The sequence below is a fragment of the Dipodomys spectabilis genome, unplaced genomic scaffold (genome assembly GCF_019054845.1).
Source record: "Dipodomys spectabilis isolate Male_0828 unplaced genomic scaffold, ASM1905484v1 ptg000363l, whole genome shotgun sequence".
NCBI lineage: Eukaryota > Metazoa > Chordata > Mammalia > Rodentia > Heteromyidae > Dipodomys > Dipodomys spectabilis.
This window is the reverse complement of record NW_024871040.1, coordinates 5,093,438-5,346,184: the sequence shown is the minus strand read 5'-3', so window position 1 is coordinate 5,346,184 and position 252,747 is coordinate 5,093,438. Positions and strand designations below refer to the sequence as shown.

The following is a 252,747-nucleotide window of genomic DNA, read 5'->3' as shown; positions in this document are numbered from 1 at the left end:
GGCACCTCGAACAGTTAAGGAGAAGAGGGAATCCAGCCCAGCTGGAGCAGGTAAGAAAGTCCTGTGCTACAATAGTCTTGTAGCTTGAGGGATGACAGGAGTTTCTGAATTCAGAGCCAGTGTACCTCCTCATTGAGGAAGTAATGAGTATCTTGTCTAGTCAGTGAGGAGCTTGATTGTCTTGGGTCTTTGCCCCTGCTGCCTATCTCATTTCTTTTGGTGTAAGTCAGCTCTACTGGCGTCCGGCATCATATCCATTTTTACAAGCATCTTAGGCCAGGTTCCAGTGCCTCTTACCTGTAATCCTAGCTACACAGGAGTCTGAGATCTGCAGATCACAGTTCCAAAGCAACTCTGACAAAAAGTCAGTGAGACTCTATCTCTAATAAAGTACTTCCTAAAAATAAAAGCCAGATATGTAGCTGTGGCTCAAGTGTAGAGCACTAGCCTTAAGAAAAAGAAACTCAGGGACAGACCTGGTCCCTAAATTCAATCCCTAGTATCAGCATACACAAAAAAGCATAAAGTTCTCTCTTACGCAATTTGTGGGCAGGGATAGGATGGGGGAAACTGGGGGGCAAAGAAGGAAAGGGTGACATTGTCTAAAAAAGAAATGTACTCGCCGGGCGCCAGTGGCTCACACCTGTAATCTTAGCTACTGAGGAGGCTGAATTCTGAGGATCACGGTTCAAAGCCAGCCCAAGCAGCAAAGGTCGAGAGACTCTAATCTCCAATTAACCACCAGAAAAGCGGAAGTGGTGCTGTGGCTCAAGTGTAGAGCACTCGCCTTGAGCTGAAGAGCACAAGGATAGTGCCTAGGCCCAGAGTTCAAGCCCCATGACCGAACAAAAAAAAAAAAAAGAAATGTACTGATTACCTTACTAATGGAATGATAACCCCTCTGAACAATACCTTAGTAATAATAAAATTATATATATTTTAAATAGTTTTGGGGGGGACACAAATGGAGGGACAAAGAGTGAACAAATGCAGCAGTGGTACTCACTAGAAACTGTGGAAAACAAATTATACAACTTGTGGGAAGGGACTGAGGGAAAAACTGGGAGAGAATGAGGGAAGGAATGACATTGTCCAAAAAGAAATGTACTCGTTATTTGACTGTAACCACTCTGTGCATCACCTTTATGATATATATGTTTTGTATATAGGTTACTTTTTTCTGTTTTATTTTCATACTGTGAGGTCTGAGGAAGGCATTGACTTCTGGGACCTGTGTATCCAACTAGGCCCTGGTAAGAGGGTTTCTCTCTCTCTCTCTCTCTCTCTTTCTCTCTCTCTCTCTCTCATGCTGGCACTGGGACTTGAACTCAGGCCCTGGCTGGTTCTCTATTCCTTGAGCCAATGTTCCACTTCTGGGGTTAATGGTAGATAATAGAGTCTCACAGACTTCCTTGCCTGGGCTGACTTCAAAACCTAATAATCCTCAGATCTCAGTCCCCACTGGCACCTGGATAGGAAAGTGGGTTTTTTGTTGTTGTTGTTTTTGTTTTGTGCTGGTCCTAGGGCTTGAACTCAGGGCCTGGGATCTTTTCTGCTCAAGGATAGTGCTCTACAACTTGAGCCACAGATCCACTTCTGGATGTTTTGGTAGTTAGATATAAGCGTATCACTTTCCTGTCCAGGATGGCTTCAAACTATGATCTTTAGATCTCAGTTAGGATTATAGCCATGAGCCAGTGGTGCTTTCCTGGAAAATAGTCACTTTCCCAGGGGCCTTGCAAGGGTCATTGGGATGGCCTGTGTCCTTTCCCTGGCAAAGTAGGAAGGTTTTATTACTCTGAAGAAGAAAGTCTGATTTTCAAGACATTTTTTAAAGTCTGGTTGGAAGGAAACCTGGTGTGTTCCCTGGAACAGTGGCTAACCTGGTTCCAGGTGAAGTTAGTAAGGAAGGTCATGAAGTACTGAGAAAAGTACTGAACTAGATATTTGGATACCAGGTTCTGGATGCCATACAATTAAGGGACCCTAGCCCAAGCTGGAAATGAAACATGTTGAGTTTATAGTCTCTTCTTTGAGTAAAGTGTGTATGTGGTGGGGAGGGGGATCAGTCTAAATGACCTCCCTCCTCTACAAGTAGACTTTAACCCCAACCTGGCACTCTGTGGCAGGGTTTAAGTTTCCTCCCAGAGAGGAAGATACTTCTGAGCCTATGCCTGTGAAGAATGAAAGGTATACTTTTAAAAAATAATAATTTTATTATTATTTATTTTTTTGCCAATCATGAGACTGGACACTGTCCCTAAGCTTTTTTGCTCAAGACTAATGCTCTACCCCTTTAACTATAGTTCCACTTCCCGCTACTTGGTGATTAATTGGAGATAAAGAGTCTCATGAACTTCAAGGCAGGCCTGGGTCTGCCTTGAACTGTGATCCTTAAATCTCAGCCTCCTGAATAGCTAGGATTACAGGTATGAACCACTGGCACTTTTTTGCTGTTCACACAGTGACACCTGGAAATGCCATGTTTAGTAGGCAGAAAGTGGACTATACCATACAGGTATAGACAAGGTTTATTAGGAGAACTGTCTACTTACATACGGCATACACACAAAGAAAGTAAATCTTAGTCGGTAGCCATGTGACAGTTTCACAAGGCCAAAAGTTTACAGGAGATATTCGAGGCCAAAATGTTACAAGAGATATACAAGGCACAAATGTTTACGTGGAGAAGCGTCGAGGGATGGTTCATATGTTTATATGTTGATGGCACCATCAGGAGGGGCACAAAGAGCAGATCCTGCAATCCTTCCCCCGAGGTCGTTGCCCAGACTTGGAAGTTTTCTCCTTCTCCCAGAGGATGCAGCTGGGTGCCCTGACCATTGCCAGGACTATGGAGGAGCTTTCTCCTCATTCACCAGCACATAGAAACCTCACACAGCACATGAATCCTCAGGCAGGGTCACCTGAGTCTGTGTCTCTGATAGCACTTGGCTTGTTTTATTAATTACTTGTGTCAGTACTGTGGCTTGAACTCAAAGCCTGGACGTTGTCCCTTAGTATTTTTCCTCAAGACTGGTATTCTACCAGCTGAACCACAGCTCCACTTTGGCTTTTTGGTGGTTAATTGGAGATAAAAGTCTCATGAACTTTCCTTCTGGGTCTACCCTCAAAAAGGGAGTCTCAGATCTCAATATTGTGAGTGGCTAAGATTACATAGCATGAGGCACTGACACCCAGCTGGGCCTTAGAATTTGAAAAAATCTTTTAGAATGGAGCCCTGATTGGCACAAGAAAGGTAGGAGGCTGCTCCTGTTAGGTGTTTAGGTGCCAAACTGGGGAGAGAGCATTCTAACAATAAATAATGTACTAATGATTATCATGTGCTAGGAACTCTATACTCATAATCCTATTTGATCCTGACAAGTCCTTCCACATTCCACTGGTCCAGACTTACATATTCATGGAGTGGAAATCAGAGTCTACCAACTTTACAGATAGGAAAATTAAAGCTGTCATGTGACGGACCAGCTCTGCCAGAGCACTGGGACTGACGACGGGGCAGGGATCTCGGGATAGGTGGGCAAGGAATTGGCGAAGTGACAAACAGACACAGACTCAAAAGAGTTGCATCTGAGTGTATCTTTATTGAGGAGAATTAACATTTTTATACAGTGTGTGATTGTGACATAGCTTCTTTGTTTATTTAAGCACATAATCAATTTTTAGGAAAAGCAAAGCATTGATGGATTACATGAAAACTGATGACTATCCTATCAACTGTCTAAGCTAAGTGGTGCGAAACAAGTCTAGCATATAGTTTAATAGAATGTGTCATCTATTCAGCCTTTTTATGTTTAATAATTAACAAACCTAAGACGGGGCTGTACTTATATTGTACTGTTTTTATTTTTTCCATATATTTTCAAGTCCCTTTGAAACCATCCTTAAAACTACTTCCAGTTTGAGTCAGACATTCTCCATTTTCTATCATTTTAATCCCCATATTTGTTCACATAAATTTCTAATTATTATTTTAAACTACCTTATTGTTGTTTTGATAATAAACACCATAGTAGTCTAGATCTACCTAATCTTTGCATAAAATCTAATGAGTTTTGGGGCTGGAGGTTTAGCCCAGCGGAAGGGCGCCTGCCCGGTGCATGCAAGGCCCTGGGTTCGGTCCTCAGCCCTGGAAAAAAAAAAAATCTAATGAGTTTCAAAATACCCTTTTTTCTTTTACATTAATCCATCTATTTTTATCTTTATAAGGCAATGGTTCATCGGTCGGCTCAGGAAATGTGATGTCACTAACTTTATATTTTGTGGGAATCCACCATCTATTCCCTATAACATAAGCTGGACTAAACTTAGTCATAACTGTTGGGGGAATATTTCTTTTCCTTTTATTATCAGGGTCCCTTTTTCTAGAACTCTCTGAGCTTCTGCAATAACTCCTTCTAGCTTAGCTTAATTCATTAATTCTACCTGTTGTAACGTATCTGGAAATTTTAAGTTTCTATATTTACTATGTGTGAGCCACAAAACTGCTTGTGAAGTTGTAGGAGTTTCTGGAGGCAGCGTCACATCAGATGATAGATTGATTGGGGCATTGCCCACATTTAATCTTTGGTCCTAGTCTCTATTGGACTGGAAAGAAACAACATGCTCTGTTCGTGGATCAATAGAAAAATAGACATAGAATAAAGGCAACGAATGTACAGCCAAGAAGAATATAGTGAAAATAAAGGTAGAGGCTATAAAGGTGCAGTCAAGTGTATGGGAAGCCTTGAACCAACACCCCCTTCCTGCAGGCATGTTTCCTTGAAGCTCTTTGTCTAACGCAATCTCTTACGCAGACTCTGCAGGAGGTGGCATGGCACTGTCATCCCTACCAGTCCCTATCCTCAGCCAGACCACCAATCCCTGTGCTCTTCCATAGCAACTCCATGCCATCTCTGGAAGGTGCACCTTCATTCATTCCATAGACTTTAGTAAGAATCATTCTGTTACTTGCCTAAGCCAGACTTGGAAAGAACCAGAGTGGCTGATGTTCAGGGCATGCTCCCCCAGGAAGCCTTCAGATAGAAAGAGGTAACACTGTTACTTTGAGCCCATTGACTGATGCAATACAATTGAGCACACAGCATACTCACTGAGGCCACTGTGTATGTCTGCCCTGGGTAGGCCATGCCCATGTATAGCCATAATCTAGCACCTGCTTGTCTGTCTGTTTAGTCTGGGCCAGTGGAAGAACATTAGTTGGGATGATAAGAGCATCAAAATGCCTCATGGGCTAATGTAGGCTGGTCTAAGAGATCACAGTAGTAGTGCCTGGTAGATGTCTTGCAAGATTAGGAGTTAGCCAAGGAGCTGACATCTTTTTCTCTGTTCTTCAAAGATATTTATACAGTTTTTTTTCCCCCAGTCCTGCTGTTTGAACTCTGGTCCTGGGCACTGAACTTGAGCTTTTTTTTTTTTTTTTTTTTGAACTTGAGCTTTTGCTCAAGGCTAGCACTCTACCCTTGAGCCACAGCGCCACTTCCAGCAATGTGGTACTGAGGAATCCAACCCAGAACTTCATGCATGCTAGGCAAGCACTCTACCACCAAGCCACATTCCCAGCCCATACAGTTTTTTTTTTGTTTTTAATCAGTTGGAACCCTGGCAAATTGGCAAGGTAACAGTTGTTACCTTTTTGTGATTGGTACAAAGGATCCAAGGTATCTGTGAACTGGCTGCCCATCCTATTGAGACTCCTGGAAGAGTCAGGGTTTGGTAGATATCAGCTTTGGGTACATCCTCCTGTAGAAATGCTGGTGATCCTACAATTCTCCTTCCTTATGCCAAATAAATCAAGAGGACTTCATCTTTCATATATGATGTGTGTGTGCGCACGCATGTGTGCACATGCACATGCATGCTCACCCCAGTACTGAGGCTTGAACTCAGGGCCTGAGTGCTGTCCTTTAGCTTTTCAACTCAAGATTCCTGTAATCTTTTATGATAGCAAACACTGAATAAAAATTATTACTCAGAAATAGAACTTTTTCTTTTTCTTTTTTTGTCAGCCATGGGGCTTGAACTCTGGGCCTGGGTGCTATCCCTCAGCTCTTCAACTCAAGGCAAGTGCTCTACCACTTGAGCCACAGTGCCACTTCTGGTTTTCTGAGTGGTTTATTGAAGATAAGAGTCTCATGGCCTTTCCTGCCCGGGCTGGCTTTGAGCCTCAATCCTCAGATCTCAGCCTCCTGAGTAGCTAGTAGCTAGTGGCATGAGCCACTGGTGCCCAGCTTACTCTACCATATTTTATTGAATATTACTGAAACTATAATTAGTGTAAAGGAAAATAAGGCATTAACATGGAAAAGGGCCATACCAAATTTGTTGAAAAGCAAAGTGCATATTAAAATACCACGTATTGTAGAATGTTTTTGAATATGACAAATTTTGGAAGAATATGGATTTGTATAACTAAATAAAGAATAGTAAATCTCAGTTTAAAAAAAAAAAGAAAGAAAAGCTTCCTATAGTCTGCTTCTGGTGGGCCATTCATTCTCTTTAGATTGCTGTACCCGGCAGAGTAACAAAGCTGGCTTGACTTCAGAGACTTTCCTTGGTCATTTTAAAAAGTGACTTTTGCCAGAGACTCATGTCTGTAATTCTAGCTACTTAGGAGGCTGAGATCTGAGGATCATTGTTTGAAGCCAACCCAGGCTTCAACTTTAACTACCAAAAAACAGGAAGTAGAGCTATGGCTCAAGTGGCAGAGTGCTAGCCTTAAGTAAAAGAAGTTCAGGAATAGTATCTAGGCCCTGAATTCAAGCCCCAGAACTGTCACATGTGTGTGCACGGCAGCCCCCCTATCCCCCCGTCCCCGACTCTTGCTGAGAATTCTCTTGAGCTGTACTCTTTGAAAAATCATGTCCCACTATTCCAAGCCTGTGAGTGCAATATCTGCCACTAGAAACTGAATAAATACTGTTCTTGAGCATATTTACATATTTACTTATATCACGCCTCAATTTCAAAGTGTTTTCAGGTGGGGTAGGGAGAACCCAAAGGAAATTTGAGTTTTCCAGGTGTTCACACAGAGTATACAGCTTGTGACTACTAGACACTGGTGGAAGCTGTTTTCCCCTACATAGTTAAACATTTGATCATCTTTGTCTTTAGTGCGCCAGAGAAATATTAAGTTGACATTTTTTGTTCTGTATAGTCAATGACATAAATAAAATTAGTTCCAATGGATTATGCTTGTCCCACTGCTTTAGGGCCACTCATTTAAAACCAGACTCTGGCTGGCCAAGTGTGTAGCTCCTGCCTGTAATCTCAGTTGTTTGGGTGGCAGAGATCCAGAGGATCATTGTGTGAGGCTAGACCAGGCAAAATGTTGTGAGACTCTCCCTATCTGAGTCAATAAGGTGTGTTTGGTCTTAGCTACTTGGGAACCTTAGGTAAGAGGTTCCTAGTCCAAGGTTGGCCCTAGGCAAAAACAAAACAAAACCTATGTGGAAAAATAGCTAAGGTAAAAGGGCTGAGGCGGCTGGGAAGGTGGCTCAGTGGTAGAGCGCTTTCCTCACATGCATGAGGCCCTGGGTTCAATTCCTCAGCACTACATAAGCAGAAAAAGCCAGGAGTGGCACTGTGGCTCAAGTGGTAGAGCGCGAGCCTTGAGCTGAAAAGCTAAGGAACAGCACCTAGGCCCAGAGTTTAGGCCCCACGACTGGACAAAAAAAAAGGCTGAGGGCCTTGACTCAAGTGGAAAAGGCTGTCAGTTCAAATCCAGTATCATCAAAAAAAGAAAAAACTGCTAGAATTTAGAGTTTTTTTCCCGTGTTTGCACCCAATTCCTTCTGTCAACATGTTTTATAGGCTGGGCACCAGTGTCTCATGCCTGTAATCCTAGCTATTTTGGAGGCTGACATCTGAGGATCAAGGTTCAAAGCCAGCCCAGGCAGGAGTTTTCTTGAGACTCTTATTTCCAATCAACCACCAGAAAACCTGAAGTGGTGCTGTGGCTCAAATGGTAGAGCATTCTCCTTGAGCTGAAGAGCTCAGGGACAGCACCTAGGCCCAGAGTTCAATCCCCACGACTGACCAAAAAAAAAAAAAAAGTTTCATAGGTGTCTTGTTTTCCTGTAAGGAATGGTTTCAGGTTGAATATAAATGAATGGTTGCTTTGCCTGAGGGTGGGATTGAGGCCTAATTCTCGTCTTTCCACATTAAAACTACCAGTCCCATGGGCTGGGAAGCTGGCTCAGTGGTAGAGCGCTTGCCTTGCATGCCTGAGGCCCTGGGTTCGATTCCTCAGCACCACATAAGCAAAAAGAAAAAAAGCCGGAAGTGGTGCTGTGGCTCAAGTGGTAGAGTGCTAGCCTTGAGCTGAAGAGCTGAGGGACAGCGCCCAGGCCCAGAGTTCAGGCCCTATGACTGGACCCCCTCCCCCCCAAAGATAATAAATCTACCAGTCCCCCAGAAGTGAGAGTGATATCTGCCAGCAGATCCACATTTTGTCACTTCATGGTGTTCATGAACCTTTCTCCTGGTAATTCATACCTGGGCATGATCTACATTGTTTCTTGCCTTTGAACCCTTGCCACACAGATTCCAGTGACTACCCTTTCCAACTTTAACCTAAGGTTTCATTCCAAAACATCTTTTCAAAATATAATTCCATGTTGGGAGCTAGATCCAAGATGTATATTATTCATGAACTTTTAAAATCATCTGTTTCTGCTGGGTGCCAGTGGCTCATGTTTGTAATCCTGGCTGCTCAGGAGGCTGAGATCTGAGGATCATGATTTGAAGCTGGCCTGGACAGGAAAGTCTGTGAGAACTCATTCCAATTAACTAGCAAGAAGCTATAAGTGGTATTGCATCAGCTTTGAGTAAGGGAAAAGCCAACATAAGTCAGGCAACTGGGTTCAAGTCCTCCACTGCCCTTCTCCTTAGCAGCACATACTTTTTCTCAAAGTCAAGGTTGAATCTCCTTGCACATCAACAAAGGTTTTTTTTTTTTATTGGTATTGAACTGGATCTATGAGTTATTCAGCGTATTTTCAGTTATTATATATATATATGTGTGTGTGTGTATATATATATTATATATATATATATATATATACATATATATATATATATATATATATATATATATATATATATGGGCTGGGAATGTGGCTTAGTGGTAGAGTGCTAGCCTAGCATGCATGAAACCCTGAGTTCCATTTCTTAGTAAAACATACACAGAAAAAGCTGGAAGTGGCACTGTGGCTCAAGTGGTAGGTAGAGTGCTAGCCTTGAGCAAAAGAAGTGCAGGGGCAATGTCCAGGCCCTGGGTTCAAGTCCCAGGACTGGCAAAAAAAAAAATACAGTGTGTGTGTGTTTACTGTCTTTAAGTAAGGCAAAAAAAGAGCCACAACATCCATTCTTATTGAAATATCTCTATGACCAATGTGAGAGCCTTCCCTAAAATGCTTTACTATTTTCTTTCATATATAGAGACCTGGTCAGAAACCCTCTTCAGAAAAGAGTGCAGGGCTGGGAGGGTGGCTCAGTGGTAGAGTGCTTGCCTTGCATGCATGAGGTCCTGGGTTCGATTCTTCAGCCAGAAGTGGCGCTATGGCTCAAGTGGTAGAGGGCTAACCTTGAGCTGAAGAGCTGAGGGACAGTGCCCAGGCCCAGAGTTCAGGCCCACAACCGACAAACCCTCCGCCCCCCCCCCCCCAAAGAAAAGAGTCCAAACTCAGGAACCTCTTTTGGTGTAACTTTTTTCTTTTTTTTTTTTTTGGGGGGGGGGGTCCAGTTGTGGGGCCTGAACTCTGGGCCTGGGCGCTGTCCCTCAGCCCTTCAGCTCAAGGCTAGCACTCTACCATTTGAGCCATAGCACCATTTCCGGCTTTTTCTGCTTATGTGGTGCTGAAGAATGAACCCAGGGCCTCATGCATGCAAGGCAAGCACTCTACCACTGAGCCACCTTCCCAGCCCTCGGTGTAATTTCTGACACTACACTTCCACTCCTCCATTCACTGCTTTTCTCCTCTTTGTTTCAATTCTTTCAATATATCTGTGCCTTCTGGGCTTCAACTTTCCTAGAAAAACACACGCACACATATATACATAATATATGGGTATATAATATATATGTGAGTGCGTATATAGCGATATCTCTAAATGTGTAGTGAGATATAAGTATAGAGATACAGTATCTCATATATTTCTAGATATATAGACAGTTATATCGAGGACGAGGACGCGCTCTTCTGTCCTCAGTGTTTCTCAGGTTCCCTCCGGGCACCCAGCACCAGAAGCACCAGTCCCAGGTAATAACAAGACAACAACCCCAGCCGGGCGCCAGTGGCACACGCCAGTAATCCTAGCTACTCAGGAGGCTGAGATCAGAGGATCGCGGTTCAAAGCCAGCCCGGGCAGCAAAGTCCGTGAGACTCTTATCTCCAATAAACCACCAGAAAACCGGAAGTGGCGCTGTGGCTCAAGTGGTAGAGCGCTAGCCTTGAGCCGAAGAGCTGAGGGACAGTGCCCAGGCCCAGAGTTCAAGCCCCAGGACCGACCAAAAAAAAAAAAAAAAAAGACAACAACCCCTCCTCATTTAGCTGAGAACCAGGCTCCGTGTCCGACCCAGAAAAGATCTCGGAGCGAAGAGCAAGATCAAGGACCCGGAACCAACAAGCATCAGGCCGCCGTTTTGGAAGACGCCGCCTGCAGGACCCGTGTGAACCTGCGGGTCGCGCTTATTGCGGGTTTATCTATACTGATTGGTTGGCCGGGCCGGCGCCGGAACCAATGGAAACGCTCTTTGTTGTCAGGCGCGCAGTTGGTCAGCCCGGAGGTCGGGACGGAGGGGCCGTTGCCGTGGAGACGCCGGGAGAGTTCTCTTGCGGTAGGTGTGGGGGTGGCCCCGGGGTCCTGGCGCGGCTGGGATGTGACGTGGGGCGCGGGCTAGAATAGCTGCGGGCCGCAGATCACGTGGAGAGTGAGCTGGGGGCTTCTCGGGCACCCCCTGAGCCCCAGAAGAATAAGGGGGCCCGCGAGCCTAGGCGGGGCCTTCTACTCGCGCGGCTGGCCTCCTTTCTGCTCCCGCCCGCACCCAGAGGTGTCTGAGCACGGCCGGAGACTGTGTTCCTGATGACACCGGCTTTAGTTACTGATGGTTTCACGTCTGCGAGGTGCAAAACCCTTTTTTTCTCTTTCGTCCTTTCACTCACCTTCACAGAAGCCTTTCGAGGTGAGTGTTGATATTAGTGTCGTTTACAGGGTGTTCAGAGTGAGGCTGAGGCAAAGTTAAAAGATTTACTGAAGAGGCACCCAATGGCCCGACCCCAATCCAAGTGAGAATCTAGACCATTCTGCCCTTCTGGCTCCCAGGAGGAGGCAGGCCCCTGGTTAGACTCACCTGACAGTTCCCAGGTATCTGCACATTTATTTGGGGAACGTTTAACAATTCATAGCCTGGGTTGTTATTACAGGTCATTAGTGTGGAACGGTAGGAGTCCCATGTGGCTAACTTTCCTTCCTTCTATGTGATTTATTACTGTGGTTAGACATAGAATACCCTTAGAATGGTATCTTGTTTAGGGATCAGCAAGTCTTTTGCAAATATAATTCATGGTATTTCATGTGTTTTAAATGCAACAATATTTTTAGTAGGGAGGTATTGTGACTACAACCCGGTATTTCACTGTGACTACAACAAAGACAGTAGATAAGAGGGTGGTAGTATTCTACTAACATTTTTATTCTATGAATACCGAAATTGGAACGTTGCATACATATGTTGCAACATACATACGTTCCTGTATACAATCATTAAACACATTTTATTTTTTTCAATGACCTGCAGGTCTTTATTCTAGACTACGAAGGGCCATGTATTAAACACATTTTGTAAAATTATCTTCAGGCTTATATATGTGTATAGGAAGCATAAATAAATTCTATGTATCATTTTGTGTATGCAAATATTTCAATCTGAAATCTGAAATATCTCTGGTTCAACTTGCACTTAAAAAAATACAAACTAAGGCTTGAATTTAGGGCCTCATGCTTGTCTGGTTGGCCTCTCTTCCCCCTCCCCCCCCTCCCCCCCTTTCTCTTCTCCTCATTCCTCTTTTGTGCTGGTCCTTCCTCTTTTGTTCCAGTCCTAGGGCTTGAACTCAGGGCCTGGGCACTGTCCCTGAACTTTTTTGCCCAAAGCTAGCACTCTACTACAAGACCCACAGCTATACTTCCTGGCTTGATAGGATTACAGGCTTAATCCACCAGTGTCCGGTTCCAACCTGTACTTTTATCTTTCTTCTGTAGCTGGTTTTTGTCTCCTTCTGGGGTTTATGATGAACAGTAAATTCATGGTTACCATCCTTGAATTGCTTATACGTGTGATGATCAATGCATAATCTCAGATGGCTATTTGTTGTTTTTAAACTTTTAAAGGAATTTTAGGCATAGAGGAAAAACCACAACATTAAGTAGAATTTCCTATGTCCTGTACCCTGTTTTCCCTGGTGTTTATTTATTTTTTTCTTGTTTTTTTGGGGGGGGTTCCGGTCGTGGGGCTTGAACTCTGGGCCTGGGTGCTGCCCTTCAGCTCTTCAGCTCAAGGCTAGCACTCTACCACTTGAGCCACAGCGCCACTTCCGGTTTTTTTCTTACGTGGTGCTGAGGAATCGAACCCAGGGCCTTGAGCATGCAAGGCAAGTGCTCTACCACTGAGCTACCTTCCCAGCCCTTCCCTGGTGTTTATAACTTACATAATTATGGTCCATCTATTAAGAACAAGAAACTATATTGGTATTACAATGTAATTACACTACAGACATCATTTAGATTTTACCATGTTTTTTGCCAGGCTTCTATTTTTCTTCCTCCTCTTCCTCCTTCCCCCACTTCCCCCCTTCTCCGTTCTCTTCCTCTTCTTCCTCCCCCATCCTCCTCCTACTCTCTTCTCCCCTCCCCTCCCATCTCCTTTTCTCCTTCTTTTTCTTTTGTCACTACTGGGGCTTGAACTCTGGTCTTAGGTGCTGTCTTTGATCTTCTTCTTTTTTTTTTTTTTTTGGGGGGGGGGGGGTCTGGTCGTGGGGCCTGAACTCTGGGCCTGGGCACTGTTCCTCAGCTCTTCAGCTCAAGGCTAGCGGTCTACCAATTGAGCCACAGTGCCACTTCCAGCTTTTTTCTTTTTGCTTATGTGGTGCTGAGAATCGAACCCAGGGCCTCATGCATGCAAGGCAAGCGCTCTACCACTGAGCCACCTTCCCAGCCCTCTTTGAGCTTCTTTTGCTCAAGGCTAGAGCTCTACCACTTGAGCCACTACACCACTTCCGGCTTTTCTGAATAGTTTATTGAAGATAAGAGTCTCAGGGAGTTCCCTGCCCAGTTTGGCGTTGAACCTCAATCCTCAGATCTCAGGCTCTCGAGTAGCTAGGATTACAGGTGTGAGCCATTGGCTTAGGCTTCTATTTTCATTCCAGGATCATGGCCAAGATTTTGTGTTACATTTAGCTGTTTTTCTTTGGTTTACTGTAGTCCATAATAGTTACTGTGTCTTTTCTTGTCTTTGCTAGCCTTAATATATTTAAAGAATAATGATCTGTATTTTTATTTTTGTTTATTTACTGGTGAATACAGATTAGTGATTGTATTTATTTTGGGATGCTGGAATTGATCAGTTAATTTTCTCCCATTGGGGTCTGTCCAGTGATTGGATGAGGTTATGCATTTTTGGCCAGAATATTGCAGACATTTACTTTTGTGCCCTCGGTGTATTCCATGAGGGAGCCCATGATGTTGATATGTCATTTTATATGTAGTGTTTACTTTCAAAGCTTGCTTTGGTTGATGCCTGCCAGGTTTCTACACTAAAAAGTTACTGTTATACCCTTTTTAGTTAACATGTAGCTTGGAGGAAGTACTTAGAGAGGATGCATATTCTGATTTTCTACAAATTCAAGCCCACTGACCTTACCATACATTTGTGAATCTTTTGATATTTGCCTCAGAAAAATTTGCTATTCATTCTCTCTTTCCTTCTACATTTATTGATTGAAAATCTACTAAGGTGCATTCTCTCATTTGTTGATTTGATTACTTATTTGTATCAGCATGGATCATGGATATTGGTTTCATTCTTTGCATTAAAATCTATTACTATTATTATTTTGTTGTTTACTGCTTCTCCATTGTCTATTTAGAATGTTATTTGGTTTATTTCTGTTTCCTATCAGTGGACTACCATCACTTTTTTTCTTTTTCAGTAGTGCGACTTGAACTCAGGGCCTGGGCTCTGTCCCTGAGCTTTTCCACTGATGGCTGGTACTCTCACTTGAGTTACAGCTTCACTTCCAGCTTTTTGGTACTTAATTGGAGATAGGAGTCTCATGGACTTTCCTGCCCAGATCTAAACCTCTTGCATAGCTAGGATTATAAGCAGGAGCCACCGGTACCTGGCTCTTCATCACTTTTTTGAACTCTTTATAGCAATGTAAAGGTTTCCAGACTTATTTCTTTTTCTTTTTTCTTTTTTACAGCCTTAATCATGGAACCATACAGTTCTTTTTGTCTTTATTCAGTCAAGATACTGTTTTCCAGTTACTTAGGTTGGTTCTTCCTTGCGCCCTTCGTTTTTTTTTGGGGTGGGGGCAGGGGGCAGTACAAGGTTTGAACTAAGAATCATGTACTTGCTAGGCCGGTTCTTTCTCTTTTGAGCATTGCCCCAGTGCTCAATGTTAGTTGTAATAATGCTAAGTTTATTGTTAGTGCTACTATTTCATTTTGGGTTCCCTCACATTCTAGTTTATAGTTGTTGTTTGCAGTTTGAAATCAGGGCTTTGCTACCTTGATTTTTTTTTCTCCCTATCATGGCTGGCTACCACTTTAACCACACTTCTACTTGTAGAATTTTTTTTTTCTGGTTAATTAGAGATAAGAGTCTCTTTTGTTTGGATAATTATTATTTTTTTTTTTGGTCGGCCGTGGGGCTTGAACTCTGGGCCTGGGCGCTGTCCCTCAGCTCTTCAGCTCAAGGCGAGTGCTCTACCACTTGAGCTACAGCGCCACTTCCGGTTTTCTGGTGGTTTATTGGAGATAGGAGTCTCACGGTCTCTCCTGCCCGGGCTGGCTTTGAACCGCGATCCTCAGATCTCAGCCTCCTGAGTAGCTAGGATTACAGGAGTGAGCCACCAGCGCCCGGCTGTTTGGATAATTTTTATGTTGAGGCTGGCCTCAAACTGCAATCCTCTGAACTTTGCTTCTCAATTATATGCTCAAGCTACTGCACACTTCTTGTTTTGTTTGTTTTTGATAATAGCCACACTAGTGAGGGTGACATGATATCTCATCATGAGTTTTTTGTTTATTTGTTTGTTTGTTTTTTTGGTTGTGGGCCTTAAACACAGGGCCTGGGTACTGTCCCCAAGCTCTTCAGCTCAAGGCTAGTGCTCTACCACTTTGAGCCACAGTTCTACTTCTGGTTTTCTGTTGATTAACTGGAGATAAGATTTTCCTGCCAGGGCTGGCTTTAAACTGTGAACTCAGATCTGAGCTTCCTGAGTAGCTAGGATTATAGGTGTGAGCCACTGGCACCCAGCTTTACATGCTCTTCAGCTCAAGGCTAGCACTCTACCACTTGAGCCACAGTGCCACTTCTGGCTTTTTCTGCTTATGTGGTGCTGAGGAATCGAACCCAGGGCCTCATGCATGCAAGGCAAGCACTCTACCACTGAGCTACCTTCCCAGCCCCTCATTATGGTTTTTATTCATATCATTGCCTGATCATTCGGTGGTTACCGCCTGTCAACTCTTGAAATTAAAACTGTATCTCTTATGGTCCTGGAGTCACAAAGACAACTTAAGTTAAAGCACAGGCTTTGCTAGTTGTGTGTGGAGGTAGGAAGCATATGAGTTTTTTTCTTGAAAGAGAAGATTTGCTCCTTGCATGATGGCTTTATTGGTGTTCTGTCACTTATAAACACACACCCAGCTACTTACTACCTCAGAGATCTGATTCCTCAACTATCTCTGGGCCTTTGTCTTATTTTTCACCATAAAGATGCAGTTGGCATCTTAGTAGACTTGCTGAGATCTGGAGATGTACCTGCCAAACAGACATTGACTAGATTTGTCAATCTCTGACTTCTCCCTTGCCTCTGAAGAGTGGCAGGGGAGCAGAAGCAAGGCTAGTTGACTGGCATCATTCAGCTAAAAGTTGTTGAGAGCTTCTGAGAAGCTGCACAGTGTTGGTGTGACTTGGGGAGTCTTGACTGCATCTGCCCAATTCTGGGCAGAGGAGCTCCCAGTCTACTCAGGCCATACCATGTTGTCTCATTTTCTTTTTTTTTTTGGGTCAGGTCATGGGGCCTGAACTCTGGGCCTGGGCGCTGTCCCTAAGCTCTTCAGCTCAAGGCAAGCACTCTACCACTTGAGCCACAGCACCACTTCTGGTTTTCTGGTGGTTAATTGGAGATAAGAATCTCATGGACTTTCCTGCCTGGGTTGGCTTTGAACCATATCCTCAAATCTAAGCCTCCTGGAAGTGGCGCTGTAGCTCAAGTGGTAGAGCGCTTGCCTTGAGCTGAAGAGCTGAGGGACAGCGCCCAGGCCCAGAGTTCAAGCCCCAAGACCGACAAAAAAAAAAAAAAAAAAAAATCTAAGCCTCCTGAGTAGCTAGGATTACAGGCATGAGCTACTGGCTCCCCAGCTTGATTCCCTCCCACCCCACAGTCCTGGGGCTTGAACTCAGGGCCTGGGCTCTGTCCCTGAGCCTCTCTGCTCAAAGCTAGTTAGTGTTCTACCACTTGAACCACAGCATCACTTCTGGCTTTTTCTGTTTATGTGGTACTGAGACATCAAACCCAGGGCTTCATGCATGCTAGGCAAGCAACTCTACCACCAAGCCACATTCCACCCTTGGTTTGTTTTTCTTATGTGATACCAAGAACCAAACCCAGAACCTGGCACCTGCCAGGGCAGTGCTCTTCCATTGACCTACACTCCTCAATTAGTTTTGTTTTTTTAACACTGTAATAAAACATACAATAATATTTGCATTTTAAGCATTTTTCAGAGTACAATTCAGTGGCGTATGTTGACATTGTTTGCAGCCATCCCCATAGTCTATCTCCAGGACTGTTTTCATTTGGGATGATTGAACCTCTATCCTCATTAAACATTAATTCTGTTGACCCTTACAACCAGCCTCGGGTAGCCACCATTACACTTTGTGTGTGTATGTGTGTGTGCGCGCGCGCGTCAATAATGGACTTGAACTTGGGCCTCACTCTCTGGTGTGGCTTTTTTGCATACAGCTAGCACTCTACCATTTGAGTTATGATTCCAGCCCAGATTATTTGTTGGTTAGTTAGAGAGGTTTTTTTTTTTTTTCCTACCAGGCCAGCTTTGAATTGCCATCTTCCAGATCTCAGCTTCCTGAGAGACCCCTGGCCTCCAAGATGGAACTTCTTATGAGTTCATCTCTTGCCCTTGCGGATTTAATTGGGAGTGCCCTTTTCTTTCCTTGACTCCATGTCGAGTGTGTATCTCCTTCCTATCACTGCTGCATTTGAACGGCAGTCATCTTTTTTTTTTTTTGATGCCAGTCAGAGCCTAGGAACTGTCTCAGAGCTTCTTTTGCTCAAGGCTAGCACTATACCATTTGAGCCCTAGCACCACTTCTGTTTTCTTCTGTGTTTCTGTGTATGTGGTACTGAAGAATCAAACCCAGGGCTTCATGCATATTAAGCAAACACTCTACCACTAAGCCACATTCCGGGTCCCTTTTTTTTTCTTTTTCTTTTTTAAAAAAAGCTTTATTGAGCTGTAATTCACATGTGTATAATTCCCTATTTAATGTTTTAATTTATTAACAAAATGTGTAACCACAAATCAATTTTAAAACATTTTTATCACCCCCTAAAGAAACCCTAGGCCCATTAATAGTCACTTAGTCTTAGTTGTTTTCTTTGTTATAACAGAATTCTTGAAACAGGTTTTTGTTCTAGTTTTTGTTTTTGTGCTGGTCCTGGGGCTTGAACTCAGGGCCTGGGTGCCATCTCTGAGCTTCTTTTTGCTCAAGGCTAGTGCTCTACCATTTGAGCCACAGCACCATTTACCATTTGAGTCACAGCACCACTTCTAGCTTTTTCGGAGTAGTTTATTGGAGATAAGAATCTCATGGACTTCCTTGCTTGGGCTGGCTTTGAATCATGATCCTCAGATCTCAGCCTCCTGAGTAGCTAGGATTACAAGTGTGAGCCACAAACAATAATTTTTAAAGGATAATGATTTATTTTCTCTGATAGTTCTGGAAGTTGTTCAAGATTGGTTGGCTATGTCTAATAAGGGCATTTTGCTACTTTCAAGTCATGGTGAAAAGTGGAATGGCAAGCAGATCTGTACCAAAGAGACAAAGTGGGAGAGCCAGTCCTGTTTTGAATAGCACACTATAAAGTAATTCAGTAGCAGAGCACTTAATTCTCACTCCTACTAGAAAGGTGTTAATTTCTCCTAATGACCTAATCACCTGTTAGAGGCCTCATTACTTTGTAACACTGTTATTCAAACCATAGCATTCCCCAGCTCACTAATCTGCTTTGTCATATATTTGGAATCAGGTAATATGGTTTTTTTTTTGTGTGTGTGGCATTTAAATTAAAAAAATTATTATAAACGTGATCTACAGAAGGGTTATAGTTACATAAGTCAGGTAAAGAGTATATTTCTTTCTGGAAAATGTTACCCCTTCCTTTGCTCTCTCCCAGTTTTTCCCTCATGCCCCCATCCACAAGTTGTATGGTTCATTTTCAACATAGTATCCAGTGAGTACCATTGCTGCCTTTGTTTATCTTTTGTCTCGTTTCTGTGTGTATGGTTTTACTTAGCTTAGTAGTTTAATGGTTCCTCCATGTCATAGTACTTACCATACTTTTTCTCTTATGACTGAATAATGCCTTAGGTATACATACAGTATTTTATAATATTCCCTTGTGTGTACACACAACATTTTATTTGTCCATTCTTCAGCTTATGGACACTTAAGAGGTGCTTTCACCTCTTAAGTTTTCACCTCTTAACTTGTCATAAATAATGTTGCCATGAACATTTTGAGTAATGTGGGTATGTTTTCATTTCCCTTGGTTAGGTACACAGAGTGGAGCTTCTACCTTTCATGCTAATTCTTGTTAGCATTTTGAGGGCATGCCTGACTTCTGCAGCATCACATTCCCAGTAGCAACTTGTGAAATGCTAATATCTCTGCATTCTTGTCAATTCTGTCTTTTTTGCAGCCTTCAAACTGGCCAACCTGAGTCCAATTGTGTTTTTCTTTTTTCTATCGTATTTCTAAAACAGATGTCCTCTAGCACTGTGGTATTCCTGTTTGTTCTGAGCCCTTTCTCAGTCTGTCTTGTTCCTTCCCTAGATTTGTGGACTGGCACAGTCTTTCCCAGTGATGGGAAGTGATCCTCCGTTGTAGTGCTGAATCTCTGAATATGGTAAGGACAGATGCCTACCTATGGTGCTGGCACCAGTGGTGTTTTGATATTTTGCCCTTAGATGTGAGGGGTATTTTCTGGTGGACACTGAAAGCTCTCATTGTATAGCACATACCTTCCTAGGATAGGTTTGAATGATTGGCTGTTGATTTTGCTTGTGGATCTTACCACAGTTGTTGGGAGAGCACAAACTTAACATATTCTTTTGGAATTGTTTTTCTAGAATTGTTTTCTTCTACTGTGTTGGGCTCTTGCTGGGGTGTCCCCAGCCTCTGCCCATATATGGTTCATAGTGCCTGGGATGTGCTGCCCACACAGATTAGCATAGTTTCTCAGGCATATCCTATTCCTTGATTTTTTTTCCCCAGAGATGATCACATGTGGGTCATTTCCTTTAAAGCTTGTTTTGTTTTGTTTTGTTTTGAGATAGTCTTGTTACTTAGCACAGGCTGGCCTGAACTCACAATCCTCCTGCCTCAGCCTCCTGATTGCTGGTTTACAGGCATATGCCATCACATCTTGACCCCTTGTAGTTTTCAAGGTAGAATGGATTATATGCTGGAATGTAATTGTATTTCTGTGAAAACAGCACTTCTTTTTCCTCTAAACCCTACTCCTAGATTCGAATTGCAGCCTTAAATGCCAGTTCCACGGTTGAGGATGATCATGAAGGAAGCTTTAAAAGTCATAAAACCCAGACAAAGGAGGCTCAGGTATGTAACATCTCTTTAATGGTGCTTTAGGGGGAAATTCCATTTTGAAAGATGGCTAGTTCTCCATCTCATGTTAAAACTGTGTCCTGTAGGAGACAGTTATACTGAAGAGAAACTATATATATTCTGTGAGTGAATATGAAGTCCTGTTAGTTCCAGGGACTGCTTCTCCAGCTGAGGCCACCTTTCCATTCTTCGGGCAGGCTTCAGGGGTTTGCAAACCGAGGAAACAGTAGAATGTTTATATAGGCATGCTTTAAATTTCTCTAGAGTATTGCCTTCACTTGCAGTGTAATAAGACTCTTGAGAGGCACACCTTGCCTGGAATCTGGCTCCAGATAAGTGGAGGAGCCATGTTCAACTTTGCCTTTCTAGGATCTTGGTCATTCTTCTCTACCATGTTTCTCAGTAACTCTTCCATTTCAGCCAGCTTCCTTTCTTTTCCTCTTTTCCCCCTCCCCTCTCTTCCCTTTTCTTCTTCACTCCTTTCTTCTACCACTCACTTATCTGTTCATTTTTCCACCCATGCCATATTACAGCATAACAAGGGTTTGTTCTTATCTTTTATTTCCCTGGAATAAATATACATCCCCTGCCCTCTCTTATGGGTGAAATTAGGACAATTTCAGAGCTCTTTCAGAAGTGTTTTAATCAGCTATCTTTGGTCTATAGGGATGTCAGTGTGGTATAGTGGGGTTGTTGGAGGAAGTTGTCATTCTCTCCAGGGAATGATTAGGCTAAGGCAGAGTGTCTGGTAGAAAGCAGAGGAGGGAGGACATGAAGAAAAGAAATGTCCAAGAAGAAATGTACTCTTTACCTGACTTTATGTGCCTTTATGTAACTGTAACCCCTCTATACATGGACAACAAATTAAAAAAAAAAAAAAGAAAGCAGAGGAGGGCATGGAAAGGCTTAGTAGTAGTTAGATGTATGAGGCCTTGAGTTCAATTTCCACCAGGGAGGGAGAGGGAAAGACAGAGAAAACAAGAGATAGAGAAGCAAGGAGGAGCCAGGAGCTGGTGGCTCATGCCTTTAATCTTAGTTACTCAGGAAGCTGAGTTCTGAGGGTCCAGGTTTGAAGCCAGCCAAGGGCAGGAAAGTCCATGAAACTCTTTATCTCCAATAAACTACTCAGAAAAAGCTGGAAATGGTACTGTGGCTCAAGTGGTAGAGTGCTAGCCTTGAGCACAGAGAGGCTCAGGGATAGTACCCAGGCCCTGAATTCAAGCCCTAGGACTGGCAAGGGGGGGAGGGGTTGCAGAAAGGAGGGAAATAGGGAGGGAGAGAGAAAAAAAAAGAAAGGACAGAAACCACATTGAATTGGTTTACTCACAGAACTTCTGGCATTCAGATGTGTGGAGTGTTTTTCTTCCACCCCAACAGAATTTCCAGCTCCCTAGATACCAAGTAGTGTGTCCTGCAGTTCAGTTAGTTCTGATACGGATTACCCAGAGTTAATGTGCAACTCTACAAGTTAATGACTCAGCCCTGTAGACTTCCCTCACTTCAGGTGCCAATTGCAGGTATTAAGTACCAGGATATCCACAATTCTGTCTGGCTTGGCTTTAAAATAAAAAAAAATTCTTAACTCCTATTTTAGGTTTTATAATTTTCTAGAATGACTCACTTACCAGCTTATTAGAAAGGATACAATTCAAGAACAACCAAGTAGAAGGAATGCATAGGGCAAGGTATGGTGAGTACAGAGTTTGCATGTCCCCTCCCAGCACCAACTCAGAAGTACTCCAGATCCACCTATTAGTTTTTTTTTTTTAAATGGAAGTTCTGTTACATAGGTGTAATGGATTACATCAACAATGGTGAACACGATTTCAGCTCCCCTTTCCTCCCTGGAGGCAATGATGGTGTGCAAGTGAGTTCAAGCCCTCTACTCATTGCCACTAGGCCTATCAACAAGCTATCTAAGGACTCCAGTTACATGTCATCACCTTAACATAAACTCAACAGGAAACACTTGTTTCACCCTATCACTCAGGAAATTCCAAGGATTCAAGAAGCTACATCTGAGAAACCATGGGCAAAGCCCAAAACTTGACTTTTTATAATGCCATATATACTCCTTCTGATTGTCTTGGTTACTCTGGCCTATGTGACCACTATTTTGCTTTCACCTAGAAAGGGCTACTGGGTTCCTACCTTGGATGCTCTGACTCTCTGCTTTGGCTCTCTCTATTGTCTATGCTGTTGCCTAGACTCATTGCTGCCTGCATTGCTGGTGTCTGCTTGGGGGCTCATAAAGGGCTCTTCTAGTGATGATCTCAGGGGAAACGGGTTAATTCCACTATAGAGTGTACAACTGACAGTTAATGTGGCAATGAGTATTGCATAATTGGTTTAAAATGGATAAACATCTATCTTGGTTTGCAGGAAGCAGAGGCTTTTGCCTTATACCATAAGGCCCTGGATCTGCAGAAACATGACAGGTTTGAGGAGTCTGCCAAAGCCTACCATGAACTCCTGGAAGCACGCCTGCTTCGGGAGGTAAGTTCCTGGCTGGCTAGGCACTGTGGTGGGTAGCAAGTGGGCTCTGGAGCCCGGCTTTCTGGTTTTTACCTCTGCTTGTTCATTTCTTGACTGGGCAATCTTAGGAATTTTATTTCACCTCTGTGCCCTTCAATTTTCTCACTTGAGTATCTGCCTAGTTGGGTTGTTGTGAAGGTTGAATGAATCCAGTGAAACAGGAAGAACAATTCTTGTTAGAAAGTAAGTTCTGAGGAAGTGCTCTGATTGTTACTTAATCTTCCCAGCCACTCTGGCTCTACTTTACAGGTGTGGACAATGAGGCTTCATGAGATACTGGTGGCTTAGAGCCACTTCCAGAAGTGAAACATTAGAGACAAAATTGGTGCAAATTTTGGCAAATGCTATTTGAGTGATAGACCATGAGCTCAGGAAGTATATATGAACACCAGGGACTTCATTTTGATTAGCATACATTAATTGTATAAGATGGGGAAGGACTCATTATGACATTTCCATACATTCATATAATATATCCTGATCAAATTGATCCTTTCTACTACTTTCCCTTACTTCACTCACTCTCCAATTCTTAAAATAGTTTCAATAGGCTTCCTTGTTCTGTTTTCATTACTTGAACCGTGTTCATCTTCATCCAGTCTGTTAGCCTTCTTCTATCCTGCTGGTACCACATAACAGAGCCTGTTTCACTCTCCTGTCATTTTTTTTTTTTTTTTGTCAGTCGTGGGGCTTGAACTCTGGGCCTGAGCACTGTCCCTGAGCTCTTCAGCTCAAGGCTAGCACTCTACCACTCGAGCCACAGTGCCACTTCTGGCTTTTTCTGCTTATGTAGTGCTGAGGAATTGAACCCAGGGCCTCGTGCATGCAAGGCAAGCACTCTACCACTGAACTACCTTCCCAGCCCCTCTTTTTTTTTTTTTTCCCTAAGCTGTGTATTAATTGTATCAAGGGGTTTTACCATGATATTTCTCAGGTATACATGTATTATATTTTGATCAGAATAACCCTTTCCAGTCAGGTGCTGGTGGCTTATACCAATAATCCTAGCTACTCATATTGCTGAGAACTGAGAATCATAGTTAGAAGCTAGCTAGGCAGGAAGTCCATAAATGCTTTTCTCCAGTTAACCACTAAAAAACTGGAAGAGCTTCTTTATTAGCCTTGAGCAAAAAAAGCACTGGGACAGTACCAAGGCCCTGAGTTCAAGCCCCAGTGTGCACTCGTGCATGCATGTGTACACACGCACACACACACCCTCTCCATTGTTTTCTCTTTCCCTACTCCCAACCTCCTTATGCCATCTTTATTCACCCTCTCTTTTTCCCTCTACCCTCTTTCATCCCCCTCATAGAAACATGTTATATACACACACAGATGCACAGAATGTGTGTATGTATATATAGGTATATATACACATGTACGTGTCCATGAATATGAGTATCTTTAGGTCCAGGTTTCTTTCTTTTTTTTTTTTTGGGTCCGGTCATGGGGCCTGAACTCTGGGCCTGGGTGCTGTCTCTCAGCTCTTCAGCTCAAGGCTACCACTTGAGCCACAGTGCCACTTCCGGCTTTATTCTTTTTGCTTATATGGTGCTGAAGAATCGAACCCAGGGCCTCATGCTTGCAAGGCAAGCGCTCTACCACTGAGCCACCTTCCCAGCCCCTCCAGGTTTCACATATGAGTGAAAACAAAATATTTGGCTTTTTGGACTTGGCTTATCTCAGCATGATGTTCTCCAATTCCATCGGTTTTCCTGCTGATGACATTTTCTTTTTCTTAAACTAAAAACCTGATTGTTTTTATTTTATTTATTTAACTATTTTTTCAGTTTACCATTTGATTGAATTTCTTCTTTAAAAATTATTGTTGGGCTGGGAAGGTGGCTCAGTGGTAGAGCGCTTGCCTTGCATGCATGAGGCCCTGGGTTCCATTCCTCAGCACCACATAAGCAAAAAGAAAAAAGGCGGAAGTGGCACTGTGGCTCAAGTGGTAGAGCACTAGCCTTGAGCTGAAGAGGGGAGGGACAGCACCCAGGCCCAGAGTTCAGGCCCATGACCGGATCAAAAAAAAAAATAAATAAAATTTATTGTTAAGTACTTATACTAAAAGATTTTAGGGACTGGGAAAGTGCCTCAGTGGTAGAGTGCTTGCCTTGCATGCATGAGGCCCTGGGTTCGATTCCTCAGCACCACATAAGCATAAAAAGCCAGAAGTGGTGCTGTGGCTCAAGTGGTAGAGCACTAGCCTTGAGCTGAAGAGCTGAGGGACAGCGCCCAGAGTTCAGGCCCCACAACTGACAAAAAAAAAAAATAAAAAAGATTTCAATTTAACGTGCCTGTTTATGTGTACTTTGATAAAGGTCCCTCTCCATCATTCTTCCTCTCCCATCTATCCCATTCCCACCCATCTTATGCAGTTTTCTAGTTTCATTTTCACATAAGTACATTGAGTATTATGACTGTATTCGACTTCCATTCCTCTTCCTGTTTCTCCTCTCCCCTCTCATTTTTCTTTATGACTGCAATATTTCATGGTATATATGTACCCGTGTCTTCTGTATCCACAGTTTGAACAGTACTACAGTAAACATAGGTCTATGTAAGTAATTATATTTATATATTAACACACACACACACACACGCTCTCTAGTGATATGGCAAGTTATAAGTTAGGTCTATTTATAGCTTTTTGAGGACCCTCCATACTGATTTTCATAGGAGTTGTACTGGCTTTCTTCTTATCAACAATATATGAGGATTCTTTTCCCCTAGCATCCTTGTCAGCATTTATTGTTTCCTTTTTCTTTTCTTTTCTTTTTTTTGGTCAGTTGTGGGACTTGAACTCAGGGCCTGGGTCCTATCCCTGAGCTTTTTTCACTCAAGGCTAGCCACTTTGAGCCACAGCTCTACTTCTAGTTTTCAGGTGATTAATTGGAGATAAAGAATCTTATGGGCTTTCCTGCTTGGGCAGGCTTTGAATCTCAGTCCTCAGCCTCTTGAGTAGCTAGGATTATAGGTGTGAGCCACTAGTGCCAGGCTTCTTGTTTTCTTGATGATAATCATTCTGACTAAGGTGAGATGGAATTTTAGTATAGCTTTATTTTTCTGTTTACCATATTGGGATTTAAACTCAGGACTTTGTGCTTGCTCAGCTGGTACTCTACCACTTACGCCATGTCCCCAGTCTAGCTGTTTGTTGATTATTTTGGAAGTGGAGTCTTACAGACTTTTCTGCCTGGGCCAGCTTCAAACCTGGATCCTCTGAATCTCAGTAGTTGGGATTTTAGACATGAGCCAGCAACCCTTAAGTATAGTTTTGATTTTTATTTCCTTTATGGCCGGGAATGTTGAAATTTTATCTATTAGCCATTTGAATTTCTTCTGAGGACTTCTCAATTCTTTAGTCTATTAATAATATTATTATTATTACTGTTTAAGTTTTTGAGCTCTTTATATAGTCTGCATATTAATTTTTTATTGAGTAGTTGGTGGAGATTTTTTATTTTGTGGGTTGTCTTGGTTCTGTTCATTGTTTCTCTTGGTGAACAGAAACTTTTTAATTTGATGTAGTTCTATTTGTCAGTTCTTGTTCTTGCTTTCTGGGCAATTGGAGTCCTATTCGGTCTATTGAGAAAATAATTACCTACGCCTATAAATTCCAGAGTTTTCCCTATGTTTTCTCATAGTAGGTTTAAAAGTTTCAGGCAAAGTAAATGAAGTAGGGTAGGTTGTCAGGATGTTTTGGTTGTTGATAATATTGTCTTGGAACTAGAGACACAAGAATGGTGATCTTCCATTAATCAGTAGGAGTGAGTGAGGACCCAGAGAGAGAAAAAAATATTCTGTAATTACTAAGATTTAGTTATGCGCCAGGTGATGTGTCTATTTTAGGAGTGTGTGTTTCCTCTTAGCCCTTGGTGGAGGGGGTCTTTGGAAAAAGTAAGATTGAGTGGGCTTCCTGAGTACAGAGCTGATGCTATGTGGGTCCAATATCCAACAAGAGGCAAGGCAGACTTTCCACCTAAGGCTAGCTCAGGCTAGCCTTGTAGTCATAGGTATGTGCATTCTGTACCGATCCCATCTAGCCTTAAAAGATTGTATAGTGCTCTAACCCCTTGCTTATAAAACATACTCATTGCAAGCAATAGAAAAATAGAAAAGCCGGGCGCTGGTGGCTCACGCCCGTAATCCTAGCTACTCAGGAGGCTGAGATCTGAGGATCGCGGTTCAAAGCCAGCCCGGGCAGGAGAGACCGTGAGACTCCTATCTCCAATAAACCACCAGAAAACCGGAATTGGCGCTGTAGCTCAAGTGGTAGAGTGCTCGCCTTGAGCTGAAGAGCTGAGGGACAGTGCCCAGGCCGAGTTCAAGCCCCATGACCGACAAAAAAAAAAAAAAAAAAAGAAAAATAGAAAAAAAATAAATAGACAAGTTTCTTTGAACACTCTAAGTCATTTCTGTACTATTGTAATAAGATCTATATTTATTTATTTATTTAATTTTATTTTTTTCCCCGATCGTGGGGCCTGAACTCTGGGCCTGGGCGCTGTCCCTCAGCTCTTCAGCTCAAGGCTAGCGCTCTACCACTTGAGCCACAGCGCCACTTCCGGCTTTTTTCTTTTTGCTTATATGGTGCTGAGGAATGGAACCCAGGGCCTCATGCATGCAAGGCAAGCGCTCTACCACTGAGCCACCTTCCCAGCCCCTAAGATCTATATTTATAGTGCCAAAAACAATTGACATGAACCACAGATAATTCCTTAAGAAGTGACCAGGTTGGCTGTGGAATCCTAGAGGGCTTATTGAGGCTAGCCTTTCAGGGAAGATGGAGAGTGGTGGTAGGTATTGGTGGTTAGCAAGGTAAAGTCAGTTAACAAAGCCATCATGGTTAGGAGTTCATATGTTGCTGATTCTTCTTTCTGAAGTAGACTCATCTAAAATTATTTATACTGCACTAGTTTTAAAGAGACCAAAAGCACTTGTTATCTAGCACTAATCAACTTTCTCTCAGGGATCTTTTTATAGTTTAAACCTGATGGCAGTAGAAGATGTGAACAGGTTTCAATGTGAGTTTTTAGTCTTTTTCCTCTTTTGTTTTCCCCTCAATACATTTTTTTTTTTTAACTTAGGGCCTGTGCACTGTCCCTGAGCTTTTTGCTCGGGGCTAATGCTCTACTGCTTGAGCCGTAACTCCATTTCCAGCTTTTTTTTTTGAGATAAGAGTCTCAGATTTTTCTGTCTGGTTTGGCTTCTAATTACAATCCTCAATTCTTAGCTAGGATTACTGGTGCCTGATCTTTTAATTCTTTTTTTTTTTTTTCCCCCTCTCTTTCTCTTCTTTGAGACATTCTGTTGGTACGAAACTTGTTATATAGCCCAGGCTGGCCTGGAACTTGAGATCCTCTTACTTCTGCTGGGGTTCTAGGTGAGAACTACTATACTGGCACTTTTCATTGTTGATGGACTTCATAAAAGTCCCAGTGTAGGTTGCTTGGGTTAGTCAATGGGTACTTTCTGAGGGTGGCATGTCCTTGGGTCTTGCTGTTCTAACCAGTGTGAGAATGCTATCTGTTCTAGGACAAAGCTGGAATGTGTACCAGTTCCTAAAAATAACTTCTTTGTGCCAGTGAATTTTTCTGTTAGAAATTACTTTTGGAAGTAGAAGTGTGGCTTAAGTGGTAGAGGGCTAGCCTAGAGGGAAAAAGCTACGTGAGAATATGAAGCCCTAAGTTCAAGACCGAGTATCCCCACCCCCCAAAAAAGTTTAATAATTTGGAGAAGCATGTATTTAAAAGAATAGAGAAGACAAAACAATTTCCTCTTCACTCTGTGGCTGGGGTATTAGTTTTTAAATCAGCAATTTCTTAGAAGTGAGATTTTTCTAAGAGTTCTTGTAAAAGCTGTATTAAGGTGACTTCATAGTAAAGATGTTTATCATCTTTATGCTCTTTTTTCATATATTTTTATTGTAAAAATAGTGTACAGAGGGGTTACAGTTACATGAGTAGGGCAATGAGTACATTTCCTATAGAGCATTGTTACTTCCTCCTTTGTTTTTCCCCTACCATCCCTTCCCTCTCCATCTCCCCAACTCCTCCCCCACTCAGGGGGTCAACCTATATCCTTATTTAAGCATTTTATTATATCCCTTCCCCTCCCCAAATTATAAAAATGTATACACAAGATAGGAATAGGAGAATCTTTAGGGCTCCTTAACACAGGCCAAAATTTTCTTTTTTTTTTTTTTTTTGTCGGTCGTGGGGCTTGAACTCTGGGCCTGGGCGCTGTCCCTCAGCTCTTCAGCTCAAGGCGAGCGCTCTACCACTTGAGCTACAGCGCCACTTCCAGTTTTCTGGTGGTTTATTGGACATAGGAGTCTCACGGTCTCTCCTGCCCGGGCTGGCTTTGAACCGCGATCCTCAGATCTCAGCCTCCTGAGTAGCTAGGATTACAGGCGTGAGCCACCAGCGCCCGGCCCAAAATTTTCTTAATAGAGACCCAGAAACACAACAAATCAAAGAAAGATTGGACAAATAGCATTGGAAACTGCAGAGCTTCTGCATGGCAAAGGACATAGTTTTCAATAGAAAACCCATGGACTGGGAGAAGATCTTCACTAGCCATACAACGGACAAAGGACTCATATCTAAAATATACTTATAACTTTATGCTCTTCCATTTCATATTTACTTTTCATCTTCAGGCTAGGAATTATTGTCATTCTATTATAAAAGTTATTGAGACGTTAATTATTTAGTTGAAGTAATTATCGTCATGTGGTGTGCTACAGAGTTGAGAGTTTAGTCTCTTAATTCATTTTTTTTTCTTCTGTCGGTCATGGGGCTTGAACTCTCTCCCTTAGCTCTTCAGCTCAAGGGTAGTGCTCTACCACTTTAATCACAGTGCCACTTACTCCTTTTTTCTGGTCGTTTATTGGAGATAGCGTTCCACAGCCTTTTCTGCCCGGGCTGGCTTTGAACCACAATCCTCAGATCTCAGCCTCCTGAGTAGTTAGGATTACAGATGTGAGCCACTGGCGCCTGGCCTTTTCTTTCTTTCTTTTTTTTTTTTTTTTAAGCCAGTCCTGGGGCTTGAACTTAGGGCCTGGGCACTGTCCTTAAGCTTCTTTGGCTCAAGGCTAGCACTCTACCACTTGAGCTGAAGTGCCACGCTGCTTTTTCAGTGTATGTGGTACTGAGAAATCAAACCTAGGCCTTCATGCATGCTAGGCATGCACTCTACCACTGAACCACCTTCCCAGCCCTAGTCTTTTGATTCTTAATCCATTTGTTCCTAGGTTCAAACTTAGGTTCTACCTGTTGACTTAGGATGCCTCCAGTGGGGAACTGACTGGGCTGTTGTATCATTGTTAGCAAATGTCATCTGTCATTCAGGCCTGAATCCCAAGGTGTAGTAGCAGTGGCAGAGAGTGTCATTCTCTCTTTGTTGATGCCCAGGCTCTGGCACACTGCTTCCTGATGGTCTGTGATAAGAGCTGAAGTGGTTCTCTAAGAACATCACCACAGCATGTTCATTTTCTTTTTTTTTTTGGGTCCGGTCGTGGGGTTTGAACTCTGGGCCTGGGCACTGTCCCTCAGCTCTTCAGCTCAAGGCTAGCACTCTACCACTTGAGCCACAGAGCCACTTCCGGCTTTTTTTTCTTTTTGCTTATGTGGTGCTGAGGAATCGAACCGAGAGCCTCATGCATGCAAGGCAAGCGTTCTACCACTGAGCCACCTTCCCAGCCCTCAGCATGTTCATTTTCTAGTGGAGGCTAGCCTGAACTGGCACACGGTCCTGCAGCAAGGCTGACCACTTGCTGAGGCACTAGGATGAGGTATCATTTCTGCTTCTGTTTGCTTTTTTCTCAGGCAGTTTCATCTGGAGATGAGAAAGAAGGATTGAAACACCCTGGACTGATACTGAAATATTCCACATATAAGAACTTGGCTCAGCTGGCAGCCCAGCGGGAGGATCTGGAGACAGCCATGGAGTTCTACTTAGAGGTGTGGTTTGGCAATGCTTTCTGTTTCAAAGCAGCAATCCCTTTTTTGAAAGTTCTTGTCTAGAGTTGATAATAATATATTACCAAGCTGATGGATTGAAATCTGTAGCCAGCAGATGATAACATTAAATACATAGAAATCTGGAGATTCAGAGCAGGGGCATGGGCATGCTTGGGTGCAGAGGGCTGTCTGTGAATTACTTCTATACAGTACATGTGTGACTGTGGGTAAGCTAATTTCAATGCCTCCAGTTGTATACCAGTGTATTGGAAGCATTAAAAAAAAAAAAAAAAGAGGATAAGGAATCCCTTACTTGGGAGGACAAAACAGGAGAATTGCAAGTTTGAGGCCTGTCCAGGCTATGTAGCAAGTTTGATTTCTATATTTCTGTATCTCTATATTATAACCATCTCTGTGGGTACCGCTAATTTGCTAGACACTGAGTTATTGCTTGCCATTCATATTTAAGCTATCTTGCAAGGAAGGTGCCTTTATTCTCATTTTAGAGGTGAGGAAAGAGGGTAAGGATCATTGTGCTAATTAATGTTGGAGCCAGGATGTGAATTGAGGACACCTCATATAATCTTTTTAGAATCCTGTAGGACTCCAGTGTTTTCTTTTTATTCTACTTCTTTTACTTCTTACCTATTAATAAGGAATATAAATATTTAAATTAGCAACATTTCAAGAACATGTTCTGAGTTAAGTAAATTAGTTCTATTAACTGTGTGCCATTCTTTAGTTCTAAAAATGCACAACTCCAGGAAAGATGAGTTGGCTTTACTTGTAAGTTGCAAGCAGTCATACCACTTTTGTCATTTTCCTGCCCAGCTAAGCTAGTGCTATGTGGCCCTAACCCCATGGCACCCACTCAGAGATCCAACCCTCTGTGTGTGTGTGTGTGTTACATACTCTGCTTGTGTTGTTTCCAGGCAGTGATGTTGGACTCCACAGATGTCAACCTCTGGTATAAAATTGGACATGTGGCCCTAAGGCTCATCCGGCTCCCCCTGGCTCGCCATGCTTTTGAGGAAGGGCTGCGGTGTAATCCTGACCATTGGCCCTGCTTGGACAACCTGATCACTGTACTGTACACCCTCAGTGATTACACAAGTGAGTTTGGTTTTGATTCTCTCTGTATGTTCCTGTATTTTTTTGAGATAGAGGAGGGCGGCTCCCTTGAGTAAACAGATAGCCAAAGTTAACCCTGATAGGCTTTCTGACAAACTGTCAAGAACAATGGAAATATTTTTATATCTTTGTTTATTCAGCCTGTCTTTCTTGATTTCTGAGATACTGTAGTAAATAAGTAGCATATTCTTGGAGTGATATCCCCCACCCCCTTTTGGCTATCTTATTTTTTTGTGTGTGGCATGTTTTTGTTTTGTTGTGATAGGGTCATACACTAATCTAGTCCAGGCAGACTTTGAACTCACTACCTTCTGCTGGGATACCAGACATGTACCACAATTCCTAGCACATTGTCCCAATTTTATGTCTTAGGTTGGGCTGCTGCAACAAAATATTAGAGTGAGTACTTTAAACAGCCAAAATTTCATGATTGATTGATTGATTGATTGACTGTGCTGATCCTGGGGCTTGAACTCAGAGCCTGGGTGCTGTCCCTGCACTTTTGTGCTCACTCTACAGTTCAGTCACAGCTCTACTTCTGGCTTTTTGGTGTTTGATTGGATATAAGATTCTCACAGACTTTCCTGCCTGGTCTGGCTTTGAGCCACAATCCTCAGATCCTCAGTTCCCTGAGTAGCTAGTATTACAGGCGTGAGCCACCGGCACCTGACCAGAAATTTATTTCTATAGTTCTGAAGACTGGGAAGTCCAAAATCAAAGTGCCAGCAGATTTGCTGTCAGAGCTCCTTGGTTTGCAGATGGCCACCTTCTTGTTATATCCTCATATGATAGAGAGGGAGGTAGAGACGGAAAGAGCAGGAGAAAGGGAAAGTGGGGAGGGGAAGAGAGAGAAAAAAAGGGAAAGAACACTCTAATCTTTTCTTTTTATAAGGATACCAGTTCCATCATGGAGACTCCACATTCATTATTTATCTAAAACTAATTACTTTTTTTTTCTTTTCAAATTTTTTATTGTGATTAAGTGGTTACATAATTTCCCAAATTTCACAGTATTGTGGGATAGTGATGCTTAGTTAGAGTCACACATTCTAACTTTCATGGGGCCTTTCGTGGTCTATAACATTTATGAGTTCTATGAGCTTTGCAATACAGTTATTTCTTCCACATTGGGTAATATGTACATTTCTTTTGTTTTGCATAGCATCAGCTGTTCCCTCTTTCCCACTTGTTCATGCCCTCCCATCGCTGCCATTGAGTTGCTTAGTTTGTTTTGATCAATGTGCAGTGCAGCTGATGGGTCCCGCTGTTGTATGTTTTTCCCTGATTGCCTCTAGTTCTGTGTCATCCTCCTGGTTTCCCTCCGGTGTGCACATATATACCATATATGTGATCGCAGCATGGGGTTATTTAGTAGTGATTTGACCAGATGAGTGGAAGTCCTTTGTTTCTTAAGTCTTGTTAATTTTGTCATATCATCTTAAATTTTGGATTTAACATCCACTTATCAGGGAGACCATGTGCCATTTGTCTCTTTGCTCTTGGCTTACCTCGCTCAACATGATTCCTTCTAGCTCCATCCATTTTCCTGCAAATGCCATTTTTTTGTCCTTTCTAATGGCTACATAATATTTCATTGTGTATAGATACCACAATTTTTGGATCCATTCATCTGTGGTGGGACATCTGGGTTGTTTCCATATCCTGGCTATTGTGAACAGTGCTGCAATAAACATGGAGGTGCATGTGTCCTTGTATACTAGTTCCTGTTGTTCTGGATAGTTGCCTAGAAGTGGTATGACTGGGTCATAAGGGAGGTCAATATTTAGCTTTCTGAGGACCCTCTAGACTGCTTTTCAAAGTGGTTGTATAAGTGTACATTCCCTAAAGTGTAGTAGGGTTCCTCTTTCTCTGCAACCCCTCCAGCATTTGTGGTTGGCTGACTTTAGGATGTGGGCCATTCTGACTGGGGTAAGGTGGTAGGTATCTCAGGGTTGTCTTTATTTGCATTTCCAATCAGAGATGGTGAACATTTCCTCATGTGTTTCTTTGCCATTTTTATCTTTTCTTCTGAGAAGTCTCTCTTTAGTTCCCTTGCCCATTTAGTAATTGGTTTGTTAGGTTTGGGAGGGATTAGTTTCTTGAGTTCCTTGTATATACTGGATATTAACCCCTTGTTTGATATATTGCTAGTAAATATTTTTCCCAGTTAGTTGGTTATCTTTCTAGCTTGGTTGCTATAGCTTTAGCTGTGCAGAAACTTTTTATTTTAAGGTAGTCCCATTTGTCAAGTCTCTCTCCAATTTGTTGTGACCCTGGGACTCTGTTCAAAAAGTTCCTGCCTGTGCCTATAAGTTCAAGTGTCTCTCCTACTCTGTCCTGTAGTAGTTTCAGAGATTCAGGTTTGATGTTAAGGTCTTTAATCCATTTTGAGTTGATGTTGGTGCATGGTGATAGGCTGGGGTCCACTTTTAGTTTTCTGCATGTGGCCTCCCAGTTTTCCCAGCACCAGTAGTTGAAGAGGCTGTGTTTCTTCCACTGTATGTCTTTGGCTCTTTTGTCAAATATCAGCTGACTGTAGGCATGTGGTTTTATTTCTGGATCTGCTATTCTATTCCATTAGTCTTTGGGTCTGTTTTTGTGCTAGTACCATGCTGTCTTTGTTATGATGGCTCTATAGTAGAGTTTGAAGTTCGGCATCGAGATCCCTCCAATGTTGTCTTTTTTGCCTAGAATTGTTTTGGCTCTTCTAGGTCTTTTGTTGTTCCATATGAATTTTTAGACTGTTTTCTGTATCTCAGAAGTGTATGTCATCGGGATTTTTGAAAGGAATTGCATTGAATTTGTATATTAATTTTGGCAGTATTGCCATTTTCACTATATTAAGTCTGCCTATCCAAGAGCATGGAAGGTCTTTCCATTTCCTGGTGTCTTCTGTAATTTCTTTTTTCTTTCTTTTTTTTTTTTTTTTGGGTCCGGTTGTGGGGGCCTGAACTCTGGGCCTGAGCGCTGTCCCTTAGCTCTTCAGCTCAAGGCTAGCGTTCTACCACTTGAGCCACAGCGCCACTTCCGGCTTTCTTCTTTTTGCTTATGTGGTGCTGAGGAATCAAACCCAGGGCCTCATGCATGCAAGGCAAGCGCTCTACTATTGAGCCACCTTCCCAGCCCCCTTCTGTAATTTCTTTCTTTAAGTTTTTTTTTATAGTTTTCGTTAAATAGTTCTTTTACATCTTTGGTTAATTCCTAAATATTTTATTTTTTGGGGGGTTATTGTGAATGGGGTTGCTTCCTTTATTTCCCTCTCTGCTTGTACATTGTCAGTGTGCAGGAAGGCGACTGATTTTTGTGGGTTGATTTGGTATCCTGCTACTTTGCCGAAGTGATTTGTAATTTCTAAGAGTTTGGGGATGGAGTTTTTGGGGTCATGAAGGTATAGTATCATGTGACCTGCAAAAAGGGATAGTTTAAATTCTTCTTTTCCTATGTGGATCCCTTTAATGTTTTTTTCTTGCCTTATTGCCCTGACTAAGGGTTCCAGGACTATATTGAAGAGGAGTGGAGACAGTGGGCACCCTTGCCTTGTTCCTGATTTTAGGAGAATTGGTTGTTGTTTTTCCCCATTAAGTATAATATTGGCTATTGGTCTGTCGTATATGGCTTTATTGTTTTAAGGAATGTTCCTTCTATTCCTATTTTCTCCAGAGCTTTTAACATGAATGAATGTTGTATTTTATCAAAAGCCTTTTCTGCATCTGTGGACATAATCATGTGATTCTTGACCTTGGCTCTGTTGATGTGTTGGATTACATTTATTGATTTATGTATGTTAAACCATCCCTGCATCTCTGGGATGAAGCCTTCCTGGTCGTAGTGTATGATTTTTTTTTTATGTGTTTCTGGATTCTGTTAGCTAGAATTTTGTTAAGGATCTTTGCATCTGTGTTCATCAAGGAGATTGGTCTGTAGTTCTCTGTTTTGATTGTGTCTTGGTCTGGTTTGGGGATGAGTGTGATATTGGCATCGTAGAATGAGTTTGGGATAGCTCCCTCCTTCTCTGCTTCTCTGAAGAGCTTTAGGAGTATGCGTATTAATTCTTCTTTAAAGGTCTTATAGAATTCTCTTGTGAATCCATCTGGTCCTGGGTTTTTCCTTGTTGGAAGACTTCTGATTGCTTCCTGGTAAGATATCGGCTTATTTAATTGATTTACTTCTTCTTTGCTCAGTTTGGGAAACTTGTATTTCTCTAAAAATGCATCAATTTCTGCTAGGTTTTCTTTCTTTAGAGAGTATAACTTTTGAAAATAGTTCTTTATAATTGTTTGGATATCTTGGGTATTTGTTGTGATTTTTCCCATGGCATCCCTAATCTTGTTAATTTGTGTTTCCTCTCTTCTTAATCAATCTTGCCAAAGGCCTATCAATTTTATTTATTTTTCAAAGAACCAGCTTTTTGTTTTATTAATTTTATTTATAATTTTCCTATTCTCTATCTCATTAATTTCCACTCTTAATTTGATTATCTGGCTCCTCTAGTAACTTTAGGTTCCATTTTTTCATGTTTTTCTATCTCTAACATGAGATTATTTACTTGGTCTGTCTCTATTTTCTTGATGTGGGCACTGAGGGCAATAAATTTGCCCCTCGAGACTGCTTTTGCTGTGTCCCACAAGTTTCTTTGTGATGTGTCTTTATTTTCATTGAATTGCAGGAACTTTTTAATTTTTTCTCTAATTTCTTTTGTTACCCAGGTGTTGCTTAGAAGTGTGCTGTTCAATTTCCATGTATTTGAGTAATTTCTGCGGTATGCTTGAGCTTGATTTCCACTGTGGTTGGATAGGATACAGGGAATTATGTCAGTCCCCTTGTATTTGCTTAAGTTCCTTGCATGAACTATGATATGGTCTATTTTGGAGAGAGTTCCATGAGCTGCTGAGAAGAATGTGTACTGTGTTATTTTAGGGTGAAATACTCGGTAGATGTCAGTTAGTTCCGCTTGAAGTATGGCCTCACTTAATTCGGTAGCTTCTTTGCCAATCCTCTGGTTGGTAGACCTGTCCTTTGGTGAGAGTGGGGTGTTAAAGTCTCCTAGTATTATCATGTTGGGATCTATTTTATTCTCTAAGTTTGAGAGTATTTGCTTAACATATTTGGGTGCTCCAATGTTTGGGGAGGCATCTTTGTTTTTCTACAGAATAATCTTTCTCAGTTTTGCAATATAGATGAAGAAGCCACAATTCCTACTTTAGTTCATTTCTTTCCTACTATATTTTACCATACAGTTGTTGCTTTGTATTTGTAAAGGACCCCCAAGAATACCAAAATCTATAGACGCTCAAATACTTCATATAAAATGGCTTAATATTTGCATGTAACTTATATATGACCTTTCATTTACTTTAAAATCATCTCTAGTTACAATGAAAATGTTGTGAATCGTCATTATATTACATAGTTTTGGGAAAAAAGTTTGCACAAGTTTAGAATAAACACACTTGTTTTTCTTGTTTCCCCCTCCCCCAAATATTTTCAGCTCATGGTTGGTTGAAGTGTCAGGGGAGAACCTGACATATGCCTTGACAAGGCGGTCAGGAGCAACCATGCCATACCTTCAGCACTTCACTTAGAAATCACAGCTAAATATTAGTTTTATGGCTTGCATGTTCTACTTGTCACAAAACATTAGAACATGAAAACATTTTAGTCAAATGTTTTGCTATTTTCTAAAAGAATGGCCTTTTGTCCATTGTCCAATGTGTTTTTCATTTCCACCTGAAATAGCAGATTTTTTTTTTAGCCGTACAGGTTATGTGAACTCAGGACCTTGAGCTTGTTTGGCCCCTCCCCAGAAATACCTTTAATATATTTTAATATATATTAATTCATTCGTTTGTTAATTTCTCCATTTGCACAGGTCTAAATATGTAGTGCAGGCATCATAGTCTTAATCTTCCTGAGTGGTGGGATTATAGTGTGTGCTTCCATCATTAGCTAATACATATTTTTTTCTTTTTGTTCTCTCTGTCTTTCTCTCCCCCTCCCTTCCTTCTCTCCCTCTCATTTCTTTCCTCCCTCCCTTTGTCTATCTCCCCCAGTCTCCCTATCTCCCGATGTTAACTGATAAAGGCAGAGCTTCCAAGTGTGATCCTAAGTCCTAAACTGTCTGTTTCTCTGTCAGCATGCTTGTACTTCATCTGCAAAGCATTGGAGAAGGATTGCCGGTACAGCAAAGGTCTGGTTCTTAAAGAAAAGATATTTGAGGAGCAGCCTTGTCTCCGGAAGGACTCACTCCGAATGTTCCTCAAATGGTAAGTTTTGTCTCATCCCGTGTGTGCTGGTACATGTCAGGAGCACACTTCATTCTCCATTAGATCCTGACCTCCCTGCAGCCTCACCTTCGACTTTCCTCAATCTTATCTTAAGTGTGCTTAATCTCTTGGTGATGCTTTCTCAAAGTTAAGCCAGTTACTACCCTTCTTTCCCACTATTTTGCTAGCTCTTAGTGTTTGCTTGTTTTCCTCTGGATGCGTGTTACAACCTGCTATCCACTGTACCTCCATTTTTCTAAGGTTTTGTCTTTAGTACTGTCCAAATTAGTGTTCCAAACATGCCATAAAGGCATGTTTGTTTCGCCTTGCCACCAGAACAAAACTCTGAGCTGTGTTACCCAAGAACTGGTTCTACCTCCTCCTCACCAACTACTTTTTCTTCCTGTGTTCTTTTTTTGTTTTGGTGCCAGTCCTGGGGCTTGAACCACAAGTATAGCCTCAAGTTCCAAACTGTTTCTTTCCCTCGGCATGCCTATATGTCATCTGCAAAGCATTGGAGAAGGATTGCTGGTACAGCAAGGGTCTGGTTCTCAAGAAGAAGATCTTAGAGGAGCAGCTTTGTCTCTGGAAGGGTGCTGTCCCTGAGATTTTGTGCTCAAGGCTAGGACTCTACCACTTCAACCATAACTTCACATCTGGACTTTTTGGTAGTTAATCTGAGATAAGAGTGCCACAGACTTCACTGTGTGGGCTGGCTTTGAATCAAAGTCCTCAGTTCTCAGTCTCCTGAGTAGCTAGGATTACAAGTATGAGCCACCATTACCCAGTAGGTACCTGGTCTCCTTTTATCAGAGCTGCTAGGTCCCTGGAACATTCCAGGCCTGGCCCTGTTATGCTCTGGCTTGTCTCCTCAACCCAGCTCCCACTGTGCACCCAACCAGTCCTGTCATCTCTCCACTGCTCATCTTGTCTTGCTATTGCTCCCATTTCACACTCCAGCTCCCAGGTAGGGCCTTCACCTTTTTTTTTGTTTTCTGTTCACAGGTCCTGGGGGCTTGAACTCAGAGCCTCAGCTCTGTCCATGAGCTTTTGTGCTCAAGGCTAGCACTCTGCCACTTGAGCAGCACTCTACTTCTAGCTTTTTTTGGTGGTTCGTTGGAAATAAGAGTCTCATAGACTTTCCTGCCTGGGCTGCCTTTAAACCAGGATCCTCAGATCTCAGCCTCTTGAGTAGCTAGGATTATAGGCCTGAGATACCAGTGCCTGGCACCTATTATTTTCTAGCTGCTTTCTTCCAACTTTCCTTTTGAGTGAAATCATCTTGCCTTCTGGTATTCTTTGCCCCCTGGAATTGACCTGTCAAGATTTAGTTGGTATTTTTCTCAGTGTCTATCTGTGCTTATGCTTTTATACATATCAGTTCTGAAGAACTTTCCTGGGAGATAGTTAACAAACACATTAGAGAAGGCCCCACGTGGCTGTAGTGTAGTCCTGCTGTGAGACATCAGGACAGTTGGGCACGGAGGGCAGGTGGTGTTAGGTTACCTTAAGCAGAGTGTGACTGTACGAGGGAATATGAGACCTCAGTGCTTCCACCCTTTCTGTAATTTGGGGATCTCATTAACGTTGATGGACTTAGGTTTGTCTAGTGGCTTTTTGTTGGAGTGGGCTTCTGGGGTAGTTAAATTTTAAAAAAGTGTAAGTAATAATAATCATTTTATTTTCTGAGGCCTTTTAGACAGAAAGATGATATTGTTAATACATCTGGAAACTTTCTGTGCCAGCTGTGATTTATGGAAAGCACAAAAGGTGTTAGTCATTTCCTGTGTATGTGGGTCTTACGTACTAATTGCCATCTATTTGAGGCTGGACTTAAGTGGTTATTTATGTGGGAAGAATCAACACAGATTAAAGGGTATTATTAAATGCATACATATGTGTAAAATTTCAGCCTTGGCTTTAGCTTCTAATGTTGTAATTTCTCCTGTCCTGCTTGCTTCTAGTGACATGTCAATTCATGATGTGACAGTCAGTGCAGCTGAGACACAGGCCATTGTAGATGAGGCCCTGGGACTGCGGAAGAAGAGGCAAGCACTGCTAGTGAGGGAGAAGGAACCAGATCTGAAACTGGTGCAGCCCATCCCCTTCCTCACGTAGGTAGTCCTGTGTCTGTGGGAATGCTGGGTTGGCTGGTGGGCCCTGATGTGGGACACTACCATACTCAGGAGGGAGAAATCCCAGGTCTAACCCTGGCTGGTAGTTTGGGTCAGGGTTAAATGCCTGGTGGCTCAAAGTCTATAAGCATATACTTACTTGTTGACTACCAAGTAGTAGCTCAGCTCTCTCTTAGGCATATCCAGTCCAAGTCACTCTTGGTTAATGGCTTTGTTGACCCCTACCACTTGTCATGTTCCTATAAGGTCTCTCAATCTGCCCTACCCAGAGAGGAAAAGGAGGTTGACATTTACTAGCCACTTGGTAGGGAGAAACCTGCAAATCAGTCTTAGTGTGGATTTCCCTGGCTGTCAAGTCTGTGCTCTATCTTCAGGGACATTAAGGACCTTGTCCAGTGGGCCTTAGCCCCTTCCTGTCCTGGAAGAACAAGATGGTATTGATAGCCCACTGGAGTTGGGGGCAGTTTAGCCCCTTAGTTACCTTTCACATTCAATTTCTTTTCTTTTCTTTCTTTTTTTGGGGGGGGTCCAGTCGTGGGCCTGAACTCTGGGCCTGGGCGCTGTCCCTCAGCTCTTCAGCTCAAGGCTAGCGCTCTACCACTTGAGCCACAACACCACTTCTGGCTGTTTTTTTTTTCCTGCTTATGTGGTGCTGAGGAATCGAACCCAGGGCCTCATGCATGCAAGGCAAGCGCTCTACCACTGAGCCAACTTCCCAGCTCTCACATTCAATTTCTATTTTAAAAAAATCTGACATTGAATCTAGAATCTTTAAATTCAGCGTGCATTGGCATTGATGTTCAGTTTCCTCCCCTTTCCCACATAGAAACTTCATATGGAGGCATTGCTACATAGTGGTTGAGAGCATTTCTCCTGGGTCCATTTCTGTTATTCCTGCTATTGGTTGATTCTGAGGATACTACATGCTATTCCCTAAAAATTGAGAAAGCAACATCCCTCCCTTGTAGGGGCATCATGATAATCAAGTAGAACATTTATGTCTTCTTCTGGGGTGAGGGACAAGAGGTCACAGGGCCCTCTTCTTGCTCTAGCTCATGCTACTATACCTTCAGATGTGTTATTGGCCTCTGTGAAATGATGCCAGTCTAATATGTTGGCCCTTTCTTTTCAGGTGGAAGTGCCTTGGAGAGAGCTTGTTGGCTATGTATAATCACCTTACCACTTGTGAGCCTCCACGGCCCAGCCTTGGCAAGAGGATTGATCTCTCTGACTACCAGGACCCCAGCCAGCTGTTGGCATCCTCCATGGTGATGATGCCCATCAGCGTGATCCAGCCAAGCCCTGTCAGCACCAATACAGCTGTAGCTGTGGCTGAGCCCATCCTCTCCTATGCCTCTGTGACCACAACCAGCTTCCCACTGCACAGCCCTGGCCTACTGGAAACAAGCACTCCTATAGGTGAGCAGGCCTCTTGGAGGCATCTTTCATAGAGATCTATCTCATTTGCTGAGCCCAGCAGGATGAGAATGTTGGGGTACCTTAACCTCTACAGAGAGATGAGTCATACTAACTCCTATGGTTCAAGTGAAAGTGGAGCCCTTATCCTTGTAGGAAATTGATGAGCCTGTTCCCAGGGTCAGCAATTCAGTACCTGTCACTCATTCTACAGAGAGGACATGGGGCTCTGGGATGCAGCTCCATGCTCATTGACAGTGTGTCCGCGGGGTGGGGAGGGGCGGGGGAACCATTGCTAAGTCATAACATAGAGGTCCCTTTCAACCCTTGTGATGTGAGCATTGGCAGGTCTCTGCTGCTGGTATTGCTTTCACTGGCCATGCACATTCCAACTTCATTGACCTTAGAAAAATCAACTGACCAGCATGTATGGCAGTCTATTTTTGTACTGATTTATTGATTTTTATTACCACTGGAGTTGTAAAAAAAATAGTTTGGCAAAAGCTCCTACTCTCAAGCCTGATTTCTCTCTCTGGGTGCTGGTGGCTCATACAACTCAGGAGGCTGATATCTCAGGGTTATGGTTCAAAGACAGCCCAGATGGGAAAGTCTGTGAGACTTTATATCTCCATTAAACTACCAAAAACACTGGAAGTGGAGCTATGGCTCAAGTGGTAGAGCACTAGCTTTGAGCAAAAGAAGTTCAGGGACAGCACCCAAGCCCTGAATTGAAGCCCCAGAAAACAGCACCAAAAAAGTTTCAGGCACACGGCTTCTACCTTTCTTCCCTAATCACATGTGGCATTCCTCTGCTGTTTAAGTGGTTTCCAATTTTCTTGCTGTTTTCATATTATCAGGTGTTCATAGGATCCTGTATGGGGTCAATGCAACTTGCCACACATCCCAGCCATATCATTTGAGGCCTTAGAGGCTTACAGTGGACTAGAACTGGGGTTTGGGGGTGCTGAACACTATGGATCTTACATTTGAGCAGAATGTGAGACTTAAGAGGTGAGGGTTATATGTGCGTGCGTGCGTGTGTGCGTGCGTGTGCGTGTGTGTGTGTGTGTATGTGCACGTGCGTGCGTACTATTCATGGGCCTTGAACTCAAGGCCTGGGCACTGTCCTTGAGCTCATTTTGCTCAAGGCTAGCAGTCTACCACTGGAGCTATAGCTCCACTTCCTACTTTTTGGCAGTTAATTGGAGATCATAGTCTCATAGACTTTCCTGCTTGGGCTGGCTTTGAACTGTGATTCTCAGATCTCAGCCCCCTGAGTAGTTAGGATTATAGGCATGAACCACTGGCCCCTGGCAAATTAGGGGTTTTAAATTAATTTTATTTAGGGCTCTTTGCTGTTGGAGAAGATTTTTGAATGTTAAAAATTTATGTTCTGGTAAAGGGGGACTGAAGCATTCTCCTATTTCCACATTATCTGAGTTTAATTTGCACTCTTTATAAAGGTGATATGTCTGGGGGAGATAAGTCCAAGAAAGGGGTAAAGCGGAAGAAGATTGCAGAAGAGAGTGGAGAGACAGCAAAGAGGAGGTCTGCTCGGGTCCGAAACACCAAGTGTAAAAAAGAAGAGAAAGTGGACTTCCAGGAGCTTCTGGTGAAGTTCTTGCCATCCAGGTACTGTGCACATTCCTTCTGAGTCACAAAAATAAGCAAGTGCACCGCCTACAAGCCTTCTTCTCCAATAATATTTCTGTTTTCTCATATCCTCTCCTCTGGGCACCTAACATCTGTACAAATATGCAAACCACATCTCTCATTAGATTGAGATCATGGATGTTTCTTACCTCCTGTTGACTCTGAGCTTCTTGAGGCAGGAGCTGTGACTGGCTCATCACTTAGGAGCCTGGTACTTGTTTCTTGGAGCCTCAGAAGAGGCTGCACCTATAGACACTCACTTGTTGCTGGAGTGACTAGGATTGCAGTGACTTACGTCCATGGTAACCCCATAGAAAGCAGTTTTCCTTCTTCCAGAGAATGTATGGCTGCTTGATTTCCTCTAGACTTATCAGGATTCCCTTACGTTCTGCGAAGGAACATTCCTTGATTTCACTAATTTTGTATGTGTGTTTGTGTGTGTGTGTGTTTATGTGCGCACACGCATGCGTGTGCGTGCGCGGGTCCTGGGGCTTGAACTCAGGGCCTAGGCATTGTCCCTGATCTTTTTAGCTCAAGGTTAGAATTCTACCACTTGAACCACAGCTCTACTTCCAGCTTTTTTGGAGTTTAATTGGAGGTAAGCGTCTTATGGGCTTTCCTGCCAGGGCTGCCTTCGAACTGAGTTCCTGTGATCTCAGCTCCTATGTAGCTAGGATTACAGGTGTGATCTATCAGAGCCAGGCTGATTTCATTAATTCTTAATGTTTCTTAGAGAAGCCTAGGAGAAGAAAAGGTGCAGTCACTTTTATTGATGCAATGCCTTCTGATGAGTTTTTTCTAGAGTGGTAGAGGTTTCCCCTTGGAATAGCTGTAGGATTATGCTGTGGTTGATGACCCTTAGCCTTTCCCTTAACTTTGCTATTCTATTTTGAGATTTTCTTCTCTAACCTTCCTTATATGGAGTGCTTCTAACCTTATCATCTTTATTTCAGTTCTTGATTCTCTGTGAAGTTTCAGTGTTCACTTCAGTACGTCAGGCATCTTGTGGCGTTTTGACTGATGAAGTTTCCCTAGTGTGTGTGTGAAATAAGTGAATGAAGACATTTATAAGTTCCCTGAGTTTTCATGCTGCAGAAGTCTAGTGTAAGGAAAGTCACAGGTTAACCAAAACATAGTCTTTGAGAGGCATCTGTAGAATGGTACCTTCTAGGAGAGCTTTCCCTAGTCTAAGCCAGGTCCAAAGCTTTATGAGCAGCTATGGAGGGATCAAGCTCAGATGGGCTTGGTGTTTTTTCCCACTCTCACCCACCCAGCCATTTTGTCTCTGCTCATTAGTCTCCTCTGAAGGCCTATAGGTGCTCCTTTGGCCTATGCCTTTTTACCTGCTGTTGTCCTACTCTTTGCAAGGCCAGACTGCCTCCTTTGCGTTTAGCCAGAACAGCATTCTTTCTGATTCTGCTATAAGGCAAGGCTCTTGTGACTCTGTTTCAAGCAAGAATTCTGCATTGATTAGTCTTGCTTGAGTTGTTGGTGTTTGTGGATCTGTTTTTTTTTTTTTTTTTCTTTGGTGGGTCATGGGGCTTGAGCTCTGGGCCTGGGTGCTTTCCCTCAACTCTTCAGGTCAAGGCTAGCGCTCTACCACTTGAGCCACAGCGCCACTTCCAGTTTTCTGAGTGGTTTATTGGAGATAAGAGTCTCACAGCCTTTCCTGTCTGGGCTGGCTTTGAACCATGATCTTCAGCTCTCATCCTCCTGAGTAACTAGGACTATAGGTGTGAGCCACTGGCTAGATCTGCTTATTGTCTCCCTCTCCCATAGAAGTTAAACTTCCTACAGGTGGAATCTCTCACATTTGCAGCTGTGTTCCAGCATCTAGACCATGCCTGGTATATGGCCATTGCTCAGCAATCATCCTTTGATGGAATAAATGAGCAAGTGAAGATACAGATCAGATGTTGCCTCACAAAGAGAAGAGAGATAGAACATCACAGAGGCACAGGCTCTAGGCTCTGCCACCCGGCTATTTTAGTCTACTTCAGAAATTCAGATTTAGTTTCTCTACCAGAAGCAATTATATCCGAGTGGATAATGGAGATTTTGTGACTTTGGCTTATTCCATGCAGGTTAAGAAAGCTGGACCCTGAGGAGGAAGATGATCCCTTTAATAACTATGAAGTCCAGTCAGAAACCAAGCTGGAAACCTTTGCAAGCTTAGGACCTCATCGACTGTCATTTGACTCAGCCACATTCATGGAATCTGGTAGGAATCAGCAGTGTGGTTAGTGACTGCTAGACATTTCCTCCTGGGCTTTTTTTTTTTTTTTTCTTTTGTTGTTGTTGTTGTTGTTGTTTTAAACTTTTGGCCCAGAAGATGCCTGTGATCCTCTAGGCAGCCTGCTTAAATGTCCCAGCTCTTACTTGCTTTGCTGCCTGAGGCTGAATGCTTAAAGGTAAATTCAGAGACTTGGCTTTTCTAAGTTGAATGTGTATTGTGTGCCAGACATAGGTGCCTTGTATTTTGTGTGCATGATCTCATTCAGTGCACTCAGAGGCCAACACTTTTGATTCCTTAGACATGGCAATTTGAAGAGGCTTGCTCATTGGTGATGAGAGGTGGAGCTAGACTTTGAGCCCTGGCAGCCTAACCTCAGCACCACAATGTAGTACTGTGCTTACCTGGATTGAATGGTGGAGGGAGGACACAGGTTATCTTCTTTCAAAGGGATTGAGAGACTGGGCATGAAAGATCCCTTCAGATAAGGTTGTTCTTCTTCCCCGGGCAGAGAAGCAGGATGTGCATGAGTTCTTACTGGAGAACCTGACCAATGGTGGCATCCTGGAGCTGATGATGCGCTACTTGAAGGGCATGGGCCACAAGTTCCTGCTAAGGTGGCCACCTGGTCTGGCGGAGGTTGTGCTCAATGTCTATCACAGCTGGAGGAGACACAGCACCAGTCTGCCCAACCCACTGCTGAGAGACTGCAGCAACAAGCACATCAAGGTTTGGCCTCTTGAGGATGAGTGTCAGAGTATGACCAGGGGACAGTAGTGGGAACAGTCCATGAACGTAGGGCTGATGTGTTCAGCCTACTCAATGCATCTCTTTGTGGGTCTGCAACCTAGACCACTGTGGGATTTGAAGCAGGAAGTCACAAGATCTAGTTTGTGCCCAGAAAGATGCCTGGTGGCTAAGTGGAGGATATTCTCAGGGGTAAGAGTCAAGGTAGGGGCTGTCAGGAGGCTGCTGTCAGGTGAGTGATTGTAAATGGCTATTACCAGTGGTGAAATAGGAGTTCTGGGTCAGAAGTGACAGGATGAACTGGGTGAAGGGAATGTTAGTTGTGGGGAGGAGTTGTAGTGGTGTCTTTTTGGTGTGTGTGCTGATACTAGGGCTTGAACTGAGGACCTCACATTCTTACTTGACGTTTTCAGTCAGGGACAGTGCTGTACCATTTGAGCCACACATCCACTTTCAGTTTTTGCTAGATAATCAGAGATAAATCTCTTGAAAGGTTTGTCTGCCTGGGCTGGCTTTGAACTATGATCTTTAGATCTCAGCTCTTTTACTAGCTAGGATTATAGTTATAAGTCACCAGTGCCCAGCTAGAATTGTTTTTTACTCTGAAGTGGGAGGACGCTATCTAGGAGAGTCTAGGGAAAAGGAAGCATTTGACTTACCCCCCTTTTTTTTTTGGGTCCGGTCGTGGGGCCTGAACTCTGGGCCTGGGCGCTGTCCCTCAGCTCTTCAGCTCAAGGCTAGCGCTCTACCACTTGAGCCCCAGCACCACTTCTGGCTTTTTTCTTTTTGCTTATGTGGTGCTGAGGAATCGAACCCAGGGCCTCATGCATGCAAGGCAAGCACTCTTCCACTGAGCCACCTTCCCAGCCCCACCCTCACCCCCCTATTTTTTTTTATGATACTAGTATTTCAACTCGGGGCCTCATACTTGCTAGGCAGGTACTCCATTACTTGATTTATGCCCTCAACCCTTTTTGCTTTAGTTATTTTATTTATTTGTCAGTCATGGGGCTTGAACTCTGTCCTTATACTCTTCAGCTCAAGGCAAGTGTTCTACTGCTTGAGCCACAGTACCACTTCCAGTTTTCTAGTGGTTTATTAGAGATAAGAGTCTCATGTACTTTCCTGCCCGGGCTGGTTTTGAACCGTGATCCTCAGATCTCAGCCTCCTGAGTAGCTAGGATTACAGGCGTGAGCCACTGGTCCCCAGCTTGCTTTAGTTATTTTTTGAGTAGGGTCCCATGTTCTTATTTGAGCTATCCTGGACAGTGTTCCCTTTGTTTATGCCTCCTGAGTAGCTGGGATGACAGACAAAGCATCATTATCCTCAGTTTATTCCAAATGCCCCTTGCATTTGGAACCATTGTTTTTCCTGATATCTACTTTGAGAGTACAAGCATGTCTGACCCTGATTTTTGTGTGTATAATGTTTATGGGGTGCCAGTCCCAGGGCTTAAATTAAGGGCCTGGCTGCTATCCCTAAATTTTTTTGCTCAGGGCTAGCACTCTACCACTTGAGTCAAGCTACAGCTCCACTTATAGCCTTTTCTGTTTAGTTGGAGATAAGAGTCATGGGTATTCCTGCCCAGGCTGTCTAACAACTGTAATCCTCAGATCTCAACCTCCTTAGTAATTAGGATTATAGGAGTGAGCTATTTGCATCCAGCCTGATTTTTTTTTTTTAACAGATAGGAAAATAGTAGTATAGAGGACCAAGTACTGAGTTCAGTGGGAGTGAGTGCCTGCAGCAGTCTAAGCATGTATGTTGCATCCCAGGGTCCTTCTCTTGGTGCCTCCCAAAGCTCAAAGGAATATGGTATGCTTTGGACCTTTTCTACTATTGGAGGTGAAATGTCGGTGTTGATAGGAGCATGAGGAACTATCCAGGTCCACCTAGGTTGTCTTTCTGGCTGAGAGTTAGGTTAGAATTAACAGATCATCCAAGACAGAAAGTTTATGATACCCCAGCTTAACCAATAGTTGGGCATGGTGGTGATGTGAGACAGTGAGTGTTCCCTCACTGGGAAGACCCTACTTCAGGGTCTGCTTCAGGGTCTGCTTCTAGGCTTTTGCCCGCTGAGCCTTGCCCCCACCAGGGATGGTATGGATCAGCAAGAGCCAAGGCTTTGGCCTCTATTGGCAACTTAGATTGATCATTTCCCATTTCCTACTGTGCCTGCTGGCAGGTTCCTCCTTATCACTAAGCCTTAGTCTCCTGAAGTGCCCTGGGGTAATATACCCCTGGGAATAAAAATATCCCCTAGGTTGTGTGTGTATATGTGTGTGTGAGAGACAGACAGAGAGAGACACAGAGAGAGAGAGATGGTCCTGGGGCTTGAACTTAGGGCCTGGGCACTGTCTCTGAGCTTCTTTTGCTCAAGGATAACCCTCTACCACTTGAGCCACAGCACTACTTTCAGCTTTTTCTGTTTTTTTTTTTTTTTTTTTTTTTTCAGCTTTTTCTGTTTATGTAGTACTGAAGAATCGAATCCAGGGCTTCATGCATGTTAGGCAAGCAGTCTACTACTAAGCCACATTCCTAGCCCCCTTCCCCTTTTTTAATGCCCAAGATTAGCATGCTCCCACTTGAGCCACAGCTCCACTTCTGGCTTTTTGGTGGTTAATTGGAGATAAGAGTCTCATGGACTTTCCTGCCTGGGCTGGCTTCAAACTATGATTCTTAGATCTCTGAGTAGCTAGGATTTTAGGTGTGAGCCACTCGTGTCTAGCCCTGGGTGCTTTGAAGGCTTGAATATTGTAGTGTAGATACAATATCTGGGCTTACACATAGTCTCTTCCACAGACTCTAAATACAGATCTTCTTTTCCCCAATCCTATCCCTATAAAGATCCATGCGCCTTTTTTTCGTTTTAGTATTGGAATTTGACTCAGGACTTCATGTTTGCCAAGCTGGTACTCTAATGCTTGAGTCATACCTCTGGCCCCTTTTCTGGTTATTTTTGAAATGTTTTGCTTTTTGCCTGCACTGGCCTAGACTGTGATCTTCCTGTTTATGTTTCCTGCTGTAAGTGGGAAAACATTCCTGCCTTTTTTTTTTTTTTTTCTTTTTAGGCAGTCATGGGACTTGAACTTTGGGCCTGGGCACTGTCCCTGTACTCTTCAGCGAGCACTCTACCATTTGAGCCACAGTGCCACTTCTGGTTTTCTGGTGGTAAATTAGAGATAAGAGTCTCACAGACTTTCCTGCCCAGGCTGGCTTTGAACCACAGTACTCAGATCTTGGCCTCCTGAGTAGCTAGGATTACAGGCATGAGCCACTGGCACCTGGTGTAGCCTTTTTGTTTTGATAGGAGGCCTTGCAAACTTTTTTGTCTGAGCTGGTCCAGAATAGTAATCTTTCTCATCTCAGCCTGTCATGTAGCTAAGATGACAGGTTCACTACCATGCCCAACTGTTGATTGAGATGGGGTCTTGCAAACATTTTGTCTCAGCTGATCTTGATCCTCCTGGTCTCTGCCTCTCCAGTAGCTGTAGTTACAGATGTGAGCCACTGGTACTGGGTCATGTTCCTCTTTTTATATCTTGTCAAATAGTCACTTAGGAAATGGAAAGTAGGTATATGGAAAAATTTTGTTTTTTATCAAAAAATAAGTTTTAGTTTAGTCTTCTACCTCTAGAGTGAATCTTTGTGACCTTCTTCCTGACCTTCTTGTGCCTGTCCTGCAGGACATGATGCTGATGTCTCTATCCTGCATGGAGCTCCAGTTGGACCAATGGCTGCTGACCAAAGGCAGAAGCTCTACAGGTAGAAATATTCATGTTCAGTGGTGATTTTCTAAACCACAGCAGGCTGGAGGAACCTGAAATGGAGCAGCTGAGTCAGGGAATTCAGACTAATACCCACTGTGGGTGCCTTTGTTGGATTGACTTGTCATTCTTCCACCCTTGTTCCAGGATCCCAGAGAAATCTCTCTGACCCCTTATGCTGTTATTCAGGATTAAAGAAAATGGAAATAATCTACTTTAGGGTGGCTTCTTTATATTTTATGTATCTATGTATCCCCTGTCATTTTCCCTGCTTATATCAATCATTCTGACTTTTTTTTGGTCATGGGGCTTGAACTCAGGTCCTGAGTGCTGTCCCTGAGCTTTTATGCTCAAGGTTTACCACTTTGAGCCACAGCACCACTTCTGGTTTTCTGGTGATTAATTGGAGATGAGAATGTCATGGACTTTCCTGCCTGGGCTGGCTTTGAACCATGATCCTCAGATCTTAGTCTCCTGAGTAGCTAGGATTATAAGCATGAGCCACCAGGCCCTGGGTCTGACTTTTATTTTATTTTATTTTATTTTTTTTTGGGTCCAGTCGTGGGGCCTGAACTCTGGGCCTGGGCGCTGTCCTTCAGCTCAAGGCTAGCGCTCTACCACTTGAGCTACAGCGCCACTTCCGGCTTTTTTCTTTTTGCATATGTGGTGCTGAGGAATCGAACCCAGGGCCTCATGCATGCAAGGCAAGCGCTCTACCACTGAGCCACCTTCCCAGTCCCACTTTTATTTTATTTTATTTGGTGTTAGTCCTGGGACTTAAATTCAGGGCATAGGTGCCGTCCCTAAGAATGATTGCTCAAAGGTGGCTGGCACTCGTTATAACTTGAACAACAGCTTCACTTCCAGTTTTTGGTGGTTAATTGGAGATAAGAGTCTCACAGACTTTTGCCCATGCTGTTTTGAGCCATGATTCTCAAATCTCAGTCTCTTGAGTAGCTAGGATTACCAACAAGAGCCACTGATACAAGGCTTGTCCTAACTTTTAAATTCTACCTGGTATATATATATATATATATATATATATATATATATGTATTTTTTTTTTTTTTAATTTTTTTGGCCAGTCCCGGGGCTTGAACTCAGGGCCTAGGCACTGTTCCTGAGCTTCTTTGGCTCAAGGCTAGCATTCTACCACTTGATCCATAGCACCACTTCTGGCTTTTTCTGTTCATGTGGTACTGAGGAATAGAACCTAGGGCTTCATACATGCTAGGCAAGCACTCTACCACTAAGCCACATCCCATTCCGGATATAGATACTTTTAAAGCTTAGTTTGTGAAATTAGTGGTCCTTTCCCTCTCAGCTGACTCTTGTCTGACTTATCTGATCTCTTTGTTGTCTGCTGCTCAGGAGGCTTCAAGGAACTTGGGGTATTCATGGACATTGAGAGCTTACATTACTCTGGAGAGAAAAAGGGTATTTGTATTCCACACATGAGGGTGATTTGTTGGCCTGATGGTTTTTAGTGTCTCCTCGGAACTGCCCAGCTGGTATGGCAAACAGCAGATTTGGGCCTGACTTCCCGGGAACCCACTGCCTTGGTGACCTCCTGCAGCTTTCGTTCGCCTCATCCCAGCGTGACCTGTTTGAAGATGGCTGGCTAGAGTTTGTTGTGCGTGTTTACTGGTTGAAGGCTCGTTTCTTGGCATTGCAGGTTGGTTCTATGGTCATAGCATGCCTTGTCATCTGTCAGAGAGGACTGAAAATTGACCATATTGGGGACGTATGGCTGACTGCATGTATTTTGTGCAGTACTTATGTACACACTGGGCTTGGCATGAAGAAGTGGGACATTGTGGGGAAGTGTCAGTGTATCAGAATCCCAAGTATGACTTCTGCTCTACAAAGCACTTCAGCTCAGTCACAAAGTTCTAGAAGGGATCTCCTCTGCCTCCTGTTCATCCGTAATTAAGATGGCCTTGGTTAAATCATTATTTATGCTCCAATGAGAGAATGTAAGCAAGTACATGAACAGAGGCAGAGCTTTCTAGAGAATACTATTGTATATATTGTGAGAGTTCTAGGTAAGCTTCTCCTTGGGTCCTGGTCTAGAAGACAAGAGTGGGTTTACTATTCTCTAGCACTTAACACTGATTAGTACCTGGTACAATTGGTAGGGTGAGCCAGAGATTGCTAAGTCTCAGCAGCAGTAGTTTAGTCTTAGTGAAGCAACATTGTTGATTGTGAAGAACATCAGTTCTAGAACTAGGACAGACCTAGGGTCTAAACCTGGCTCTGCTAGATACCTGGCTTACTCACACGTTATCTATGTCTTTACTTACAATATAGCACGGATATTTCCTCTCATAGAATTGTGGTATGGTTCATTCATTCATTCAATCACTCAATGAATGTTCTTTGAGCTCAGGCTATGTGCCAAACCCTTTTTTAGATATAGCAATAACTGGTTACCTCCCTGCCAAGGGCACCCATAATCTGATGAGATCAACAACTAAGAAACTTGACACAGACAAATCAGTTTTCTATATTCTCCCCGTTTGTGGTTTTCCTTCTGACTAGGGAGACATGGAGCAGGCCCTGGAGAACTATGACATCTGCACAGAAATGCTCCAGAACACCACTGCCATCCAGGCAAAAGCAGGAGCTGAGCAAAGAGACATTGTCATCCGGCTGCCCAACCTCCATAATGACTCTGTTGTTTCCCTGGAGGAGGTGAGTGTGAGTTTTTTTTGTTGTTTTTGTCAGTTGTGGGTCTTGAACTGTGGGCCTGCTCTTCAGCTCAAGGCTAGCACTCTATCACTTGAGCCACAGCACTACTTCTGGTTTTCTGGTGGTTAATTGGAGATAAGAGTCTCATGCACTTTCTTTCCCTGGCTAGCTTTGAACTGTGAGCCTCAGATCTCAATGAGTAGCTAGGATTACAGGCGTGAGCCCAGCTACCGAGTGGGAGTTTTTAATGCTGTTTTTTTTGTCAAAGTTTATTGAGTTGGCCATTTTTGATTTGACCCATTTTTGATAAACGAACTGTCCACAGGCCTAGGAAAGACAGCTCTGCCACATTAGGAACCACAGATTTCTTCTAATGGAAAGCTTGTTCAAGTAACAGAAGGTGTAGACTCTTCTGCTAGCATGGTTTAAAACAGGTTATTGCTCAGCTTTCATGTATGTGGTGGTAACTCTATTGGAATGTATCAACTGGTGCAGACCAAAGTTGGTCCGGCTATGGGCTGAGATAGCAGTCAGAGCATTTATGCCAGGTTCCATCTGAGTGGTACTTGTATTGTACCACCTCTGTTCTGCAGAAGTTCTGCATCTCTCATATGTCCACGTGGATGAAAGAACCTGTTGGACTCTTGGAGCTTTATTTCAGAACAATAACAGGTATAGTACCCTGTTGCCTATGTGCTAAGACTGCATCAGGCCCCTTGTGAAGAGTGTTTTGGGGATGGGTAATGTGTACCAACCTCTAGTCTGTTTCTGAGTTGGGCACCCTGATTTTCTATGGCTCTGCAAGTCTGGTTTTCTGATCTTTGACCACATGACTGACAATTTTGGCTGATCTTAATTCTGGAGCCCTTCTGTTTCTATAGGTGTGTGTGTGTGTGTGTGTGTGTGTGTGTGTGTGTGTGTGTGTGTGTGAACTCAGGGGGCCTGGGTGCTGTGTGTGTGTGTGTGTGTGTGTGTGTGTGTGTGGTGAACTCAGGGGGCCTGGGTGCTGTGTGTGTGTGTGTGTGTGTGTGTGTGTGTGTGTGTGTGTGTGTGTGTGTGTGTGGTGAACTCAGGGGGCCTGGGTGCTGTGTGTGTGTGTGTGTGTGTGTGTGTGTGTGTGTGTGTGTGTGTGTGTGTGTGTGTGTGTGTGAACTCAGGGGGCCTGGGTGCTGTCCCTGGTTTATTTTTTTTAAGGCCAGCACTCTACCACTCTCGCCACAGGTCTGCTTCCAGCTTTTTTGATGGTCAATTGGAGATGAGTCTTTAAGACTTTTCTACCTAGTCTGGCTTTGTTTGAACTGTCTTCCTCAGAACTTAGCCCCCAGATTACAGGAATGAGCCACTGGTGTCCAGCTTGGGGTGTGTGTGTGTGTGTGTGTTTCCAAACAGTGTATTTAACAGAGTGAGCAGTAGACCTGTTGTATGTTTTTCTCTTTTTGGTTGTTGTTGTTTTTTGTTGGCCATAGGGCTTGACCTCTGAGCCTGGATGCTGTCCCTCAGCTCTTCAGCTCAAGGCTAATGTTCTAACACTTGAGCCACAGCTCCACTTCTGGTTTTCTGGTGGCTTATTGGAGATAAGAGTCTCACGACTTTCCTGCCAAGGCTGGCTTTGAACTGGGATCCTCAAATCTCAGCCTCCTGAGTAGCTAGGATTGTAGGCCTGAGCCACCAGTGACCTGGCATTGTGTTTGTTTTTTAAAGAATTAGATGCCTTAGGGCTGGGGACATAGCTCAGTAATAGAGTTCTTGCCTATCCCTAGACCCTGGGTCCTGCCAGAAAGGGGGAGAGAGAGAGAGAGAGAGGGAGAGGGACAGAGAGAGGGAGGGAGGGAAGGAGGGAGGGGGAGAAAGAAAGAAAATTGTATCCCTTGGCCTTAATATAAATACTTTAAAAGTCATATATATATTCTGTGGGAACACTGATTTGTTAACAGACAGCTTAATATTATTTTGGCTGTGGGTAGGGGCTTAGAGGCTAATTTTAGCGTCCTCATCTGGGAAGCCAGATTCAGGAAGGCTATGGGGGCTTGCCACGAGGCAACATTTCTGGGCCTTTTTCAGATTGATAAGAACCTGAAGTCACTGGAGCGATGCCAGTCTTTGGAGGAGATTCAGCGGCTCTATGAGGCTGGTGACTACAAGGCTGTTGTGCATCTACTCCGCCCTACTTTGTGTACCAGTGGATTTGACCAGGCCAAACACCTGGAGTTTATGACTTCCATTCCTGAGAGGCCAGCCCAGCTGCTTCTGCTGCAGGTGTGTGTGTTCCCCACTTTGGGTCCCTTACAACTATTTGTACCTTCTTTACTTGTATATTTGTTAGTCCTCTCAAGACTTTGAGGTAGTCCTAGAAGACACATAACAAAACAGAAAAGTGGAAGTTCAGGCCACCAGCCGATCTTCCAGGAAGAGTCTATAGACAGATTAAGATTATGATTAAGACTAGTGGAGTGTTAGAACCCAGGAGTACAAGGTCTGTGTGGTTCAAAGAGAACCCTGCACTTAACTCTGAACTTATGCATGTCAGAGGAGAAAAAAAATGATGAGAATTCCATTCATCTGTTTTTTATTGATGTTTTGTTTTGTTTTAAGACAGTCTTACTATATAACTTAGGCAGGCCTGGAACTTGTGATCCTCTCAGGATTATAGGTATGTGCTATCATGCTTGGCTGTTTTCGTTGCCTTTTTTTTAGTTTTTATTTTTTGCAGTACTGGGATTGAACCTTCAGAGCTTCCTACATACTAGGTGAGCACTCATCTGCTTACGCCATAACCCTAGTCCTTTTGTTTGTATTTTTAATTAAATTTTATTTTTAATTAAAAGTTTTGTGCTGGTTCTAGGACTTGAATTCATTGCCTGGATGCTGTCTCTGAGCCTTTTTTGCTCAAGGCTAGCACTCTACCACTTGAGCTACAGTTCCATTTCTGCCTTTTTGTTAATTGGATAAGCATCTCATCACGTTCCTGCCTGGGGTTGTTTTTGAACTTAGATCCTTATATCTGAGCCTTCTGAGTAGCTGGGATTATAAGTATGAGCCACTGGCACCTGGCTATATTTTATTTTATATATATATTATCAGTTCTGGGGCTTGAACTCTGGGCCTGGGCACTGTCTCTGAGCTCCTTTTTGCTCAAGGCTACCATTTTACCACTTGAGCCACAGTGCCATTTCCAGCTTTTCCTACCATTAATTGAAGATAAGAATCTCATGGGGCTTGGAATGTGGCTTAGTGGTAGAGTGCTTGCTTAGCATGCATGAAGCCCTGGGTTCCATTCCTCAGTACTACATAAACAGAAAAAGCCAGAAGTGGTGCTATTGCTCAAGTGGTAGAGTGCTAGCCTTGAGCAAAAAGGAGCTCAGAACAGTACCCACACCCTAAGTTCAACCCCCAGGGCTGGCAAAATCAAAAGCAAAAACCACGAATCTTATGGACTTGGACTTTCCTGCCTGGGCTGGCTTTGAACAATGGTCCTCAGATCTCAGCCTCCTGAATAGCTAGGATTGCAGATGAACAACCAGCACCCAGTTTATGTGGCTATATTTTATTTATTTGTTTGTTTGTTTATTTGTTTCTGGTTCCAGTCCTGGGCTTATAAGTCTGTGCCTAATGGCTGTCTCTAAGCTTCTTTTGTGTAAGGCTAATGTTGTACCAGTTGAGTCACAGATCCACTTCTGGCTTTTTTGGTAGTTTAATGGAGATAAGAGTCTCACAGGCTAGGCACCAGTGGCTCACACCTGTAATCCTAGCTATTCAGGAGGCTGAGATCTGAGGATCACAGTTCAAAGCCAGCCTGGGCAGGAAAGTTCATGAAACTCTTTTTTTTTTTTTTGGGGGGGGGGGGTCCGGTCATGGGGCCTGAACTCTGGGCCTGGCCACTGTCCCTCAGCTCTTCAGCTCAAGGCTAGTGCTCTACCAGTTGAACCACAGCACCACTTCTGGCTTTTTTTTCCTTTCTTTTTGCTTATGTGGTGCTGAGGAATCAAACCCAGGGCCTCATGCATGCAAGGCAAGCGCTGTACCACTGAGCCACCTTCCTAGCCCCAAGTTCTTGAAACTCTTATCTCCACGACTGATGAGAGAGAGAGAGAGAGAGAGAGAGAGAGAGAGAGAGAGAGAGAGAGAGAGAGAGAGAGAGAGAGAATGTCTTACAGACTTTCCTGCCAGGGCTGGCTTCAGACCACTATCCTCAAATTTCAGCCTCCTGAGTAGCTACGATTACAGAGTTTAGCCAATGGCACCTTGTTTTTATTTTATTTTTGAGAAGTAGTCTGTGCTAACTTTGTGTGGGCTAGCTTTAAACTTGTGGTCCTTCACCTCCCAAGTAGCTAGAATTGTAGAGTTGTGTCACCATGCTCAGCCTGTTTCTATTTGTTATTTAACTTAACTCTGGAGTAGATATAAAATGGATAGATATAAATCTGGGTGCTGGTGGCTCATGCCTGTAATCTACCTACTTGAAAGTTGAAATCTGAGGATTGTAGTTAGAAGCCAGCCTGGACAGGAAGGTCTGTGAGACTCTTTATTTCCAATTAACCACCAAAAAGCTGGATATGGAGCTGTAGCTTATGTGGTAGAGCAGTTGCCATAAGAAACACGCCCTGGGCTGGGAAGGTGGCTCAGTGGTAGAGTGCTTGCCTTGTATGCATGAAGCCCTAGGTTCGATTCCTCAGCACCACATAAGCAGAAAAAGCCAGAAGTAGTGCTGTGGCTCTAGTGGTAGGGCACTAACCTTGAGCTGAACAGCTGAGGGACAGTGCCCAGGCCCAGAATTCAAGCCCCACGACTGACAAAAAAAGAAAAAGAAATACGCCCCCCCCCCCAAAAGAAACCCCAAAACCAAACTCCTAAGGGACAATGTCCAGGCCTTTATGGTTATTATTACTATCACATTAAATGTATTATCTTAATGGACCCTTCCCTTTCAGTTTGGAAAGACCCCAATCTTGTCCCAGCATTTTGTTCAGATTACATGCAGCATCTTAATCCTTTCCTTTCTTGAACTGGGAAATAGTTAAGAGTTAGGACTGTGAATAAATAGAGGTGTCTCATCCCTATAAAGGGAGAGGAAAGAGTTGGTTTGGGAGAGAGAAGAGGAGTAGGAGGGGAGCCTCTAACTCCTAACTCTAGAGTCAGGTAGGCCCAAAGTGGTATCAGCAGGTAAGGTATGGCTGACCTGATTTGCATGCTGTATGGTAACCTAGCATGGCAATGTGTGGGAGGGATATCTGGATATACAGGAAGGAAAAAGCCAGCCCTTCTACTTCTGTGGGATGGTTCCAATGCTCAGTTGTTGGATTGCTCTTGTTGATGATGTCATCAACTACTGGACACTAACACAGAGGTCATTATCTGCCTTCCCAGAGGACCTATGCTGCACTAGGAAACCTTCCTTTTTTTTTGCACTGTCCTTCCTTTTATTACCCCAGCTTTACTTAGGCCAGGTCTGAGTCCCAAGAGTGCTGAGCTCACAAAGTCCTTTCATCTCACCTCTTACTGTCTTAGGATTCCTTGCTCCGGTTGAAAGACCATCAGCAATGTTTCGAGTGCTCTGATGTGGCTCTGAATGAGGCTGTCCAGCAGATGGTGAACTCCAGTGAGGCTACAACCAAGGAGGAGTGGGTGGCCACAGTGACCCAGCTACTGCTGGGCATTGAGCAGGCACTATCTGAGGATAGCACTGGCAGCATCCTAAAGGAATCATCCTCCACCACTGGCCTTGTTCGGCTTACTAACAATCTTATCCAGGTAACCCTTGGCTGCTTCTCTCCCTGCCCTGACCCAGCAGGTGTGTTACTATGATGTTTCCTTTCTTCTGTAGATTTCTGGCTTTCATTGTGAGTTAGGCAGACCAAAGGGGATGACTTGGCCTTTCTGGCTACAACTTTTAGGAATCTGAGTTGGTGGCTGTGTACAAGTTGCAAATATTTCTTGGGTTGGGTATTAGAAATGATTAGCGTTCGACCCTACACAATTCTCCCAGACATCTTATCCAGAGATGAAGAAACAAGCTCAAACAGGAGGCCACTGTGTTGCTTTCAGTGATCCAGAAGCAGAGTCGAGGCTAGAGCCCAGACCTGACTACCTGCCAGTACTTTCCATCACCCAAATCATCCTGGTACTTAAAACTGAAATGTAGTCACAGCACTCTGTATCATCCAGACAGGCTTTAAGTAGAGAACTTTTTTCTGAGCCATCTTCAACTTTCTCCTCAGCTCTGTTCAGATCATCAGTAAATCCTGCCAAACCCATAATCTTCACACCTCTAGCTATTGTTTCTTACCTGTGCCATGTTTATTTTGCCATAGTCTAGGCCACTGCTGCTATCTCTTACACAAACCATGATAGCACATACTCTTTAGTCTTTCCTTCCTCTGTACCTTTCCCAGTCAGTACCCTGCCCCAAAAGCACCTTTCCTGAACAGATTTATAAAAGTCTGTACGGGGTTTGAAGCATGGCTCAGTTGGTAGAGCAACAGCCAATGAGTGAAAGCATCAGGTACTGAGTTGGAGTTTGGATCTCAGACAAACATTAAAAAAAAAAAAAAAAGATATGTATCTTCCCTTGCTTAAAACTCCTCACATTCCCTCTGGATGGTGTGCTGCCAAAGGAACCTGCTTCTTCCTTGGCTATAGCCATTATGGGCCACCCTCTAGGACCTTTGCCTTTAATTATGTCTGTCTTCTGCTTTCACATGCTGCCCTCTCTAGATATTTGACACACCATAGCTATTCATTTGTGTCCTGCTCTTAAATGCCCACCTTTGTCTGCCCTACCACTCTTCTGCAACTCCCTGTTGCCCTGTTTGCTCTCATTGTAGTAACCCTACAGACTCTCAGTGCTCACATAGCTTGTCTCTGGCTCTCTTTCCCTGGGTACTTTTCTAGAGGAAACTGCAAAGGCGCTTATTTCAGGAGGGCTGGTAGCAGAACTTGTCCTACTGTGACATATATAGTGCCCTCCACCAGGTCATTGACTGCAGCATGGCTGTGCAGGAGGAGCCCAAGGAACCCCATGTTTCCTCAGTGCTGCCATGGATCATCCTGCACAGGATCATCTGGCAGGAGGAAGATACCTTTCACTCCCTGTGCCATCAGCAGCAGCTCCAGAACCCAGCAGAGGAAGGTATGTCGGCAGTAGGTTTGGTTGGGTGGGCTTTGATCTATGTGTCTTTGCCTCTGGCCTCTGCCCCAGCGCTCCAAGATCCTAACCCAGGAACTGTGAGGCTCAGTAGGACAAGATGTGAAACCACTTGGTGTTCCCCATCTATAGATGTCAGGAAACCAGTAAAAACATAAACATAAACCCAGGTGCTGGTGGCTCACTCCTGTAATCCTAGCTCCTCAGGAGGCTGAGATCTGATCATGCTTCAAAACCAGTCCAGGTAGGAAAGTCCATGTGACTCTTATCTCCAGCAAACTATAGTACTCAGAAAAAGCTAGAAGTGGTATTGTAGTTCAAGTAGTAGAGTGCTAGACTTGACCAAAAAAAAAAAAAAAAGCACAGAAGCAGTTTCCAGGCCCTGAGAGTACAAAATTTTTTTTTAAAAATTAAAAAATAATATTTTTGGGTAAATTCAGTGAAAGAAAAACACTAGTTGACCTTGGGTATGCATAGCAGGATGGGCCTGACTAGTCTGGGACAAGTGTGGTCAGATAAGGATTTCCTGAGGGGTGCGCCCGTGCACTCGTGCATGCTTGCGTGTGTGCGTGTAAGTGTCTGTGTACGTGTGTGTGTGTGTGTGTGTACACACAGGGCTTAAACTCAGAGCTTTATGTACTTGCTCTGCATTTTCACTCATCCTGGTACTATATCACTTGAGCTTCTAGTTCTGGTTTTTAATTTTTTTATTAAATTTTTTTCATTGTTATTATAAAGGTTATATATAATGGTATTACAGTTATCTAAGTCAGGTAAAGAGTACATTTCTTTTTGGATAATGTCACCCCTTCCCTAACTCTTTCCCAGTTTTTCCCTCCCTTCCTCCACTCACAAGTTATATAGTTAATTTTAAACATAGTGTCCACTGAGTATTATTGCTGCATTTTTTTTTTACCCTTTGTCCCTCCATTTCTGTGTCTCCCCTTACATTCCCAAAACATGTAAGTGAGCAAACAGAACAACAACAAAAAAAAAACCCCAAAAACATCAAAAAAGAAAAAAAAACCTCGTTTCCACTTCTTGGAGTTCATTTCGATAAATATTTTGTATGATCAGATGCACATAGGCATTGTGCCTTTCTGTTGCTCTCGGAAGAGTATCCTTTGATCTCACTGTGTGTGAATGCCTAGAGACCTGTATAATTTATTATTAGATCTAGCTTCTGCATATGAGAGAAAACATGCACCATTTATCTCTCTGAGCTTGGCTTATTATATTTAACATGATTTGTTCTAGGTCCATCCATTTCCCTACAAATGACATAATATTCTTCCCAATGGCTGTGTAATTCCATTGTATAGTTACCAGTTCTGGTTTTAAAAAGAAAATTTGGAGATAAGAGTCTCAAGGATTTGTCTGCTTGAGCTAGCTCCAAGTCCTCAGATCTCAGACTCCTGAGTAGCTAAGCATGAGCCAGTAGTGTGCAGCTTATGGGAATGGTTTTTAACAAATGACCAGAAAGTAAACAAGGAAAGAGAAACACACAAATGTCTGAGTTTGAAAAGTATGTCAAAGAAAGAAAAGATTCTGGTGACTGACAGAAAATGTGGCTCTATTTCCTGCTATCTATTATGAGGTGAATTGAAGGAAGGTGTAAATTAAGTAGACCAAATTCTTGGCAGAATGTTATTATCTTTTCATTTGTGGAGAGCAGGTAGATGGAGAAGCCTCTCCATGTCATCCTGACCCTTAGCCAATGCTTCTGGGTTCTGCCATTGCCCTGTGACCAGACTGTTGAAGGAAGAAACTCAAAACTAAAACCTATTTTTAGCTGCGTGGTAAGGGCACTGTCATACTGAGCTCTTAGAAGCACATATTGAAGCAGGATTTATATAGGCATCATACTTTTAGAAAGAAGGACAGGAAGAAGGATTGGGCAGAAAGAACTTGAACTGTGATGCAGGCCTGAAAAACCATGCTTTGCCTGGCACAGAACAGTCTTTCCATGTAGGACTGAGGTTAGCTAGTTCTTTGTACTGTCATGCTGCTTAGTCTTGGATATGGTTCCCACAGGAAGTATGTGAGTCCTAAAGTTGTAGCAGATGCTGAAGGAACTGACAGTTGGAGATAAGTCCAAGGCGATTCTCAGAATGGAGAACAAAACCTAAATGGCTCTCTTCTGCAAAAACAGAGGTAGAATTTAAATTGTAGCTTTAAGGAACAGGCAATCTGGTCATATGTAGGAGAGTACCTCAGAAAATTCATTCATGATATATTTGAACACTTAGAAAGTCTACAGGAGCTGCGAGCAGAAAGTCTAGAGGAGCCAGGAGCTGATGGCTCATGTCTGAATCCTACTTACTCAGGAGGCTAAGATTTGAGGATCAGCCAGGCTCTGGTGGCTCATGGCTATAATCCTAGCTATTCGGGGGCAAAGATCTGAGCATCACAGTTCAAAGCCAGCCCAGGCAGGAAAGTCTGTGAGACTATTATCTGGCACTGTGGCTCACTGTGGTAGAGTACTAGCCTTGAGCTGAAGAGCTGAGGAACAGTGCCTGGCCCAGAGTTCAAGCCCAGTGACTGACAAAAAGAAAAAAAAAAAAAAGATTTGACAATTAAGGTTTGAACCCAACCCTGGCAGCAAAGTCCATGAGACTCTTATGTCCATTAACCATCAAAAAACTGGAAGTGGAGCTGTGGCAAGTGGTAGAGCACTAGTCTTGAGTGAAAAAGCTCAGCAACAGCATATAGGCCCCAGAACTGGCACATACAAAAAAAAAATTTATAAAGGATGAAGTCAATAAACCAAACATGAATCAGGATGGGAAAGACATGGGGATGACAGGTATATATCACCACAGTGAGCTGCTTCTGCCAATCTCATGGACTTTTCTGCCCCAACTGGCTTGAAATCACCATTTATCTGATCTCAATGTCTCACATAGTTTGGGATGACAGGCATGTACTATCTCACCCAGCTGTTTGTTGAACTTTTTGCCCATGCTTGCCTCAAGCCACAATTTCTAGTTTCAGCCTTGCAAGTAGCTAGGATAACAGGTGTGAGCCACTGGTGCCCTGCTCACATTGCTTTTTTGATATGCATGTATTATTTCAATAAAACCAATTGACTTCTTTCTTATTCAAAATAGATTAGAGGAAAGGAAGAAAATCAGTGACCACAGTGGTAAAGACAGAAACTCCCTAAAGACGAGACCATGCAATCCTTCAGGTGCATGTGTTCTTGTTAACTCATTGTTGGTCTGAATTTTCTCCAGGGATATCAGAAACTCCCATGCTCCCATCTTCTCTCATGCTGCTCAACACAGCCCATGAGTACTTGGGTAGGAGGTCCTGGTGCTGCAATTCAGATGGGGCCCTGCTGAGGTTCTATGTAAGTAATCCCCTTGGGCCATGAGCTGCCAGTTCAGGGCTGGGGCTGGTGAGGAGGGGATACCAAGGAGGATCCTAAAGAGCCATATTGGCTCCTTTGTCTTGCTTTGTCACCCCTCCACCAGGGGGCCCCCATTGTGCTGTTTTGACTTTACTGCATATATGTGGCTACTGAAACTTAACAGAAATCTCTACTCGGTTCCTGTTAATTTTCTGGTTTTGTGGCAAAATACTTGAGTTCAACTTAAAGGAGGAAAGGTTTATTGTAGCTCATAATTTTAGAGATTTCAGTCCAGGGTCACTTGAACTCATCATCCTTGGGCCTGTGGCAACACCATAGAGCATATAGCACAAGGAGCCTCTTTACCTCATGATGTTGGGAAAGCAAAGAGAAAGACAGAAAGGAACAGGGGTCTCAATATCCTCTTCAAGAGCTTACCTCCAGTAACTGGCTTAACTTTCTTTTCTAGACCCCTACCTCCTAAAGGTTACATTACCTCCCAATATCTCTAGAGGCTGGAAATCAAGCCTTTAACACATGGGCCTTTGCAGCTCTTTCAGGATTGACACTATAGAAATTTGCATCTGGGCATGGTAGTGCATTCTTAGCATCTCAGTATATGGGAGGCTTAAGAAGGAGAATCATGAATTCCAGGTCAGCCTTGACTGCACAGTAAGATAACTGTCTCAAAATAAAGCAAAATAGACTAAGAAAATAAAAGGGAAAAAAAGTGATCAGTATTTACTTAGCAAATGAATAGCTAAATAAATGAGTGAAGAAGTTACCTGAGCCTAAAATATCTTCTAGTGGCTTGAGGGTGACTGGCTAGGTGTGCTGGGAAGAAGGTAGTTGCAAGTCCAGCAGGAACTACTGCCAGAGCTGCCCAGAGTAAGACTATTGAGATAAGAAATTCTTCCTGGAAACAAGTCTTTGGAATCTAGTCATGCAGAGGCCCTAAACGTTGCCTCCTTAGGTTAAAAGAGTTGAAACAGAGATGGTCTCCAGGGGTCCTGCTCTGACAGAACGAGGCTGTGACAGCAGGCCTTCTCCTTAGGCATCTCTTTCTGCCTCCTGTAGGTTCGAGTTCTCCAAAAGGAGCTTGCTGCATCTGCCTCTGAAGATACTCACCCCTACAAGGAGGAGCTGGAGACAGCCTTGGAGCAATGTTTCTACTGCTTGTACAGCTTCCCCAGCAAGAAGAGCAAGGCCAGGTACCTAGAGGAACACTCAGCCCAACAGGTGAGGGTGACACACAGGCCTGAGAGGAGATAACTATAAGGAGGAATGGAGTTCCAGAAAAGCAGAATCTCTTTGAAGGACATCAGATTAGTCACAGCTCCACAGTCCCAGTATGGGTTGTACAGGATAAAGCAAGTAGATGGTCTGATGATGTCTGACTAAAGGGCAGGAGTGGTCCTTGCAAAGGTGTATCTTCATAATATTCTAATGATTTAAAATTTCAGCCCAACAATTATCCATAGATTTATTTATAGTCAATTTGTTTGATATGCATGATTCCTTTGAGAATTTTTTTTATGGGGGGTAGTATTGGGGTTTGAACTGAGGACCTTGCACTATAGCTAGGCTGACACTCTACCACAGAGGTCTGCACTTCCAGCCCTATTTTTTTTTTTTTGTCAGTCATGGGGCTTGAACTCTGGGCCTGGACACTGTTCCTCAGCTCTTCAGCTCAAGGCAAGCGCTCTACCACTTGAGCCACAGTACCACTTCTGGTTTTCTGGTGGTTAATTGGAGATTAAGTCTCACGGACTTTTCTTTTTTTCTTTTTTTTTTCTGTTTGCTTATGTGGTGCTGAGGAATCGAACCCAGGGCCTCAGGCATGCAAGGCAAGCGCTCTACCACTGAGCCAACCTTCCCAGCCCCTTTCACGGACTTTTCTGCCCAGGCTGGCTTTGGACCACAATCCTCAGATCTCAGCCTTCTGAGTAGCTAAGATTAGCCACAGGTGCCCGGCCAGCCATATTTTTTAATTAGCTATTTTTAGGATAGGGTCTCTCTTCCTACCTGCACATGTGCCTGAACCATAGTCTGCCTACTTTGGGCTTCTCATTGTAGCTGGGACCACAGGTATGAACCACCATATTCAGCTTCCCTTTTATAGAGATGGAGTTTCTTAGACTTTTCCTACATAGCTTGAGATGACAGTTGTATGTCATTATGCCCAGCTTTGAGTTGAGAAGAGTTTTCTTCCCAGGCTGGCCTGAAACTGAAATCCTCCTATTGTCAGCCTCCCAAGTAGCTAGGATTACAGGTGTGAGCCATTGGCACCTGGCTACTACCTCTTTTTTAAGTTTGGTTTCTCAGGACACTATATTATCTCATAGCTCCTCAATACAGTTAGCTGTTCTCCCATCTTAGGAAGTCTAGCCCCTAAAATGTAAGCCCCTTAGGACAGGGACTCCATTCTTACCCTCCATTCTGGCACCTCTCTAGAATTATCTTGGCCTAGAGCCAATACTCAGTTAATTTTTAGGTGGACAGCTGAAGTATGAAGAGGTTACTGGCCAGCTCGACATCTCCATTCAGGATTGAGCCTCCTTGTCTGCTAAACCACATGGTCTTTCAGAGGCACAAGCACAGTTTCCAAAGTGTGTGTGTGTGTGTGTGTGTGTGTTTGTTTTTTAAAGCCACTTGGATTGATGATTACATTGGGTATGAAGTTTTTTTTTTTTTTTTTTGGTTGGTCATGGGGCTTGAACTCTGGGCCTGGGCGCTGTCCCTCAGCTCTTCAGCTCAAGGTGAGTGCTCTATCACTTGAGCCACAGCGCCACTTCCAGCTTTTTCTGTTTATGTGGTGCTGAGGAATTGAACCCAGAGCCTCATTCATATGAGGCAAGCACTCTACCACTGAGTCACCTTCCCAACTCCGGGCATGAAGATTTTAAGAAGTGTAAATGTTTTAGGCTCTCTAGTATATTGTAACTTCATTTACATTTGGCATAGTATGCGTCTATAAAGGAACTTTTTCTTCTTTTCTGTACCTTAATCAAATTATGAGTCTGCCTTCTGTCTTTTTTTCAAGGTGGATCTTATATGGGAAGATGCCCTGTTTATGTTTGAGTACTTTAAGCCCAAGACCCTTCCTGAATTTGACAGCTACAAGACCAGCACCGTATCTGCTGACTTGGCCAACCTCCTAAAGAGAATTGCTACCATTGTGCCTCGCACAGAGAAGCCAACACTGAGTCTGGACAAAGTGTCCGCCTACATTGAGGGGACCTCAACTGAGGTGGGCCTCAGTAGACGTGAAGATGTGGGGGTAATGAGGATGTTCACATCCCTTATCCTGTGGGACTTCTGTACATATACCCTGGCTTCTTTTTTGCTCTGTACTAGATGCTGGGGCTAAGAAAAGCTGGGAGGTCTGTTATGATCAAACAGTTCTGAGTTTGTAGGTCATAACTCAATCCTTGGCTTTGTTTCTTCTCATTCTTATTCTCTTACATCCCAGGTTCCCTGCCTTCCAGAAGGGGCAGACCCCTCTCCTCCAGTGGTGAATGAGCTTTACTACCTCTTGGCTGATTATCATTTCAAAAACAAGGAACAGTCTAAGGCCATTAAGTTCTACATGCATGACATCTGTATTTGCCCCAACAGGTGGGTAATGTGGTGGTGGAACTGGACTGGTTGCTTGGAGTGCTGGAGTGTCTCTAGTTTGGAGTTTCCCTGCCTATAGCAAGGAGACCAGGGAAAAAGAATGAGGAGATGGTTTAGCATTGTATAGTTATTAGAACGGCAGATTCTCTATAAAAAGAAGAGTGAAGGAGAAAACTTTTTTCTCCCTCAAAGGCCCTGGGAGGGGCATTGGAGTAGAGGAGGTACAAGGTGCTCTTCTGGGTCCTTATGTACAGGTTAAGTAGGTGCTGCCCCACCCCATCTTGTGGTTTTGTGCTGGCTCTTTTCCTGGTTTCAGCCCTAGGATGGCTGATGTACTCTTGGTGTTTCTATTGCATGCCTTTAAATTATGGTTGCTTTCTTGGGGTAGGAGAAGAAATAGACAAACTCAGGCCAGAAGTTCTCTTCTCTTGTTGTGATACAGTATATTGTTGGCCCCCAGGGTAGTCACAGTGGTATGTGTAGGAAAGCCTCATGTGCATGAGGCTCATGCTTTTTTCCCCATGGAAACTTATTCAGCTTTCTCTTAAAATATGTTTGGATTGAGCATCCTGAAGAGTCCTATTAAATTCATGAAGTCTAGTACATTTGGTTAAGAGGAAATGTCTTCTCGTGGCTGCCTTGGACAAAGGTCAGAATGAAGCCATCTTCTGTGGCTGACCTGACTCTTGAGTATAGCATTAAGGGTAGCCTTTCTGGAAATACTCAGGAACTAACACATGATGGCTACCTTGAAACATGGATGACTTGGAAACAGAATTCTTACTCCATAGGGAGAAAGAATTAGATCTGAGTGCAGAAGCCAGTTTGTAGGACTCCCAAAGCTTGTGGGAAACAGCCCTCATAAACCCTTTTTGCTTAGCCTATCATTTTTTTTTTAGGCAGAGAGCCATGTACTTAGAGGCCTGCCTGTCCTCTGGGATCACTGTGCTCCATTGTAATGGTACAGTCTTGCACTCAGTCTGGCTGAACAGTCATTGTGTGACACACACTTGGGGGGGTCAAACTCAACATCTATGAAGTGGCAGGTACCTGGTGTGGCTCTTTTCACCTGACAGCCCTTTAGTTAATGAAATAGAGTCACAAAAACTCAACTTTGCCTTCTATTTTTTTTTTTTTTTTTGGTTGGTCATGGAGCTTGAACTCAGGATCTGGGTGTGTTCCTGAGCATTTTAAGCTGAAGGCTAGAGCTCTGCCACTCTGAGCCACAATGCCACTTCCAGTTTCCTGGTGGTTAATTTGGAGATAAGGGTCTCATGGACTTTCCTTCCTGGGCTGGCTGTGAGGTATGATCCTTAGATCTTGGCCTCTTGAGTATCTAGAATTACAGGGATGAGCCACCAGTGCCTGGCTTCAACTTGCCTTCTTCCAACCAGTTGTTTGGAGGGTATCTGTTAGCAAAATGAACTCCCTTCCCATAGCTTACTCCACTCCTTTCCCTTTTCCACAGCTTAGCATGCTCCCTTCCTAGGCAACACCAGGCCCAAGTAGTAAAGGCAGTAAATACTCCAACCCCCTTTACCTTGGGATGGCACTTCTCTGGAACAGCTACCACCATATAAGGCAACAAGAGCACCTTAGAGTGACCTTCTAGTTCGGGGAGCTGCAGGACCCCTTCTCTACTATTTGAATAGCAGCCATAAATCCTAGTCCGTCATGATGAAGCCCCTGGCCTACACACCCACACCTGGGTCTCTACCTCCTAGCCCCTTCTAGCCTCTCCTAAACCTCCTAGGTTATATAAGTCACCTCAGACAGTAGCTGGTGCTGCTTCTACTTCTCCCTTATGAGAGGGAGTCTTGCAGGCCTCCTTTCCCGGCAATAAACCTTTCTTTGTTCTCTGTACCTGGATGTTTTGCGTGGTTTCTCTGGCAAAGTCTAATAATCTTTCAGTATCAGCCTGTCAGATCTAGCCCACTGAACAGTTGTGCTACAGAGAAGAAATTTCCTATGAGGACTGGCCCCAGGACCAAGGAGGGACTTGTTTGGCTTGGTCCTGAGCCCCAGCCATTGGCCTCCTTTATTCTCGCCCTCACAGGCTGATGCCAGGGGAGCTTTAGGGCTTTGTCTGTCTTCTCAGCTAGCCAGTTGGGGAGCAGACAGCTGGGTGGACAGTAAGTCCTGATTGTTCCTACAGGGAACAATCCAAGACCATATTGACTATTCCTGCTTTGCTGAGCAGGAATGGTCCAGGCACGTGCATGCACCTATACTATTTCATGTCTAGAGTCAGGCCAGGGGGCTGGATCATAGGATACTCCCAGTCCCAGGCATTGGACTGACAGGTTCAGTAACCTATCTGTCAAATGCCCACCCCTCTCTCCAGGGATCTAGGGGGTTAGGCATCACCTTCGCTCACCATGAAGACAAGATGCCAGACTTTAAATGGACCAGCATAACTTTTCCCCTAGGAAAGATAGGCCTCAGTCTTCCATATAGGGTATGCTTAGAGGTGATTCAAGCCATTTAGGGAGTTAATCAATGTATTCTGCATTTCTCTAAAGCAGAGCCCTTCTAGCTCACCCCATTGAGCCAGGCATCTGCACTTCAAAGGATGGCTTGTCTTACCTCTAGATCTTGGAGCTGGGTGTACAGCCCCCCCATCTCCTGCCTAGGCGCCGGGATGGCTGCAAGGAATTGTTTAGGCTCAGCCTCCTTACTTCACTGAGAAAATTCCAGACTCTGCAACAGAAATTATCTTGGTCTTGATGTTTCTGTGACTGTCATTTTTTTCACAGAGGTTGTTTGTTCCCAAGGTCAGTTTCTTTAGGTGATCTCAGAATGATAGAGGCTTAACCATCTTGTAGTCCTCTCACTTTGTTTTATTGCTGGGAGCTGAACTAGAAAGGTCAGGGTCTACTCAAGGCCCAGAGAGAGTCAGAGAGAAGCTGAGTGGATGGGGCGCAGAGCTCTCTGCTGTCTCTGTTCTTGCTTGATGAATGTATTGATGGAAAGCTCTACCCTCACTGAAAGGAGAGAAGATGACACCTGCTGACACTCTCCCTATCACCTTAGCTGGACCCTTATTGATTATGATGCAGAATTAGGGACTGCTTTGTGAGTGACACCTCAGTCTAGGGAGAAAAGTCTAAGAGCCATTTGTTAGAAAGCCAGTGAATGCTTGTGGGATGCTAAGGGACTCACAAAGAAACTCATTTTGTCTCTTAATACCCACATCTCTTCTCTTAAGGTAGATCTTCTTAGCTATATGTCATGGCCAGTCTAGTTCACAGCCCTGGCTATACTGAGTGGCTAAGCTAGGCTGTGAGCCCTAGTGTGGGAGTAGAATTTCCATGGTGTCTCTTTGCCCAGCAGGCTGCTGTGTCTGCTATGCCATGGGGGCAAAGGTATTTTTATCTGGCCCTTTTGTCATCACCCCAGATTCGATTCTTGGGCAGGCATGGCTCTGGCCCGAGCCAGCCGCATTCAGGACAAGCTGAACTCCAATGAATTGAAGAGTGACGGACCCATCTGGAAACATGCCACACCTGTCCTGAACTGTTTCCGGCGGGCCCTGGAGATTGACAGCTCAAACCTGTCCCTGTGGATTGAGTATGGCACCATGTCCTACGCTTTGCACTCATTCGCTTCACGCCAGCTGAAGCAGTGGAGAGCTGAGCTGCCCCCTGAGCTTGTGCAGCAGGTGAGAAGGGATACTGCAGAGGTTTTGGCTACTTTCTGTCGAGCCAAGGACAGGCCAGCAAAATTCTGTTTTTAGTCCTTGTTCTGACAACTATACTGGGAGCTTCCCCAGGAGGCCTAAGCTGTGCCGCAGTCAATAACTGTATTGGGCATTGGACACTCAGTCCACTTAAGACAGACTTAAGGACTGGCTATTGTAACCTGACTGGTTAACCAGTCAAGTGGTAAGAGAGAGGTATTGTCCACTTGACACAGGTATCCCTTTAAAGAAACTACTCATTGGGTCCTTGTATAATTCTTGATCTTGTGTTGAGATTTTCAGTGTCTGTTGCTGGGGCAGGAGGTGAGGTGTAGGGGAGGGGATGGGGGAAGGGGGGAGGAGGGTGGCTAATGTGGGATACTGGATCTGCTCACTAGGAATACCTTTGGCTCTTTGAGATGGAAGTGAAGAAACTGTACTGATATATCTTGTTTTTTGTTTTGTTTTGTATATGCACGTGCACATGCACGTGTGTGTGTGTGTGTGTGTGTGTGTGTGTGTGTGTGTGTGTGTGTGTGTGTGTGTACTGGTTCTTGAACTCAGGCCCTAGGCACTGTCCCTTAGCTTTTCTGCTCAAGGGTGGCATTCTACCACTTGCCACAGCTCTATTCTTGAAGTGGATCTTCTTAGATATATGTCTTTTTTTTAATTAATTTTTTTGTTGTAAAGGTGATGTACAGAAGGGTCACAGTTACATAAGTAATGAGTACATTTCTTGCTGAATATTGTTACCCCCCTCCCTCATCTTTCTCCCAATCCCCCCTGCCTCGCCTAGGTTGTACAGCTAATTTCCAACTTAGCATTTTGTGAGTATTGCTGTTGCATTGGTTCACCCTTTGTCCTTTGTTTCACCATTTTGTTATTCCCTTTCCCTTCCCCAAATCAGATAAACATATATATAAGACACAGAGTACTAGAATCAAGCACAGTGACAGGGAAGGGAAAAAGAAAGAACTTCATATAGTATATTAAAAAACAACATCGGGCTGGGAAGGTGGCTCAGTGGTAAAGTGCTTGCATGCATGAGGCCCTGGATTCAATTCCTCAGTACCACATAAGCAGAAAAAGCCCGAAATAGTGCTGTGGCTCAAGTGGTAGAGCGCTAGCCTTGAGCTGAAGAGCTTGACAGCGCCCAGGCCCAGAGTTCAGGCTCACAGCTGACAAAAACAAAAACAATAACAACATAAACAACAAAAAATAAACCTCTTGTTTCCATATCTTGTGGTTTATTTCAATTAGCATCATTTTATATGGTCATAGGAACATAGTTATGGGCTATTTTGATCCTCTGCTATGATTGTCCTACACATGTACTAATTGTTACAAATGAGGGGAACCATGGAGCCTATATTTCTTTGGGTCTGGCTTACTTCATTTAATATGATTTTTTCCAAGTCTTTTCATTTCCTTATGAATGGGGTAATGTCATTCTTTCTGATGGAAGCATAGAATTCCATTGTGTGTATATACCACATTTTCTTGATCCTTTCATCTACTGAGGAGAATTTGGATCAAAGAAAGGCTGGATAAATGGGATCACATTAAATTGCAGAGTTTCTGCATGGCAAAGGACATAGCTAGGAAGAGAAATAGAAAGCCCACAGATTGGGAGAAGATCTTTGCTAGCTATACAACAGACAGAAGGCCTTATATAAACAATATACCTAGAGCTCAAAAAACACCCCTCCCCCCATCAAATCCTCAAAGAAACAACCGCTCTATTAATAAGTGGGCTACAGATTAAAAAGAGACTTCTCTGGAGAGGAAATAAGAATAGCCAATAGACACATAAAGAAATTTTTGTTCAACAACTCTGGCTGCAAAAGAAATGCAAATAAAAAACCACATGGAGATTCTACCTTACCCCAGTTAGAATGGCCGTTATCAAGAAAACAAATAATAGTAGATGCTAAAAAGGGAATACAACTACACTGTTGGTGGGAATGTAAACTGGTTCAACCACTCTGGAAAGCAGTATAAACATAGAACATAAGCATAGACATAGAATATAAACATAAAGCAGACTAAACATAGAACTTCTTTATAGTCTAGCAATCCCACTCCTGGGCATTTACAAGCAAGGTCACATGAAAGCTACCAGCACAACTATATTCATTGCAGCATTATTTAGCTATATGTCTTTATACTTCTGGATTGTTGGTGGTTAATTAGAGATAAGAGTCTCAATGATTGTCCTGCCCAAAGTTAGCTTTGAACTGGAATCCTCAGATCTCAGCCCCCTGAGTAGGTATGATTACAGATGTGAGTTACTGGCCCCTAGCTGATTTTTTAATTTTTATTTTTTTGTGGAGGTGGGAATCAAACCCTAGGCCTTACACATGGCAGTATACACTCTACCACTGACCTACATACAACTCAGTCTCTTTTACTGACAAATTTAGGGTGGTATAAGCAGTAAGACATCACAACCCAGAAAGGTGTCTCAGGAAAGCAAGATGCTGGAAGAGCCTGCTTAGTCAGGTAAACAATGCTGTGCCTCAGGTTTTATAGTGATCATCTTAAAATCACAAATGAGGATAGCATTCTTAGTAGTATCTTAGGACTATTGGAAGACTGAGTGAGGCTCGTAGCTCATAGTTATGTTGCTGTGATCATCTGAAAGCCCTCCATTCTTGAGGGGCTTTGGACATTGTACCTACAGCCCCATTACCCTTTGAGATCCATGTTTTGTCTGAGATCAGGACATGGGTTTCCAGAGCCTTTAAACTCTTCTTGGGCTCATGAAAGCCCAGACCTGCTTTAAAAAGTGAGAACACAGCTGGGTGCCGGTGGCTCATGCCTGTAATCCTAGCGTTGAGATCTGAGGATCACTGTTCAAAGCCAGCCTGGGCAGGAAAGTCTGTGAGACTCTTATCTCCAATAAACCACTAGAAAACCAGAAGTGGCACTATGGCTCAAGTGGTAGAGTGCTCGCCTTGAGCTGAAGAGCTGAGGGCTAGTGCCCAAGCCCAGGGTTCAAGCCCCACGACCAACCAAAAAAAATAAAAAAAGCGAAAACACTTTGTTATCTCTCCTGATTATGAAAGTGATATTGTAGCTGGGCGCTTGTGGCTCATTCCTGTAATCCTAACTAATCAGGATGCTGAGATCTGAGGAACATGGTTCACAGCCAATCCAGGGGCTGGAAAGGTAGCTCAGTGGTCGAGTGCTAGCCTTGCATGCATGAGGCTCTGGGTTCTATTCCTCAGCACCACATAAGCAGAAAAAGCTGGAAGTGGAGGTATGGCTCAAGTGGTAGAGCACTAGCCTTGAGCGGAAGAGCTGAGGGACAGGGCCTAGGCTAGAGTTCAGGCCCCATGACTGACAAGAAAAAAAAGAAAAAAAAGCCAGCCCGTGAGACTCTTATCTCCAATTAGCCACCAAAACCCAAAGTGCATTGTGGCTCTAAGTGGTAGAGTGCTAGCCTTGAGAAAAAGAACTCAGGGACAGTACCTATGCCCTGAGTTAAAGCCCCATTACTGACCCCCCCTCAAAAAAAGTGACATGTGCTTAATATAAAAATTCAAATGATGTTAAAAACATAACAATAAATTTTACCTGTGGAGATAGCCACTTTCATAGTCTGGGTGACATCTCTACCTATCTACACAATTCCAACGCTATTTGAGTATGGTCAACTCCAGGACAGGATATAAAATGAATTTTAAAGACTAAATTATTGTAATAAATAGTGACTAATATGTAAGATTGAGTCTTCATCATGAAGAAAATTAAGTGAATAACCCCTGAGTCTTACATTACCAGAACTATGGTGACAGTTACAAGTATGTGCTAATTCTTCAAATGAAGAAAAACTGTTCAAGTTTGATTCTGGGAGAGCTTAATTTTTTAAAAGTCATTTATCATTCATATTGTTAGGAAAATGGAAGAGAATGGAAAAGGAATAGGCTGGACTCAATCATCAACAGGCTAGAATTGTTTATTGAGGAACAGCATGGGGCCCAAACCTTCCCGTGGATTTGGAAGTTGTGCCAGAGAGTTGGGACAGGCGCTGGGTTTTTATAGGAGGTCCAAGCAAGGAGGCAGAGGTTAATGAAAAAGCCATTAGGTCAAGGAAGGTGGGGGCCTTTCAGTTGGGTCCACAATGGGATGTTTACAGCTGGGCTTAGGTTGATTGCCCTGCCTGCACTTCAAACAAGTTCATACATTCTTGGGATTTTGCCTGGAGTCTTTATGGGTCTTCATATTCCATCTTTAGATACATAAAATAATTGGGCCAAGAGGAGAGAGGCAAGTTTTTCATATAGGATCTTTGGATACATAAAAAGAATTGGGCTGAGAGGGGACTAGCATGGAGTTATGAGAAAAAAGCAGATTCCAGTCTCCTAACATGTATAATGTGATCCACATCTTTCCTTTACAGCATAAATTTCCTTCCCTCTAAGATTTGCTGAATTCTTTGTCTTTTCAGAAACTTGTTGTTTCTTCCTTAGCCAATTTTCCTTCTTTTCCTCAGGCAGTGATCAGCTGTGTTCATTCCTCAGCCTCTTGTGTTAAGCTTTGGCCCATGATCTGAACAGCTTACTTTTATCAGCTTCATAATGTCACACATAATATGCAAGACTTAAGATTTTACTTTGAAGTAGATGCTCATTATACTATTAGACTAGATGTAATAGTATATCTGATCTGGATTTCAGGCTCGCAACAGTTTTGGCTTCCAAGTTTTCTCGCCCTTATTGTCCAATTGCATGAACCCTATAGATCAGTGAGGATGATGGCTCCAGTATCTTGCTGGGCATCATCTCTTGGGTGGCAGGCATGTTAAGAGGCCCCATCAGGAACTCACAATCAGAAGCTGGTCTTTAGTAAGCTGGTGGTTCTTTTGTTTTATTTTCTGGGTAATATAGATGTAGCATTATACAGACAGGCCAGGCACCAGTGGCAGAGGATATAAGTGGAAGAGACAAAAGGAAGCACCAAGGAGGCAGCAAGGAAGCTGTGAAAGAGAAGGGAGTAGATAAGTGCCAACATGGTCCTCATCTGAAATATCAACCTCCTTTGAAAATTCATTCTCAACCAGGTGCCAGTGGCAGGAGCCTGTAATCCTAGCTGCTCAGGAGCTGAGATTTGAGGATCACAGTTCGAAACCAATCTGGACAGGGAAGTCTATGAGACTCTTATCTCCGATTAATCACCCCCTGCCAAAAAAAATACAGAAGTAGAGCTGTGGCTCTAGTGGTAGATTGCTAGTCTTGAGCAAGGGACAAAAACCTTCAGGAATAGCAGTTCAGGCCCCCCAAGAGTGGCACCAAAAACAAAACAACAAAAAGAATGATGCATTAAGGGTAAAGCCAAAATCCCTATCTAGTTTTTTTCCCTCCCTCCCTATTTCCCTCCCTCCCTCCCTCCCTCCCTTCCTTCCTTCCTTCCCCTCCCCCCTTCCCTCTACTCCCTTCCCACATTCCCTTCCCCTTCCCTTTCCCTTTCCCCTTCCCCTTCCTTCTGTGCCAGTTCTGAGGCTTAAACTCAGGTCCTGGGCACTATCCCTGAGAGCTTCTTTTGCTCAGGGCTAGCACTCTACCACTTAAGCCACAAAGCCACTTCTGGTTATTCTGAATAGTTCATTGAAGGTATGAGTCTAATGGTCTTTTCTGCAGTCCTCAGGTCTTAGTCTCCTGAGTAGCTAGGATTATAGGTGTGAACCACCAGTGCCTGGCTCCCATCTAGTCTTCTTACTCCTGTCTCATCAGCTTGTATCTTTTCAGACTTAACAAAACTCCCACAACTTTTTGTACGTATTAATGTACTTTAGAAAAAAATCACCATGATTTGTCTGTTCATTTTCTCTTTTAGTCTCTAAGTACTATCATACTAAATAAAGCATTCACTTTCATTTTTCCATGAGTATCAGGTTGGGCTCTATCTAGGTTAATTCTTGTGTATCTAGTACATTCCTTTTAAAGGTTGTAACCCAATTTTGTTGTAGTTGTCCTGTGCAGAAGCCCCTTGCTGGAGTCTATTTGTGTTGCAGTGGCCTCTGAGCCTGCAAGCCTAGGATTGAAGCTAGCACCCTGTGTTAGGGTCTGACTTCATGGAAGGTCTTCCTTGTAACTACTGGGGCTCAGTGGGATGAGATGGGTCTGGTGTTTGGAATCCTTCCCCTATTCTCTCAGCAGTGATGCCAAATGTGATGTAATAGAGTAGGAGATTTCTTTTTTTTTTTTTTTTGGTCCAGTCGTGGGGCCTGAACTCTGGGCCTGGGCGTTGTCCCTCAGCTCTTCAGCTCAAGGCTAGCGCTCTACCACTTGAGCCACAGCGCCACTTCCGGCTTTTTTCTTTTTGCGTATGTGGTGCTGAGGAATCGAACCCAGGGCCTCATGCATGCAAGGCAAGCGCTCTACCACTGAGCCACCTTCCCAGCCCTGAGTAGGAGATTTCTAGGTAATAAGTGTTATGAGAAGGCAAATGCCCTTATGGCTCTTAGGGTAGAGTTATAGAGCTTTATTTGTACAACTACCTGGGGGCAGGTGCAGGGAAGGCAGGGATGAGTGATGGACAGGAGCCCAAGCTCCACTTCCCACCCACCTTTTCTCCCGGCCTTGTTCTTCTACTTAGGCTCATGGCCTGTGGTGCTAACTCCAGTGGTGATCTGATAGAAGATAATGACATATAGCTCAGAATCTGAGACTAAGTTCCCAGGCTATCTCTTGGAAAGTCAGGGAAGGCAAGAAAGATGAAAATCCTCTAGGGATATAAGTCAAGAAGTTTGGAAGTTGTCCAAGTTGTCCAAGCCTTTCAGGGCTTCCCTGTGGTCTATGGGATCTTTCCATTTCTGGGGAGATACCTTCCAGCACTAAAGAGTGTTACAGAATACAGTTCCCTAATTGCTAGAGCTATGGTTGGACTTCTGTGTCTGATTAGCATGCACTGTAGCACACATGTTGGCCATTATTTGAGCTGCTTTGTTTTTTAGTTTCTGTCTGTGAGGTCATCAAAGGAGTTGTATAAAAATAAAAAGATTCTCTATGTGTTGATTCTCAGGCAAAGGAACAGGCCTAGGCTCCAGAGCTATCTAGCTTAATGACCTGGAGGAAATATCCTGACATTCCTACTGTGTTTTAGGCTGCGAATGAGGCTGGTTATTCCTTCTTCTAGGTAGTACTGGAAGACTTTAGTAGGGACATCTGTCTCAGCCATTTTCTGAGCCCTGGTCATGGAACCCCTGACAGAAGGTGAATGAAGTGCCAGCGTTGAAGATGTCCCTTCCACTCAAGATGGCGGGGCAGCAATGAAGATATCCTCCAGAGCTTCTGAGACACACATCCCCTCAGTGACTGTCCCTTCTTCTTCCTACCTGAGATGTTTTACCTGTTACACTTAATCAAGGATGGGTACATCAGTAGTGTACCCCTCTATAGGAATGTGACTGGGTTCAGCTTCTTGTGGAGGGTCTGTGTGGTGCCAGGAACCAGCCAAAAGTCATCTTTTCTTGGCTGGTGGCAGAGCTTAGGTGGGCAGTGACTTGGTCAAATTCACACAGCTATTAAGCTGTTTGAGTAGAATTACATTTCAGCTTTTGCCTTTTTCTGCAACAGATTTGCTATAGAATCTGTTTTAGAAGGGGTATGATGTTATTACCTGACTTTACTGTTTGCCTTGCCCTGTAATTCTTTCTGCTATATTTCATTTAGTGTCTATTTTGTTTCCCAAGAAGTATCTGACATGCCATTCTTTTATGTCAGCTCCAAGGCCATTACAATTAGATATTCATAAAAGTAAGCCTCCATTGAGCAGAAGTGAGTAGAACAGGCTTGCCTGAGTGGGCTAGGAGCATGAGTATATGTGCCTGGCTGTCGCAGCCCCCCTTCCTGGAGAACAGTGCCCATGGCCTCTGACCTCACTCTGGCCCCTGAGGTTAAATGAGAAGAGGCCACAGCTTCCTTGCCATCAAGTCAGGTGCATGGTAAGGAGGGGCCAGAGACCTGGAATGCCCAGAGTAGCTGCCTCTTTGCTTCTACAGGGCAATCTTCATCCTGTCCCAGCCTGATAGCTCTGGAATGGAGGGATGCATGCCTGATAGATAGCTGCCAGGGGCTGCAGAGAAGCAGCTGTCCAAGCTAGAAAGTGTCTTGCAAGCTATCCCTCTGTCCTATTTCTGTCTTTGGGTTTAAGGGTATAGCTGGAGATACTTCTGTAAATGCAGATTCCCAAGTCAGTGGGCATTAGATGATAGGCTGAGGAATCGGTCCTTTAAAAATACTGAATTATTTTCTTATAGGATAGGGAGAAGAAAGTGAGACAGTCAGGTGCACAACCTTTGTGGTGCTGTGGAGCTGAGTCCTGGGTGAATATCTTCCCCAACTCTGCTTTCTTGCCCTAGTGCAAGATGAGGGAGCAGGGTGCTCACTGCCTGCAAATATCTACTCTGACCATAGACATTGTCAGAGTGACATGACAGAGTTGACAGGACCTCCAGCCTTGTCCTTTATTTTCCCCCTTTATGGGCACAATTCTTTACTGTAGCCATACATAGGTCATAGTTGAGAACTTCAGAGAGGGGTCAGTAGTTACTTTATAAACTCATAGGCTGTTAGGTACTATAGGGAGAAAGTAGAAAAAAAAAGATCTTTGGGTTGATGAGAGGTGTTGCAACTTTAAGTCCAGCTCTTTGTGTTACTTCGGGTATCCTTTTGAGACTCCCCAAGCCTTTCTACCCTTTATTGTTACCAGCTGTAAAATGGTGGCAAACAGTTCTGGTCTCAAGGTTGCTGAGAGAAATGTCAGCTGGTTTCATAGAAGTGTGATCCCTGCACAGGTTCAGGCCTTGCACTTAAAGCCTGTCTTGTTACAGATGGAGGGCCGCCGTGACAGCATGCTGGAGACAGCCAGGCACTGTTTCACGTCAGCAGCCCGCTGTGAGGGTGATGGTGATGAGGAAGAGTGGCTTATCCACTACATGCTGGGCAAGGTGGCTGAGAAGCAACAGCAGCCACCAGCCATCTACCTGCTGCACTACAGACAGGCTGGCCACTACCTGCATGAAGAAGCTGCCCGCTACCCCAAGAAGATCCACTACCACAACCCACCTGAGCTGGCCATGGAGGCCTTGGAGGTGACTCCCTGCTGGCCCAGGGAGGGAGGCAGGGAAAGAGTGGGCTGGTTTCTCATTCTCTATAGGGATGGGACTCGTAGTGCCAGTGATTTTGCTACAAACCCACTGGAAACATCTCTGTATTCAGCAGCTTCATGTGCAATGAAATTAAAATAGCCTTTCCTCTTTCTAAGGATGCTTACTACTCTTTCTGGGTGAATGGGCATTTTGTTCTTATGTATCAGAGGAAAACCATCCTTCATTAGCACATAGTTTCTCAGAACCTGGCCTTGACAAGGCAGTACAGTGCATTATCTCCTTGTGCTTGAGGCTTTGCACCTGTAGTCTGACAAGAGGAGGGCAAGTACCCTTGTTCCTGAGTGCAGATAAAACACACAGGCCTACTAAATTAACCTTAACCTATGCCTAGACTACCTGGCTTGGTAAGGTTGAACAGAGTAAGCAGCCTGCTTGACCCCAAATTTGGTGGTTGTTTTTTTTTTATTGTTTCTCAAGAGAAGAGCAGGGTTTTGTTTGTTTGTTTGTTTTTGTTGTTGGTTATGGGGCCTGAACTCTAGGCCTGGATGCTGTCCCTCAGCTCTTCAGCTGAGAGCTAGTGACCTATCACTTGAGCCATAGTGCCACTTCTGGCTTTTTCTGCTTATGTGGTGCTGAGGAATTGAACCTAGGGCCTCATGCATGCAAGGCAAGCACTCTACCACTGAGCCCCTGTTTTTTTTTAAATTGTAAAAATACTATACAGAGGGGTCATAGTTACATGAGCAAGGGAATAAGTACATTTCCTATCAAGCATTGTTTCCTCCTCCTTTGTTGTTGTTTTTTAACTTTATGATTTTCAGAGCATTTTTTCTTTTTTTTTTTCTTTTTTTGTGTGCTGGTACTGGGACTTGAACTCAAGGACTCACTCTCACTAGGCTTGTCTTTTACAACTGTGCTTTACAACTTGAGCCATGCCTCCAGTCCAGAATTTTTCTCCTTAATTGGAGGTAGAGTCTCATAGACTTTTCTGCCTGAACCTGCTTCAAACTGTATTCTTCCAGGTTACAGCCTCCTAAATAGCTAGGATTATAGCACGAGCCACTGGCACCCAGCTTGGGACCCTCTTTTTAATACTTGGCAAATTGTGAGCAAACAAAAAAATGTCAATTAAAGTTACACCACGGCTCAAGGGGTAGAGCACTTGCCTTGAGCTGAAGAGCTCAGGGACAGCACCCAGGCCCAGAGTTCAAGCCCCATGACCAACAACAACAAAAAAAACAAACAAAAAAAATTTTTTTTTCCTTTAAAAAATAATTCCTATCAATGTTTTGTTTTTTGTCAGGTGATTTATAGTAGCTCTTTGTGGGCCAGTGTAGGGTTCATCAAGAAATATGTAACTATATCTTCCTATCAGAATTTTTTTTCAGTTGCAGCTTAGCTACTGCCATTTACAGCCCAGGTGTCAAATCCTTCTCTGTCACAGTTCTTTCATGCCATCCACTTGGGGCTATGTGCTTTGGAGGAATTCTATTTTGGGAATGAGAAGGCTGAGGCCTAGGAGAGAGGTATGACCCAGCTTTAAGTTGCCAGCAGGAGAGGAGAGGAGCTGGGTCAAATCCCACTGAGCTCGTGGCAGATGTGCAGCACCTTTGGCACTAGTGACCCAACATATGGAAAGAGGTGACCTGGCCCTCAGGAAGATGTTGTCAGCTCCATGATTTTTTTCCCCTTAAGTTTTTGGCTTTTGCAGTTGCCTGGTAGAGCTTATTAGTGGTCAGAATGATATCCTCACATGAATGGATTGCCCCTCAACAGCATACTGTGCTGGTTGTATTTACACAGAGTTCAGTTTGGAGTATTCTGCTCTGCACAGACAATATAGCCATGTAGCTTTAAGTCAGCTGGCTTGTGTGTGTGCCTTGTTTTTAAAAATGGCAGTTCATGTAAATGAAATGCCTGATTCCTCTGATGTGAAACCTTCATTCAAAATACTTTACTTGTCACCTGGATGAACTTTGCCAGTTGGATATTTTATCCTACCCCAAGTTTGACTACCTGGTGTTCAGAATGGTAAAAGAAAAATTGTATAATTGAAATGAAAGAAACTTTGTTTGTTTACTTATTTATTTCTTGGTCCTTGAACTCAGGACCTGAGTACTGTCCCTGAGCTTTTTAGCTCAAAACTGCCTATCTACCACTTGAGCCACAGCCCTATTTCTGGCTTTTTTAGTGCTTAATTGGAGATAAAGAGTCTCATGGGCTTTCCTAACCAGGCTGGCTATGAACTGTAATTCCCATATCTCAGTATCCTGAGTAGTTAAGGTTATAGGTATGAGCCATCAGCACCCCACTTTACATTTACTTGTTTGTTTATTTTAATTTTGTATATAGTATTGGGAATTGAGCTCAGAGATTTGTGCTTGCTAGCCAGCACTAGTTTTTGAGCCACACCCCAGCTTGGTGTTCTGTAGACAGAAATAAAGTTGCTAGACCATAGAGTAATAGGTCCAGGCGTAGACTGGGAATGAAGGGCTCTGGGTGACACAGTGTAGCCCCTGTGTCTGAGATATCTCTTTGAGAACATTGCTCAGACCTAACTAAAATGATGTCATCTGAGGGACCTGCTAGCTCTTCTCAGTCCTTGTGACACCCATTATATTCTCCATGGGAGTAGATGCTATAGGTGAGAGCTACATCACGCTGACACCACATCTACAGCTCAAGCCAGCTGTAGAGCTGCCTGCATGTGTTACACACCAGACAGTAGAGGAAAGGAGACAAAACAGACCAGGGTTGAACCTGGCCCTGGACTTTTTCCCAGTGGCTGAGATTTGTGAAATGCACTTCACTCATTCATAAATAGAGAAAAGTGTAAGACCTCATCTGATACTGTATTCTCTGCCTGCTTACTTGCCCTGTAATCCACAGCCTTAAAACCTATGGGTGCCCGACTTTTCCTAGGGACAGGGTTATAAACAAATCCTGCCTGGTCCTTGTCTCTACAGAGTATTTACTTAGTCCAGAGACAGATCTAGAGGTTTAATTTCTGTGAGTGCTAGGAGAGGAGTAGGAAAAGGGCAGCAATGCCATGACAGGAGGCAGTGCCAATAAAGGAGGGCTGAGGGAGTTATTGCTGCGATTTTACCACCATGTATCTGGTTTACTGGATAAGCATTTGAGATGGAACACTGACAGTAATATCTGTTTTAATTTTCAGAGCTCATCTTGAATTACTTATAGATTGACTGGCTTTAAAGCTAACAAAATCAGTCAGTATGTAGTAACTTGTTGCCCTAGGCAACATTTAATAGTGTAGCTACCTGGCCTGTGGAATAGAGCTTTGCACTGAGAAGGTTATTCATATCAAAGGTGTTGTTTTAGGTGTACTTCCGGCTCCATGCTTCTATCCTGAAACTCCTGGGAAAACCTGATTCTGGGGTTAGTGCAGAGGTCCTGGTCAACTTTATGAAGGAGGCTGCAGAAGGACCCTTTGCCAGGGGTGAGGAGAAGAATACACCCAAAGCTTCAGAAAAGTGAGTAGCTTGCTTGCAGTGACCCCAAAGTGCTCATTTTCTATGATATAGTGGTCACAGGGAATTGGAACTCATCTAGAAATGCTGATGGCTACGCCAAAATATTTCTTTGGAATCTGAGGAGAGTAAGGGTTTCTACCCTGTGGTAGAAAGTCTTTGGTTTCTACCCTGTGGCCATGTCTGGTACTGTTCTACCCTCAAGGCAAATCCTGGAGAGAAGTCAACCTTACTGTCCCATGCAGAGCATATAGGAAGCCTTGCCCAAGGATGCCAAGTATGCATCCTATTTTCCTGAGAAGTACTAAAGGGTATGGGAGATAATAAGCTTTTCTCTAAGTATCAGAGAGCTCAGAGAAGCTAAGGCCCTGGCATGGTCCCCTCAGTGGTGTGGAGCTAATTCCTGTCATTCATGTGTGCCTCTGTCCCCATGTGAGTTGTCTCTGTGGCCCAGACATCTTTTGCTCTGATATTCCTTCCCGATACTTGCTCAATTGACTCCATCTTGGAGACCCCTGCCTCGCTGGTTACTGTTTGGGATTCAGCTGAGTATTGGGGAAATGTGCTCCTAGACCCTGACGCTGAAGGCTATCTGTTCATTGCCACAGGTAGTCACATCACATGTGCCTTTGGTGAACAGCAAAGGCAGTGCCCTCTTCTTGTGGGAGAGATAGGTACAGGTATACCCACCTGAGTGGGTGTGTTGTGTCTAGAAGTTATAGGAGTATATTTTGTAGGTCCCCAAGGGTACAATGGAGTTGTCTAATTGATCATAATTCTGTTTAAAAATTTTTAATTATAGAAATACTATATGAAAGGAGGGAGGGAAAGTAGGGAAGAGGTAACAAGTTTGACAAGAAATGTGCTTATTACCTTACTTATGTAACTGTAACCCGCCTGTAAATCACCTTGACAACAAAAAAAGAAATAATGTATGAATATAGTTAGAGGAAAATCAAACACACATATATGTATAGACTAAAATACGACAGAATGCCCTCTCATTCCAAGTTAGACATTACTCACAGTTTAATTTCTTTTTATTTTATTAGCTTACATGAATTTAACAGGAGGGATTTCATTATTACTATTTCCATACATGTTTACAATATACTCTACTCAATCTTACCCCTGCTATCACTTTCCCTTTCCCTTCTTTTCCTTTTCCCAAAACATCAGAGTTTAATTTCTCAAAATGTTTTCTATTTATCCACACATATGCGTATGTCCAGCTCTAGGGTTTTTTTTATTTTATAAAAATGATCTGTTTAAGGTTCCATTCTAAAATTTGTTTTACCATATAATGGTGAATCTAGGACACTATAGAGAGAGCATCCTATTTACCACATTTTTCTATTCCATACTTATTGTTGCATTATAACCAGGAACTTTTTGTGACTGTTTCCATGGACAAGGAAGGTGTGCTTACATTTTTTTAATTGTTTACTTGTGTTTAGCAGATATCCTTGGACAGAAGTGAACCCGCACTAATGTAGACATACTTTTTTTTTTTTTTGGTCATGGGGCTTGAACTCGGCCTGAGTGCTGACTCTGCGCTCTTCAGCTCAAGGCGAATGTTCTACTACTTGAGCCACAGCGCCAATTCTGGTTTTCTGGTGATTAATTAATGATAAGAGTCCCATGGTCTTTCCTGTGTGGGCTGGCTTTGAATCGTGATCCGCAGATCTCAGCCCCTTGAGTAGCTAGGATTACTGGCACCAGCGAGGCATAGTTTCTGTTCTTCCATTTGTTGAGGTTTAGACATATTGGGCTGTCCAAAGAAGGGCACTGACTTGAAGTGGACTGGTGTTGGAGTGCTTCTGAGGTGAGGCTTGTCACTTCCTGAATAGTTTCCTGGGCCTGCCTGACACCCAGAGACACTGGCAAAGCCTGGCCAGAAGAGTTGGGAAGTATCCACATAGCGTTGAAACTGTGGGTACTGTTGGGACTGCTCTTTCAGCAGCATAGCCAGATAGGGTGGGAGCCATTGAAGGTAAGTGGGAGCAGAGGCCCTTAGAAGGATAGTGACTCACAATGGGACATGTCCGTTTCACCATGATATGGAGCCTGACCTGCGTCCCATCCTCTATCCCCACAGAGAGAAGGCCTGCCTGGTGGACGAGGATTCCCACTCTTCAGCTGGGACACTGCCGGGCCCGGGAGCTTCCCTCCCCTCCTCCTCCTCAGGCCCAGGTCTGACATCCCCACCTTACACAGCTACTCCGATTGACCACGATTACGTCAAATGTAAAAAACCCCACCAGCAGGCAACGCCGGACGGTATAGTCCCTGTTCTCCCTACTGCCAGCCCAGGGCGGCACACCAATCATGGGGAGGGTGCTCAAGCGAATTTGTTTTGTCGCTTTATTTTGGTGAGGGGGGGTGCTGGGTCTGGGGTGACACGGGCAATGTTGCGGCTGTTCATTAACCTCATGGACTCACGGTGAATCTTGTGCTTCTAAGACATGCTCAGGGTCGCCACCTGCCAGCTTGCCCACCTGGGAGCCAGGGGAGGGGCAGGCTGGACTAAGGGGTCTCACTTTTTGTGTCCACATTTTCTCACCTTCAAAGTGGGGGGTGCTGGCATCTTTCCTTTGAAGGACATTTTGGAAGACTTGTAGGTCACCTAGAGGCCTACATCATTCAGCAGCACATCATTAGAGCTTTTTCCTTGGGATGATTGTGGGTAGGCCATGACTAGTGCTACATCTGTCCCCCTTGGGCATCCAGACAGGCTATTGATGGGGTCACCTGGGACTACATGCAGGGCCATCCCATGTGGGATGGGGCAGGTGGCGACCATTCAGTCACATTCCTTACTAACATTAGGAGGCTTGCATGCTGGCCTGTAGCTTGAGTTTTTCATATTCTCATCCTTACAGTGACAAGCTGATGACAGTGTACCTGTTAGGATAATCCAAATTAGTGGATTTAGAGGGCCATTCAAGTGGAGCCTTGGAGAGGTAGTGATACCATTGGAAGACACCTGGCTCCTCATTCCCATGCCACTCATCTCATCTGGGCTGTTGGGAAGCAGGTCTGGCTCTGCCTTCCACAAGATGATAGGGCATCCATCCATAGGTGGGTAGGGTTGGCTATGAGCCTGTGCCTCCTGCTGTGTAGAGTGGCTTCCTGAAGGATGGGTCCTCTGGGGACTATGATAGCCTTAAAGCTGAGATCCAGGATGGGTGAAAGAGCATTTAGGGCTCACCACTTTGGTTCCAGCACCCTACAGAGACTCAGTTGCTGTACAGGTTCCTGAAAAGCATGGACATCTGCCCCCAGCTTACTTAGTCAAAAGCAGATTTAGAGAAGCACTGGTGAAGAATAGCAAGTAACTGGGCTTCTGGTTTTCTAAGAGTAGGAGTTAGTGATATCCTGAAAGGGATACAGTCTCTTGACAGTATCCCCTCCTGGCTTTGGCTTGGGTCTTAAGCATGTATGGGTGAGAGAGAGGCCCAAGGATATGTATGTGTGCTGTGTGCCTCCATTACCCCCCAACAAGAGTTGTGTCCTCACTGTAGTCCCATTGTTGACAGCCTCTGCCTGCACCAGTGCACTGAGCAGAGCTAGGAGAAGCTGCATGCCAGTGTTCAGTTCTGCAAACATTTCCTAAATGAGATACTTCTCCTTTTTCGTTAACTCACATTAACTGGGGGAACCACCCATTAGCAGTAAGACCTTGCACTAGGAATTAGTTTCTGCTACTTCTTTGAGGAAGTGCCAAAGTTCTCAGGAGAGAGGATTGCCTTTCCCAGGTATCCACATGCTGTGTTCCTGCTCATGTGCTCCTGGGCTGGGGAATATCAGCACCATCCCTGTAGACTCCGTTACCTGCAGGCATGAGAGGCTTGACTCTTAGGCTGGGTATGCCTCTAGGAACAAGAAAGGAGGCAGGAAGTGCTTACCTGCAACTTGTGGTCTAGCTGCCCCAAGTTGGGACATGCCTGTTGCATAGAGTTGTGGATGTTCTGTTACTGAGTGCAGGGTTTGGGCATTCAGCATGGCAGATCAGGGTGCCAGCATAACAATCACTTGTTTTGGAAGTATGCAGAAAAAGTAAGCTCAAATATACTTTCAGTGGTTTCAAAGTGATTCTTAGTAGCATTTTGGAATTCTTTGATACCCTACAGCTCTACCTTTATCCAGTTCCAGTGTGCTTGGAAGGGGTGAGAGGCCTAGTGCTTTCAGACAGCCAAAGAAAACTGCCTGCACCAGAAAAAAATTGGGGGCCCTGAAATAGCCATGATCTTTGGATGCCAGTGGCCCTTTTAGCCCCAGTTCAGGTTCCTATGAAAAGAACTACAGACTCCAGGCAGAAGCAGCAGATAAGATGGCTTTGTCAAGAGATTTCTGATAACCTCAAGAATCCACACTGTCCACTATGACTCCTGCTTACTGATGTGGCCTGACCATGGGAGGAGAGTGTATGGCTTACACTTTCCATTCATTTCCTCATCCTGGGACCAGCCTCAGGTCTCCTGTGGGAAAATAGGACATTAGCACTCACTGCAGGTCACAGCCAAGCCATCCTATTGCTAGAGTGGTTGGTACGTGTAGCCCTGGTAGCAATAGGATTAGGACTTGAAGTCAGATAAGGAGTCAAGGGCAGAGCTGGCTCTAGAGTTAGAGATATCTTAGTTCCAATTCTAACTTCATCGCTTACATGCTCAGCATTCTTGGATAAGGGCCTCCCTCTCTGAGGCAGTTTCCTTACCTGTAAATGGATTACTGTTTGCCTTGTGCTTACAAAGCTAGGCACCAGTAACTACCTAGAAGTTAGGCACTTCCTAACTACTCAGGAGGCTGAGGTCTGAGAATCATGCTTCAAAGCCAGCTCGGGTATAAAAGTCCGTGACTCTCATGTCCGATGAACCACTCAGAAAAAGCTGGAAGTGGAGCTGTGGTTCAAGTAGTAGAGTGCTAGCCTTGAGCAAAAAAGCTCAGGGACAGCATCCAGGCCCTGAATTTAAGTTCCAGAACCAACACCATTAAAAAAAGAAGTGTTTGCATAGCAAGTCCTTCTTATAGATGCAATTATTCTCCAGATCATGGGGAAAGCTAGGACAAGAATTAGATTAGCGCACATAGAAGGCACACACTGGAGCCTGTCACCCTTGGTTTGTGACCTGACTCTCCAGCCAGTGATGTATTCTCAAAAGATGAGCAGGCAATGCCCTGGGTAGGCCTGAACATTGTGCTTGCTGAATCCCAGTTTTCCACCTGACAGAGCCTTTGTGGAGCTATTTAATTTGCCAACAGTGAGAAAGATAGCCAAACATCAGGAATTGCCTGGTCCTCTTTTAGTACCTCTCTGCTTAAAAAGTGGGAAATCATCCAGACTGTGGTAGCTCACGTTTGTGATCCTAACTTGTCAGGAAGCTGAGATCTGAAGATTGTGATTTTTCAAAAGCTAGCCCGTTCTAGAAAGTCCATGAGACTTTCCATTAACCACGTAAAAAAATGGAATGGAGCTGTAGCTCAAAGAACTAGAGCAGGGGGCTGGGAAGGTGGCTCAGTGGTAGAGCGCTTGCCTTGCATGCTCAAGGCCCTGGGTTCGATTCCTCAGCACCACATAAGAAAAAAGCCAGAAGTGGCGCTGTGGCTCAAGTGGTAGAGCACTAGCCTTGAGCTGAAGAGCTGAGGGACAGCGCCCAGGCCCAGAGTTCAGGCCCCACGACCGGACCCAAAAAAAAAAAAAAAAAGAGCTAGAGCACTAGCTTTGAGCACAAAGTTCAGGGACAGTGTCCAGGCCCTCCCTGAGTTCAAGCCCTACAGCTGACAAAAAAGAAAAGCTGGGCACTGATGGCTCATGCCTGTAATCCTAGCTACTCAGAAAGCTGAGGTCTAAGGATTGTGGTTCAAAGCCAGCCCAGGCAGGAAAGTCAATGAGTCTCTTATCTCCAATTAATCATTAGCAAACTGGAAGTGGAGCTGTGGCTAAAAGTAGTAGAGTACTAACCATGAGCAAAAGAGCTCAGGGACAGCACTCAGACCCTGAGTTCAAGCCCCATGACTGACCAAAAAAGGAAGAAAGAAAAAAAGAAAGATGGAAGGAAGGAAGGAAAGAAAGAAAGAAAGCAAAGGAAGGAAGGAAAATCAGGTAGGGTTAATTTTGATTTGGCTTAAGATTTAGAACAGTTCCAGCTAGATGTCCAAATAAACATTTGTAGTGTCTCTCCTAGAACAGACCTTAAGTGACATGGGTTCACTCTTGTAGACTGCCCTCACCTGTAGTCTTGTGCCACCTGCACTAGGGTTGCACATCTCCTGCAGCCATCCATGTACTTGGTAAAAGCGTCTGGAATTAATTCCATAGGGTGCTCTGAGACCACCGTAGCCAGCATAGACAGCCCTTCTAGACTAATTTCTTCCTTCTATTCAGTTCTTAGAATTTCAGTGCTGAAATAGTTATGTTGAAGCTTTCTGACTAGAAAGAGAAAGTGACATGAGGAGCATATTGTGACTTCTCAGGGGCACCTAACGATTGCTGTTTACAGAGGTAGAAGGAATGAATGAAATCTGTTGCCTTCCATCACATGCAGTGTTGGTATGCAGGTGTGGGCCTGTGTGTGTGTGTGAGAGAGAGAGGGAGAGAGAGAGAGAGGGGCAGACAGACAGACAGACAGACAGATAGAATAATTAGACTATACCATACAGCACTATGGATTTGCTTGATGGTAACAATTTTGTAGCTTCACAGCCACAGCAGGCTTGGCCATATATTTATTTCCCTAAAAGGAAACCAAGCTGTGGGCAGACAGGTACTCCTTCATGCTAGTCAGGACAAAGCTAAAGGAGAAAGAGATCCTAAGTCATCTTCTATCTAGGCCATATATTGGGGCTAATGCTAGGAAAGCCCTTTGCCTGGATAACCTGACAGCTTACATCTGTTTATGTTTCCCTCCTTGTTAGAGTTGCTTCAATAGAGAAACTGGGGAGCAAAACCATTCCAAAATGGCTTGAGCTTTCATTTGATCTGGTGTAACTGGCCTTGGAGATATGTCTTATAGATCTCTTGGTCTAAGACCTGGTCTGCCTATTGTACTTGATGTCACTTCAGAATGCCACAACCAAGAAAGGCCTCAGAGGTCAGAGGCCTTGTCCTATGGTCAGTCTGGGGCTGGGCCTTCTCTGGGGTTCTTCAGCCAGTCTGGGGTCACATCTATGCAAGTGTTCTGTTAGCACTATACCAGGTGCACAAAGCTACCCTGGTTGCTGCTACAAGCTCAAAGGAGACAGACGCGAGTCAGTCATTATACAGCTGAAGGTTGGGGTGAGCTGAAGTGAGCATCAGCAAGGTAAGTTTGCCTGTCCCAGAGAGAGTCAGACTGACAGGAGTAGGAAGCCTTTCTGAGGAGGCAAAGCTTTATCATCATCTGAAGGGTATGTCAATTTACTGTGAGGGGAGAGGGAAGAGGAGAGAGGGGGCAGGAGTTGAAGCTTCAGAGGGTGGCATCCATGGTTGCAGGCGGTGCTCAGTAAACTCCTTGACAGCATGAGCCCAGCTGCCAAGGAGCCTCTGAGGCTGCTCTAGGTTTGTAGGCTGTGGGTCTTCAGTTCCTTAGGTGACTAGTATCAAGCTTCTTCACAGCCATCCATCCTCACTGTGCTGTTACCGTTTGTCATGTTTCATCTGTGCTTATCTTCTCCTGTTCACCCCACACTGCCTCCACCAATATTGCCCGTGCTGCCCCTAACCCTGACCACACTCTGTTCTCCAGGCTTTGTCTTTCTGCTTGCACCTGTCACGGCTCGCTTCAGGGAACAGCGCAGACCGCATGTTCAGTCCTCAGTCCGGCTCCCTGCTTCCCCTGTGACCAGGAGTACCTTCATGTCTGCTGGTCCTGTGATATGGAGAGTGTATGTTAGATGTGCTTGGCCTCTGCCAACAGCCCTCCTTCCCAGTTCTGGCTGTATGTAGAGGCATTGGTGGTCTGTCCCCTAAATATTCACCTGTTTTCCTGCTTGGAAGGTGGCTCAGTCCTGTATTTCCATTGCTTTGCTCTTCCTTGCTTTAAAAGAAAGACAACAGACTTTTAACTTAACACATTCTCTTTATAAGGTTAAGTGTAAAAATGTAGACTTTGTACAGTAACTGAGGCTGTGGGATGGGCCACGTGCCTGTACTTCACAGTGGCCAGACTGGAGAGTCAGGGGTGGTAAAAGTCCCTTTAGGACTGACCTTTTAGCTGGCCAAGGGTAGGTCAGTTTCTGGTAGAAACTCTGCTTTCCTGTAAACAGACATTCTCAATATGAGAGAGACTCCTAGGAAACTCCTGCTTTTCCCCTGGGGAGCAGTGGCTGGGAGGTTGTCAGACCACAGAACTAGTTGTTTCCTTTGCTTTTCCCTAATTGTTACCTTCCTGAGAATCACTTCAGGGAAAAGCTGATAATAGCATTTGTTGAGTAGGTCTTGCTGTATGCCAGGCATTAAGAAGACACCATGGGGAAAGCCAAGAAGAAAGTTCCCTGATCCCTGCAGCCAGGTTGAATCTTCATGTCCCTGGGTGGTGTTTTGGAATAGTGGTTGGTACTGTGACCTGCCAAGAATAGGGAACAAATTCTGCAGCTGGAAGGTTGGGAGAATAGACCTCCAGAGAAAGCCTGGCAGGCTACTGTGGATAGGGATAGTGGAGACAAAGAAGTGGAAATTGGAGAGTCCTACAAGTGTCTCTTCTCTTTGGTGTCTGACCATGGTAACAATAGAGATTTTGTAGGCAGAGAGTTTTGGAGAGCAGTATTCCCCCAGAGTGCAATGGGTTATCCTTTGTTGCCTTCACCATTTGTGATGAGGTCTGGCCACCTTCCCGGCATGTTTTGGCAGATTTGTGGTCCCATCACATTGACTCATAAAGAGGGAATTAGCACATTGGGAGTAAATACTGGTTTGCTTAAGTCAGTCTTAGGTTTTCATAATGATCACAGCTGGGATTCCACCAAACAGGCAATTCCTTTAGGCCCAGAGCCCAATAGCTTGTGAGCCAGTGAGCTTATGGCAGTGTGCCAGTGGGTGAAATCATCTTGGCTAGGCTTGCTTCCTGGAGCTTACCACAGGGTATGCTGCTCAGCCTGCAGTAACTTTGGCTGGTCTCACGTTGGCTTAGGTGAGCTAGCCCTGGCCTTACTTTCATGGAGACCTCAACAGCAGAGATATGGCCTGCCGTCTTCTGGAGAAACTGAGGCCTCTTGAGTGTTGTCCAAGCCATTGATAATTCTCTCTGTGATGACAAGAGTGAATACTACAGAACAGGATGATCATTGTGTTATCATTAAAGTAGGCCAGGCCCTTTAGAGATCTCACATGTCAGAAACAGGGAGATAATTTATGCATGATGTGAGCTGGGTACCAGTGGCTCACACATATAATCCTAGCTACTCAGGAGGCTGAGATCTGAGGATTGTGGTTCAAAGCCAGCCTGAGCAGAAAAGGCCCCATGAGACTCTTTTTTTTGTTTTTGTTTTTTTTTGGGGGGGGGGACTGGTCGAGGGGCTTGAACTCTGGGCCTGGGCGCTGTCCCTCAGCTCTTCAGCTCAAGGCTAGCGCTCTACCGCTTGAGCCACAGTGCCACTTCTGGCTTTTTTTCTTTTTGCTTATGTGGTGCTGGGGACTGGAACCCAGGGCCTCATGCTTGCAAGGCAAGTGCTCTACCACTGAGCCACTTTCCCAGCCCCTGACTTTTTTTTGTTTTGGGGGGTTTTTTTGGTCAGTTGTGGGGCTTGAACTCTGGGCTTGGGCACTGTCCCTGCGCTCTTCAGCTCAAGATGAGTGCTCTGCCGCTTGAGCCACGGAGCCACTTCCAGTTTTCTAGTGGCTTATTGGAGATAAGAGTCTCATGGACTTTGCTGCCTGGGCTGGCTTTGAACCATGATCCTCAGATCTCAGCCTCCTGAGTAGCTAGGATTACAGACATGAGCCACTGGCACCTGGCTTCCATGAGACTCCTATCTCCAATTAACCACTCAAAAATCTGAAGTAGAGCTGTGGTTCAAAGGAGTAGAGTGCTGGCTTTGAGCAGAGAGCTCAGGGACAGCACCACACCCTGAGTTCAAGCCCCACAACCAACAAAACAACAACAATGAAAATTCATTATGTATGGTCCTTAAAGTGACAAGATAATTCAGCCAAGGTTACTTAGCCTGTAAGTGACAGACCTGAGATTAGAATGTGGGACTGGGGCACTGAGTTCAAAACTCCTTCAGTGACCCTGTGTGGCTTCTGGAGCATCTAGGGTCTTCATTGCCATACCTACTTATCCATAGGAACAGTGTGTGGCCTTATCCAGAATGGGGAGAAGTGATCTCTCTGACTGCTGCAGGCCTGTCCCTAACCCCCATTTGATTCTTGCTTACAGAGCCTTGGGATTTAGCCTTGCAAGTAAGACCAGAACCCTTTGCTGGGTATGAGGTAGAAGGTCCAGTCAACTCCCTGCTTCCCAGCCTGGCTGGGGCCCCATGTGGTCCCCATCCCATTATTATTCTGTCAGCCCAGCTGATACTTGCAACCTATCAGTTACTGGGCAGTGGACATTCCAACAGCAGCTGCAGGGAAGGGCTGTGTAGTGACAGCTTTACTGTCCTGTCAACCAGGTCACTGCCCAGACTAGTGTATGATGAGATGTGGGCCAGGAATTCAGAGCAGTATAGCAGGCTTTGGAGGACAAGGATGATTCTTGATATTCCCCTGTGTGGATCAGCCTGCTTGGAAGATGGAAGAGGTATATGTCAGCATTTGGAAATTAGTTACCATCCTGTGAGTGAGGCACTGGCTTCATTATGGCCTCAGAAAAACTCTTTTCTGTTAAGAACTAAATCTCAGATGGTAAGTTTGGATTGATAAGGCATGTGCCATCTCTGAAATAAGAGTATGGATAATTGAGCTGGCTTTTCATGAACACTTATTGTGGGCCAGACACTAATTCATTTACTTCTGTACATCAGCCTATGGACTCATCATGACAGCTTTGTGAAGCAACATTGTATTATCATAGGTGTACATGCAGGGAAACCAAATAATTGTGTTATTTGGATAAGTGGCATGGCAGAATTTTAGCTGTGACATCCTGATCTTCCAGAGTCCACGCTTTCACTAGATTTTGTTTCAAGGTCCTCTTGGTAGATCCTCAGAGACTCCCTGATAGGTGCTAATACATCAACCAGATCTTTAAAGTAACTTAGTATAAGATTGGAGATCCAGGCTGGGAAGGTGGCTCAGTGGTAGAGGGCTTGCCTTGCATGCATGAGGCCCTGGGTTCGATTCCCCAGCACCACATAAGCAGCTATGGCTCAAATGGTAGAGGGCTAGCCTTGAGCTGAAGAGCTGAGGGACAGCACCCAGGCCCAGAGTTCAGGCCCCACAACCGGACCCAAAAATAAAATAAGATTGGAGATCCTTGGGGGGACCGTGTCTCCCATTTTCCCTGTTTCTCCAGAAGCCATTGTAGCATTGATCTATCTGACATAACACTTGGCTATGTTTTCTGGTGGTACAGAGACTTAAAGTGTTCTAGGTCACATACCTAGAGAGCGACACAAGAAAAATTTGACCTTAGTTATTTTGATTTTGTGTTTTCAAAATTTTTTGAATCTCTATAATACCCCCTTTTATTATATAGCCTCAGGCTGGCTATGAGATTCTCCTGCCTGTCTCTTGGATGCCAAAATTAAAGGTGTGCCTACCATACCTGCAAAGGTCTTTTATATTTGCCATCACTTCAGCCATTTATAGAAATTTTTTTTCTCTATGTAGATCTAAGTTTCTATCTAATTGTATACTTATATTGACCTGAGGAACTGCCTTTAATATTTCTTTTCTTTTTTTTTGTCTTTTAGCACTTAAAAATATGATCTGACTTGGTAAAATTTCTGATAAATTGTAATTCTTAACTTTGTTTCCATCTATTTGGTATGTCTTTACCTACTCTTAAGGTTTTTCTCTATATTTTCAGTGGTTTTCTCTGTATTTTTTGCTATATCAGCAGTTACAATATATTCTAGTGTGTCATTCCCTTTCCCCTTTTTTTTCTTTTTTTGGGTCCGGTCATGAGGCCTGAACTCTGGGCCTGGGCGTTGTCCCTCAGCTCTTCAGCTCAAGGCTAGCGCTCTACCACTTGAGCCACAGCGCCACTTCCGGCTTTTTATTTTCTGCTTATGTGGTGCTGAGGAATCGAACCCAGCGCCTCAGGCATGCAAGGCAAGCACTCTACCACTGAGCCACCTTCCCAGCCCTCCCTTTCCCCTTTTAATGTGTATAAGGGGACTTTCCCTTGACTGGTGTTCTCTGTTGGTGATTTATGCCCTTTGTTACTTTTTTTTTTCTTTTTCTGTTGCTGCTGCTAGGATCAAACTCAGACAAGTTACTGTCTTAAGATCTTTTTTTGTTCTCTTTCTCCCTCATTTTCTTTTTTGCTTATTTTTTTATTGTTATAAAGGTGATGTACAGAGGGGTTACAGTTACATAAATCAGATGACGAGTACATTTCTTTTTGGACAATGTTACCCTTCCCTCTCTATCTCCTAATTTTCTGTGACTCCCAATTAATGGATTAAATCATTTGGATGCTCTTTGTTAGTATTATCCTCACCTTTGGTCCTCAGCTCCACCCAGACCTGAGCTCCTCCCAGCCCTAGAGTTCCCGCTGTACAGCTGGCTACTCCCTCTCTCCACCCAGACCCACCTGAGCTCCTACCTACCTCACTTCCTGCCCCTAGACTCTCCTGCTACCTGGATAGTGAAGGGTGCCATGTGCTCCCTCTCTGGGGAAATATAGCTCCTCTAATAAACCTTATGATAATCTTTCTCCTGTGCCTGCCTGCCTGCCTGCCTCTGTGTGGTCCCCTGGGATGGATGTGAAGGATCCTTTACTCTTGAATGATGTGTTCTGATTTTTTGTTGCCTATGTCTCTTTCTTTCTTGGTTTGGATTATTTCTATTTAACTTAGTTTTAAGTTTTGACCCCATTAACTCCAACAGTTGTATCAAATCTGCAGAAAAACGTAGCAAAGACATTCTTCATTTCTGTTACTGTGTTTTTTTTATTTCTCACATACTCGAAATTCTGCATATTTTTATGGGTGGTTTAGATTTTTCCAGTATAACCTTTAACATCTAGTATTTATTAGTCATATTTATCTTAGTTTTTGTTTTGTTTTTGTTTTGGTTGGTTGTGGGACTTGAACTCTGGGCTTGGGTGCTATCCCTGCACTCTTTAGCTCTAGGCAAGCACTCTACCACTTGAGCCACAGTACCACTTCCGGTTTTCTAGTAGTTTATTGGAGATAAGAGTCTCACAGACTTTCCTGCCTGGGCTGGCTTTGAACCGTGATCCTCAGATCTCAGCCTCCTGAGTAGCTAGGATTACAGGCATGAGCCACCAACGCCCGGCTTTTGCTTTGTTTTTTTCTTGTCAAGGTGATGTACAGAGGGGTTACAGTTTCTTAGTTATTTTAAATTCTCCATCAGGTAGTACTAACATCTGGTCAGACTGTTTTGTCTCTTAATTTTCTTTCTTCTTTCTTAGCATATGTGTGTATATTGTAATTTTTATATTTAATACTTAAGTGTAAATAACATTTAAGCTTGAAATGGGCTTCTCTTCTGCTTCTAGGACTTTAAGGGAAGTAGAAGTAGGTTGATACTTGTTGTTGCTATGGTTACCTTCAGTGCACCACAGGCTTCATATTCCTCGCATGTTACCTTGTGCTCACAGTGGGGCCTAGTTTGCCTTAAAATTTTTCCTAATGTTCCAGCCTATCTTTGCTCTAGGCCATTGTGTGCACATCAGGGTGAGCCTTCCTGCTTGTTCTTTCCTTCTTGCAGCTGGCTGCTTTGCTTGCTACTTGGTGCTTGCTAGCCTGGGGTAGGGCTGGGTGGTTCTCTGTTGTCTTGGTCCTGTTAGGCAGTCTCTGTCTCCATATCAGTGTTCCAGTCCCTCCCTAGTGTCTGGTAGTTTCTTGCCCTTCCTTGGGGCAGAAGAATTTTTCTTTCCCTTCCCCTGTACCCTGGAAGCAACAAGATTACTGTCCTTTCCTGAAGCTAGAGGCTTTTGAATCTTAGGGAAGAATGATCAGGAGCAAGCTTTAGGCCTTTCCCGGAAGCCCCATCCCTCCCTTGCAGGTGTACACTCCCTGAAGGATATCTTCAAGCTTCCTTCCTGCCTTTCTTTTGACTCTTCAAAGTGCCTATGAAGACTTAGGGGGAATAGCCAGGGAGTAAGTACAAATACCCTTTATGACTGATATTCCCATGAATCTAGATTCTCATTCTAAACTACCCACATCTGGCCTTTAACAACAGGTTAAAGTTTTTCTTTGTTGAATTTTTTAACCACTTTTTTTTTTTTTTTTTTTTTACCATTTTAGTTATTTCTGTATCCCTGTATAGTAAACCACTACATTATGGTGGCTACTGAACATATTTTCCCAACTCCACATTCACCAACAGCATGCTCATTGCTTAAAATCAGCAATAATGAGAACATTTATACCACAGACATCAGTAAAAGCCACAAGTCAGGGTTGCTTATCTCCCAAGGGCCAATTGTTGAACATTTGTTGGAACACCATTCTTTGGGGAAGTCCCAGGGAAGTTGACTATGGAAATTGTTGCCTTTGGTGAGTGGCTGGCTCAAGGCCCTCTACTGGGGTCTACTTAGCAAAGTCAGAGTGGCTGTGCTCAGGCCATTTCCTTTGCAGAGTAGTCCCCAGGCCACTGGCAGGGAGATACCCTGGGGAGGCCCCTTCATGTTGGAGGTGGTATGGATTCATCCTCTTGCCTTCTCTTTCCCTTTTCCCCTTAGACCGGAGCCAAGACAGCACGGCTGTGGCACTCTCAGACTCCAGCTCGACACAGGACTTCTTTAATGATCCCACCGGCTCACTAGAGGGCTCCCGGAAGCCCTTTACAGAGAAGAGGCTGCCTGGGCTCAGTGCTCAAGCAGGACTGAATGGTAAAGATCTTCAGGGAGCCACAGAGGAAAGAGGTATGAAAACGTAACTTAGTGAATTAGAACTGCTTTGATGTTCTGTGGCCGTCTGAGCAGAATTAAGGACTGTTGGCTCAGGTGGCACAGGCCTGGCCTGTCTTTTGTCCTCCTACCTCTGCCAGATTCTTGGGACCTCAGTTGGTTAAGTTATTCACTTCTTTGGGCCTCTGCTATTCTCCCTGAAGAATGGAAGTGAACCTAGTGTCCGCTGTTTGCCAAAAGCATGCTGGTAGCTTCCCTGGGATTTGTAGGGATTAAATAAGGCAGCTCCTTTTCCTATCTTGGTAGATGGTTATTAAAAAAAAAAAAAAAGTCTTGAAGTTGGACTCTGCTGGCTCTCATACCTTAATCCTAAGAATCCCAAAAATCTGTATTTGAGATTGGGTTCCTAGTCAACCGGGACAGAAAAGTCCATGAAAACTTCCCTCCATCCTCACCCCTCCATTGGTCCTGGGGCTTGAACTCAGGTCAGTGCCTGGACTCTGTCCCTGAGCCTCTCTGTGCTCAAGGCTAGTTTAAGCCCCAGGGCTGGGGTGTATGTGTGTGTGTGTGCGTGTACACACAGGTACACACAAAGTCTTGGGATTCTAAATATCACAAATACTGGATTTTTTGTTGTTGTTGTTTTTTGGGTCCGGTTGTGGGGCCTGAACTCTGGGCCTGGGCGCTGTTCCTCAGCTCTTCAGCTCAAGGCTAATGCTCTACCACTTGAGCCACAGCTCCACTTCTGGCTTTTTTCTTTCTTTTTTTTTTTCTTATGTGGTGCTGGAGAATCAAACCCAGGGCCTCAAGCATGCAAGGCAAGCGCTCTACCATGGAGCCACCTTCCCAGCCCCCTTTTTGTTTTTTTTTGTTTTTTTGGGTTTTTTTTGCCAGCCCTGAGGCTTGAACTCTGGGCCTGGGTGCTGTCCCTACACTCTTTAGCTCAAGGCAAACGCTCTATGCTTGAACCACAGCATCACTTCCAGTTTTCTGAGTGGTTTATTGAAGATAAAAGTCTCACAGCTTTTCCTGCCCAGGCTGGCTTTGAACCATGATCCTCAGATCTCAGCCTCCTGAGTAGCTAGGATTACAGCCATGAGCCACCAGCACCTGGCACTGCCTTTTTCTGTTTATGTGGTACTGAGGAATTGAACCCAGGGCTTCATGCATGTAGCCAAGCACTCTACTACTAAGCCACGTTCCTAGCCCATTTTCTTTTTAAATCTAAAGCACATCAGGCCTTTTGGGGGGGGAGGGGGAGGGCGGGGAGAGGCGAGAAATCTACCCCTTTGATGCAAAAGGCCCTGATCTAAGACCAGGATATACCTAGTTCTCTTGGGGTATCCTTGATGAAACACTGGGCAGAGCCCCTAATCTGGACTTGCTGGGAGACTGGAGGTAGGTTGAGGCATTCCTAGTGCTACTCTAGGATGTGACTAGTCAGTGATGGGTTTTGAAAGCTTTCTCACTCTGGCCAAGAGCCATGCATACAGGTACTTGTTGGACAACTTCACGACACATGCTCAGTATTGCCCTAGACCAGGCACTTTTTTTTTGATTCGTTTGGTTCTCTTAGCCACCCTAGAAATAAAGCTTATGGCTTTCCATTACAAGCAAAAAACTAGATTCAGAGAGAATCAGGAATTTATCTGAGGTAAACCTTAGCCCCTATTCTATGCTGCTTCTCCAGGTGGGCTAGAGGAGGTGGGAGATAACCTACAAAGCCTGGGATCTAGGCCTAACAAGTTACCCTGCAGGCCTTTAATGAAGGATCAAGAGTTGGAAGCTCATCTTAAGCCTTTAGATGTGGCAGTTGGGGGCTGGGAAGGTGGCTCAGTGATAGAGCACTTGCCTTGCATGCATGAGGCCCTGGGTTCGATTCCTCAGCACCACATAAGCAGAAAATAACAAGCCAGAAGTGGCGCTGTGGCTCAAGTAGTAGAGCGCTAGCCTTGAGCTGAAGAGCTGAGGGACAGCGCCAGGCCCAGAGTTCAGGCCCACGACCGGACCCAAAAAAAAAAAAAAGATGTGGCAGTTGGGCTAGAACCATTTTCAGGAAAATTTTCAGAAAGCCTCTACCAGCTTTCTACCTCCTACTAAGTTCTCTGGTTGGTTTTAGAAGGTACAAGGTAATGTCTTCTACGAGTTGGATACAGTGACCCTGTTAGGGTCAGTAAGAGTTCATGGAACCCAGGACTTGCCCAAAGGATCTAATATATCTAGACCTCATCAAGAAACAAAGCCAAAGCTAGATGTGGTATGTACCTGTAGTTCTAGCACTTACTTGATGGTTTGAGGGCAGACTGGGTTATATAGTAAATTTTAGGCCATTATGGGATGCATAGGATGCTTCTAAAGCCTCACTTTCTACCAAGCAGTCATTATGCTTTCCTCAGATAATGGTTACATTCTAAAAAATGGCTTCAATACACTGTAGAACATTTAGAATGTAAAGAAAACAGTAACAAATAACTTCCTTTCAATACTATTTCTAATATAACATCTCTAATCTTTTTTTTGTTTTGTTTTAATTGGTCCTGGGGCTTAATCTCTGGGCCTGGGCACTGTACCTGAGCTCTTCAGCTCAAGATTAGCACTCTGTCATTTGAGCTACAGCACCACTTCCAGTTTTCTGGTGGTTAATTGGAGATAAGCATCTTAATAGACTTTCCAGCCCAGGCTGGCTTTGAACTGCGATTCTCAGATCTCAGCCTCCTGAGTAGCTAGTATTACAGGCATGACCCACTAGTGCTCAGTTTAACATTTCTTATCTAAAGAGTAAGATTTTTGCTCTTAGGGGCTGGGAAGGTGGCTCAATGGTAGAGTGCTTGCCTTGCATGCATGAGGCCCTGGGTTCAATGCCTCAGTACCACATAAGCAGAAAAAAGCTGGAGTGGTGCTGTGGCTCAAGTAGTAGGATTAGTAGCCTTGAGCTGAAGAACTGAGGGACAGTGCCCAAGCCCAGAGTTCAGCTCCACAGCCGACAAAAAAAAAAAAAATATATATATATATATATATATATATTTTGCTCTTAGACAAATGAAACCAGTCATCTCTGCTTTATGGCCTAGCAAGCACTGAGTTGTTGTGGGTGCAACTGATATCATGGGCCTCTTTCTATCATATGTGGGGTAGGGAACCTGGGGGAAGTATGGACTGAGCTTCATACAAGTTGGCTTTGGTCAACCCTGTCCTATCCAGACCTTTCTAGACTTGCAAGGAACATCTTGCCTCTTCCACTCAGAATTGATTTAAGCAGAGTGTGAGGTTGGCTTTTGGTAATGAATGTTAGAATGGAATCAGAGCTTATCAGAATAGCCTATAGGCTTGAAATAAAGCCTCTCACATTTACATATATGTACCTCCCCTCTAAGCTGGGCTTTTTCTGGTAACTACAGTGATAAAATTGGTGAGCTCCTGTCAGATAGAAGTACATATAGCAAAAAGTATGTTCTGAGCCCATTCATAGAAGACAGCAGAAGGTGCTGAGTGCTTCTCCAGGAGTGGCCTTGATCAGTGGTAGTCTCTCTTGTAGTACCCTCCCTTAGGCTCCCAGTGGATAGCAACCCTGGCTACCATGGTCTCCAAGGATGGATTTCCTTTTTTGTATGTATGTATGTGCAAACCTGGGGTATGTATGAGATCAAACCTAAGGTCTCATTCATACTTGACTTGAGCTCTACTACTGATCTATGCAACCCACCCTTGAACAGTTTTTGGCCTTCCTTGAGAAAGTCGGGATTGGGAGTGAATATCCTGTATGTACTCTATACCTCTCATCTTCCAGGCATACTCTTGTGGGAAGTCCTGCCACCAGCCTGGTTTGCGTGTTCAGTGTCATGGGATATAGGCATTCACTCACACGTTTTGTGTCCAGTGATAGAGCAGCTAGGAGTAAAATGTTTGTACCAGGCACTGGATACTGTGGGGATTAGGAAAGATCTGCTTGCCTGGCCCTGAGATACTCTCTTTCCTACTGTGTTCAGCAGGTATGAACTATCCCATTTCCCAAGAAGTGCCCTGACTCCTTTAGTTTTCCAGAAGCCATCTTTCTGCACACTAGTCTGCACCAGAGCTTGAAGAAAGGCTTCTGAAGATGCTACTGTTGCATTTGTAAAGCTTTAACCTTTTTTTTTTTTTTTAACCTCCTGTTCCTGGGCCTTGAACTCTAGGTGGGCCTGAGCACTATCCTTAAGCTTCTTTCACTCAAGGCTAGTACTCTACCACTTGAGCTACAGCATTACTTCCAGCTTTTTCTGTGATTAATTGGAGATAAAAGTCTCAGGGATTCAAGCTGACTTTGAAATGAGTAGCTAGGATTACAAGTGTAAGCCACCAGCACCTGGCTGGCATCAAAGCCCCCACCAAATGTCTAGGATGTGGAGGTAGTAATAGTAAGATTTGATTTTTAAATACAGAAAAACATGGTCCACAGTTTCACTCCTTAAAATAAGCCAATATTATATCATTTGAGGGCAATAGGATAAAACCAAACACAGAGTTGCCAGCAGCCAGTATGGTCCATGCAATGGACATCAAGGCCTGCTACACTGTGGCCATATATGCCCTCTTCCAGTCATATGGAGGCCTAATGATAGTACCTGTGTGTAGGGCAGGTCTAGGAAGTCACTTGGTTGGTGTAGGTCCTGACCTTTCTTTATGGGGGAATCACCCTTACTGTCTCGAGACTCAGGCTAGTGGAGTTTGAGTAGTGAGAAGATCTCAGAAATCAGAAGATGTGGACCTGAGATCTGAGACCATAGCAGATTTTGATTTGAGCCACTCGGCTATTGGTATTTCTATGACAGCCTGCTGCAGGCCAGGCTCTTTCATAACAGGGCCCCTTTAGTTCAGTGGGCTACTGATGAGCAAATACCACAGGCTTGTCTAGAAAGAGGTCCATGTTCTATGCCCATTCAGGCCAGATTCCCTCCAGCCTTCCCAGAAAGCCTGCAGAATGGAGGTGCTTCACTGTAGCAGTCTCACATATGCTTCCTAGGACCTTTCTAGGGTGGGCTAGATGGTTCCTGTGCTCTACTAGCCTTGGCACCTATGTGGTGAGCATTCTAAGCTAATTTGCCTTGCCAGAAATGGCCCAGGTTACTAGGGTGTGCCTTTCTTTCACCTCCTATTAGGAAGAAGTCTTCCCATCTTCATGCTCCTAAAGTTAGCAGTGAATTTATTTCTTGGCTGGGAAGCACTGTGTGACCTTGTTGGCGTTTCTGATACTCTTCCTCTGCTTAAGAAGTGGAGGATTCCAGTGACTTGCAAGGCCCATTTAACAATAGGAGTGGTTGCTGTGGGTGAGGCTACTTACTCCATCTCTCCCTGAGGCCCCTCAGACCTGGAGCAACTGGACATTTAATTCCCACTGGGATCACTATTTCTTCACTCTTATATGTCTTTAGATGTATGTTCTGTACTCTCTTTGGATTGGTTCTTAGTCTCTGCCTGCTTCCTATCACATCATGTTCTTCTGTCATTGTGTCTAAGCATTTGGTACTCTTGCTGAACCCTTGCAAGACCTGTATTGTTGTCTGATTTCCTTGTCTCCCTGGAACTTCTGGTCTGGGCCCAGAACCATTGCTCCTGTTATGTGTTCACATTTAGATCAAACTATAAACTTGACATTATTTTGAGCCAGAAAACAGAATCCTTTGTAAGTTGGTTGCCAGTCCGAAGCTGGAAGACCTAAGTAGCCCTCTGATCCCCAGAGCCCACATGAGAGATTATTAGCATGGAGACCAGGTAGGACCTCCTGGTACTCCAGTCAATCAGCCTTCTTCAGGTCATGGAAACAGGAGCTATGGTTGTGTGTCAATGATAAAGTACTTGCCTAGCATTCATGAGGCTCTGGGTTCCATCTCCAGAAGTATAAAATAACATCAGTACATGGGATGCAGGGCCACAGCTCCCTCCTAGGTGCTGGGCTCATTGAGAAGGAGATGCTCTTTTGCTTTTGCTCTGCAAACTCTATCTTGGGGTGGGGAAGCCTGAGAGAGGCAACTGAGTAGAGTCCTTTAGGATGCCTAGCCAGTGGGCTAGGTAGGGGAGGCAGGCAGGTGGGGGAAGTAGCTCAGGAGAAGTGGCAGGAGAAAGGCAAGTATAACAAAGTATTCTGAGTGGCTGGTCTCAGTGGAGTTTGGATGGCAGATGGCGTGTAGGGGTGTCTGCTCAGTTCTTGCCTTGACAAGAAGAGTGATGATCGTCAAGCTTGCCACATGCTTGATGTCTGCCAAGTTATGCTTGCACTTGTAAAAGGAACTTGGGGCTTTAGTCTATGCCCACTTGGCCCTGGCCTAGCAGGCCCTAGTTATCTCTTTTGCAATAGGGAGAACATTATCAGGGCTTCACAGTACACACTGCCTTTAGGATGAGTGGTACCAGCTGCCCCTCGGGCCCATTCCAAGAAGACTGTACAGTGTGTGCCAAACTCCTGATTGCTCAAGAGCCATGAACCAGAGGCCACCTTACCTTGGCCTTCTGCTTTCTTCATTTTATCCCTTTTTCCTGGACCAGACAGCCTCCTCCATGGACAGCCAAAGATTCTGCACCTCAGAGACTAGTCTGAGACCATCCAGCCATTTTCATTGTCCTGAGGTGCAGCCCTAGTCTTTCCTGGGCTGCCTGGCTCTGAGGTCCCTGGTGGAGCAGGGCTAAAGCTCAGGGCTTATTGCTGGTATGTAAGTGCTTGGTTCTCATGCAACAACCATAGAGAAGGAAGCTGTAGACTGGGGCACTGAATATAGTAGGGCAGGTGTGGAGTTTCATGTGCATTTTCCTAGCTACATTATTGAGTGGTGGTGATGACACCTCCCTCTGTGGACTGCTTCCCTATGTATCTGCACCATCCCACTGAAGGTGGGAGGTGGGAGGACCTTCATTTCTAGCCGAGCTAGAAACTCTTCTTCTCTCAGGGCCCTGCTGCTGCATGACCACTGAGGCTTCAGTCAATGGCGGCAGAGCTGGTACTAGGTCCTACACCTAGCATTGTTAGGTCCAGTGCCCAGTCAGCATGGGCATCAACTTTAGATGTGTCAGTCACACTCCCTGAGGTGTCTCCATTTTTGGTAATAGACTGCTTCATGGGAAGAGCCTAAAACCATGACTTTCTTTTCCTTCTCAACTGTAGGAAAAATCAAAGAGTCTTTGGAGAGCATAGAAGGCTTCCGGGCTACAGAGCAAGGTCTTCAGAAGCCTGCCGCAGACCCTCTGGCCTCTGTTTGTATTCCTGTCAAGCCCCCAGTGTCCACACCTGCTTTGTTGGATGGGAAGAAGAGGAGTGACCCTCCAGGGGAACTAGTGGCCTTCCCCCAAGGGCTGCCAGCTGGTGCCGAGGAGCAGCGCCAATTCCTTACGGAACAGTGCATTGCTTCCTTCCGCCTGTGCCTGAGCCGATTTCCCCAGCACTATAAGAGTCTCTACCGACTGGCCTTCCTCTATACCTACAGCAAGACCCATCGGGTGAGTGGGGTCCAGGAGAGGGCTTGGACTATTTTCTCAGAGCAGGCAAATGTCCTGATGTTTGGTGGACAGAACCAAGACAGATTGGAGCTTTGGGATAGGGTTCAGGTGGCTCACATGGGAGCAGTGGGAAGCAGAGCTATGGAGACAGATTCAGTCCAATGAGTGGACCACTTTTCCTGGGTCTCAGCCTCCCACATCATCTTGCAGAGGCTTCCTTGCTGTCATGCTGCCCCTGGGCTTGCCTCCCAGTTGCAGCTGTCAGAACCATCTTTGCAGCCTCTGCTTCATGGGGGTTGGGTGCTGACAGCCTCCTCCAGCTCTTTTTGGAAAGCAACAGCTGTGCCCCAGGCTTAAACATTCCCAAGCAGACCCCTTCTTGCTGGCAGCTTAGTATTCGTGGAGACTGGGTTCTTTCTTTCCCCTCAGCCACTCCTCACTCAATCAGGAGGGGTCAAATGGTCACTGGCCCTGGTTGTGACGCTTATTCCACAGAGCTACATTCCAAGGTGGGAGGCTGATTTAAAAACATGCAGATGAGCAAACAAAGCAAGTCCCACTGTGACAAATATTAGAAAATAACAGGATACACTGAAATGTTGATGTGGCTCGATAAAGGCACCTTCTATGCTGAAACCTATAGGATAAGTGGAAGATACCACTAGACTGAAGGAACAAGAATGTCTAGCCAGGGTGTATGGTTGTGTAGGTGAAGATTAGAGAGGGCTGAAATGGGCAGGTGAACCTGTGGGGTCTCACTATGAGACCTTTCTTTGGCCTTCTGGTTGAGTACGCTCTCCTCCCAGAGGCCTTCTGCTACCCCTGCTTCAGCCCCGCCAGCTTCTCTGTGGAATGATGAAGAACCAGGAAAGGCAATGTTCAGAGGTAGACCCTGGCTTGACACTGGTTACTTCACAGAATTACGTTTGGGGAGCAAGGCACCAGGAGCTAAGTGACTAATATGCTCTTGTAGGTTGGCCACCCTTAGAGCATAGCAGGTAGACTTGGTCTCAGTGGGGTGTATGCCAGCAAACAGCAGGCTCTGGCTTCCCTGGCTGTCCCCAGCTGTTTGCTCCCTGTTGCTGCTACTGTTGCCACCAGGAGCCTGGCCTTCTCACTGTCTGACTTGCTGCACAGCAAGCCTTCTCTACCCAGGAAAACCTGAGCTCTTATTAAACCCTGACTAGCATGTATCTTCACTGCCAAAGCAGTTTGCAGGCCAAAGGGGCAATGGCAGATGAATCGCTTCCCCATTTTTCCCCACTGCTTTGGAAACTTCTCTTTCTCTTTTGAAAGTAGCAAAATCTTCTGCAAGGAGCCTCTTAAATCTTGGTAGGAGGAACATTAGTTAGCACCATCATCCAGCTGTACAGACCCTGCCAGCCCATGGTCAGCTCTGTCCAAGACACAGGATTTCACAGGCCACGCTTAAACTCAGTGCCTTCCCAGAGCAGATGCTAGAACAGAATTTTTTTTATTTTTTTTGGGTCTGGTTGTGGGGCCTGAACTCTGGGCCTGGGCGCTGTCCCTCAGCTCTTCAGCTCAAGGCTAGTGCTCTACCACTTGAGCCACAGCGCCACTTCCAGCTTTTTTCTTTTTGCTTATGTGGTGCTAGGAATCAAACCCAGGGCCTCATGCATGCAAGGCAAGCGCTCTACCACTGAGCCACCTTCCCAGCCCAAGAACAGAATTTGTTGTGCAAGATGGGTAGGGGGGATTAGAGGAAAGGGAAGGATGCAAAATTAGGTGAAAGGAAGCCAGAAGCCAGGGGCTTATGCCTGTAATCTTAGCTAAACAGGAGGCTGAGATCCAGTGGTTCAAAATCAAGCCAGACAGAAAAGTCCATTAGACTTCATTTCCAAATTAACTAGGAAAGACAGTTGCTGGTAGCTCATGCTTCTAATACTAACTACTGAGGAGGCTGAGATCTGAGGATTATGGTTTGAAGCCAACCTGGGCAAAAAAAGTCCAGGCAACTTAATCTCCAATTAGTAAAGTGATGAACTGGAGGAATGGCTCAAGTGATAGCCATGAGTGAAAAAACTGAGTGATAGTAGGAGATCCTGGTTCAAACCTTGATACTGGCACAATGAAAGAAATAAACAGCAAAAAGCCAGCCTGGAGATGTGGCTTAAGTAGCAGAGCACCAGCCAAGCAATCAAGCATGTGGCTTGAAAAAAATAAAATGAGAAGAAAGTTGAGCTGCAAAACAGACCCCACAAAGCCAGATATCATCTCTATGTCCCATTAAAGGCTTTATTTGGAGCCTAAAGTGTTGTTAGGTAAATCATCCCAGAAGCCACACTTTAAAATATAGAATATTGGAGTCTTTATTATACAGTTAACAGGCTGCAGGCCACCAGTTGTTACAAAGGCCTGCAGCACGCAAATACACATAACACAGCTAGGAAACATGCTAAAGAGGAAAGAGATAACAAAAACAATACCAACAAGCCAGTTCAGCTCCAGTGGAGAACTGAATTGGGATGCCATGATGACTGGAGACGAGCCATAAGACAGGACACAGGACACGATCACAGAGACACAGGTGCACGTAGCATGGAGAGACGCACGTGGCTAGGCTGGTCTGGGCCTAAATAGGTGGGCACAGGGGGCAGATCCTCAGGAAATTCCCAGTCCCAGGCACTGGACTGACAGATTCAGTAACCTATCAGCCAAGTGCCTGCCCCTGCCTCCAGAGGTCCAGGCATGCCCATTACCTGGGAGGCAGGTGATGGGGGGAGGAGGGGAGGGTCCAGGGGTTCCTTCCTCCAGCATGAAGACAAGATGCCAGACCTATAATCCACCATGTGGCCAATACGGCGCCAGCCAGACCTGACCTCCTTACTTCAAAAGGAGCCAATGCAAGTGAAGTGTTCATTACGGCACCAGGAATAGGCTGCAGTTATTACAGTCTAATCCCTTCACTTGATGAGTATTCTCATAATAGAAAACAGTATTTATATCAACATTAAACAAAAATTTTGGGGGGATACAAACACAGTCCTCCTTCCTTCAATGTCTAATAGTCTTTGTGGCGGTTGTACACATGCATTGTTGATAGTGTGTTTCTGAGGCATGTGACACTTAGGCACCTAGAGGCCGGAGTTCTGTCCCCTTTACTTTATATCTAGGAACCTGGGCTCAGGATTTCTTAGGGGTGAGTTGGCAGAGTTAGGCATTGCTCTACTGCCTCCATTAACTGTGTCTACCCTAAGTTTGTTTGCCATTTTGCTCTTTCCATGAATATCTCCCAGGTCAGTTGGTCACTCTGTGATAACCCATGGGATAAGTGGACTCAGTTGACCCAGGCATCCTCACTTGTGGGGCTGGAGCCTGCCTATGGCTGCTGCACCATTGCTACCCATGTCCCTGAGGAATCTCCATAGCTGTCACATTCTGCTTCTTCTAGCTCTTCTGTTAGCTGCATTCCTAGGTTGGATTCCTTGCTTTGTAGAAATGAGATGCATTTCCTTCATTCTGAGAAAGACCCCCTTAGGGGGCAGACAATGCCTTCTCACAGCTCCACCTTCACCTGGTAGCACTGTGTAGTGCCAGGTATGCCATGGCTGGTTACCAAGCCACTGAGCATACCTTAGACTCTCACCATGCACTGAGCTGCATCCCACTGGCTCCTTTTTGCTTTCTTCCAGAGACCTTTGCTGAGCACCAGTTCCTCCCTTCCCCAACTTGTGATGCAAGTTGTTAGTACCTCCTCCACTGACAACCTGAGTTCAGACCTTAAGGATATGCCTCTCAGGGGTGGGTCCTGGGTGTCAGCTCTACTTCAGCAGCTTGTCCACAGATCTAGAGGCACAACTCTCTTTGTTGCTAATTTGGAACCATTAACAAGCAAGCAGTGACTGCTTTCCAGTTATTTAGTAATAGATACTTCTTGCTCTGCAATTTGATAATAGCACATTTCTTCCTAAAATCTTTCCTGGAGACTTGGCAGTGGTGTTTCTCTGTTGCTGTCCTGGGGTCCAGTCTCCAACAAGAATCTCAAAAAATGTCTGTGCCTTTAGAGAGGCCAAGTAGGTAGAGCCTTCTCAGGACTCAGTGGTTGACTCCCATCTCCTATGTGCAACCCTTTGAAGGCTGCAGTTGTGGACACAAATTGCCCTATCCCAAGCTTTAGTTTCCTATGCGAAGAAGGGAAGCTGAGGGGCTCTCCAGAGCAGTAACAATCATAGCCTAAGTGTTCTGAATTAAGATGATCTATGTCAGTGGTTGCAAAGTTAAGAGACACAAAGCAGACATTGAGGTTGAGATAAGCCCCTTGGGCATGGATTGCTCCCCTTGATATCTGTCCCAAAGAAGTCATATGTTCTGCACTGCACTTTGGCCTTGGGTGGGGCTTAGGCAGCCCCTGGCATGCCCTGTAGCTGCCTTGTACAACCTTCTTAGTGCTTTCAGAACTGCTCACTACTGTCTTCTGGACAGTCTGGACTTCTGTTGGGCCATTAGTGTGGTGACAAATTGTATAGGAAAGGACTGACCATGGCAGCTGCCACTGGTGGCTGCCTCACAGCATATACCCAGGCAGGTTTAGAATGAGGCTTCCAACTTTGTGGTGGGCTTGGGTAGAGTCCTGGCCTTGGAATATCTTTGGTTGGACCAGAGTACAAAAGCTAGCTTTGTTACTTACTCACCCTGGGACTTGAGCCTCTTTGGCCTTGTTTTTCTAATTTTTAAATGTGATTATATGTAATGAAAAACTGTGGTGTCATGCTCTGCCTGGACTGCATACTTCACTTTTCCTCACCTAGAGACCCTATGAAGCTGCAGGGCATGCTGTATGCTACAGAACCCTTACCCCTCGTAGAGGCCCAGCAATCTCTGTCCCTCAGCCTGCCAGCCTAGCACCTGCCAAATCCACTAAATCTTCAGACAGGTTTTCTGGGCCTTGTCAGCAGCTCCTATCCAGGCCTTAGACATGAATTAGCTAAGAGCTCCCATGAGCCGTCTGGACACTTTGTGCTCTAGCCATCGATCAGCTCTTTCTCTGGCCACCTGGAGACAGCTGGGAAATACCCTCTCTACCAGCTGAGTCTGCTGGAAACTAATTTGTAATCCATGTCAGGTTTGGCAAACTAGAGTTTCTGCTCTTTTCATAAGCAACCCAAAATGGGTCTTCCATCCTGAAGGAAGGGCTGCTTGGTACAGATACCACTGCAGAGGCTGCATTGGTAAAAAGCAAGCCAGGGTAGAATGTGGGCCCCAGTCCCCCAGCCATGGAACCTACAACAAACTGCCCAAACAAGAACGCATTCTCCATTCTCCTACTCTCAACCCTGGGCCAGAGGAAGCTTTTTTTTTTTTTTTTTTTGTCAGTTTGGGGCTTGAATTCTGGGCCTGGGCACTGTCCCTGAGCTCTTCAGCTCAAGGCTAGCGCTCTACCACTTGAGCCTCAGCACCACTTGCAGTTTTCTGGTGGTTTATTGGAGAAAAGAATATCACAGACCTACCTGCTCAGGCTGGCTTTGAATCACGAACCTCAGATCTCAGCCTCCTGAGTAGCTAGTATTACAGGGTGAACCACCTGTGACCCGAAGCTTTTGTCAGGGCCTTCTTTTCTTAGGGAAATGATGGCTTCTGTGGAGAGAGTTATTCAATATTCTATCACTTCCCCACCCCTTACTACTACTGCTTAAGTCGTTTGGATAGTTCTCACAAGTTCCTGGGCCCTGCAAGCAGCTTTGGTGTCATGACTCAATGGCAACCTTTCTCAAGCCTGCTGTGCAGCCCAGCCCAGGTGCATGCCTGGGTTTCCTGGAGGGACTCAGCTTGGGGAGAAGGCTGCTACAGTATTGAAACCAGGGGTTTGAGAACAGAATGACTGTGCCTGCTTTGGGCCCCACAACCCATGCACAGAGCAGTTCTTCCCTGCCTCACTAGCGCCCCACTAGCCTCACAGGTAGCCACACCCAGCCACACTCTGCGCTAGGCTCTGACTGTCCCACCTGTCTGGGCTCTTGTCCCTTTGAATCCCCCAATGCCATAACAGTCTTGTGCAAACAATAGTTCATGTCATCACCTTTTGAAAGCCTCTTGACCTCAGACTGGATCACAGGTGGGGCTCCTTTGTATCTGGCTTCCATAGCCAGGAAGACTAACCTAAGATGTGAGGAGTGTGCCTTCAGTTTCCTGGCCCACATCTTCTTATGTGAGCATTTACCTGTGGCTGATCACACCAGGGTAGATACCGTCCTGGACTAAGTCTGATAGATCTATCTCTGGAGTGACTGAACCAGTTGGCACTAAGACACAGTGGTTGTAGCTAAGCACTGCTGTGTTGTATGAGCCTCTCCCTGGGGAATCTCTGCTTGCTTAAGTCCTAAGCTTTTACCTTTTCCCAGCCTTGATCAGCCAACTAGACCTAACATTGGATTTTAATTCTTTTTAATCAACTCATCTTTCCATTATTCTGTTTCTCTGTGGCTGCACCTCCAAAGCATGATCTGGTGGGGGTTGGAAGGGAAAATATCAGGCTGAGTCTGGGAACCAGCTTCAGAAGGTTTCTGAATGAAGTGGCCTGGGAGGAAGAAGCATGACCTCTATATCCTGGCTGTTGGTAGGTCATCATTGGGGCATTTGATGGTGAGCCATGTTTTGTTGCTCATAGAGTACTGAAGACCAGAAGTTGAAGCAGGGACTATTTTATTCTTCTTCATAAGTGGGGAGTAGCTTCCATGCTCCTGATACAGTGGCCTACCTCAATGATCTGAAGTACTCCCTGCTTCTGAGCCTTAGGAAAACAGGAGGTCCCATCAGGTTAGAACCCTATCCATTCATTCTGAAGGGATGCAGCCTGAGACCCTGGAAAGATCTATAAGTGTTAGAGAGAAGTGTCTTAGCAGACAGCAGCTATATTGGGCACACCTTGCTAGCAGCTGGGGCCTTAGCAAGCCTCCACAAGGTCGCTGGTGGAATTTCCTACTCAAGGTTCTATTTCTGTTGAAATTGACTCTGTTCCTGATCTCAGGATGTCATACTCATGTCTGAACAGGTGTCTGGCCCAAAGAGAAAGCCTCCCTCATGCAAGAATTGGAGGGGTCCTATGGGCTGAGTGCTCACTGTCATCAGGGACTATTTTTGCCGTCTTCCTGGCATGCTGGGGTGCTCATGGCTACAGACAGACATATCTGTAGTCTAGTTTGTCCAGCAAAGCCTTGACTTCAGAAGGCCTTAGCCCTATGAGCTAGACTTGTCCCTGTAGAGGCCTTAGACTCTGTGCTGAGCATCACTGTCCAGCTTTCCCATGCAAGTGGCTCTCTCCCATGGACTTCTACGAAATAACCTTTTATTTCTGCCTTAAGTGTGTCATCCATAAGATATATACCTGAGGCCTGACTTGTCCCTGTTCCAAAGGGATTTTCTCACTCCTACATGGCTTCAGGGTCCTCCCTGTGTGGGAGCAGTCTGTGGTGCATGCTCCTCTATAGAGACAGGAGCAGAGGCTTGAGGACAAGCTAGTATAGGTCCCACAGCCAGCAAGCCAGGGTCAGGGTTTGTACTTTAGCCTAATGTGGTGATAGGGTCAATGATTAGAGGTGAGAGGGCATTTGAAGTGACCTGGACCAGTGCTGAGAAAGGTGAGCCAGGGGCCCCCAGGAGGAAAAGGAGGACTGATTGGCCTGGGAGTGTGCAAAGGGTGAGGGCCAGAGCCATATTTGGCATTCTTCTAACTTCCCTGGTAGGATGGCACTGCTAGGGTTTGTGGCTAGGGTCTTGGTTCAAGCTTGCCTAGCCACCATAGCAAGGTCCAAACTTGCTGGCTAAGCAGTTGATAGGAAAGACTGCTCCCTGGGCCAAAGAGAGCTAAGGAAGCCAAGCTCATGCTCACCTTCCTCTTTCCTCCACAGTTGCACCTGGGCTCCACCAAGAGAGCTTGGATCTGAGAACTGCATTCTGAGCTCGAGGCATCTGTACCACTGGCTCTAAGTAGGGATTCTTGGTTTAAAAAAAAAAAGTCAAGTCTGCCTTTAAGCTAGTGAAGGCACTGATAGCAGGTAGGCCACTGTGTCTACATGGCAGCTTTGCAGGATTGGTCAAGGCTAGTAGTCTCTTTGAGTCTATCCTTAAGCAATATGAGGTCACATTGTTAAGCTGGCGGCATTGGGCAAGAAATCAGATCCGGAATTCATCCCATAGCCCAATGATCAAAGCCACCTAGAGCTATGGGATCAGTGTCTGCAGCATTGCCGCTCATCGCGTAGTTTGCCAGTATAGCCAGGAAGGAGGGGACTGCCTGCCTTCCCTGTGGGTGCCCTAAACAACCCACACACTCACTTTCAACCTACTTCTTGTTTCCCCAGAACCTCCAGTGGGCCCGAGACGTGTTGCTAGGCAGCAGTATCCCATGGCAACAACTGCAGCACATGCCGGCACAGGGGCTCTTTTGCGAGAGGAACAAGACCAATTTCTTCAACGTGAGTACTTTGCCTTGTTGATTTCTGAGGCTTCTTGCTGCCACTGCTTTGCACTGAAGGTATATGAATTGACCACCTGGGCGGGCATTTCCAGGGCCATAGGTTTGAGCCATCTTAGGGCAAGCAGGGTGGTGCATGACAGAGTGCGCCAGTCTTAAGCATGAGCTGAGCAACTTCTAGCAAGTCACTGCCCCCTCTGGGCACCAGTTTTCCTTCTACAGGGAGAGGTATGAATGAGTTAGTTTGGAGTCCCAGGTGTCCTGGGGGCAAACAAAGTCCATTGCCTTGATCTTCTAGGAACAGATTCACTACTCTTGTATGGTCAGGGGCAGAAAGGAGATTCTGACTAAAGCTGACTCTAATGCTTGAAAACCAAGTTTGCCCAATACTGAGATTTAGTGCCCTTCCAGCCCTGCTTTCCATGTGGGATAGAAACCCACTCCTTGGGCAGGACATGACATTGACCTCCCAGGTCTGTCAGCCTTCCCATTCTGAAAACCCACATCTGCTTTCCTTTTGACACCCTACCAGACCTAGCCCTATCTCATTTGTTATATCCTTCCCAGAGCCAACTGGCTTCTCACTTCTCTATACCTAACACTCATTTTCTTGCTCATCTCCCCCCATCTCTCTCAACATAGCTAGATTCTAATTGGGTAGTTTGGTAAGTCACACAGCCCCTCTCAGCTTTGATTTCTTGTGTATTTTCCCTGATTTCCTAATACTCATAGAGAAACTGTAGGGCAAGGTGGGCCTGAACTGGAGAGCAGAGGTCAGGTTTCAAATCTGGAGGATAGTGACAAAAACTGGTTCCTAAAGTGTGTTCTCAAGAGTCAGCCAGGCTGTGGGTCTGGGTCCATGACTTCTCCTTTATCCCAGCCTGCTACCTTCTCTGGGGTCAGCAGAGACTTCAGAGCTTATTAACACTGCATCTGTCTACCTTTTTCCCTAGTATTTCAAAGATAAGTAGCTTGTGTCACTGGTAACCAATTTTTGTGGTGCAAAGGGATTTTCCATGAAAGAGAACCACCCTCCTCCCACCTGCATGTCTACCACAGCTCTTGTCCCACGTGTGACCTTCCAGGATACATCTGCCTTTTACAAGCCAGTCTATAGGTGTATACAAGGGCAAAAATATACGTTTCTGCCCATTTGGGGTCCCTCACTTAATAGCATCTCGTTCTCTCCTCTTTTATTCTCCCTGTATCTCTTCCTCCACCTCTCTCCCACCTCCTGTTTCTGAGAGGATTTTGATAACTTTGTCCAGGCTGGCCTCCAGCTCTTGATCCTCCTGCCTCTGCCTTTCACGGGGATTACAGGCTTTGTTTAGAGCTGATATTTGTTTGCCTTTTTGTCTTTTTGTTGTTTTCAGCAGTAGGGATTAAATCTGGGATGTCTCACATGCTAGGCAGATATTTCACCAATTTAGCTATATCCCCAGCCCTTAACAATATTCCTTCCCTCCCTCCCTCCCTCCCTCCCTCCCTCCCTCCCTCCCTCCCTCCCTCCCTTCCTCCCTTCTTTCCTTCCTTCCTTCCTTCCTTCCTTCCTTCCTTCCTTCCTTCCTTCCTTCCTTCCTTCCTTCCTTCCTTCCTTCCTTCCTTCCTTCCTTCTTTCCTTTTGCCAGTCCTGGGGCTGGAACTTGGCCTGGACACTGTCCCTCAGCTTCTTTGGCTCAAAGCTAGCACTCTATCACTTGAGCCACAGTGTCACCACCTGGCTTTTTCTGTTTATGTGGTACTAAGGAATTGAACCTAGGGCTTCATGCATGCTAACCAAGCACTCTACCATTAAGCCACATTCCCAGCCCCTTAAGAACATTTGTTGAAGAGTGTTTTAGAACATGTTCTATTTATTTGTCGCAGTGCTGAGGATCACATGGCTCCACTCCTTAAGCAAGTAATATACCTCTGAGCTGTATCCCCAGCATGATCTTTTTTTTTTGCTTTTGTACCAGTCCTGGGGCTTGAACTCATGACCTGAGTGCTATCCCAGCTATTAGGCTCAAGGCTGGCTCTCTACCACTTGAGCCACAGCTCTGCTTCTGGCTTTTTGGTGGTTAATTGGAGATAAGCGTCTCATGGACTTTCCTGTCTGGGCAGGCTTTGAGCTACAATCCTCAGATCTCAGCCTCCTGAGTGCTAGGATTACAGACATGAGCCACTGGTATCTGGAGTTCTTGTTGTTGTTGTTGTTTTTAACAAGACAAATACACTTTATTTTAAAAAAATACACATAGTGCTATAGGTAAGTATCTGCATTTCATCAAAGGCTAGTACAATGAATGCTCTTTCTTAATGTTTTTAGATTTCTATGTTTACTTACTTCAAATGCATTATTATACTCTACATACTTAGTGTCTCTGAATAAGAGCCTAAAGGCAAGTAAAAGGAACTTCACTGTATTCAGGAGTCACTACTACTATCAGTGACAGGTAGATTTCACTAATTCAGTGGAGGCACATTTCATTTCTAGTCAACGTAGAAACTGAGCATGCAAATATCCTTTCACTCATTTGAGTAATTAGTCACTTCCACTTGTTCTTTTTTAATAGCTGTATGTACTCTACATATGGATATTCTAGAATTACCTACCTATCCCCCTGATTGAGAGACATTTATATTATTTCTAATCTTTTGTTGCTACAGACTGCTTCATCCTTGCACATTGGTGTGAGTCCATTAATAAGAGATATCCTAGAAATCGAATTTTGTATAATTGAACTTTGTAACATTTGCTTTTGTTTGTGTGTGAGTCTTACTATGTAGGCTAAGCTGGCCTCAAATTTGTGATCCTTTTGCCTCAGTCTTCTGAGTAAATATTTGCTTAGTAGTAGGTGAAAATATTATTATCTATCATGTCTTATTCATTGTGAGTGATATTGACCATATTACATTTTTAACAATTTCAACTTCTATACAGTTTCTGCTCATGTTTATCTTTTTCATTGGATGTTGGGTTGTTTTGTTATTGATCTATAACAATTTTACAGATTAATAAAGTAGACCCTTTTGCAAACCTATTTTTTTGCAGTTGATAGATCAAAGTTAGGGCAAAGCAAGTTGCTTAATTTTCTGAGCTCAGAATTACTCACCTATTAAAGTGGGTGTCTTTCTTGCCTTGTGAGAACCAACACAGATAATAGAGTAGTGTTCCTAACCAAAATCCGGCATATAGTAGGTGCTCAAAGAAATGATGTCTCTTTCTTATTTCCTTTCTGTTAGTTCTTTGCCCTTAAAGATAGTACGTGGCCTTGCCTCCATGATTGCCTCAGAGGTAAAGCCTCTAGACTCCATAATGTCACAGGTGCCTGTCCCCTTGGAGCTAGGGCCAAGTATTCCAGGCCCCTTTCTCACTATGTGTACTCCCTATAGCTCCTTTTAGAGTTTCTGGCACTTTCTATAAAAATGAAGAATAGCCTAAGGTTGTGCCTTCTGGAGAGGAGGCTTGGGAGAGTCCTTTGTGGGCCTGACATTTGGGCAATGTTTTTCTTCATTTCCAGAAGCCTCTGTGGAAATCTGGACTAGTGTTTTGGATGGTTTTGCCCGGGTGGGGAGGGGAGGAGGGAGGAGAGAGACTGGGTTTTTTTGTTGTTGTTTTTGCCTTTTAAATCAGTCCAGCCTCTAGCATCTTGCTGTTCTTACTATCCTGGGGCTTCCTCTCAGCCACCTCTGCTTTTTTGAGCTCTTTAGCTTCCTGAAACCATACCTGGAGCCCAACATGGCAGGAAATGTTTGGCAGACCCTCAGCAGGTAGTACATCCAAATCAATCTTTGTCAAGTGTGAGGAAACTGTTTACTGACATGGCAGCGTTAGTGTCATTTAGGGCAGATGCTGGATGCTGGATATGTCTGTGTCTGGCAGATAGATCTAGAGACTGGGGTTAGTAGGCTGCTTGCATCCCTTTTAGTATACACTGGAATTTACTTACTTGTCTGGGAGAAGAGAAAGTAAGAGTGTTGAGGGCTGGCACTTACACAGAGGGGAAGGGCAAGGCCATTAGCGACCTTGACTTGCCATCCCTATAGGCATTCTTCTCTAAGACCATTCATACTAATCAGCCTTGATATTGCTCACCCACTATGTAGGCAGCTCGCCCATCCTCAGGACCTATGTGGAGAACTTCCTTATGATTTTAATGACAATTTTTGAAAATTGTGTGAGTCATATAGGACTACATTGTCACTACCAACAGTTGACATAGCAGAGCTCACACCTCCTTTGTCTTCTCACTCTAGGCACTGTGCCCTCAGATGGGCCTCTGTGGGGAGCCCAGTTGCTCTGTTTTTAAAAACATGTATGTATGCATGTATGTATGTATGCATGCATGCATGCATGTGTGTATGTATGTGAGTGTGCCACAGTGTGTGTGCTTTTTGACCTCTTGATTTTTTCACCTACATTAAATTTTGGAGAGTTTTGCTGGCTGTCTTGATCTTCTCCATCTCCTTGGGTGGGCCCGGTGTTTGCTCTCATAAACATCCTAGTGTGTACATCTTTGTGCTGCTGGTATGTTCTTAAAGTCTTCTGATCTGGCCCAGCCTGGCCAAGAGAAGATACTCTCTTAGTATTTGTAGATTGATTTCATCCATTCTTTTCCCTTAATAAATAGATGGCCTCTAAATCAGTCCAGCTGGGTGTTCCCTTCCACAGGACACAAAAGACTGTGGTAAAGTCCCTCACACACATCTTTGTGTATAAGGCCTCTGTTGGATGCTCAGGACATACGGGAGGGGCAGAGAGCCAGGCTCCCACTAGTATGGTAGGGTACTACTCAACTAGAAGTAGCTAGGACAAGAGAGGTCAAGAGTAGAGGCACCTTTAGGGAAGCTCTTCAGGCTGGGCCATCCCTGAGACATATTACTAAGTCTTCACAGAGAATTCAAGAAGCCAAGGGAAGGAGTGGATAAATGGGGCTTGCCCCTCAAGTTGGCTTGTCCCTCATATTAGCACAGACATGGCATGTAGCAGGCCTACTGGTGTGGTTGGATTATGCATAAGTGAAAGAAGAATGAACTTGATGTGAATCCGATCTCACTGTTTCACCTACTGAACCAGCATCCCCAGAGAGGGGATAGTTCCTTTCCCTAGTCATTTCCTTCCACTCCACCTCCTCCACCTCTGCTATGGAAATATCACTGTGGGACTGAGGCAAGAGCAAGTTAAAGCTCCTGGACTGAGACTCATGCAACTGAGTAGGCTGGTGCCCAGCTGAAGGCCCCCATTGCACCAGCCATCTTAAATCAACTAAAACACTCTGATCTTTGCCCAAACATAACTAGAGTTCATAGATGTTGTTAATTGGGGGGCTGTGCCTTAACACTATTGCTCATCCTTTCACACATTAAAGGAACTATGAGGAGGTATGTAGCCATGAAATTCAAGATGGCTTCCCAGGGAGTCCAGGAAAGCCTCAGAGGCTTGTGGGTAGAAAAGGGGAGGGGCTGAGGCTAGTTATAAAGACTGGAGCAAGGAGCAGCAGCTGTTCTTCCTTGGGCAGAAGGGACTAGAAAAACATAAGTTGGATGGCAGATCCAGCTATATGGTCTATACCGTAAAAACTGTAGGCTTGCTTCTGGGTGCCCAGAAGCTTTAAGGACTTCCTATATATGTACCTCTAGGCAGACTGGCAAGCCTATGTGAGCTGAAGCCAGGCTACTTTGTCGACAGGGAACTTCTTTCTCTATTTTGTAGTTAATTCAGAAACGTTCCCATAGTAACCAAACCAGAGATGGCTCTCCTTTCTTCCCCAAAATGTTTGCTTATTTTAGCAGGCAGGTGGCTTTTTTGTTTTTGTTTTTGTTTTGTTTTGTTTTGTTTTTTATTCCCATTTCAACCCAGTTTTCAGCCTCTGTGAGAGAAGAACCTGGGCTGGCACTTGCTCCCACCTCTGAGGCCATGCAGGGAAGGCAGCAGTCATGTCCCTTCTCTATGCTGCTCAGGCCAACAGCTTCTGAGTTTTAGGAGTACCAAGAAAAGCAAAGACTATGAGTATGGGTACATTCAGTTTCTGCCCACTTGGCCCTTTGCTGGCCTTGTAAAGGTACTGGGCTTTCCTGGACAAGGTAGTCCCCAGTATACATTATGCTGCACAGTGCATTCATAGAATTTGAGATGGGCCTATCTAGAGCCTTTAGACTTTGCTTTGTATCCTTATTGCCTCACTAATCTCAGTGGCCAGCATTGGTACCAGAAAGAACAAGGAATTTGTAGCTGTCCCACCTGCCATATGGGCCATTGCTATGCGGCCTGGCCTTGCAGTAGATGCCTGTGGATTCAAGTTGTGCTTTTTCTTTCTTGGCTATAGCTATATAGTAGTCTACTGTTTTTTCCTGTAGCTTATCTACTTGCCCTCTTCCCGATGACCATTACAAAACACACCTTTATCTCATATCTGTTTGTCACCTGTACAAGTCTCTAAGACAAATGTATAGAAGTAGAGACCAGTGCTTCCTTATAATCAGTGCTTCCTTATAATCAGATGGCTCTACTGTGCTTGGTTGGGTTCCCTCACCAGCATTGTCCCATTCTTCACTCTTCCCACCCTGGGCCACAGATAACCTCACTCCACCCCTGCCCCGGTCCTGGGGTCTGAACTCTGGGCCTGGGTGCTGTCCCTCAGCTCTTCAGCTCAAGGTTAGCACTCTACCACTTGAGCCACAGCGCCACTTCCAGCTTTTTCTGTTTATGTAGTGCTGAGGAATCGAACCCAGGGCCTCATGCATGCAAGGCAAGCACTCTACCACTGAGCCACCTTCCCAGCCCAAGATGGCTTTTATTTTGACCCATCTCTGGGTATGACAAGGAACACTAGGTGGTTTCAGCCTGTGCTTCCCAGGTGACTGGGAAGGCTGAGGCCCTTCCCATATCTGAGGCCAGCCCCTTTTTCTACTCTGGTTCTAGGGCTCCCTGTCCTACTTGCCTGCTACCTTATAGGCTCAGGTGGTTCTGTTCGCTTAAACTGATGGGAGTAACAGTCATGAGCTAGTTCTTTTAAGTATTTGTACTCAGTGTTGTCCCCAACCCTGGGGAATAAGTGCCCCCCTATGGCCTTGATGTAGTTTGGGGAGAGAAAAGATCCCCATTGGTGGGGCTGACCTCTTGCCAGAGCTGAAGGGAGGGAGAAAAGGTCTCTTAAGGCCCCAGTACTCTATTTTCAGCTAGAATTAGTCATACCTACTCTACTCTTAACTGTCACCAGTGGGCTTGGGGGAGTCCCCCTCTACCTATCTCCAGCAGTTTCTCAGTGCAGTGGGCCTACCCTTCAGGCTAGGCCTCAGTCACTGCTCATCCTCTCCACACCCTTTCTTAGTGTCCAGATGGACACCAATGGTGGAACCAGGCAGAGCCCAGATGGGGATTTCCTCTTAAAACAGCATTGCCATTTCCCCAGCTTGGTACCTAGTAAACAAAGCATGCCTGGTGACCATGGATCCCTCTCACCCTTGAGAATTCCATGGAATAAATTTTCTAGGAAGAATTCAATGCTCAGGCCTGTGTCCTGGCCTCTGCTTCCATGTATTTGCCCTAGAGATAAATTGAGGAAGGAGATGTGAGAAAGTAGCATGTTTGGAAATGATTCCTTGGGAAGTAGCAGCCCCAGAACAAGGGGCACAGGAATATTATGGCTCAGGTGCTCAGGAATCTAGCCATGACCAAGCCTGGAGTCTTTGCCTCCTCCTGTTAGTCCAGGCCAGGCTTGGCTCTCTCACCATCCCTCTGACTCTCAAGATGCCATGTCTGGCTGGCCTATAGAGAGTCCCTTCTAGATACCAGCCTCAGGTTCAGGGATTATTGCAGGTGGTCTTCATCAGTGAAGACTGTACATAATCTAGGGAAGAGGTATTGATTCCTTCCCAATTCCTGATACCCCACAGTACCCCAGAGAGTAGTCAGATAAACAGACCTCAGGAACATCAGCACAGGGACTTCCCACCCACCCTTTTTGATCAGGGCTAGAGATACATCAGAATAGGAAGGAGCTGGTTTATAACAGCCCAGCCATTTTCCCCTCAGGACCAGTGGTGATTGCTTTTGTGTACATATCTGCTTGCCTCTTTGTCCACATTTCAAGGAGTATGTTAACCTCTGTTAACTTGCTGTGGGTTATATTCTGGACCCATCACATTATCAACAAGGGCTTGAATATGCAGGTATTGGTTCCTGTTTCCCAGAGATGCCAGAAGGTAAAGCAGATTTGCCCAGATCCCATGGCCAATCTGAGTTGAAGGAGGGGCATTAACCTCAATGTATCTTATACTGGTGCTTGGATTGGATTGAGGCCATTAGCCTCAAGCAGGAGCATTCCCTGTTGTCCAATGGAGACAGTAGAGTGCCAGTGAGGGGAGGATATGAGCATCTGCACTAGAAGGTGAGCTGGGATCCCAGGCTGATGAGAGGTCAGTAGCTAGCTAGACCATGATATTAAACAGGGATGTTCTTGGTGGCCAAGTACTGTACTGTCACAGCTTGGACACTATATAAGTATGGCCCTGAAGAGGCTGGCTAGCTGAGTTGTGCCACTTCTCTGTTTAGCCCCCTTACTCAGGCCCATTCAGGGTCTGGAGCTCCTGAGACCAGCAGCAGCAATGGTGGAGGCCATCATTTTGTTGCAGTACATGCAGTATATGCCTGGCCTAGATTGACTCTTAAGGGATCCAGCAGGGAAAATTTCCATGACAGCTGTACTAGGACCAACTTCACTTTATTTGGGTTTTATTGGTCCTTTTTCTGGCCTGCCTCCTTTGGTCCCTAATAACATGTCTATGTGGCTTAGGTACTGTTACTGTCCCCATTATAGAGATGGGTAAATTGTTACCAATAGGTCCACTGGCTGTGAAAACTAAAGTCTCTTTCTGCCCTCTGCCTACTGAAAGGAGAAGCCTGCCATTTTCTTTGGACAGTAAGTCTCATGGACGTAGTGCTTGCCAAGTGTACTTCTATAGCGGTGGGTGCCAGTGATTGTGGCACAGTGGCCGAGGCCCTCACAGAGGCTGGTGTGACTGTGCCCCCTTGAACAATGTGCAGAAGCTGAAGGATTGGCCGAAGATCACACAGCTGGCAGGTGGCCAGGCTGGGATTCCAGGTTCATCTGATTCCAAGGCCTGCACTGTTAGCCACTGTATCATTGGGGATTTGGAAGCTATATCCCAGCTATCTTATTCTGTTGTGGGTAACCCAGAAGAGCAATAGTGATAAATTGTGTCCAGGTGCTGCAAAACTCTCCTCCTTTCAAGAAGTGGAGTCTCTTGTCTATCTCTTGCTTTGACTGGGAGCTGAGTAGGTTACCTTGACACAAATATGAAGCCCCTCCATACTTCAGCCTATTTCTTTAGCACCTTGCCTGGAATTCCACTGCCCATTCTGCAGCCAGGGTCCCTTGCAGGGACTCTGTTCAGTGCTACTGTATCCTGGCCTTCCCTAACCTCACCCACAGCCTTGCCTAGGAGTCAGCTTCCTTTGGTAAGTGTCAAGCCCCGCCTGAGTTCTGTTAGGAGTCATTTGTACATGTGCTTTTTGAGGTCCTCAGGCCTAAGCCCTCCAGCCCTCCTGAAGCATGGGTGCTGTCACTTGAAGGTGAGCAGACACTGAGAAAGATAAGAGGGTAAGATCAGATATGCTTGTGAAGGACAGAGCGGAGCCAGGCTTTCTTCTAGGCAAAAGATGCAGAGTGAGCAGTAGACATAGATGGGTGCATGCTGAAGGATAGCCATGCACAGCTTCAGGGTGTATGCTTGATATTTGCCTGGCTGGACACAGGGCCTTACCCTTCTGGGCCAGGTGTAAAGTATGAACTTCCTCACAAAGACAGAAGGTATGGGTGGAAAAGCATCTTCAAGACTGCCACAACTGCATCTAGAATTGAAGGTGGCTGGAATAAGGTGTGGGCTGCACTGAGAGCCACTCTTCATTGCCTTCCTGCCTTTCAGATGGGAAACTGAGGTCCATACCTAAGCTAGGATTTACGTGTTTTAAACCAAATTAGTAGCAATAGAAAGGATGGACAGTGGGAAATGGTAGAGACAGGCAAGAAGAAGGACCTCAAGCTCTGTAATGAGGTAAGAAAGTATCGAGGGCTAAGGAGTTGAGTCAGGAACCCATTGGTTCAGAACCCTTGGTCTGTGTGTTTCCTATGCCTGTCCAGTGGTTAACACAGCAGGATGTTACTGACAGATAAGCAATAGCCTCAGTGAGAATACCACACTAGGCCATGTTGGGAGAATGGTGCTTATTGTCCCACCCCAGGTAGCCTTATCTTTCAAATCTCCCATCATGTGTTTCTCAAAAGAAATAATCTTAGCTTGGTTGTAGCTTTTTCTCTTCCCTCATAATGCTGAGTCACCAATGATATACCACCTCTGGCTGGCTTCTCTGTTCTTGGCCTCCCTCCTGGAGGCTGAGAGGTCACCTGGCCTGGCTGAGCTGCATCCTCATCTCTAAGATGACCTGAGATGTGCGGCAGGGCCATACTACTGGTTTGGTGAAAGGAAACTCAGTCATGTCACAGTGGGAATCAGAGGACATAAAGGCAGGGAAAGAGTTTAAATTGAGGAAATATGAGTCTCTTGGCTGTAGTAGGAATTGCTGCAATCGTGCTATTTTTAGTACTGCTGAGATGATCCATGGGCCAGTTGCACAAGGAGAGTAAACAAAAGAAACACTTCAAGTTCTTGAAGGTGGAGGGAGGGATTCCTGTTTTGAAGCATGTTAAAAGGGTTAGCACACTTCATGGATTCTGAGATTTTGCCCAACCTCTCCTTTCTTTCTGTGTCCTGAGCTCTGTAGACTTTGTGGAACTTTCAGAGCTTCAAGCTTGTTCAGCCTTAGATTTGGCGTGGGTCAGATATTGAAGTTCTCTCCATTATCTCCCTTCTTGTCTGGGGAATGGGTGAGTCCCAGAGGCAGTAGGCTGAGAGGAACTGCCCAGTTACCTTATCCAAGAGCCCAAGAGCTAGCCTATAGTGAGGAAACAGGCAAAGTAAGGGCAAGACTATTGCCACAAATGCCCAAATCCTTCCCTCAATAGACCGCATCATAGTTCAAAGACTTGCCACGCTAGGCTAGAATTTAAAAAAAAAATTTTTTTAATCAAATGCAAGCAACTTTTAGACTGTTCTTTCCTTGTGTACATTCTTTTCAGACCAGGGACAGTTTTCACCTCAAGATGTGAATTCAGAATTGTGACAAGGCCAGAATACTTGGGCAAAGCAGTATAATTTCCTAAGCCCTTGACATTCATGGTTTCATTCCTCAGGACAGTTTTCCAAGGATTACAGAAGCCCAGAAGGTGGCTTAGCCATAACTTGGAGAGTAGTACACTCTAGAGCCCAGGACTGGGGACCCACATCCTATGGACAAGCTTCCACACCAAAGTTTCCACCCAGCTTCTCAAGAGCACTGTTTTTTCCCCACTGGGCCTGCAGTGTTGTATATACATCCCTTTCTGACCTCAGGTCTGGTCTTCTCCATTCTCAGCTGCTCTGCTCTGCTTCACTCCTAGTGTCCAATCAAGGGCTCTCTGTTTAACATTCCTGAAGAGAAGAACATTTTTGGTGTAGATTTCTTTTCCCACTTGCAAGTTATTTTTCAGTTTGCTCCTGAAACAAGTGGTCCTGTCATGTTTTTCTGAGACACATGCACAGTGGTCTTAGCTGGAGCAGATCCTTGTATCTTCTGTTTTGTCCTTCCAGAACACACTGCTTTAGACCCAAGTGCTGGCCAGACACTGCCTGTCAAGGGCAGAGGTGCACTTACAAGTGAATATGTGGGGCCTTTGATACGGGTCTGGAAAGTGAGGTAGGGTAGGCAGCCTGTTAAGGCTCATGACAGAGTGGGCAAAGGTTAAGTGAAGTCTGTGGCTTCTAGGAGGGCATCTTTAGGATGAAAAGATGAGGGGGTCACTGTAAGAATATGCCCTTTTCAGAGGGGAGATATCTCAGTGGCAGCCTCCACTTTGTTCACTTAGCCCCTAGAACACTGGGCTCTTACTCCAAGTGGGCCTGACCATGAAAACCCAAGCAAGGGGCTCAGACAGTACCTCTTATATCCCTACTGCAATTGCTCCAGTAGATGAATATGACCTTGTGGGAGGTTAGGTGCCATCATATTTAGCTTGAGGTAGATTCTCATGGTATCAGTGAGCCTAGGGCTGCCCAGAACTTTCTGGAGGCCCTGGTTGACCCTCAAACCCTATATTCTGGGGCTGTGAATGTGGCTCAGTGGTAGAGTGCTTGTCTAGCAGGCATGAGGCCCTGGGTACGATTTCTATGTACCACATAAACAGAAAAAGCTGGAAGTTGCCCTGTGGTTCAAGAGGTAGAATGCTAGCCTTGAGTACAAAGAGGCTCAGGGACAGTGCTCAAGCCCCAGGACTGGCAAAAAGAAAAAGAAAAAAGAAAACATTCTGACCTGAGGACTTATCCTTTATATGTCATTATATTGTACAGAGTTGAGGCCTTAAGCCAAGAACTTATAGGTTAGGCTTGCATGTGGCAGGAGAAGCCCAGAGCATCTGAAAACTCCAGCTAGATCCTTTTCTTACTCTCAAAGTTTAGTCCTGCTGTTGATTTTCTGGTCCTGACCCTTTGTCCTCAGTTTCTCCATTTCCAAAGGTGGGCCAGTCAGATGAGGTCAGTGGTTTTCCAGACCTTTCTCCAAAAGAAACTTTTTCATATACCCAATGGAAAACAAATGAGAGGGCAACTGCTCCAGCAGGGGCAGGAAGGGCCAGGCCCCACCCCCTTGGCTGTACCTCTTCTGGCCCCCAGCTCCCAATGAGGGGAGATATACCCTGACAGAAGTATAGGCTTCCTTTCTGCCCTGTCCCCAAAAGACTAGCCAGCACTCATTCTCTCTGCCATTCTGCTTAGTTTAGTGACCAGGCTTACTTTCTAGGTTGGCTTTCTGTCTGTCTAACTCCCTCTCCCTTTCCACTTTTCCCTTCCTCCCTCTTTTTTCCCCCCTGCTTTTCCTATTTGGAAAGTTTGACCACATTGCTGTTGCTTCTGAGACAGCATTGGATTTGAAATCCTGGAGCAGCCCCTGTTACCATGGTAACAGGTTGTGGCCCACAAATGTCCCTGGGGCCAGAAACTGCCTGAGAGGAACATACCAAGGTCTCTATCACACACGGGCCTCTGTGGTACATGTTCTTTCCCTCTTCTGGTCTGAGTACTAAAAGCTGTTGTTTGAGGTATTCAAGTGGGGGCTGGGGCATCTAAACCACACAGCTTTGGAGGAGTTTTGGATACCTGGGTAGAAGAGGCCTATTTTACCCTATGTTGACTCTGATGGGAGGGGGAGGAAACTGGATGGTGTGGACTGTAAGACCCAGTAGGGGACTTTGTTATATTGTGAGTGTTAGTGTCTCCAGTCAGAGAGGCAGATGAGCAGCAGTAAAACCTATGTCTCCAACTGGTTGGCAGTCTATAGAGTGTGTGTGTGTGTGTGTGTGTGTGTGTGTGTGTGTGTGTGTGTGTGTGTGTGTGTGTGTGTGTGTGTGTGTGTGTGTGTGTGTGTGTGTGTGTGTAAAAAAAAGTAGTATAGATATTCATTGGCACAGCCCAATCCAGCTTTAGGGTCTGGACCTTGGCTTCATAAAACCAGAAACCTACCACTCTGGGGTTGTGAAGTCACTTAAACTTTATTGGTCACATGAATCAAAGGCCAAATCTTGTACCTAAAGAAGCCTGTGGCCATACTGTAAGTGGGCTCCTGCTGGCCCACAAATGAGTATGGTAATGACAGCTTGATCTCCTGGATCTTGAAGCTGGCAGACAGGAGCCCTCAGCCTCTTAGATTTTCAGGGATGGCCCTAAAATAGATAAGCAGCTGTCTGACCATGGAAATGGTTAGTAGTCTGTGGCTTTGGATGTTCAGGTGCTTTGTGAACAGTTAGGGTTTGTGGAACTCTCCTGCTTAAAGTGCTAGTAAGTCAAGCATGCCAAGTGGGCAGATTCACCAGCCTTGACTCTCGGTGCTCTCACATGACGCCTAGGAGCCTCAAGTATTTCCCCTTTGTGAGGGACAAGGAAGGTGACCCTCACTTTTGCAGAACTTCCCCATACTGGGCCTCAACTAGAGATGACTGCTTGTCTCATGAAGCTTTGGAGAGCACTGACATATACCAAGGCTTGGGGTACAGGGCATCACATGGAACAGTGGTACCACAGGGTCCGAGAGACCAGAGCCCACAAAGCCTGAGAGCCCTTGTGAGCAGACTCTCTCCCAGGCATGTTGCTCCACATGTTCCTCACTTACCACAGGCCTCCCTCTTGCTGTGAAGCACCTAGCTCAAGCCCACCAAGCCCACTACCTTCTGTCCTCTTCAATGTGCACATCTGTGCTAGCCTATGGATGGCAGAGAGGGTCAGGGGGTGCTGTCAAAGTGTTTATGGGAGCCCATTGGCCCCTTCGGAGCTGGTATGGCAGGGAAAGCATGCTGTGGAGAGCTAGGTGCTACTAGTGGTAGGTCTGTAGGCCTTCTGGGTGCTGGGCACTGGTTTCCAGAGAACCAGACACTTTCCACCAATAACAGCTTCTTCCTGGCCTGGAGGTGATGAGCACATGTTCTCAGCTTCCTTTGGTCTGACTTGATCTTACAGGAAGTAGATAATCTATGAAGTGAGGTCATGAGCTTTGCAAGGTGCAAGTGTCATTCTGGCACCTAGTGATAGTATCTGCTCTAACAACTGAGGACTCTGGATTTAGCCAGCCCTAGGTGATAGGTTTTAGCTATACTGGCCATATTGCTGTGTAACTGCCTAGTGCTCAGGCTCTCTGAAGTGTTCCCATGTATATTGTGTCACAATCTCACATGGGATTGTGAGAGGCTGTGAGTTGAGTGGCAGCTGGATTGAGAAGTCCTTATTTGAGATCCTACCATAGGAAAACTCAGTTGAAGGCTCTTGTCCTCCCTTAATAACCCGTAGGTGGCTTATACTCAAGTATATCCCTGAAAGTGAGTGGATTTTAGAAGCCCACATCTGTTTCTTCTAGTACTGGGCAGGGAAGCCACCTTCCAAGGGCAGAAGGTACAGGGCTACAAGGGACAGATTGGACCCTAGCCTTTTCATACTGGGGGCACCTGGCAGGGTACAGCTTAGGAATACTGGTGGGCAGGAGCTAGCCCAAGGATAAGAAAAATGGGAACTGGCCAGTTCAAGGAGGGGCTGTCACTAGAACAAGTGTCACCAGGACTGGACAGGTGGATCTAGCCCTTTGGGTGGGTTTATGGGGAGGGTGGAAGAGCTCCCAGCTCTGAGGTTATTAAAAAAACTTAGAGAAGTGCCAGGTGCTGGTGACTCACGCCTGTAATTCTAGCTACTCAAGAAGCAGAGATCTGAGGATCACAGTTCAAAGCCAGCCTGGGCAGGAAGGTCTGTGAGACACTTAAATTAACCACCAGAAAACCAGAACTGGCTCTGTGGCTCAAGTGGTAGAGCGCTTGCTTGAGCTGAAGAGCTCAGGGATGGTGCCCAGGCCCAGAGTTCAAGCCCCACAACTGACCAAAAACAAACAACAACAACAAAAAACTTACAGAAGAGCAACATTCTTCCACGTAACCTACATAGGGTGACCCATTTCTGCCTTGCGTTATTCTCTTCAGGCAGGTAGGAGGATCAACCAATACTTGGTGGACAGTTCCATGGCAACCTGCCTCACTGGGAGGAAGATGCTGTCTATATACTAGTGCTATGGGTACTGCCATTTTCTCTGGAGGGAGATTTTGCCTTCCTTAACCCTTCATCTGTAGAAGAAGCTCACTTAAGGCCTCACCAGCTCCCAGCAGGATTCAGCCTAGGGCAGCCCTGTCCTTCCTCTGGTGCTGTAGCTGTACTTGAAAGTGGGGGAGGGGTCATTGGATGCTATCTCTGGGGTTCACATGGGGTTCAGAATGGGAGGGAGCATCCTGGCCAGCCCTGAGGATAAGATGTGGCCCAAGAGGAGACTTGAACGAAGCTGCTCATGCTGTTCTTGAACAATCAGATCCTAGAGGATCCTGAGACTTACCCTGCCTAGCATCCCTCCCTCTGACCCCGCACCCCAGCTTAATACCTTCTTTCTGGGCCTTAGTAGCACATCCAGAAAATGAGGCACCTTCCAACTGTAAAACACACTCCCCATGGCACACCCCCTCCCCCCCTTTCAAGGATGTTACTCCAGAATTCATAGCTAATGTGGCCTTTTTTTTTTTTTTTTTGTCTGCCGTGGGGCTTGAACTCTGGGCCTGGGCGCTGTCCCTCAGCTCTTCAGCTCAAGGCGAGCGCTCTACCACTTGAGCTACAGCGCCACTTCCGGTTTTCTGGTGGTTTATTGGAGATAGGAGTCTCACGGTGTCTCCTGCCCGGGCTGGCTTTGAACCGCGATCCTCAGATCTCAGCCTCCTGAGTAGCTAGGATTACAGGCGGGAGCCACCAGCGCCCGGCTGTGGCCTTTTTTTTTAACCCCACACACCCACACCTCTGCCCATCACAGGGCACTGTGGGCATAATTCCAGGGAACATCATTCACATAGATACTATCTGTGGCTTAAGGAAAACTTCTGAATGCCTCAGCCATTGTCATTCCAAACTACCCCCCCCACACACACACACATACACATTCCTGACTGCCCCACTTTGCCCTGTCTGAGCTTCCTGTACTGAGAACTGTGCCCAAGATGCCCCATGCCCCACAGTAGATGGGCAGCCCCCCTACCGCTGCACAGCTGCCAGGCCAGGGACCCCACCAGGATTGGCCTGCAAAAGTCAGTTGCGCTGCTGGGCCCGCTTCCAGATGAGCGCCGGCGCAGCGCCCCATCCGACTCTGCCGCCCCGCCCCGGGCCCGCTGGAGCTAGGGAGCCTCCGCGGCCATGGCCCAGCTCCCGCCCTAGCTCTCCTGCACAGATGCCACGGCGGAGCCGGCGGGTAGGAACTTGCCCACAGCCAAGGGCGGGTACTGGGGCCAGGGCTGCACGACCACCTCGCCTTCCCTGCCTGCCTAGCTTTCTGCTTTTCTGCGCTTTGGCTCACTCCTTCCCGGGTGGGCTTGACCAGCTGCTGCCCACCGCCTCGGGTGCAGCAGGAAGCCCGCGGCGGGCTGTGGTTTCTCTGACTCCACTGCGGAGGAAGTCGCTCTAGCGATAGGGTGAGGCGCCCCCATGCCGGGGCTGGGCTGGTGCGCTACTCAACATCAGGTGGGCAGCCAGGCTGGCCTAGGCGGCGGCGGCACGCGGGGGCGGCCAGCACTGGTGGAGACCGTACACGCGCTGGCGCGGGGAGCCCGGGACGAGCCCAGCCCGACCAGCCCGGGCCGGGAGCCGGCGCGCGGGGGTGTGCGCTGCGCCGCGCCGCGCTGCACCGCGCGAAAGCGAAAGCCACTCGCTCCAGCAACTTGGCGGTAGAAGGCGCCGAGGAGAAGCTGCGCGGAGCCGCTCCCGGGGATGGTGAGCGGGCCACCAAGCCGGGTGGGCAGCGGCACCCAGGCGTGGCGCTTCCATAGCTATAAATAGCTGGTGTGCGGGGGCGGGAAGATGGTGCCAGCACTTTGTAAGTGCCCGCCGGCTCAGAGCTCGGTGCCGGGCCAGGTCCTTGCATTAAACATTCAAAGTAGAAGGGGTGAGTTTGGAGGGTCCGGGTCGTTTGGGTCCAGGGCGTGGGGCTGGCACGTGGGGGCGGGGCTGGCCACTGGCAGGTGGCCCCCGGACCCTTCCCACGCAATTTGGTTGTTTGTCGGTTCTGCTTTTCCCGGGAGGGGGAGGGGACCTAGTGCTCCATGTCTCACTTGGCAGAAGAAGCTGGAAACGGCAGGCGCCAGCTGCAGGCAAATTGCAGGCTTCCCCAGCCCCTTCATGCGTTGCTCGAGGACTTATTACCAGTGATGGCACAGGGAATCCCTTGTTCTTAGTAGCCCAGCCTGGACAACCAGAGTCACATGGGGGCGTGAGTGGGGGCTCCGCGCCCCTGGTGGCCTCCGCATAACCCTTCAGTCTGAGAGGCTTTCCCAGATGGCTTTGAGGTAGACAAGTAGAAACTTCCTGCCCCCAGGGGTTTTCGATCTGGTCTCCTTTTCCCACTCCCCCACTTAGGACTGAAACCAAAGTGTTGCCTGAGAGATGGGATCCCTCAGCTCCTCTGGACATTAAAATGTTAGGGAAACTACCTGGAAACAGATTTGTACCTAAATTCCAGGGCTCCTGAGAAGGAGGGTCCCAGAAAGGAGCATCTGTGGGGTACTTACAACCCAAGTCCTTGCTCTCCTTACTTAGGGGCAAGTGGAGTACAAAGAATCCGGGAAGCTGAATTCTGCTATAGTCAGCTTTGCTAAGTTGTCCCCTCTCCCACAGAGAAGTGTAAGTGAAATTATGTGTTGGAGAAGCTGGGTGGGCACCCTGTGAGTATTGTAGGACTCCAGGAGATGAAGTCAGCCTCAGTTACACAGATACTACACGGAATCTATCCCTTCATACTCTATCCTCTCCCTTCTCAGATAGCTTCTTGCTGTTTGTGTGGTTTGTTGTATGGGTTTGTGGGTACAGGTGATTCTTAAGGCTAGGGATTCTGTTCGTTTCCCCACAACTGCTCCTGAGCTTGCTGCTCACTGTCCAGATCCTGATTCAGCTTGAGGTGGACTTTTCAGCTCCGAGGCTGTCCTGAACCCATATAAAATTTTGTGCTTCTGGAGGAGGGAGAATCAAAAGGCCCTAGATCTCAACCCTGCTGAAAGACTTCATTGCTCTCTAGCTCCAGCCACCACTTGCCAGCTGGTCCTTAGCTAACAACAGCCTGCTCCTATATCCCATGCCTGCTGCTTCTGAGAATGGGATGCCAACATGCTCCCAGCCCTCGCCTTTTCTAAGCACTGAATCACTACTCTGCTCCCTGCCAAGAAGGTCTGTAGGAATCCCTCTGCCAGGGAGCTAACTCTCCCTTGGGTACTTACAATGCTGTTTTCTTTGAACAGAGTTATTAAAGCTTAAGTTGTCTGGGAAGCCTTGATCACCCATCTTACTGTGGACATCCCCCACTGTGTTAGCTTAGACACCCAAATCTCACCTCCAGGAGTCCAGCCTACTATCTCATGCCCTTTCCCTTGGCTCCCACGAGTGAGCCTAAGTAGACAGAAGAACTTCATAAAGAGGATATTCACCCAATATTTTTCTGGAGAGTCAACCCAGATGCCCATTTTCCACCTGCCCAGCAGAGGCTTTTTTTTTCCCAGCTCCTTCTAGCTTTTCCCAGAACACTTCTCAGAATCCTTTTTCTTTGGACCCATTACCTTCCATTTTTTTTTTTTTTTTTTTGGGTCCAGTAGAGGGCCTGAACTCTGGGCCTGGGCACTGTCCCTCAGCTCTTGAGCCACAGTGCCACTTCTGGCTTTTTTATTTTCGGCTTATGTGGTGCTGAGGAATCGAATCCAGGGCCTCATGCATGCAAGGCAAGCACTCTACCACTGAGCCACCTTCCCAGCCCACCTTCCTTCTATTTCTGAACCCTGAATCTTTAGGTGTTGAGGCTCCCTGCATCCTGGGAAGGACAGATGTGGCTCTGGGAGCACAGGTGGGACTCCTGGAGTTCATGGAACTGACTTACCTCAAGGTTAACCAGAGTTGAGGTTTTGATCTGGAACATTCCTTTTCTGGGCAATGTGCCTGCGGGCAAAATAAGCAATCAGCTACAGTCTCTATCTTTCTGGCCCCCAGCTTGTCTTTGAGTTTTCTTTTCCTCTGGAGCTTTACTATCTGAGACTTTGAGGTATCTCACAGATCATAAGTCTCAGAGCCAGGGGCAATGCAGCCCCTCCTACCTGGATACCTCTGAAAAGCTCAGTCTATAACCAGTGTTCAAACCAAGGTTCATGACCTGCTGAGGTCATGCTAGGGCAACCTGGTGGGCAGTACCTGAATAGTCTGGTTAGGACCCAAGAAGGTTCCATGCAGACTCAGGGATCTTGACATGGGGAGTCTGGGTGAGCTGGAGAAGGGAGAACTCATTGCTAGCTGCCCAGTGGTCAAGTTGTTTCCTCGTCAGGCTGAATACCCCACATCCTCCCATCAGCAGTTCATTGCTCTGTCTTTTCATGGTCTCTCTGTTGTGCCCTTAACAACCTTTACTTGGGAAAAGAGGCCACTCCCTCTACTGCCTTCTTGCCTGAGCTTTGCCTAGCATGCTCCTGGGTGAGATCCTAAAAATTCAGGTTAGAGAAAGGAGCCACATCTGAGTCCTGTGGGGATGGCAGCAGGAGATGACTAGAGCAGACAAGCTAAGTCCTGGGAGGACCAAGGTTGGAGGCCATTTCCTAATACAGAATACAGTGTGCTTAATTTTGACTGAGGCACCTGAGGATACTAGTGGAAGACACTGGCCACCTATTAACCACTTCATTCATGGGCAGACCTTCTAATCCAAGCCTATCCTGTAGTGGGACTCCAGTTCTGACTCAGAACAAGTGGTTGTTTGTTACTGTTTCCATATGTATATATGTAAAATGGAGGTTTCACTGCCAGCTGGTTCCTTTGGAAGTGAGAGTATGGGGAGAGACTCAAGGTGATCCCACTTTGGGAGTCTTTGGGCATCCTGAGCATGTCATTCGAACTTACTTTTCTTCTCTGGGAGACAAGTACTGACTTGATTATATACTATACTTAAGAGTGTCCCTGCCATTGTGGGTGTACAGTGTTTTTTGATTCCCTTCCCAACTTAGTTCAGCTTTGACTGGGTTACAGCCTTTGCCCCTCTTCCTTTCCTGTTCTGGCATTCCCAGAGGCACTTGTTTTCCCAGGAGACATTTGTGCCTTTATAGGCACAAAGAGGAGGCTCTAAGGAGAGTCCATAACTGAAAAGTGGGATTTGTAAAGGTGACAGATAGCCTTGAGCTATCCTGTCAGAAGTGATGTGAGACCCAGATATGGTGGTATATACCTCCAACCCCTGCATTTGGGAGGCTGAGGAAGGAAGATTACAAGCTTGAGGCTTGAGGCCAGCCTGAGCTATATAGTAAGAACGTGTCATTAAAAAATAAAAAAACAGGGCAGGAAGGTGGCTCAGTGGTAGAGTGCTTGCCTTGCATGAATGAGGCCCTGGGTTTGATTCCTCAGCACCACATAAGCAGAAAAAGGCAGAAGTGGCGAAGTGGTAGAGTGCTAACCTTGAGCTGAAGGGCTGAGGGACAGTGCCCAGGCCCCAAGTTCAAGCCCCATGACTAACAAAAAAACAAACAAACAACTTTATCCCAAAAAATAAAATCCAGGGCTGGGAAGGTGGCTCAGTGGTAGAGTGCTTGACTTGTATTCATGAGGCCCTGGGTTCGATTCCTCAGCACCACATTAGCAGAACAAGCCGGAAGTGGCGCTATGGCTCAAGTGATAGAGCGCTAGACTTGAGCTAAAGAGCTGAGGGACAGCGCCCAGGCCCAGAGTTCAGGCCCCATGACTGGCAAAAAAGAAAAAAGAAAAACAAGCAGGGAGCGGTGGCTCACACTTGTAATCCAACCTACTCAGTAGGCTGAGATATGAGGATCGCGGTTCAAAACCAGCCCAGGCAGGAATATCTGTGAAACTCTTATCTCCAATGAACCACCAGAAAACTGGAAGTGACACTGTGGCTCAAATGGCTCAAATTAAGCTGAAGAGTTCAGGGACAGCACCCAGGCCCAGAGTTCAAGCCCCAGAACCAACAAAAAACAAAACAAGTAAAGCCAGTGGCCTGAGTGGGGATCCAGAGGAGAGAGAGATGAGATGTACTGTGAGAATGAAAGCATTTGAATTTGTGGCCTCAGGCTGCCAGGATACATTGGCTGTGGGCTGAGTGAAAAGGCTACATCTAGCAGCCATGCTGGGGTGCAGGGTCACAAGGATACAGGAATGTGTATCAAGCCCTTCCTGCCCACATGAAGCTCTTCATGAGTGTGGGCTGACCAGGGAATCTGGGAAAAGAAGAGCCTAGGTCCCAAGCCACAGTCTGCAGGAAATAAGCTGTGAGCCCAAGCACAGCTTTGACTAGCTGTCTACATACTGTTCTGCAACTGCAGGAGCTACTTACATGTCTTGCCTTTCCAAGTAGGATACCATCCACCAAGATTCCCATTAGTGGACTCTCCCTCACCAGCTCACCAGGCTCCAGATTCCTCCCCTCTGAAACCCCCATGTTTTCTAGTTACCTTGTGAATGAATAGTATTCCCTTCCCCTACCTCTGTACCAGGGCTTAAACTCAGAGCCTCATGCTCTTGCTTAGCTTTTGTTGTTGTTGTTGTTATGCTGGTACTGGGGCTTGGACTCAGTACTGGACTCAGTTCTGCCTGAGTACTGTCCTTTAGGTATTTTGCCCAAGGCTGGCACTCTACCACTTGAGCAATAGCTTTACTTCCAGCTTTTTGCTTGTTAATTGGAAATAAGAATCTAGGGAGTCAGATGCCAGTGGCTCATGCCTGTGATCCTAACTACTTAGGAGACTGAGATCTGAGGATTGTGGTTTGAAGCCAGCCCAGGCAGAAAAGTCCCCATGAGAATCTTAACTTATTAACTATTCAAAAACCAGAAGAATAGCTGTGGCTCAAAGTGGTAGAGTACTAGCCTTGGACAAAAGAGCTCAGAGTCAGCACCCAGGTCCTGAGTTCAAGCTCCATAACTGCCAAAAAAATAAAGTCTAGGGGAATTTTCTGCCCAGGCTGATTTCAAACCAGGATCCTCAGATCTTAACCTCCTGAGTTAGGATTACAGGCATTAGCCACCAGTGTCCAGTTTGCTTGGGTTTCTTGATCATAGGTGGTACTCTACCACTTGAGCTACACCTCTAGTCTGGTACTTTGTGATTAATTGGACATGGAGTTTCAAAGACTTATTCTGCCCAAGGTGCTTTGAACTTCACTGGCACCTGGTTTTGAATACGTTTTAGGCATTAACCCACCACCTCCACTTACTCAGCTTTCAGCTGAAAGGAAACAGTTTAGGGGTCCCCAAACCACAGTGACTGTGCTCACTCTCCCTGGAACCCCAGGCTTGCCCTTCTGTGATTGTAGCTTCTAAAGCTCCATTGCCTCTACATCAGTGGGAAGATACACAAGGCTATGGAAAGGGCTGAGGAACTTGTATTAAGCCCTCAGCCCAGAGTCTGAGGCTCTACAAATTATTTAAGTTGTTGGAGTCTGTCTGACTCTGACTTCATCTGCCATTGAGGATCCTAGAATTACTCTTGAGTGGTGGGGTGGGCTGAGTTACTTGGGATGAAGATTTAGCACGCAGGAAGAGTTTTGAGTACAGTCTCATGATTTTAAGTGCTCTGAGGTTGCCAGTGTGGGCTCCAATTGCCCTTGGCTCTCCCATGCAAGCATTTTCCCAGCTGCATTGGCTACCAGGGAGCCTAGCCCAAAGAAGTAGGGGCAGATCTGAAGACAGCATGTGTGCCTGCAGAGGTGGGAGGGGACAGTCTCAGGGAAGGGCTCTCCTCATGGGACTGTCTGTTGCTCTGGCTCCCGCTTCTGCTCTTGGCTCTCTCAAATCTGTGATCTTGCTCCATCCTGTCTTTTGGATTCTGTGGGAGTGTTAGCACCCAGTGCTGGCCCCCCTCCCATCTGCTCTCAGCAGGTCTCCTTTCAGGCACTGCTGCCCACACTCTTCTCATCGGGTTTGACTTAGCTCCCCTTCTGCTTACTCCTGGCTCCTCACCCACGCCCTTCCTGAGGCCCACATCTGTGCCTTCTAAGGTGGTGTCAGGGGGCTGAGCCTCATGGCTCTGCTCATGTGGCCATGATAAGGAAGATGGAGGAACAGGTGTCTTTGCTTGCTGGGTGCCTGTCTTCACCAGGCTGGCACAGCACCTCACCAACACCTTGGCTCTCTCTAGGACTTTAGCCCTGAATAAGTCAGATGTGGGAGGAGTAATTGGGAGGTTGGTTTTGGCTCCTCCTTTTTCCTCTACAAGAACCCAGGTTTAGACCATCCATGAGCCGCAAATACAAAAGCCTGGCTCTACCTAGCTCAGGTGAAGTGGCAGTTGTTGGCTTGCTTTCCACCTGGTGGCTTTGTTCTCCCCCAGGCCAGCTGTCTCTAATGGCCAGCTTCATGGCTACAAGAATTAGTCCTGCCCTTAGTGGCTTACCTTGAATTTGCACCAAGTTCCACACTAAGAAGAAGAGGTAGTGTTGCTAAGGACTTCTGCTGGAAGAAGGAAGCCTGCTGAGATCCTGGGCTTACCTGCTGGCTATTATTCCATGACTGGTGGGTGGGCAGAGCAGGGCTCAAATGTGGGAGTAGAAGGAAATGAGCCCATTTCAGGAGAAGGGGAGGGAATGGTGCTCAGTACCCAGTGATCCCAAGAGCCCTATGCTAAGGCATGTAAATGAATAAACAGCAAATAAGTGAACAAGGGCACTCAAACCAATCAGAGCCCAAAGAATTGTATCTTTTAGTACCACCATTCCCAAGGAAAGGCCAAGAAATGAACCAAGATGAAAGCAAAACCCATGCAACTATAAAATGCTGCATTTCATGTCTCTAGGGCTGGTTTGGGGCATTTGTTAGGGCACCTGTCATTCCCTTCTGGTTTTCCATGGACCCACTGCCTGATCTGTGTGGTCTTCTGTTCTTTCTGAGATCTGTGATGTTATGTTACTAAAGGGAATGGGAGATAGGGATGCAAACCATGTGCTAGAATGTGTGATACACAGGTTTCTTGGTGTATGCATTTGTTTATTAGCATCCAAGTGCTCACAGAGGTGCAGACCATGTGGCCCAGTGACGGAGAGCGGGGTAGAGAAGCATCTGCCCGCATGGGTTTCTACTGCCTAGTTCCAGCCTATTGGAAAACATGTGCCTTTAAGAACTTCTGTCTTGTGTAGGTTTCTTTTTTCCCTTATAATGAACATGCTTCTGTTGCCATAATCTGTCCTTTTTCTCTTGTGAAGCTTTTTTGTTGCCATCAGAGGGGTCAGGTCCTTGCCTAGAAAGAAGGCTTGAGTTGTCTGTCCTTCCTTCAATCCCTAGCACAGCAAGCACTTGACCCAAAGGTCAGAGGCTAAGAATGGGAGCCCAGTGCCAACAGGCTGGCAATAGAGAACAGGGAGAGGCAGGAGAGACAGAGCATGCAGCTTGGCCAGCATGGTCAAGCCGCTTCTGAAACAGTCCTGTAAACATTCTAGATATTCCAAGAGGTGCATGGATGATCCTGGGGCATTAACTTCAACAAGTTGGAGTCAGCCTCTGCCCCTAACTGGTAAAGGTGAGCTGGTGCCCAGTTCCAGATGGGCTGACAGTACCAGGCTATCCTCGTACGGTTCTAGGTAGCATATTGGTGACTGTTTGGTGAGTCCTCCAGATTTTCTCCATGTGCTCATTCACACCTAACACACACAAATACATTGTATCTTCCATCTTGAACTAGGGAGCAAGAATCTGGAGCTCCTCTGCAGAATTTCTGTGTTCCCATGTCCCTCACCATTTACCAAAACTGCTATACTTCTCTAACCACCTTGCTAAGAGCCAAAGTGTGGCTCATCTCTGACATCACCTTCTTGGCCTGTTTTTTTCAGGCAAGAGGGGTGAGATGGCTTTTGTCTGGTCCAAGAGCCTAGCCAGATACAGAAAGCCCTTTTCAGCCTGAATGCCTGTCCTGCTCTGCCAGGTTTGTGTCAAGGCCCTTGTGACCCAGAACTGAAGCAACGCAAGCCTACCCAATCTAGGATACTATCCTAGTTAAAAACCCACCCAATCACCACTTTTCTACTAGTTAACCCTTAAATAGATGAACAAGCCCCCTCCAGGGGTAGTTAGCTCCTCGGATATATGGCTCAAGTCTTGGCAGTATTGGGGTTTAGATAAGCATTAGGGTCTAGGCAACCCCTCAGCCTATTTTACCATAAGGCTTAATAGCCTTTGAAATGTCAACAGGTGTCTGAGGTTCCTAGTACTCCTGTTTCTCTCCTCCTCCTCCTCTTCCCCAAGCCTGCTAGTGCCTGTACCCCAGCCCCACTAGTGTGGAGCCTAGCGGAATGTGAGGGAGCAGGGCTACCTCTCTGCCTTTGGGGTACTACCAGGGGAAAACTGGAAAAGTCAGCTTCTCCTCACATATACACCCTGATGGCAGGCAGACTGTCCACACCAGATTAGAGTACAGACTCCCACATGACTTAAGTCATCAGGGTCTCTGCACAGGAAGGGAGATTTGGTAAAAACCCAGGGATATTCCAGATCCTCTTGCCTAACACATGAGACCTGTAAGCTGCAGGTCTCTCATATACCTCACACAGCATGTGGTCCTGGACTTTACCCTCTCTGGTGTGGAGAGGCACTACTACAGCTGGTGGTTAAGGCCTATAGGAATCCTTTTCTCAAAGTTGTGGGTGGTTGAAGGGCCAATCCCAAGTCTTCAGGCTGTGTGACTCTGAATAACACCACTTCTTTTGAACTTTGGCATTCATGGATACTACCTGGACACCGATATCTGGCCTCACAGGCCTAGCAGACTGCAGGGACGGCACCTTCAGAGGCCACTGCAATCATACCTAGGCCATCCACAGTTCTGGGAACAGAGGAGGAAGATGCTAGGCCTGGGGCCCTTGACTCCAATAGTGGCCACTATAGTTCAGTGCATCCATCCTACCTCAAATGTGGTGGCTTTTGCAAGCTGTTGTAGACCCACATGTGAGGAAGGCACAGCACTCACTGGTATTTGCACAGCATGTATGGACAACTTGGCTTTGCTCTTGATGGATGCCACTGAGGGCAGAAGGTGGTGTGAGGTCTCTACATAGTCCGTAGGTTACTCATCTGTCTGCTTGGTGGTTCACTGTGGAGGGCACAGGCTAAGAGATGAGGGGTTTAAGCTCCTTCCATGCCTGAACAACTGAGGACTAGAGGTGTCCTAGCTCCCTTCCCAGGACTGCTAGAGCAGTATGGGTCCAGGCCTCTTCACATACCATGAGCAGGCAGTGAGCAGGGCCTGGAAGGGATACCACCTAGACATTCATGAGGCTCCATGCTGGTAACCAAAGTCCCTAGAGCCCCATATTGCAGCCTGACATGGACCTAGCCCATGCTAGGAGGAAGAAGAAGAGGCCATGTCACTTGTAGCACTAGTCCATTCTAGGCAAGAATTGTTCCAGGGATTGACTACAGGGTCCCATTTGAAAGCTTGCTGATTCTTTACAGTTCCTTGAGGTACTGTGCCAAAGTCAGGCCTTCTTAATATTCCTTTACTCATTACTCCATCCCACTGTCATCTCTGCCTCCCCTTAAACCTTGACTGGTCCCAAGTTGTCAGATGCTATGCTGGTTATCAGGGCTGTAGAGAACCAGACTCTAGCTGGTGACGTTAGGGAATACCTGGTGCCACAGTATTTAGGCATAGCCAAGGGCAGTAGGAGGAATGTTGTTGCCAGAACAAAACGTTGTTACTGAGGTATTTGAGGCCTGGGCATCCTAGTGATTTTCTTTCTTTTGTTCTTTCATCCTTTTTTTTTGGTGTCAATTGTGGGGCTTGAACTGAGGGCCCAGGCACTATTCCTGAGCTTCTTTGCGCTCAAGATTAGTGCTCTACCATTTGAGCCATAGTGCCACTTACAGTTTTTGAGTAGTTTATTGGAGATAAGAGTCTCATGAGGGCTTTTCTGCCCAGGCTGGCTTTGAACCACAATCCTCAGATCTCAGCCTCCTGAGTAGGTAGGATTACAGGGGTGAGCCACCATCACCCAGCCTTGCGAGTGATTTTCTAAGACGGCCAGGAATGACTGTGTGAGAGCAGGGCCATACCAGAGCCTGTCTACAGCAGTGGCCAGAGGTCTCCATGGCCCCCTTTCTGTTATCAGTTCGGCCTCTGAGAGTTGCCCATATGGCTTAGTCTGCACCTGTGCAGACAGGTAGCTCTGCACCTGAGTGCCATTGTAGGGGACAGGTCCAGTAAACACATAATACAGCCAGAACCACGTGTCTCATCTGCCACTATTAGTAAGGAGAGAATATGTTGAGGTAGTCATGCATCTCTCCTCCTATAGGGTGCCATGAAGTCCCCAGTTGGGTAGTATGCCTCTAGCATGTTCTAGAGGATGTTAGGGAGGGTGTCCCTGAGACTCTGGCCATAGCAGTCCTCCTCATAACCCATTGTGCCTGTCCCACAGGGCATCTGGCGGATCCCCGTGGATGAGATTGACCGGCCAGGCAGCTTCGCCTGGCACATGAACCGTTCCATCGTGCTACTGCTCAAGGTGCTGGCCCAGCTCCGGGACCACGGCACCCTGCTGAAGGTGTCCTCTATGCTGCAGCGGACCCCAGACCAGGGCAAGTGAGTAGGCCATCCACATGAGTAACCTAGTGTATACCTCTGCTGCCATCACCAGGCCATCTACCAGGGCTGTCTCCACTGCTTCAGTTTGGTCCTGAGCCCACTGGTCTAGAAGCCCAGCCACCAGTTTCTCCTCAATGACTTCCTTGTTTCAGCATAGAACCTACAGGGCACCACTCCTACCTTCAAGCATCCTGGGATTAACAATGTGGTTTCCACATTGAGACCCTGGACAACTTAGCCTCCCCTCCCCCTAGCTCTCAGAGATACTATCAGGTGGTGAGGCAAAAGCCAATAATGATTAGGTGGGCTGCAATGATGCCTGGACTTCAATAGGAGCCAGGAATCCCTTAGCCAGAAAGGGGGAGGGCATATAACATCTGCTACATGCAGGGATGAAGGGTTCCCAGGAGGTGCAAGGCTGTGAAGCCTCAGCCTGGATCACCATCCTCCTATTCCTGCACTGATTCTTGTTCTGGTTTTATTCATGTGGCTTATCAGGTAGCATGCCACAAGCTCAGGAAGACAGGCCTGAGAGGGAAAGAACTATGCCTCCCTCGTTATCCCACCCCTGAGCAACAGGCAGGGCCAGTCTACTGTGGCCCTCCCTGCTTACAGCTAGTCCAGAGGGCTCAGCAAGGTGGAGCTAACTCAGAGACCTGTTGATTGTGGAAATGGGATTGTGGGATGCAGTGGACACCTTCAGAGAAGCAGACCTCAAAAAATAGATTGGATACAGGGATACACACATTCTCAGGGCAGGGATAATGTCCTGGGCTGCTACCCATCAGCTTTATGTGGTATCTAACACTCTCTCATTCCTTCTGGCCACCTCTGGGTGATCATAGGAAATATCTGCGAGATGCTGACCGTCAGGTCTTGGCACAGCGGGCCTTTATCCTTACTGTGAAGGTGCTAGAAGACACACTGAGTGAACTCACCGAGGTATGTTGTCCATTGCCCCTCTCCATGGCCCATAAAACGTGCTTTAAGACCCTCCCCAGGCAGTGCTCTTGATGGTACTGCTTGCATGTTAGGCAGGTCTCTCTGTCCCCACTGGAAAAGCAGAACCCATCCTGACTCCCACTTCTAGGCCGAAAGGTCAGCTGGAACAATGAGTATTCACGCAGTTACTGAGGCCCCAACATGCTTGATGGTTGAAGAGAGTGATGATGACCATCCATGGGGCCAAACTCCCCAGCAGGCAGAGCAAGGCCTATGAGCACATTATGTGCATCTTCCAACCCCTAGGCAGGTGCAGCAGGACCCCACTGCACAGCCAACTCCAGAGGCCTAGGAACTGAAGTACCCTCTCAGTGGGTGGGGCTGCTGGAAACCCTGTTTGCCACCTCTAGAGCCCATGCCCAGTGTAGTAGTTGGGGCTTGATGCAGCTGCTCAGCACTCACCCCTCCTTCAGACCTCATACACAAGGCCAGAAATAAGCACAAGCAGCAATGGCCCCAATCCCCTTCCTACACAACCCCCTGAGGCTTACATCACTACTCCACAGGAGAGCCAGGTGGTCACATCCCAGCTAGATCCAGGCTTTCACAAGCAGTAAATAAAGGTCCCATTAGCCCCTCTAACTGCCATTGTTGTAGAGCTTAGGACAAGTCTCTAGGCCTGACTTATTCCTCTGATGCTCGAGGCCAAGCCCTAGCCAATTAGTAGAGTAGATGTCCATAGCTAAGATTGTCATTGAGTTGAGCTCAGTGACAATGAGGTGCTTTTTGTATTGGAGAGACCCTACTGTCTTGTCTCTGGTTTCTTGGCAGGGGTCAGAACATCCAGGACCCAAGGCCTCTGGCTTCTCCAGAGCCAGAATGACCACCGATATCTCACACAAGACCAGTCCCGAGGATGACCAGGAGAAACTCCCTCACCCCAAGAAGTCTCCTCTGACCGATGTCTCAGGGCCAGAGCCTGAGCCAGGGGGCACAGTGAGCACCTTCAGTCACCAGCCTATGGCCATGGATGCAGGAGACAGTATAGGCCAGGGTGGGGAGCAGAAGGACAGAGAGAGTCCACGAATGGGGTCCACTGAGCCCATGGACACCGGTGAGGCCACTGTTTGCCGCATAGACTTGGAACGGCCATTGTCCCTGCTGCCGAGCCATCTCCCAAGGGACCGAGGCCCAGAGAGTCGGCCTGCTGAGCTGTCTCTAGAGGAACTGAGTATCAGTGCCCGGCAGCAGCCTACTCCACTCACCCTAGGCCCCCCTACCCCCACCACCAACACAGCTCCCACTCCTGCCACTGGGGCCAGAACATGCAGCCACCTAGAAGAGACACCCCCACGACCCAGCCGAAAGAGGAAGCTTCTGGAGGACACAGAGTCAGGCAAAACCCTCCTGCTGGATGCCTACCGAGTGTGGCAGCAGGGCCAGAAAGGTGTGGCCTACGACCTAGGCCGAATTGAGAGAATCATGTCAGAGACCTACATGCTCATCAAACAGGTAGGTGAGCAATGAGATGGCCCCAGGGCTGTACCTATCCACAGACTTGATGTCCACAAACTCTACCTGGGTCCTTGGCTTTCTCTTCTCTAGGAGGCTCATTCCTGAGTGTCAAGATGTACTGGGGCCTGCCCCTGGGGTGGGTTTCAGTTATCATACCCACCACATCCCCTCTTTTTGCTTTTGAGGCTTTCTACAATGAGAAAGCAAAACAATCAGTTTTAAAAACTTGTGCCTTTAAGGAATATGAATGAATCTGTATTACAGGTCCAGCACAGGAAGATGAGCCCCCGCCCCTGTCCCTGTCCCAGTGAGGCCATCTGGATACATTTGGGGCACATCCTTTGAGCTTAAGAGGCTAACCACTGTGGCCCAAAGAAGCTGTCATCCTGTTCTTGTTGCTGCTTTGTTGTTGTTGTCTTGTGATGTATAGACACATACATTAATCTTCTCTCAAAATGTCAAGTGCTAACTTCCATTTGCTTTTGTTGTTAATTGCTTAGAAGACAGTCAATGTACTACTGTTTTCCTTGCTGGTAGTGAAGCTGGCCTTTCCCTGTATTGCCTTTTTCCCTGCCTTGATGGCCATATATGGCCATCTACCTCAGGGCCTGCCCATTGCTTGTCCAGAGTGACCCCTTCACCTCTGGAGTTTTGGACTGAACTCCTTGTGCCTTGGGCTCTTGGGCTCTGGATTATGTCTGGCATTGCCCAAGGCTATCACCATCAGATCTGCCCCTCAAGTGAGCAAGAAGCTCAGAAGTCTGTCTGTCAGAAGCCACACCTAGAAGCAACTGGGCTTCAACTAAACTTTTTTGTTTTTAAGAGAGGTTCTCAAAAAACATAGCCCAGACTGGCCTGGAACTCTCTATTCTCCTGTTTATACTTCCTGGGATTATGGATGTATACCACCACACCCAGCTCTCAGGCAAATTTAGAGGCTTGGTTGGTCTGGTCTGAGTTTCCCTGTCAGCTTTAGCTCTTGTAAACAACATAAATAGCCACAGAAAGTAACTTAGTGTGGCTAGAAGGATGGCTGGCCCCAAGTCATGATACCAATAGTTGGTACATGGACCCTCAGCTAGAACTTTCACCTGGAAGACAGACCTGGGAGCTCTGGATTTAGTCATCAGTGAGGAAAATTCTGTGCTGAGTTCTCCCCATACCCCTAGTCAAACGCCCATAGGCTGGCCTGTGCTGCCCTAACAAACATGTCTGGGAGGAAGCCAAGCACCATGTCCCAGGTCCTCTATTTTGATCATCTCCTTGTTTAGGTGGACGAGGAGGCTGCACTGGAGCAGGCTGTGAAGTTCTGTCAAGTCCACCTTGGGGCTGCTGCCCAGAGACAGGTAAGCTGGAACCAGTTGTTCAGGTCCTGCCTATCACTTAGGCCTAGCTGTAGGCTGGAAGCACATTTGCATGGGGATAGTTCTTGTAGTCAGCATGACCAAAGGGAGAAGAGCTGGAAGTGACTAAACCTCAGGATGATGGGGCACCATAGTAGGGATGCCTCTACTCCCTTTTCCAGAAGTAGAGAAGATGGCTCCTGGCGAGCTGACCTCACCTTTGCAACAAAAATGGAGAAAGTAATCTTAGAGCCAGGGTGACTAGAAAAAAACATGGCTGGGAACCCAGGGTAGAGATGTATCCTATTCAGGGACCACTGAAGAAAAGGGTAGGGCCTTATGCAGGGTGGGGAGATAGCCCTTACTAGGCAGGAGAAGGGACAGAGTCACACCAGTGATGAGTGAAGAAGGTAATGCTGGTGCAGGGCTAAGCAAGAATGTCAGGATCCAAGAAGTGGCATGATGAGGGTCCTGCATGGTAGGGTGGCGAGGGAGATAATGGGGATACAGATGGAGTTGAAGAGCCTCAAAGAATCCCAGCTAGAGTGAGGTTGGGTTTGGAAAGGCAAAGGAAGCAGAAAGGTCAGGACTCTGCTGTGTATGTGAGGAGCCCTGGTGTAAGGACCCTTGATAGCCATCAATATGGACCAGAGGATTAGAGAGCACAAGCAGGGCCAAGTACCCCAACAGGACCACAGGAGTAGGGCGGCTTGGACAGGATCAGGTAGAAAGAGAATATTCCAGGGGTCCCAGGGCTAGGACAGTGAACAAGTGGGGTGACTACTAGATACAATACGAGGATCCAGGGGCCAAGGTTGTGAAAAAGGAGTGGTCAGGATAGGGGGTTTTGAGCAGAAAGAGAGTGAGGGGTGGGGTCTTTGTGAGAACTCAGCTAAGGGAAGGCTGGCAGGCAGGATCTGGTGACCAGGAAGGGGCCTGGTGACTGTGGAGGTGGAAGATGTGGGATGGGAGCTCAGTGGGAAGATGTGGGGGGAGAGGAGACAGGCCTGGCAGGCAGAGGCACCACACCATACCCCCTCTTGAACACAGGGTCTGGGCACTGTCCCTGAGCTTCTTTTACTCAAGGCTAGCATTCTAACACTTGAGCCACAGCACCACTTCTGGCTTTTTCTGTGGAATTGAACCCAGGGCTTCATGCATGCTAGGCACTCTTACCACTGAGCCACATTCCCAGCTCCCCTCTTAGAGCTTTGAAAGCCAATAGGTCAAAAGATTAAAAAGGAAGCCTTTTGTCCCTAGAGATGGCCCAACTACCTTGGCTGTCTCATCCAAAGGGGTCTGAATCCTAGCTGGTGCCATCCTGGGGGGTCCAGACAGGCTTCTATTCAAAGGAATGGGGCATCAGCTTCCCCCCCTCCCCCCCCCCACTTCCTGTTTAAGGCTTAAAGAAGTCCAGGAGGTTCACCTTGACCAAGTGAACTGTGGATCCCTAGCCCCCTCTTCGGATGCAGTATTCATGTAGAGGAGAGGCAGCTCGATGGCTTTGTGTCATTTCTGTTGATATTCTGACCTGCACCCACTCCCTAGTAGGGTGTCTCTGCTATTGCCTAAGGCCTTCTCACCACATGCCTGGCCCCCAACTCCTACCCTAAGCCTAGAGGGATATGACTGAGGGCTAGCTGCTCTGCTCTGCTCTGGTTCTCATCTCCTTTAAAGTCAGTCTAAGGAGGCCATTTCCTGCCTCCCCATCTCTCCTTACCCTTGATCCTTGGCATGTTTCCCCACATATCTACCAGACCTGTTTCCCACAGCACTGGCCTGGGGCTCCCCAGACACCCAGCACATAGCATATTCCACAGGGCATGTCCCTCACTACATGGAACTGGGGCCTCTTAGAAGAAGCCCCTTGGAAGGCTCCTCTCAAGCTCTTCGATAAGCTACCTGTCCTTCCCCACTGCTCCATGTTCCTCTCAGTGCAAGCAGCCAGGGTCTCCTTCAGGTCACCCCCTCTGTACATCCTGCCCCACAGGACCCCAGAGTCCCCACCTTGGTTCTGTGCTCAACTTTGACCAACACTAGGAAAGTGGAGGCTGCTGCTACCAATGCGCAGGAAGTGTCCATTTTGCTTTCAGCATGTCAGAGTTGCAATGGAAGCCCCGTACACCCCTGTAGGGTGCTCTAAAGACCATACAGGGACACAGCACTGACCCTCCTCAGTGTGTCTGCCACCAGGACTCAAACAACAACAACAGCACTACAATTTTGCAGGCCTCCAGCCCAATGTGGACTCCCAGGCCAACAGCCTACCCTGCCCTCCTACCAAACTATTGCCCATAGCACAGTCCTGGAGCTTATCCCAGACACCTACCACATAGTAACAGTCCACAGAACCTATCTTCTGCCATGTAGAACCATGGACAGGGCATTCCAATTAAAACAACCACCAGAAGACAGTTATCCATCCATGGAAGCTAACTGTCCCCCTAGTATTGTGGTGCCCATTAACAGATACATGATTCTTAGGGGGAAGGGTGGAGGGCCCTGCTGCCCTGACATGGGCAGCTCAAGACAGTACAGTGGGCCTGTTACTGAAGAGGGGCTGGATTGCTGGGGGCTCAGCTCTGCCATAAGATGCTGCCTCATTGTATCCTAAAGCACACTTTATTTGAAGCATGCTGTCAGGATGCTGTAGCCTTCCATACTTGTCCAAGGAGGGCCAGGCTTTGGTGGAATGGCAGTGCCCCTGGGAAAAGAACCCTGGAAGAGTGTCATAGCAGAATGAACTGTGAAAGAAGACTGGAAAGGGTCTGGCTCATAGGAACCACAGAGGCCAGGCACCATAGCTGGGGGTCATAGCCAGTTGCAGTCTGGAGCTCAGGTGTGGACTCTTTTAGCGTTCCCCTTAGGACCCTTCCACAAGTGGTCTTTTGGAAGTCCACTATACTTCAGGGCAGACATGCTTCTCCCTGCCTAGGCCCTTGTAGAGTGAGCAGGGAGGGCCAGCAGGAGGTCCTCACTGAGTCCTCACCAGCACAAGCTGAGTATCTCTCAGTATTGGTGCTGGGTCCCCGAATATCTGCATACCAGCATCTCATGGGCAGCATAATGGAGCTCAGAGGCCATAGGGCTGTGTTGGCATCCCAGGTCCAGAGGATGTGTCCTCCATAGGAGGACTGTATTGGCCTGGGGTGGGACAGGGCAATGTGTGCTTAGGGCCACCCAGCTAACCCTCTTAGCCTTTTTTGTTCTTACAGGCCTCAGGGGACACCCCCACTACCCCAAAGCACCCTAAGGACAGTCGAGAAAACTTCTTTCCTACAGCTGTGGTCTCCAATACACCTGACCCTGTGCTGGTCGATGCTGTCCAACGGCCCAGTGACAGCCATGTCAAGCCTCGCAGTGCAGTGGCTGCTACTACAGCTGTTGTCAGCTGTTTGCCTGCAACATCAGCCTCTACCCCAGACCTGCCCAAGGACCCCGGAATCCCCCGGCCACACAGGCCTGAGACCACTCTCAGCACAGCCTCTCTGATCCCAGGTAAGTGTCATACCAATGTACCTGGTGATGTAAGAATACATGTCCAGCTGTGCCACAGCCAGACCCAGGTCCCCACCATCAGCTGACAGCAAACATTGCTTCCTGTGTGGAATACAAAGTGAGCAGTGAAACCATCTCCACCCTGGGTGATCCCATGGAAGCAGGCAGCTCCTGGCCTATTCTGCAGTCTCTGGCAGCATTGGTGATCCCCAGATAGGACATCCTATGTCCACCACTCTCCTAACCTGGCTCCCTGGGGTCTCCCTGCCTATAAAAGGATATGGAGAGAGGAAGTAAGCACACCCCTTCCTTCCCACATCTTCAAAGCCCTACAATAAATAGGAAGGAGGCTCAGTCAGATAAATGTGAACACCCTGTACCCCATAGGTACGAGGAGGGGTCCTGACACTGGCATACTGTGAGGCTACCAGCCCTTGGTTTCAGTTGTTCCTGGCCACCAAATCTGCCCAGGACCCATCAGAGGTCCATGAGCAAGACAAAAGCCAGCCAAGATGAGGACAGTAGTCACATGTATTAGCTTATGAAGAACAGACCATATGGATGCAAGTACAGGGCTAGACTGGCTCTGACAGAGGAGCTTTTATTCCTTCTAAAAACTAAGATTGACTGGAAGGGCAACCTGTCAGCAGATCAGGTAAGTCTGGGCTGGGAACTTTTCTGTGGAGACAGACCACTGAAGCAGTAGCACACAGGCCAGCAATAAGTGGGAGAATGGGCAAAGTACTCTTTCCTTTGCTGGTATAGGTCTACCTCTGGCTCTGTGGTTATGATTCTGCCCAGCTGGGCCCAACAGAGGGCTGTGCCAAGCTCTACTTGTTCCTAGGCATGAGGCCAGGACTCTGGGACCATGGGCAGCCTCCAAAGACACTAAAAGAGGACAGGGATGTTCCCTAACCAGCTCACCTCTTCAGCTGGTAGGTTTGTAAGAGAGACTAGCCTGGCCAATGGGTTCCCAGTGTCCTCAGGATCCATCCAGGGATGCGCCTTGATACTTTATTTCAAGCCCTCCTATTCTTCCACTGTTTCAGGGACCCAGTCTGTGTACTTGCACAAGCTCTGTGTTGGCCCACAGGGAGACCAAGGTGGGGTGTCTCACCTCTCAAAACTTTTCCTTGGCTCACTGTCAAGTGATGGTGTTTTCATCTGTGCTATCCTCAGTTTCCTGAGGATCATGAAAATGTAGGGGCCCTGTCAGAAAATGGATTGGCCATTTGTTCCCAGAGCAAACTCTAAAGGCCATAGGACAAAGAGCCTTGAGCATTGAAAGGCTTGGAGTGCGCATTGAAAAAAAAAAAAAAGGAAAGAAAGGGAAAAGGGGAACTCTAAATGATGTGACCATCTAAGTTGGGTGGTCCCTTTTCATCTCTCTGCTTTAGTTTCCTCAATAGAATGTACAAGGAAGAGATAGAGTAGCTCTGTAGGACTTAGAACAGTGTTTGACAGTAAGCATAGTTTTATTAGGTGTGGTGGTACTTGCCTGTCATCCTCACCCTCAGGAGGCAGGAGGATCTAGTTTGAGGGAAGCCTCAGCTGCCTAGCCTCAGGAAGAAAAAGAAATTATACCAGGTGCCAGTGACTCACAACTATAATCCTAGCCACTCAGAAGGCTGAGATCTGAGAATCACAGTCAAAGCCAGTCCAGGCAGGAAAATCTATGAGACTCTTTTTTTTTTTTTTTCTATGAGACTCTTAGCTTCACTTAACCATCAGAAACCAGAAGTACCAGCTGGGCCCTGGTGGCTCATGCCTGTAATCCCAGCTACTCAGGAGGCTGAGATCTGAGGATCACAGTTCAAAGGCAGCCCGGGCAGGAGTGCCTGGGAGACTCTTATCTCCAATTAGGCACTCAAAAACTGGAAGTGGCGCTGTGGCTCAAGTGATCAAGTGCTAGTCTTGAGCACTAAGAGGCTCAGGGACAGTGCCCAGGCCCTGAGTTCAGGCCCTACAACAGACGAGAGGGGGGGAGAGAGCAAAGGGGGGGGAAGTAGAGAGACAGAGAGAGAGAGAGAGAGAGAGAGAGAGAGAGAGAGAGAGAGAGAAACCGGAAGTAGCACTGTGGCTCAAAGGACAGTGCTGAGTTCAAGCCCCACAACCCGGAAAAAAAATGTGGCCCATGGCTATAGTTAAATTGTTCTTAGTGATTCATTCATTTGCACAAAGACCCATCTCTTGCCCTTCTACCTCAGGCTATCCTGTACTTTGTCTTCCCTAGTCTCCATTATCTTGAAGTATCTGTGGGTGGAAATCTTAACAGTAATTGCTGAGGTAGGTAGATCTAGCTTGCAGTCTTTTTTTTTTTTTTTTAAGCTTTTGCTGGTATACTAGGGCTTGAACTCAGGACCTGAGTATATTACCCAAGGGACAATAAGCTTTTTTGCTTAAGGCTGGAATTGTTACCACTTGAGCCATAGCTCTACTTCTAGCTTTTGGACAGTTAACTGGAGATAAGAGTCTCATGGATTTCCTTGTCCAGGCTGGCTTCTAACTGTGATCCTCAAATCTCAACCTCCTGAATAGCTAGGATTATAGGTATGAACTGTTGGTGTCTGGTTTGTCTCTCTTACAGTTTTGTTCATTGGAGTGATTGGCAGCCTCAGGTCTTCATTGGCTGTTAGGAATTCACATCATCATCTTTAACTGTTGGATCAGAAGAAGACTATCTGTTTTCAAGTGTACATTTCTTTACTATTTCTTTCCGGAAAATTAGACTAAGTGGCCTTTTGCCAGGATGAAACTTAAATTAGCCCCCACTAAGCGTGTGCCCATGTAGACCTGGCAGAGGAGCTGCCTGACCAGCTCACCTGTCTACTCCCACATCTACCCACTTCAGGGTAGATGTAGAATCCGTAAAAAGATGGTTTTTGTCTGACCCACTCTGGGTGAGTGTCCCTACTTGTGCTCAGAGCTTTCTGGGTTGGCGTCAGGCACAGATGTGTCCCCAAGAGCCCACATTCTAGCCCTCTAGAACCAAGAAAGCCCTCAGGGGAAAGGAGCTGACCCCCAGCAGGGCTCAGGTTCTCCAGGTATGACAGAGTAGTGTGGTAGTATGGCCAGAGACTGCTGATGATGGTGTGTCCTGCCTGTAAAAACAGCCAAGGACTAGAGAGTGACTAGCAAGTGTGCGAGTCTGGAACCAAACCTGGATGACAGTGTAAGTTTGGGGAATGGGGGCTGAGCGAGGCCTGGGCTGCCTGGGAGAGTAGACTTGAAGAAAGATTTCCCCTGACACCCTCTCAAAGTGAGCAAGCTAAGAGGACAGCTGCAAAGGTAGCCCTGATGGATCCCATCCCCCAGGCAGACGGTCCTCCCTCCTCCAAGCTGCCTCTCCATTCATAGAGAAGGCAGCCAGTAGCATGCTGCCCAGCCTGTGGCCCCATATAGAAAATGCCCTCCTGTGAGCTCAGCCTCAGCCAGGACTGGGACTCGTGTCTGTTTCTGTGTTGTGCAGTTTCCTTTAGGCACATGACTGATAGATCTTCATGTTTGGTGGGTGCCCTGTCCCAGACCAGGACCTAGTTTTGTGCACATATCTAGAACTGGTTCTCTGGCTGCTGGGAGTAGTCCCACCCAGATGAAGAAGTCTCTTTCCCTGTGGTCCTAGGGCCTTCTAGGAGGTAGAGAGGGGCCTCTGCAGGGAACATTGAATCTAGATTACAAACCTCAGTCCTCCAGGAGAGTCTGAGCCAGGCATGAACCTAGGGACAAGAAGCCCAGATCTGACACCAGGCCCTGGGTCTTCTCTGAGGTACAAGGGGGTTGTCCCATTGACACAGGATCTCCACTTGATCACCTGCTTTCCTGCTAAGACCTGAGGCTGGGAGAACTCGTAGATAGCCCTTCTCAGCAGTTAGTGTCCCCAGTGGTTCTCTTTGTGGGATAGCTAGGGTAGCTCTGGTAAGGGGAAGACACTGCCTAGCCCAAGGAATCAGGGAATACCTTCTCATGTACTTATGTACTTTGTTCTGTGTGTGTGTGTGTGTGTGCGCGCGCGTGCGTGCACGCGCAGGCGTGCACGTATGCACACACGTGTCAGTCCTAGGGCTTGAACTCAAGGCTTGAGGGCTGTCCCTGAGCCTCTACTAAAGGCTAGTGCTTTACCACTTGAACCACAGGACTACTTCTGTTTTTTTCCGAGTAGTTAGAGATAAATGTCTCATAGACTTGCCTGCCTGGCTGGCTTTGAAATAGGATCCTCAGATCTCAGCCTCCTGAGTAGCTAGGATGACAGGCATGAGCCACCAGCACCTGGCTCCTTCCCATACATTTTAAGTCTAAACTGGACGGGGCCCGCATATTTTTCCTCCAGCTAGGGATAGTACCACTTTCCAAGGAAAGACAAAAGACAACTAGCACCACTCTTGCTTGGGGTTGAGAAGCAATTTCCTCTGATACCTGGCCACTGTGAGGGTACTCTTCACCCATCCTGGGGACCTTAGCCTCTACCCATGTATGCCTGGCTCTACCTCACTCCACTCAGTCCTGTGAATTTCTTTTTTCATTTTTATGTGCCATTTCTGGGGCTTGAACTGAGGGCCTGGGCACTGTCCCTGAGCTTCTTTTACTCAATCTACTACTTGAACTACAGCATCTGTTCTGACCTTTTCTGTTTATATGATACTGAGGAATCAAACCCAGGGCTTCATGCATGCTAGGCAAGCAGTCTACCACTAAGTCACATTCCCAGCCCTAGTCCGGTTAATTTTTTTTTTGGAGGAGGGGTCTGGTTGTGGGGCCTGAACTCTGGGCCTGGGTGCTGTCCCTCAGCTCTTCAGCTCAAGGCTAGCGCTCTACCACTTGAGCCACAGCACCACTTCCGGCTTTTTTCTTTTTGCTTATGTGGTGCTGAGGAATCGAACCCAGGGCCTCAGGCATGCAAGGCAAGCGCTCTACCACTGAGCCACCTTCCCAGCCCCCTCCTGTTACTTTTTTTCTTTGTTTATTTTTTTTATTTTTGTCGGTCCTGGGGCTTGAACTCTGGGCTTGGGCGCTGCCCCTCAGCACTTCAGCTCAAGGCTAGCCCTCTACCGCTTGAGCCACAGCACCACTTCCAGTTTTCTAGTGGTTTATTGGAGATTAAGAGTCTCACGGATGTTCCTGCCCATGCTGGCTTTGAACCATGATCCTCAGATCTCAGCCTCCTGAGTAGCTAGGATTACAGGTGTAAGCCATCGGTGCCCTGCTTCTGTTAATTTTTGTCAGCAAAAATTCACTTCCCCGCTGAAGAGCAGACCCCTTCTCCAAGCTCAGTATGGTGGTCCCCAACTACTCAGGTGGCTGAGACAGAAGATAGAGGCCAGCCTGGACGACATCTCAAAAGAAAAACAAAAAACCTCAGACCTTGTGGAAACCGGGGTCGGGGGGGTGGCCCCAAAGACCTATGCCTACAGCCTATCTGTCCCAGAAGTTGTCATCCTGGTGGCCAAGGAGAGGAGCCTGCGATCGCTATTAGGCAGGTTGCAGGAAACATTTGTAAGAAGTTGAGGAGTACAATGGGGGCTAGACAAGCAGTGTGGCCAGATATTCTAGGCCTGAGTGAGCAAGAAAGAGTGCCCAAGAAAACAGTGAAGAGACAGGCAGCCTAGGTGCCTAGATGCCCACAGCACTGATGATAATGGCCTGGATGGCAGTCATCACCCCTTAGACCTATCAGGTCCTAAGGACAACTCTTTTGTGTGTGTGTCAGTGGTGGGGCTTGAACTCTGGGCCTGCATGCTGTTACTGAGCTCTTCAGTTCAAGGTGAGCGCTCTACCACTTGAGCCACAGCACCACATCCAGTTTTCTGGTGGTTAATTGAAGATAAGTCTCAAGGACTTTCCTGTCCAGGCTGGCTTTGTACTGTGATCCTCAGATCTCAGCTTCCTGAGTAGCTAGGACTATAGGCATGAGCCACCAGCACCTAGCAAAGGCCAGCTCTGGACCCCTGCCTTGTTCCAGGGAGTGTTTTGGCACAGCAGGAGGACATAGTTCCATCGTGTGCTCTATCCACATTGGTCTTAAGTCAAATGACTTTAGTGTTGGTCCTGACCCCATTCTAGTTGCCCCTCCCATAAGCTAAAGGGAAAGAACACACCTCCCACACACAAACCTATCCCTCCCATAGCCAGTGAGCATCCGCCCAGGTCCAGAAGCTGTGTAATGCCAGATGTGTCTCCCAAAGTGTCCAGGATGGGAAGATTCCCCTTCTGAAAATATCAGCCCATCTCCTCAACACAATTGTCCCAGGAGAGCACCTACTAGTCCCCAGGCCACTCTGTGGAGATAGAAAGCCACCTAAGCCCAGATCCATCCTGCCAGGTAGCCTAGAGCATAGCCTGGGTCCTGGGGCCTGGCACAGATACATAGGTGGCCATGAGGGTGCCCTGCCCCAATAGGATGAGTATGTCACCTGCAGCTGGCCTTTGTCTCCACAGAAGGAGAGGAGCTGGCAGGAGTGGCAGAGGGCCCCAGCTGCCCACCCTTGGAGTCACGGCGTGGTCAACAGGTGAAGATGACCCCTACTGGTCCCCCTGCAGATCCACACTCGTGGCTGGTGAAGCCTGCCCACCAGACAAGCACCGAGCCCATCTGCAGCCAAAGTAAGGCCATCAGGAGCAGCCCAGCCCTGGTTCTCATAGTTGGCAGCCTGAGTGGGCCTCTCTGGGGAAGTACTGCCAAGGAGGGTGGGACCAGGGGAGGCCCAGTGGAGTTGAGATGGAGAAGAAAAATAGGGTTGTGCAGGGCATACAAGAGAGTTTAGACTGGAGCCATGTGAACCAATTCAACCCCTAGATTCACAGAGAGATTCTAGAAGGGGTAGGCATCTTTCTCATGGCTATCACCCCATTGCAGAGCCCAGATGAAACAGTAAATAGCTGTTCCCAATCACTGAGGCATCCTCAGAGGCAGCTGAGATGGAGCCCAACCCCAGACTCTAGCCTATTCCCACCAGCCACCATAGCCAAGCCCCTTGGGAGCTCCTCCTGGCTAGGCTGTGCACAGACCACTCAGGACGGCAAGACCTGGCGCCAGCTCTCAGAGACTAGGCTTGGATTCTGAGTAAGCTCTACTCCTTTTAAAGCCATGAGGCTGCAGAGGAATGTGAAGCCTTGCCAGGACATCCGGGTTGCTCCCGGCTTATGCAGCTCCCTGGAGGCTGCCAGGTCCCAGAGCTTCAGCCTGTAGCCATCCCAGCTGCCCTTAGGCTCCCAGCAAATACAGCCCCTCACTTGCTCTGGAGTGTGAGAGAAAAATAGACACAGAATATATGGCTCAGTGACAAGCTGTAGGCCTCAGGGTCCTCCCTAGAGTATGGACTTTCTGAAACAGTTTGAGGAATATAGTAGTTTGTAGAAGCCCGATGCCTGGGGAACCCCAAAGAATCCCCAAGAGGGCTTGGGGAAGCTACTTGTGTGCCAAACCTGGCTCTCAGAGTCCACAGTGCCCTTGAGTTGGAGAAAAAGCCCCAGGACCCTAAAGTCCAGGACGAGAGCTGAGTCTTTGTAGGCCTGAACTGAGCAGTTTCCCAGGATGGAGGCCTGACAGTGCAAGTAAATCAACATAGTGGGGAGGGGGAACATAAGGAGACGAACGTCCAGGCTGGGTCCAGCCAGCAGAGAAAAGGAGAAAAGACATCTACAAGGAAGTATTCCTCTGTCCAGTTCAGTGGCTCTATCCCTCAAAGGGAAACCTGGGTCCAAAGCAGAGGAGCAATAGGCACAAAATTCAGACTCCAAAGTCTTCCCCACAGCTGCCAGCTCCAAGGTCTTCAGCAGTGGGACTGCCCAGCCACCTGAGGGCCACCTAGGCAAGGCCGAGCCCAGCCGGGCTAAATCCCGCCTCCTGCCCAACATGCCAAAACTGGTGATCCCCTCGGCTTCTACCAAATTCCCTCCTGAGATCACTGTCACACCACCCACTCCGACCCTGCTCTCCCCTAAAGGCAGCATCTCAGAGGAGACCAAGCAGAAGCTAAAGGTGACTATGGGTACTATACAAGGATCCTGGACTGGGGGCTCTGATTTGGGGGGCACCTGGGGGAAGGGTTTGGATTACTGGGGGGCTTAGGTTACTAGGGAGACTGGTTGGGAGGTTGGGTTAAAAAAAACCAAGAAGCAGCCAGGTTCTGTGGCTCAGGCCTGTTACCTAGCAACTCAAGTGTCTGAGATCTGAGGATCACAGTTCGAAGCTAACCTGGGGCAGGACAGTCTATGACACTTTTACCTCCAATTAACCACTAGAAAACCAGATGTGGTACCATGGCTCAAAGCAGTAGAGCACTAGACTTGAGCGGAAAAAGCTTAGGAACAGTGCCCAGGCCCTGAGTTCAAGCCCTGCTACTGACCAAAAAAAAGCCTGGAGCAGGAGCAGGAGCCCCTAACCATTGCTCTCCCTGTCTGCAGTCAGCAATCCTTTCTGCCCAGTCCGCTGCCAATGTGAGGAAGGAGAGCCTGTGTCAGCCTGCTTTGGAGGTCCTAGAAACATCCAGTCAGGAGTCCTCCCTCGAGAGCGAGACGGATGATGACGATGACGACTACATGGACATCTGAGGGGGCCTACCACCACACCCAGAGGGACCAACCAGGCCTGGAGTACTCTGATCAGCCAGAGCCTAGAGGCAAGACCAGAGGCTCACGTCGGGTATCATTTCCAGTTCAGCTCCCAGGCCTGCCCATCCCCACTTCACAGTGTGGGAGTCCAGAGGAAGAAGAGGAAGAGGCCCATCTTAGCCATGTGAGGATGGGCTGGTTGTGATCTGTACAGCAGGGCTGACATCCTTTTTATGAAATGTTGACTTTGTAAATGTGCCCATTCCAGCCCAGCCCATACCATGTCCACAGTTTGGTGCCAGAATAAGCTGAGCTCTGCCTGGAGGACCACCTCAATGGAGGACCACCTAAGGACAGCTCATGCCACCCCTTTTGTGTTGTTGTTGTGTTTTCTTTTCTAATAAAGATGGGACAGTAGGCTTTGCTTCTTTGTTTATCCCCAGGAGGTACCTGGGGTCTCTTTCAGAACATTGCTATCCACAGAGTTTCTGGACCGCTCCTCTCCCAGGGCAGACCCAGCCCTGGTCACCTCAGACTCCAGCAGTCTGGGAAGTGTGGGGAGTTGGACAGAACCCTCTAGAGCTGTGATGGCTAGTCTTAAAGGACTTCTGGGGTATTCCAGAGCTCTCTGGAGTGCAGGTAGGAGGGAGGCCACAGGGAGGCAGTGGCAAGGCTGCACCGAGAAACTGACATTATGCCACTGCTGGAAGGAACATAGGGATGGAAGAACTTCAATTCCATCACATTCCACCCCCATTCCAACAGGACCAGTCACGTAAATTCCAGGCCCAGCACTGCAGACATGGGGCTCCTTGTTCAAAATATTAAGTTGTATGGTTTGGCTATTTTAAGTCTTGCTATGTATCCCAGGCTGGCCTTGAACCCCTACAGCCCTAGCATCTGGAGTAGCTGGGTTTACAGTGAATTACCATGCCTGGCTAAAAGTTCAGAATTTTAAGACTAGCTCTGTTCTCCAAGGCTCAGAATTACTCTGTATTGAGGATGCCTATGTTTTGTAGTGTAACCCCAGAACCTTAGGGCCCCTCTGAGTCAGGATGGAGACTGTCTAAGATGGAGATGGAGTACAACTTGCCGCCCTCTTTCCCTCAGGCTGAGCACTACCCTGGATTCCAGCCCAGGCCATTTAGAACCAAAGATTTGGTGGCCCAGGGTGCCTCCTGCTATCTGGACCAAAAAATCATAGTCAGCAGTGACTCAGCCAATCCCTCACCCCTTATCCCTGTGGTAGAAATGAGTTCCAGAAGCAACGCTGGCACAGGATCTCAGTAACCATAATCCTGTCACTCACCCATCCAAGGTACCCTGACTACCCCAGGGGCACTGTGGGTTAAGGGACTTCCTCCCCTCTGGAAGATGAAGCTCTTATAGACTTTTTATCAAATGTGTCTGTGGAGCAGGGGGGCTTTGGTTCTAACTACCAAAGGCTTTGAAATGTAGTGGGAGCCAGCCTTTCAGAGCTGGACCCACAGGGACAGGAATACTGCAGGTGGCTGCCAATCCTAGCTGGTTTCTGGCAGGCACACCTAGACAAGAGAGGTGGGGGCAGGGCCAGAGAACAATGGGCTGGATGGGCCCCAAGATCTGAGGTGGCTCATCTCCCCCACCCCGCCCCCAGCATCAGTTTCCCGCCCGGTACATGAGTCTCTTTGGGACACCATGGAAAACTACCACTAGAAAGGGACCACTTACCTGTCCTCAGGCCATGGGCTCTGAGGAAGAGTTCCAAGCTGGGGTCCACAGTCCACTTTGGCTTCAGGGAACTCCCAGGAAGGAGCCTCAGTAAGCCTCTATAGGCTTTAAATTTCCTAATCTGCAGGAGGATTAGGGAGAGAAACCCTAGAGATATGTAAACTCTCTGATATCCCATGGGTGGTGTGGAGGGTGGGATCCCCTGTCCTGGGTGAGGACCTCTGGAATCTTGTGAAGGGACCCCCTGTATAGGAATCCCTTTGGTATTGCCTCTGTCCCGGGGCTCAGCCTGGGTCTAACTTGGCTGTTCCTATTCTCTGAGATCACCTCTAACACACACACACACACACACACACACACATCAACCCTGCCAAGAATAAGTTTACTTCACCTTCCAGGTTAGAGAAAGGATTAACAACACCTCCTCCCTTCTAGAAGCTAGGGCAGAGGACAAGAGGTCTGTCCCTGAGGGTACTGGGGCTAGAATCTTACCAGTTTCTTGGATGATGGCCTCACCCACCCTGGAGCATCGCATCCCTGCAAGAGCCCGCCCTTGTAGGCTTCAGCAAGCTGGTCTGGGCTGAGACCCAAAGTCAGGAGCAATAGCCTCTGGGTATCCAGCTCATCACGTGTCAAAGGTCCTGAAGCTGGAGGCTCCAGCCCCCTTGCTCTCCCAGGCATCCCCAGGCCAATGTTTGGCCCCCTCCCCCTTGTCCCTTGCAAGCAGGACAAGAATGTGCTAACGGAGCAGGTCCAGCTCAGCTGGTCTACTCAGGCACCTGTGGACTTTGAGAGAGGACAGAGTGGGGAGGGGCAGGGTGGGGCGGTGCCTCGGAGAGCGAAGGGCGGGGCCAGCCTGGCAGGGAGTGAGTGCTTCCCAGCCGCCGCCTCAGAGCACAACACTGCCTGGGCTTACAGACAGGCTGCACTATGAAGATGGCTCCCCTTCCCTGGATCCTGCTGCTGCTGGTGATAGTCTCCGGCCCAGGGCCTAGGCCCACAGCAGGTATGTTCTCACGCTGCTTTTCTGTCTCTCTTATCTGTCCATTTGTCTGATCAGCTAGGCTTAGGGTAGATATCCCACTGGGCTCAGCCACTGTCCATCTGTTTGGCCATCTGTGATTCTGCTGGGGGCTGGGAGAAGAAATTCTGAGCCTCCAGGATCCAGGGATCTCCAGTGAGGATGGGGGTGGCTCGGCCTAGTCTACCTTATATCTTCTGGGAACTGACAGTTATGGTCTCATAACTGTTTGGGAGGGGACAGCAGAGCTCCAGTCAAAGGCATGATTACATTCAGGAATCCCCTAACCAATGGGTAAGATCGTTAGTATTCATCAGGGTGCAAATAAATCCAATAAAGTCTAGCAGAAGGCCTGAAGATCAGAGTTGCAACCCTAGCCTCAGGCTGAGCTGGTTCATGCTAACCCATTGCCCTTCACCCATCTTCGATCTTTCAGGGAAATATCACTACCCTCTTGTCCACTTTTAAACTCATTTACTGGCATCTCAGAGCCTCTTTCTCACACCATATCACATCTTTAAAGCCATCACATCATTGGCCAATAAATATTTATTGCTGCTCTTAAATGCTGGGTACTTAGTGAAGTAAGGTGGCTCAAATCCAGGCCTAGCCCTTGACTGACCACCTTTATTTAGATGGAGAAGGGACAGGTAGAATGTATGATCCCATTTTGCCTGCTTGCACCCCACCCCAGTCTCCACCCTCTAGTTCAGAAGGGACAGATCTGCAAATATGACCCTTTAGCTAGGTGCCAATTATAGGCTCATGCCTATAATCCTAGCTACTTAGGAGGCTGAGATATGAAGACTGAAGTTGAAAGCCAGCATGGGCAGAAATGTCTTTTGGACTCCAATTAACCACCAAAAAGCTGAAAGTGGAAAAAGCTAAGGGTCAGTGTCCTGAATTCAAGCCCTAGGACTGGCACACAATATATATATATATATATATATGCCCCTGCTACAGGTCCTCACATACTACAAGAGAAGGCTTGGGCCTGATATCCACAGTTCCAGGTGATGAGCTCCTAATGTCTGTCTATTCAGTATCAGGCTCCCTGGCAGAAATGAACCTCCTATCCCTTAAAAGAAATGGAACATCTCTGGCCTTGTCAGAGGGCAAGACTCCCATTTCTGCCTCCTGGGAGTGATCCTGGGGCATCATTTTCCTCCTGACTTTTAATGGGACTCAAGTCACCATGTGCACAGACCCTTGCGTAGGCATGCAAGAAAAGCCCTAGTCTAGTCTGTGAGCCCCAGGATAGCACCCTATCCATAGATACCTTGGGAGTCAAGAGAGATGTCCAAACCTATGACAAGGGTGCAGAAAACTGTGACCCTCTGAGGAGCCCTGGCTTGTGATTACATACTTGGCTGAAGGACAGTTTGGCCCAGGAGCTACTCAATACTCCAAGGTTAAATGTCTCTGGTATTTTCTCTTACCTCACTGCATTCTAGCCAGTCTATCTTACCACTAAATCTGTGCTGATTATCTGGAACCAGAGACTATCATTATCTTCTTAGTAACTACACTATCCTGACTTGCAGTCTTCTAGGAAAGCTTCCTTTTTTTTTTTTTCTGTCTGTAGTGGAGCTTGAACTCTGGGCTTAGGCATTGTCCCTGAGCTCTTTAGCTCAAGGCTAGCACTCTACCACTTAAGCCACATCACCACTTCCTGTTTTCTGGTGGTTATATGGAGATAATTCCCTGGGCTGGCTTTGAACTGTGTTCCTCAGATCTCAGCCTCCAAAATAGCTAGGATTACAGGTGTGAGCCACTGCCACCCAGTTTGGAATGCTTCCCTTTAACAAACTCTCCACGCCTTGCACCCTGGGTGGCTGCTCTTGGACACACCCAGAGCAGGTATTCAAGGATCTCTTTTCTAGGTGTCCAGGAGAGCTGTTCATTGCGCTGTGGGGACCAGAATGGGCCCTGCTCCTGCCACCCAACCTGCTCCGGCCTTGGCACCTGCTGCTCAGACTTCCGTGACTTCTGTCTAGAGATCTCACCCTCTTCGGGCTCCATGATGGGTGGCAAGGACTTTGTGGCACATTTCAAGTGGTTCGGTTCCACAGATGGTGTGATCTGCAGGTAAGAAGGGCCAGGCAATTAGGACCCCCATAATCCCCATTCCATACCTAAAGCTCTTCACACAACTGGCCAAGTGGAGCTCTGGGACCAAGAATAAGCAGGAGGACACAAAGACAGCTGATTATACCTGTTCATGGGGCGGGAGTGAGGGGTACAGTTCTTAAGTTTTGAGAGGATTGACTCACTTGGCCCAACGGCTCCTACAACCTCAACCTTCTCTATACCCAGGTTTAAGGAAAGCATCCAGACTCTTGGCTATGTGGATGCCTTGAAGCAGGTGCACTGTGTGTCACCCTTGCTCTATGAAAGTGGTCGCATTCCCTTCACCATCTCCATGGACAATGGCCGCACCTTTACTCACTCAGGCACTTGGCTAGCTGGTGAGCCCTCAACCCTCAACTGCCAGGCCAGTCTACATGCCTCCCTTCGTGGGACCTGGTTCCCTCATAGGGACTTTCCCTAGCCCTAATCTATGCACACTGAGACCTGGTCCACCTAACCTACCTGTCACTCTGGCTGAACCAGTCCTTTGGGTGGGGGTTCCTTCTACCTCCAGGTATCAAACAGGAGGCCCATCCCAGAGGGAGACTTTTAGAGAGGTGGGCCCCTGGACTACTTGGTCCCAGGCCTTCAACTTACCTTTTACTGGCCCCTGCCCAGTTCACCCCTACAAAGTGTCTGAAACTGAGAAGAGTCAACTGGTGAATGAGACTCACTGGCAATACTATGGCACCTCGGGCACTGCTGGTAACCTCAGCCTGACTTGGAATGCTTCAGTGCTGCTCACGCCTGCTGTTACCATTGAGCTGTGGGGCTATGAGGAAACAGGTAAGGCTGGCTTTGAGTTGGTGGAGATAACAGAGCCTTTCAGTTCTCAGAAATGAGAGGAAGTCAGTCCTAGGTGTCCTATCTAGACAGGAGAAAGTCAGAGACCTCCACCCAGAGATTGAGGAGCAGGGGTGGGAACAAAGAATTTGAAACTGAGGAGGAATGCCAGTCATTTCTATCAGACAGTGTGAGAGAGATGGCATGGTAGGCAAGTCTGGCTGGTTAGGGTACTGGGTCTGATGGGAGGTTTGGACACATTGATCCTCAGATAGGCATGTCCTAGAGACAGAAGAAGCTGACTCTTTCCCCATCCTTTACTGAGCCTGGCATACCCAGTGATACTCTGATGAATGGGATGAGGTAATAGTAACTCAAGGCAGAGTCCCTGATGGAGCAATAGCAAGGCAGATCCTCCCATGGGGTTGATTTGGTGTGACCTTCTGCCCTTCTATCAATCTGTCAAGCTCTCAGTGGGAGATTGGGGCCGGACTAGCCCTGCTCCTGCTCCTAGGATCCTTAGAGAGGCCAAAGTGTTGACTAAGGCCTTCTCTCCCTCAGGTTGGCCATACTCAGTGAACTGGACAGCAAAGTGGTCTTACCTCTACCCCGTGGCTACAAATATCTCCAACTCTGGCTTCTTCACCTTCACTCCAAAACCTGCACCGCTTAAGTACCAGAAGTGGAAAGTGGGTGCACTAAGGATCAGCAGCAGCAAAAATTATGCAGGGCAGAAGTAAGGGCACAGAGCAGTGCATGGGCTGGGGGCACCTGCCTGGGGATTGCCATGCTCATTGGGTCAACCCAAGGCCAGGGGGGGTGTGGCTGGCCCTTCAGCTCATGCTTCATCACTGCTGCAGCGATGTACAGGCGCTCTGGACCAACGATCACGCACTGGCCTGGCACTTGGGTGATGACTTCCGGGCAGATTCTGTAGCCTGGGCCCGTACACAGTGTCTGGCCTGGGAGAATTTGGAAGACCAGCTGCCGGATTTCTTGAAGGAACTGCCTGACTGCCCTTGCACCCTGGCCCAGGCCCGGGCTGACACCGGCCGCTTCTTTGTAAGCCTGAACATCCATCCATTAGTGTCTGAAAGAGGGCGAGGGAGCAGAAGGAGTAAGCCACCCTCATGAAGCAGACAAATCCTCAAAAAGGAGGGGCTAGATTGGGAGGGCTCCCAGGGATGTAGTGGGTGGTGTATGTACAACTCAGGTTACAGCCACCGGCCACTCTGCAGACAGACTACGGCTGCGATATTGAACATGGCAGCGTTTGTACCTACCACCCTGGGGCCGTTCACTGTGTGCGCTCTGTGCAGGCCAGGTAAGCCAGCAGATCCAGGGATGAGGGACAGAATGGGGTTGGGGATAGGGGCCAGGCTGCCAATGGTGACCCTGACTCATTCTTGCCTCCAGCCCCAAGTATGGCTCAGGCCAGCAGTGCTGTTACACAAAGGCTGGTACACAACTCCTCACTGCAGACTCAACAGGCGGCAGTACCCCTGATCGTGGGCATGACTGGGGTGCACCCCCCTACCGTACACCACCCAGGGTTCCAGGCATGTCCCACTGGATGTACGATGTCATCAGTTTCTATTACTGCTGCCTCTGGGCGCCTGAGTGCCACCACTATATGCGCCGGCGACCCTCTAGTGACTGTCGAAGCTACCAGCCTCCACACCTGGGTAGGTGCCAGCCTGGATGCCTGAGGGGAGGGGAGGGGCAGAGCTGGGGGGGGAGGGTGGATACCTGACCATCCACTCGCACCTCAGCCTCTGCATTTGGAGATCCTCACTTTGTCACCTTCGATGGCACCAATTTCACATTCAATGGGCGTGGCGAGTATGTGCTGCTGGAGGGTGCGCTGACCGACCTAAGGGTGCAGGTGCGGGCTCAGCCTGAGAGAACAGACCACGGTGAGGCTGGGTGCCCTCACGGGTTTCTGGGTAGTTCCGGGTCCTCCGGGACAGGAGGCAGGAACCAAAAGGACCTTACTTACTCTGTGCCCACCACTGCAGGCACAGAGGCCCGAGGCACCAGGCTGACAGCCGTGGCGGTGCAGGAGGGCAATTCTGACGTGGTGGAGGTGCGGCTGGCGGGCACACCAGTCATTCTGGAGGTGCTGCTGAATCAGGAGGTGCTCAGCTTCACTGAGCAGAGTTGGATGGACTTGAAGGGTAAGTAGCACGAGCAGGCATGGTTAGCAGGCTTCCAAGGAGCTGAGAGTGGTCACAGAGCCACCTTCACCTGGCCCTTGCTACCTGCCGGGGGTGCAACCTGTCTTGGGGCTCAGATGGATGCTTCACAGGACTTACAAGCCCAGGTAGGTCTGTGCTCCAGCCTGTGAGCCCAGTGTGAGGGAGCCTGCTCTCAAGTCAAACCTACAGGGATATGAATATTGCCAACCAACAGGCCTACTCAGAGCCCCAAAAGGCCAATATTATGGGTAAGGGCCTCCTTACAACCTAGAGGCATCCAGGGGCCATCATGATGGATGACAGAGTGCTACACTAGATCCCCCTACATAAGCTGCTGCAAGAAAGCCAAGGCTGTGGGCTCAGAGGTGGAGACCAACTCCCCATTGGGGAATACTTCTCACACACATTATGGCCTCAGCATAGGGGTTTTCTGAAGGTCCTGGCATACAGATATAGAAACATCATGTCTAGGTAGACAACATCATAGCAAGTAGGTTATTCCTGGGGATGCGTGGTCCTTCCAACCCATCCTGCAGGCAGAGCAAGGGCCCAAAGGAGTATCTCTGACATATCTCCACCTGTGGCCAGGTATGTTCCTCTCTGTGGCTTCTGAGAACAAGGTTTCAATCATGTTGTCATCGGGGGCTGGTGTGGAGGTCAGCATGCAAGGCTCTTTCCTGAGTGTGGCTGTCCTGCTGCCTGAGAAGTTCCTGACCCACACCCATGGCCTCCTTGGGACACTCAACAATAACCCCACCGATGACTTCACCCTACGCAATGGGCAAGTGTTGCCCTGGAACGCCAGTGCTCAGCAGTTGTTCCAGTTTGGGGCTGACTGTGAGTGACCCTGGGGAATAGTCTGGGATGAGTGGAGAGGGCAGAAAGGGGGGAGCATGGTGCAGTGTCTCTGTACCAAGGGCAGACCCTGGACCCTTGGTGCAGAGCTGTGCCCACGTAGGACTGTCTCCTTAGGGGCTGTGCACAACACCTCCTCTCTCTTCACCTATGACTCCTGGATGTTGGTATACAACTTCATGAATCAACCCAAGCATGACCCCAACTTCAAACCCCTTTTCCCCGATGAGGCCACCCTTGATCCCAGCCAGGCGGAAGAGGCCACTAAGCTCTGTGCGAACAACCCTTTCTGTATCTTTGATGTGGTGGCGACTGGGAGTCTGAGTGTGGGTAATGCCACGCGAGTCTCCTACCAGCAACACCAGGATCGCCTGAAGAACCTACAGCCTGGTGAGGGCTGGGGGAGGCATGGCTTAAGCAGGGGTGCAGACATTCTAATTGGGATATATAGCACCTCATGCTATGGTCAGCAGCCCAGACATACCCTCTGTGCCCTGCCTCTATTCCAGTGGTGTCCTGTGGCTGGCTGGCTCCCCCATCTAATGGGTACAAGGAGGGCAGCAGGTACCTGATGGGTTCCACCATCCGCTTTGGTTGCAACAGTGGTTACAGCCTGGCTGGGGCAGAGACCAGCATCTGCCAGGCTAATGGTGCCTGGTCTGCAGCCACCCCGGAGTGCCACATAGGTGAGAATGTCTCTCCCTACCATGCATATTCTCACTCCTGCTTGCCCATATGCCCTAGGCCACCCTCATTCTCATCCTCTCACCAGGAAGGAATTACACTGTGCTTCTGAGCATCATCTTTGGAGGCCTGGCTGTGGTGGCGCTGATTGCTGTCATCTATGTGCTGCTACGCCGCAGGAAGGGCCATATGTAAGACCCCATTCTGAGGCCCGCTCCCAGACCCCACTTCTGCCCCTTGGAGAGCTGTCTTGGGACCCTGGGGAAACCCTATGAGAGCCACGCCCAGCCTAAAATTACATGTCTGTTACAGGAATATGTGGAGTTCCCAACCCTGAGGCAGAAACACATGTGGCCAGATGTCTTGTTATGGTGGAGACCCAGCCTCCCAAGAGAAGATCTTGGACTCCAAATAGCATGTATCCCAATTCTATGAGTCTCGCATCCCTAGGACTGGACACTTGATACCTGGGCCTGTAACACCTGTGGACTCAAGACCTCATGCCTTAGCTGTCATCTCAGACTCAAGGCACCATGCAGGTGTTCGTTCGTAACCTTTGAAATACCCTGCCTCTGATTCTTCAGTCTGAGACTTCATACCTGAAATTGTAATGCCTGTGTCCCAACCCTAATCTCCTGCATCACAGACTGCAACTCCAATTCCTTCCCCAACCCTCACACAGGGTGATGCCCACTACCCTTGTCCTTGATGGACTGGGACTTGTTGCTCACCCTCCTATGGGGCCTCTATGCCAAGCTGCCTTGGTTCCTAAACCCTGGACCTAGCCTATGACCCAGGGTGGGTTCTGCTCCAGGGTGGAGAGAGACTTTAGATCTCTGAGCAGAAAGCAAGAACCCCAGCAGGGAAGATGACCCTGTTATTGCAAGCTTATAGAATTGTCTTGGTATACCCTTTCCTGCCTGTACAAGGAAAAAACAAGCTCCCTGTTCCTTCTGTGGTGTCCTGCTGCTCACATTTCTAGAATTCATGACTGATTGGTAAAGTCACCTACCAACAGAACCAGAATCTCAGTCCTGCCTACTGTGTGTGGGGGGTGGGAAGGGGGGGTACATGTGTGCACAAGTACATAGGTACATTGGTCCTAGAGGACTGAGCACTGTCATTGGGTTTTTTTGCTTAAGGCTAGTGCTCTACCACTTGAGTCACAGTTCCACTTCCAGTTTTCTGGTAGTTAATTAGAGATAAGAGTCTACAGATTTTCCTGCCAAGGATGGCTTTGAACTGCAATTCTCAGATCTTAGCCTCCTGAGTAAGTAGAATTACAGGTGTGAGCCGCCAGCGCCCAGCTTTGAGTCTTGCCTACTCTATCCACTCAGTGTAGCTGGAACTCTCCCTTCCAGTTCACTTTCCTCCAGCCCAGGTGCCCACTTCCTTACCCTACCCTAGTGTTTCCTGAGAAGAGTTGCCTGCACTGCACAAAGCCTCAAAATCCTGCCATTGCCTTGTAATCCGCTTTCAATTGCTGGGCATAGTCATTGATAGGGTCAAGTACAAATTCTTGAATGCCCAAGGCCCATGTTCCTTTGTGTGTGTGTGTGTGTATGTGTGTGTGTATGTGTGTGTGTGTGTGTGTGTGTGTGTGTCTGTCTGTCTGTCTGTCTGTCTGTGTCTGTCGGTCGGTCAGTCATGGGGCTTGAACTCTGGGCATGGGCGCTGTCCCTAAGCTCTTCAGTTCAAGGTGAGCGCTCTACTACTTGGGCCACAGGGCCACTTCTGGTTTTCTGGTGGTTTATTGGAGATAAGAGTCTCACAGACTTTACTGCTGTGCTGGCTTTGAACCATGATCCTCAGATCTCAGCCTCCTGAGTAGCTAGGATTACAGGCGTGAGCCTCTGGTGCCTGGCATTTAGCTTTGTATCTTTTTATCACATATGGAGAATGGACAGGCAGGGTAGGGCAGATGGGGTGGGGGTGGAGACACAGATGGAGAACCTGGGCTGAGTCCTGACCTCTGGCCTGCAGTATTGAGAGTGGCCACATGATGGCAGTAAAGGGCAGAGATGAGGCACCACAGCCCAAGGAGCTGGGGAGAAGTTAGCACCCACTCTGCCCCTGGACCCCAGGCTTGGTCAGAGCACAGCCAAAATTTACACACATCTCCCCGTACCTGAGAGGATCATAAGATCATCCTCCAGCCTTAGGAATGTCAAAAGGATTGTACAGTCTGGGCTAGGTTGTCCAGATGGCGCTCGCTGTGGGGGATGCCAGGGCTCCAACCCACTCAGCCTTCCCCCTTGGCAAAAAGCCAGAAACAAGAGCTGAGCAACAAGGGCAGGTCTCACTAGAGGGACTCCCAGAGATGGAGTTTGACTGAGTTAACAGCTGAAACTGAGTGGTTGGGAGGATGAAGGAAGCACCCAGGGGGCTAGGAAGGGGATGGGGTCAGTGGGTCCTGTCCTGACCCCATACGCTTATCCTGTTCCTCTGTGCTTACAAAGTAGAGGCTGAGAGCCAGCCCTGTGGCCACTAGGCTAGTACTTTCTTCTCTGTAGGCAAAATAAGCTAGGGCTTGTCTCTCACTGCCTAGGTCCCCAGGGTATCCCTGTGCTAAACCTCAACAGGCTGGCCACTTGTCAATCAGTGCCATTAGCGTTCTGGTGAAGGCTTGAACGTGTGTGAGAGACCCAGAGGGCCAGTTCTCTGTAACTGTAATGCTAGCACTTGGGAAACTAAGGCAGAAGTTTGAAGCCATCTTGGGCTACAGTAAGACACAACCTCAAGTTGAATCCTCAGAATTCTAATTGGTTATAAAGGTTGTTCCAGGACAGGCTGAGCTGTCCTGTCTGAGGAACAGTGTGGCTGGATGGGGGCCTGCCAAGCCAAGACATTGGACTCAAACTGAATAAAGCATGCCCTGTGTCAGGCTTGTGCCTTTTTTCCCATCGCCATCTAGCATAGCCTCTAGAGCTGTCCTCATATCTCCTTTCCCCAGCAGCAGAAGGCTTGCCCTGGCTATGGCCCTGGATTCAGGCATCCCCAGAGCCAAAGTCGGAAGCTTTTGCCGGTGGGAGATTGTCTCTAAATGCCCTAGGGCTTGCAAGATGAGGAACAGGGAGCTGGTAGATGGGCCTACTGTGGGCCTAATCTCAGAGTCCAACAGCCTGCCCTCTGTCAGGGTGGGATGATGGAAATTCAGGGACTCAGAAACATAATAGGAGAGTTAGGAGCCAATGTGGCACCCACAGATCTCCACAGAAGAATCATGCAGGCCAATAAGGGACAGCAGAGGGACCCATTTCACTCTCCTCATGCCCTTCAGCCTCTTGCTAAAACTTTGAGAGAAAAAGGGACTTAACCCAATACAGACTCCTTGGGGGAGCATAGGACTCCCTCCTCCCCCAGTACAAGCACTCAACTGGTTCCCTCTGAAAGCTTCAAATGGCTCTGTGTGTGTGTGTGTGTGGAGGGGGGAGGTGAGACCTGCTGGGCTCACTGTGTATGTGGGAGGGGCCTGTCAGGTTCAATGTGACCTGACCTCTCCTCCTCTTTCTCCCCTCTACTGCTCCTCCTCCTCCCACTCCTCTGTGCAACTCCTCCTCACTGTGGTTGTTTAAAGTCAGGAGGGGTTTCCTGGAGAGTGTGGCTCCAGCTGGGTCTTTTTTCTTTTATTTTGGTGAGAGTATTGGAACTTAAAACCTACAGGACCCTGCCCTGTAGCTTTGTCATTCAAGACTGCCACTTGAGCCATGGCTCTACTTCCAGTTTTTTTTTTTATTTATTATTATTATTTTTGGCCCGGTCGTGGGGCCTGAACTCTGGGCCTGGGCGCTGTCCCTCAGCTCTTCAGCTCAAGGCTAGCGCTCTACCACTTGAGCCACAGCACCACTTCCGGCTTTTTTCTTATGTGGTGCTGAGGAATCGAACCCAGGGCCTCAAGCATGCAAGGCAAGCGCTCTACCACTGAACCACCTTCCCAGCCCCTACTTCCAGTTTTTTAGAAGATAAAAGTCTCATGAACTTTTCTGTCCAGTCTGGCTTTGAACTAGAATCCATAGATCTCAGCCTCCTTTGTAGCTAGGATAACAAGTATAAGTCATTGCACATGTGTTAGGGAAAACTGAAAACCAGTTAGAGAAGTGAGTTAAGCAGAGAGCTCCTGTCACTCAGACATGCACTGGACTACATTTCCCAGGGTTTCTTGCTGCTAACGTGATCATATAACTGCATCTAGCCAAAGTTATGAGCGGATGATTGAGTCCAGGCCCCCCAAAACTTCCCACTGACACTCCCTCCAGGCTTTTTCTCTTGCTGCTACACTGCAAGGATGATAGCCATATTGACCTAGGTCCCCCCTAGATTCCCAGAATGGAGGAGGAACCTCACACATCTCAACACATTCAACTGTCCTACAATGCATGAGGAACAAGAATAAGCTTATGATTTAGTCCTGATACATTTTAGAAAATACTTGTTACAGCAGTGAGTACAGTACCTCGGAAGCTCTATCAGAGGGTGGCGCCAGTGGCGCATGCCTGTAATCTCAGCTACACACGATGCTGAGATTTTAGGATTGAAGTTTGAAGCCAGCACAAGGAAAGCTCATGAGATTCCAACTAATTAGCAAAAATCCAGAAATGGAGCTGTGGCAAAAAAAAAAAAAAAAAGCTTAGGAATAGCACACAGGCCCTGAGTTCAACTCCTTGGACTGGCATGCACACACACACACACACACACACACACACACACACACACACACACACACACACTCACACACACACACAGATCCACCAGAGAGGCCAAGCATGTCAGCATACACCTGTACTCCCAACAGTCAGAAAGTGGAGGCAGGAGGATCATAAATCGATGATCCACTTGAGAGCTAGGAAAGCTGTTGTCTCAAAAACAAGCACAAGAGCTGGGAATGTGGCTTAATGGTAGAGTGCTTGCCTAGCATGCATGAAACCCTGGGTTTGATTCCTCAGCACCACATACACAGAAAAGCCGGAAGTGGCGCTGTGGCTCAAGTGGTAGAGCGCTAGCCTTGAGCTGAAGAGCTGAGGGACAGCGCCCAGGCCCAGAGTTCAGGCCCCACGACTGGACCCCCCCCAAAAAAAAATTAAAATAAATAAATAAAATAAAATGAAACCCTTGGTTTGATTCCTCGGTACCACATACACAGAAAAGGCCGGAAGTAGCACTGTGGCTCAAGTGGTGGAGTGCTAGTCTTGAGCAAATAAAGCTTAGGGACAGCGCCCAAGACCAGAGTTCAAGCCCTAGGACTGGCAAAAACAAAAACAAAAAACCCACAAAAGGCAGACACATGAAAACCTGGCCTTCCAGCTTATTGAACCAGTCTCTAGTTGGGCAAAATTCCAATTGATCTCATTCTTTGCTTTTTCAAATGTTGTACTATGTGACTATGTGCAGATTTGCCTAGAGAAATCTACACTGTAGATTAACTGGTTAATTGGCATGTACATTTTCTTCCTCCAGTTAGAACCCATTTGATACCTATTACCAACATACCAGACAGCCTGGAGCCCACACTGTCATTTGATTATGGAGCACACACAGATTTTGCTCTGACAGACAGATGAAAAAAATTTGGGGTCTGTGTTCATTTGGCTAGCCTACATGACAGTTCCTGGATTTCCTTTTCCCTACATGTTTCTGGTTAGCGCAGGCCCCACAAGAGAGAAGCTCTTTAAAGACTTGGCAGCTAGAAAGGAAGCAGCCATTGGAGCTCACTGCCATTGCTGCTGATCTGCAGGACCAGTTCAGTGGGTTGGCAGACCAAAGGCTGCAACTGTCCATTTTCTTTTGGATCAGCCCATCTCTGACTACTTGGATTCCTGGGCCAGGTATGTGATGAAGGGTCCTAGCTTCTTCACAAAACCCTTGTTTTTTTTGGGGGGGAGGTCTGGTTGTGGGGCCTGAACTCTGGGCCTGGGCACTGTCCCTCAGCTCTTCAGCTCAAGGCTACCACTCTACCACCTGAGCCACAGCACCACTTCTGGCTTTTTTTTCTTTTTGCTTATGTGGTGCTGGGGAATCGAACCCAAGGCCTCATGCATGCAAGGCAAGCGCTCTACCACTGAGCCACCTTCCCAGCCCCACAAAACCCTTCTTACCCATGGCAACAACAAAAAAAAATGTGGGTTTCAGTCTGTCCTGTGACTTCAGCTCATGCCTGGGGGGTTGCCAGCTCTGAAGTCCCTGACTCATCAATTTTCCTTTCCCAATTCCCTGCTACATGGATCCTTAAGCTCCAACATTAGAGAAAAGCAGACAGACTTTACAGACAGTTGTGTTGATGTAACTCTGTATACATATGACATCTTTACTGGGAGGTGATAGACCTTTAAGAGAGCCTTCCTCAACTGAGTGTGCGTGTGTATGCATATGTACTAGTACTGGGGCTGGGCCTGGATGTTTTTGCACTCAATGCTGGCACTCTACCACTTGAACTACAGCTCCATTTCAGCCTTTTGCTGGTTAATTGGTGACATCAATCAACATGTACCATATTCAGATGTACAGATTTGTTGAATGATAGCTCCTTTGTACTTAAAGATAATTTAAAAGGAAATAAAGAAAGAAAAAGAAGTCCAGGCACCAACGGCTCACACCTGTAATCCTAGCTACTCAGGATACTGAGATCTGAAGATCAAGGTTCAAAACCAGCCAAGGCAGGAAAGTTGGTGAGACTCTTATCCCCAATTAACCACCGAAAGCCAGAAGTAGAGGTATGCTCAAGTGGTAGAGTGCTAGCCTTGAGCAAAAAACTCAGGGACAGTGCCAGGCCCTGAGTTCAAGCCTCAGGACTGGCATGTGTGCACGCACTTGCGTGTGCATACACACACACACACACACACACACACAAAGAATAAGCAATGTTTACTAACATAACTATCAGCCCTCTAAAGAGATGCAGGAAAACATTTGGCAGCAGCTTGTAATCCTAGCTTCCCAGGAAGCTGAGATCGGAGGATCATGGTTCGAAGCGAGCCTGAACTCCTGAGTAGCTAGTTAGGATTATAGGTGAGAGCCACCAGCCCCTGGTGAGAGGAAGTCTTTATGAGAGCAGGCACATGATATGAAGCTAATGGTGCCCCGATTCAAGTCACCCACACATGCCCGTTCACCTTCATACCATCTAGAATGTGAGCCTGGCACACTACACAATGTCCTGTTAGCAAGCTACTCTGGATAACTTGGAACCAGATAGCATCGTATGGAGTGTCCACCATCTTCCCTTCCCTTTTCAGAGAAGGAGAACAAGAGAACTGTGTTTTTAGTCCAGTTTGCGTGTGTGTGTGTGTGTGTGTGTGTGTGTGTGTGTGTGTGTGTGACTGCGTATGCCAGTACTGGGGCTGAAACTCAGGGCCAGGGTGTTTTCCCTTAGTTTTTTCACTCAATGGCACTTTACCATTTGAGCCACACCTCTACCCAGCTTGGCTGGTTAATTGGAGACAAGAGTCTCACAGACTTTTCTGCCTGGGCTAGCTTCAAATTGGGATTCTTAGATCTCAGCCTCCTGAGTAGGTAGAACTATGGGTATGAATCACTAGCTTTAAAGGTAGGCCCAATAAACGTAAGCCAATCAGCATTCTCAGTCCCTTACAGAGTTTCTGGCCGTGAAGATTTCCCCAGGAGGCCTTCTCCAGGCCAGAGAGAAGTCTAGGACTTCCGTTAAACTGTATGAAAGTAATCAGAATTAAAGTGAAGTCACATCAAAGCTAGCAACAAATAGATTGAGGCAGAAGGTTATTAAGGAGGTGATCACATGCATGCCTGATAATAAGGACTTTCGTGAAAATTTCTGCCAGAAGCATGACTTTGTACAAAGGGCACTACAAACTCACACAGACAATACTTCTGTAAAGACATCTGCCCAACTTCCTGTCAAACTTTGGACAGAAGCCATCTTGTTATTAGCCTAGCCAAGGATAATTGTTTCAAAACAACTTATGCAATCCTCCTTATTTTGCCTTTCAACCCCTCCCTCCAACCTCCTCCTCCTTGAATACACCCACGAGGTGTTCCACTACTCCATCTGGGGTCAGCCTCTAGATTCTACCATACTCAGGATGGCTATCTGAACCCCAGACCTTTAGCCAGACCTGGCTTTCTAAAGGTTTTCCCAAACCAGACTCCCAGAGAAGCTGGTATTCCTCCACCTGCCTGATGCCTGACTGCCAGCAGTAGATCACCTAAGAGTTACAGGACTAATGGCCAACTTCCTATCCAGTGGTCCATCCAGACCCTTCCCATAGGTGCCTTCCAGATACATCCAAGTCCTAACCCTTGGGACTGTTGAATAATACCTTGTAAGACAAAATTTACTTTGCTTATGTGATTAAACCAAGGGGTTTTGTTTTGTGTATGTCAGTTGTGGGGCTTGAATTCAGGTCCTAGGTGCTCTAGACCAGTGCTCTATCACTTTGAGACAAAGCTCCACTTCCAGTTTTCTGGTTAACTGGAGGTAAGAATCTTTTTTTTTTTTTGGTCTGGTCGTGGGGCCTGAGCACTGGGCCTGGGCGCTGTCCCTCAGCTCTTCAGCTCAAAGCTAGCGCTCTACCACTTGAGCCACAGCGCCACTTCTGGCTTTTTTCTTATGTGGTGCTGAGGAATCGAACCCAGGGCCTCAGGCATGCAAGGCAAGCGCTCTATCACTGAGCCACCTTCCCAGCCCCTGGAGGTAAGAATCTTACAGACTTTCCTACCCTGGCTGGCTTTGAACTGCAGTCCTCATATCTCAGCCTTCTGAGTAGCTGAACCACGAGTGCTGAGCTAAACCAAGGATTTTAAGATGGGGAGTTTAACCTGGGTTTCAGGATGGGCTCTCCATGCCCATAAGAGCCTTACAATAAGCTTTCTCAGGTCACTTTTTCCACCCAGCCCCACTGGAATCAGAAGGAGATTCAACACACACATAGAAGACATGGTGATAAGAAGGGATAGAGTGATATGGACAAAACCAAAGAATGACAGTCAGCAGGGCCAGAAGAAGCTAGAAAAGGGTTCTCCAAAGCCTTGAAAAGAGCACAGCCATGCCAATACCTTGATTTCAGTGATACTGAGTTTGGGTTCCTGACCTACAAGAAAATAAATTTCTATTGCTTTAAGCCATGTGGTACTTTTGTTACAGCAGCCATGTGAAACTACTAAATCATCCTTTTCCAGCTTGGAACTCCAGGATAGGATGGAAGGCCATAGCTATTGAGGGAATATGGCCTTGCCAGGTGAAGGTTCACCCCTGCAGTGATCCAAATGCTGGTGTACCCCTGTAATTGCTAGGTTGAAACTTAATCACTAATTTTTTAGAAGATGGTACTTACAGAATTCGTTAGATCAAAGACTGGAGCATCATAAGTGGGATTATGGTCAGCGATTTGTACTCAGTCAATTCTGCATCCACAGAGTCAAACAACTATGGATTCAATCAACTCCAGATCAAATATATTCAGAGAAGGTCCAAGAGCATAGCTCTGTGCTAGAGAGCTTGCCTAGCGTGTATGAGGAGCTGAGTTCTATACACTAGCACAGAAAAAATAATTAAGCTGGACACCAGTGTCTTATACCTGTAATCCTAACTACTCAGTAGACTGAGATTTGAGGGAAAAGATTCAAATCCAGCTCAGGCAGAAAAGTCTATGAGAGTCTTATCTCCAATTAACCAGAAAAAAAAAAAAGCTGGATGCTGATGGCTTATGCCTATAATCATAGCTAATATCTGATTGGTTCAAGTACATCCCAGGCAGGAAATTCCATGAGTCTTTTTTAAAATTTAAATTGTTATTTTAAAGGTGATATACACAGGGGTTATAGTCACATAAGTCAGGTAAAGAGTAGATTTCTTTTTGGACAATGTACCCCTTCCCTTGCACACTTTTCTAGACTCTTATCTCCAATTACCTGTCACAAAGTCAGTAGATCTGTGGCTCAAGTGGTAGAGTACTAGCCTTGAAGGGAAAACAAAGGAGCAGGACAATACCCTGGCCCTCAGTTCAAGCCCCAGAATCCTACACACACACACACACACACACACACACACACACACACACACACACACACACACACACATTGAAAAATAACTTTGGTTTATTATTATCATAATGATCCAAGTTGTCATAGCAATAGGGATTTCTTAGAGCTACCACATCAGAACTTTTGGAGTCAGTGCTCCTAGAACCAGTGTGGTGAAATATACCCAGGTCCTTCGAGGGAGATGACAGGCTACCCTACCCTAACAGCTGCCAAAACCAATCATGGAGCCAGACGCTGGTGGCTCATGCCTATAATCCTAGCTACTCAGGAGGCTGAGATCTGAGGATGACGGTTCAAAGCCAGCCCAGGCAGGAAAGTCTGTGAGACTCTTATCTCCAATAAACCACCAGAAAACTGGAAGTGACACTATGGAGCTAAAGAGCTCAGCTGGACAGTGTCCAGGCCCAGAGTTCAAGCTCCATGACTGACAAAACAACAACAACAACCAATCATGGAAGTTTCTCATTGGTCTAAAGAAGAATTTCTCAACTAAGAATGACATGGCACTGTTCTGAGACAGTTTGGGTTGTCAAGCTCGTGTGTGTGTGTGTGTGTGTGTGTGTGTGTGTGTGTGTGTGTGTGTGTGTGTGTGTGTGTGTGTGTGAAAGAGGGTGATGTTGCACATGCAGAGACTAGGGATTCTGCTGCTCGGAGTAGAGGGAGAGCCACGCCCCCACCACAAGAAATTGTTTCCAGAGGCCTTGGTGTGGTGACTCATGCCTATAATCCCAACTACTCAGGAAATAGAAAAAAACTGTGGTTTAAGGCTAAAGGGCAAGTTCCTATCTGAAAATTTAACTAAAAAGCATAAAAAGTTAAAAGCTGTGGCTCAGGTGGTAGAGTGCCTAGCAAAATGAGACTCTGAATTCAATTCCTACTACACACACAAACACACACACACACACACAAATCATTTCATTCCAAATGTAAATATTACCAAGGCTGAAAAGCCTGATCTCAAGAATATGTGGGAGCTAGGTGCTGGTGGCTCACGCCTGTAATCCTAGCTACTCAGGAGGCTGAGATCTGAGGATCAAGGTTCAAAGCCAGCCTGGGCAGGAAAGTCTGTGAGACTCTTATCTCCAATAAACCACTAGAAAACTGGAAGTGGTGCTGTGGCTCAAGTGGTAGAACGCTGGCCTTGAGCTGAAGAGCTGAGGGATAGCACCCAAACCCAAGTTCAAGCTCCACAACCACCACCACCACCAACAATAAATATGTGGCATTGGAACCTGAGAGAGGGATCTCAGGTCTAGCTTTTCCAGTCTTTTCCTGATAACAAGATCCAGAGAAAGGCCCATGGGCGATGGGGGAAGGAGTGCAAACAGGCATGTTACTGAGCTCCCCAGAACACTGGCTGGAGTGAAGTAGGAGTGGGGCGCTTACCTCTATCCAGGGGTGACACCCAGACTTCCTCTGAGCCGCAGTTCCCCACCCCCATACAGTATTTTAGAAGCATGCTGTGTGCGCCCCACAGAGCGTTCCCTCTTCAACACAGAGCCATCAAATCAACTCAGAGTCTTGCTCCTCTTTAATTTTCGTCTGGTAGGTACACAGCTCGGCTAAGCAAGAGGCAAAAAGAAGGCTAGGTAGTCACAGCAGGGCTATGTGAGGGATTAGGAACAAAGCCCCATCGTCATCCGGCTGCCTGATTGACTCCATAGCCTGGGGTCCCACTGGAACTCTTGCTCCCATGGTTTTGTCCAGCTGGGGCACAGGACTGCCAGAGGGAAGAAGCCGTATCTAGCTGTGGACCAGGCTGTCCTCTTAATAGCCGGCAGCCTCTCCATCCTTCCTCAGATCAGATGCTGCGTACACACAGGGTCCCTCCTGAGATATGGCTTGGACCACATTCAGGAAAAAGAGCCTTGGTGTCTGTTTCTGGCCACGGTCTTCGAGCCCCTTCTGTACCTCCTGGAGAGTAGAGAAGGAAGGTTCACGTGGAGAGTGGTCAATTTCTTTCCATAAGAGAGATGTCTGGATTGAAAAAAATGGACCTGCAAGGTGGGACTGGGCAGTGGGGAGGGGGCTGAGGACACAGAACAGGGCTGGATGCTGTTTTCAGGGCATGAATTTCTATGACATAATCAATAGCTTGAAAAAAATCCAAAAGATAAAAAAAAAAGGAGCAGGAGGGACTATGCGAGGAGGCTGTTACTCAGTTTGACATTGTGATTAATGTCTTTTTTGTTGTTGTTTATTTTATTTATTTTACTACCTTTAAATAGTTGTACAAAGGAGTTTCAATTCAACATAAGAGATTAATGTCTTTTTTAAAAACGGATTAGTTTCTACCCTGGGTCCAATTCACTAGGACCTCTGAGAGGTTCTAGTGAGGCCTTCAATGGAGGATCTAGCTTTAAAGGGCTTCAGACTGAAAGGGTCCTGATTAGGAGTCTGTTGAAGTAAAGCTTTCTAGAAGGCTGAGATTGGGCCTTTGTATCCTATATCCTCCATACACCAGAAACTGTCCCACTTGAGATCTCTAGCCTTGACTCAAGGATCTCTGTGACCAGGGACCCTTGGGATATTGAGGAGGACAGAGTTCTGGGTTTGAGATATCTAGGTTTGTGGACTGTGGCACTGTATAAGGCTTGTGATCTCTACACACAGATGAGAAGACTCGAGATCTCAGATATTCCAGAATATAGAAGGTTCCTTGAGTCATGGAGCCTTGAAAGTTTATGGATTGCAGACTCATCTAGAAGAATCCAAAGCTACAGACCCCATATTCCCAGAATACTATATGTCCAAGAAAATTAGAGTCCCATACTAAAGGCACAAGTCATCCCAGAATAAAAGACCCTCAGTGCCTAGGGCCCTAGTAGATCAGATCTAAGGCACCCAATCTGTGAACTTAGAAGCAGTTAGAGACTAAGGAAAGTCTTCAGCCCTGAGGTTGCTTGTTTCTAAAATATTAAATACCTTGTCCTAGAGTATGGCCCCCACAAGTCTCAATTTGTAAAAGGGCAAAAGTCCTAGTCCTGTGCTTCCTCAGTTCCATGCTTCCAGGTATCAATTTGGATGAATGGATCAAGAACTTCGCTTAATCAATACCCCAAATTCGAGAGATGAAGGTAGTTCTCAGGACCAGTGCCTCTGATCCAAAGCCATCAGGTACATATATCAGGTCATCTGAGCTGCCAACAGAGCCATGTCATTGGAACCCTGTAATCTTAGTTCTAAGTAAAGATACAGATTGCCCAACATCCTTAAACCTGAAGGCTGAAACAAAAGCTAGATTTTTCAGTCCTCAGAGGTTCTGTTCCTTAGAATGTAGTATCCAAACTGCCTCCCTTGCCTCAGTCCACACATGCTTTGTCAATGAAAGTCCTGACAGACTCAAGATCTCCAATGTAGGGCTGGGAAGGTAGCTCAGTGGTAGAGAGTTTGCCTTGCATGCATGAGATCCTGGGTTCGATTCCTCAGCACCACATAAGAAAAAAGAAAAAAGCCAGAAGTGGTGGTGTGGCTCAAGTGGTAGAGCGCTAGCCTTGAGCCGAAGAGCTGAGGGACAGCGCCTCCCAACCACCTCCCCCCCCCCGCCGCCGCCAAAAAAAAGATCTCCAATGTAAGTTTAGGATTTTCTCCATAGAAATATCCCAGGGTTTGCATATCTTACACTGGACCACTAGGTTCCATTAATCTTAGTTCCCAGACTCATTTTTCAAATTCTCAGAGTAGAAGGTCCTGGAGTACCAGTCTTTGAGAATTAATGTTTGCAGAGTAAGGACTGTTGGCCAATGATCAAGGAGAAAGGACTTAAAAGGATGCTCTCTGGATTCTGGATCTTCTAGAAATGAGTTTCTGGGAGCCTAGTTGCCCTGGGAGAGCATTCAAGGTCACTAAGAAAGATCTACACAGGGAGGGACACTTCAGAATTCACCCAAGTTTGGGCCAACAGGCGGAGGTCCTTGGTGTTAAGGACCAAATACCAAGCAAGGTTCTCAGGCACTGCAGTTGCTTTTTTTGTTTTTGTTTTTGTTTTTTGTTTTTTTTTTGCCGGTTGTGGAGCCTAAACTCTGGGCCAGGGCGCTGTCCTTCAGCTCTTTAGCTCAAGCTAGCACTGTACCACTTGAGCTACAGCGCCACTGCGGGCTTTTTCTGCTTATGTGGTGCTGAGGAATGGAACTCAGGGCCTCCATGCATGTGAAGCAAGCACTCTACCACTGAGCCACCTTCCCAGCCCCTGCAGCTGCTTCTTGATTTACAGTGTGACTATGTCCAATAAACTCATCATAAATTGAAAATATCCTAAGTCAAACTGGACATGGTGGCTCATGTTTGTCATCCTAGCTACTTGGGAGGCTGAGATTTGGAGGACTGTGGTTTGAAGCCATCCCAAGTCCTTCTCAACTCATAGTTGGGTACAGTGACCTATTATCCCAAGCTAGACAGGAGGCTGAGACTGAGAGGATCATGGTTCCAGGCCAGCCTGGGCAGAAAAAATCCGTGAGACTCCATCTCCAAAGTGGGAAGCTGGGCATAGCGGCATGCACCTGTGACCCAGAAATGATAGAAGCAAGACCCTATCTCAAAAATAACCAGTAAAAGACAGGGTGGCTCCTGTCTGTAATCCTAGTTACTCAGAGGCTGGGACCTGGAGAATTGTGGTTTCAAGCCAGTTTGAGCAGAAGTCTGTGATACTAGGCACCAGTGGCTCATGTCTGTAATCCCAGGTAGTCAGGAAACTGAGATCTGAGGATCATGGTTCAAAGCCAATGTGAGCAGGAAAGCCTGTGAGACTCTTGATTATCTCCAATAAATAACCAAAATTCGGAAGTTAAGCTGTGATTCAAGCGGTAGAGCACTAGCCTTGAGCAAAAAAAGCTTAACACTTGGGCCCTAAGAGACTACATGTTCAAAAACATTAGCCTTGGGGCTGGGAAGGTGGCTCAGTGGCAGAGCGCTTGCCTTGCATGCTCGAGGCCCTGGGTTCGATTCCTCAGCACCACATAAGCAAAAAGAAAAAAGCCGGAAGTGGCGCTGTGGCTCAAGTGGTAGAGCGCTAGCCTTGAGCTGAAGAGCTGAGGGACAGCACCCAGGCCCAGAGTTCAGGCCCCACGACTGGACCCAAAAAAAAAAAAAAAGACAGCATGAACAGATCAAGATGTGGAGTTCCTTAGCCTGGGAGAAGCACAAGTAATAGCCTGCAGCCTGCCCTGGAGGCCTTGGGAGAGGCCAGTTGCCTTCCATAAACTTCTAATGAACCCTCATAGGTACCCTTGCCTGGGATACCCAGAAACTGAGCTCCTCCCAAGAAGTGGAGGCCTATGAGCAGCAAGGACTTGGGTGTGGGGTGATTCAGACACTGGTCTCACCTGGCTGAATTCAGGCTCATATTCCACACGACCCTTGCTGTTGACATGCAGGATAGGGGCTGCAATGGCTTCTGCCAGATCAAAGCCAAGCCACAGCTTGTTCATGATGGTCTGGGACAGAGGGGAGAAGAGGATGCAGGAATGGAGGGGCACCCATTACTCCACAGGAATGGTCCCAAACCCACCCAACAAGGCCTCTCAGACAAGGGAGGGCTCTATGCAAGAACCCTCGGACTTACCTGGACCACCGCAGAGATGATGAGCTCTCCGCCAGCCCCACCAATAATCAGCTTTGATCTCTGGGCTTCGTTGACCAAGATGGAGGGTACCATGGATGATGGTGGCCTCTCACCTGGAACTGAGAGCCCAACGGGCACCACGCACAAACTCTGGGAGCAGCACCAACCCTGTCCGCACTCATTACTGAGTCAGTGGCTTGTACAAGCAGGGCAATCCACCCAGTGGTCAGCATAGCCACCCACCTTCCTCCTCTCCCCCCAGAGAGGGTTGCTTATAGAAGCTGAGCCAGAGACCTTGCTCTTACCAGGTTGTGGGGTGACCTTGAGTCCTGGCTGCTGTCTCCAACATAGATCCAGCAGTTCATTGTTGAGGAGAATGCCAGTCCGTGGTGAGTACACCATTGCTCCAAAGCTGCAGCCAGGGGAGACGGAGCTTGGAGCTTGGAGCTTTGGTTCTCACGAACCCAGTGCCAACCTCTCAGGATTGTCTGTGTCACAGCTGCCCACCGGCAGGCAGAAGCCTAGCACCAATCAGAGGCCCCCTCTAAGATCCCTTTGTGCCCTCCTACCCCAGCAACAGCCTTGTTTTAGCCAGAGATGTCTTGGGTGTGAGATTCCTTTTATCAGACAGGAAAAAGAGAAGAGAAAAAGCAAAGTGCAGCTTCCCTGGGGCTAGGGGAGGCCAGAAGTGTAGACCAAGCTGGAGACAAAGGGGGTTTAGATCCTAGGAGCAAACAACAGGGTCCTTTCTTTCTGCCCCTGGGCCCCACTCACGGTGTGTTGATGGTGCTGGTGGCAGCCACAGCGCTACCATCCTCTCCTAGCACAGACACGTGGGAGGTGCCCATCCTCAGGCCCCAGGCTCCAGTCAAGTTGTAGTAGCTGAGCTGATGGTCCCCATGGTCATCGATCTGCTGGCGGATGTGCTGGGCCAGAGCGTCCTCCAGCAAATCTTGGGAGGCATTCTGGGGTGGGTGGGCAGGCAGCAGGGTCAGCGAAGTGCCAGGTAGGGTCCTCAGAGCAGAGGGTAGGTTGAACTCAGTTTCCTTGGGCACTCTTTCCAGTCTATCTCGGAGAGACTTCCTTGAATTCAGGCTATGCCCAGACCTGTCATTCCAGAGTCCCCAGGGCCACTATTGAACAGTTCCTTCCAAAAACCACATAGAAATCTCTCCATCCTTCCCCTGCCATGCCTGACCCTTCCCTACTTCCTTCTGAGCTTTGGGACAGGGAAGAGGATTCCCAGATGACTCCAGGAGCCTCACCTGGACCATTGGGTGGCTGCGAGGGTCCCACAGCCGCCACCTCTGACCTCCTGCAAACTTGAGTGTCTCCACGAGGTGGTGATACATGTTCACTTTCCCTTCAGGCTGGGCCACCGATTCTGCAGAGAAGTTGAACCCTGGAAAGGCAGTGGAGAATAGATGGGGGTCATCCTGTGTGGTGGAGCAAATGTTGGCTTCCCCTCCACAGAAAGATTTAGTCATGTCCTAACGCCCAGACTCTGTGACTATACTTTAAACAGTACAAGAGTCAGGATTATCTTCCATAGTAAAATAAGTCAAATTAAGGATTGTGAGAGAAGGTAATTATCCTGGATATGCAGGTGGGCCCTAGGCATGAGTCATGTGTATTGTTATAAATCAGACATTGAGGAAAGGAGGAGCCAATATAGCGGGTCCTTCTTATCTGCAGTTTTATTTTCCCCAGTTTCAGCGACCTAATCCCAGTCTGGAAATAGTAAATAAAAATTCCAGACATAAACAATGCATAAACTTTAAGTGTATGTCCCGGTGAAATTTTAAATTGAGTAGTGGGATGAAAACTCATGCTGTTCAGCTCCATCTTACCAGGGATATGAATCATCCCTATGTCTAGTGGATCTACACTGTATACGCTGCCTGCCTGCCTGTCAGTCCTTACCTATTGGCCTACCATCCAAATGATTAGATCAGTGTTCATTTCAGTAGGGTACTTATACTAAAGTAAGACCTATTTCAATTAACAATGGCTCCAAAGGACAAGAATAGTGCTCTGGAAAGTCTCCAAAGATCCGTGTGTTAAAACCTTGGTCCTCAGCTTAGTGTTCTGAGGAAGTAGTGAAACTATTAAGAGGTGGAACCTAGTGGGAGGCTTTGGGTTATTGGGCACGTGGCGCAGAAGGGGTTTATGGAACACAACTTCTTCCTCTTCCTCTTTTACTTTCCAGCTGCCATAAGGTGAGTCGCTTTCTCGACTGCAGGCTTCTGTGATGTGTACCACCTTACCATACCACACCACAGCCCCCAAAGCAATGAACCAACCAAGAATGGATTGAAGCCCTCTTAAACTGTGAGCCAAAATAAATCTTTTGTCTTCATAAGCAGATTTATCACAAGCATTTGTTACAGCAATGGAAAGCTAATACAAATAAGGATGCTGGCAATTTGTGGGATTTCGGGATAGGGTGGGTATGAGTTCAAACTGGGATTTAAACTCAGAGCCTGAGTGTTGTCCTTTAGCTTTTTGGCTAAAGGCTAGTGCTCTACCACTTGAGTCACAGCACCACTACCAGATTTTTGGTGGTTAATTGGAGATAAGAGTCTCATGGACTCCCCTGTCTGGGCTAGCATCAAGCTGTGATCCTCAGATCTCCACCTTCTGAGTAGCTAGGATTTATACGAACGAGCCACTGACATTCAGCTTGATGCTGACAATTTGAATATATCAAAGAGAAGCTGTAAAGTGCTTCCTTTTAAGCGAAAGTGCACTTGATTATTATTGGTAATTCTTATTATGCCTATTTCATAAATTAAAATTTATCATAGGTGTGTGAGTGTGAGTGTGTATGTGTAAGAACATAATATATATATACATCCAATTAAGGTCCTGGAATGTGTCCCCTGCAGATAAACACTATTGTAAGGCTGCAGAGGCAGAAATTAGATTGATGCAGCCAAAGAAGCTGGAAAAGACAAAGAACAGGTTTTTCCCTGGAACCCCTGGAGGGAATGTGGCCCCATGAACAATGTGCTGTGAAATTTCCAGTACTGTACAGTAATACAGTGTTGTTGTATGGTCATGATAATTTGTTATAGTATCCACCAGACACTAATACAGCCAGCCTAAGGCAGTCTCAGACCTAGGAAGCCTCCTTCAGGCTATGATATCCTGGGTTTTCGTCCCAGGCCTAAGTGCAGACCTCATATGGGAAGCTCATTCATCTGAAGAGTCTGCCTGTTCCTGTGCCATGCCTTTGTACCTACTAGGGAGGAGGATGTCAGTTCTTCCAACAAAACCTCAAATACCAGTCCTCTAGAGTAGCTCTAGAACATACCATCCTGACTGGTGTCTATAGTACTCTTTTTTTCTTTTCCTTTTCTTTTTTTGACAGTCCTGAGGCTTGAACTCAGGGCCTGGCACTGTTCCTGAGCTTCTTTTTGCTCAAGGGTAGTACTCTGACATTTGAGCCACAGTATCACTTCTGGCTTTCTCTGAGTATGTGATACTGAGCAGAATAAGCAGTGGCACCTGCTATGGTTGGGATGTGTTTTGAGTATCTCCTAGTGTTCCATTGTGATTGAGGACTTAGTCCTCTAATTGCTGCATTGGGAAATTGTCTTTAAGAAGTGGGGGCTGGTGGGAGGTACTTAGGTTGCTGGAGGCTAGAAGGTGGCTTATGTGAGGTACCTTAGTAGTTCTCAAAAGAGGGTTATTTCCAGGTGCTGATGGCTCACGTCTGTAATCTTAGCTACTCAGGAGGCTGCAATCTGAGGATCACAGTTTGAAGCCAGCCTGGGCAGGAAAGTCTGTGAGACTCTTCTCTCTAATAAAAAACAAAAAACAAAAAAACAAAAAAAACTACTCAGAAAAAGCCAGAAGTGATGTTGTGGCTCAAGTGGTAGAGTGCTAATCTTGAGCAAAAGAAACTCAGAGCCAGTACCCAGGCCCTGAGTTCAAACCCCAGGACCAGTTTAAAAAAAAAGTTGTTATGAAAAGAGCAGGTTGAACCCTACTCAGCTCTCACAGCTACTTGGCTTGAGATATGACCACTTACTCAGACACAAGTTTTCACCATTGTGGTCTACCATCACCACTTAGCATGGGTCCCTTATCAGAACAGAGCCAATGAGCCAAAGCAAATGCAATGCCCTTGAATCTCCAAAACTCATGAAATAGAACTCCTTTTCTAGAAGCAGAGGTATGGCTCAAGTGGCAGAGCACCAGCCTTGAATGAAAAAGCCCAAGATCCTAAACTCAAGCCCCAGTACCAACACACACACACACACACACACACACACACACACACACACACACACACATACACACACACACACACGCAAACAAACAAAAACTCTTTTTCTTTTTTAAGTTTTTTTTTTGGGGGGGGGAGGGTCCGGTCGTGGGGTTTGAACTCTGGGCCTGGGCACTGTCCCTCAGCTCTTCAGCTCAAGGCTAGCGCCCTACCACTTGAGCCACAGCGCCACTTCCGGCTTTTTTCTTTTTGCTTATGTGGTGCTGAGGAATCGAACCCAGAGCCTCAGGCATGCAAGGCAAGCGCTCTACCACTGAGCCACCTTCCCAGCCCCCCTTCCTTTTCTTTATAAGTAGCCACATCAGGGTTTTTTGTTTGTTTTTTTAAATAATGATGAAAACTGATTAAATCACTCTGCCTGGCTATGGTTGGGCTGGGAGGTCAGGTTCCCAGGAGAGGAGCCCTAAGATTTTACCCCTGAGCACATTGAGGATAAAGCTGAGAACGGCGCCCCCTCCAGGTGGTGGTGGTGAGTACAGGGTATAGTTTCCCAGGGACATCTCCAGGGCATCTACCACTTCAGGCTGGAATGCAGCTAGGTCCTGGAGCGTCAGTTGGCTTCCTGAGTTGAAAAGGAGAGAGATCCAGGTACAGATGTCAAAAGTAAGGCAAAAGAAGGATTAACATTGGCCCCAGGACACTGGAGGGGGGTGGTCCTCTTGGCCCTTAGCCATTGTAGACCTGGTGAAGTGATGGGTCTGTGAGCAGTGGAATGGGGCGGGTAGATCCGAAGAAGATGTGAAGAAGGGGAGAGGAAGAAGAACGTGTACAAACTCAGTTTCCTAGGCCTACATAATGATGTGGAACTGCCTTCTGCTGGCTTTGAGAGGGCCTTGCCCTTTGAAGTCCTAGACCACAGAAGCCCCTGAAGCCAACAGGGACTTGGCTGGACACCTGGCCTCTCCCTGGCCTCTGCCCTGGGAGCAGCAGGCACTCTATCAGAGCTTGGGGAAGACCTCACATTCAACTCCCAGCACCCAGAATTTGGCTCTTTCTGTGTTCAGGACAGATATTAGAATGTCAGGGTAGCTAACCTTCCTTGGCAATGTCCTCTATCAGCATCTGGCCCAGTCTCCCTGTGTAGAAGGCCTCTGCACCCTCCGTGGCCACAGTCTCCAGTGTGGTGGCCAGAGCAGGCCATGGGAATGGGTCCTGAGGCCTCAGGATTTCTGTCCCATTGAAGAAGAGCTGCCTGGGGGAACAGGGAAGCAATCTCAGAGTAAGAAAGGGTCCACAGGGCAGCCCTTCTGCCAGTGATCTAGTGGGATCCTTGGGACTTTTCTTGGGGAACAGCCCTGGCTTAGGAGCCTGAGGTACTTAAGATGAAAAACAATGGGATAGATTCTCTTAAGAACAGGGCACAAGGCACCATTACTTAGCAATAAACTCTTCAGGGCCTGATCTATCTGAAGCTAGGTTTCAATCTGAGACAGAAAAGCCCTGACCAGGCCTTATGGTCCCTGACACCTCCAGTTCAAGGCAGAACTGAGGCAGAGCTGAGACCTGGTTAGGCTCAGATAGAAGATGGTCTTGAACCCGGGACCACCACTGCTTACCTCAGGGTAGATGCATACAAAGAAGGCCTCAGAAAGGTGCTGTTCAGGAACTTGCTGAGGATAGAGGGCATACGGTAGCCCCCTCGGAGCAGTGTGATGGTGGGCTCGAACAGTTGTGCCCAGGGCAGGCGGCCATAGCGGCGGTGGGCCTCTGCATAGCCACGGAGCTCCCCAGGAACCCCGATCCACTGAACTCCTGTACAGAATACCCCTGCCCTCAGCTCTGTGGCTTCCAAGCTGGTCAAGAGCTTCCTACTTTTCTCTCTGCCCGTCTCCTGTCCTCCTCAGCATGTCAGCCAGAGAAAGCTTTTGGAACCCAGGTACAGACCTTCTGTGGCTCCACAGGACAAGGCACTGGACTGGGGCTTGAACTCAGAGGCTGAGCACTGTCACTTAGCTTTGTTGTTCAAGGCTAGCACTCTAGCACTTGAGCCACAGCTCTACTTCTTGCTTTGGTGGTTCATTGGAGATAAGAATCTCATGGATTTTCCTGCCTGGGGTGGCTTTGAACCACAATCCTCAGATCTCAGCCTACCAAGTATCTAAGACTATAGGCATGAACCGCCAGTGTCTGACAGAGAAGACACTTCTACACATAGTCCATATTAAAAAGTCTGCAGCTAAGCCCTGTCTCAAAAACCTATTTCCACTGAACACCCAGAACATTCCTCAGCCTGGCCCTCTCCTGGGAATACCCCTCCTTATTCAGACAGACCCCACACGCACACCCCAAGAAACACTCTCCTGACTCCAGGTCTCCAACTTCCAGCTCCCATGATAGGGTGTCATAGCCTGTCCAGAAGGCATATGGCCCTGTTAGCCATCCACAATGGCTTAGCAGGGTGGGGTGGAAGACCCTTTCAGAGCTCACCTGTGCCCAATGGCAGGGCCTTTCCACACTGGTCCAGCAGGTCCCGGTTGTGCTTGGCAGGTACTGTCTCTCTGGCGTTGATGACCTCTACCTTTCCTGGAGTGAGGGTAGATCAAGAGGGTGGTCATGGTTCTGTCAGACGGTCTTAGACTGTCCTAGATCTCAGCTTTTCTCAGTGTGCTCACACTTGCAGGGCTTTCAACCCGAGGTGAAAGAGGCAGGACAAAGAGGCCTCCGTGTCCCAGGAAGGGGCATAGGAAGGGTTAGTGGTTTGGGACAAGTTGGCCCTCCCCGTGGAGGAGAACATGGGCCCACCTGTTGTTGCATTGTAGACTGTGAAGATGACCCCTCCGCCCAGGCCCATGCTCTGGGGGTTGACAACACCCGTGCAGACCAGGGCTGCGATTGCAGCATCCACAGGTGAGCCTTGCTGCTGGAGGATGGCTCTAAGAGACAAGGCACAAGGTCAGTGGTTTGCTTGCCCTCCCACAGCCTCCGCATCTGGGCTCATGTAGATAGCACTCACTGGGAAGGAATGACAGGTGAATGGGTGGCCTGTTGGCTGCCAGAAAACCCCAGTTTAAGTCAGAAAACAGACTGGGCAGCCTCTTCTTCAAGTCCAGCTGTTTAGTGGGTTTATCTATAATGTAAGTTACACCACTCTTTTCAGTTCGTAAAGAGCTTCTGCGAACATGGTTTCTAGGAGCTCCTGACAGCAAAGGCTCATTTGTTGTTGTTGTTGTTGTTGTTGTTTTGGGGGGGGTCCGGTCGTGGGGCCTGAACTCTGGGCCTGGGCGCTGTCCCTCAGCTCTTCAGCTCAAGGCTAGCGCTCTACCACTTGAGCCACAGCACTACTTCCAGCTTTTTTCTTTTTGCTTATGTGGTGCAGAGGAATTGAACCCAGGGCCTCAGGCATGCAAGGCAAGTGCTCTACCACTGAGCCACTTTCCCAGCCCCAGCAAAGGCTCATTTGTAACTGGTAGAACCTGGCCTGGATCACCCCCTTACTGTTTCTTCTTGGACGCTACTCCCCATCTTTACTGGTTTCAAACCCTTTAAAAGGCGGTCACTCATGACTCCTGGAAACTGACCTGCCTCCAGGCCCTAGGACTGAGCTTCTAGCCCTTTTGGCTAGCTTTGGTCAGCTAGCCTGGGGTGCAGCAATCCTGTCCTTAGGACAACAACCCTGCACAGCTCACCTGGGGCTGCCTCTTCCCTAATACTCAGAAACCTCCCTTATACCCCCTAAAAGCCAGTATTTAAGGCCTTGTTATCAATGAGGAAATAAGATTTGAAGGAGTGGCCCTGAGTACCTTGTTCTCCTCTCATAGGACACTTGACCCCAGCAACTTCCCTCAGCTCAGTTCCTACAGCTTGATCAGTCCATCCCAAACTCCAGCCCTCCCCAGATTCTGACTTCTGTATTCTTATCATGTGCCAAATAAAGACACGGAATCTTAGAATGGGAAAGGGGACAGTAAGCTAGCTATAGGAACAAAAGTCTATATGATCAGGCATAATTACAAATTTAAAAATAAAACACCATCAACAAATCTAGTAAGGAAACCAAGATCAGAAGATTGAAGTATGGGAGGTGGTTAAGGTAGAAAAGTCCAAAAGAGGGGCTGGGAAAGTGGCTCAGTAGTACAGCGCTTGCCTTGCATGCCTGAGGCTCTGGGTTCGATTCCTCAGCACCACATAAGCAAAAAAGAAAAAAGCCAGAAATGGCACTGTGGCTCAAGTGGTAGAGTGCTAGCCTTGAGCTGAAGAGCTGAGGGACAGCACCTAGGCCCAGAGTTCAGGCCCCACTACCGGACCCCCCCCCCCCAAAAAAAGAAAAGTCCAAAAGATTCCATCTCCAATTAACCAGCAAAACACTAAGCTAGAGGTGTGGCTGAAATGGTAGAGCACCAGCCATGAATGAGGAAACTGAGGGATAGTAAAAGACCTGAGTTCAAGCCCTGGTCTGGGAATAGTGGGGAAGGGGAAGAAAGACAGATTGCCTTCAAAGAAGCAAAATTAGACCTAGAGCTTACTCCTTAGTAGATCTGAAAAAGACCAGAGATGAGGACATGATGTTTTTACAGTAAGGGAAATGCTGGGCTATTCAGGAGGCTACTGTGATCTGAGGATCACAGTTCAAAGCCAGCCCGGGCAGGAAAGTCTGTGAAACTCTTATCTCCAATAAACACTCAGAAAACTGGAAGTGGCACTGTAGCTCAAGTGGTAGAGTGCTCACCTTGAGCTGAAGAGCTGAGGGACAGCGCCCAGGCCCAGAGTTCAAGCCCCACAACCGACAAAAAACAAACAGACAAATAAACAAAAACCTCAGTATTTCAGACAGGGGAAGTGGGCATCTCAGAAGCTGAGCTAACCAACAGGTCAGCCTGGGCTACATATAGATCTTATATCAAGGAGAAAAGAAGGAGGAAGAAGATGAAGAGAAAGAAGAAGAAAAGAGGAGGAGGATGAAGGAAGGAAGGAAAGAAGGAAGGAAGGAAGGAAAAACAAGTAGGAAAGAAGGAATTTTTTTTTAAAGAAACATCAAGGAGAAAATTACAAGCACACATAATTTCCCTTAAAATAGTGATTAGAAATAGAGTAAATTACATATAAATATGAATAAGAATCTTCCTCCCACCTCTCATGCTGGTAGTGGGGTAGTTTCTCTTAGCTTTCTCTTAGCTTTTTTTTGTTTGTTTGTTGTTGTTGTTGTTGTGGGGCTTCAACTCAGCTTGGGCGCTGTCCTTGTACTCTTCAGCTGAAGGCGAGTGCTCTACCGCTTGAGCCACAGCACCACTTCTGGTTTTCTAATGGGTTTATTGGAGATAGTCTCATGAACTTTCCTGCCTGTTCTGGCTTTGAACCTCGATCCTCAGATCTCAGCCTCCTGAGTAGCTAGGATTACAGGCGTGAGCCACCGGCTCCCAGTTTCTTAGCTTTTTTGCTCAAGGCTGGTGCTCTACCCCTTGAGTCACAGCTCTATTTTTGTATTATTTTCTGGCTAATGGATTTTCTTGCTCAGGCTGGCTTTAAACTTCAATCTTCATATCTCAGCCTCTTAAGTAGCTATAATTACAGGCATGAGCCAGTGGTGCTGGCAACAGTGAGACTTTTAAGTATATCTTTTTAACGTCTAACTGGGAGCAACACTTTTAAGTATACCTTTTTTTTTTTTTTTTGCCAGTCTCGGGGCCTGAACTCTGGGCCTGGGCGCTGTCCCTCAGTTCTTCAGCTCAAGGCAAGTACTCTACCACTTGAGCTACAGTGCCACTTTGGCTTTTTCTGCTTATGTGGCACTGAGGAATTGAACCCAGGGCCTCATACATGCAAGGCAAGCGCTCTACCACTGAACCACCTTCCCAGCCAAGTATACCTTTTTTATTAAAAAATAAATTAAAATAAAAGTAAGTTGTAGGCTGAGATCTGAGGATCATGGTTTGAAGCCAATCCAGGCTGGAAAGTCCACTTAATTGTCAAAAAATCCGGAAGTGGCTGGAATGTAGCTTAGTGGTAGAATGCTTGCCTAGTATGCATGAAGCCCTGGGTTCAATTCCTTAGTACCACATAAACCAAAAAAGCTGGACGTTGTGCTATGGCTCAAGTGGTATAGTGCTAACCTTGAACAAAAGAAGCTCAGGGACAAGCCGGGTACCCATGGCGCATGCCTGTAATCCTAGCTACTCAGGAGGCTGAGATCTGAGGATCGAGGTTCAAAGCCAGCCTGGGCAGGAAACTCCGTGAAACTCTTATCTCCAATAAACCACCAGAAAACCGGAAGTGGCACTGTAGCTCAAGTGGTAGAGTGTTCACCTTGAGCTGAAGAGTGCAGGGACAGAGCCCAAGCCCAGAGTTCAAGCCCCACGACCCACCAAAAAAAAAAAAAAGAAGAAGCTCAGAGACAGCACCCAGGCCCTGAATTCAAGCCTGAGGACTGGCCAAAAAAAAAAAAAAAAAAAAGCGTAGCTGTAGCTCAAGTAGTAGCGTATTAACTTTGAATACAAAATCTCAGACCCTGAGTTTCAGCCCCTGTACCAACACAATAACAAACAAACAAACAAACAAATAATGAGAAAATAAGATCCTAAAATGAAAACATATTGAAAAAACAAGCTAATAGTATATTAAACTAAAAACACCAACCTACCAGAAAAATCTTTTAATTAATTGTACATATTTTGTGGGATCTATGCTAAGGACAAAAATAAAATAAAACTTTTGTAAAACAGGATATCTCAAATTTCACCTAGTAGATTTATTGTTAGTAATAAGGAAGTGGAGCTGTAATAATATTGTTATTGAAGCAATTCCAAAACCCTTTTATGAGTATTTTCGGATAGGACAGGAAAGTAAATACACTGACATTTGGGGGGGACTTTGTCACATGGGAAAAGAATTTATAAATACAGGCTAGAGAAAGATGGGAAACCAGCCCTGTTGGGGCTGGGAGTGGGAGGTAGGAACCGTCAGTATGAAGCATGGTATTTCCTAAAGATTTGCTTGTTCTGCCTCTCTACATAGAAACAACCAAGCAGTAAAGGCATCCTACGTGGCAACAAGCAGGCCTCGGTTCCAGATTGTAGGTGCTAAAATATCATTATTTCCTGGGTGCCCATGTTGCATGAGTATAATTATAACTACTCAGGAAGCTGAGGTCTGAGGATCTCAGTTCAAAGCCAGTCAAAGCAGGAAAGTCTCTAAAACTTTATCTCCAATTAACCCATAAAAAGACATAAAATGGAGGTATGGCTCAAGTGGTAAGGTGTCAGCCTTGAGCAGGAAAAGCTAAGCAAGAGTGTGAGGTCTGAGTCCAAGCCCCCAGTATACTCTTCTCTCTCTCTCTCTCTCTCTCTCTCTCTGTCTCTCTCTCTCTGTCTGTCTCTCTCTGTCTCTGTCTCTCTCTCTCTCTCTTTCTCTCGCTGGATGGAACCCAGGGTCTCTTGAATGCTAGGCAAGTGTTCTATCACTGAGCCATGACCTCCTCCTCATGTATTTGATATAAGACGAAAACGGGTATGATGTGCTGTACACAGAAAAAGATATGTACCACACAGCACTCATGGTTGGATTCCCCCTCTGCCTGGTGCCAGGCAGGCACCTCAGCTCCCTGAGCCTGAGGAGCTGTGAAATGTGGGTATTTCTGGCCAGCAGGAGAATTTACAGATCTCTAATGTAGTTGTCAAAAAGTCAGGAGACTTCCATCACCATCACTGTGGCCACACACCTACTCAGACATGTGTGTTCACAGGCACATATTTTCACACATGTAAATAGTGCTTGGGCATGAAGGGCATTTCCCCGAGTCCCAGAGGACAGGAAATACAGTCATTTCCTAGTGAGCTGACCCACAGCATCGAGAGCCACAAGGGTCCCAGCCCCACAGGAAGGGGAAGGACTGAGATGAAAAGTTATGGCCCTGGCAGCAGGGAACTAGGGACTACACCCTAGCCCCCCTCCTCCCACCCCCCAGTCCCTTATCCAGACCCAGTCACAGAATAGATCGTTAGAGTGCTGGCTGTTGAGGGAGCATTTCCCTCAAGTGCAGCGTGCCCCATGCCTTGCTGGGCTTGGTAATGCTCTCAGCCATCCTACGAGGAAAGTGCCCACTTGAGCCCCACTTCACAGATGAGGAGACTGAGGTGGCAATTTGTCCACTGTCCCTGCTCGCCCCTGTGGCCCACAGGCACTCCAGATGAATATAGAGGAGCAGACAAATCCCAGCCCCTGGGTATTCAGTTGCACCCACCCCCCACTCCTGCCACCACACACACACTTACATACGATCACACCCTCGCCCGTGCCAGCCCAGACTCCAACCCTTAAAGGTTTTCTCATTAGAGGCCTTGTGGAAGGCCATCACTCCTGAGTCTTACTCACTTGCTTGTGTAAAAGCTTTGGCCTTCATGGGTCAAGTTCAGGGACAGGGCAAAGATTGAAGTTCCTGAGAAGAGGGATAGAAGGCTCTAGGATCTCTGATTCCTCCCATAGCTCTGGCACCTTTCTACCCCTGCAAGAGCAACGGCAGCCACAACAGAAGAACCATACACCAGTGGTAGCCGAGCCCACCCACTGGGATCCTTCCTTTCTTTCTCTCTTTCTTTCTTCCTTCCTTCCTTCCTTCCTTCTTTCCTTCCTTCCTTCTTTCCTTCCTTCCTTCCTTCTTTCCTTCATCTCTCTCTCTCTCTCTCTCTTTCTCTCTTTTCTTTCTTCCTTTTGTTCTTTCTTTCATTCATTCTTTTCTTTTCTTTCTTTTTTTTTTTTTTGTCAGTTGTGGGGCTTGAACTCTGGGCCTGGGTGCTGTCCCTCAGCTCTTCAGCTCAAGGTGAGCGCTCTACCACTTGAGCCACAGGGCCACTTCTGGTTTTCTGAGTGTTTTTGTGAAGCCTGAACAAAATATAGCAACTTTAGGTTTGGATTCCATTTTGTCTAGGAAATGTGTCAGCAATTCCCCTTGATCCCCTTAAGCCCAAATTCCAGGAACAAGCCTCTTTACGGTGAGTTCCATTAACTACAGCTAATCAGCATATAACAGGAAAAACCAAAAGTTCCAAATGTTCCTGCAAGTTAAAGACCACTCGGTCGCAGCTCAGACTATCTGCTTTAACCAATCATTTTGAAGAGCATCAACCCCATGAACCAGCCAATCCCCAGTACCTGGTCTGTTCCCGCCACCGTTACACGGTGTGATATGATTTGTTAGGTGTTTCAATGACGCATAAAAGTCCCTAAAAACCCTATAACAACCCTGCTGAACAAGAGATTGGGACTCACAATTTCTGACCTACTGTGTCAGGGAAGGTTTGTGAGTCCGGCTTGAGCTGTAATAAACGACTCTTGTGCATTTATATCAGCGACGGCTCCCTGGTGGTCTTTGGGGGGAGGGGGAGTCTTCAGCCTAGTACTTCAGTTTATTGGAAATAAGAGTCTCACGGACTTTCCTGCCCAGACTGACTTTGAACTGTGATCCTCAGAGCTCAGCCTCCCATAGTTGGAATTACAGGAATGATCAATGCCTACACCTGGCTCACTGCGATCTTTTCTTTCTTTCTTTTTTTTGTCGGTGGTGGGGCTTGAACTCTGGGCTTGGGCATTATCCCTCAGCTCTTCAGCTCAAGGCGAGCACTCTACCACTTGAGCCATAGCGCCACTTCAGGTTTTCTAGTGGTTTATTGGAGATAAGAGTCTCATGGAGGGGCTGGGAAGGTGGCTCAGTGGTAGAGCGCTTGCCTTGCATGCATGAGGCCCTGGGTTCGACTCTTCAGCACCACATAAGCAAAAAGAAAAAAGCCGGAAGTGGCGCTGTGGCTCAAGTGGTAGAGCGCTAGCCTTGAGCTGAAGAGCTGAGGGACAGACAGCTCCCAGGCCCAGAGTTCAGGCCCTACAACTGGACCCCGCCCCCCCCCCCAAAAAAAAAGGAGTCTCATGGATTTTCCTGCCCAGTCTGGCTTTGAACCTTGATCCTCAGATCTCAACCTCCTGAGTAGCTAGGATTATAGGCATGAGCCACCGCACCTGGCTTCATTTTTTAAATAATTTTTTTATTGTGAAAATGCTGTACAGAGGGGTTACAATCACATGAGCAAGGTAATGATTACTTTTTTTTTTTTTTTTGTCGGTCATGGGGCTTGAACTCTGGGCTTGGGCACTGTCCCTGTGCTCTTCAGCTCAAGGCGAGCGCTCTACCGCTTGAGCCACAGCACCACTTCCATGAGTACATTTCTTATCAAGCATTGTTGCTTCCTCCTTTGTTTTCCCCCTACCATCCCTTCCCGCCCACCTCCACAACTAATGGAGAAGCAAGCCCATCTACTAGAAGAGCAGAATCTCTGAGAAGCCACAGCAGATGAAGCTCACAATATGGAAAAAAATCCCCCTAGCCTTGAAACTCCAGAAGTCCGCTTCAAAGATGAACCTTCATTGGGTGCCAGTGGCATTTTTTGTTGTTGTTGTTGGCCATGGATCTTGAACTTTGGGCCTGGGAGATTTTCAGCTCTTCAGCTCAAGGCTAGCGCTCTACCACTTGAGCCACAGCGCCACTTCCGGCTTTTTCTGCTTATGTGGTGCTGAGGAATTGAACCCAGGGCCTCATGCATGCAAGGCAAGCACTCTATCACTGAGCCACCTTCCGAGCCCAGGCCAGTGGCTTTCTAGTTACTCAGAAAACAGAGACCTGAGGATCAAGGCTCAAAGCCAGCCCGAGTAGAAAAGTCTATAAGACATTCTTCTCCAATTAACCTCCAAGAAGCCAGAAGTGGAGGTGTGGCTCGAGTGGTAGAGCACCAGCCTTGAGTACAATACAAAAAAAGATGAACGAGCAGAAGCGCTCGCCAGTCCCGCAGATCTGTGTCTTGCTTCAACAGTGTTTGGACGGAACAGACCCGGGAACTCCTCCTTTCCACCACCATCTGCCTCTCCACTCACCGCCTCTGACCCTGATCTTCTCGCCCGTTGCTTGCTTCCAAGACCAACCAACACTGTGTTTTTCTGTGGTTAGCTCTGTATCGATGACCAGCCATGACCTCCCAGATTCATCAGAATTACTCCACCGAGTTTGGAGGCTACCATCAACCGCCTGGTCAACTTGCATCTGCGGGCCTCCTACATCTACCTTCTCTGGGCTACTATTTTGATCATGACCATGTGGCTCTGGAGGGCGTGGGCGCCCAGCGCCTCCTGAAGATACAGAACCAGGATGTGCAGAAACCTTCTCAGGATGAGTGGGGTAAAACCGTGGAAGCCATGGAAGCCGCCCTGGCCCTGGAGAAGAATCTGAACCAAGCCATTGTGGATCTTCATACCTTGGGTTCTGCTCACACAGACCCCCATCTCTTCCTAGAGAACCACTTCCTGGATGAAGAGGTGAAGCTCATCAAGGAGATGGGCGACTACTTAACCAACCTTCGCAGGCTGGGGGCGGCCCCTCAGGCCCAGTGGGGCGAGTATCTTTTCAAACGCCTCACCCTCAAACACGACTAGAAAACTCCAGAGTCCAGCAGCCTTTGAGGGGCCATCTCTACCTCACCAGACATCAGGGTTTCTGCCCGAGCTTCTGCCTTTAGCCATTGGGAAACTTCCTAACTAACCATCATGGAGCCCTTCCCAAGCCTTGGACCAAATGAAAAGAACACTCATCCAGGGACTCAGGCTGCAGCAGACTGCCCTGGGAGGAAAATGTGGTGGTGAGAGATGGGGACAGCAGGAAGGAAGGAACATGGACTTGTAAGGCCCCTATGGGAAAGATGTTGGCCAGTAGCCAGGCATCTTCCTGAGGCCCCTCAGTCTAGCCAGGGTCACCTGATCTAGGAGACTCCAAGTGGCTGTTGGAGCTTCCTCCTACTTGTGGCTTCTTAAAACAGGAACAGGAAGCAGAAAGTTGTTTGACAAAACATTGAAGAGAAACCACACCCTTTCATATCATCTACGAACAGAGCAAGAATTCCAACAGTGTGGGAGTAGATCAAAGCAGAGACTACTCCCCACCCTCAAACTGACCTCATGCACAAAGCAGACCCCAGATAGGCTCAAGGAAACCCATCAAGTACCCAATCTGCTCAGAGATTTTGTGGCAGCAGACCCATTCCTAGATCCCTTGTCTCCCTTCCCCTGGTCATCTCTGAGGCCTGAGGTCCCCCAGCTTAGTTTATATTTTTGAAATTTCAAGTTTAGATGGGGAAAAGCATCCCTATACAGCCTCACATGGCAGGGGTGGTCTCATTCCCTACCATCCCTGAAGGTTGAAATCTGAGGATCATGGTTCAAAACCAACCCAGTAAGGAAAGCTCATGAGACTCATCTCTCCAATTAACCACCAAAAAAGCTGGGAATGAAGCTGTGGCTCAAGTGGTAGGTGCCAGCCTTGAGCAAGAAAGCTACAAAAGCTAAGGGATAGTGGCTAGGCCCTGAGTACAAGCCCCAGTACTGGTGTGTGTGTGTTAGCACACACACACACACACACACACATATACACACACACATTTTGAGATGAAGCAGCTGCCTGCCCATCCCTGAGTAGCCATTCACAGCCACTTCCATCCTAAAAGTAGGCACAAGTACAAGTTAGAAGAGATAGAGATCTCAGAAGACCAGCTCAGCAGCAAGTGGGAGAAGGAAGGGTGGAATGATGGGAAAGGGAAGGGAGGAATGAATGAATGAAAAGGTGGGCAAATGAATAAACAGCAAAAGAACACATGTCTTGAAACCAGGAAGAAGAAGACAGAAGTCCTCTCTGCCCAGCTTTGCCTGAGCAGAATGGGCCAGGGTCTGCCACACTCTTCTGTTATAGAACCCACCCTTGGGTTTACAAACCACCTCGAGTCTTCACCGTAGCCTGTAAAGCTGATATTCTGGGAAGTAGACCAAGTTGGTTAGCAGAATGTTTCTGGGGACCCAGTGAGAATTGGGGGTCCAGAAGGAGCTTCCTGCCGTGTTTCACTCTAGTGAGAGATTTTTTTGTTTTGTTTTGTTTTGTTTTTTGTGGGTCGTGGGGCTTGAACTCTGGGCTTGGGTGCTATCCCTCAGCTCCTCAGCTCAAGGCGAGCGCTCTACCACTTGAGCCACAGCGCCAATTCCTAATGAGAGATTTTTCACAGGCTAGGTTTCCTGGAAGAAGGTGAGGAAATGGCAGCTATGGCCTGCCAAACAGCAGTCACAGGTCCAGGCCCTGTGACATGGGGGAAAGTCCATGAAGGAAGTGGCATTAGCAGGGGGATTGAAGGGAAATGGAACCTGGGCAGTACTGTGTGCACCCAGCAGGCCAGCACCCATACACAGATCCCCTGAACCCCCTTGCCTATACCCCTGGGAAAAGGCCCCAGCCTTGGCCAACTGGTCTTGCTGACAGGTCCATTGCAGGTCATAAGAGTTAGGCTGGCCAGAACAGGGATATGGCTACAGAGCCCTTTTAGAGTTTCTATGTCAAACCTTGGTTGTACAAGTGGATCTCTTGAGCCCTCGATCTAGGAATGGACTCAAAACACTGCCCGTGCAACATTGCCATTGCTCCCATGGGGTTTCCCTATCTGCTCTGTGGACTTACCTGCCACCCATCTTGTGCAAGGTCCTGGGGCTTACTCCTTGCTGGTGATGCTAGAGCTCAAATCCACACGGCCCTTCTTCCATGAGCCAGCCTATACCCTCCTGTGCCTTTCCCCACACACTCGCCACAGGCACACAGTCTCCAAGAGAAGCCAGCAGCCAAGGGCCACCAGTTCCCCCCCAACTCTTACCGTCCAATGTCTGAGCAGACTTTGGAGTCAGCAGCTACAGCGGCATGGGCAAAGGCTTGGGGGCCACAGGAAGGAGGGTGGTGAGCGAGAACCACAGCCAGCACAACAATGGCCAGCCCCAGCCCTAGCCCCAGCAAGACCAGGCTGACGATGGCCCTGTGGCACTGAGCCATGGCTGCTGGCCTGGGAGGAGAGGGGAGGCAGGTAGGCAGGTAGGCCAGAGGTTGGACAGACAGACAGGCACATAAATGGACAAGAAGCTGCACAGGTAGACTCACTGATGAGTGAACAGATGGAAAAATCGAGGCAGAAACAGATAGATTGACATCTAAGCCAGACAGCTGGACAGAGAGGAAGGTTCGATGGACATTATGCAGAGATGGGCTTAAAAGAAAGGAGATCAGACAGATGGATTGACAGACAAACAGCAGGCAGACAAGCAGATGGATTTACAGACAGACAGATGGATATCAGCAGCCTCTGCCCTCCTCAAGTACGTGCTGCAAAGAGATCTGCCCACAAGCTTGAACTTCTAGTTTTTAGCCCTAGCCTGGTGGGGCAGCAGGCCAGGGCGTCTATTGGGGGAAGTTTTTTTCCTTGCAATGTGGCTGGGGTTAACTCTTTCACTACCAGTTGATCCTCTGGCCCTCCTGTCCACCCCATGGCACCAGGGGCAAGGGGCTTGCATGCAGGGCTCCCAGGGACCCTTGTACCATTCCCCTGGTTCCCAGAAACACAGAGAAGGCTGTTAGGAGTGACCCCACCCTTTCCTGGATCAGGCCCTGAGAGCCAAACCCCCCTCCCAACCCAGGGCGGAACTCCACTCTCAGATGAGCAGCAGCTCAGCCTTGTCATTCATATGGCCCAGAAGAGAAGCTGAAGGAGGATCCAAGGTAGAGTCGTATAGCTTATCTCAGCCACAACCTGGCTCAGAGCCCAGCATGCTGCCGCTGTCCTTAGAGGGGGCAGGATGCAGACAGGCCACGTGTCTAATCGGAGGCATCCAGTGCCACTGGACCATCCTACCCCCTGGGACCTGCTGACTTGAAGATACACTCTTGAACTTCTTGGGGAGCAATGCTACCCTGTTTGGGTTCCCAAGCCTCCTCCCCTCACTCAGTCTCTCCCTGCTGGTTCCTTGTGACCATCAGTCTCAGGGTTATTCCTACACTGGCCCCATGTCTCCTCCCTGGGGACACTGCCTTGTGTGTTGCTGGAGCTAGCAAGTTTGATGAGATGCAGGGCCCAAGGGCAATAGCTTAGAAACAGTTGCCACAGCCCTACACTGCCTTCCTTTCTACCATAGCACTGACCTTTGCAGGCCATACATGGAGTCATAGCCCACCTCCTGGTATAGCCAAGAAATGAGACCCAGAGCTAGAGAGTGTCTGCCCAGATTACACTGGGACCTCCTTGCCAGATTCCCTGGTCAGTCTGAGTCAAGAGACTGTTTCCCATAAGCCTGTTGTCATAGTTGTCTTAAGTAGGCTGGTGCTGTCCCCCAGGCTGCAGTGGCGTTGGCCAATCAGGAATGAAAGTGCATCCCACCCGCTCACCACAGTCCTCAGAGGACAAAAACAGGGAGGGCTAGGGATGGGGACATCTCTGTAGTTATTCTGATCAGGCAGAGGCCAGGGTACAGAGACAGTATGGGCAAAGGCCCAGGGGGAAGGATTTGTGTCATGCTGGGATTTCTGCCAGAGGCTAGGCTGGGTGATTCAGCTCAGAAGATCCTGAATGCCCTAATCTAGGAAGTGATGGAGGAGAAGATGGGATGAAAAGAGAGGTATTCAGCTCCCCCATCCCTGAACTTGTCTGGGACTAAGCCCCATGAGGCCTGGGGAACCTGGATTCATCCACCAGCACGTTGGAGCAGTGAGTGCTGTTTCCCATCTTCCACTCTCTCATAGCTGTGAGACCTAAAACAGATCTCAGTCTTTTCCATGCAAATGGGGCCATGGCCTTTCCTTTTATTTATTTTTTACTTTTTTATTTTTATTTTTTTTGGGTCTGGTCGTGGGGCCTGAACTCTGGGCCTGGGTGCTGTCCCTCAGCTCTTCAGCTCAAAGCTAGTGCTCTACCACTTGAGCCACAGCGCCACTTCTGGCTTTTTTCTTTTTACTTATGTGGTGCTGAGGAATTGAACCCAGGGCCTCAGGCATGCAAGGCAAGCACTCTACCACTGAGCCACCTTCCCAGCCCCGGCCTTTCCTTTTAGACTAAAGATTTAGGAGTGACTGCCACACCCCACTACCCAGCCTCTGTCTCTTTCCCAGAGAACCCACTAGGCTTTAGTGTTAGACCCTGGATGAAGCCTGAAGACCCAACTCCCATTTCCTGTTGGAAAGAAATCAGGTTTCCCAGCTTGCCAACCCCCTCCACCAGCCTGTGTTCCTTAGGGCCCTCTACTTGTCACTTGCCAGAGGTGATTATCAGCCAAACTGTGACCTCATCCCAAACCTCCACCAATCACCACCAGCCTCAGGGATTACAGTGTTGGGAAGGGGTTATTACATTAGAGAGAAAGGCTGCCGCACCCCCTTCCCCCCTCCCCCCTCCCCCCAGATAATGTGCCTAGCAGTGTTTTTCTAGACCCACCCCTCTGGGCTCTTTCTCCGTAGAGGAGCTGCAGATCTTCTCCAGTTCACTAGCTTGCTGTTGTGGTAATTGGACTCCTCCCCTTAGAGCTGCTGATGTAGAAAGCCTGGCTTCACACTGAGTTTGTGTTTGGTGAGTGATCCCTGGGCGTGTCTCTTACCAAGAAGCTTTGCTTCAGCCTTTCGCTCAATCTTCACTCCTCAGATTTCAGTTTCACCCTTACTTCTAGGGCAGGGGGGAGCTCAGAAACTAGTTATCCTAAGGAGGTTCTGCTAGTTGCCATCTTCCCCAGCAATACCGGGGCTGGGGCTCCCCCTGGTGGGAAATACTCAGAAGTGCTATCCAGACCAAGGAAGGAATGTCTGGTCCTGGGGCTCATAGTGAGGAAGGACAGAGCTTAATAATGGCCTGCCTGTCTCATCCTCCACCCTTCAACTTACCACATACTTTGCAATCCCCCTACTAAAATGTTAAGGATAACTCCAGCACTCACAGTGCAAAGATCTCTAGTTTCCAGTTTTCCATTCTTCCCCAACCAGAGAATTCCATTTCATACACAAGACACTCAGGCCCAAGGAGCGAGGAGCCTGCCACTCAGGCTTCCCAGAGCCCAGCACTGCAGTCTCCATTTATTTTATGTTGTTCTGCCACTCTCAGAAAGAGCATGTCCTCCAAAGTCTTACTCTTGGATCTGTTGCGATTCTTGTCCCCAGGTTTCTGATCAGTCTTGTTCATCCAAGCATTCAATAGCCAGCTGGCTCTCCACCTTTCCTGGAATCTGAGGCGGCTGCCCAGCCACTAGCTGTTCGGACAATGGCCTGGACCACAGCGATGTAGGTAGAAGTGACCTCGATATGGTGGTGCCGGGCCTTCAGGGCTTCAACCACAGCCTGGGGAAGGAGACAGGGGAGAAGGAGGCCTCAGCAGGGCCATAGAGATGGTCTGAACCACTCTGTGGATTAGAGGCCTTACAAAGCCAGATGGTTTCTAGGTACCTGTAATTCTAGCTACTTGGGGGACTGAGATGTGATGGAGGTTTGAAGCAAGTCTGGGCAGAAAGTCTGTGGAACTTATCTCCAATTAACCACCCAAAAGCTGGAAGTGGAGCTGTGGCTCAAGTGGTAGAATGCCAGCCTTGAGCAAAAAGACCAAAGGACAGCACCTAGTTTCTGAGCTCAAGCCCCAGTGCGTGCGCGCGCACACACACACACACACACACACACACACACACACACGCAAAGCCAGATGTGCTTGGTGGGTGGAAAGAGCAAAGTGGGAGTACTCAGGTTTATGAGTCCATAAGGGGCTCCATTATGTCCATCAGAAATAACCTTCCAGCACAGAAGGCCTTAAAAGCCCACACCATGTCTCGGTTTCCCCACCACACAGCCTACCTGATCAATGTGTTTTTCCACAGTTGTGGTGTTGGGCAAAAGCTGATTGTGTAGCCGGGGCTCCTCCACTGCCCGCTTCATGTCATAGCCGAACCACAGGTTGTAAATGATAGCCTGGCAGTGGGAAATGGTGAGGGACTCAGTGTGGCCCAGGGGCAGGGGGAGGGAGGACAGGTAGGGGACGCATACCAGTGCAGTGGACGTGGTGATCTGTGTACCCCCAGAGGCTCCCACCACCATCTGGACTTTCCCATCCGGACCCACAATAATGGATGGACACATGGATGATAATGGCTGCTTCCCTATGGTCCATAGAGTGAACAGAGATGCCAGTCAGTTCCTTGCTCAGGATGCCAGCCCCTGCCAACACAAACTCCCCCGGGACCCTTATCCTGCACCTGGTCTGATGAAATTGGCTGGTGATGGGAACACTCCAAATTGATTCGTGAAGTTAGGCGAGCTAAAGTCATCCATCTCATCATTGAACAGGATGCCACTGACCCGGGAAAGGATCTTAGAGCCGAAGCTGCATGGGGAAGTGGGTAGATAGTTGTGAGCAACCAGCCTGGCCCTGCCTGGTCCCTCCTCCCCATCCACCCCTGCCAAGCCCACTCCCTGTGAGGCCAAGCTACCAAGGTGGGACCTATTACCCACCATAAAAGTGGGAGTCCTTTCATGGGATGAAGGTAGCCTCTAGCCCACCACCTCTGACCCTGTACCAACTGGCCCCACAGCCCCTACTAGAGATTGATGGTGCTGGTGGTGGACACAGCACTGCCGTCCTCTGAGACCACCGACAAGTGGCTGGTGCCCCCATCATCCGGATTGTAGAATTCAGGCTCATAGTACGAAGTCATGTGAGTGGTGTTGTCAGTGATGCGAGCTTGGAGCTGGGCAGCGAAGAACTCAGAGCTCATGTTGCGAATGACCTGCCGAGACCCCAGAGCTGGCCTAAGGAGGTGGAAAGGGAGCGCGGAGAGGGGGCACAGGGTTGTCCGAGCAGGTCCCAGGAATCCCCTGACCATGGGTCTGATCACAATCCTCTTGCATCCTAAAACTTCGGGGGCTTTCCAGGACACAGACAGGAAAGCAGACTCAGCACCTCACACAGTGGCTTGTATGACCCCATCTCTTTGTTTTATTCCAATCATTATGAATGTCTGTTGTCCGCCCCCTCAGGCTTTTAGACTCTCATCCTCGCAGTGATTCATTCATGCAATTATTTACGGAGCTTGTGTTGCATGCCCAGAGATGAGAAATTGGAAGGGAACAGGCAGGGTAAGTTCTAGTAATAGGAAGGCAGAGAAAATGAAAGAGAAGAATGAGGGATAGGCAGTGTGGTTAGGGAGGGCTTCTTTAGAACAGATAACTGAAAAGAGTCCAGTAGGAGGCCTAAAGGGCAAATACAAAGGCCCTGGGGCAGGATGAACAGGGCGGTGTTTCCAGTAGTGACTGAGATGAAGGGAGAGAAAATTTGAAGATGCTGGCTTGGGGTTCATTATTTCTGTAAGGGTTTCTTAACTCCTCTAAGGACTGACAAGCATGGGTAGAGGAGTAAACATGCTGGGGAGCATTTTCTCAGGGTCCCTGTGGTGGTCATGTAGGGAGTAAAGAGCAGGCTATGGAGAACCAGGTGACATGTAGATGGCTCATCTCACACCAGGAGCTGGTGACTCACGCCTGTAATTCTAGCTGCTTAGGAGGCTGTGATTTGAGGGTCAAGATTTGGAGACAGCTGGGGAAGGACAGTCTAGGAGACTCTTTTATCTCCAACTAATCACCAAAAAGCTGGAAGTGGAGCTGTAGCTCAAGAGGTAAAGCATCAGCCTTGAGCTAAAAAACAAAAAACAACTAAAGGATAGCCTTCAGGCTTTAAATTCATAGTGTGTGTGAGTTCACACACACACACACACACACACACACACACACACACACATGAGATGGCTCATCCAGCTGGAATAAAAATAATAATAGAGGATGCCCTTGCAACTTTAAGCCCAGAATAGCTGTTCACTGGGTAGTAAACACTGCAGATAGGGGACAGTCAGGAGACTGATCTTGAGCCTAGGCCCATCAGACACTTTAGAGCATGACTCAGGTAGATGGGCTCATGAGCATGATGTGCATGTATGGAATTCACCTATGGGGTTGATAGAAGCAATAAATCTAGCCCCAAAGTGGTGGCAAAGGAAGTCAGAGAGAAAAGATGGAAAGAGGGATGAAGGGCCCCAGGAGGCCTAACAAAGAAAATGCCAGAGGCTTTGTAGATGCCCCATGTATAGACTCAGAAATCCAGGGAAAGCTGAATTTGCTCATAGGAGCACAACACCAGGATATGGGCTATGTCTAGGTTTTGGAACTTAAAAAGCAATAGCTAAAGGACTGGGAATGTGGCTTAGTGGTAAAGTGCTTGCCTAGCATGCATTGAAGCCCTGGGTCCAATTCCTCATTACCATATACACAGAAAAAGCTGGAAATGGTGCTGTGACTCAAGTGGTAGAGTGCTAGCCTTGAGCAAAAAGAAGCTCAGGGACAGTGCCCAGGACCTGAACTCAAGCCCCAGGACTGGCTATATATATCCAACAGGGTCTTTGGTAAGTTAAAAGACCAGAAAAAAATGTATGGTTAATCTCAGTTATCAACCTTGATTGGGTTGAGAGCTGCCTAAATGAATAAAGCACACTAATCTGGGCATGTCTGTGAGGGCATTTCCAGAGGCTGTTGGATTGTGATGTCATCTAATCCAGGGGTTCGATGCATGCATGGATTCAAAATTTGAATGGACTCTTGGAGGTGGTGGAACTGTGGAAGGCAGAGCCTAGTTGGAGAAAATGGGCCGCAGGGATGGTGCCATTAAAGGACATTTTTGTGCATGTGTGCCAGTACTGGGGCTTGAATCAAGGCCTGGGTGTTATCTCTTAGCATTTTTGCTCAAGGCTAGTGCTCTGCCATTTGAACCACAGCTCCACTTCTTGCTTTCTTGCTGGTAAGAGATAAATCTCATGGACTTTCTTGTGCAGGCTGGCTTCAACTGGTGCCTAACTCATTTTGTAAATTTTTGTGTCTGTAAAATGTAAAAAAGAAAAAGTACCTGGGTGCCAGTGGCTGACACCTGTAATCCTAGCTACCCAGAAGGCTAAGATCTTAGGATTGAAGTTTGAAGCCAGCCTGCACAGGAAAGTCCATGAGACTCTTATTTTCAATTAACCACCAAGGGGCTGGGAAGTTGGCTCAGTGGTAGAGTGCTTGCCTTGCATGCATGAGGCCCTGGGTTCGATTCCTCAGCACCACATAAGCAAAAAGAAAAAAGCCAGAAGTGGTGCTGTGGCTCAAGTGGTGGAGCGCTAGCCTTGAGCTGAAGAGCTGAGGGACAGCGCCCAGGCCCAGAGTTCAGGCCCCACGACCGGACTCCCCCCCAAAATAATCAATTAACCACCAAATAGCTGAAAGTGGAGCTGTGGCTCAAGTGGCAGAGCAGCAGCCTTAAGTGGAAAAGTTAAGGGACAGTGCCCAGGCCCTGAGTTTAAGCCCCAGTACTACTAATGCACATGTACACACATTAATTAATTTTTTAAATGGAAGAATGTGTAGTGAACTGTGTAGGATGCTACTGAGAGAAACCGAAGGCAAAAATGAGGTTGGATGTGAAGATCTGGGATTGTGTGGGTTGAGCAAGGATAGACAAGGTCTGAAGGAAGAGAAAATGGTCCCAGGGATGTGGTTCTACGCTAGAGCACTTGCCTAACATGTGAGAGGCTGGATTCCATTCTTGGCACACAGACAGGGGTGGGAGTATGTGGAAGGGAGCAGAAGGTTGAACTGTGGGTCTCTCTCTTGAGAATATAAATGGAGGGCTGGGAAGGTGGCTCAGTGGTAGAGCACTTGCCTTGCATGAGGTCCTGGGTTCGATTGCTCAGTACCACATAAGCAAAAAGAAAAAAATCCAGAAGTGGTGCTGTGGCTCAAGTGGTAGAGCACTAGCCTTGAGCTGAAGAGCTGAGGGACAGCGCCCAGGCCCAGAGTTCAGGCCCCACAACCAGACCCCCCCCCCCAAAAAAGAGAATATAACTGGAATCTGAGAGAGGCAAAAAAAAAATCCTTATAAGAATGGTGTCCTGAGCCAGAGAGTGAAGAGAAGGCCAGACTTAGTGAGGAGGGAAAGGGAGGGCAGAGGTGGGCAGAATGGGGTGGCTTCTGTCCCCTCAGAGAGATAAGATACCAGATCGTTGTTTGCAGAAATGTGAGGACTGACTGCTCAATGTCCACCAGGAAAAGAGAAGATGCCAGGGAGAATGGAGGCGCCTCCTGCTGGTCCCAAGTCATTGGGGCGGGGGCGGGGGTATCCCTGCAAGTCTGCCCCTGCAGGCAGGGCATCCAAGTAGGTGAAAAAGGTCATGAGGGCCCCTGGCAGGAAGGGATGCAAAGGAGGCCTCAGTGAAGGCCTAGTTTAGAGCTGAGGTACCTGACAAATGAGTCAGCCAGGTGATACCAAGCCAAGGGTAGAGATCAGAGAAGCATTCGTTTCTTAGTAGGACCAGGGAGCAGACCGCTGAGGCCTCTGCTCACTGGGTCCTCAACGTCCTGCACGTCATCCACAGCAATCCTGAAAACTACAAGACCGTCCCATGCATTTCTCACCTCAAGAGCTTAGCATGTACAAAAGCCCCTCAAGTAGGAGTTCAGCCAGAAGTGGGCACCAGTTATCTGTTGTCAAGTCTGTTTTTTTCCCCAGCTCAGATGAGGTGCAGAGAGCAAAGGCTGGGGCTTAGAGTAACCAGTCTATTCCAGCACATAGTAGGTCTACAACCCAAGTGTAAGGCAGGAACTGATTCGAAAAATAAACATGAGGAGGGGGGAGCCCTGAGACCCCACTCAGCATCTCTATGGCAAGTCTTTCCTCAACTGCGGGCCAGGCTCTTACCTGAGTCATATCAACAAAATTGGGGTCTCCCAACAGGGTCCTCTTGGCATAGGCAAACCGGAAGGCCTCTACGATGCGGTGATATGTCAGACCCTTCTTCTCAGGTGTCTTCACACTCTCCAGAGAGAAGTTGTACCCTGATCGATCAGAGCCAAGCACACACTGACAGGCCCCAGGGGTACAGAGGGCTCGGAAGATTGATATCACCCTGAGCCATGTTGAGCAGCCCTCTTAGAAAGGAGACACTTCATAACCAACAGCAGTGCCCACTTCAGAAAACTCTTAAGACAAGGGGTCCACAGCTTGGGCCTCATGCACTCACACACCAGATTCCAAGGTCTACAAAGTCACAGGTGATTACTTATATTACCAGCAGTATACTCTTTTTTTTTTTTTTTTTGTCCGTCATGGGGCTTAGAATTCTGGGTCTGGACACTGTCCCTCAACCCTTCAGCTCAAGGTGAGCACTCTACCACTTGAGCCATAGTGCCACTTCTGGTTTTCTGGTGGTTAATTGGAGATAAGAGTCTCATGAGCTTTCCTGCCTAGGCTGGCTTTGAACCATGATCCTCAGATCTCAGCCTCCTGAAAAGCTAGGATTACAGGTGTGAGCCACCAGTGCCTGGCCTGGCAAACTGAGCCAGGAAGGTGGCTCAGTGGTAGAGTACTTGCCTAGTATTCATGAAGCCCTGGGTTTGATTCTTCAATACCACATAAACAGAAAAAGCCAGAAGTAGAACTGTGGCTCAACTGGTAAAGTACTAGCCTTGAGCACAAAGAGGCTCAGGAACAGTGCCCAGTCCCTGAGTTCAAGCTCCAGGATTGACTGGCAAAAATAAATAAATAAACCTCAGATCTCAGTCTCCTGAGTAGCTAGGATTACAAGGGTGAGCCATGGGGGCCTGACTTAGCACTGTCTTTTTATAGTTATTTTCTTCTTTTTGGTTTTGGTTTTGTGTGTGTGTGTGTGTGTGTGTGTGTGTGTGTGTACATGCCTATACTGGAACTTGGGTTTTTTTTTTTTTTTTTTGGGTCCGGTCGTGGGGCCTGAACTCTGGGCCTGGGCGCTGTCCCTCGGCTCTTCAGCTCAAGGCTAACGCTCTACCACTTGAGCCACAGCACCACTTCCGGCTTTTTTCTTTTTGCTTATGTGGTGCTGAGGAATCGAACCCAGGGCCTCAGGCATGCAAGGCAAGCGCTCTACCACTGAGCCATCTTCCCAGCCCCTATACTGGAACTTGGAACTTGATCTCAGGGCCTAGATACTGCCCCTTAGTTTTATTGCTGAAAGATGACTCCTGGTCATTGTCCTCCATGAATAGTCTGTCTTCCAGTACTTGAACCTTTCTGCTACTTGAGTCACAGTTCTACTTTTGGCTTTAGTTAGTAGTCGTCGTAGTTGTCATCGTAGTAGCAGCAGTAGCAGCAGCAGCAGCAGTGGTGGTGGTGGTGTTATTATTACTTTTTTTTTAACAGTAGTGGTTAATTATAGATCAAAGTCTCAGGGACTTTCCTGCCTGGGCTGTCTTCAAATCTCTATCCTCAGATCTCAGCCTCCTGAGTAGCTAGGATTATAGGTGTGAGCCAGCAGCACCTGGCAGAAGGACCCTCTGAACCAAGCCCCCCTGCCCTGAACTCCAGCACCTCTGTCCCTCCCATCTACTCTTCTTCTTCTTCTTCCTCTTCCCCCACCCAATCTTCCTCCACCCCTTTTCCTCCACTTCCTTATCTTCATTCTGCCCTTTTTCCACTCCCTCTTCCTTCTCCTCCTTTTCTTCCAAGCTCCTCCTTCCCCTTTCCCTCCTTCTTGTCTTCCTTCCTCTTCCAGCTTCTAGTATGGATAACATGGGGACTCCACACTGCCCCCTAAGGGAGCCATGCAGTAGGACATGGCACATCCCACACTCAGTAAAGGAAAAGATGGTGACCAAGAAGACAAGGATACAGCCGGCATAGAGCATGAAAAGGGAAAAGTAGCAGCAGGCAGTATGTCTCAGACCTCTCAGCAGGGCTATGGTGGGGCTGCTCACCTTTGAGAATGTTCAGGATTAGAATCAGCACAGGCCCACTGAGAGGAGCGCTGGGCACATACAACACGGAGTCCCCAAGGCTGGTGCTCAACGGGTGCTCAATCAGCTCTGCTTGGTAGTTGTTCAGGTCCTCAACTGTCATAATGCCTCCTGCAAAGGGACAGCAGCTTGATGGACATGAGAATCGGGCTGTGCCATGAGGAAATAGCAGGGCTGCATTATGTGGGGACTGGCCTCCACCATTGAGGTTGAACCATGGAGCAAGCCAAGGGTACACTACTGGCAGAGGTGGGGGTGGGGCAGACATGGAGAGGGACCAGGAGTTGTACCATTGGGTAGAAGGAGGTGAGGGCTGTACCACCAGAAAAAGCCACATAACCACCAAGCTAGGGCCTCAGGCTGTCTGCGCTCCCTTACCACCCATGGCCAGGCCAGGCCAGACACCCCTCAATCTGCTCAGTTCATTGGTTTCCTGGCCTGCTTGCTTTCCTCTCCACAGAGCCTTTTGCAAGTAGAGAATACCTGCTTCCATCTGCTGTCCCTGCCCCCCCCCCCAGGCCCCTCCTCTCTTGATTAATGATAAAGGGGACAAGGGAGGGAGGGAGAGAGGGAGGAAGGCTCTTAATTCTTCAGGGAACCAGCTCCAAATAGAGTTGGCTGAAAGGTCAATGTGCTAATCACCCTCCTCCATAAAACCCAGACAAAAGTAACAAGAAAATGGTCACCCTTGGGGCCTGCCCCACAGAGGCCCTCTGGTACTTGTAAAAGCTCATGTTCACCCTGTGATCTCCCAGTGAACAAAGCTTTCCCACATCCCTCCTGGCCTTACTCCAAGCTTCTACTCAGTCAGATAGCACTTGTACTCTCTCCCTTGACTGGGCTGCCATCTGCAGCCCAGCTGCCACCTCTTACAATGTGTCCTCTCTGATCTTCCTGGAGCCATGGGCAGCACGCTACTGCTTCCCTAGCCTAGGATTCTGCCTATCTCTTCATTCACCTGCCAGAGACTTTCCTTCCTCCGTGATGGAACCAGGAGCTGCAGACTTAGGTGGCCTATCCATGATGTTCCCGTGCCAAGAACACCCTGAAGCCAACGCCCAGACCAGGCAGGCCAAAAGGACTTCAGAGTCTGGATCCTGGCTCAGAGTTCCCACTGTGGAATTCCTCACTAGGACCCCCAAAATGCTCACTCACCAGCCTCCTGGATGTCCTTTACAATCTGGGCAGTGAGGCTCCCGTTGTAGAAGGCCTGGGGGCCCTCTTCAGCCAGTGTCTGATAGGTGTCAGCCAGCCGTGGCATGGTCACTATATCTCCTTCCTGGAGCACTTTCCCATTGCGGCAGAAAATCTCACTGGGGGAGGGGGGGGGGCGGGTCACATGATATAGCAGGTGGAGCAGATTAGGCCAGATCACCCCATCCACCCATCCACTAGTTTGAACAAAGCAACAAATGGACAGAGCCTCACAGGTGTCCCTTGGGGGGCCAATTGTCCCATATCACTCAAGCCACGCCTGCCCTGACTCTGCTCCAAGACAGGCCAGTCCTTGCAGACCTACCACAGGGCAGGTGTCTGTTCAACGACATCCTGTTTTCTTTTCAGGGCCCCTGCCAGGCCCTTGCCCACTGGGAAGCCCTCTCGAGCCAGCTGGATGCTAGGCTGGAAGAGGCGATGCCATGGAAGCCGTCCATGCCGCCGGTGGGCCAACTCATAGCCACGGATCTCACCAGGAACTGCCACAGATAACCCACCTGGAAGGAGAAAGAGTAACAGTAATGCCCCCAAGCAGAAGACATACGAGACTTTTTGTTTTGCTTTGGTTTTTTGGTCGGTCGTGGGGCTTGAACTCTAGCTTGGGTGCTATCCCTCAGCTCTTCAGCTCAAGGCGAGTGCTCTACCGCTTGAGCCACAGCACCACTTCCGGTTTTCTAGTGGTTTATTGGAGATAAGAGTCTCACAGACTTTCCTGCCCGGGCTAGTTTTGAACCGTGATCCTCAGATCTCAGCCTCCTGAGTAGCTAGGATTATAGGCATGTGCCACCAGCGCCCAGCTTTGTCTTTTCTTTTTTGGTACTGGGGATCGAACCCAGGATGTCACACTTGCTAGGCAAGTACTTTGCCACTGAGCTACATCCCAGCCTCATATGGGACTTTCTATGGGACTTTTTTTTTTTCTGCTTATGTGGTGCTGAGGAATTGAACCCAGGGCCTCAAGCATGCAAGGCAAGCGCTCTACCACTGAGCCACCTTCCCAGCCTCATATGGGACTTTCTAAGGCAACATCCCAGGTACCTTCTGTGACTTATTTTAGGGCATAGAAGGAAAGGGGCTATGCATATGTGGTGCTGGCTATTCAAACCCAGGAGCTCACACAGGCTAGGCAAGCACACTACCACTCAGCCACACTCCCAGCCCAACAAAAAAGGAATTTTATGATCATCTGTGGGCAAGCATTCAGATTGACTAGGGGTGTTTCCCAGGACACAGGATGGGGAGCTGGTGGCCCATATACTGGGTTTTACTGACCAGAGATTGTAAGTGCCCCAAAGTGCCTCCACATTTGCCTGTACACGGTCCACAGTTACCCAGAGAGACCAGAGGGAAGACAGATTCTCTCCTATCTCTCAGTCTAGGCCACAACTACCTCTAGCCACAAGGCCTCTTATCCCATCAGACTCAGACTCCACTAGAACCTTCCAAAGCAAGATCAGATCCTGCCCTGGGGCTGGGATGCAGCTCAGTGGCAAAGTGCTTGCCTAGAATGCAGAGCCCTGGGTTTGATCCCCATTACCAAAAAAGAAAAGACAAAAAAATACAGTTAAAATGTACTCATTATCTTGCCCATGTAATTGTAACCCCTCTGTACAGTATTTTCACAATTAAAAAAAAAAACACATCTGAATAGATCTTGCCCTACTTTCAATTCGAGCCCAGGGGATCCTCAAGGCTTAGCTGGTACAGAGGAAGGGACTCCCTTCTTCTTTTCTACAGTTTTCAGTGCCCTAATGCCCTGTCCTCTCTCTGGGTCCATTTCCCCACTTGACTCTAAGGGGGGGAGGGGGAGAAGGGGAAGTCTTCATCATCCAGGTTGTTTTCTCGTGTGTGTGTGTGTGTGTGTGTGTGTGTGTGTGTGTGTGTGTGTGTGTTGGTACTGGGGCTTGAACTCAGGGTATTGAGTTCTCTCTTAGCTTTTTTGCTCTAGATAAGTGCTCTACCACTTGAGCCACACCCCCATCGCTGTCTTTTTTGCTGGTCAATTATGGAGAAGAGTCTCATGGATTTTCCTGCTCTAGCTGACTTACACAGAAGTATAAGTGTAAAATGGGAGGCTTGTGGTCCAGGTGCTTGCCAAAAACCAAGATTCCATTTGAAAGGATTAGTGTAAAAAGATCAGGCTGGGGGCATGGTTCAGTGATTAAAAAAAAACAAAACAACAACAACTGGCTAGCAAGCTTGAAGCCTTGAGTTTAAAACTGTTTTCCCCACTCTCTCCCCAAAAGAAATCCTCTTCTAACCTCAAAGCAATCAAGGTCTCATGATACCCTGTGTGCCAAGCCCACTAATGAGCCGTGGGCTGTTTGTTGTTGTTTTGTGACAGTCCTAGGGCTTAACTCAGAGCCTGAGTACTGTCCCTGAACTTTTTCACTCAGGGTTAGCACTCCACCACTTGAGGCATAGCTCAACTTCTAGCTTCTTGGTGGTTAATTGGACATCAGAGTCTCGTGGACTTTCCTGGCTGGGCTGACTTCAAACCACAATCCTCAGATCTCAGCCTCCTGAGAAGCTAGGATGACAGGCAAGAGCAATCAGAACCCAGCTGTCTTTTTTTTTTTTCTTTTGAGATAGGAGTCCCAATCTGAAGTCTTATCTGACCTTGAGCTTTCAGTCCCCCTTTCTCAGCCTCCCAGGCACTGGGATTACAGGGATGCACTACCTCGTCTGTCCTCCTCAGATTTTCCATCGCTCTTTCCTGAACTACCTTTGGGTCACACTCCCCTGGTTCTCCTTATCCCTTCTGCCTTCTTCCCTATCTCCTACCATCTTCCCTCTCTTCCTTGGTGGTGTTTCCAGCTCCATGTTTCAGGTTCTACCTGTGAACTGACAAACTTTTAAATGCATCCTCTGGCCTGACTAGCAGACCCAAGTATCCACCTGCCAGCTTGGAACAGGTATCTCAAACTTAACCTGCCCCAAACTACATTCCAGGCATCCCTGCTCAACCCCCATCCCTGACAGCCCTATATGTCTCTGAGCACAGACTTTCCATGTACACATCTCAACCAAACAACAAATTACAGGCTTCCTCTTTCAGTACGAGTTACTGCCAACCACCCTCTACTGTCTCTGGATTATTTGAGTGACCTCCTGCTGAGTCTCAGAGTCTCCTTGCCCCTTTGTACACCAGCCTGGACTTCTCACCTCACTCTGAGGTGACCTATGAGGTCCCAACCTACTTAAGCGGTTTTTTCCAATGCCATATATTCATCCTTCTGGGTTTCTTTTAGCAGCTTCGGTGGTACCCTGCAAAATGTTACCTCTGCTTATTCCAGCTGGATCACTCAGTCATCCTTGCCTTCCTTGAGATGCCACATGACTACTCCTACCCTGCCCTGCCTCTGACACTATCCTAAGTAAAAATCCTACCCACCGGCCACCAGCTCTGTGATCTCCACTGCAAAAGGCCCTTGGTGTCTGTGGCCTCAGCCTCTTCTTCCTCGCCACAAGGAATGTGCCCACCCAACTATATTGTTTGCCTTTGTTCTGTACCTGGGTTTTGGGAACAAAGTGTGATGCTGTAAGAGGGACTGAAGAGGTTCAAGTTGGGCTGGGAAGGTGGCTCAGTGGTAGGGTGCTTGCCTTGCATGCATGAGGCCCTGGGTTCGATTCCTCAGCACCACATAAGCAGAAAAAGCCAGAAGGGGCACTGTGGCTCACGTGGTAGAGAGCTAGCCTTGAGCTGAAGAGCTGAGAGACGGTGCCCAGGCCCAGAGTTCAGGCCCCACGACCAACCAAAAAAAAAAAAGAGGGTCTGACAAGGTGGCTCAGTGGTAGAGTGCTCGCCTTGCATGCATGAGACCCTGGGTTTGATTCCTCAGCACCACATAAGCAGAAAAAGCCGGAAATGGGACTGAGGCTCAAGTGGTAGAGCGCTAGCCTTGAGCTGAAGAGCTGAGGGACAGTGTCCAGGCCCAGAGTTCAGGCCCCACGACCAGAAAAAAAAAAAAAAAGAAGAAGAAGTTCAAGTTAAGGGAGTAAATTCCAAACATCCACACGATGCTAAGTCTGTAAGATTCCAGCATTCCCATATTCCTGGGCAATTTCATTTCTACACATTCTGTATTTCTCAAAGTATATTTTTTTAAAAAAATAGCCAGGCGCACCTGTAATCCTAGCTACTCAGGAGGCTGAAATCTGAGGATCACAGTTCAAAGCCAGCCCAGGCAGGAAAGTCCATGAGACTCTTAATCTCCAACTAATTACCAGAAAAACTGGAAGTGGCGGTGTGGCTCAAGTGGTAGAGCGCTAGCCTTGAGCTGGAGAGCTGAGGGACAATGCTCAGGCCCAGAGTTTAAGCCCTATGACCAACAACAACAACAAAAAAGAATGCCAAAGTCCATGAATGCTAAAGTCCCTTATAGAAAATGAGGTTGTAGGTACATATTACCCATCCACATTGTCCTGTACCGTGTGTGTGTGTGTGTGTGTGTGTGTGTGTGTGTGTGTGTGTGTGTGTGTGTGTGTGTGTGTGTGCGCGCACTGGTGCTGGGCTTGAACTCAGTGTCTGGGTGCTACCCCTTAGATTTTTTTTCTTCTTCTTCTAGTCCTGGAGCTTGAATTCAGCCTCGGTAATGTCCCTCAGCTTTTGTGCTCAAGGCTAGTGTTCTATCCCTTGAGCCACAGCTTCACTTCTGTTTATGGTTAATTGGAAAGAGCCTCATGAACCTTACTGCCTAAGTGCTGGCTTTGAATCCCAATCCTCAGACCTCAGCCTGCTAAGTAGCTAGGATTATAGGAATGAGATGCTGGTGCCACTGGGCTCCTTAGCTTTTTTGCTCAAGGTTGATGTTCTACTACTGGAGCCACAGCTCCACTTCTAGACTTTTTTGGTGGTTAATTAGAGATAAGAGTTTCACAGACTTTCCAGGAACTGGTCCTCATGTTACTTCTAGTCATACTATGGTTACAGTGTTTGTTTGTTTGTTTGCCAGTCCTGGGGCTTGAACTCTGGGCCTAGGTGCTATCCCTGAGCTCCTTTTGCTCAAGGCTAGCACTTTTCCGTTTTGAGCCACATAGTCACTTTCTGTTTTTTGTGTTTAATTAAAGATGAGTCTCAGGCAGGCACTGGCTCAAGCCTGTAATACTAGCTACTCAGGAGGCTGAGCTCTAAGGATCACCATTCAAAGATAGTCCGGACAGGAAAGTCCATGAGACCCTTATCTCCAATAAACCACCAGAAAACCATAAGTGGCACTGTGGCTCAAGTGGTAAAGCACTAGCCTTGAGCTGAAGAGCTGAGGGACAGCGCACAGACCCAGAGTTCAAACCCCACAACTGCCAAAAAAAAAAAAAAAGATGAGTCTTATCTACCTGGGCTGGCTTTGAACCACCATTCTTAGATCTCAGCCTCCTGAATAGCTATGATTAAAAGTGTGAGCCACCAGCTTGGTTAGTGTATTTAATCCAGAGCAAATAGTATGTAAATAGTTGCCATACTGTATCATTTAGGGAACCAGGGTAACAGTCTGTAACGTTCAATACAGACACAGAACCTATGGATACGGAACTAGTGAATATAAAGGATCAACCATGATGGATTTCCTCCATGTACAACTCCGGAGGAGCCTGAGCAGAAATGACAGGCTGGGTGCCAGTGGCCATGCCTATAATCCTAGCTATTAAGGACCCTGAGATCTGAGGAATGCTTTTGTTTGTTTGTTTTTTTTTGCTGTTTCTGGGGCTTGAACTCTGGGCCTGGACACTGTCCCTGAGCTTCAGTGGAAGAGCACAAGGCTCTGAATTCAGGCCCTAGTACCGGCACAAAATGATGATGATGATGATGATGATGATGATGATGATGATGATGATAACATGAAGTAAAGAAATGGCACAATGATGGTTTGTGTATTCAGTATGGGAGGGTGTCACGGCACCATGAAGGGGCAGGAGAGGTACTACAGCTGTCACCAGACATTGGACAGGTGCATGATTCTGTAGATGAAGCAACTTCTCCATGGGGACACCATGGCTTAGCCCCACATCCTGAGCTCATGAGGCAGCTTACCTTCTTCAGACTGTTTGGAGTCATTGAACATGTTTTCATGGGCCAGCCGAGGAGCTACCTCACGAGCATTGATGATCTCAACTTTTCCTGGAAGGAGAAGCAAGTAGGTAAGAAGACACCTTCCCCAACCCCAACCCCTCCTACCAAGGGAACCCAGGGGTCATCCAGTTATGCTGTACCCCAGCCCAAGTCCACAAGGATACCAAGCCCAAGGATACAGATGGGCACCCATGCCGCCCACCCTCCCCTTCCCCAGACACTCACGTGTGGTGCTGTTGTATATGGTGAGAAAGAGGCCGCCCCCAATGCCCATGCTGTGTGCATTCATGAGTCCCATGCACAGCAACCCAGCGATGGCTGCATCCACTGCTGAGCCGCCCTCCAGCAGCATGTCCCTGTCAGCAGCATGTGGGAAGGGGAGTCCTGAGGCTCTCCAGTCCCCAAGCTTATTCTACCACCTACCTGCTCATTTCCTCCTAGTCATTCTGCACAAAGAAAAGTAGAGGAGTCTATGCCAAGGTTTGTTTGTTTGGAGACAACCTCAGTATATGAAATCAGCTCAGGCCGGTCTAAATGGCCTTGAACCTTTTTTTTTTTTTTCCATTTTGATAACTGCCTTTTTTGGTCAGTCATGGGGTTTGAACTCTGGGCCTGGACACTGTCCCTGAACTCTTCAGCTCAAGGGGAGGGCTTTACCACTTGAGCCACAGCACCACTTCCAGTTTTCTGGTGGTTAATCAGAGATAAGAGTCTCACAGATTTACCTGCCTGGCTAGCCTTGAACCACAATCCTCAAATAGCCTCCTGGGTAGCTAGGATTACAGGTGTGAGCCACTGGCACCCAGCTGATCATTTTATATGATCAGAGGCACAGAGGAATTCTCTTGATCCTCCTGCCTCAGCTTCCTAAGTGCTCAGGTTATAAGTATGTAGCACCAGACTAGTTTTTTTTTTTTTTTTTTTGGTCAGTCCTGGGGCTTGAACTCAGTACCTAAATGCTGTCCCTGAGCCTTAATGCTTAAGGCTAGTGATCTTCTACTTTAAGTCATAGCTTCAATTCTGGCTTTTTTTTTTTTTTTTTTTTTGGTCGGTTGTGGGGCCTGAACTCTGGGCCTGGGCTCTGTCCCTCAGCTCTTCAGCTCAAGGCTAATGCTCTACCACTTAAGCCACAGTGCCACTTCTGGCTTTTTCTGCTTATGTGGTGCTGAGGAATTGAACCCAGGGCCTCATGCATGCAAGGCAAGCACTCTATCACTGAGCCACCTTCCCAGCCCCTGGCTTTTTTTTTTTTTTCTGGTTAATTGGAGATAAGAGTGTGGTGACCTTTCCTACCAGGGTTAGCTTTGAACTGTGATCCTCAGATCTCGGGCCTCCTGAGTAGCTAGGATTACAGGCATGAGCCACCAGCACCTGGCATAAATTGTTGGTGTTTTTTGTTGGTGTTGTTGTTCTTGTTCTTTTGTTTTTCGGTTGTTGGGCTTGAACTTGGGGCCTGGGAGCTGTCCCTAAGCATTTTTTGTTCAAGGGTAGCACTCTACCACTTTTAGCTACAGCGCCACTTCCAGTGTTCTGGTGGTTAACTGGAGATAAGAGTCTCATGGACATTCCTGTCCAGGCTGGCTTCTCAGCCTCTTGAGTAGCTAGGATTACAGGCATGAGCCACCAGCACCTGGCAAGTTTTGTTTTTTAAAAACATAATTTCTTGTAATACCTATATATCTGATCATATAAAATATATATTAAAATGAACTCCAAATTAAAAAAGAAACATTATTTCTTCTTTTTAAAGCTAGCAAGCATACATGGCAGTTGAAAAAAAAGGAAAAGTTTTTTTTTTGTTGTTGAAAGTGGGGCTTGAATTCTGGGCCTGGGAGCTGTCCCTGAGCTCCTCAGCTCAAGGCTAGCACTCTACCACTTGAGCCACAGAGCCACTTCTGGTTTTCTGGTGGTTAATTGGAGATAAGAGTCTCACAGACTTTCCTGACTGGGCTAGCTTAGAACCGTGATCCTCAGATCTCAGCCTCCTGAGTAGCTAGGATTATGGGCATGAGCCACCAGCTCCTGGCTTGCATTCTTCCTATTTATGCTTCCTGCATCTATGGGATGACAGGTGGGTACTGGTTGAGACTTTGGCCTTGAGAACTTTTTGCCTGGTTGACCTCAAATCAAAATCTTTCTGATCTCTACCTCCCAAGTAGCTAGGATGACAGTTGGCTAGAAAATAGATTTCTATTAGTGACATTTTTTGGCTTTTAAGTAAGAATTGGTCTTTGTAGATCATGTGTGATAGCTAAAATAGAACATAACAGCAGCGTTTATCCAGAGATATTCATAGAACTGTGGGAGTGAGGGGCAAGAAGGCCCAAGCTGACTGTTCAGAGACCAATATCCTGTTCACAAAGTCATCATTCCTTCTCTCCTGACTAGAGGTTAGCAAGAGAAGCCAAGGAACCCAAAGGTGTAACACCTATGTGCATCTGATCATATAAAATCATATTCATCAAAATGAACTCCAAGAAATGGAAACAAGAGGGTTTTCTTTTTTGTCTTGTTTGTTCATTTGTCTGTCTTTGAGAGGGTAAGAGGAGGCACAGAAATCGGACAAAGGCTGAACAAAGGCAGCAGTGGTACTCACTGGCCACTATGTTGAAAATACAACTTGTAGGTGGAGATGGGAGGGAAAAACTGGGACAGAGCGAGGGAAGAGGTGACATTATTAAAAAAAAAAAAAAGTACTCATTACCTGACTTATCTAATTATAACCCCTCCTTACATCACCTGTACAATAACAACAAAAATATTTTTTAAAAAAGAGGTCAAGGAAAGGCCAGGCCAAGCACACCAAATACTGTTTGTCTAGACCGATCAGTTACAGTTGGGGAAACTGAGTCTTTGAGGGGCAAGGAGATGACCCACTCACCTCCCAATCTCTGAGCAGCGCTTAGCATCTGCAGCTACCGCTGCTTTACGGTACACATGGTCAGATCCCCTGGAAGAGGAGGGCAGCCAAAGGCAGAGGCCAATGACAACAGCCACCACAACCACCGCCAACAGGCCCAGCATCACCAACCGATTCTTCATGGCTCTGTACCTGGTCTGCACAGGGTAGGGTGAAGAACAAGGTCAGGCCCAACTTTGGCCACTCCCAGACCATGCCCCTCTCCCATAGCGCACAGTCTAAAGTCAAGCCTCAGAAACACAACCCTGTGTCTCCTTCCAGCCTCCTAAAAGATACAGGCTGTCCTGACTCTAGATCTTTGGTCAAGATGTTTCTTCGGTCAGCAGCTTTGGATGCCATCTCTGCCCTCCCAAATCTTCCCTGATTGTTTCCAGACCTAAGCCCAGTGAGGACCTCAACTCTAAGAGAGACCCTGCCTGGGAAACCATTCATGTGCCCTGTCTACTTCCACCCAGCAGCTGAGCATCCTCTGCCTAGTGGGAGGCTCCAGGAATGACACACCTAGTTTCTATGTCCCCCACCCCAGCCCAGAACCTAGCCACTGTCTGCGGGTCCCATAGAATAGCACACCGTGTGCCCATTTAGTGTCCCTGAGGGCCAAGGAGGTGTGCCCCAGTATCCTAAAACAATCACACCACAGCTACCATGGGGCCAGAACTTACCGTGTAGCAGCAGATAAGAAGCCCAAGCTTTTGTCTGGAAGGTGTGATCCCAAAGACAGGAAGTTTTGGCTGCAAACAATCTGTGGCCCCAGAATCTTTTTTTTTTTTTTACAGAATCCCACACCAGTCAGACTCCTTATTCCCCTGAAAATCACAAGGATAGATCTGAAGCAGGTCCAGCTCTTTCTGCGAGTGGTGGGTATGGCGGGGAGGGAGACTCAGTGTGAGTCCTTCTGCTCTAGATGGTTCGCTGCCTCCAGTTGAACTCTGGAGTCAAAGAAGCTGTCAGCCCATGCATATGTCCGCATGACTTCTCCCAGCCTTTCTCCCAGGGTGCCTGGGAGAAAGTTTACAAAGTTTACAAAGCAGATATCTGTGTACAAATCCAAGATCTGGTGGTGTGTCCTGTCGCAGAAGGGACTAAGGGGCCTGAGCCAGCCTGCCCCTCTCTGAGTCTGGCCTACTATAGGACTTGGGCAAGTCACTTCTCAAGTCTAGTGCTGGCCTCTCTCACTAAGGGGTATTGTCCATTAAGTGGGCTAGAATAGAAGCACTAGAGGGAGGGGGGATGAGAGATGAGTATCCTATGTATACATTGTATCATAGATGGGCATGTCAAAATGAAATGTCCAGCTGGGAACCAGTGGCTCATGGCTGATTATCCCAACTATTTAGGAGTCTGAAATCTGAAGACTGTGATGTGAAGCCAGTCTAGGCAAGAAAGTCTGTGAGACTCTTTTTTTGGGGGGGCGTGGGGTGGGGAGTCCGGTCGTGGGGCCTGAACCCTGGGCCTGGGCACTGTCCCTCAACTCTTCAGCTCAAGGCTAGAGCTCTACCATTTGAACCACAGCCCCACTTCCGGCTTTTTTTTTTCTTTTTGCTTATGTGGTGCTGAGGAATCAAACCCACGGCCTCATGCATGCAAGGCAAGCACTCTACCACTGAGCCACCTTCCCAGCCCCGTCTGTGAGACTCTTATCTCCAATTAACCACCAAAAGGCCAGAGGTAGAGCTGTGGCTCAAGTGGCAAAGTACCAGTCTTGAGTGACAAAGCTAAGGGACAGTACCCAGACCCTGAGTTCAAGCCCCAGTCCCAGCACATAAGAAAAAAAAAATCAAGGAAAAGAAAAGAATGAAGGGTTAAGTAGATGTTGGCTAAGTAGATGTTCTTACTGTGGCTACACTAGAGGATGGTCATCAGTGGACCACTCCCTGGCTGTGTATTTCCTTCTGGGCCATCCAGGACAGCTGCAGCCTCAGAGTCCCTATGGTGGTGGTAGCAGATTAAGGATATGACTGAACCAGGTAAGGAGAAATGTGGCCACAGGACAAGGGGCTCCTTTCCCCACACTCTATTCCTTCCACAAGAAGCATCCACCAATGACCCTCTTCAGAGAGCCTCAGGCTGGATCCCCCTCTGCTTTCTGTTCAGAGCATCTGAACTCAGAGCCAACCAGGATATACCAGAGATGATTTAGGAGTGGAGGATACTCAGAGGAGTGCTCGCACCTGTGGAGGATAGCATTCCAGACACAACAAGGAAAAGTGGCTTAGTGGGCTGGGAGTGGTGGATGGCGTAAGATTTGACCTGGGCTGGGAATGTGGCTTAGTGGAAGAGAGCTTGCCTTAGCATGCATGAAGTCCTGGGTTCAATTCCTCAGTACCACATACACAGAAAAAGCTGAAGGTGGCGCTGTGGCTCAAGTGGTAGAGTGCTAGCCTTGAGCAAAAGAAGCTCAGGGACAGTGCCCAGGTCCTGAGTTCAAACCCCAGACTGGAAAAAAAAAGGGGGGGGGGGGGGCTGGGAATGTGGCCTAGTGGTAGAGTGCCTGCCTAGCATGCATGAAGCCCTAGGTTCAATTCCTCAGTACCACGTACACAGAAAAAAGCCAGAAGTGGCACTGTGGCTCAAGTAGAGTGCTGACCTTGAGCAAAAAGAAGCTCAGGGACAGTGCCCAGGCTCTGAGTTCAAGCCCCAGGACTGGCAAAAAAAAGAAAAAGATTTGAACCCTCATCTTAGGAGAAAAATACAAAGACTTCAAGCTCTTGATGTAGAGGGGGAAACTGAGCCCCAAAGCAGCAGGACCAGGTGCAAAGTTGCTCATGCCTATAATCCTAGTTACTCAGGAGGTAGAGATCTGAGGATCGAGGTTCAAAGCCAGCCCAGGTAAATGAATCTGAGAGATTCTTTTATTTTATTTCATTTCATTTCATTTTGGTGCCAGTCCTGAGGCTTGAACTCAGCAACTGGGCATTGTCCCTGAGTTTTTTTGCTCAAGGCTAACACTCATCACTTGAGCCAAAGCTTCACTTCTGGGCTTTTTGATAGTTAATTGGAGATTAGAGTCTCATGGACTTTGCTGTCTGGGGTTGGCTTTGAACTTCGATCCATAGATCTCAGCCTCTCTGAGTAGCTAAGATTATAGGTGTGAACTACTGGCTCCCACCAGCAAAATGTGTGGAGCATCAACCTTTTTTTTTTTTTTTTGGGTCTGGTCGTGGGGCCTGAACTCTGGGCCTGGGCGCTGTCCCTCAGCTCTTCAGCTCAAGGCTAGCGCTCTACCACTTGAGCCACAGTGCCACTTCCGGCTTTTTTCTTTTTTGCTTATGTGGTGCTGAAGAATCGAACCCAAGGCCTCATGCATTCAAGGCAAGCGCTCTACCACTGAGCCACCTTCCCAGCCCTCCACCTTACACTTCTATCCACTTTCTCTGTCCGCCAAAAAGCAGCCAGAGGGCTCTGTGGTTCAAAGTATCAAACAAGCCCCACCTTGTTCACTGTCCATACCCTTTACCAGGCCTCAGGTATACTGACACTGGATTGTGATGAGAAGTCTGGGTCCAGGTTAAGAGTTCATGATGAGAGTCACATTAGGAATTCCAAGGAGCCCTAGATGCTGAGCCAGCAACAAGTGACATCCTCATTCTGTGTGTGTGTGCATGTGTGTGTGTGTGCGCGCCCGTGCGTGCACGCACGCGCATGCGCGCTCATGTGTGTGCTGGTACTGGGGCTTGAACTCTGGGCCAAGACACTATCCCTTAGCTCTTTCCACTCAAGGCTGGTGCTCTGCCATTAAATGGAGCCACAGCTCCACTTTTGGTTTTTTGATGGTTAATTGGAAATAAGAATCACACAGACTTCCCTGCCAGGTCTGTCTTTGAAACTTGATCCTCAGATCTCAGCCTTTTGTGTAGCTAGGATTACAGGCATACCAGCCCCTTGCTTAGCATTATCCATTTTGAACACAGAGCATTCTCATCATATGTAGTGGGGCCGGAGTGTTCCCCACAGTCCTGGTCCACTCTGGGCAGTACTTAGGTCCTCATTTCTCCCAGGTTCCTGGGAGTAAGGCAACCATGATTCCCTGAGATACATGTTCCAGTCTCCTTAGCTATTTAAAGGTCCAAGTAAGGGGACCTAACAAAAATCAGACTGCCAGGGAGCAGAGAGCCATGACTGGGTAGCACAAATCCTATCTCCCCTTTCCAAGCCAGGGAGCACTGGCCCAGCCTCCCAAAGGCAGATATTCCCAGCACAGAGGAAGACACCCTGCTGGGGGACTAGGCTTTCATTTCCTACCCTTCCACCCTCAAGTTTCCTCACTCACTGAAAGAATGTTCAAGCTCAGAAGCCTGGCTCTTACCCAAATCAGTGTCAGGAGGGGAAACCAAGGCTAGAGATAGAGTCATTCATCGCACTGAGCTTCACACCCAGGCCCTCCCTCCACGGAACCCTGGCGAGTTTACCTGAGGCTCAGCAAAAGGGTCCAGGAGAAAGCCCTCTCTTCAGAAGATAGTTCTGGACTGGGGTACCCGCTGGGGAGGAAAAAGCAGATTTGTCCTCCTGGGAAAATCCTGGCCACAGAACTAGCTGTTCCTCCCCACCTCCCAGAAGCAGAAGCTGCCAGAGCCACGCCTGTGGCCCTTGCTGAGCTCCTCGGGGGATCTCCAGATTGGGATTAGGATGGGGTGGGGGGCACCTTGGTCGGGGTCAGGAAAGGAGTAGTAGTGGTTGAATTCTCCTATGCTTAGAACTCAGTCAGGGGCCACCAGCATTCCCAACCTGAGATCGACATCTGGAGTCATCTGGATGGGACCTAGGACAGGCAGTTCTTTGTCTGGGGTCCAACCAAGCAGGAAGTATGGTCGCAGGCATGTCATAGCAGTAAAAAGGCACGGAAACTAGGCTTGTTACCAAGGTGATTGAAGTATGTACAGCCCATGGCAGGCCCCTGAGCAGGAGAGGGGAGGACACGATGACCTTCAGCAAAGAGTTCCTCCCTCTCAAACTCAGTTCCTTCCAAATGGCATCCTCCACTGGTCAGCCCCTCCAGGGAGCTCCAGAACTGGGTGCTCCTCTGTTTCTCTCTGTCCCTGTTCAAAAGTTCTCAGCTCAGAGCCAGATACAGTGTCCCACAGACGGCTTCCTGAGACAAAAAAATAAGGGTGCCTGGCTACCAGACCTCAGCCTAGATCGTGCCACCAGATGCCAGAGGCCCATCCCAGAAAGCTCCAGCATCCAGACCGGTTCAACCACCACCAGTCCAGGAATATTAGCACTTCAGGCAGGGCCCAGAGAAGGCCAGAGCTGACCCAAAGTCACACAGCCCAGCAGTGCTGTCCTGCTACCCCATACCTGCTCCGAGTTGTTGTATGGCCCTGAAAAGTTCACTAAGGAAGTCTCAAGAAGAAGGTGCTGTGTGTCTGACTCCCAAGGAGCCTCAGTCACTTTCCCCCCATTATCCCTTAACTCACATGGCTCTTTCTCTCCCTTCCTCCCTCTCTGGTCAGCTATGCACATAGGCTAATGAATTCCCATCCTTGGGAATATGTAATCCTTTCCCAGAGGTGCTGACTGCTGACTCCACTGCTCCCAACACACACACACTCACACACACACACACACACACACACACACACACACACACACACACACACACTCCCCTCTAAGTTGAATCTAGGCTGAGCAGAGCAGATTCCCAGACACACTGGAGAGGAAAAGACAGCAAACAGTCAGCCTGGAGACCCAAACAGAACAGTCAGCCTGGAGTTTTCCCTGCTAATCCTCCAGCCCAGCCTTCCCCAAGCCACAGGAAGAAACCTGAGGCCCAACTCTAAACCACTCACAGACAGGAAAACAGCTTAGGCAGAAACAATTTACTTAAGGTCAGCTGTTCCTGGCAGACACGTGGACCCACAGGTAAGTCCAGGCCCTACTTCATTCAGGGTGGAGTCACCTCCTCTGAGGGTATGAGAACAAACAGATAGCCTGGCCTGAACCCCTGGCCAGGACTTTCACTGCTCCTTACACAGGAAGCCGGAGTCTGCCTCCTTGACTGCCCAACCTGGTGACCTAGAGTGGAGTATGGGCGGTGGGATGGAGGGAGTTTCTTCCCTATAAATTAAAACCCACAACTTGCTGGAAATCTGTTCAAACAGGTATCTACTAAGTATGACCTTGAGGCAGGAGCAGAAGCCCCCTGGAATTAGGTAATGACCCCATCCATTGCACAATGGGTCTTGCCTCACCCCCCCCCCCCCAGCTCCACCCACAACCACAACCAAAGCCCAGTGAGAGGGGGTGATGTGGTCTGAGCATTGAGCACTTGCTCGTCCCTACTACAATGTAAGTCCTGCTCTTAGAGATGATTAGCAGCCCCTTCCCAGGTTGTCAGACCTTCCCCAGGCCTCAGTTTCTCCATCTACCCTTCCCTCTTCATCTCAAGTTCACTTCCTGGGAAGCTGGAGATGCCTCAGGAGTTTCTTCAGAGGGCACAGGTAACTCAAAAGCCTGAGCAGGCTGTCTCAAATCCACATGTCAGACAAGAAACAGAGCCCCTGCACCCATTTCAAGCCCAGTGAGTCAAAGAATCTCAGGGTCCTGCCTACCTGAGATACCAGACTGCAGTCTCTTGCCCGTCACAGTTACAGCAAAGCCATCACATGGTGGAACTGAAGATAGAATCCAAGATTCCACACTTCTGAGAGGCCCAAGCCTTAACTTCCCTACCAACTGTGTCCAGAAGCTCAGAGAGTGTGAGCGATACCACAGGGTCACAGAGCTGTTTGGGGAACAGCCAGACACCTGCTGGGCTCACACAGCACTGAGCTCATTTCTAGTCCTAGTCCCCATCCCAAGCTGTAACCCAGCTCCTCCCCTCCCTCCCCCTACCGGCCTAAGGTGGGAGGAAACTTTAAAGGTACAGGAATGATTCCAGGTTCTCTTTCTAGTGTCATGTGACCTCACACAGCTGCTATTCTCTCAAGCCCGCCATGAGAAATCTGAGCCCAGAGGACCCAAGTGGAGTTGAAGAAGGCTGGATTTCAGCCAAAGGTAAATCAGGACAAAGTTTCCCTGAATGAAAATGAGCCCCCTTCCCACACATTAATATCTAACTAGGGGCCACACAGAACTGGGGTACAACCAATACCTGTACGTTGGGGTTGTACAGTCATGTGAGGCCCACATGAAGTCTCAAGAACCTAAACGTCCGTCTACAATTCCAAGATCAGGAGGCACCCCTCCAAACATGCCCTTTCTCCACGCTCCAAGGCACAGGTTAGGAGTGTAGGGGCTATCACTCCACCATCTGGGTTAACCCAGACTGAAAGGAGTCACGTGACCCAAGGGAGTCTTTGTAATCCATGCCTTGGGCATGGGCAGTCAGGTCGCTGAAGGACACTAGGCTGTAGAAGCTGGTAGACAGGGACCTCCCTAGTCACCTCCCTGCCTGCTTTGGTCCACTGCATGAGATGCCTCCACAAGGCAACCCTCAGACCAAGCTCTAAGCCCTCTAAGTGAGATCCACACGGGATCTGTTGCCTACCACAATTGCCACTATTTGCACTGGCTAACAGTGGCTTATACTTATTCCTTCATTCCCTCTGGCATGCAGATCCTAGCCCCTTTGCATTCTTCTCTCCCGGAGACACCGGTCTAGCTGGAGATAAGATAGTATTGTCAGCCAAGGAGGAGAACCAAAGGCTATGAAGGAGAAGCATCCCCTAGGATGAGGGCCTTGGGATCTAGTCCAGAGCTGAGATTGGATTGGGGGGGTGGGGGTGGGGAGGGGACACTGCAGGTATAACAAGGCCAGGAAGTACAAGTTTATTCAGGAACAGTGAGTGCCCAGGTGAACCTTTTGAGTCTCTTGGGCTTTTCTTGAGCCCCGAGGCATCAAGTGTGGAAAGGAGGTGGCCAAGCCTAGACCTTGAAGGCCAGGCTTCTCTGGACTTTGAGAGGCCTGAGATACTGGTGAATATGTCACCATGCTAAGTAACCCATTAACCCTGGCTCACTCATTAAGACCCTGGTGGGTGCCATTAGCTCCTTGGCCAGTTCCAGGAACTGGACAGAGGGCAGAGGCCAGAGGGCATAGGAAGAATGGAGTGTGAATGGTGGCAGTAGATGAGAGGTGGCTGAGCTAGCCTCTCTGTTCCTGGAGATATTTTGCACTAGGTTGGCCTGAGAGATGTCAGCCCCTGACCCAATGCCTTTCCTCTTCTAATCATTCCTTCTGTGCTGCCACCAGATACCCATAGTGCCTTGGGGGCCGAAGTCAAGTAGGAGGTTCAAGGGTCCAATCTATGGGGAGGTGCTCACAACTCAATTCAGCTTCCCTGCAGAGAAATGGGCTCACAGTGGCCCCAAAGCCCTTCCTGTGCCTGCTTGGATGTTTCCCTTTTCCCTTTCACCCCTTATCTGGGATTTTAGAGACTGGAGGGGTAAGAAGTATATTCCAGCCAGGGAAACAAAAGCTGAGAGGGGAAGGGACCCACCCAAAGTCACTCAGCAGGATGAAGACTCACAAAAAGGGAAAATAGAGGAACCACTTCCTGAAACTGGTGGCTATCAGGTTCAGGAAGCTGATGCCCCTGAGTACCAGGAAGTGCTGAACCCCACACAGGTTACCGTAAAGGCCAAGGCTGATAGAACCGTGACAGCTAAGTTGCAGCCTCAGTGTGAGTAAGCAACGTAGGCAGGTCCAGACACTGGCTGCACATAGTCCATACTCCAGAACTTTGGGGACAGCATCTCCTGGGAGCTAATAAACCTGGTAAGATGCAGGACATTTTATGTCCCCACTTAGTAAACTGGCAAAAGAAACTGACTTCAAAAGCCAGGCACCGGAGTTCATGTCTGTAATCCTAGCTACTCAGGAGGCTGAGATCTGAGGACTGCTTGTGGTTCAAAGCCAGCCCAGGCAGGAAAGTCTGTGAGACTCTTAACTCCAATAAACTACCAGAAAACTGGAAGTGGTGCTGTGGCTCAAGTGGTAAAGTGCTATCCTAGAGCTGAAGAGCTGGGACAGTGCCTAGGCCCAGAGTTCAAGCCCCACGACTGACCAATAAACAAACAAAAAACTGATTTCAAAGATGTTTAGGATCATGGAATCTCAAGTGTTTGTTCTACTCTTCCAGCACTCCTGAAAAAGTTGGCTTACACATCTGCCCCAACCAGAAGCTCATCACCTCTGAAGACACCAAGATTAGCTGAGTGCCAGTGGTTCTTACCTGTAACGCTACGCTACTCAAGAGGCTGAGATCTGAGGGTCACAGTATGAAGCTAGCCCAGGTAGAAAGGTCCATGAAACTCTTATCTCCAATTAACCACAAAAAAGTCAGAAGCAGAGCTATGGTTAAAGTGGTAAAGTGCCAGCCTTGAAAGTACCAACCTTGAGTGAAAAAGCTAAGGGACAGCACTCAGGCCCCAAGTTCAAGTCCCAGTTCTATAATACACAGACACAGACACACATAGACACAGACAGACACACAGACACAGACAGAAAGACAGACAGACACACACACACACACACACACACACACACACACACACACACACACACAAAAGACTGCAGTAATTAGTAAGTTCTTCCCATTGTGAAGCCCCATGTGGGTGGCCTTCTATAGGCAGCCTAACTCAATCTCCTCCCAGTTGGCCAGATCTCAGATTCTGTCCACTGTTTGAAGCCACACAGCAGAGAAGCAGGGGCCAGACCCTGTGGCCACCCTGCCTCAACTTCTCAGAACCATGCAGCCCTCCTAGAAGGGTGGAAGGAAGAGTTCAACTCAGTGAAGGGACTGGTATCACCAGTGAGGGTCAGGAAGTAAGAACTGGCTAACCACACAGTAGGCAGAGTGCCTGTACCCTCAGAGCCCAGCCAAAATTCCCTGGCACTGTTCCCAGCATTCCCTATGCCAGCATCCATCTTTGATGTGAAGATGGAGCCTGGAGCTTAGCCAAATGTGTGGGTTTCCAGAATTATCGGCTTATTAATGCCTGGAAGCACTCAGCAACCGGGCTGGCCTGGCATCTAGTGGGCTATGTCTAGCTCCTAAATTCAGAAGGAAGATGGTAGGGTCATGGGCACAAAGGTGTCCAGGTTCAAGCAGACACTGACAGCATGAGGATCTGGGCAGCCTTTCCTTTCTTAGCCTAAGATTCCTATCTGGAGAGCAAAGATAGTTAAAGGATTCACTCAGATGACCATACACAGATTGCAATGACAACCAACCCCTCCAGAACCTGTTGGGGGGATGGCCTAGCTCCTTTCCCCAGCCAGATAAAAACAACGCAGCAGGGGCCCAAAGAACCTTCCTCCCTTCATGGCTGTCCTGTCCTTCCCGCCCCTGGCATACTCTTCAAATGACATTCCTAATATCACTTAGCAATTATCTGCAGTGCGTGGGAGCTCCTGGGGGTTAGGGGAGAAAAGCTGAGTCTTATCCATGTCGTAGACCCCACCCTGTGACATAGCCTCAAGTCTCTAGAAGAATCAACCCAATTCAATCTCAGCTTCTCAGTCACCTGCCAAGCCTGCCACAATTCCTCATGAAAGTTGATAGTGCCAAACTGTCCAATATTTTCCCATGCACACCCTTCTCAACTCACCCACCTTCCAGAACTTGCTACCTCCTTCACAGCATACCCTCTGTCCTTCTTGTCTCCTGGATCCAAGGGCTGTGTTAAGTTCTCCACAATGAGTCCAAGGCTGAACCACTGACGAGGCTTCAGATGCTGCTGGTCAACAAGCCCAAACCTGAGCTAAGCAACCGCCTTGCCCAGACCTCTACCAGCCTAAAGTGGCCACCCCTGCATCCTCACTGGTCCCTTTCAATTGCTCCTGTGACCCCTCCCAGTCACAGCTGACCCCTCAGCTCCCACTGGCCACCTCTATCACCTAGTAACTTCCCAGTGCTAGGTTTGCTGAACATGCAAATCTGAGCATGTCAATCCTCCATTGAAAAACCCTTCAAAGGCCCCCTTGCCCTGAAGAGAAATTCTTGCCTTGTTGATGCCTGCCCCCCTCTGTACTCAATGCTCCCATCTGTCTTTTCACTAACAACTGCCTTGGCCTGAAGCACTCTTCCTTCAGATCCTGACCACTTTCTACGCCCGTCTCAGCAGTTCAACTCTGTGAACAGTTGTTACTGCCACCTCCTCTGTCTTACCCACAATACCAAAAAACCATCCTTGAATGAACAGATGCTGGCTGTAGGGTGGCTGGATGGAGTCAGAAGTGGAGCTGGAGGTGTGGTTCAGTAATGGCCTTGCTACCCATAAGACCTGAAAGAGCCAGGAACTCATGGCTGGCTCAAGCTTGTCATCCTAGTTACTCAGGAGGCTGAGATCTGAGGATCCTGGTTTGAAGCCAGTTCAGGCAGATAAATCAGAGAGCCCTATCTCCAATTAACCAGCAAAAAGCCAGAAGTGGAGGTACAACTCAAGTAGTAGAGCCCTAGCCTTATGCAAAAATGCTAAGGCAGAGTACAAAAATCCTGAACTCAAACTCTAGAATCAGCGTGTGCGCGCGCACACACACACACACACAAACTTCATTAGGAGAAGAAATGAAAAGCTCACATGGTCATTAATGTTTCTCTAATCCTATAGCACCTTTGTCATATGGGCATTATGTTTTCCCCATTCAACAAATATGGGAAATAAAGTTTACACATGAAGGCTACTATAGTGGAGATGAAGCAGGATAACTTAAGGAAACTAAGGCCTGGTGAAGGCAACTCAGAAATACGCTATTTAGAAACACAGAAGTGCCATCTTTGTTTCAAAGAGAGACAACACCGGAGCTGGGAAGGTGGCTCAGTGGTAGAGCGCTTGCCTTGCATGCATGAGGCCCTGGGTTCGATTCCTCAGCACCACATAAGCAGAAAAAATAAAAAATCCGGAAGTGGCGCTGTGGCTCAAGTGGTAGAGCACTAGCCTTGAGCTGAAGAGCTGGGGGACAGCGCTCAGGCCCAGAGTTCAGGCCCCACAACAGACCCCACACACACAAAAAAAGAGAGACAACACCAGGATGCATTTCTTTCTGTGGGATACATTGCTCACCCCCAAGAATTAAAACTTATCTGACAGGATCTGTGCCTTCCTGAGAAAAATGTTTCCCCAAATGAAGCCAACTCTTGTCCCAAAATGCAGATAGCAGATGCCTCCTTATCTCAAGAAGAAGGATTTTTTTTTTTGTCGTGGGGCTTGAACTCTGGGCCTGGGCGCTGTCCCTCAGCTCTTCAGCTCAAGGTGAGTGCTCTACCGCTTGAGCCACAGCACCACTTCCGGTTTTCTAGCAGTTTATTGGAGATAAGAGTCTCACGACTCTTAGAATCATGATCCTCAGATCTCAGCCTCCTGAGTAGCTAGGATTACAGGCGTGAGCCACCGGCGCCCGGCTAAGGATAAGGATTTTTTTTATGGCAGGATGCATTCTTACCTGGAAACTTAGAAAGTAACACCAGGTATAATTAGAGTAAAGACAAAGCACCTATCTTTACATATAAATACCCAGACAGCCCAAGGAGTGTGTGTGTGTGTGTGTTTGTGTGTGTCTGGGTCTGTGTGTGTCTATCTCCCTGTGAGAGCACCCACACTCTGCTAGAGTGTGCCCCAGCCCTTCCGTTTGTCTGTTTGTCTGCTTTTTATCTGTCTGCTTTCCTGCTTGTTTACTTAATAAAGCTCTACCAAGTTTTCTTACCATCATGACTTGTCCAGAAATTCTTTTTTTTTTTTTTTTGTTAGTCATGGGGCCTTAACTCTGGGCCCGGGCGCTGTCCCTCAGCTCTTCAGCTCAAGGCTAGCACTCTACCATTTGAGCCACAGTGCCACTTCTGGCTTTTTCTGCTTATATGGTGCTGAGGAATCGAACCCAGGGCCTCATGCATGCAAGGCAAGCACTCTACCACTGAGCCACCTTCCCAGCCCCCAGAAATTCTTATTCTGTGATCAAAGTCAAGGACCCTAAGTGAAAAATTCCTACATTTAAAGGGAAGCTTCACTAAACCTTACCTCCATTGGGTGACAGATACAAGTTAGTGTTTACTTAGAATTTGGAAAGTAGCCTTATTTAGAAACAGAGTCTTCGTGAAGTAATAAGTTAAGATAATGAAGTCTTTCTGTGTTACAGTGTGCCCCCTATGCAGGAACTAGTGTCCTTATAAGAAGGCCACATGACTGGGCACCATTAATCCTAGCTAGTCAGGAGTCTGAGAGCTGAATCTGCAGTTTCAAGCCAGGTAAGGCAGTAAAGTCTGTGACTTTTTTGTGTGTGTGTGTGCCAGTCCAGGGGCTTGTACTCAGGGCCTGGGCACTGTCCCTGAGCTTCTTTGGCTCAAAACTAACATTACCACTTGAGCCACAGCCCCACTTCTGGCTTTTTCTGTGTATGTGGTACTGAGGAATCAAACCCAGGGCTTCATGCATGCTAGGCAAGCACTCCACATTCCCAGCCCAAGCCTGTGATTCTTATCTCCAATTAACTACCAGAAAGCCCTTCAGGAAGTGGAGCTGTGGTTCAAGTGGTAGAGCTCCTATCCTTGAGCAAAGGAGGTAAAGAATAGCATCCAGGCCCTGAGTTCAAGCCCCAGTATTACGCGTGCATGCACCCATGTGTGTGCACACACACATACACATACACAGCCATATGAAGAGAGTCACACAGGGAAGGCAACTATGTGATGATGGAGGCTGAGGCTGGAATAATGTACAGCAGCTACAAGGACTACCAAGATTCCAAAAGCACTAGAAGTGAGAAGAAGCAGGAAGGATCCTGCTCCAGTCCTTAGAGGGAGCATGACTACCAAATCCTTGACATTAGGCTTCTAGTCTCCAGAAGAATCCATTTCTGTTTTAAACCACTGAGCTTGGGGCATTTGCTATGGCAGCTGCAGGAAACAATACTGCTTGAAACCTTATCCATGGTTGTATAGCCAACAAAGGGCCATCTGGGGAATTTAAATTCTGAGCCTTTTATCCTACACTCTGCTGCCTTCTTTAGCCCCATGGCAATTCAGGGATGGCTGGCAATCCATCCTTGTAGCGCAAGCTCTAGAGAAACTTTGTCTCTCTCCAGAGATTATCTGTCTTCCTCCTTCCTCCTAAGTGAATGTTCTCAAAAATCATTCTGTATCCTTCTTTGCCATGGCTACCAGGAAGCTCTGTGCCACATGATTACTTGCTGAGATAAAATCAACCCTGAGTTGGCCTAACTGCTCTTGGCTTAAACAATCCCATTGGGTAAGTGGAGAAAGGGTCACAAAGATGGGCCCCCAACTTTCTACCTCACGGGCTCCTTAGATGTGGCAGGGGTGCCCGGAAACACCCAGGTCAAACACCCTCTCCCCCCAGGTCCACATTATTTCTAGGGGCCTCTACCCTCTGTGGTCTCTACAAGCTGCTGCCCAGGTAACTCCAGGAAGAAGGCTGTCCGCTTTTAGTTAAATACTTGTGAACCGGATTGATGTCCCCATCATCCCAGATCTTAAGGTACAGGTCTGTCTCCAGAGGCTCTTGTCTAAGTTAAGCTAAGCCAGAAACACTTCCCAAGACCTAACTCACTCTATGACTAAAGCAGACTAAAGGAGGCTCATCCAGGGACCTGGGCACAGATACTACGCTCTTTGCTTTCCTGGAAAAATGTCTTCTCAGCCAGGAAACAGAGGTGGGGCTGGGGACAATTCTCTTCTAGCTACAGGACTCTAAGCTCTGGACAACCCTCCCCCTCCCTCCCCAGTGCCTAGATTGCTCCCCCCCTGTCAGCCAGGCTTAGCCCTTCTTCCTCACCCCTCATCATACCTCACACTTCTCACACTAAGGGGATCAGGACTGGCTGAGTCTCTGGACATGGTCAGGAACCGGGGGCCATCCAAGTCTGGCTCCAGCCCTGAACATGCAGGGGAAGGGAAGGCGGACTTACCTGGCTGCCAGCTCAGAGCAGGGGGTCTGAGAAGTCCCTGGGGGCACTGGGGCTGCTTCTTAAGCTCTGGCCCTGTCTCAGTGTCAACTCAGCACTGCGCCTTGGCCCTGGGGGAGGGCAGACTGGGCAGTCATGCAGGTTTGCCAGGGAGGAAACCTGCTGTGCCAAGGTGGCCCCAGGACAATACTGGCTGCAGAGAGGGAGAGTAGAAGGCTGCTGGGGAGAAGGCAGTCTGGGGTGGGGGGTAGGAGGGCATATACATCCTGCTGTCCTCTGACTTGTCAGAGGGACTCAGCCCAGGGATCATAAAGCCTGGCCACACTGTTCCCTACCCCAAACCCCAGTTGTTTAATTGGGAATACTTGACCAAAAGGAAGGCTCTTGGCCATAGGTCTCAGTATATGTGTTCTGGCTGATCTCACACACCTCAGCACGTTTGCTCAGCCAGCCAGCCCCAGCGGAACAGGCTGGTCTCCTTGCCCGTGGAAATGGGGGCTGGAACCCCAGAACCACAAATGACCCCACTCAGATAACAAGAGGAGTCCAGGGCAAGGGGGTGATCACAACTTCAGGGGCAGGCAGGAGGCCTCCAATAGGAACTTCTGAGCAAGCTTGGAAAGATCGGGCTCCTCCTTTAGCTAGGCAGGTCTCTAGCTCAGACTTGGGGTCCTGGAGGAGCTGGGACCCTCTCTTCACTGCCTGCCATCCCTCCCCTTCCTGGAGCCAGAGGCAGATTGCAGGGCTGGCTGCGAGGCTGCCCAGAGCCAGGCTCCATGGTTAAGTAGCATGCCTCAGCCTGCTCATCTCCTAGGCCGGGGATCAGAGGAGTGGGTTCCACCAAGCTTGTCCAGGCCTGTCACCGGCTAACTGAGGATTTGCGAGGGCAGTAGTTATGCAGGATGGACAGATCAGATTCAAATGTGCTCTGTAGGGGCGATTTCTGAAACTAGGTGCTGTGCTGGCATTGCCTCTCTCCCCCCCCCCCCCCGCCCCATTTCTCCTAGAATGCTCTTTTGCATAGTCAATGCGACTATTCTCCCAGTCAGCACTGGGGCCAGAGGGCTCAGAGGTGCCAAATGCCACCTCGACCTGGCGGGGCTCAGCGCCTCCCCTGGAGGCGCTCCGGAAGAACTCCAGCGCCAGATCGGACGCCGGCCGAGCCCGCGCCCCAGCAAGACTCCTGCCAAACGCAGCAGCCCCCCTGACCCGACGTCCGGCGGGCAGCGCGCGGGCGCGCAGCCTGCGACCTGGCGCTCCCAGCCCAGCGCATCCCTGGCTGGGGCGGGGCGCAGACAGATCGGCCGCCGGTCGGCGCGGCGCCGGCTCCTCGGAGGCCATGGGGGCGCGGCTGGGCCGGCGGGCAGGGCCCGAGGCGGGCTGCGAAGCTGGAGCGGCGGCGGGCGGCGGGCCCGCGCCCTACGAGCGCCGAGTGCGCTGGCTCCGTGAGATCCAGTCCACGCTCCGCGAGCGGCAGCCCGAGCGCGCCCAGCAGCTGCTGCACGTCCTGAGCCAGGCGAGAGAAGCCGGGGCCCGCAGCCATGGAGGGGCCGGAGCGGGAAGGGGCCGGGAGGCGCCCGCGCGGCGCGCTGCAGGCTGCAGGACTGCGGGCTGCGGGCTGCGGGGAGGCTGGGGACAGGATAGGCTTTTCTAGGGCCGAGGTTTTGGCTGGGAGGGAGGGAGGGAGGGAGGGCACGGGCCAGAGTGGGGGCCGGTGAGGCTGGCAGAGTGAGCATGGAGAAGGGGGGGGGGCTGTATGTCTGGAACTCTAAGATTTTGAGGTGTGTGTGTGTGTGTGTGTGTGTGTGTGTGTGTGTGTGTGTGGTGTGGGGGTTGAGAATGCCCCAGCCTGGGGCCAAATTTAGGCCTTAGCAAGAAAGGAGAGTGTTGGATGCTGGATATCCCCTATTGAAGAGGGAAGAGGGCCGCTCCCCCCTCCTCCAGGATGGGGAATATCCTGGATCCGGGAGAAAGGAGCCTGAGAGGCACAGCCCTGTTAGTTTACAGGCCCACCAGGAGAACCCCACAGCAGCCCAGACAAAGAAAGCCACAGGCACACATCATCCCATTCAGTGGCCCACAGCAACTGAATACATCACCACTAGTCATCTGGACCCGTGGAGGCTCTGATCCCACACATATCTGGTACCCTAACCTAAGATCCTAAACTCTTAAGTTGCCCTAGAGATGTGGATGCAGATTCCAGCATCACCCTTAGGCAAGCTACTAGCAGTCTGCTTTGTCCCCACCCTGGCTGCAGGGGCCACTATCACCTGCTTTATTTCCCAGCTGAAATACCATGCAGGTGTTTAGCCTAAAGAAGGTAGATGGTTAGGGATTGGGAAACTGAGGCATAGAGAAAAATGGTGAGCAAGGAATCAGGGTAAACAGAGGGAGGGCTAAGGATGTAGCTCAAGTGATAGTATGCTTGCCTAGCATGTCGAAGGCACTAGGTTAAATCCCCAGCATGGTAGATGGAAGGATAGATGGGAAAGGAAGGGAGGAAGGAAGGAAGGAAGGAAGGAAGGAAGGAAGGAAGGAAGGAAGGAAGAAAAGAAGGAAGGAGGAAGGAAGGAAACAGAGGAGGAGCCAAGGCAAGAGCTTTCCTCAAGTTTCCTCTCTTTGGACTTAGCAGACTGGAAAGGTAGAGCTGGCACATTAAGAGGAGCTGTTCAGACCAGTGGACTGAGGCTCTGTCTGAATTTTCCCAAACTTACCAGCCATCCCTTCCTCCCTTTAGTTCCTTCCTTACATCTGTGACGTGAACCATGTTGAAATTATGAACAGCAAAGCAACTCCCTATCAATCAGATGGCATAGAGACGCAGACCAATGTCAGGGATGGTATCCGGAGGCCAAGGCACTGGCTGGATGTTTGTCCCTAGCCAACATGTGAAGCGGAGGACCATCAGAGAGATCATCTAGGTTATTCCTTTGTGTCCCAGAGGCCGAGATTTAAAGCCTATCCTCTTTGGTGACCTGCTGGGTCTCTGAAACTTCAGCCCATGGTGTCTCCTATCTGGCTTATTTTCTTGTGCCAGGAACATATGCATGGAACATGTTGCTCTCTAGCTTGAGTGGGCACACATGGAGGCTAGAGGTCCTCCTGGTTTTGCCTGCTCCATCAGCTGACACTAGGCTTATGGGACTAGATAGGAGAAGGTAAAGAAATGATTGTAGGAAAGCCAGACTAGAACCCTGACTATGGAGTCTTATCCAAGGGTAAGAAAGAAGGCTAGTGGGTGAGGGCAGATGTGATGGCCACATACAAGGGGTTCTGACTCTGAAAACTGGGTCTAAGTCTCCACCAATGGGGTTGAGGGTCAGGCTCTGGTGTGTGTTTCATAGAGTAGCTCTGGCCACCCAGAAATGTGCTGGAAGGTTCTAAAAGGCTGGAAGACCAGGGAAAAGAAGAAGAGAAACCTCTAGGAATGAAAACAAGGAAAGGGTGCTGGGTGAATTCTGGGAAAGTAGGCATGGTCCCATAGGGTGAACTGGGGCACTAGGACATAGTCAGGAGATAAATGGCCTGAGTCTGAGCTGCCTTTCAGGCATCTTTGAGCTGAAGGAGCCCATTCCCACAGGTGAACAGATGGTGGCCATAGCTCAGGAGGCCTCAGGGATAGGAGGGAATGCTGAGGGCCACTGCTCCTTGGGGTGACCAGAGGAGCAGAACATCCCGGCAAGGTGTCACATCAAAACACATCATTGCCAGTAATGTATCTGAGTAATTGCTTGTCATGTCCCTGAGGCTCCTGGCATGCCACCCACTCCTCATCTAATGGTTAGTCTACCTGCTACTTAGACAGTTGGCTCTTGTGCCTGTGGGGAGACTTCTGCAAATCAAACCTCAGGGAGGGAGACAAAGACACAGCATGAGGGCCATCTGGCTGACTGCCCCAAAGAAGGGAAGTTTCAAACTCTGGCTCACTCAACTACTTCTTCATCATCCACAGGACCTGGGCCTTGAGGGGACCCTGCTCACTGACATCCTCTATAGGAACGTGGCCTTCCTCAACCTGGTGGATCCTATCTCCCATGACTTGTTGGTAAACCTAGCCCGGGACCTGCAGTGCCCTAAGAAGGTGAGGTCAGCAGGCCTTGCAGGGTGGATGACAGGTGCTAGGAGAAGGTTCTCATGTAGCTTGCTGTAAAACCTTAGGTAGGTCACTATCCTCTGAGACCTGACACCAGCTTCAGGAATAAATGAGCAGTGTTTTGCCCACCTGCCATCACACCTACAATAGATCTGTTTCCCAAGTGGCAGCATGGTGTGCCAGGCCTGGGGACTCTAGCTGAGCAGAAGTCAAAGGGGGAAACGCTGCAGACACAGTGTTTTGATAAATGTACTACCAGAACTCAACTCCCTTGCTCTTGTTCCTTGGCCAGAAGAGAGTTACTTCCAGACTGGAGCCCCTGTCCACTGGTGTCTATCTTACTTGGATATCTTAGGGATGGGTATCCTCTGCATCCCTCCCTTGCCTGGACCATAAGCAAAGTCCTCTTTGGGCTAAGTTGGAGACTCGACCTCTCTGTGCTCTGTTCTTACACCTCCTAATGTGTCTCTGTGAGTAACAGACGTAATCCTGGCTTCTGCCTATGGCCAGCTACCAGCCCTGGAGCCCTGGTCACAATGCATCCCCCATCTAAAAAAAGGATCTGCCAGGTCTGAATGCCTGTGTCTGTTAGCTGTTGGCTAGCTCACAGCCATCACAGGAGCCACAGCTTGCTGTTGCTGTGTGTGTCCCATGCTCCTGGGACTGCTATCAGAGGGACAGCATAAAAGAACGTTCCGGGTAGTGAGGCATGCTTAGCTGTGTGGAAAGCACACCCTGTATTCTGCCCCAAGCGAGGCCTCTGTGTGTGTGTGCGTGCGTGCATGCGTGTGTGTGTGTGTGTGTGTGTGTGTGTGTGTGTGTGTTGGTGGGGGTAGTGAGGATCAAGAGAGAACCAGAATGTAGTACTATAAAACATGAACCCCCTCCCTGCCACCCCTCCCACGGCCCTGTCAAGCCCAGACCCAGGCCCCATTGGAGCCGTGTGGCTTGGAGAATGAAAGGAAGAAGAACATGCTGACCTGGCTTGTTCCTATTCCCTGGGATTGGTGTCTGTGGAGCTGGGCTCCCTCGAAGGGCCTGATCCGGCCTCCCCCTTGTGGCAAGTCCCTTGGGGGTGCCGAGAGTGGGCAGGCTGCCGGCTGCTAGCCCAAGCTGCTGGCCCTGGGCCTGAGGACAGGGAACAAGGGCTCATTGTCTGGGCTTCCTCCCACCGGGCACTGCGGGCCTCAGACCAGCGTGTCCAGCTCCCAGCAGGCAACCTCTCCTGGCTCCATGCCAGGTTACAGCTGGGGTGGGAGTGGGAGGGGCTTAGTCTCACCCTGACAACCCTGTCCCTTGCCCACAGGACTGTGAGCTCTGGACGTCCTCGGACAAGATCTGCCGGCAGCTCATCTACCACCTGACCCCTCACTCCAAGAGGCAGCGAGGACCCAGCCTGCCCCGAAGGAAGAGCCAGAGCAGGTAAGAGGAGCTGAGCCACAGCCCTTCCTTTCTGTTTTTGGCAGGGTCCCTTCCTAGGTTAACAATCCAGACTTCTCTCACTGAGAGCTAGGCACCCCAAATCTCACCCTACGGGCATTCCCCTTGCCCTTACCTGCATGAAGGCTCCAACCCTGGAAGCCAGTCTGACTCCTATCAGCAGATGCCATCCAAGTGTAGGCCAAGCTACACATCAGCGTGTACTGCCTTTCATTTCCCTAAAGACAGTGCTATCTCCTGCCATTCCCTCGTTCCTCAATCCTCTTGGCCTGTCACAGGGCCTGGACCTCCTTGGGCCTCAGGTACACTATGTAAATCTTCTCACAGGTAACGAGGGAGGCATATGTCTTCCATTTTACAGGGAAGGAAACTGAGGCTAGAAGAGGCAAAGTAGCTGGACCTAGTTTACACTTTCCTGATTATCCTGCAGCCCTTTGGGAATTCTTTACCAACACTAGGTTACCTGAAGGGGAGCCCTTCACAGTTCCCAGAGAAACTCACTCTGTGGGCCCTTTCTCTCCATCATAACTTCATGGCCCAGACTCAGCCCAGAATTGGCTGTAGGCACCAGACCCAGCGGCCAAGATCCATAGCTGGGATCCTATTGATGCACATGTCCCCTATTTCCCCCCCAACCTCTGTCCTATCTCAGGCCTGGTGGCCCAAACTGAATCCAGAGCCCATGGAATTGTTCCCTGGCATGGCAGATGGGAGACATGTCAGTGTGTTTACTTCTCTAAGCTCCTCCCTGAAACCGGTCAGGTCTTTCTATCTAGTGGGCTCTGTTTAGATAGCGGGAGAGCAAGAGAAGTACAGGGGAACAAGATACCCTCCTCAGTCTCTAAATGTCCCAGCCTAAAACAGGAGCCTTCACCCAGGGTAAATTCTCATTCCACAAACACACTCACTACCTTGGGCTTTCCTTTTAGCCTCTCAAGACTGAGGAGCTCAGGAGTGACCAAAGGTTGAGGGGCTCAGGCAGGGAGCCTCTCGATTTTAGAACCCAGTCCTTCTTTAGTGGAATGTCCCTAGGAGAAGTTTCTTTTCTTCTTTGAGCTTTAGTTTGCTTCTCTATAAGATCATCATTCCTGAACCCCCTGAACTGCATAAAAATCAATGCGATATCAAGTTTCACAGAGGTGGCAATACTAGGCACACAGTAACATTTTATATTAATAATTTGCACATGGAGCCTTAACGTGTGTACACTCAATCCTCACAGAAATCTTGTCCCCTTTTCACTAAAGGGGAAACAGGATCAGAAGTTTCCCAGCATTGCCCATGGCCTTCCCCTCACCCCCTCCTTAAACAGTAGCAGTTGGAACCTGGCTCTGCCAGACAGGGTCTGACCTGACTCTGATGGATCATCATGTATGGTGGCTCTGATCTTGGCTACCCCCGGCCCCCAGGTGCTTGCTCAGTCCATTCTACTTATACCTCTTCATAGCCTCAAGAGCAGCCTCCAGAAGACACTGCTGGTTGGGGAGACTGTGGATCTTTCGGGCATCCCACTGTCTGCTCGAGATGTGCAGCATATAACACGCTACCTGAGCAGCCATGGCACTGAGCTGGTGGTGCTGGACTTGAGCTTCACAGAACTTAATGATGAGCTCTTGCATCTCTTACTGCCCAGCCTGTGGACACTGCCCCGCCTCACCCAGCTCCTGCTCAATGGCAATCGATTGACTCGAGCCACCGCCCGAGAGCTCACTGAAGCTGTCAAGGACACCACCAAGTTCCCTGCATTGGCCTGGGTAGACCTGGGCAACAATGTGGATGTGGCCTCACTACCCCAGCCTCTGCTGGTTGGCTTGCGTCGGCGACTGAGCCAGCGTGCCTCACTTCCCACCATCTATGAAGGCCAAGACCTTGAGCCTGAAAGTGGTATGGTTGGGGTTACTGTGGCTGCCTCTACCTGGGGCTCTGCAGCTGCCAACCTAGGGTCTGAGTCCCAGGCTTGCTGTGCCAGGTGACTCATTATCCCCTGGCTCACTGCTACTAACTGCGGAGGCTCTCAAGAACATGGAGGCCAAGGAAGTCCCTCAGGCTCCAAGAGCCACCCAGGATGCTCAGCCTGAGATTACATGGATAGAAAAAAAAATAAACGGACCCATAGGAGGCAGAATGGCAAGGCCAGGCTGGGGCTCAGCCCTCTCTTAGCAAAAGGGACCCTAACACCCATAATATACTCCTCAATAAAGGGTGGTACCTCATCTTGCCTCAACACATTGCATTGTGGCCTCAGAGTCCCTGAGTGTCAATCCTGCTGCTGTGGTAAGGTAGTCCTATTCTACCCACAAGAGTGCTCCCTGGAAGAGTCCCATGTACATCAAGCTGTATGTGGGGGGGGGGGGTGTCATGCATCCAGGAGTGTGGGTGGAAGAGCAAGGTTTGGACTAAAGTAGGTGAGGTAAGGTCAGGGAGGCAAGGAGGAACAGATTGGAAACCCTGGAAGAGGCAGAGCTCTGCATGGAGCTTCCCAGTAAGCTCATTCCTGAGCCTAGGCTGCCATCAGGGCTGGGGACAAGGCTGCACTGAGCAGAGGGGAGACCACAACAGACTTGAGTGGGTCTACTCTGTCCCACAGGGCATAGCACCCTCCTCCAGGACACTCCCCAATCCCCATCCCCCTGGCCCCTGTACTTGGAGAATAGATAACTAGGCCAAGTTGGGAGACACATCTGGCCAGAAACAAATCACTGTGTATTCCCTCCAGGCCTTGGGGGTACCCCAATAAGGGCATGCAGGGGCTGAATGTAGGCACAGTTAGCAGCAGATTGGGTCAGGGTCAGGACAGTCATGAGATGATCTTATAATAGATTGTCTCCCTCTCCTAAAACCATAGAGTGGGCTCCCAACCAAAGCTTAAAACCGTGATTATCCTCACTGTCTTATGTGGGGAACTGAAATTCAGTCCAACCAGCAGACAGGCAGGTGAAAAATGGATTTAGAGATGCTCAGAATCAAGCACCAGTGGCTCACACCTGGAATCATAGATACTCAGGTGGCTGAGATCTGAGGATCACAGTTCAAAACCAGGAAAGCCCACAAGACTCTTAGCTCCAATTAATGAGCAAAAAGCTAGAAGTGGTGTTGTGGCTCAAGTGTTAGGGCATCAGTCTTGAATTTTTTGGGATTTCTGTCGGTCCTGGGGCTTGAACTCTGGGCTTGGGTGTTGTCCCTACACTCTTCAGCTCAAGGCGAGCGCTCTACCGCTTGAGCCACAGCACCACTTCTGGTTTTCTAGCAGTTTATTGTAGATAAGAGTCTCACGAACTTTCCTGCCCGGGCTGGCTTTGAACCGCAATCCTCAGATCTCAGCCTCCTGAGTAGCTAGGTTTACAGGCGTGAGCCACTGGCATCCGGCTAGGGCATCAGTCTTGAGTAAATGAAAAAGCCAAGAGAGACTGAGAGACCTGAGTTCAAGCTCCAGTACTGGGACACACACACACACACACACACACACACACACACACACACACACACACACACACACACACACACACACACACACACACACACACACACACACACACACACACACACACACACGATGTGCCCAGGAAGAAACTGAGGCCCAAAGTGGGAAATCCAGGGAGTGACCTAAGGCTGCTGTGCAGAGTCAAGACATAGGATCTTGGGAGATGAGTGGGATCTTTCTGGATGAAGAGATATCTAACAAAAGAAAGAAGCTCCAGGGCCCAGGAGGAGGCAGGTATCCCTCGAGGCCTGTGTATCATGACCCATCAGCTCCAACTTTTCTCCCTCTGTAACCCCATCATCAGTGGCCCCTTCATCCCCCATGGAACATGGATTCCAGACCATCTAGCTGCAAACAGCCTCCCAGACTGTAAATATTTGGCCAAGAACAGAGAGGACAGGTTTCAGCACTGGGAAGGAGATGATGAGGAAAGGATTTCCCTTAAATCCCACGGGTCTCACTGTTTTATGGGACTCTACCTAGAGATTGTAGGAAGAACACAAGATTATACCTGGCTCTGTCCTCCACATGCTGGAGAAATCTGACCAGGCCATTTACCTCTCTGGGCCTCAGATCCTAATTTTTCCTGTGTTAAATAGGACCCTCTGTCCCCAGTCCCTCCCAGCTCTCAAATTCCATCATAAGGCCCCAATATTCTCCTTTTTTTTTCTTTTAACGATATAGGCCTGCCCAGAACCATAAAAGTATTTCCCTATATCCAACCCAGGAACAGAGATTCAGGCCTCCCTGGAGCTATGGAAAATGAGGTTAGAAGGTAGATCAGCAGAAGAAAAGGAAGGAAAGATCAGGCTTGGGCCCAGCAGGCTTATAAAGGTATTACAAGCTCAGGCAAGCAAGTTCTCTCTTCAACTGTTTGTTGGAGAAAGGCCAAACTTTTTGTGTCCTTCCTGCCCTTCTTGCTCCCTGCCCCTGTCTGGCTCAAAACCAGGTCACAAACCTGGGATGCTCAAAAAGGTTCTTGCCAGGATGATAATAAAGAACTTGAGCCAGGTGTCCCAGGAAGGTTCTAGAAGACTCCCAAGTAGCTGCAGATGGTCTCAATCTCTCCACCTTTTGAACAGAAGCATATGACCCAGTAGCTGAGCCACAGCCAGCTCACAAGGAATGGAGGTTGACCTTGTTGCTAACAAGGGTCCACAAACCTGTACGGGGTCCTCAGAACCATCAGCAAAGGCGCTCCACTGGTCGAGACGCAGCTCTGGAAAGCCAGGGCTTGTGCCCTCAGTTCGTTTTATACTGCTGTAACAATACCACAGCTTGGATTTCTAAACAACTAGAGTTTATTTGTCTCATGATTTTGAAGGCTGGAAGGATTGCATCTGGTGAGAGCCTTCTTGCTGCATCACAACGTGACAAAAGCAACACGTGGTGAGGGAGCATTCAAGAAGACAAGGGTCCAGTTCAGTTTTGTTTTGTTTTGTTGTTGGTTTTGTTTTAGGGGGGTTGCCTATTGGAACTCGGAATCCTCCTTTAGCTTTTTTACTCAAGGCTCTACCATTTCAGGCACAGCTTCACTTTGGGCTTTTTGGTAGTTAACTGGAGATAAGAATCTTACGCATTTTTCTGCCCAGGCTGGCTGCCTTTGAGCCTTGATCCTCAGATCGCAGCTTCCTAAGTAGCTAATATTGCAACTATAAGTTACTGATGCTGGTGGGTTTGGAATGTGGCTTAGTGGTAGAGTGCTTGCCTAGCATGCATGAAACCCTGGGTTTGATTCCTCAGTACCACATAAACAGAAAAAGCTGGAAGTGGCATGTGGCTCAAGTGGTAGAGTGCTAGCCTTGAGCACAGAGAAGCTCATGGATAATGCCCAGGCCCTGAAGTCAAGCTCCAGGACAGGCAAAAAGAAAAAGAAGTTACCGGTGCCAGGCTTGTTTGAAATTATCTTTATAAAATACCCACTAAGCAGGCCTGTGGGTATGGTTCCAGTGGTAGAACACTTAGTGTCTGCAAGGTCCTATGTTCAAAGGCCAGTATAGCAGTGTGAGGGGGAGAGAGAGAGTGAAGGATGGAGGAAGAGAGGGAGGGGGGTGGGGACAGGAATACTAGGGTTAAAAAAAGACCTGCTGTTTGCTAGGCAGATATTCCACCACTTAAGCCATAACCCTAGCCCTCCCCTCCCTGTTTGTTTGTTTACTTGCTTGCTTGTTTTATTTGCTGATCCGGGGCTTGAACTCTGGGCCTGGGCTCTGTCCTTGAACATTTGTGCTCAAAGCTAGCATTCTACCACTTGAGCCACAGCTCCACTTCAGGCTTATTTTTTTTTTTCCATGTAGTTTAGTAAAGTCTCACAGACTTTCTTGCCTGGATTGGCTTTAAACCGTGATCCTCAATCTCAGTCTCTTGAGTAGCTAGGATTGTAGGCATAAGCCACCATGACCCAGCCCTAGCCCTTTTGACTGTATTTTTGAGATAGAGTTTTGTAGGTTTGCCTAAGCTATCCTACACAGTGATTTGTCTGATCTTAGCCCTCTGAGTAACTGGAAGTATATGCGTGAGACAGAACCCCCGGCCTGAGGCCCAGTCTTAGACCCCCCCACACACACATACACATTCCACCTCCCACCCTGCCTCTCAGCCCCATTGCTCCCTTGCAGCATGGTCCTCTTTTAGGACCCATTCCCTCATCATGGGAACTAGGATCATAAAGTGTTCCTTTGTCTTACTAAAGTAAGACAACTTGTGGTTTGTTGCTGTGCTGCCCACACGGAAGTGCGCGAGTATAAACGGGAACTTTAACATCAGTGGGGCCTCCACTCAAGCTCTGAGGGTTGCAATGTCACTACAGAAAATGAAAGCATTTTATTTGTTTATTTATCCAAAGATCTGGGGACTGAACCCTAGGCTTTGACCCATCGCCCTCGGGTACTCTAGACAAACAATTCTAAAACTAAGCTACATCTTCAGTCCTCATTTTTGTATTTATTTATTTCTGAGACAGGGTCTTGCTAAGTAGTCCAAGTTGATCTCGAATTCATGATCCTCCTGAGTGTTAAGATTATAGATGAGTGACACAACACTCAGTTCCACTTACTTATACATTTATTTGATACTGGGCTTTGAACTCAGGGCTTCCACTTGGCTTAACCACTTGTGCTGTGCATACAGCGCTTTTTTCTTTGGATTGTAATCTTCCTTCCTGTACCACTGGAGTAGTGGGATTATAGGCATGAGCTACTATGTCCAGCTTCCATTTATTTATTTATTATTTATTTTTTATTTTTTTGGGTCTGGTCATGGGGCCTGAACTCTGGGCCTGGGCGCTGTCCCTTAGCTCTTCAGCTCAAGGCTAGCGCTCTACCACTTGAGTCACAGCGCTACTTCTGGCTTTTTTCTTTTTGCTTATGTGGTGCTGAGGAATCGAACCCAGGGCCTCATGCATGCAAGGCAAGCGCTCTACCACTGAGCCACCTTCCCAGCCCCCAGCTTCCATTTATATAATTAACACGCGCTCCTGTGTATGGGGGGGGGGGGAAGAGGGAGGAGGAGAGAAAGAGAGAGAGGGAGGTGGAGAGAGAGAGAGAGAGGGAGGGAGAGAGAGAGAGTGTGTGTTCTAGGGCCTGAATTTAGGGCCTAGGTACTGTCCTTAGGCTTTGTTGCTTAGAGCTAACACTCTATCAGTTGAGCCACAACTTCACTTCTAGCTTTTTGGTGGTTAATTTAGGATAAGAGTGTTACAAACTTTTCTGTCCCAGCTGGGTTGGAGCATTGATCCTCAGATCTCAGCCTCTTGAGTACCTAGGATTACAGGCATGAGCCACCAGGGAGTTAATTTTTTTTATTAAATATTTTTAAAATCTTTATTTGTTTGTCAGTCATGGGACTTTAACTCAGGACCTGGGCTCTGTCTTTGAGCCTCTCTGTGCTCAAGGCTAGCGATCTAACACTTGAGTCATAGCTCCACTTCTGGTTATCTGGGGGTGGGGGGGGGGGGGAGTTAATTGGAGATAAGAATCTCATGGACTTTCCAGCTGTGTGTCCTGCCTCCAGAGTAGCTAGGATTATAGATGTGAATCACTGGCGCCTGCCCTCCGTCCTGCTCTTGCTCCTCCTCTTCCTCCTCCTCCTCCTCGTTCTTCTTCTTCCCCTTCTGTATATTAATTGTACCAAAGCCCGTTTTAAATCATGGGTGGATGTTGGATTTTGTCAAATGTTTTATTGTTTGGTCATATGGTCCATTTTTTTGTTAATATAGTGAGTCATTTTAATCAATTATTAAAGATTGAATACTAAAACAACACTACATTCCTAAGATAAAACCAATGCTCACCTATAATCCTAGCTACTCTAGAGGCTGAGATCTCAAAGTTGCAGTTCAGAGACAGCCTAGACATCTTCAATTAACTGGTGGTAATCAAAACCAAAACAACTCACTGGATTGGAGATGTGGCTTAAGTTAGTAGCGTGCCAGCTGTAAGTAAAAAAGCTGACAAGAGAGTAAAAAACGCCTAGGTCAAGACCTAGTAATGACAAAGCAAAAAAACAAAACAAAAATCCTCACTGGGTCACTTTTGCTTAGATCTTTGTAAATATGTTCGTGAAATGTTGATCTCTAGTTTTACTATTTTTGTCTAGTTTTGCTAGCAGGGTCTAGTTTATCTAATAATACTGCCTTCTCTTCAGTATTTTTTGGAAGAGTATACATAGTATGGACTATATTTCTTATACTTAGAAAAATTACCCAGTGAAATCATATAAACCTCAAGTTTTCTTTGTGGGAGTTTTCAGCTACCATTTGTGCAATAGACTATGTTACTTATTTCTTTAGGGCCCTTTGGTATTTTGAGTAATTTAAGTCCATTTCATTTCAGTTGTTGAATTTGATATCATAAAGTTATTTATAATATTCCCTTTTTACCTGTTCAATATTTGTGATGTCACTTCTCTTATTCCTGAGACTGGTAATATTTTTTTCTCTCTCTCTTGGTCGCTTGTCAGGCTTGAACTCTGGGCCTGGGTGCTGTCCCTCAGCTCTTCAGCTCAAGGCTAGCACTCTACCAATTGAACCACAGTGTCACTTCGGGTTTTCTGGTGGTTAATTGGAGATGAGTCTCACAGACTTTCCTGCCTGGGCTGGCTTAGAATTGTGATCCTCAAATCTCAGCCTCCTGAGAGCTAGGATTACAGGCATGAGCCACCGGTGCCCAGCCTTTTAAATATGTCTTATTTATGTTTTGTAGAGATTTTCCAAGGATCCATCTATTGAAGACTTCTAATTTAATTTTGCTATGGTCTAAGAAAACAATATGGTTTGATGCCATTTGGATTTATTGAGACTGCTTTTATGGCTTGATATGGCTTGTTTAGCTTGCCAATATGGCTTGGTAAATGTTCTGTATACTTGAGAAGACTTTATATACTTTTTTTTTTTTTGGTCGGTCGTGGGGCCTGAACTCAGCCTGGGTACTGTCCCTCAGCTCTTCAGCTCTACAACTTGTGCTCTACAACTTGAGCCACAGTACCACTTCTGGCTTTTTCTGCTTATGTGATGCTGAGGAATCGAACCAAGGACCTCATGCATGCAAGTCAAGCACTCTACCACTGAGCCACCTTCCAAGGCCAAGATATATATATATATATACTTTTTTTTTTTGTAGGTTGTGGGGCTTTAACTCTGGGCTTGGCGGTTGTCCCTGCACTCTTCGAGCACTCTACTGCTTGAGCCACAGCACCACTTCCAGTTTTCTAGTGGTTTATTGGAGATAAGGGTCTCACAGAGGGCTGGGAAGGTGGCTTAGTGGTAGAGCGCTTGCCTTGCATGCCTGAGGCCCTGGGTTCGATTCCTCAGCACCACATAAGCAAAAAGAAAAAAAGCCGGAAGTGGCACTGTGACTCAAGTGGTAGAGTGCTCGCCTTGAGCTGAAGAGCTGAGGGACAGTGCCCAGGCCCAGAGTTCAGGCCCCACGACCGGACCCAAAAAAAAAAAAAAAAGAGTCTCACAGATTTTCCTACCCTGGCTGGCTTTGAACCGTGATCCTCAGATCTCAGTCTCCTGAGTAGCTAGGATTACAGGTGTGAGCCACTGGCGCCCAGCTTTGTATATACTTTTTTATAATATTTTCATTATTATTATCTTTAAAAATAGTTGTACAAAGAAGTTCCCATTCTACAAAACAGTACATGAATACAAGGTGTCTGACAACATTGTCAGCCATCGCCCCTAACCCATCCCTTTTCTCACTTTTCCTTTCTTCTTCCTTTCTTCTTTTAAAATTGATATTAGGTGATTACATAAATTTCACATATTTCACAGTATTGTGAATTAGTTAAAGTCACAAAGACATTTTAACCTTCACAAGGCAAATTGTCCTTATCGAAGTCTGTAAAGTTTGTGAATTCTATGAGCTTTGACAATACAATGATTTCTTCCACATCAGGTGATGTTTACATTTCTTTCCTTTTGCTTAGTGTAGGCTGTTCCCTCTTTCCCTCTCATTCCTCCCTTCCCATCGCTGTCTTTGGGTTGCTTAGTTCTTTTTCTTCTGTGTCCAGTGCAGCTGATGGGCCCCTTTGTTGTGTGTTGTTCCGTTTCCCACTTATTCTGTGTCCTCCTCCTGGCTTCCCTCCATTGTGTGCATATATGTATACCATACCTATGTTCAAGAACATGGAGTCATTTAGCAATGATATGACAAAATGAGTGGCTCTCCTTTGTTTCTCGAGTCCTGTTTACTTTGTTGTATCTCCT

At 47.3% G+C, this 252,747-nt stretch overlaps 5 protein-coding genes and 1 pseudogene across 8 annotated transcripts; 4 read left to right on the top strand and 2 right to left on the bottom strand.

Moving 5' to 3' along the window:
- The first annotated feature begins 10,805 nt into the window (after positions 1-10,805).
- On the top strand, positions 10,806-158,493 carry Cabin1 (calcineurin binding protein 1). Its single transcript, XM_042666163.1, has 37 exons — positions 10,806-10,861; positions 19,388-19,460; positions 20,081-20,173; positions 22,562-22,675; positions 30,547-30,681; positions 31,614-31,794; positions 37,946-38,075; positions 40,040-40,189; positions 41,343-41,629; positions 43,090-43,258; positions 45,364-45,500; positions 46,024-46,241; positions 49,947-50,025; positions 51,515-51,702; positions 52,569-52,721; positions 54,780-54,974; positions 58,224-58,466; positions 59,688-59,844; positions 63,096-63,211; positions 64,289-64,450; positions 66,255-66,461; positions 66,684-66,829; positions 70,229-70,490; positions 79,345-79,605; positions 82,966-83,117; positions 85,213-85,394; positions 97,913-98,095; positions 105,213-105,544; positions 113,863-113,976; positions 142,065-142,228; positions 143,077-143,173; positions 144,005-144,685; positions 145,960-146,034; positions 149,247-149,529; positions 155,962-156,126; positions 157,278-157,504; positions 157,930-158,493. The coding sequence occupies exons 2-37, from the start codon at positions 19,458-19,460 to the stop codon at positions 158,074-158,076; spliced, it is 6,588 nt and encodes a 2,195-aa protein (XP_042522097.1). The 5' UTR covers positions 10,806-10,861; positions 19,388-19,457; the 3' UTR covers positions 158,077-158,493.
- A 2,153-nt stretch (positions 158,494-160,646) lies between these two features.
- On the top strand, positions 160,647-168,488 carry Susd2 (sushi domain containing 2). The gene is made up of 15 exons (XM_042666165.1): positions 160,647-160,792; positions 162,691-162,895; positions 163,124-163,275; positions 163,556-163,723; positions 164,282-164,456; positions 164,581-164,782; positions 164,959-165,044; positions 165,137-165,405; positions 165,493-165,636; positions 165,739-165,897; positions 166,507-166,755; positions 166,891-167,163; positions 167,283-167,459; positions 167,546-167,648; positions 167,770-168,488. Exons 1-15 carry the CDS (start codon positions 160,717-160,719, stop codon positions 167,792-167,794), a joined length of 2,463 nt encoding a protein of 820 aa, XP_042522099.1. The 5' UTR covers positions 160,647-160,716; the 3' UTR covers positions 167,795-168,488.
- A 10,488-nt stretch (positions 168,489-178,976) lies between these two features.
- Ggt5 (gamma-glutamyltransferase 5) lies at positions 178,977-201,483 on the bottom strand. 2 transcript variants are annotated; one of them, XM_042666169.1, is made up of 12 exons: positions 200,975-201,483; positions 190,065-190,195; positions 189,750-189,845; positions 188,879-189,074; positions 188,357-188,514; positions 187,738-187,884; positions 184,294-184,430; positions 183,803-183,993; positions 183,334-183,440; positions 183,029-183,147; positions 182,790-182,900; positions 178,977-179,382 (listed from the first exon to the last, which is right to left on the bottom strand). In XM_042666169.1, exons 1-12 carry the CDS (start codon positions 201,145-201,147, stop codon positions 179,236-179,238), a joined length of 1,713 nt encoding a protein of 570 aa, XP_042522103.1. In that variant the 5' UTR covers positions 201,148-201,483; the 3' UTR covers positions 178,977-179,235. The 2 variants fall into 2 exon arrangements, with proteins under 2 accessions (XP_042522103.1, XP_042522104.1); XM_042666170.1 differs by having other exon boundaries at positions 201,428-201,435.
- Positions 198,235-198,747, top strand: LOC122095866 (annotated as a pseudogene).
- Positions 201,484-204,143: 2,660 nt separating the features above from the next.
- On the bottom strand, positions 204,144-228,937 carry Ggt1 (gamma-glutamyltransferase 1). Of its 3 annotated transcripts, XM_042666168.1 has the most exons (15): positions 228,710-228,937; positions 226,568-226,636; positions 222,821-222,964; positions 222,120-222,295; positions 219,464-219,594; positions 219,200-219,286; positions 213,476-213,668; positions 213,112-213,269; positions 211,918-212,067; positions 209,888-210,024; positions 205,708-205,895; positions 205,365-205,492; positions 205,156-205,268; positions 204,967-205,080; positions 204,144-204,462 (listed from the first exon to the last, which is right to left on the bottom strand). In XM_042666168.1, exons 4-15 carry the CDS (start codon positions 222,278-222,280, stop codon positions 204,316-204,318), a joined length of 1,707 nt encoding a protein of 568 aa, XP_042522102.1. In that variant the 5' UTR covers positions 222,281-222,295; positions 222,821-222,964; positions 226,568-226,636; positions 228,710-228,937; the 3' UTR covers positions 204,144-204,315. The 3 variants fall into 3 exon arrangements, with proteins under 3 accessions (XP_042522102.1, XP_042522100.1, XP_042522101.1); XM_042666166.1 differs by having other exon boundaries at positions 204,967-205,268; XM_042666167.1 differs by lacking the exons at positions 226,568-226,636; positions 228,710-228,937 and having other exon boundaries at positions 204,967-205,268; positions 222,821-222,995.
- Positions 228,938-238,360: 9,423 nt separating this feature from the next.
- On the top strand, positions 238,361-244,611 carry Lrrc75b (leucine rich repeat containing 75B). Its single transcript, XM_042666284.1, has 4 exons — positions 238,361-238,537; positions 240,977-241,105; positions 242,424-242,539; positions 244,005-244,611. The coding sequence occupies exons 1-4, from the start codon at positions 238,361-238,363 to the stop codon at positions 244,528-244,530; spliced, it is 948 nt and encodes a 315-aa protein (XP_042522218.1). The 3' UTR covers positions 244,531-244,611.
- Positions 244,612-252,747: the final 8,136 nt, after the last annotated feature.

Bases quoted from the DNA above. Each gene is read 5' to 3' on its own strand.
- Ggt1 (XM_042666166.1), bottom strand. From the start codon at position 222,280: ATGAAGAATCGGTTGGTGATGCTGGGCCTGTTGGCGGTGGTTGTGGTG. The intron at 213,669-219,199 runs GTAAGCTGCCTC...TTCTCCTTCCAG, and splicing joins CTCCAAACAGTCTGAAGAAG to GTGGGTTATCTGTGGCAGTT. The intron at 212,068-213,111 runs GTGAGTGAGCAT...GTCCCTTTGCAG, and splicing joins AAAGGACATCCAGGAGGCTG to GAGGCATTATGACAGTTGAG.
- Lrrc75b (XM_042666284.1), top strand. From the start codon at position 238,361: ATGGGGGCGCGGCTGGGCCGGCGGGCAGGGCCCGAGGCGGGCTGCGAA. The intron at 238,538-240,976 runs GCGAGAGAAGCC...CATCATCCACAG, and splicing joins TGCTGCACGTCCTGAGCCAG to GACCTGGGCCTTGAGGGGAC. The intron at 242,540-244,004 runs GTAAGAGGAGCT...ACCTCTTCATAG, and splicing joins CGAAGGAAGAGCCAGAGCAG to CCTCAAGAGCAGCCTCCAGA.
- Cabin1 (XM_042666163.1), top strand. The intron at 20,174-22,561 runs GTATGTAACATC...CTTGGTTTGCAG, and splicing joins CCCAGACAAAGGAGGCTCAG to GAAGCAGAGGCTTTTGCCTT. The intron at 40,190-41,342 runs GTAGGTAGTCCT...CTTTCTTTTCAG, and splicing joins CAGCCCATCCCCTTCCTCAC to GTGGAAGTGCCTTGGAGAGA.
- Ggt5 (XM_042666169.1), bottom strand. From the start codon at position 201,147: ATGGCTCAGTGCCACAGGGCCATCGTCAGCCTGGTCTTGCTGGGGCTA. The intron at 183,148-183,333 runs GTAAGAGCAAGG...TTGGGCTCTCAG, and splicing joins CAAGGTCACCCCACAACCTG to TTCCAGGTGAGAGGCCACCA. The intron at 179,383-182,789 runs GTGAGACCAGTG...TCTACTCTCCAG, and splicing joins ATGAGCCTGAATTCAGCCAG to GAGGTACAGAAGGGGCTCGA.
- Susd2 (XM_042666165.1), top strand. From the start codon at position 160,717: ATGAAGATGGCTCCCCTTCCCTGGATCCTGCTGCTGCTGGTGATAGTC. The intron at 165,406-165,492 runs GTAGGTGCCAGC...CTCGCACCTCAG, and splicing joins CTACCAGCCTCCACACCTGG to CCTCTGCATTTGGAGATCCT. The intron at 165,898-166,506 runs GTAAGTAGCACG...ACCTGTGGCCAG, and splicing joins GAGTTGGATGGACTTGAAGG to GTATGTTCCTCTCTGTGGCT.